General features: G+C 36.5%; 2 protein-coding genes, 1 long non-coding RNA gene and 1 pseudogene across 10 annotated transcripts; 2 read left to right on the forward strand and 2 right to left on the reverse strand.

The window, feature by feature from the left end:
- The first annotated feature begins 24,085 nt into the window (after window positions 1-24,085).
- On the forward strand, window positions 24,086-46,913 carry LOC131502424 (uncharacterized). The gene is made up of 3 exons (XR_009257048.1): window positions 24,086-24,128; window positions 24,716-24,854; window positions 46,700-46,913. It is a non-coding gene; the product is annotated as an uncharacterized LOC131502424 (long non-coding RNA).
- Window positions 46,914-70,542: 23,629 nt separating this feature from the next.
- Window positions 70,543-96,823, forward strand: ZNF711 (zinc finger protein 711). Of its 8 annotated transcripts, none has more exons than XM_058712826.1 (12): window positions 70,543-70,761; window positions 72,506-72,631; window positions 73,532-73,794; window positions 74,163-74,267; window positions 80,715-81,263; window positions 87,238-87,393; window positions 88,517-88,654; window positions 90,696-90,833; window positions 91,551-91,628; window positions 91,718-91,765; window positions 93,793-93,936; window positions 94,424-96,823. In XM_058712826.1, exons 4-12 carry the CDS (start codon window positions 74,189-74,191, stop codon window positions 95,599-95,601), a joined length of 2,508 nt encoding a protein of 835 aa, XP_058568809.1. In that variant the 5' UTR covers window positions 70,543-70,761; window positions 72,506-72,631; window positions 73,532-73,794; window positions 74,163-74,188; the 3' UTR covers window positions 95,602-96,823. The 8 variants fall into 8 exon arrangements, with proteins under 8 accessions (XP_058568809.1, XP_058568808.1, XP_058568810.1 ...); XM_058712825.1 differs by having other exon boundaries at window positions 73,532-73,789; XM_058712827.1 differs by lacking the exon at window positions 73,532-73,794.
- A 4,329-nt stretch (window positions 96,824-101,152) lies between these two features.
- POF1B (POF1B actin binding protein) lies at window positions 101,153-230,057 on the reverse strand. Its single transcript, XM_058712476.1, has 16 exons — window positions 229,985-230,057; window positions 229,499-229,822; window positions 203,014-203,094; window positions 185,025-185,126; window positions 180,245-180,427; window positions 166,452-166,582; window positions 129,932-129,959; window positions 127,047-127,121; window positions 117,934-118,026; window positions 116,964-117,077; window positions 116,018-116,170; window positions 115,582-115,701; window positions 113,999-114,127; window positions 113,095-113,177; window positions 105,457-105,571; window positions 101,153-103,083 (listed from the first exon to the last, which is right to left on the reverse strand). Exons 2-16 carry the CDS (start codon window positions 229,778-229,780, stop codon window positions 103,078-103,080), a joined length of 1,695 nt encoding a protein of 564 aa, XP_058568459.1. The 5' UTR covers window positions 229,781-229,822; window positions 229,985-230,057; the 3' UTR covers window positions 101,153-103,077.
- Window positions 230,058-278,585: 48,528 nt separating this feature from the next.
- On the reverse strand, window positions 278,586-280,020 carry LOC131502467 (cytochrome c oxidase subunit 1-like; annotated as a pseudogene).
- Window positions 280,021-288,358: the final 8,338 nt, after the last annotated feature.

The following is a 288,358-nucleotide window of genomic DNA, read 5'->3' on the forward strand; positions in this document are numbered from 1 at the left end:
GGAAAAAGCTCTCAGTTTTTCCCCATTGAGGATGATGTTAGCTGCGGGCTTTTCATAAATGGCTTCTATGATCTTTAAGTATGTTCCTTCTGTCCCGACTTTCTCAAGGGTTTTTATTAAGAAAGGGTGCTGGATTTTGTCTAAGGCCTTTTCTGCATCGATTGACAGGATCATATGGTTCTTCTCTTTTTTTTTTATTTATGTGATGTATCACATTGATTCATTTGCGAATGTTGAACCAGCCCTGCATCCCAGGAATGAATCCCACTTGATCATGGTGAATAATTCTTTTTATATGCTGTTGAATTCGATTTGCTAGTATCTTATTGAGAATTTTTGCATCCATATTCATCAGGGATATTGGCCTGTAGTTCTCTTTTTTTACTGGGTCTCTGTCTGGTTTAGGAATCAAAGTAATACTGGCTTCATAGAATGAGTCTGGAAGTTTTCCTTCCCTTTCTATGTCTTGGAATAGCTTGAGAAGGATAGGTATTATCTCTGCTTTAAACGTCTGGTAGAACTCCCCTGGGAAGCCATCTGGTCCTGGACTCTTATTTGTTGGGAGATTTTTGATAACCGATTCAATTTCTTCGCTGGTTATGGGTCTGTTCAAGCTTTCTATTTCCTCCTGATTGAGTTTTGGAAGAGTGTGGATGTTTAGGAATTTGTCCATTTCTTCCAGGTTGTCCAATTTGTTGGCATATAATTTTTCATAGTATTCCCTGATAATTGTTTGTATCTCTGAGGGATTAGTTGTAATAATTCCATTTTCATTCATGATTTTATCTATTTGGGTCATCTCCCTTTTCTTTTTGAGAAGCCTGGCTAGAGGTTTGTCAATTTTGTTTATTTTTTCAAAAAAGCAACTCTTGGTTTCGTTGATCTGCTCTACAGTTTTTTTAGATTCTATATTGTTTATTTTTGCTCTGATCTTTATTATTTCTCTTCTGCTGGGTTTAGGCTGCCTTTGCTGTTCTGCTTCTGTTTCCTTTAGGTGTGCTGTTAGATTTTGTATTTGGGATTTTTCTTGTTTCTTGAGATAAGCCTGGATTGCAATGTATTTTCCTCTCAGGACTGCCTTTGCTGCGTCCCAAAGCATTTGGATTGTTGTATTTTCATTTTCGTTTGTTTCCATATTTTTTTAAATTTCTTCTCTAATTGCCTGGTTGACCCACTCATTCGTTAGTAGGGTGTTCTTTAACCTCCATGCTTTTGGAGGTTTTCCAGACTTTTTCCTGTGGTTGATTTCAAGCTTCATAGCATTGTGGTCTGAAAGTATGCATGGTATAATTTCAATTCTTGTAAACTTATGAAGGGCTGTTTTGTGACCCAGTATATGATGTATCTTGGAGAATGTTCCATGTGCACTCGAGAAGACAGTATATTCTGTTACTTTGGGATGCAGAGTTCTAAATATATCTGTCAAGTCCATCTGATCCAATGTATCATTCAGGGCACTTGTTTCTTTATCGACCGTGTGTCTAGATGATCTATCCATTTCTGTAAGTGGGGTGTTAAAGTCCCCTGTAATTACCACATTCTTATCAATAAGGTTGCTTATGTTTATGAGTAATTGTTTTATATATTTGGGGGCTCTGGTATTCAGCGCATAGACATTTATAATTGTTAGCTCTTCCTGATGGATAGACCCTGTAATTATTATTCAATGCCCTTCTTCCTCTCTTGTTACAGCCTTTAATTTAAAGTCTAGTTTTTTGATATAAGTATGGCTACTCCAGCTTTCTTTTGGCTTCCAGTAGCATGATAAATTGTTCTCCATCTCATCACTTTCAATCTGAAGATGTCCTCAGATCTAAAATGAGTCTCTTGTAGACCGAAAATAGATGGGTCTTGTTTTTTTTATCCATTCTGATATCCTATGTCTTTTGGTTGGTGCATTTAATCCATTTACATTCAGTGTTATTATAGAAAGACACGGGTTTAGAGTCATTGTGATGTCTGTATGTTTTATGCTTGTAGTGATGTCTCTGGTACTTTGTCTCACAGGATCCCCCTTAGGATCTCTTGTAGGGCTGGTTTCGTGGTGACAAATTCCTTCAGTTTTTGTTTGTTTGGGAAGACCTTTATCTCTCCTTCTATTCTAAATGACAGACTTGCTGGATAAAGGATTCTCGGCTGCATATTTTTTCTGTTTAGCACACTGAAGATCTTGTGCCAATCCTTTCTGGCCTGCCAAGTTTCAAAAGAGAGATCAGTCACAAGTCTTATAGGTCTCCCTTTATATGTGAGGGCACGTTTATCCCTTGCTGCTTTCAGAATTTTCTCTTTATCCTTGTATTTTGCCAGTTTCACTATGATATGTCGTGCAGAAGATCGATTCAAGTTACGTCTGAAGGGAGTTCTCTGTGCCTCTTGGATTTCAATGCCTTTTTCCTTCCCCAGTTCAGGGAAGTTCTCAGCTATAATTTCTTCAAGTACCCCTTCAGCACCTTTCCCTCTCTCTTCCTCCTCTGGGATACCAATTATGCGTATATTATTTCTTTTTAGTGTATCACTTAGTTCTCTAATTTTCCCCTCATACTCCTGGATCTTTTTTTATCTCTCTTTCTCTCAGCTTCCTCTTTTTCCATAACTTTATCTTCTATTTCACCTATTCTCTCCTCTGCCTCTTCAATCTGAGCCGTCGTCGTTTCCATTTTTCTTGCATTTCGTTTAAAGCGGTTTTCAGCTCCTCGTGACTGTTCCTGAGTCCCTTGATCTCTGTAGCAAGAGATTCTCTGCTGTCCTTTATACTGCTTTCAAGCCCAGCGATTAATTTTATGACTATTATTCTAAATTCACTTTCTGTTATACTATTTAAATCCTTTTTGATCAGTTCATGAGCTGTTGTTATTTCCTGGAGATTCTTCTGAGGAGAATTCTTCCGTTTGGTCATTTTGGATAGTCCCTGGAGTGTTGTGGACCTGCAGGACACTTCCCCTGTGCTGTGGTGTATAACTGGAGTTGTGGGCGGGGCCGCAGTCAGACCTGATGTCTGCCCCCAGCCCACAGCTGGGGCCACAGTCAGACTGGTGTGTGCCTTCTCTTCCCCTCTCTTAGGGGGGGATTCACTGTGGGGTGGCGTGGCCCATCTGGGCTACTTGCACACTGCCAGGCTTGTGGTGCTGGGGATCTGGCGTATTAGCTGGGGTGGGTAGGCAAGGTGCACGGGGGCAGGAGAGGCAGGCTTAGCTCGCTTCTCCTTAGGTGATCCACTTCAGGTGGGGCCCTGTGGCAGCGGGAGGGAGTCAGATCCGCTGCCGGAGTTTTGGCTCCACAGAAGCACAGAGTTGGGTGTTTGCGCGGAGCAAGCAAGTTCCCTGGCAGGAACTGGTTCCCTTTGGGAATTTGGCTTTGGGATGGGCGAGGGAGATGGCGCTGGCCAGCGCCTTTGTTCCCCACCAAACTGAGCTCTGTTGTCCGGGGGCTCAGCAACTCTCCCTCCCTTCGTCCTCCAGCCTTCCCGCTTTCCAAGCAAAGCTGTTAACTTATGACCTCCCAGACGCTAAGTCGCACTTGCTGTCGGAACACACTCTGTCTGGCCCCTCCACTTTTGCAAGCCAGACTCAGGGGCTCTGCTTGGCCAGCAGGCTGCCCCTCTGCCCAGGCTCCCTCCCACCAGTCCATGGAGCGTGCACCGCCTCTCCGCCCTTCCTACCCTCTTCCGTGGGCATCTCATCTGTTCTTGGCTCCGGAGACTCCATTCTGCTAATCCTCTGGCGGTTTTCTGGGTTCTTTAGGCAGGTGTAGGTGGAATCTAAGTTATCAGCAGGACGTGCGGTGAGCCCAGCGTCATCCTACGCTGCCACCTTCCAACATTCTCCTCCTTTAATTCTTTTAACAAAAATCTTTGAGGCAGAGAGAAGCCAAGTTGGTTGCATAGTAGCAGGCTGCTAGGCTCTTCTCGCCCCTCAAACATAACTAAAAAACTATCAAATCATAATGGATACCCAAACTATCAACATGAAGGCTGTCAGAACAGACTCCACAACTAGAAGGAGAGAAGAGGCCAGATTGAGGAAGGTAAGAAATGCAGAGTCATAATTTGGGGAAGAAACAATCATGGATGCTGTGGAGGGGAGGGAGATGTGATTGCAGAGACAGGCATGTGAGAGAGGAGCACACAGTGGAACACACAAGGAGAACACTTCCCCCAAAGCCCTTGGTTGGGAAAACAAGAGGGACTGGTTTTTGTGAGTTTTTGTAATCAGCAGGGCTTGAAGACTGGAGTATTAAAAGTCATCAGGATTGGCTGGGGTAGAGGCCAGAGTGTTGCCCCCCTTCTTGAATGAAGGCAGACAAACAATCCGAGTGCATACAGTGTGGAAACAGAGATCTGAGGAACCCAGGGGCAATAAAAGGGGGGAGATTATTACTCTTCTTGAAATTTGTCCCAGAGTTGTAGCATTCTCTGAGGTAATATGCCTGACGGAGAATTTAAAACAACAATCATATGGATACTTGCTGGGCTTGAGAAAAGAATGGACAACTTCAGGGAGACCATTAATGCAGAGATAAAATAGTTAAAAACATATGAGTGAAGTCATATGATGTTTGTCTTTGTCTGACTGACTAATTTCACTTAGCATAATACCCTCCAGTTCCATCCACGTGGTTGCAAATGGCAAGATTTCATTCTTTCTGATTGCCGAATAATACTCCATTGTATATATATATACCACTTCTTCTTTATCCATTCATCCATCTATGGACATTTGGGCTCTTTCCATACTTTGGCTATTGTTGATAGTGCTGCTATAAACATGGGGGTGCATGCGTCCCTTTGAAAGTGCTTACCTGTATCCCTTGGATAAGTGCCTAGTAGTGCAATTGCTGGGTTGTAGGGTATTCTATTTTTAGTTTTTTGAGGAAACTCCATACTGTTTTCCAGAGTGGCTTCACTCATATGAGGACTTCAAGAGACAAAACAGATGAACATAAGGGAAGGGAAACAAAAATAATATAAAAACAGGGAGGGGAACAAAACAGAAGAGACTCATAAATATGGAGAACAAACTGAGGGTTGCTGGAGGGGCTGTGGGAGGGGCAATGGGCTAAATGGGTAAGGGGCATTAAGGAATCTACTCCTGAAATCATTGTTTCACTATATGCTAACTAATTTGGATGTAAATTTAAAAAAATTAAAAATAAAATTTAAAAAAGAGTTAAAAAACAATCAGTCAGAAATGAAAAAGGCAATAACAGATTCAAAACAGACTATATTCAATGAACACAAGCTGAAAGAAGTAGAGGAATGAATAAGTGATATAGAAGACAAAATAATGGAAAATAATGAAGATAAATGAAAGAAAGAAGAAATTATGGAACGGGAGAATCGATTTAGGAAACTCAATGACTCCATCAACTGTAATAACATTTACATTATAGGAGTACCAGAAGGAGAAGAGAGAAAAAAAGGGAGCAAAAAATTTATTTCAGGGAATAATACCTAAAAACTTCACTAATCTAGGGAAGGAAACAGACATCCAATTCCAGGAAGCACAGTAGAATCCCACCAAAATTTTAAAAGCAAATCCAAAACTAAAACAGGAAGAAATAGAAAACTTGAACAGACTGATAACCAGAAAAGAAATTGAATCAGTAATCAAAAATCTCCCAACAAATAAACTTCAGGGCAAAGTGACTTCACAGGCAAATTCTACCAAACATTTAAAGAAGAGTTAATACTTAATTCTTCTCAAACTGTACCAAAAAAATAAACATGGAAAGAAAACTACAAAATTTATTCTATGAGACCAGAATTACCTTGGCTCAAAAACTAGACAAATATCCCACATAAAAAGGAGAATTACAGGCCAATATTCCTGATGACCATGGATACAAAAATTCTTAACAAAATGCTAGCAAATAAAATCCATAAGTACATTAAAAGAATCAGTCACCACAATCAAGTGGGATTTATTCCTGGGCTGCAAGAATGGTTCAATATTCACAAGTTGATCAAGGTGACAGGAAACATATGGAAATCTCAATAGATGCAGAAAAATCATTTGACAAAATACAGCCTCCATTCATGATAAAACCCTCAAAAATGTAGGGTTAGAAGGAACATACGTCAACATCATAAAGACCATATATAAAAGAAGCAGAGCTAATATCATCCTTGACTGGGAAGAAGTGAGAGTATTTCCTCTATGGTCAGGAACAAGACAAGGATGTCCACTCTGTTGTTATTTAGCACAGTACTGGAAGTCCTAGTCTCAGCAATCAGATAACAAAAAGAAATAATAATGGATCCAAATAGGCAAAGAAGTCAAGCTTTCACTATTCACAGATGATATGATATCCTATGGAGAAAACCTGAAAGTCTCCACCAAAAAAATTGGTAGAACTGATACATGAATTCAGTAAAGTTGCAGGATACAAAAGCAATGTACAGAAATCTGTTGCATTTCTTTTTTTTTTTTTTTTTTTTTTATTTTTTAAATTTTTTTTTTCAACATTTTTTATTTATTTATTTATTTTTTTGGGACAGAGAGAGACAGAGCATGAACGGGGGAGGGGCAGAGAGAGAGGGAGACACAGAATCGGAAACAGGCTCCAGGCTCCGAGCCATCAGCCCAGAGCCTGACGCGGGGCTCGAACTCACGGACCGCGAGATCGTGACCTGGCTGAAGTCGGACGCTTAACCGACTGCGCCACCCAGGCGCCCCATAAATCTGTTGCATTTCTATACACCAATAATCAAACATCTGAAAGCAAAATCAAGACATTGATCCCATTTACAATTGCACCTAAAACCATAAGATACCTAGGAATAAACCTAACCAAAGAGGTAGGATTTATACTCTGAAAACTATAGAAAAATTATGAGACATTGAAAATAATAAAGACATGGAAAAATATTCCATGCTTATGGATTGGAAGAACAAATCTTGTTAAAATGTCTATACTACTCAAAGGAATCTTCACATTAAATGCAATCCCTATCAAAATACCAACAGCATTTTTCACAGAACTAGAAAAAACAATTCTAAAAATTTTTATAGAACCACAAAAGACCCTGAGTAGCCAAAACAATCCTGAAAAAGCAAAGCAAAGCTAGAAGCATCAGAATGAAGCTACAGTACAAAGTTGTTGTCATCAAGACATTATGGTATTGGCACAAAAACAGACATATAAATCAGTGTAACTGAATAGAAAACCCAGAAATGGACCCACAACTTTATGATGAAGTCATCTGTGACAAAACAGGAAAGAATATCCAATGGAAAAAAAGACATTCTCCAACAAATGGGATTGGGAAAACTGGACAGCCACATGCAGAAGAACGAACATGGACCACTTTCTTACACCATACACAAAAATAAATTCAAAATGGATGAAAGACCTAGATGTCAGACAAGAAACCATGAAAATCATAGAAGAGAACACAGGCAGTAACCACTTTGACATCGGCCTTAACAACTTCTTACTAGATATTTCTCCTAGGGAAGAGAAACAAAATACAAAAGAAAATACTGGGACGTCATCAAAATAAAAAGCTTTTGGGCAATGAAGGAAGCAATCAGAAAACTAAAAGGCAAGCTACGGAATGGGAGAAGATATTTGAAAATGACATATCTGATAAAGGGTTAGTATCTAAAATATGTAAAGAACTTATAAAACTCAACACCCAAACAACAGATAATCCAGTTAAAAAATGGTCAGAAGACATGAATAGACATTTTTTGCAAAGAAGACAAATACTAAACGTCACCATAATAAGGGAAATAGAAATCGAAAGAACAATGAGATATCACCTCATACCCATCAGAATGGGTAAAATTAACAACAGAAGAAACAGTAGCTGTTGGCGGGGATGCAGAGAAAGGGGAACTCTCTCACACTGTTGGTGGGAATGTATGCTGGTGCAACCACTCTGGAAAACAGTATGGAGGATCTACAAAAAGTTAAAAGTAATACTATCCTACAATCCAGCAATTGCACTACAAGGTATTTACCCAAAGGATACAAAAATACTAATTCAAAAGGATACATGCATTACAATGTTCATAGCAGCATTATCAACAATATGTAAATTATGGAAATCACCCAAATATCTATTCATTGACTGATGAATAGATAAATGAGATGTGATATACATATTCAGTGGTATAGTACTCAGCCATATAAAATAATGAAATCTTTTGCAAAGATGTGGATAGAGCTAGTGAGAATTATGCTAAGTGAAATAAGTTACTCAGAGAAAGGCAAATTCCATATGATTCCATTCAAGTGTGGAATTTAAGAAACAAAACAAGCCAGAAAAGGGAACAATAGAGAGAGAAAATCAAACAAAGAAACAGCCTCTTAACTATAGAGAACAAACTGATGCCTACCAGAGGGGGGGGTGGAAGGAGAATGGGCTAAATGAATAGGTGATGGAGATGAAGAAGTGTACTTATTTTGGTGAGTACTTGGTATTGTATGGAATTGCTGAATCATTAAATTGTTCCCCCAAAGCTAATATTACACTGTATATTAACTAACTGGAATTTAATAAAAACTTAAAAAATATATAACTGTTTTGAATATAAACAATATAAAATAATTTCATTAGACTCTGTGCTTCTGGCTAGGGAGAATTTAAACATAGCATAAAAGAATGTTAACAACATGAGTTTTTAAAGGAAATTAAGGCTCTATTATACTAGTTTTAATAGCTTTTATTTTATTTATATTTGTATAAAGTTTTCTCTTCAATACATTATAGTTAACACAGTATTACATTAGTTTCAGGTGTGCAATTTAGTGATTCAACAATTCTATACATTACTCAGTGCTCATCATGATTATTGGACTCTTTAATTCTCTTTACTTATTTAATTCATTCCCCCACTGACCTTCCCTCTGCTAACCATCAATTTTACCTGTATAGTTAAGAGTCTGTTTCTCTTGGTATCTCTCTCTATTTTCCTTTGTTCATTTGTTTTGCTTCTTAAATTGCACATATAAGTGAAATCATATGGTATTTTTATTTCTCTGGCTGGCCTATTTTGCTTAACATAATACTCTTTAGCTCCATCCATGTTGTTGCAAATGGCAATATTTTATTTTTTATGGCTGAATAATATTCCAGATTATATATATAATCACATTTTCTTTATCTATCCATCTATCGATGGAGACTTGGGCTTCCAGCACAGAACCTGATGCAGGGCTCGATTCCACAAACTTTGAGATCATGACCTGAACTGAAGTCAAGAGTTGGACACTTAACTCATGAGCCACCCAGGCACCCCTTGCATTTTTTGTATTAGTGTTTTGTAGTGTTTATAGTATGATTATTGCATGGTACAGTAGGTCTATTTTTACCATTTTGAGGAACCTCTGTATTGTTTTCCACAGTGGCCACACCTGCTTGCATTCCCACCAACAGTACATGGGGGTTCCTTTTCCTCCACATCCTCACCAACACTTCTTGTTTCTTATGTTTTTTTTTCTTTTAGCCATTCTGACAGGTGTGAGGCGATATCTCATTGTAGTTTAGATTTTCATTTTCCTGATACTGACTGATGTTGGGCATCTTTTCATGTGTTTGTTGCCATCTGTACACCTTCTTTGGGAAATGTCTGTTCATGCCTTCTGTTAAAGGCCCATTTTAAAGATTGTATTGTGTGTTAATATACTTTTTTTCACTTGTTTATTTTTTAAAGTTTATTTATTTTGTGAGAGAAAGGGCATGTATGTGTGAGTGGAGGAGGGGAAGAGACAAAGGGAGAGAAAATCTCAAGCAAGTTCTGTCCTGTCAACTCAGAGCCCAACATGGGGCTTGAACTCATGAACCATGAGATCATGACTTGAGCCAAAACCAAGAGTCAGATGCTTAACTGACTGAGACACCCAGGAACCCCATCTTATTCATTTTCTATTGAAGTATAGCTGACATACAATATTACATTAGTTTAAGGTGTACAACATAGTGATTCACCTTCTCCATACATTATGTTATGCTCACTACAAGGGTAGCTACCATCTGTTACCATACAATGCTATTAAAATACCATTGACTATATTCACTATGCTGTACCTTTCATCTCCATGACTCATTCATTCCATAACAAGGAGCCTGTACTTCCCACTCCCCTTCACCCATTTTGTTTATAACCTCACTATCTCCCCTCTGGAAACCACCAGTTTGTTCTCTGTATTTATGAGTCTATTTCTTCATGTTTTTTTATTGTATTATTTTTTAGATTTCTCACATAAGTGAAATCACATGGTATTTGTCTTTATGAGAATTGATCCACTTACCTTCTAGGTGCATTCATGCTGTTACAAATGCCAAGATCTCACTATTTCTATGGCTAAGTAATATTCCATTGTATGTATATATCACTTCTTTATCCATTCATTCATAAATGGACACTTAGGTATTTGTATGCCTTGGGTATTGTAAATAGAACTGAAGAAACTCAATAACAAAAGGCAGATGGCAAAAGAAAGTGTCAGTCAACGTGATGATAGGTCAGTAGAAATTAATCTAAAGAGAGAAATAAAAAGGACTGCAAAGAAGCAGTCCAGTTTGCAATTACTTGGAATAACAGAAAGATGGATACAAAAGAATATTTGGAGAAATAATGGATGAGAATTTCACTAAATTGCTACAAACATACACTTACAGTTACAAGTAGCTTGGCAAACTTGAAGCAATATAAACATGAAGAGAGCTATACCTAGCCACATCATGGTTAAACTGCTGAAAACAAAACAAAACAAAACAAAAAACTAAGGGAACAACTAAGAAGTAGCCAGAAAGAAAAAAAAATGACATCAAAAGCAATGGAGGTCCATAGACAGCTAAACAATATCTTTATTTAATTTATTTTTTAAATTTACGTGCAAGTTAGCATATAGTGCAACAACGATTTCAGGAGTAGATTCCTTAATGCATCTTACCCACTTAGTCTATCCCCCCCCACACAACAACCCTTCCAGTAACTCTATTTGTTCTCAATATTTGAGTCCCTTATATTTTATTCCTCTCTTATTTTTATATTGTTTTTGCTTCCCTTCCCTTATGTTAATCTTTTTTTGTATTTTAAAGACCTCATATAATTGAAGCCATACGATAATTGTCTTTCTCTCTGACTAATATCGCTTAGCACAATACCCTCTAGTTCCATCCATGTAGTTGCAAATGTATGTAGTTGCAAGATTTCATTCTTTTTGATTGCTGAGTAATACTCCATTGTATATATATACCACATCTTCTTTACCCATTCATCCATCTATGGACACTTGGGCTCTGTCCATATGTAGGCTATTATTGATAGTGGTGCTATAAACATGGGGTGCATGTACCCTTTGAAACAGCATACCTATATCCCTTGCATAAATACCTAGTAGTTCCACTGCTGGGTCATAGGGTAGTTCTATTTTCAGTTTTTTGAGAAACCTCCATACTGTTTTCCAGAGTGGCTGCACCAGTTTGCATTCCTACCAGCAGTGCAAAATAAATCCTCTTTCTCCACATCCTCACCAACATCTGTTGTTGCCTGAGTTGCTAATGTTAGTCATCCTAACAGGTGTGAGGTGTTATCTCAATGTGGTTCTGATTTGTCTTTCCCTGATGATGAGTGATGTGGAGCATTTTTTCATGCGTCAGTTGGCCATGTGCATGTCTTCTTTGCAGAAGTGTCTATTCATGTCTTTTGCCCATTTCTTCACTAGATTATTTGTTTTTCGGGTGTTGAGATTGATAAGTTCTTTATAGGTATTGTATATTAACCCTTTACCTGATCTGTCGTTTGTAAAATCTTCTCTCATTCCGTCAGCTGCCTTTTAATTTTTCTGATTATTTCCTTCACCGTGCAGAAGATTTTATTTTGATGAGGTCCCAAAAGTTCATTTTTGCTTTTGTTTCCCTTGCCTCTGGAGATGTGTTGAGTAAGAAGTTGCTTCAGCCAAGATCAAAGAGGTTTTTGCCTGCTTTCTCCTTATGATTTTGATGGCTTCCTGTCTTACATTTAGGTCTTTCATCCATCTGAGTTTATGTTTGTGTATGTTGTAAGAAAGCGGTCCAGGTTCATTCTTCTTCATGTTGCTGTCATTTTCCCAGCACCACTTGCTGAAGAGACTGTTTTTATTACATTGAATATTCTTTCCTCCTTTGTGAAAGATTAGTTGGCCATACATTTGTGGGTCCATTTATGGGTTCTATATTCTTTTCCATTGGTCTATATGTCTGTTTCTGTGCCAGTGCCATACTGTCTTGATGATTACAGCTTTGTAATACAGTTTGAAGTCCGGGATCGTCATGCTTCTTGTTTGGTTTTCTTTTTCAAGATTGCTTTGGCTATACGGGGTCTTTTCTGGTTTCATACACATCTTAGAATTGTTTGTTTTAGCTCTGTGAATAATGCTGGTGTTATTTTGATAGGGATTGCATTGAATATGTATATTGCTTTGGGTAGTTTTGACATTTTAGCAATATTTGTTCTTTCTATCCTGAGAGCAGAATAGTTTTACACTTTTTGTGTGTCTTCTTCAATTTATTTCATAAGTTTTCTATACTTTTCAGTGTATAGATTTTTCACCTCTTTGGTTAGATTTACTCCGAGGTATTTTATGGGTTTTGGTGCAATTGCAAATGGGATTGATTCTTTGATTTCTCTTTCTGTTGCTTCATTGTTGGTGTATAAGAATGCAACCGATTTTTGTGCATTAATTTTATATCCTGAGACTTTGTTGAATTCATGGATCATTTCTAGCAGTTTTTTGTTGGAATTTTTTGGGTTTTCCATACAGAGTATCATGTCATCTGTGAAGACTGAAAGTTTGACTTCCTCCTGGGTGATTTGGATGCCTTTTATTTCTTTGTGTTGTCTGATTCCAGAGGCTAAGACTTCCAATACTATGTTGAATAACAGTGGCGAGAGTGAACATCCCTATCTTGTTCCTGACCTTAGTGGGAAAACTCTCAGTTTTTCCCCATTGAGGATGATATTATCCTTGGGTCTTTCCTATATGGCATTTATGATCTCAAAGTATGATCCTTCTATCCCTACTTTCAAAGGATGCTGTATTTTGTCAAATTCTTTCTCTGCATCTATTGAGAGGATCATGTACTTCTTGTTCTTTCTTTTATTGATGTGATGAATTACACTGATTGTTTTGTGGATATAGAACCAGCCTTGCATCCCAGGTATTAATCCCACTGGGTCATGGTGAAAAACAATTGTAATGTATTTTTGGATCTGGTTGGCTAATAACTTGTTGAGGATTTTTGCATCCATGTTCATCAAAGAAATTGGTCTCTAGTTCTCCTTTTTAGTGGGGCCTTTGTCTGGTTTTGGAATCAAGGTAATGCTGGCTTCATAGAAAGATTTTGGAAGTTTTCCTTCCATTTCTATTTTTTGGAACAGTTTCAAAAGAATAGGTGTTAACTCTTCTTTGAATGTTTGGTAGAATTCCCCTGGAAAGCCATCTGGCCCTGGACTCTTGTTTTTTGGAAGATTTTTGATTAATAATTCAATTTCTTTACTGGTTATGGGTCTGTTCAACTTTTCTATTTCTTCCTGTTTCAGTTTCGGTAGTTTATATGTTTCTAGGAAATGTTCCAGTTTTTCCAGATTGCTCATTTTATTGGTATATAATTTCTCATAATATTTTCTTATTGTTGTGTTTATTTCTGCTGTGTTGGTTGTAATCTCTCCTCTTTCATTATTCATTATTTCATTATTCATTATTATTCATTCATCATTCATTATTCATTATTTCATTATTTCATTATTGATTTTATTTATTTGGGACCTTTCCTTTTTCTCTTTGATCAAACTGGCAAGGGATTTATTAATTTTGTTTATTTTTTCAAAGAACCAGCTTCTAGTTTCATTGATATGTTCTGTTTTTTTGTTTTTGTTTTTGTTTCTTTGATTTTGATAGCATTGATTTCCACTCTAATATTTATTATTTCCTGTATTCTGCTGGTTTTAGATTTTGTTTGCTGTTTTTTTTCCAGCTCTTTAGGGTATAAGGTTAGGATGTGTATCTGAGACCTTTCTTCCTTCTTTAGGAAGGCCTGGATTGCTATATACCTCCCTCTTATGACTTCCTTTGCTGCATCCCAGAGGTTTTGGACTGTGGCGTTATCATTTTCATTGGCTTCCATGTTAAAGAGAAGTTAGTTTTCTCTTTAACTTCTTGGTTATCCCATTCACTCTTTAGTGCAATGTTCTTTAGTGTCCAAGTATTTGTTATCTTTCCAATTTTTTTCTTGTAGTTGATTTAGAGTTTCATAGCCTTGTGGTCTGAAAATGTGCACGGCATGATCTCGATCTTTTTGTACTTCTTGAGGGCTGATTTGTGTCCCAGTATGTGATCTATTCTGGAGAACACTCCATGTGCACTGGAGAAGAATGTGTATTCTGCTGCTTTAGGATGAAATGTTCTGAATGTATCTGTTAAGTCCATCTCGTCCCATTGGTCATTCAAAGCCATTGTTTCCTTGTTGATTTTCTGTTTAGATGATCTGTCCATTGTAATTGGGGTATTGAAGTCCCCTACTCTATGTTATTATTATCAATGAGTTTCAATGAGTTTGTGATTAATTGATTTATATATTTGGGTGCTGTCACATTTGGTGCATAAATGTTTACAATTGTTAGGTCTTCTTCGTGGATAGACCCCTTAATTTTGATATAATTCTCTTCTTCATCTCTTGTTACAGGCTTTATTTTAAAGTCTAGATTGTCTGACATAAGTATGGCTACTCCGGCTTTCTTTTGTTGACCATTAGCATGATAGATTGTTCTCCATCCCCTTACTTTCAATCAAGTGTCTTTAGGTCTAAAGTGGGTCTCTTTTAAACAGCATATAGAGTTTTTTCTTATCCATTCTGTTACCTTATGTCTTTTTATTGGAGCATTTAGTCCATTGATGTTTAGAGTGAGTACTGAAAGATATGAATTTATTGCCATTATGATGCTTATAGAGTGGAGTTTCTGGTGGTGTTCTCTGGTCCTCTCTAGTCTTTGTTAATTTTGGTCTTTTTTCATCTTTTCTCCCCTCAAAGAGTCCCCCTTAAATTTTCTTGCAGGGCTGGTTTAGTGGTCATGAACTCCTTTAATTTTTGTCTGGTAAACTTTTTATCTCTCCTTCTGTTTTGAATGACAGCCATGCAGAATAAAGAATTCTTAGCTGCATATTTTTCCAATTCAGCATGATGAATATATCCTGCCACTCTTTCTGGCCGGCCAAGCTTCTGTGGATATGCCTACTGTCAAACTGATCTGTCTTCCATTGTAGATTAAGGACTTTTTTCCCTTGCTGCTTTCATGATTCTTTCTTTGCCTGAGTATTTTGTGAATTTGACTATGAGATGCTTTGTTGATGATCTGTTTTTGTTGAATCTAATGGGAATCCTTTGTGCTTCCTGGATTTTGATGTCTGTGCCTTTCCCCAGGTTAGGAAAGTCTTCTGCTATCATGTGCTTACATAACCCTTCTACTCCTTTTCCTCTCTCCCTCTTCTGGCACCCCTATGATTCTGATATTGTTCCTTTTTTCTTTTTTTTTTGATGTTGTTCCTTTTTAATGAGTCACTTATTTCTCTAAATCTTTTTTTAATATAAAAAAATTTTTTAATATTGATTTATTTTTGAGAGACAGAGAGAGACAGAGTATGAGCAGGGGAGGAGCAGAGCAAGAGGGAGACACAGAATTAGTAGCAGGCTGAAGGCTCTGAGCTGTCAGCACGGAGCCCAACATGGAGCACGAACTCTCAAACCACGAGATCATGACCTGAGCCGAAGTTGGACGCTTAACCAAATGAGCCACCCAGGAGACCCTGATTTATCTAATTATTAAATCATGGTCTTTTGCCTTAGTCTCCTTCTTTTTTTGTTGTTTTTTGCTTAATTGTTCTCCATTAGTTTGTCCTCTGAATCATTGATTCGCTGCTCTACCTCACCCATTCCTGCCACTGTGGCATCCTTTCAACATTGCAGCTAAGTTATACCATTTTTTTATTTCATCCTGACTAGTTTTTACTTCTTTTACCTCCACAGAAAGAGATTCTAATCTATTTTCAACCCGAGGTAGTATTCTTATTGTGATTCTAAATTCTGGTTCAGACATCTTGCTTGTATCTGTGTTGCTTAAGTCCCTGGCTGTTGTTTGTTCCTGCTCTTTCTTTTGGGGTGAATTCCTTCGTTTTGTCATTTTGAAGGAAGAAAAAGAATTAATAAGGTCAAAAATTAAAATTAAAAAATTAAAAACAACACAGACACACACAAAATCAAATAAATGATGCTAGATCCTTGGTGTGTTTTGGTCTGGTTGTTGAAAGGAGCTTGATAGATTAGAGAAAAAAGGGGGGAAAAAGAAAAAAAAGGAAAACGTTTGAAAACTTGAAAAAAATGAATACAATGAAATAGAATAAAATGAAATGATGGAAGTAAAATAGAATTTGAAAAATTTGCAGAAACATAAAAAATATAGTAGAAAAATAAGGAAAAATGTTTTTAATAAAAATTGAAAAGAAAATAATTTTTTTCTCTTTCTGTATTCAAGAAAAAGAAAAAAAGACCCAGAAATTGAATAGATGGACCAGCAAACAGACTAAAATATGAATGAAATTACATCATTTTCCCCTAGAATTCAAACTGTGAAGCACTTTATAGTCTGTAAACCAAGCAGTTGGAGAGACTTGTGTTCCTGAAGAGCAAGGTTGGCTCAGTTGAGCAGGGCTTAGTGTAACAGCTCCATTCTCCACTTGATGGCACTACTTAGCTTACTGGGTTGGATTGTTGTGGCACGTGTAGGTGTGTATGTGCATGTGCAAGAAGGGTGAAAATGGCATCACCCAGCTACCCAGTCTCTAGTATCAGAACTCTGTTATCCCCACTCAGCGATCATGAACCCGTCCTTTGCCTCTGGCTTCTGTCCACTCTCCACTTTTACACTGTCCATGACCAAGCTGTCAGGTTGCCAGGTGGCACCTCTCTCCTGACTTTTATCTCAGATGCAGCTCTGTTTCCCTATCCCTCACTTTTGAGGGACTGCAGCTTTCACCTGCTCAGACCTTTTGGGAGAGGGTCTCACTGAGCAGTGGCCAGGTGCCAGTCATGTCCAGGAATGTTCATGGCACCGTGCTGCTGCAGATGGCCAGAGACTGTGGCTGGGTGCCAGCCCGCCCCAGAAAAAGTTCATGCAATCGTGTAGCAGCAGCATTTCAGGGATTATGGAAAATCACAACATCCATCTGGCACCAGGCTTCCCCCGTAATGTCCTTTTTCCAGCACCAGTGAATGTGATTATTCTCCAGGCCCGCTGGGAACTTTTCTTGTAGGGCAGCCACACAGCCTCTACCAAATGACCTCCCAGCAAGGGAACCACCTCTCCACGTGTGGCCTGAGGAACCCCTGGGCCTCTCTCTGCTCCTGGTGATTCACCCTTCCCACCAGAACACCGCCAGGTATTGAGCTGTGGAAACTCAGACTCTGTGCCTCCCTGTTTAAAGAGTCTTGATGAAATTTAAACACTCTCTTTTCTCCTTTCTCCCTTTTTAGTTCTGTCCCTGTGGCTGTTTCCACTTTTCCACTTTCTCTCCAGCAGCTTTTGGGAGGGTGCTTTTCCCATCCTCTTCCCCCATCTCTGTCCTCTCTCCACAAGCAAAAAGAGCTCCCTGCCCTCCACGGCTTCTCCCTCCCCCAGTTCACCTCTCTGTGTTGTGTACCTGCTGAGTTCTGTGGTTCAGGTTGTGCAGATTGTTGTGTTAATCCTCAAATCAGTTTTCTAGATGTGCAGGATAGTTTAGTGTTGATCTGGCTGTATTTCATGGACACGAGATGCAAGAAAACTTCCAAGCTGTTCTGCCATCTTGGCTCCTACCACTAGCTATCTTTCTTTTTTTTTTTAATTTGTTTTTAACATTTATTTATTTTTGAGACAGAGAAAGACGGAGCATGAACGGGGGAGGGGCAGAGAGAGAGGGAGACACAGAATCCGAAGCAGGCTCCAGGCTCTGAGCCATCAGCCCAGAGCCCGACGCGGGGCTCGAACTCACAGACCGCGAGATCGTGACCTGAGCTGAAGTCGGACACTTAACCGACTGAGCCACCAAGGCACCCGTAGCTATCTTTCTTAATTGCATTGACAATTTTTACAAAGCAGGAACTTTAGTGTGAGACATTTGAAGTCTTCCGACTAATAACCTGCATCTACATTGGTTTGGGTTGGAAAGAAGATCTATGATGAATCCCAAGTTCTGCTAATGAGATCTCCCAAGTTTCTTCTCATATAATTTCTGCCAGAAGGGATGCTCTGTCCAGAGGCGTGGGAGGAGAAGAGAAGGTGATATGGTAGCCGGGACTCAGGGAAGAGGGGTGGAGATCCTAAACAATATCTTTGAAGTGTTAAGTTCTCTCCTGCTTTATTCCTCTTTAAAAATTCTATTTGTTATATTTTGTCCCAATTTGCATATCATTTTCTCCCTTTTATTACATGTGAACTCATTCTTCAAACCTTAGCTTAAGCATTTCTTTTCATAAATCTGTCTTGACTTCATTGTGTTTCAGGTGACCTTCCTCTCTGCAAATTTAACATACATTCAATTCTCAATTATAACCCTAAACTCATCTAGTGTTGTCAGTTTTTTTTAAAAATACTTTTCTTGGAGCACCTGGGTGGCTCAATTGGTTAAGTGTCTGACTCTTGGTTTTGGCTCAGGTCATGATCTCATAGTTTGTGAGTTCAAACCCCACATTGTGCTTTGTGCTGGCAGCACAGAGCTTACTTGGGATCCTCTCTCTCCGTCTCTCTCTGTGCCCCTACCATGCTTGCTTTCTCTCTCTCCCAAAATTAATTAATTAAAAAAAATAAAATACTTTTCTTCCCATTAATTTGTGAGCTTCTTGATGGCACATATTACCACATTCATTTTTTTATGTTCTCTTAGTACCTTGCCTGACAGTAGTAGCTGCTTAATACTGATTCAACTTATTCAACTTTAGTACAGGATGCAACAAATTAATAGGTGATGAAAAATGTGCCCACTCTATCCATTAGAATCTAATGAGGAAGAAGACATTAAAAAAGTAAAACAAAATTAAGGATAATATCACAGTTGTGACAAGTGAAAGAAATACACTGTGCTACAAAGGAAAAGAACAGGGATAGGAAGCAGAGAAAATAACTTAGTAAACCTATTTAGAGGTGGAGTCAAGGAGAATTTCACAGAAACGCACTTGATCTGTTTTAAGGTATGCTTTCAATGAGTGATTTTTGCTCCATTTACATGTACTTTCTACATATTTATAGATTTTTTTTCCAGTTGTGGATGTGAAACTTTTCTGAGTTTAATAGGCCAGTCTACCATGAATTGAAGAACATTAAGAAAATTAAAATTCACTTCATAACTAATTCCAAAGAACTCAAAGTGGGCCTAGAGTCACTATTTTTGGTGAACAAAATTATTATTTGGGGAAGAAGCAGAAAGAGAAACAATTGTTTTCTGATTATTGTAGTAATCCTAGAGTAAGGGATTGAAGATTACATACTTCTTTCCTTTTATTCCATTTCTTTGACTCATTCCCTGGTTAGGTGACCATTATTCACCACATCTTAAATGCCTAATGTTCATGTAGCTTATGAATTGAGGCAAGAGAAAATATGGATATATTTAATCTCTAGACAAAAAAAAAATTAATTAAATTTCCCTTCACAATATTTTTCTTTCTACCAACTTTTGATTAAAGATGTTAATGGAACAATCCTGGTTAATCAGTAGACTGGTTCTGATTTAAAGCCATTATGCCTTATTTATTTTTAAGATTATTCCTAATCTGGGATTAGTGTTTTTTCAAGATAGACACATCACGAGGTCATTAAAGTATAGAATGACAGCAAAGGAATTGTAGACTCCAAATGAGAAGAAACCAATGTTGTTCCCTTTTTGTTCCTAGCATAAAAACCCACTTAGTAGTGTTTATTAGATACCATTGTTCATTTATCTATCCAACAACAACAAAAATATCGAATGCTTACTATGTGTTTGTGGAACTATTGTATACTCTCAGGATACAGTGGTATCTGAGATTAAGTGTTATCCTCATGGAACATACATTAGGGAAGGGAGAGGAGGTAGACAGTAAATAAATAATCAAGCAAATAAGATAATTTCAGATTGTGATAAATTCTATAAGTGCAAAAAACAAGGTGATGTAATAGTGACTTGGAAGGGGGCAATGTTAGGTATGAAGACTCTTCGAAGAGATATTTGAATTGAGACTTAAAGCTGAGTAAAACATTCTCATTAAAAAAAAGTCAGGGTGGGGTGCCTGGTTGGCTCAGTTGGTTAAGCATTTGACTCTTGATTTTGGCTCAGATCATTATCTCACAGTCAGGAGATCGAGCCCCATGTTGGGTTTCATGCCCAGAATGGAACCTGCTTAAGATTCTCTCTCTCCCCTGCTCCTGCCTCATGTTCTCTCACTCCCTCTCTCAAAAGAAAAAGTCACAGAAATAACTTAGCAGAGAGAATAGCAACTACAAAAATCCTAAGGGAAAAACAGGTTTTATGTGTTCAAAGAAAGAAATTCAACATGGCAGGAATGTTAATGAAGTAGACAGATCATGCTGGAGTTTGTAGAATATGTTAAGACATTTAGTTTTATTGCCAGCTCAGTGGAAAGTCACACTGTAAGACTACACAGGAATGAGTTTGAATGCTGTTCAGAGAATGGTTTGCAGGGTTCCACAACTGGAAGGAGAAAGAAGAGTTCAGAATCTGACAGAAGTACAAGAGAGTATTGATACCTTCAACTAGAACTTGACAGTGGGGATAAAAAGAAGTAATCTATTTCAGCAGTGTAACAAAGTTTATTGATAGATTGGACATAGAGCATAAGGGAAAGAGAGAAACTAATGATGACCATTAGTTTTTGTTTAAGCAGCTGGATGAATGGGGAACACTGGAGGAGGAGCAGGAACACTGTGAGGGGAATAATCAGACTTCGGTTTTGACATGGTTAGTTGGGGCACCTACTAGACATCCAAGTGGAGGTCTTGAGTGGGCAGTTGGATATATAAATTTGTATCCCAGGAGACAAGTTTGAAATAGAAATAGAAATTTGATAGTCACCAGGATATGGCTACTATTTAAAGTCATGTTACTAGACTTATGCACAGAGTGTAAATATAGAAAAAAAAAACAAAAAGAAAGGTTAGTAACAAGACTTCAGATGTTTCAACATTTAGACATAAGGTAACAAGGGGAAGCTGGGCCAGCAAAAGGAACTGGGATAGATCACATAGATCATTAGGAGGAAAAACAGGAGAGTGTAGTGTCATGGGAGCAAAGAGAGAGAAGAACGTATTTCAAGAATTAAGAAATGGCCCACTATATTACATGCTACTGACAGAAATGCCAGATGAAGAGAAATAACATTGGATTTGGCAACGTGAATTGGTTAGTAACCTTGACAAGAGCTGTTTTAGCAGAGTAGTGGGGACAGAAGCAAGCCTGGCATGGATTGACAAGTATAGAAGAAGTTAGAGGGTTGTTACAATGAAGACAGACACCTTTTTTTGAAATGTTTTAGAGGGAAAGGAAGCAAAAAAAAATGAAGCAATAGCTGGAAGATAATGTGGAGTTAAGTTTTTTGTAATGCAAATCTGTATATTAATAAGAATAATCCAGGAGAGAAGGATAAAAGTACTACAAGATAGAATGGGAAAAATTACATGAATAAAGTCCTTGAGATGGCAAGAAGAAGGATCATGAGCACATTTGGAGGAATTGATCTTTGGATATCTTTATCCAAATAAAGTTTATGGATACAGATGTAGGTAGGTTTGTAAGTTGGTGGTGGGAAGATAAAAATAGTTCTCTTCTGATCATTTCTGTTTTCTTAGTGAAATAAAGTGAAGCCATCAACTAAAACTAGAGAACATGTAGAAGTTGGAGGTTTGTGGAGAGATGGGGTGGTAAAATAATTGTCTGAGAGTAGAAGTATGAATTAATTAATTCTAGAATGGATAGGCCGTGCGTTTAGGCCCTTTGCAATTTTTTTTATCACACATTTTCAAACCTGAAGTTCATCTGAGAAAATCAGATCCAGCCCTCCATGATGCAGTCTATTCCTGGTTCTGGGTATTGCGCCCTAGATAGAGCCTTAATCTATAACAACTGGAAAAACTTTATTGACATAGGAAAAGGGAATGAATAGGACAAGTGCTTTGCCTGTGACTTCTAATACATGGGCACCTGGTCAGGCTGTCCCAGGTAGATAAGATGGACCTGTTGTGTATATTCTTGCACACAATATTTTTTGCTCTTTGGAATGTCATTAGAGAAGTCCAGAAACTTCTCTTGATTTTCTTACTTTTACCAACCCTTAGATGATGTTTTGCTCTTTGATTATGAATTCAAATGGGAATCTACTGACTTTCCTTATCAGGTCTTAATGGGCCCCTCCACAAGGCTTTTTCTTTGTCCTTTGAAATTGTCAAGCTAGACCACGGCTTAATGCTCTACTAAATACATCTGTCTCACACTCTCACAGCATCATCTTCACTGTGAGTGCTGAAAAATGGAATTAATGATTGTGGCTGTGTAATACCGAATAGGGAATTTCAAGGTTTTTTTTTAAAAATAAAATATAGAAAAGGAATTATTTTTGATGGAGAAAGTGAAAGCCACATTGTTTTTGAAAAACATGAAAAGGCTCAATTTTGGGTCTAATAACAGTGACTTCAGGATAGGGTGACCAGGATAGTCCCACTTTCTGTTGGTTGTTCCAATGCAAACATTAACAGTTCCTCGTGTTACTCTCCTAAGTGTTCTGATTTGGACAATAAACTATATTATCACCCCGTCTCAATGGTCTAAGATAGTCACTGACTCTGCAGAAAACTGTCTTCAGTAGCTAGCTGTTATTTTTTCTGGACTCCCATGTGCTTCTAAGAGTAGAGTGCCACACTACTATCAGAACCACCATCACCACTACCTATAGGGCATAATCTCAAAAAATAATCTCACCATGTCAGTCTGGCCTTGCCTTCTGCTCTATAATTTTGTACTCTTAGATTCTGCCTGAAACACATTTCTACATTTAACTAGTTAAATCAAGGGCTAGTTCGGGATTAATAACTTTAAATCAGGCCCAAAATGGGACACACTACAGGTACACAGCAGTCCTTCTACATGATATGACCCCTTTACTACTTTCTATGGTATTTTCTCCCCAATATATCCATTCTCCTGAAGCTAGAGAATCTAGCTTATGACCCCTTGTCCAAATTTTGGATAAGCCTCTTTTCACCAGATCAGATATACTATTCTCTTTTGCCTTCTAGAGAAAGAGACCTGATACAATGAAGTTAAGTCCACTATGGAAGCAAAGGTAGCCCCTTTAAGACCTGATGTATGGAATGATCAGGAACGCTTGATTCTGACTACTGTGACATCAGGAATCAAAGATCAGAGGGACTGGCAATAGACACAAGTGAAGTTTTCTTGTCAAGCTTCACTGAAATCAAACTTTCAAGAGTCATGGTCTTCATTTTTTGTTTTGTTGTGATTTTTTGTTTTATTTTAAAGAAAATCGCAAAAACAAAGCAGAAAAGGAAAGCCCGAAGACAAAAGAAAGATATTTAAACAACGGAGGAGACATATTGGGTCAGTCTCATTCTTCTTGTTTGTATCAGAGAGTTTTTCTAGATACCTAATCTTTATCTCATCTCTGACATTATTACCAATCCAAGATTCCTCACTCCACCCCCCAGAGGTGGTTGTTAACATGACCTGAAAGTTAGGAATGAGTCATGATGTATATTTCACATATTACTTACTTACTCACATACTTAATTTTTTTAATGTTTACTTATTTTCGAGAGAGAGGGAGACAGAGCCCGAGCAAGGGAGGAGCAGAGAGAAAGGGACACATGGAATTTGAAGCAGGCTCCAGGCTCTGAGCTATCAGCACAGAGCCTGATGCAGGGCTCAAACCCACAAACCATGAGATCATGACCTGAGCCAAAGTCAGATGCTTAACCAACTGAGCCACTCAGGCACCCCACTTAATTTTTTTTTAAATCAGAAAGTGCACTGTTTTATAGTCGGCATCAAATTTCCCCGTGTCCTGTATCTCCACCGCCAAAGTTCTCTGGAAGAAATTACAAGTAAGTTCTCTTAAAAAGAAAGTTAAAACATGTAAATACTGAAGAAGAAAGCCCAATCTTATTTGGAAATAATTTTAGTAGAGAGTTTTACGTATTTATTTTTCAGCAGGAGGTGGGGGTGCAGAGAGGAAGAGGCACTGTCAGAGATAACAATGTTTCTAACCAGAAGTATCTGTCACTGTATTTATACCAGACTAGAAGATAACTCTTTGACACATTTCCTGAGGAAAAAGGCAGTGTTGACCAAATTAATCTGCAAGATTTTTAAAATTGTACTTCCTTCATTTACCTAAATATCATAGTAATTTCTCAATTATTCTGAGGAAGAACAGGAAATATTCCCTAACAAAACCCCTAGTTTTAGTGAGAAATTGAATAAAAGGAGAATGATTTTCTTTGTTTTATGAGGATGCCATTATTTTACTATATGTGTTATATCAATCAAAGGTGACTTATGGATTATTTCATTTATTTGCTTCCTGTAGAGTATAGTAATAACAATCTATTTTATTATAATACTTAACACTATGTATTTTATTTTTTAAAGCATCCTGAAATATTTCATATTTTTTTTTCATTTAAAATAGCTTTATGATTCATGAACACAGAGAGGACAATCCTTTCATCTATCTGTCTTATAAATGGGATGGCTCTCTGGGAACAGCTAAACTTGAAGGAAATTATGGGAGCAACTATTCTTCAACCACATACTTGAAGCCACTCTTCGTATGTATCATACATTTCAATTTCTATATGTGGTTATCATCATCATAATTAAAGTAAAAACAACACAATGAATACTAAGACTTTGCTATAGCAAAACGATATGACAATATCAGTTGAGATAAAGATGGAAAGATTAGCTTATAAGACTTGCTATCACAATTATTTCATTTGTAAAATGAGATTAGGAAATATGAGTCAAAGATATAGTATATTTAATACTCCATACACATGAATATACTTTATGTATATAAAATATTATGTAAAATATTATATAAAGTATACATGAATCATTAGAAATATGAGTCAAAAGTATAGTATATGTAATACTTCAAATGTATTAATATACTATATATACCTTAGTGAAATTTGCAATTTTTAGAAAGGAGATTTGATATCACAGGAAGACTAGTTAAATGCTATGAGATTAACTCAGAGGTCAGAACGGTCTTATGTTATTATAATATTAACTTTCATAATTTACCTGCTATTTTGTGTTGCAAATAACACATTAAATAGTACATTGTTCAAGCTAATGCTGAACACCAGCTAATTGCTTATCTTTAGTTACAAGATGTATTAATAATGAACATAAAGTGCAAACTGCGTTTCTCTGTACAAGCAGAAACAGCAATCAAAATAATAGTGAAATGGATTATCATCTGAAAGTTATTTTTATGGATTTTCTTGAAATGTAATAAATTATAGAAAAATGGGACTAAAAATTCATCAAAAATGAATACCTGGTTTTGTTGACATATTGAAGTGTTTTTTTGAGGAGGCAGTTTTAGTTAAGTTGACCACATGACAAAATAACCTTCCCCAAAAAACTCACTGTGGGGAGTGACAACACCAAGATGGCAACATAGGTCTTTCCTGACTTCACTTCCTCTCACAAGAAGAACAACTAATGACTATTTATGAACAAGACACCATTGAAAGAATCCTAGAACATGGGGCTGAGGTTGAAACACCCGCCAGCACCACAGAGACCAAGACAGACTTCATTAGAAGGGTAAAAGAAGCAGCTACACAGTGACCACATCGTCCCTCCCCTAGGCCAGCATACCACCACTGGGAGACATCTCTCCTGAGTCTCCAGTTCCTCCAGTGGGAAAAAAGATCCTAAGGGGACAACTAGTCCCCCCAGCACTGTGGGAGTCCCTAATGTGGTGTCATCCCATGAGGGCTACAGTGGAATCTGCAGGGCTCAACCACTGGCAATCTGTGACAGAGAAGGTAGGGGGCTTGCAACAACCAATTTACATATCTTGGAAAACTGAGTTCATATCTGCAGTGTCCAAGTAGTAATTCCAACCAGCAGTTCTGCTCATCTGAAGAAGTTGGCAGTACACTTTGGCTAGAGAAGTTTTAGGATGCAGAATTGCCTGATTTGGGTCCTCAATTGAGTTTTTCAGGCCTTAGTGTCTGCTCTGTCCATTCCCAGGAAAACCCCCAACTGGGAGGAGTGTCTCTGGGCCCCGTCTGACCATAGGGGCTGGCAAGAGCACATGGAAGCTGTGTAGTCAAGCAATGCTCTTGCTGAGAAGCACGTGATGGTGATTGCTCCCAAAGAAAAGCCAGTAGCAGGCATGGAGGATTATTCTGCTATGCCCAGGCAGGAGGGTTAATTTATAGCCAAGGCTGAAAGTAGCTCCCAGTCCCTCTGGAAAGCCTGTTTGTGAAAAGCGTAAGGGGCCTGGAAGGGCCCTTTCTTATTCTGCCCAAACGAGGAAACTGAGACACAGCTCCATCCACTGTGGAGAGTGTCTCCCAACCCCGTCTGAACAAAATGACTGGAAGTAAGATCTGGTTACACAGGTAACTCAGTAATGCTCTAGCTGAGAGATAGGTAGGCAGAGCCAACAGACTGCAGAGTAAAGCCAGTGGCTCTCTGTGGCCAGGTAACTTGGAGTATGGGTTGGCTTGAGTTAAGACAACAAAGAGCTTTATCAGCTTGAGAGCTGCTTCTTCTGCTGTACCTAGTAAAGAAAACTAATTCATAGCCTCACTTATTGCTGAATATAGTTTTCAGCCTGCCTGACAATGGAACCTAACCAGAACACATGGGAAGCTGTGTAACTCATCCAACAGTCTTGCTCACAGTGGCACTTGAACAAAGCATGGCCTGTGGCTTTCCCCAACTGCAGAGAAAAACTAGTGGCCTCACCGGACAAGGGAATTCAGTCACACTCTTGCATGATTGGGGTCCCCAAACAATGAGCCCAGACCCTGCATCCCAACCTGCTTCCCAACAGGGAAGCTAATTCATAGTCCCGTTTACTACTGAATATAGTGCCCAGTTCCAACCATCTAGCAAGCCTGACCAGAGAATCAGGGCAACCCCACAGCCCATACTACAACTTCACTTGAGGAGTGAACCAAGCCAGCAATTCTATACAACTGTTCTCAGCCAGTGGTACACCTCCTTCATTCCTGACCTCAGAGCTTTAACAGCTGCCTCACCTAAAAATAGACCTTAATAGCCATCTCCACCTACCCAAGGACATTACCAGAAGATACCCAGAAATGCAAGCTACACCTAATGGTGAATATCTGCCTCTACCAAAGTAAACTTATAAAGTCTGGAAGAAAACGTCAATTACTCAAATGTACAGATACCAATATAAGGAATCAAAGATAATGAAAAATCAGGTAAATATGACACCACCAGAGGAAACTAATAAGGCTCCAAATAACTCACCCTAAAGAAATAGATATTTATGAACTGTCAAAAAATTCAGAATAATCCTCTTAAAGAAGATTAGCAACTAAAAGAACACACCAAATCTAAACAGAATTAAGTGAACAAGACGTGAACTAAACAAGAAGTTCAACAAATAGAAACCATAAAATAACCCCAGAAATCTTAGAGTTGAAAAATACAATAGCTGAAATGAAGAGTTCAACAGAGAGCTCCAAAAGCAGATTCAACCATGCAGAAGAATGAATCAACGACTTGAGGATAAGACGTTAGAAATCATTTAGTCAGAGGAGCAAAAAAAAATATTTTTAATGAAAGAGAGTGAAAAAAGCCTATGAGACTTATGCAACATAATGGAAACATACAATAATCACATTATGGGAATTCCAGAAGAAGAGAAATAGAAAAGAACAGAGAGTATATTCAAAGTAATGATCACTGAAATCTTTCTGAACTTGAGTAAAGAAATGGACATCCAGATACATGAGGCCTAAAAGATCCCAAATAGGTTGAACCCAAATAGAACTACATCAAGACACATTATAATCAAATCATCAAAAGTCAAAGAGAAAAAAAAAAGAATTTTAAAAGCAGAAAGAGAAAAAAGAAAAGTTACATACAAGAAAAACTCCATAAGACTATGGGTAGATTCCTCAACAGAAACATTTCAGGCAGGAGACAATGGGATGACATATTCAAAATATTGAAAGGAAAAAAAAAACGTATCAACCAAGAATATTATGCCTGGCAAAGCTGTCTCCAGAAATGAAGGACAGATAAAAACTTGCCCAAACAAACAGAAGGTGAAGGAATTTATTACCACTAGGCCTGCCTAACAAGAAATGCTCAAAGGAGTTCTTTGCGTGGAAATAAAAGATGCTAATTAACATCACGAAAACACAAAAAGTTAGTGTAAAACTCACTCAATGGTAAACATATAGTCAAAGTTAGATTCTGTAATTTGGTAATGGTGGTAAATAATTCACTTACAATTCTAATATAAAGGTAAAAACAAATGTAGTAAAAATAACTGTAATGAAAACAATCTATTATTAGTTACATAAAAAATATGTAAAGTGTAACAGCAGTAACCTAAAATTTGAAGGAGAGGAAATGTAAAACTGTAAAGTTTAGGAATTATATTGAAGTTAAGTTGTTATTGGCTTAAAACTAGAGTGTTATAATTTAAGATAGTTTATGTAAGCCTCATAGTAACTGCAAGGGAAAAACCTGCAGTAATTACACAAAATAATGTGATAAAGATGTCAAATCATACTGATACAAAATATATCAAAATATACACAAAAATACAGCAGAATAAGAAGCCAAAAACCGTGAATCTACAAAATACCAGAAAACAATTAACAAAATGACAAAAGTAAGTCCTTACCTATAAAATATACTTTAAACATAAAAGGATTAAATTCTCCAATTCAAACACATAGAGTGGCTGCCTACAAGAGACTCACAGTAGCCTTAAAGACATGCATAGACTTAAAGTGAAAGGATAGAAAAATACATTTCAAGCAAATGGTACACACACACACACACACACACACACACACATATATATACATAAAATATATACACACACACACACATATATAGGATAGTCATACTTCTATAAGATAAAATATGCTTTAAAGTAAAAATGGTAAAAAGAGACAAAGAATGTCATTACATAATGATGGAGTCAACCCATCAAGAAGATATAACAATTGCAAATATTTATGTGCCCAACATTAGAACATCTAAATATATAAAGCAAAAGCAAACACAGCTGAAAGGAGAAACAAACAGAAATACAATAATAGTTCAGGACATAATATCCCACTCTCAAAAATAGCACTGCTAGGAATTTACCCAAGGGATACAGGAGTGCTGATGCATAGAGGCACTTGTACCCCAATGTTTATAGCAGCACTTTCAACAATAGCCAAATTATGGAAAGAGCCTAAATGTCCATCAACTGATGAATGGATAAAGAAGTTGTGGTTTATATATACAATAGAATACTACTCGGCAATGAGAATGAATGAAATATAGACTTTTACAGCAACGCGGATGGAACTGGAGGGAGTTCTGCTAAGTGAAATAAGCCAGGCAGAGTAAGACAGATACCATATGTTTTCACTCTTATGTGGATCCTGAGAAACTTAATAGAAGACCATGGGGGAGGGGAAGGGGGAAAAAGTTACAGAGAGGGAAGGAGCCAAACCATAAGAGACTCTTAAAAACTGAGAATAAACTGAGGGTTGATGGGGGTGGAAGGGAGGGGAAAGTGGGTGATGGGCATTGAGGAGAGCACCTGTTGGGATGAGCACTGTGTGTTGTATGGAAACCAATTTGACAATAAGTTTCATATTAAAAAATAATAAAAGAATAAATAAATAGACTATCCAGACAATCAATAAACAGTGGATTTGAACAAAATTATAGACCAAATGGACCTGACAGATATATACAAAACATTCTATCCAATAACAGCACTGTACACATTGTCTCAATTGCACATGGATCATTTTCTAGGAGACATTATACGTTAGGCCACAAAATAAGTCTTAGCAAATTCAAGACTGAGATCATAACAAATATCTTCCCTGACCACAATTACATAAAACTAGAAATCAATACCAAGAAGAAAAATGGAAAATTCACAAATAAATTGAAATTAAACAATACTCTTCTGAACAACCAATGGATCAAAGAAGAAATTAAAGAGAAAATAAGTGAAAAAAAATGTATTGAGACAAATGAAAGTGGAAATCAAACATACTAGAATTTACAATTTGCAGCAAAAGCAAGTCTAAGAGGAATGTTTATCAAAATAAAGGTCTAAATTTTTTTAAAAAAGCAAGAAATATACCAAATAAAAAAATTAACTGAACACTTTAAGAAACTAGAAAAAGAAGAAAGAACTGAGCCCAAAGTTACCAGAAGGACAAAATAAAGACTAGAGCAGAAATAAATGAAGTTGAGATCAGAGAAACAATAGAAAAGATTACCCAAACTAAGAATTGGTTCTTTGAAAAGGTAAACAAAATTGACAAACGTTTAGTTAGACTAATCAAGGAAAAAAGAGAGAGGACCCAAATCAATAAAATTACAAATGAAAAAGTCATTACAACTGACACCACAGAAATACAAAGGATTATAAGAAGCTACTATGAAAAACTACATGCCAACAAAGTGGACAAACTAGAAGAAATGGAAAAATTTAGGGGTGCCTGGGTGGCTCAGTCGGCTAAGCAACCGAGTTCAGCTCAGGTCATGATCTCATGGTTCATGTGTTTTTGGGGCCCACGTTGGGCTCCATGCTTAGGGGTTGGAGCCTGGAGCATGCCTCAGATTCTGTGTCTCCCTCTCTTTCTCTGCCACTCCCCTGCTCGTGCCCTATCTCTCTCTCTCAAAAATAAACAAACATTTTTAAAAAATTAAAAAACGAAATGGAAAAATTCTTAGAAACATACAACCTAACAACTGAATCAGGAAAAAATTAAAAATCTGAATAAACCAACTACTAGTAAGGAGATTGAATCAGTAAGCAAAAATCTCCCAGTGAATGAAAGCCCAGGATCAGAGGCTTCTCTGGTGAAGTTTACCAAACATTTGAATAAGAATTAACATCAATCCTTCTCAACCTCTTGCAAAAATAAATAGATGAGGGAACACTCTCAAACTCATTTTACAAGACCAGCCTTATCCTAATTATGCTAATATCCTAATACTTAATATCCAAATCAAAGCCAGAAAAGGACATTACTAGAAATTATAGACCAATATCCTTGATGAATACAGATGCAAGAATTCTCAATAAAATACTAGCAAGGCAAATTAAGCAGCACATTAGAAGGATCATTCACCATGATTGAGTGGGATTTATCCCTAGGGTGCAAGGATGGTTCAGCACATGCCAATCAATCAATGTGATGCATCACATTAATAGAATGAAGGAAAAGGATGATTATCTCAATAGACAGAAAACATTTGACAAAATTTAACATCAGTTCATGATAAAAACACTTAACAAATTAGACATAGAAGGAATATATATCAACATAATAAGGGACATATGGGATAAGCCCACAGCTAACATCATGCTCAATAGTGGGAAATTAAGAGCTTTTCTTCTAAAATCGGGAACTAGACAAGGGGACTTAATGTCACCATTTAAAAAAATCAAGTCTAAGTTAGCATATAGTGTAATAATGGTTTCAGGAGTAGAATTTAGTGATTCATTACTTCCATACAACACTCAGTGTTCATCCCAACAAGTGCCCTCCTTAATGCCCATCACCCATTTAGCCCGTCCCCCTACCCCCACCTTCCTCCAACAACCCTCAGTTTGTCCTCTGTATTTAAGAGACTTATGGGAGCGCTTGGGTGGCTTAGTCGGTTGTCTCTGACTTCAGCTAAGGTCATGATCTCATGGTTCATGGGTTTGAGTCCAGATCAGGCTCTGTTCTGACAGCTCAGAGCCTGGATCCTGCTTGAGATTCTGTCTCCCTCTCTCTCTCTCTGCCTCTCTGTCTCTCTCTCAAAAATAAAATAAACGGGAGCCTGGGTGGCTCAGTCAGTTAAGTGGCCAACTTCGGCTCAGGTCATGGTCTCGCGGTCCATGAGTTTGAGCCCCACGTCGGGCTATGTGCTGACAGCTCAGAGCCTGGAGCCTGTTTCGGATTCTGTGTCTCCCTCTCTCTGACCCTCCCCCATTCATGCTCTGTCTCTCTCTGTCTCAAAAATAAATAAACGTTAAAAAAAAATCCTTCAGCTTTAAAAAAATAAAATAAACATTAAAAAATTTTTTAAAAAGAGTCTCATGGTTTGTCTCCCTCTCTGTTTTTATCTTATTTTTCCTTTATTTCCCCTATGTTCATCTCTTTTGTTTCTTAAATTCCATATATGAGTGAGATCACATGATATTTATCTTTCTCTGCTTGACTTGTCCTACTTAGAATAATACATTCTATTTCCATCCACATTGTTGCAAATGGCAAGATTTCATTCTTTTTGATTGCCAAGTAGTATTCGTCACATCTTCTTCATCCATTCATCAGTCAATGGACATTTTGGCTCTTTCCATAATTTGGCTATAGTTGCTAGTGCTGCTATAAACAATGGGGTGCATGTGTCCCTTCAAATCTATATTTTTGTATTCTTTGTATAAATACCTAGTAGTAGTGCAATTGCTGGGTCATAGGATAGCTCTGTTTTAATTTTTTTGCAGAATCTTTATACTGTTCTCCAGAGTGGCTGCACCAGCTTGTATTCCCACCAACAGTGCAAAAGGGTTCCCCTTTCTCTGCATCCTCACCAACATCTGCTTTGATTTTCTTTTTCAACATTACTTTGGCTATTCGGGGTCTTTTCTGGTTTCCTATAAATTTCAGATTTGTTTGTTCTATCTCTATGAAGAATGCTGGTGTTATTTTGATAGGGATTGCATTGAATATGTAGATTGCTCTGCGTAGTGTCGACATTTTAACCATATTCTTCTGATCCATGAGCATAGAATGTTTTTCCATTTCTTTGTGACTTCTTCAATTTCTTTCATAAGCTTTCTATAGTTTTCTGCATACAGATATTTTACCTCTTTGGTTAGGTTTATTCCTAGGTATTTTTTTGGTTTTCTGTGAAATTGTAAATGGGATTGATTCCTCAATTTTTCTTTCTGCTGCTTCATTATTGGTGTATAGAAATGGAAATGATTTCTGTGCATTGATTTTATATCCTGCAACTTTGCTGAATTTCTGTATCAGTTCTAGCAGTTTTTTGGTGGAGTCTTTCAGCTTTTCCATGTAGAGAATCATGCCATCTTCCAAGAGTGAAACTTTGACTTCTTCCTTGCTGATTTGGATGCTTTTTATTTCTTTTTGTTGTCTGATTGCTGAGGCTGGGATTTCCAGTACCAAGTTGAACAGACATCCCTGAACTCAGGGAGAAAGCTCTCAGTTTTTCCCCATTGAAGATGATATTGTCTATGGGTCTTTCTTATATGGCCTTTATGGTTTTGAGTATGTTCCTTCTATCCCTACTTTCTTGAGGGTTTTTATCAAGAAAGATACTGTATTTTGTCAAATGCTATTTCTGCATCTATCGAGAGGACCATATGGTTCTTATCCTTTATTCATTAATGTGATATATCACTTTGATTTATTTGTGGATATTGAACCACTCCTGCATCCCAGGAATGAACCCCACTCGATTGTGGTGAATACTTCTTTTAATGTATTGTTGGATTCTCACTCTCGCCATTTTTATCCAACATAGTAATGGAAATCTAGCTAGAGCAATCAGAGAAGAAAAAGAAATTAAAACCTCAAAATTGGAAAGGACAATTAAAATTGTTTCTTTTACTGATGAAATTATTTTATATATAGATAATCCTAAAGAATCAACCAAATAGACTTAGAAATTATCAACGGACTCAGAAAAGTTGCAGGATATAAAATTAATATACAAATATCAATAGCATTTCTATACACTAACAGGAAATTTTCTGAAAAAAAAGAGAAAATGATCCCATTTACAATAACATCAAAAACAATAAAATCCTTAGGAATAAATTTAACCAAGGAGGTGAAAGATCTGTACTCTGAACACCATAAGGGATTAATAAAAGAAATTGGAGAAGACATAAATAAATGGAAAGGTATTCTATGTTCGTGGATTGGGATAATTAATATTGTTAAAATATCTATCCTATCAAAAGCCATCTGTATATTCAATGCATTCCCTACCAAGATTCCGATGGTATTTTTTACGAAAAAAAAAAAAACTTCCTAAAATTTATATGGAAACACAAAAGACCCCAAATAGCCAAAGAAATCCTGAGAAAGAAGAACAAAGCGGGAGGCATCATACTTCCTGATTTCAAGCTATATTATAAAGCTATAATAAGTAAAACAGTAAGGTACTGGCATAAAAACAAATAGACCAGCAGAAAACAATCAAGAGCACACAAATAAAACAAAGCATATACCATCAGCTAATATTTGACAAGGGAACCAAGAATACTTAATGAAGAAAAGGCAGTATCTTCAATAAATGGTTCTGAAAACATTGGATATTTACATATTAAAAAATGAAGCTTGACCCCTATCTTACACCACTCACAAAAACAAACTTAAAATGGATTAAAGACTTAAATGTAAGAACTGAAGGGGTGCCTGGGTGGCTCAGTTGGTTAAGCGCCCAACTGTGGCTCTGGTCATGATTTCACGGTTCGTGGGTTCGAGCCCTGCATCAGGCTCTGTGCTGACAGCTCAGAGCCTGGAACCTGTTTCAGATTCTGTGTCTCCCTCTCTCTCTATCCCTCCCCCACTCACGCTCTGTCTCCCTCTGTCTCAAAAATAAATGAACATTTAAAAAAAAAAGAAGTTGTGGTATATGTATCCAAAAGGAATATTCAGCCATTTAAAAAATGAGGAAATCCTATCATTTGCAACAACATGGATGGACCTTTCAGGCATTGTGCTAAGTGAAATAAGTGAGACAGGGAAAAACAAATATTGTATGATCTCATTTATATGTGGAATCTAATAGAGGTTGGGGTGAGGGGAGGAGGAACAGGAGGAAGGTGGTCAAAACGTACAAACTTCCAGTCATAAGATGAATGAGTACTAGGTGTGTTAATGTAAAACACGATAACTATAGTTAATACTACTGTGTGATATATAGGAAAGTTGTTAATAGAGTAAATCCTAAGAATTCTCACCACAAAGATACTTTTTACCTTTTTATTGTATCTATAAGAGATGATGAATGTTAACGAAACCTGTTGTGGTAATAATTTAACAATATATGTGAATCAAACCATCATGCTGTACACCTTAAATTTATACAGGGATGTAAGTCAATTGTTTCTCAATAAAACTGGGAAAAAATCTGATGAGTGGCATCAGAGAGGTAAATTAAGGAAATGCAAAAATGGAATTTTAAAGATGTTAATTGTGCAAAATACAGACAAAATGCTGGATGTGTGATAGAATAAAAACTGACTTTTGTAATTTGCTCAGCACATATTACATAGGTGGTACCATCTATGCGGACCAGTGATTCTGGAAGATAGTACTGGGAAGAACCTGGGAACATTTAAAGGACATGTGAAATTAGTTAGAAAGAGGAGGAAATAAGAGAGTGGTACTGAACTTATTGTGGGCCATTATATGTGGAAATCCAAGAAGAGAAAGTCTAAGTAATAAGAGAGGAAAGACTGATATTGAGACTATAGAGGGAAAACTGGCTGAGGTTGAATGCAAGTAGCTTCAGAATTTGTTTTGATATGTAGATTAGTTTTGTTGCTGCAAATTACCACAGACTTATCAACTTAAAACAGCATACATTCATTATGTCACAGTTTATGTGGGTCCAGAGTCTGGATATGACTTATCTGAGCACTCTGCTTAGGGTCTTACACAAGGCTGCGATTAAAGCATTAGGTGGGCTTAATTCTCATTTGGAGTTTGGGTTGTCTTGCAAGTTCACATGGTTGTTGGCAGAATCCAGTTCCTTGCAGGTGTAGAATTTAGGTAGTCTCCTCTCACCCCATTTCTTTCCTTGCTGTCTGTCAGCTAGGGAGTTGCTATTAGTTCCTAGATATCATTTACAGTCGCCATGTGGACCTCTGACAGACCATCTCACAACATTGTAGTTTTCATCAATGCTAGTGGAAGAATCTCTAGGTCCATTGTTCCATGAGGGTGATTGAGGCTGAGACACTGATCCTTGTCTCACGGTGTCGAAGAATGAATCTCCCGGACAACAGAGAGTGAGCAAAACGATAGAGTTTATTGAGGGAAAGCATAAAGCTCTCAAGACTGAGAGGAGTTCCTACTGGGTTGCCATGGAGGAGTTTTGTCCCTGAATGGGACCTTATTAGAAAGTTTGTGAGACTCCACTCATGGCACCTATCCCAGGAAGGTCTGGAATAAATTTATCGTTTTTTTTTTTCCCCAAAACTCCCCACCACTTCTTCCGCTTCCCACTTGAAGCTACAGCTTTCCTCCTCCTCCCAGAGGGTCCCTTATGTCTCTGGGCCTAATGTTAACCCTTTCCCTACTCACCATTATGCTAGGACAGTCTTATACAACAAAACCTATTCAAGGAAGTAACGATCCCATTTATATCCCCTCACATTTTCTCCACATTTTATTGGCTAGAAGAAAGTCACAGGTTCTGCTCACACTCAAGAGTAGGGGGTAATGCAAGGGACATGACCCACTGGGGGGGATCATTCATTAAGGTGTGAACAGATAAATAGCATGTTAGCCATTAAAAGGGACTAAAGTGGTACTAAATGAAATAGCTCAGCTTTTTACTTTAAGGCAAGGTGAACAGGAAAAAAGTATACATATGGCGACCATTCAAGGTTATAAAATTAGAGAAATCTTGGGACAGATAATCTTTTAAAACTTAGTGACGTTAACTGAGTAACATGACATTTTTCATTCATTCATCCAAGTGGTTGTCCATGTTGTGTCAAGCATTGTTGTTGTAGTTAAACAATGATAAAAGTTACTATGCCTGCTCCATGGATCTATAATATAGTAGGGGAAATAGACATTAAGCAGGTAAACACATAGAATTACAAATTGCAGACTCCAGGGGGAAGATGGCTGTGTAGTAGGACACCGGGCTCACCTCGTCCTCTGACTGCTTAGATTCCACCCACATCTGCCTAAATAACCCAGAAAACCACCAGAAGACTAGCAGAATGGACTCTCTGGAGCCAAGCATAGAAAAAAGGCCCACGGAAGATGGTAGGAAGAGCGGAGAGGTGGTGCATGCTACACGGACTGGCAGGAGGGAACTGGGATGGTAGAGGGGCAGCCCGCCTGGCAAGGCAGAGCCCCCGACTCTGATTTGCAAAAGTGGAGGGGTCTGGACTCTGTGAGTTCTGACAGCCAACAGGACTTAACATCTGGAATGTTAAAAGTCAACAGCTCTGCTCTCAGAGAGCGGGGATGGTGAGAGGACGTGGGGAGGGAGAGTTGTTGAGCCCCGGTAGACAGAGCTCAACTCCGAGGGGAACAAAGGTGTTGGCATGTGCCATCTCGCTCTCCCATCCCATAGCTGAAATTCCAAAGGGAACCAGTTCACATCAATGAACTTAACTTGCACGCACAAACACCCTACACTGTGCTCCAGTGGAGCCATCCCTCCAATGGGTCTGCCTCCCTCTTGATGCTTCAGGGCCCCTCCCACAGGGGACCTCCAATGGCAAATCGAGCTAAGCCTGCCCCTCCCGCCCCTGTGCACCTTGAGAATCCACCCCGGCTAATAACCAGATCCCATCAAAGCATTACCACAAGACTGGCAGTGTGCAAGTAGACCCGACAGGGGCCACACCACTCCACAGTGAGTCCTGCCCCTGGGAGAGGGGAAGATAAGGTACACACCAGTCTGACTGTGGCCCCAGCTGTGGGCTGGGGGCAGACATTGGGTCTGACTGTGGCCCCTCCCACCAACACAAATTACTCCGGACTGCACAGGGGAAGTGCCCTGAAGTTGGGAGCTACTGCAGGGACTACCCAAAATGACGAAATTGAAGAACTCTCTTCAAAAGAAACTCTAGGAAATAGCGACAGCTAACAAATTCATCAAAAAACGATTTAAACAATATAACAGAAAAAGAATTTAGAATAATAGTCATAAAATTAATCACTGGTGTTGGGAAAAAAGTATAGAGGACAGAAAGAATCTATTGCTACAGAGATCAAAGGACTAAGTAATTGTCATGAGGAGCTAAAAAATGCTAAAAAAAAAAAAGGTGCAAAATAAAATAGAGGTGGCCATAGCAGTTTGAAGAGGCAGAGGAGAGACTAGTGAATTCGAAGGTAAAATTATGGAAAAAGAGGAAGCTGAGAAAAAGAGGGATAAAAAAATCCAGGCATATGAAAGGAGAATTAGAGAATTAAGTGATGCAATCAAACAGAACAATACCCGTATCATAGGAATTCCAGAAGAAGAAGAGAGAGAAATGGGCTGAAGGTGTATTTGAAGAAATTATAACTGAGAACTTCCCTGACCTAGGGAAGGCAAAAGGCATTGAAATCCAAGAGGCACAGAGAACTCCCTTCAGATGTAACCTGAATCAATCTTCTGCATGACATATCATAGTGAAACTGGCAAATACAAGGATAAAGACAAAATTCTGAAAGGAGCTAGGGATAAACAGGCTCTAACTTACAAAGGGAGACCCATAGGAGTAGTGGCAGACCTATCTACTGAAACTTGGCAGGCCAGAAAGGAATTGCAAGAAATCTTCAATGTAAAGAAAAGAAAAAAACATGTGGCTGAGAATCCTCTATCCAGAAAGTCTGTCATTCAGAATAGAAGGAGAGATAAAGGTTTTCCCAAACAAAAACTGAAGCAATTTAACACCACTAAACCAGCCCTACGAGAGATCCTAAGGGTGATTCTGTGAGTGAAATGTTTCAAGGACCAAAAGTATCAGAGACATCACTACAAGCATGAAACCTACAGACATCAGAATGACTAAACCCATATCTTTCAATAATGAATGTAAATGGACTGAATGTAAATGGACTAAATGCTCCAAACAAAAGACACAGGATATCACAATGGATAAAAAAAATAAGACCCATCTATTTGCTTTCTACAAGAGACTCATTTTAGACCTGAGGACATCTTCAGATTGAAAGTGAGGGGATGGAGAACTCTCTATCATGCTACTGGAGGCAAAAGAAAGCTGGTTGCCATATTTATATGAGAGAAACTAGACTTTAATTTAAAGGCTGTAGCAAGAGATGAAGAAGGGCATTATATAATAATTACAGGGTCTATCCATCAGGAAGAGGTAACAATTATAAATGTCAATGCGCCAAAAACGGGAGCCCCCAAATATATAAAACAATTAATCACAAACATAAGCAACCTTATTGATAAGAATGTGGTAATTGCACGGACTTTAATTCCCCACTTACAACAATGGATAGATCATCTAGACACAGGGTCAATAAAGAAACAAGGGCCCTGAATGATACATTGAATCAGAAGGCCTTGACAGACATATTTAGAACTCTGCTTCCCAAAGCAACATAATATACTTTCTTCTCGAGTGCATATGGAACGTTCTCCAAGGTAGATCACATACTGGGTCACAAAACAGCCTTTCATAAGTATACAAGAATTGGGATCCTACCATGCACGCATTCAGACCACAATGCTATGAAACTTGAAATGAACCACAGGAAAAAGTCTGGAAAACCTCCAAAAGCACGGAGGTTAAAGAACACCCTACTAAAGAATGAATGGGTCAACCAGGCAATTAGAGAAGAAATTAAAAAATATATGGAAACATATGAAATTGAAAATGAAAATACAACAATGAAAACGCTTTGGGATGCAGCAAAGGCATTCCTGAGAGGAAAATACATTGCAATCCAGGCTTATCTCAAGAAACAAGAAAAATCCCAAATACAAAATCTAACAGCACACTTAAAGGAAAGAGAAGCAGAACAGCAAATGCACCCCAAACCCAGCAGGAGAGTAATAATAAAGATCAGAGCAGAAACAAACAATATAGATTCTAAAAAAAACTGTAAAGCAGATCAATGAAACCAAGAGTTGGTTTTTTGAAAAGATAAACAAAATTCACAAACCTCTAGCCAGGGGTCTCAAAAATAAAAGGAAAATGACCCAAATAGATAAAATCATGAATGAAAATGGAACTATGACAACCAATCCCTCAGAAATACAAGCAATTATCAAGGAATACTGGTAAAAATTATATGCCAGCAAACTGGACGACCTGGAAGAAATGGACAAATTCCTAAGCACCTACACTCTTCCAAAACTCAAACAGGAAGAAATAGAAAACTTGAACAGACCCTTAACCAGCAAAGAAATTGAATCAGTTATCAAATATCTCCCAATGAATAAGAGTCCAGGACCAGGTGGCTTCCAAGGGGAATTCTACCAGACATTTAAAGCAGAGATAATACCTATCCTTCACAAGCTGTTCCAAAAAATAGAAAGGGAAGGAAAACTTCCAGACTCATTCAAAGATGCCAACATCACTTTTATTCCCAAACCAGACAGAAACCCAGCAAAAGAAGAGAAGTACAGTCCAATATCCCTGATGAATATGGATGAAAAATTCTCAAGAAGATACTAGTGAATCGAATTCAACAGCATATAAAAAGTATTATTCACCATGATCAAGTGGGATTCATTCCTGGGCTGCAGGGCTGGTTCAATATTCGTAAATCAATCAATGTGATACATCACATTAATAAAAGAAAAGAACCATATGATCCTGTCAATGGATGCAGAAACAGCATTTGACAAAATTCAGCATCCTTTCTTGATGAAAACACTCAAGATATTCGGGATAGAACGAACATACTTTAACATTATAAAAGTCATTTATGAAAAGCCCACAGCTAATATCATCCACAGTGGGTAGAAACTGAGAGCTTTCTCCATGAGATCAGGAAGGTGACAAGGATGTCCACTCTCACCACCATTGTTTAACATAGTATTGGAAGTCCTAGTATCAGCAGTCAGACAACAAAAGGAAATCAAAGGCACCGAAATTGGCAAAGATGAAGTCAAACTTTCACTTTTTGCAGACGACATTATAATCTAAATGGAAAAGCTGGCAAACTCCACCAAAGTCTGCTAGCACTGATACATGAATTCAGCAAAGTCACAGGGTACCAAATTAATGTACAGAAATAGGTTGCATTTTTAGACACCAACAATGAAGCAACAGAAAGAGAAATAAAGACACTGATCCCATTCACAATTGCAGCAAGAAACATAAAATACCTAGGAATAAACCTAACCAAAGATGTGAAACATCCATATGCTGAAAACTATAGAAAGCTTAGGAAGGAAATTGAAGAAGATGCAAAGAAATGGAAAAACATTCCGTGCTCATGGATTGGAAGAATAAATATTGTTAAAATGTCAATACTACCAAAGCTATCTTCACATTCAATGCAATCCCAATCAAAATTGCACCAGCATTCTTCTCAAAGCTAGAACAAGCAATCCTGAAATTTGTATGGAATCACAAAAGACCTCAAATAGCCAAAATAATATTGAAGAAGAAGACCAAAGTGAGAGGTACCAATCCCAGACTTTAGCCTCTACTACAAAGCTTTAATCATCAAGACAGTATGGTATTGGCACAAAAACAGACACATAGACCAATGGAATAGAATAGACACTCCAGAATTGGACCCACAAAAGTATGGCCAACTAATCTTTGACAAAGCAGGAAAGAATATCCAATGGAAAAAAAGACAGTCTCTTTAACAAATGTTGCTGGGAGAACTGGACAGCAACATGCATAAGAATGAAACTAGAACACTTTCTTACACCATTCACAAAAATAAACTCAAAATGGATGAAGCACCTGAATGTGAGACAGGAAACCATCGAAACCCTAGAGGAGAAAGCAGGAAAAAAAACCTCTCTGACCTCAGCCGCAGCAATTTCTTACTTGACACATCTCCAAAGACAAGGGAAGCAAAAGCAAAAATGAACTATTGGGACCTAATGAAGATAAAAAGCTTCTGCACTGGAAATGAAATAGTCAACAAAACTAAAAGGGAACTGATGGAATGGGAAAAGATATTTGCAATTGACATATTGGACAAAGGCAAGAACTCACCAAACTCCACATCTGAAAAACAAACAATCCAGTGAAGAAATGGGCAGAAAAATGAACTCTTGGGGCCTCATGAATATAAAAGGCTTCTGCACTGCAAAGGAAACAATCGACCAAACTGAAAGGCAAGCAACGGAATGGGAAAAGATATTTGCAAATGACATATCGGACAAAGGGCTAGTATCCAAAACCTATAAAGAGCTCACCAAACTCCACACCCAAAAAACAAATAATCCAGTGAAGAAATGGGCAGAAAACATGAATAGACACTTCTCTAAAGAAGACATCGGGATGGCCAACAGGCACATGAAAAGATGCTCAACATCACTCCTCATCAGGGAAATACAAATCAAAACCAAACTCAGATACCACTTCATGCCAGTCAGAGTGGCTAAAATGAACAAATCAGGAGACTATAGATGCTGGAGAGGGTGTGGAGAAATGGGAACCCTCTTGCACTGTTGGTGGGAATACAAACTGGTGCAGCCGCTCTGGGAACATTATGGAGGCTCCTAAAAAAATTAAAAATAGATCTACCCTATGACCCAGCAATATCACTGCTAGGAATTTACCTAATTGATACAGGAGTGCTGATGCTTAGGGGCCCTTGTACCCCAATGTTTATAGCAGCACTTTCACCAATAGCCAAATTATGGAAAGAGCCTAACTGTCCATCAACTGATGAATGGATAAAGAAATTGTGGTTTATATATACAGTGGAATAGTACATGGCAATGAGAAAGAATGAAATATGGCCTTTTGTAGCCACATGGAAGGAACTGAAGAGTGTTCTGCTAAGTGAAATAAGTCATACAGAGAAAGACAGATACCGTATGTTTTCACTCTTATGTGGATCCTGAAAATCTTAGCAGAAGACCATCGGGGAGGGGAGGGGAAAAAAGTTAGAGAGGGTGGGAGCCAAACCATAAGACACTCTTAAAAACTGCAAACAAACTGAGGGTTGATGGGGGATGAGAGGGCGGGGATGGTGGTTGATGGGCATTGAGGAGGGTACCTGTTGGGATGAGCACTGCGTGTTGTATGGAAACCAATTTGACAATAAATTTCATAATAAAAAAAGAATTACAAATTGCAATAATCACTATGAAGGAATAGCTCAGAGAATAGTGACAGAAAATAATTGAGCTGGTGCAATCACCTTCAGTGCAGTGTGTATTATCAACATTGCTCTTAAGTATAGCCAATAAAAGAAAATCAATAAAATACAAGAGGTGAACAAGAGACTTAAAAGGGGAAAAATGGGCCAAAGCTCCTTTTCATGGCTTCTTCAGTAAAATAATAGTAGCAATAATTTCTGAGAAGTAGGGGCAGAATTAGAAGTAGAGGAGGCAAGGTTAGAGAAACAGTTGAGGTGAAGTTGATTTTGATAAGGCTAGAAGATAGTGCATCAGACAAGAAAGAATGTGCCCAGAGCTCTTTAGGGAATAGTTGAGGGAAAATTTCATCTGAGTTTCTTTTGACAGCTTGAACTTATTTTTTTCTCAAGAAATCTGTCATTACAGATGTGGTATATATATACACAATGGATTGTTACTCAGCCATAAAAAATAATGAAATCTTGCCATTTGCAATGAGATGGATGGAACTAGAGAGTATTATGTTAAGTGAAATAAGTTGAAGAAAGACAAATACCATATGATTTCATTTATATGTGGAATTTAATAAACACAACAAATGAGCATAGGGAGAAAAAAAGAGAGGCAAGACAAGAAACAGACTATTAACTATAGAGAACAAACTGATGGTTATCAGAGGGGAGGTAGATGGAGGGATGTGTTGAATAGGTTACGGGGATTTAGGAGTTCACTTGTGATAAGCCCCAGGGTGTTGTAAGGGAGTGCTGAATAACTAGTACACATGAAACTCATATTACACGTATGTTAACTAACTGGAATTTTAATAAAAATGTTTTAAAAAAGTGGGACACCTGGGTGGCTTAGTCGTTTAAGTGTCCAACTTTGGCTCAGATCATGTGATCTTAAGGTTCACAAGTTTGAGCTCCATTTTGGGCTCTGTGCTGACAGCTCAGAGCCTGGAGCCTGCTTCAGATTCTGTGTCTCCCTCTCTTTCTGCCCCTCCCCGTTCACAATCTGTCTCTATCTCTCTCTCAAAAATAATAAATAAACATTAAAGAATCTTTTCAAAAAATTTTTTAAAAGATCTCTCATTTCACTATGATTTAATGGACACTTGAAAAGCAAACTTAACATTCCCTTAAACGATATTATTAAAAGTGTTCTCATTGAGTATACCTGTAATTCCCTATTTTCAAACCTAAATGTCTATTGTTAAGACTCTACCTAACCTGATGTGTCTCTTGGCATTTGATACTCACTGTCCTGGTTGTCTGCATACCTCTCTATTACTCCCCAAATTCACTCTGAGACACCTTTAACTCTGTCCAAACTTAAATGGTGGTATTTTTCAGGGTTCCATCTTACTGGTGATTTCAAGTAATTTCAACCCATAAAAGTCTCTCTAGATCTATACCAGTGATTTTAATAGTTTACAAGATATTTGTATATTTTTATTTCTAGCAGGCCTCTTAAAAACCTAAGTCATTATCTCTTCACTCTATCCTGTTCTTCCTCTCCAGTATTCTGTACCTCAGTGAGTGTTGTCATTTTTCCATTTTTTTATAACTGAAGTCTGTGAACACCAGAAGACTCTCTTCACTCCCTTACTGCCCTCCCTAAATCTAATCATGCACAAAGCCATATGAATTATTTTATCCTAAATCTAGGATGACCAAATCATCACAGTTTGTTTGGGACAGTTTTTGTTTTAAAACTGAAAGTCCTACAGGAACTCCCTAAATCCTGGAAAAACCCATTCCCTTTGCCATTGACTTAATTTAAGTCTTCATCATGTCCCTATTCAATTATTGCTAACTAATTTCCCTAACATTTGTCTCTCCCTTTCAGACTTAACTGTCATACTGCTGTCAAAGTTATCATCCTAAAACTAAATACGATCTTATTGTGATCCAGTTTAAAATATCATACACAATTCTTATTGCCTATAGATTTACTTCAAAATATAAAAGTCCTTAATATTTTAACCTCCCTCATCTCTCCAGCTCTCCAGCTTAGTCTCCTGCTAATCCTGGGCTTGTGCCCTATGTATCAGCCATGTCAAATGTATGGTTTTCCAAGTATATGGTTCTCAAGCATTTATGGATCCATGACTGGGAAACTTTCAGTCATCTTAAAATATCTACTTTAAACATCACATTCTTCCTGAAGCCTTTCCCAAATCTCTAAGCAGAGGTAGTGCTCTGTCATCTGCCTTCCCAACAGCAGTTATTGCCTTTATTCTTGTACTAAGGTATAATGTTATAATTATTTATTATAATTACTTAAATATTTTTATGTATTTATTTATCTTTGGACCATTCTTTTAGAAATGGAGAATGTGATCAGTACTGTTTTTCTTTTAAAAAAATTAAAAATGTTTATTTACTTTTGAGTGAGAGCATGAATGGGGGAGGGGCAGAGAGAGACAGAGACACAGAATCCAAAGCAGGCTCCAGGCTCTGAGCAGTCAGTGCAGAGCCCGACGTGGAGCTTGAACCCACGAACTGTGAGATCATGACCTGAGCCAAAGTCAGATGCTCAATCAACTGAACCTCCCAGGTGCCCCAGTACTATGTTTTTCAAAAAAACAAAAATAGAGAACTGTAAAAATAAGGACCTTCAGTGTTCATACTTTCTCAAATCTATTTTTAAGTGATATTTCAAAATGCTCATGAACATGTTTTCTCTGGGTCTCTGCAATAGAAAAGTGACTCTGTGAGTGTAGAATTTTAATTGTCAAAAAGTAACATATCAACTACACCGAAATAAAAAAAATTAAGTAACATGTTATGCTGAAAAAATGAAGTTTTAGCATGAACCCCTATCATATAACAATTCTATAGCAGTGACAAAAGTCTGGTTAGTATGACATAAACAATATTGCTATAATAACATGATGTGAAAACACTAATGATGTAATTTAACATTTGTTCAAATAATCATACAATAAGAGAAAAGTGGAATACTTTGTAAAAGCAACAAATTTAATTTTGTAGTTTTACAGTACTAACAGTCATCACTGTGCAAGATCAGAGTGTGAAGTATTATAACTTTTGAAAAGTAGAGATATTTGGTTTTTTTATGTAAATTTGTTCCTGTAATGTTTGTTTCTTACTTTAGTAGAGATTCTGGATTGTACAATATTTAAACTTGTCTGGAGCAACTGTATTACAACTACAGTATTTAATGGTTATTTAAAAATAGCCAACAATTCATTTGCTAAAATAAACTATTTTTGTATGTTGTTTTAAATCAGTAAAATTTATAATGGTGATTAAATAGGTTTTTAAAATGACTCAGATATTATATGACCAATTTTCTAATACATAGTGTATCTAAACAAGAATAGAAATTTTATTAAATGCCATTTAATTATAATTCATACTTTTTAACTTCCTTGCAGAGTTTTTCCACACCAGAGGTCCCAAAGTCAAGCTACATTCAAAAAGATAAGCAACAAATTGGATACCCAAGTTCTGAAGAGCCAGAAATCCTTTATAGGTAGGACATATGCAGATGAAACCCAACTATTAAAAAATCTCCTGCAGAAAAAAATGTTTATATATATTTATACACATATGCATATGATTATTAAAAATCATACTCAGAATACTTTAAGAAAACACTGTGAGTATGACTCTGCTGTCAATTATACTTTGCCTTTATTTCTGAATTTATGCTATTAATTCTTATCTCTTTATACCTTTAACTTTTCATTCCCCCCACCCTATGACTACAAAGCAAAATTTTGATTTCCAATATCTAACTTCATTAACTCAGAAGAGATGGCAAATACTTACCTCCAGAATTCAGCATAATGCTTGCTTATTCATTTAAGACCTGTATCTTCATAAAATGGTCAGTGAAATGCTTTGAAGGTTGGTTGCAAATTGCTTATAAATAATAGTAAATACTTTTTAGTTACTGGATAAATCTAAAGAATTGCACCAAAGCATAGGCATATAAATAATCAATTCTATTTGAAATATGCAATTTGATTTTAAACTAATTCATTAAAATAAAGTAAGGATTGCTAAATGATTTCTGTAAACTGAGTGGTGAGTGATCCCAAGATCTATGTTCCTTCTTTCCTTCTTCCCTTTCTTCCCCTATTCCTTCTTCTCCCCTTTATCTCTCTTTTCTTTAAAAGGAACTTATTTCACACCACCTATGTGCCAAGCACTTGTTAGTTGCTAAGGTACAAAGACAAATCTGAGACAGTCCCTGCAGCTCAAGACTGGTAGAAGAGACACAGACAAAAATCACTTATTATTCATAAATGGCTAACAGACACATGAAAAAATGCTCAACATCACTCATCATCAGGGAAATACACCTCACACCTGTCAGAATGGCTAAAATTAACAACACAGGAAACAACAGACGCTGGTGAGGATACAGAGAAAGGGGAACCCTCTTACACTGTTGCTGGGAATGCCAAATAGTGCAGCCACTGTGGAAAACAGTATGGAGTTAAAAACAGAATTATCCTATGACCTAGAAATTGTACTAGGTATTTACTCAAAGGATACAAAAATACTGATTCAAAGGGACACATTCACCCTGATGTTTATAGCAGCATTAACAATAATAGCCAAATTATAGAAAGAGTCCAAATGTCTATAGACTGATGAATGGATAAAGAAGATGTGGTATATATATATACAATGGAAAATTACTCAGCCATAAAAAGAAGAATGAAATCTTGCCATTTGCAACAATTTGGATGGAGCTTGAGTATATTATGCTAAATGATTAAATCAGTCAGAGAAAGACAAATAAAATATTTCAATAATATGTGGAATTTAAGAAACAAAACAGATGAACATAGGTAAAGAAAGAAAAAAAGAGAGGGAGGCAAACCTAAGAGATTCTTAACTATAGAGAAAAAAACAAGGTTGCTGGAGAGGAAGTGGGTAGGGTAGGGCTAAATGGGTGATGGATATTAAGGAGAGTATTTGTGATGAGCACTGGGTGTTATTTTTTTTTAATGTTTATTTATTCTTGAGAGAGAGACAGACAGAGACAGAGTGTGAGTGGGGGAGGGTCAGAGAGAGAGGGAGACACAGAATCTGAAGCAGGCTCAAGGCTCTGAGATGTCAGCACAGAGCCTGACGCGGGACTCAAACTCACAAACTGTGAGATCATGACCTGAGCTGAAGTCGGACACCTAACTGACTGAGCCACCCAGGTGTCCCTGAGCACTGGGTGTTATATGTAAGTGATAAATCATTAAATTCTACTCCTGAAACCAATATAACACTATATGTTAACTAACTGGAATTTAAATAAAAACTTGAAAAAAAAAAAACTTCCAGCCCTTACTTAATACTTTATAAATGAATGAATAAATGAATGAATAAAATGTATACATAAAAGCTAAAAAAATAACAAAACCTAAACTTTTAAAATAAAAAAAAATCACTTATTATTCAGTGTGATCAATAGAATGATAAAAATGTATACAAGAAAGTGGGAAATCAAAGAACAATTAACCAAATCTAGGGGCAAAATGCGCTGATAAAGGTGGAGGAAGAAGGAGATAAAGAAGGATGATGCTTAAGCTGTCATAGAAGGTAGACGGGGGGGGTGTGCGTGTCTGGGTGTCTCTGTTGGGTAAGCATCTGACTTTTGTTTTTGGCTCAGGTCATGATCTCATGGTCGTAGGATTGAGCCCTGCATTGGGCTCCACAATGATAGCTCAGGCCCTGCTTGGGAGTCTCTCTCTCCCTCTCTCTTTCTCTGCCACTCCCCTGCTCTTCTCTCTCTCTCCAAACAAATAAATAAAATTTTACAAAAGGTAAATGGTAGTCAGCTTCATGAGACACGAGGAAAGCAAAAGGCAAGGAAGTAAGAAACAACATGGAATATGCAGGGAACTTCAAGTACTGCTGGAGTGTAAAACAGAGGAAGAGAATAGGATAAGAGATGACGCTGAGGAGGTAGCTAAAGACTAGGTCATGGAGGCTTTCATATTCCTTGTTAAGGAGTTTAGACTAAATCTTATTAGTTATGGGGATTCATTGAAGTGTTTAAAATAATCATAGCCAGATTTTATGTTTTAGACTGATCACTTTGATGGCTGTGTGAAGGATGTGTTTGAAAGAAACAAAAATGAGAGGCAGAGCAACCATTTAGAAGGCAGAGATAATGAGTACTATAACTGGAACAGTGAGAAAAAGGACTGAGAAGAAAGGCATATTGAAGCAACTTCTAGGAAGTAAATTTACCAGAGCAGGAGGCTCATGAGATGTCACAGATGAGAGGAAGGAGTTATGATTGAAAGAATGTTGGCACTATTCATAGAGGTAGGTCTTTATCAGGTCAACAGGTCAACGAGCAGACAGGGCAGGGGTAAGAGAATGGAAGAGCTGGAAGGATAGCAGCAAATTAATGTCACTGTAAACCTATGACCTTCAGATTTAGCTGGGCCATTAACACCACCAGCCATCTGACCATGAGATAGGTCACTCTACAACTCCCCACAGTGATTGTTGGCCTTTCCTTGAACTTTGACCAGTTTCCCATTCTTACACCCCCTTTCCCATGAGATGACCTCACTTTGTAATTTAAAGGGTAAATGGAAACCAGAGATGGGAATTCCCAGACCTACAAATGGTTCTTAATTCACTCGCTTATTTCAAGGTGTCTCACATCTCATTTAAGGGCAACACTTTTACCTGTTCTCTGAATTCCATCCTCCCCAGAATTTATCTGGCCCTTGCTGCATCAATTATCTTCTTTTTATCCTGGGCATCTTCAACCTTTCCCCCTCTACTGACTCCATCTGATCAGCTGAAACATATACTAAACTTTAAAAAAAGAAAAAAAGAAAATCCCTCTATGAAAGCTGTGAGAATGTGCGTGGCAGACCTTTAACCAAGGGCCCAAGCTACTGTGCTCTGAAATATATCCCTGCACTTGCCTGGAGGTTATGCTTTTCCAAGGCTGCTCCTAGCTTAGGCAAGAGAGAAAGAGGGATACTCATGTGAGCACATCTCTAAGAGTTATGGGACTACTCTGAATGATGACTGGTTTGAGGATTCCCTAATGGCTTTCTGAACATTGCTCAGACTGCACAGGTGTCTAGGACACTTCCTCCCAACTTTCCTTACTTCTCTCCTTCACTCAGGGTAAGACTCTCTCAACCTTTTCCAAATCCCTTCCCATTTTCTCTCAACAGGTGTTTACTCTAATAAAAAAAATCTTTGCACAGTCTAATCCCGTCCTGATATTTACTTCTGGGAGGGACTAGTTAAACATACTTTCTCAACACCATTTTCTTCTGCAACTTGTCTATTCACCTTCACAGTCAGGCCTCTGGAATAAGTTATCTTTACTCCCTTTTTTCATTTCTTTCTCTCTGTCTCATCCCTCAATTCACATCAATTTACCTTCAATACCTACTACACCTACTATTACATCCACAATGTTCTCACTAAGGTCATAAATTACCTGTGTCATAAAATCTATATATGATTTCTAATCTGTTATTTTACTAGTCATCAGCATTCATCATTAATGACCCTCCTTGAAACATTTTCTTCCTTCCTTTGATTTTGTGAGGCTATGTTCTCCTTGTCTTATATATAACTTTTTGCTCTTTCTCAGATTCTTTTGTTGGCTTCTCCCCTTACTCAATTCACTATTAGAATTAGGCCTTTTTTTTTCTTCTAACACTATTCATTCTCCATAAGTAATTTAATTTCCCCCTATTGTTTTAATTATCTGCAATAACTCTCAAGTCTATATTTGCAGTCTAGACATCTTCCTGACCTTCCCATGTAGCCATTTGCCTATTGGACATCTCCACTTGGATATCTCAAAAACATTGAAATCTCAGTATTTCTAAAAAGTGAGCTCATCTATCTAGTTGCATGTATTATTTTACCATGGCTACTGTAACAAATTATCAGGAATTTAATTGGATTATAACACATATTTATTACCTTGAAATCTATATAGGTCAGAAGTCTGACATGAGTCTCACTGGGTTAAAATAAAGGTACAGATGTTGTTTCATTCCTTCTGCTTTAGGAGAAAATCCATTTATTTTACTTTTCCAGTTTCTAGAGGCTGCCAAAATCCCTTAGCTCATGGTCTCCATGGCCTCCAACAATGGTGGGTTGACCTTTCATGTTGTATCACTCCAAATTCCTCTTCTGTCTCCCTCTTTCACTTTTTAGAATTACATTGGACCTACCCTGATAAATCCAGGATAATCTCCTTATCTTGAGGTGAGGTGATTAGCAATCTTCATTCCCTCTGCAACCTTAATTCTCTTTTACTATTTAAGGTAACATTAATGGGTTCCAGGGATTATGACATGGACATCTTTGGGGGAAAGGCATTATTCTACTATTCCATTGTTTAAGCCAGAAACTTGAGAGTCATAATTTACTCATTAATCTCTTTGTATCCTGTGTCTTTTAGGGTCTCATTTGATTGAAAGTAAGAGAAAACCTAATTCCAATAGCTTCAACAGATGGATCTATTGATCTCATATAACATGAAGTCCAGAGCTCAACAGCCTATCGCTGGTGCAGAATATTTCAAGAATATCATCTTTCTAGTTCACACTTCTCAACATGTGGCTTTCATCTTTAGCATGTGACAACCATCCATAGTTACAGGGTGGCTGCTTCACCTATAGCTTCACATAAATGTTTAGGAGGAATGGGTAGTGGCAAATGAGTAAAGGGTGAAAGACAAAGTATTTGTCAGCTGTCTGTCTCTTTTCGGAAACCTTCCTCGATGTCCTGGTCAGCAATTTCCCCTTAAATTTCATTGGTCAGAACTAGTCAGATAGCTAGTCCTAATTGCAAGGTTTTCTAAATTTCTAAATAAATAAGTTGCTTTGATCACAGTGAGAGTTGTGTTAGCAAGAGGGAAGGAGAGAATGGATATTGGAATGGTATGCTGTGTCTGACACATTCCCCAAATACAATTCTGACCCATGCAGAACTTCTTTTTAGAAAGGCATATGGGGATGGGTAAATGGGGAATTGACTTAACAGTTTCTCCATTTAGGCTATTGTTTCAAGAAAATGTTCAATTGCTACTTAGTATTCCACAGGAAAGATGCTGTCACTCTTGTCAACAACTGGAGAGAAGGGATTCGTATGAATATTCCAGTGTTGGGGGAGGAAGAATCAAGCATAGTACTTTTGGCAGTTACTCTACCCCCTTTATTGCATAATGGGTAAGATCTGATTAGGCCTCCTTTGTAGAGGTCATGGGATCATGTATCTCCTCCTTAAGCCTTGGAAGAATAAACCAAGTGCATCCCCTCATTCCTTAATTACTCAATATCTCTATCTCATTCTGTCTCTTTGTCTCCATTACTCTTTTGCTCTACCCAGGCTTCCAGCACCCCTTTCCCTTTTTGCCCCTTCCCTCCCCAGCCAACTTTCTATGTCAGTGTCTCCTACAAAAAGCCCTACAGAAATGAACAAATCCTAAGACCCTTTTTGGATTCGCAAATTTCATAGCCTCCAGTGTTGAATGTAGCATCTCTTCCGGTTTCATGGATGGAGTGGGGATGAAAAAAATATAGAGGTCTTCCAGTATGGGCTTCAGTGAGGATAATTGTTCTTTAAAAAATCTAAAATCAAACACATTTATCTGCCAAAACTATTATAGTAAGAGAGCAATTGCCCCCTCCTACATTTGCATCACAAAGTGTCCTGCACTAACTTTTCAATTACTGTTCCTGTTCTTCAGTCATCTGTCCTTAATCTTCTGAGGAGAAGTGAGGAGGGGGTGAAGAATTAGCTGGCAAGTCTTATTTCATTTGCCTCCACTCCCTATCTCTTCTCCTTCCTAAGTATATCTCTAATATGTTCCTTTTACTACCTATATCTCTATGCACACTGTCCTAGTCTAAGACACAACTATCTTTCCCCTGGACTATCATAACAGATTCTTAATTAAACTCTCTACATCTTCACTTCCCTCCATCTAATCCTTTTTGCCACAGTACAGCCAGAGTAATATTTTAAAATGCTAATCTAACCTTGTTACTTCTCCCTTAAAAACCTTCAATATTTTCCAATTACCCTAGAATAAGGCTTCAAACCCTTACCATAGTTCATAAGGCCCTCTAAAACCCCAAGACCTAAGGTCTCTATTTCTCTAACATCTATCTATCTATCTATCTATCTATCTATCTATCTATCTATCTATCATCTATCTAATCTATTTATATCTGTATCTATCAAGTGTGTTAGTGTATAATACTTACAGAATACTTACTATGATGTAAGTACTGAAATGTTTTACATGCATCATCTTATAAAGTCCTCAGAAAATCCCTATGAGGTAGATAGTATTAATTTTACTGATTTACAAATAAGGAAATTGAGGCTTTAAGTAGTTTAGTAACTTGCCCAAGTCCCCACAATTAGTATCAGAGCCAGGATTCAAACCCAACGAGCTTGACTCCAAAGTCTGTAACTATTGCAGTGCTTTTTTTTTAAGTTTCCAGTTTCTTTACACATCATTCTCCATCTTGCTCTCTGTTCTAATCATACTGGGCTTTCTGTTTCTCTTTTAGAACCTTATACATGTAGTTCCCTATACATAGATAACCTAATCAGAAATAAGTCCCTGGTATTCAGATGTTTCTTCTCTGGAAAATGTAGCCATCCCAGAAAGAAACCTCTAAGTTAGGCTGACCCTGAAAGAGTTCCTGGATGGTTAAAAGTTTTGTATGAAATGCCATATAGTCCTGAACATGAACAGGCTTCAGGTTATTGAAAGCTTCCTTTCAATAGTTGTGTAAGACAAGACCCTGGATGGTAGAACTTCTGTAGGTATGTAATACAACACAAGAGCAGGCTCTATCTGGCTTTTAGAGGTCTAAGCAGTAATATATGTTGGGTATGTTCAGTATTGGTCTCTTCATGATGAGGCCGGCATAAGAACTATTCTAGGTAGTTAAAAATTTTGTCTGTATGTACTGAAGAGTTCCAAAATTGCTGGAAACTTCGGAGTTAGAGCAGGAAAGACTTACGATGGTCAAAGGTATAGTCTATACACAGAAGATAATGTAGCATAGTGGCTAACAGCCTAGACAGCTCTGTAGTCAGCCTTCTGCATTAAAGTCCTAGCTTCTCCACTTACTAGCTATGGGAAATTGGGTAAGTGACTTATCCTTTATGCTTTTGACCCTCTAAAGAACAAATATCACATTTGAATTTACAGTATATGCTTCATTATACCGTCCTTAGCTATTTCCAATCCTGTCTATTCCTCTGGTGTATGCCACCTGGACTGCCTTATTTAACTACCTAATTATTAAATTATGACCAGGTCTGTTTTGTTGACTTCTATATCTCACAGTGATAAAGACAATTTGTTTTTAAATTGCTTCTTTCCAGGCACAAGTATGATTTTGGTTTGCCTTTCTGACACTGTCAAACAATACGCATGTCCTTATATCCCTTGCTCATCACAGCTAAAAAAGACAAAAAATAACATTGATAAGAGTTTAAGAGAGTAAGTACCCACACAAATAGGTTCTCCTCAAGCAGGAGAGAATTTTTTACTAAACTCTTAAGGAATAAAATATTCCACTTTACATTAATTTTTAAACTAGAAATATCTAGCTAATATTATTTTCAAGTTTATACACAATAGCTCTTGTTTTAGTTATCCTTGAGATGGCTACAACTTTATAGTCTTATATACAAAGTTTTCATGGTCTTTCCTGAAGCACTATTCATCCCTTCTGGGATTTTTAAGAGGAATTTTCTATTTTTCCTCAGTATTTTATCTTAATAGATATTTCGAACACATTGTGTATTCAGTTATCATTGGTCTAGGTAGTACATGTTCAAGGTTTGTGCCTTCATATCATCTGGTTGAGATACTGTGAGATACACGGTAAAATTATTTTATCTTAGGAATTATCCCATGTCCTTGCCCACAAAGGTTGTGTTATGACACTTGTAACTTAGAGAATTCTTGGTATTAGGTGAGTGCTTGGCTGAAAGTTTTATTAGACTGGAAAAGGGGTAATATTTTGAGTAAGGCAGAAAAGAGAATTTCAGGGAAGCTATTTAAGACCAAGAAAAGGCAATAGGGGCACCTGGGTGGCTCAGTTGGTTGAGTGTCCAACTTCAGCTCAGGTCATGATTGCACAGTTCACGAGTTTGAGCCCCGCGTTGGGCTCTGTACTGACAGTTCAGAGCCTGAAGCCTGCTTTGGATTCTGTCTCCCTCTATCTCTGCCCCTCCCCTGATCATTCTCTCTCTCTCTCTCTCTCTCTCTCTCTCTCTCTCTCTCTCTCTCAAATAAATTAAAAACAAACATTTAAAAATTAAAAAGAAAAGAAAAGGGAGATATGATAGAACCAAAGAGAAAAGACAGGTCAAGTTCTTGGGTTCCTCTTCTGTAAAATGACAAGGTTAGACTAGATGACCTTTCAGTTCCCTCCCAGCCATTATGTTGCATCATCCAAACCCTGGCGGGTGAGCCAAGATAGGACCCTGGTCCAGAAAGTGGGTCAAATAGAAGAGGACAGTTAGTAGAGAAAAGTAACTCAGGCTTGCTAATTGGGAAATAAAGATCATATACCAAAGAATCAGGGCCACAAAATGTTGCTATCTAATTAGGGATCTATGAGATAGGCATAGGGCATCAGCAAGATATCAGCAGAGATGCTTGATACTGAGCCAAAAAACACTTTTAGGAAGCAACTTCTTACATGCCTTCTTTCTAGGGTCACTCAGGATAGTTTTCAACATAGGTACAGGCTTAAATCTATACACAAAAGCAGGAGTAACTATTTGAAGAAATGGACTGGAGGAGGACGGGAAAAGATAATTCTAGATAATGACCATAATAGAAATGGTCTTTATCAGGGATTGAAGGTAAGTTCAAAAGGAAAGTTCCTAAATAAAAATTATGTTTCTGAGTGAGTTATTAAAAGCCTGAAAATTACCATATTTTATTTATAAGAAGAAAATAATTTTTCTTTTAGCAATAACTTTCTTTTTAAAAAGTAATTTTGAGAGAGAGAGAGAGAGAGAGAGAGAGAGAGAGAGAGAGAGAGAGAGAAAGCACAAATGGGGGAGGGACAGAGAGAGAGGGAAACAGAGAATCCCAAGCAAGCTCTGTGCTGTCAGTGCACAGCCTGACATGGGTCTCAAACTCACAAATGGTGAGATCATGACCTGAGCTGAAATCAAGTGTTGGACGCTTAACCATCTGAGCCACCCAGGCACACGAGCAATAACTTTCTCCTGATAAATAGTACAAGATGTTTTACATTATCATGATCTTAAAAGCACCCAATTTTGTAGTTTTCCATTATAAATGGATTTTAAAAGTCTGAATCTCTTAACGTTGGTAAAGAAATCAGAACATGTTTCATCTTTTCAAGAAGTTCTTGAAACTCAAGTCCTGCTAAACTTATTTCTCTCCTTTATTAAACCAGACAAAGGTCCAGCTATGGTCCCCAAATGAGAGACAAAATCTCTGTGTTAGGAGCCTGCAATTCATGAGTTGTTTTTCTTTTAAGAAAGCTGGCAGTTAGTTGGTAATAGCATGCTTAGTATTCAAACACATGTGAAAAGTCACCATGAGGATGTGAACAGAAACATCTAGACTGTAGGAGATTGTATAGGACAAATAATTCAGTTTTGTTCAACAAAGTGGAGAAAATAGATGGAAAGAGAATCTATAAATTAACAGTGACTTAAGATACATATTGATCAATTGCAATGAATGGACCTTATTCAGATATCTTGTTTCAAAAAAAAAAAACATTGCTAAAAGGCAATTGGGGAATTGTGATTGGACACTTAGTGATATTAAGGAATTATTATTAACCTTTTAAGTGTGGTAATGTGGTTATATTTTTTAAAGAGCCATCTTTTAGGGACATATAATGAAGTGTTTATGGCTGTAATAATATGACATACGGATTTCCTTCAAAATAATCTGAGGAAGAGAGAGACTGTAGGTGGGGATATAAGAGAAATGATAGGTGATGAACAGATAATTGTTAAAGCTGCAAAGCCTGCTTGGGATTCTCTGTCTCTGTCTCTCTTGCTCCCCTGTCGCTCATGCTGTACCTTTCTCTCTCTAAATAAATAAGGAAATATATTTTTTTTTAAATCTGGGTAATGGCAACATGGAGGTTCATTATCTTGTTCTTTTTACTTTTGTATATGTTTGAACTTTTCCATAATAAAGCACATTTTGTTTTTTTATTTTTTAATATAATTTATTGTCAAATTGGCTAACATACAGTGTGTAAAGTGTGTTCTTGGTTTTTGGGGTGGATTCCCACAGTTCATTGCTTACATACAACACCCAGTGCTCATCCCAACAAGTGCACTTCTCAATGCCCATCACCTATTTTCCCCTCTCCCACACACCCCCATTCACCCTCAGTTTGTTCTCTGTATTTAAGAGTCTCTTATGGGGGTGCCTGGGTGGCTCAGTCGGTAGGGCATCTGACTTCGGCTCAGGTCATGATCTCCGGCTTGTGAGTTCGAGCCCCGCATTGGGCTCTGTGATGACAGCTCAGAGCCTGGAGCCTGCTTTGGATTCTGTGTCTCCCTCTCTTCCTGCCCCTCCCCCACTCATGCTCTGTCTCTCTCTCTCTCTCTCTCTCTCTCTCTCTCTCTCTCAAAAATAAAATAGAACATAAAAAAAAAGAGTCTCTTGGGGTGCCTGGGTGGCTCAGTTGGTTAAGTGTCTGACTTAAGCTCAGGTCATGATCTCACAGCTTGTAGGTTTCAGCCCCGCATCCGGCTCTGTGCTGACAGCTCTGAGCCTGGAGCCTGCTTCAGATTCTGTGCCTCCCTCTCTCTCGGCCCCTCCCCCACTTGTGCTCTGTTTCTCTCTCTCTCAAAAATGAATAAACATTTAAAAAAAAAGAGTCTCTTATGGTTTGCCTCCCTCTCTCTCTGTTTGTACCTATTTTTCCCCTCCCCCACCATGGTCTTCTGTTAAGTTTCTCGAGATCCACATATGAGTGAAAACATATGATATCTGTCCTCCTCTGACTTATTCCACGTTGCTGCAAATGGCATAATTTCATTCTTTCTCATTGCCAAGTAGTATTCCATTGTATGTATAAGCCACATTTTCTTTATCAATTCATCAATAAAGCACATTTTATTTTTTTTACTTTCTTTTTTGAAATTTATTGTCAAATTGGTTTCCATACAACACTCTGTGCTCATCCCAACATGTGCCCACCTCAATGCCCATCATCCACTTTCCCCTCCCTGCCATCCCCCATCAACCCTCAGTTTATTCTCAGTTTTTAAGAGTCTCTTATGGTTTGCCTCCTTCCCTAACTTATTTTTCCTTCCCCTCCCCCATGGTCTCCTGTTAAGTTTATCAGGATCCACATATGAGTGAAAACATATGGTATCTGTCTTTCTCTGTATGACTTATTTCACTTAGCAGAACACTCTCCAGTTCCATCCATGTTGCTACAAAAGGCCATATTTCATTCTTTCTCATTGCCATGTAGTATTCCATTGTGCATATAAACCACAATTTCTTTATCCATTCATCAGTTGATGGACATTTAGGCTCTTTCCATAATTTGGCTATTGTTGAAAGTGCTGCTATAAACATTGGGGTGCATGTGCCCCTATGCATCAGCATTCCTGTATCCCTTGGGTAAATTCCTAGCAGTGCTACTGCTGGGTCATAAGGTAGATCTATTTTTAATTTTTTGAGGAACCCCCACACTGTTTTCCAGAGCAGCTGCACCAGTTTGCATTCCCACCAACAGTGCAAGAGAGTTCCCGTTTCTCCACATCCTCTCCAGCATCTATCGTCTCCTGATTTGTTCATTTTAGCCACTCTGACTGGCATGAAGTGGTATCTGCGTGTGATTTTTGTGTTTCCCTGATGAGGAGTGACGTTCAGCATCTTTTCATGTGCCTGTTGGCCATCTGGATGTCTCCTTTAGAGAAGTGTCTATTCATGTCTTCTGCCCATTTCTTCACTGGATTGTTTGTTTTTCTGGTGTGGAGTTTGGTGAGTTCTTTATAGATTTTGGATACTAGCCCTTTGTCCCATATGTCATTTGCAAATATGTTTTCCCATTCCGTCTGTTGCCTTTTAGTTTTGTTGATTGTTTCCTTTGCAGTGCCAGAAGCATTTTATCTTCATGAGGTCCCAATAGTTCATTTTTGCTTTTAAGTCTCTTGCCTTTGGAGATGTGTCAAGTAAGAAATTACTGTGGCTGAGGTCAGAGAGGTTTTTTCCTGCTTTCTCCTCTAGGGTTTTGATGGTTTCCTGTCTCACATTCAGGTCCTTTATCCAATTTGAGTTTGTTTTTGTGAATGGTGTAAGAAAGTGTTCTAGTTTCATTCTTCTGCATGTTGTTGTCCAGTTCTCCCAGCACCATTTGTTAAAGAGACTGTCTTTTTTCCATTGGATATTCTTTCCTGCGTTGTCAAAGATGAGTTGGCCATACTTTTGTGGGTCCAATTCTGGATCTCTATTCTATTCCATTGGTCTATGTGTCTGTTTTTGTGCCAATACCATGCTGTCTTGATGATTACAGCCTTGTAGTAGAGGCTAAAGTCTGGGATTGTGATACCTCCTGCTTTGGTCTTCTTCTTCAATATTACTTTGGCTATTCGGGGTCTTTTGTGGTTCCATACAAATTTTAGGATTAATAAAGCACATTTTAAAAGAGAGATTTTCCACAAGCAATTGGAAAAGAGGTTCCTACTGACCCACCTGCAACAGTGCACACATATTCTCTCTTCCTCTTGCCATTAACCCTGCATATCCTTTTGTGCATTACGACCCATCCCTTCTCACTTATTCAAAGATACCATTCCAAGAATTCTCATTTTTCCCACTTGCATGATTAATTATCCCCTTTCTAGTGGATCAACCCCAATCTTTATATTAACATTACTCTCATTTCTAACATTAAAAAGTCCTCATTAGACACCTTGTACCCCCCTCCAACTATTGCCCCATTTTTCTGCCCCTTTTACAGTAAAACAGAAAAGAATTTTCTACATTCATGGTTTCCAATTCCTCCCATCCCATTCCTTCTAGAATCCATTCCAACTAGGTTTTTACTACTACTACTCAATTGGAAATGTTCTTATTAAGGTCACCAATGACCGTGATGTTGTTAAATCTACTGATCAATTCTCAGTCCTCATATTACTTGAACTATCAGGAGCATCTGATGCAGTTAATCACTCCCTTCTCAAAAAGCTTTCTTCATTTGGCTTCAAAATGATGTACTCTACTGATTTTCCTCCTTGTTTGACATTCTCTCCTTCACAGTCTCCTTTGCTAGTTTATTCTAATTTTTCTGGTCTCTAAACAATTTGCTTCCCTAGAGTTTAGTCCTTTTCTTTTGTATCTATGCTCTGTCTTGATCATCTCTAAATTTTATATTTCTATCCTGAACTCTTCCCCTAAAATCCACAATCTGCTTGCATATTTAACAGACACCATGAACTTGAAAGGCCCAAAACTGAACTCACTAAAAACATGCTTCCTTTCTATAGATTTCCCCATTTCAGTTGCTAGAAACTCCATCCTTCTGTTTGTTCAGGCTGAAAACTTTTGAGTCATTCTTTTTTTCTCTTCATTACTGACTTCCCTCTTTGTCTCTGCCTCACATTTAATCTATCAGTGAAATATATTAGGTCTACCTAAAAAATATATCTACAATCTGACCATTTCTCACCACCCATTGCTACCAACATGGTCAAAGCCATCATTATTTCTCATCTGAATTATCGTCATTACTTCCTAAATGGTTTGCTTGCTTCACATTTTGCACTGCTATAGTCTATCCTCAATACAGCAGACAGGATCATCCTTTAAAAAAATATATGTCAAATCATGTCATTTCCATAGTAAAAGTCTTCCATTAGGTTTCCATTTCCTTCAGGCAAAAAGTCAAAAAGTTATTATAATGATAAAAAACCCATGATCTGAAAAACCTTTCTCTCTCTGATTCCAACCACACTGGCTTCTTTGCTACTCAGAGATACACTAGCCAAATTCCTCTCTCAAGACCTTTATATTTGCTATTCCCTTACTTGGAATGTTTTTCTTCCAGACATCCACCTATCTCACTCCTTCATCTCTTTCAGGTGCTTGCTTAAATACCATATTCTCAGTAAAGTTTTCCCTGAACATCATATTTCAAATTGCAAGCCATTCCCCAAATTCTTATCCTTCTAACCTACTTCATCACTGTCTATCATACTACTCATTTTACTTATTCATTTGCTTAACCTTTGTCTCCCTTCCTTCTTAATAGAATGAACATGATATGAAGTCATGTTTATTTTTCTTTCTTGTTTACTGATATACTAATACTCAGTTCCTAGAACAGTGTCTGGCATACAGAAGGCACTCAATAGATACTTTAAAATTATTCAGTGAATGTATATAAAGAGTTAGGCTGGAGTTAAATCACACTAGCAGGGTTGACATATTCATTAAGTACAATAGTCACCATGCCTATGACCCCATGATACCTTTAAAGATCATGAAAATGCTTTACTTTATTTTAAAATCAGAAGAAAAAAAGGAATAGAATAAAAATGAATATATAATATTAGTTTTTATACTAATGCAGTCGCAAAATGTAATGTTTCTCATATTCTTAGGGAGGAAGGCAAAAAGCCCAGGGCCTATGAAAGTCATGATGTGCTCTTGCATACTAAATTTTATAAGCATAGTTAAGGAATTGAACTTTAGAATAAAAAGGAACAAGCAAAGGATATAAGAAAATAGCAGAATGATTAGATTTTCATTTTTAAAAGAGCTCTTTTATGGACATGAAAGGATAGATTGAAGAAAGGGGCAGAGCAAGTTAAGAGACCTGTTAGGAAACTATTCCAGTGATCAAGGTAAGAGATGATGACAGATTGAAATATAGTATAGGCCCTGGGGGATGAAGAATACAAAAAATATTTAGAAGTTAGCATCAATTGGATCTTTCAGTGACTTCTCATTGTGAATAAAATAAAATCCAAACTCATTACAAGACCCTGAATGATCTGGACTCTGTGTGCCTTCAATTTCATCTTGTACTGTTCTCCCCCTCACCTACCATGATCCAGCTACATAGGCCTTCTTTCAATCTATTTTTTTAATTTTTTTAATGTTTAATTATTTTTGAGAGACAGACAAAACTCGAGCAGGGGAGGGGCAGAGAGAGAGGGAGACACAGAATCCGAAGCAGGTTCCAGGCTCCAAGCTGTCAGCACAGAGCCTGATGTGGGGCTCGAACCCACAAACTGCAAGATCATGACCTGAGCCGAAGTTGGATGCTCAGCCCACTGAGCCACCCAGGCGCCCCTTCTTTCAATTTTTTAAATGCCTCAATATTTTTCCAGCTTCAGGGCCTTTGCCTATGTTTGCTCTCTGTGTGCTACTTTTTCATCAACTCATTTTCTGACGAAAAATTTCTCAAACTTTAGGTTTCAGTTTGTTACTTCCTCAGAGAGACATTATGTAAGCACTCACACCATTTCCTTCATAGCACTTCCCAAAATTTGCTTGTTAGTTTATTTATTATCTATATATCTCAACGAGAATGTAAGCTCCAAGAGGCAGTGACACACTAGGCAAATGGCTGGCATGTGATAGGCACTCAGAGATTATGAATGTATGAATGACTTGATGACATTTGGTTTGTTTCCAGTTTTTGGCTAACTCAAATAATGACTCTTTGAGTAAAAATGAGAGAACAAAAGTGACAAAGACAAGAAAGGAACGGGGGAAATTTCCAGAAACAAGTAATAAACAAGTAATAAAATGGAACAAAATGCATATCTATCAATAATGCAAATCAATAATTTGCATTAAGGATGCAAATGGAATGAATGCTCTAATAAAAAGACATACAGTGTCAGAATGAATAAAAACCAAGACCCATCTACATGCTGCCAACAAGAGACTCATTTTAGATTTAAATACACCTGCAGATTGAGAGTGAGGGGATGGAGAAACATTTATCATGCAAACGAATGTCAAAAGAATGCCAGAGTAGCAATACTTATATCAGACAAACTAGATTTTAAATAAAAGACTGTAATAAGAGATGAAAAAGGGCACTATATTATAATAAAGGGTACACTCTAACAAGAAGATCTAACAATTGTAAATATTTATGCACACAATATGAAATCACCAAAATATAGAAATCAATTAATAATAAACATAAAGGAACTCAATGATAATAATACAAATAGTGGGATTTTAACACCCCACTTACAGCAATGGACAGATCATCTAAGCAGAAAATCAACAAGGAAACAATAGCTTACAATCACTGGACCAGATGGACATAACAGATATATTCAGAACATTCTACTCTAAAACAGCAGAATACACATTCTTTTCAAGTGCACATGGGAAATTCTCCAGAATAGATCACATACCATGTCATAAATCAGTCTTTAACAAGTACAAAAAGATTGAGATCACACCATGCATCTTTTCTGACCACAATGCTATGAAACTTGAAGTCAAGCACAAGGAAAAATTTAGAAAGTCCACAAATACATGGAGGTTAAACATGTTACTAAATATTGAATGGATCAACCAGTATATTAAAGAAGTAAAAAATACATGGAAACAAGTGAAAATGCTTCCATAATCTGGCTATTGTGAATAACGCTGCTGTAAACATAAGGGTGTATGTATCCCTTTGAATTAGTGTTTCTGGTTTTTTGTTTTTTTTTGTTTGTTTGTTTTTGTAAATACCCAGTAATGCAATCACTGGATAGTAGGATAGTTCTAGCTTTAACTTTTTGAGAAACTTCCATACTGTTTTCTACAGTGACTACACCAGTTTGCATTCCCACCAACAGTGAAAGAGGGTTTCTTTTTCTCTACATCCTCACCAACACTTGTTGTTTCTTGTATTTTTGATTTTAGCCATTCTGACAGATGTGAGGTGGTATCTCATTGTAGTTTTGATTTTCATTTCCCTGACGATGAGTAATGTTGAGTATTTTCTCATGTGTCTGTTGACCATCTCACTCATATGTGGAATTTAAGAAACCAAACAGATGAGCAAGGGAAAAAGAGAGAGAAGGAGAGAGAGAGAGAGACAAACCAAGAAACAGACTCTTAACTATAGAGAACAAACTGATGGTTATCAAAGGGGAAGTAGGTGGAGGAATGCGTGAAATAGATGATGGGGATTAGGAAGTGCATTTGTTGTGATGAGCACAGGGTGATGTGCGAGATTGTTGAATCACTATGTTGTACACCTGAAAGTAATATAACACTATGTTAACTATACTGGAATTAACATGAAAAAATAAGCAATCATGAAACCTCCTGAATCAAATATTAAAATAAAGTATCAGCAAAGAAATAGAATATATAAAAAAGAATCAAATGGAAATTTTATAACCTAAAAATAAAATAACCAAAAAGTCTAAAACCCACAAGACCTCACTTTCTGGAATCAACAACAGAATAGAGATGAGAGAAGAAGTTGGCGAACTTTAACTTAGACCAGTAGAAATTATCCAACTTGAACAGCAAAAAGAAAAATGATTGAAAAAATGAGCAAAGCCTCGGAACTGGGTGACAAAAAAAGTCTCAACTTTATATAATCAAAGTCTCAGAAGGACTGGAAAAATACGATGGTGCTGAAAGAGTATTCAAAGAAATAATGGCTGAAAATGTCTCAAATTTGGCAAATTATCTGACATAAATATGCAAAAAAGAAGTTGAATGGACTCTGAACAGTAAATTCAAAAAAGTGCAAGCCCAGATACATTATAATCAACCTGATTAATACTAAAGAAAACAACTGGAAACCAAAATTAAAGAAAATATTTACAATAATTCCCAAAAGTGAAATACTTAGGTATATATATAACAAAACACGTACAGAATCTGAATGGTAAGGACTACAAAATGCTGATGAAATTACCCAAGAAGACCTAAACAAATGGACATGCTGTGCTATATATATTAGAAAAATTGAAATAGTAAAGATGTCAATTTTCCTCAAAGATCTATGGATTCACAGAATATCAATCAAAACCTCAACAGATTTTTTTTATAGTTATAGGCAAGGTGATACTAAGAGTAACAAGAATAGTTAGTACAATTTTGAAAAAAAATGAAAGAATTGCATAACCCAATTTTAGTGCTAAAAAGCTAAAGTAATCAAGTCAGTGTGGTATAGGTGAAAGGATAGATACACATAGCTCTATGGAACCTAATAAATAGGACAGATATAGACCTACATAAATATGGCCATTTGATTTTTTATAAAGGTGCAAAATCTCATTGAAGAAAGGACAGTCTTTTTTTTTTAGTTGATTCTTTTTTTTAATTTTATTTTTTATTTTTTAAAATTTACATCCAAATTAGTTAGCATATAGTACAACAATGATTTCAGGAGTAGATTCCTTAGTGCCACTTACCCATTTATCCCATCCCCCCTCCTACAACCCCTCCCATAACCCTCAGTTTGTTCTCCATATTTATGAGTCTCTTCTGTTTTGTCCCCCTCACTGTTTTTATATTATTTTGTTTCCCTTCCCTAATTTCATCTGTTTTGTCTCTTAAAGTCCTCATATGAGTGAAGTCAGTCAGAGAAAGAAAGGACAGTCTTTTTAACAAGTGTTGTTGGAACCTCTAGTCATTGATATGCATAAAAATGAACTACAATCTAAATCTCACACTTTATATAAAGACTAACTCAAAATAGATCATAGAAGTAAATGTAAAGCCTAAAACAATAAAACCTTTAGAAAAAAATAGATGTTTGTGAGCTGAAAGTAGGCAAAGAATTCTTAAAATCCATATCAAATCACAATCTATATAAGAAAAAAATCAAGAAATTAGACTATCAAAATTAAAAACTTTGCTCTGCCATATCTAGGGTATAGTATATAGTATAGTATATATACTATAAAGAAAAAGAAAAGACCAGGTGACGATGGGTAGAAAATACCTACAAGTAACATATCTGATAAAGGACTTGCTCCACAGTACATATTTTTAAAGTTCTGAAACTCAACAGTAAGGAAACAACCAAATTAAAAGATGGGCAAACAACCTGGACAGACACTTCACCAAAGAGGTTATAGCAAATGACTACACAAAAAGATGTTTAACATCATTTGCTATCAGATAAATGCAAATTAACACCACAATGTGATATCACAACACACCTATTAGACCAGCTGAAGTAAAAAATGGTTATAATACCAAATGCTCCTGAGGATACAGAGAAGCTGATTAGAGGGTTCAGGTGATGATAGCTCAAACTCCTTTACTATTTTTCCATCAGTGTTTCATCTTATGTTTCACCCACCTGTGATCACTGTCTGGACCTATTACTTCCATAGAGGTTGTAAAATGGTGATTTTCTACATTTATTTCAACATTTCTTTTACAGTTAATAATTTTATTTCTTATGAAAAGAAGAACTTTCTCTCATCAAGTTAGGGCTATTTGGTTTCCCTGAAATAGTTTGTACAAGAAAAGCAGAATAAGGGGTGCCTGGGTGGCTCAGTTGGTTAAGCGTCTGACTTTGGCTTAGGTCATGATCTCACGGTTCGTGGGTTTGAGCCCCACGTCGGGCTCTGTGCTGACAGCTCAGAGCCTGGAGCCTGCTTCAGATTCTATGTCTCCCTCTCTCTCTGCCCCTCCCCCACTCATGCTCGCTCTCTCTCTCTCTCTCTCTATCCCAAAAATGAATAAATGTAAAAAAATTTTTTAAAAACTTTAAAAAAAAGAAAAGCAGAATAAAATATAAGTTATTTTTCTTTTAATTGCTAATTTTCAGAGTAAGAAGTTGATATCTTATTTACTTCAAATGGTATTGAGTGAGGTTTTTCTCTGGGAATGGGGGGATCTCTATTTCTCTTTCTATATTCTTAATAATCTCATGATTTTTTATATATATTCCATGTGTTTCAACTACTTCTACTCACTATTATTATTTGGTGCTTTTGTGTACTTTTGACATGCTCCCATTCATCTTTGGTGGTTTTTGCTCACTGACACAATTTAACACAATTTATCTTATTTCCTATCTCAAACCTGGGATTAACTATTCTCCCCCCTCCCTGAAGAAGTCTTGCTACTTTTTATGTAGAATAGTATTTAGAGACCTTTTGTGCATCATTTTGTATTTTTTTTTATTACAGAAGAAAATTTGTCCTCTCAATGTTGATTTAAATTAGTTTTATTATGTTACTTAAACATAAACATCAGTGGAGCTATGTGTAAGTAAACACCTTGGGTGTTTATAATTATAAAATCAAAACAATAAACAAAAACCTAATGAATTAACAGCATTAAAGTTAGGCATTATATTGTTTTGCCAAAACTAAATTACAGTTCACAACATGAATACGACTCCACAATGATAGTGTATTAAGTGCAGCTGGTCTGGTATGCTATGGGATGACTCACTTCTCACCATTTAATTCCAACTACCAAGAAACTGTATTATGCATAGCATACCTTATATAGGACCATATAATTTACAACGTCTGACTCATTCATTTCAAATCAAATAATTAAAGTGGTATTATCTAGTGTCAATGTGCTTGTAAATGTAAACACAAATGTAAGTGTTGATAATGTATGACAGGGTTCAATTATAAGCTGGTCTTTTAGATGACCCAGAATATTGTTCATGTTCATTTATTTTAGATTATTTCCTTTATTTAGATTATTTATTTAGATTATCCCTTGGTTCATTTATTTTAGATTATTTAGATTATTTAGTTCATTTATTTTAGATTATTTATTTTAGATATTTAGATTATTTCGAACCCACGAATCACATTTATTTTAGATTATTTAGATCAAGTTACAGTTAAAGACAGAAGGTTAACTTTTCAAAGAGGTTGATATTGGAATATAGCTGACAACAAATTGTGATTCCAGAGGCATATGAGGAAGAAGAGACAGCAATTTGTGGCATCTAAGTATTCCACAGCAAAACACTACTGGTTGGCCAAGATTAATGGGTGAAGTAGAAGGAGTGAAGTGAAGAAGCTACAAAACAAAGAAGGCTACAAATTAAAAAGAGTTTATAGCACGTAATTAATATTATTGGTCTTGGTGCTAATATGAAACTGCAAAAATGCTGAAGCATGGATATAAAAACACTTACTATTTAAAATAATAGCACAGCCATCCTTAACATAGCATTCAATTTACTCCTCTAAATAAATACTGACCAAATATCTAAAGGACATATGTTGGATGGTCTTCTACATTGTTGCCCAGCTGGGATTCCCACAAGTCCATTTCTGTCCTTGACAGGGTGCCATCTTTGACTTCTAGAGGGAGTTGACAGCAATGTTCAAGCAGGAGAGTGAGATAATCAATTTCCTTTGTTTTGTTATGCAAGTGACCCTGTGGTGGTGTAGGCTCTGTAAAAGCTATCAAGTGGAGTAAAGACATAATTGTAGCAGAAAAATGAGTCAGGAAGGTACTGCATAGTCCCATTGGCTGAGAACCTCAACTAAAATGAAAATCGAAGGGAGGGGCTTGATTTGAGATATTTTTCACATTTGGTGATTTCTGATTTCAGGATTTGATGAGCAAATGACTACAGAGAAACTAGTTAGAAAGGTATGGCAGTAATCCAGGTAAGAAGGGATGTGAACCTGAATAAGGTAATGATTGATACTAGGAATGAAAAAAAAAAGGGATGAATTCCACAAATATTAAGGAAGTAGAATTCTCCGAACATTTTGATGGATCAGATGATTCAACAAAGAGGTAGGAACAAGGATGATCTTCAGGTTTTAAAAATTATATACCACAATTTTTCACAAAGGTGATTTATGTTAAAAAAAAACTTCACATCTTTCTTAGTTTTCTTCCATCAGAGTCCTATTGGAATTGTCGCTGGGAGAAGACATTTCAAGTAGTATTTGCCAGAGTAGCCAATGTAGAACACGTCACATATGGGACTACACTCATAAAAATACCTTCCTCATTTAGGAGGGAACCTAAAAGTATAACACCTACAGGGGTTGGAAAACTACCGGACACAGGCCAAATCTGGAGCATTGCCTATATTTTTAATGGATTGTAACTAAGAACGGTGTTCACATTTCAAATAATTCAAAGAAAAATAATTTTTCATGACACCTTAAAACGATAGAAATTCAAAAGTCCGTGTCCACAAATAAAAGTTCTATTGGCATAGAGCCATGCTCATTTGTGTACATACCATGTATACAAGCAGTCTATGGCTGCTTTGGGACTACAACTGCAGACTTGAATATTTGTGACAGAGACCCTACAGCTATCAAAGCCTAAAATGTTTACTATCTGGTCCTGGTCGCTGACTCCTAGTCTACTATGAACCAGGTACTGTGCTAGGGCTTTCACATAGTGCCTCCTCTAATTTTGTCACATCCTTTAGTGGTATATTAGGTTATAGGGAACTGATGAAATTAGCTAATTGAGAACAATAACATGTTTTATTTGTAAAATATTCCAATTATTCATGCAAAGGTACTTAGTCACCTTCGCTTATTGTTTTAGGATCCTATCCTTTCCCTGTTTAAACACTGCTATTCAATCTAAATGCTTACAGTACTAAAGCTAAATTTTCAGAATATAAAGCCCTTTGCAAATACAACCTTTTAGCCACATCTCATCTCTCTTTTTCCCACCCATCACCACTGAATTTCTCACTATTCTCCCATTTTGTGCAGACACAAGCTGAAAGTGACACGCTGAAGAGGTATTTAGCGTTCATTTCATTTAGGTTCTTTATCCACCTTTCCTTTCTATGCCTTTCTTCCTTCTTTACTTTCTTGATCTAATTGTCTACCATTATGAAATATAAAAAGAATGGAGGGAGGGAAACTGCAAAACACACAGAGGTAATTTGGGGGGGTGGCATACCTCTTACTACTCTGGACCGCCTAATTGGTCAAATCCTCGAGAGCAGGGCCGATTTTTTAAAATGTCTTCAGCTTGTATTAGAGGTTCAGTAAATGGCCATTCAGTCATTGATTTTTCCCCCTCCCCCTCTTCCTTTCCCTTGGGAAACCTGGAAAACTGAAAATCTTCCCACGGAAATCCTCAGGGGCGCCCCAAGATCCAAGCTTCTTTACTTGGACTCGCCCGTGCTGCACCCTCACCCCCATCCCCTGCAAGTCCCTGGCGTCTCCAAGCACAAACTCAGCGCGGGATTCTTGATCTCCAGGTCGCGCGCGCGCGCGCGCGCGCTCCCTCCCCCTTTGGCCCCCTACCCTGCAGCAAGGGCAGCGTGACGTAATGCAACCTCAGCATGTCGGCGGCGATAAAAAGAAGGACTAGGCGGCGCGCCTCCCAGACGCAGAGTAGGTTGTGATTGGCTCGGGCTACGGAACCTCGGAAACCCGAATGTGAGGACCTTACAGATCCACAGCTGGCGACCCCCGCAGAAATCCGAAGCGCGGTCACAATCCAACGGCGGCGGTGGAGGAGCAGTGGCAGCAGGTAAGGAGACTCCTGAAGAGAAAGTAAAGGGATTTGGGTCCGCTGCGCTCAGTGTCGCTCCTGTGAGAGGAGAGGCTCACACCCAGCCTGTAGTGTAGGGCGAAGGGAACAATGGAAGGGGCGTCTAGTCCCTAAGCTTTGCCTCCCTCTCGGTCTGACAGTTTTTCTCCTCAGCCACAGCTGGTGACTGGAGGAATTGAGGGAAGTGAGTGTTTTCCCCCTCAGGCAACCTCTCCTTCTCCTAGGCCAGAGGCCCTAAGGGCTAGAGCCGTCGTTGAGACCGTCGGTGGTTTAGGGTGACGGGAAAATGGCGGAAAACAAAACGGTGAATTGAAGAATGCGGCGTCCCCCTGGCATTTTCTCCCGGCGACCCCCCCCCCCATATTCCTTTCACTCTCATCTCTCTCCCACCTCTCTGCCCCCCCACCCCCACCCCTTCCTCTGCTTATGGTAACCTTGGAATGCGCGAGTTATGGTGGCGTTTGCGAGGAGGTGGCACAAAATCGGGCATTTTAGGGAGTAGGGAACAGCCAGAGCCGGGGGGGGGGGGGCGCGTGTGTGCGGCAGTTGTCGCCTCCGTTAAAACACCACCATTTTGGTTCCCAGCCGTCTCCCATGTAGCGGGGCAGAGAGAGCGGGAGGAGGATGAGGGGTTGGGCAGCACGGCGTGGGTAGCAGCGGTGGCGACCGCTGCACCAAGTGAGAGGAGGGAGGAGGGGAAAGGGTATTCTTGTCTCTTCGCCTCCTGCCTTTCCACGGAGAAGGTTCTCTTGTTTGACTTAAGATCCAGTCAGATGGGTAATATATAAGAGGGCACGTCTGTGCGTTCTGCTCGAAATGATTGAAACTTGGCATGGTCACGGGAAGGAAGACTTATGCGGGAAGCTGGTTGCGTCCAAAGCTGCAATACTGCTACTTGCCAGGGCTCCTTTGTTTCCTATCTGCAAATACTACTTTCGCATTCTCTTGTTCTGCTGCCTTAAGATTTCTCTTGTACCTCTCACCCTGTTTACATCATCAAGAAGCTAGGTCCTGAGTGAGCTGTTTGGAGGAGACAGATGAGAGTAAAATGTTTTTTGTTGTTTGTTTTGTGATTTCTGCTCCCCGTACATTGATAGAAAGATGTTTACTTGAAGTGTACTTAGTGGTTAGCTCCATTCAATCAGGATGTAAGATACACTCTTGAGAATGTTGAGAAGCCCAGCTATCTATTGGCTATTGAATACTTAACACACTGCTGTACTCATACCTCATTTATTATTGATCTTATTTCAGCGTCCTATATGGGAAAAGGTGCTCCAGTTTATTTATTGGGTATTCATACAGTATAATACTTCCCACAGTAGTTACACTATGTGTTAAAATTTTTACACTTCTTTGAGCACTAGTGCAGATTTGTCTCTATCGATTGGGCAAGGATAAAGCTTGCCCTTGGTTGGTTGTCTTTCACTTTACAAAATAAGGTATCACAAAATAAGTGATTTTTTAAATGTGCTTTAGAGAAAGAAGATTTTGGTTTAATGAAGTGGTCGAATTTCAATTGTAATAATGTTGCTAATATCGTAGTAGGTAGTTATTTCTGTTGGAATCCCTCCGGATGCTTTTTAGATGAACAGATTTGAGCATTTGAGCCGTTCTTTACCTCACTCTGCACGTTAAAGTGTAAAGAAAATTTTTAAGTTGTGTAAGAGATTTGGTTGAAAATGTTTTAAAATGTCTAATTTTGAATGTATGTTTACAATAGGTAAAGAGAACGCTTTTCCAAAGAAAATAACAGTTCAGAAGGAAAAATAACAAAAACAAATTGCTGCAGATTTTATTTTACAATATGTAAGAAAATCTACAATTTCTTCAAGACAGTCATATTAAGGTGATTAACAATTTAATGTTTTATCTTATTTAATAATTAAACAAAATTAAGTGTTTAAAACATTTTAAGGCATTTGTAGTTGTTCTATTAGTTATGTGATAAAGAAAACAATACTCTAAAGTTGATAAAGTACACGGTTTTAAATGTTAAAATAAGTCCTTATGACATTTTGATATATCTCTGTGAACATATGGATAGTTTATCATGAACTCTCTTGCCTCTGATGACTTCATTTTGGAGACAGAAAACAATGATATTTGAAAAATACAGAAGAGTTTCTAAAAATTTGTAATTTTGTTCATACATAAAGTGATTTTGTCCAATCAATTGATACACAGAAATGACACCTACTACTGTAGGATTTTTATCTGCACCATTCAGATGTTATACTCTTCTGCCTCCTACAGAACTTTAAGGCAAGGAAAAAAATCTTAGTAATCTCCTTACTTAAGGATAGATTAAGTTGCTTTACATGGCAGCCTTCTAAAACTTCAATGATAATCTCATCTTTTGTGCAGTATAGCCTAATTTATTAAACACTCCTAAATAAAAATGAGACAAATGTTTTATAAAATTGGCAGATTACTTTGGTTGATATACTTAGAATCTTATGTTTGAATGGGAAATACACCTATGTAATTGTAAGAAATAATGTTTAGTGACAGCATCCGACTTTAGGTTCCATGCTGTCTGTGGATCCTAAATATAGGATACATCACTTGAAGTGAAATAGATTGAATCCTTGCTTTCAAAACTAACATGAAGCTAACATGACTTTATTAATCACTAATCACTAACAACTAAAAAAAATCAGTTGTACAATTACAAGTAAATGATATTCTGAAAGGAACAATTTGCTAAATGTTTATATGTGATTGATCTTATCTCTACCATATTTAGGAAGCAGTCATGTTTCCATGAGTCCTCAAAACTATGTGACAAGAGAATGTAGTAGAGTGAGGCCAGAAGTCCTTACTGGCTCAAAGAACTCCAGGGAAACTGGGATAGAACATTTTACATTATAAGTAGAACCCCAGGAGCCAGAGGTGGAACACAAGTTTATCTGCAGAGCTCCGCTGCAGGGCTGATCTGGGTCTGGAAGAAATGGATGAGAGCCACTGGATGAAATTCACTAATACTAGACACCTGAGTCCTCTAGTAATGTATAAATATCCCAACTATTGTTTGTTGTCATCTTGTTCTTTTTCTTCTCTTATAACCTACATTTTAACTGGAACGTCAGTGCTACAGTTTTGTTCTTTTGCTTGCTTCTATCACTTCCCCTGTGGCTCCTCACCTTTACTGTGTCTTATTATCCATTTGATTTATTTCCTTTAATTTAGCCCTTCTTTTACTTATGTTTTTCACATAAAGCATCTAATTGAGGTTTATGGTTTGTTTTCTTTTCTTTTGTAATGAGATTTGCATACCTGGTTCTGAGGCATACTTTCCATTGCATTTTTTTTTTTCTCAGAACAACTGACTTTGGCCTAAACATATTTAAACTATTTTAAAACCATTTCTTTTACAGAGACTTGTGAATGAACTTTGCTAAGTATGGATTCAGGTGGTGGAAGTCTTGGATTGCACACATCAGACTGTAGAATGGCCCATACCATGATTATGCAGGATTTTGGTAAAGCATTTTCTTTGTTATATTTTTTTTCTTTTTAAAATCAGAGCATATTAAATGTCAAAACTATGTTGAGGAAGGGGAGAATTTATGAAAAGTTGTTCTTTTGCTAGGAAAATCCATTTGTAGGGCTCATTTTCTTAAAGTAAAGCTATGTGTCAGTAGTCTGCTTAAAGTCATTCTTAAAATTTTGTGGGAAGGTTGAGGTAAGGAAACTTGGAATATAGTAATAATATGGCATTGAAAATGAAAAAATTCAGCTTACATAATTAACCACATTAGTTCTTGAATATAGGGAATTTTAAATTGGTTTTCTAAAATACATTTTAAATTGCTTTTGTTAATAAAACTGGTAAAGGAACTACTTTAATCATTTCAAAGAAGTTAGATGCTTATATTGTGATATAGGAAAGTCATGCATTAGGTGGTTAATTATATTCTGATGCAATATCTTCAGAAAGTTGTTTCTAATAGCATTACATTTTTCTTTTTTTAAAAAAGAAAAGATTCTCTGCTTTTGTGGCCAGGTTTTTCAGTAGCCTTTTAACAGTAGTTATTTTCATGAAGATGTTAAAACTGTATAACAGTCAACAAAGAAATTGAATTTGGGTAGGGTCAGTCTGAATTATAGAAGAGATTGAGGTATCTGAACTTTTAGAGGCAAGGATAGAGTGGTAAGAATTGAGGAAAAGTGGAGTGAGGGTAGAAAAAACAAATAGTAAATTGGGATAAACAAAAAACACAAGGTATTGTGGAATTGTCAAAGGGGATATTAGGGATGGAGGATTACAACTAGTGATACTTTTCTCAATTAAGAAAATGTTACTACTGTTTTCACATTAATGTGGTTGAATATGTTATTTTCTCCACTGTTGTAAAGCCCACAATGTTAAGAATCAGAAGAACTGGATTCTAGTCTTGGCTGTCCTATTAAGTATCTGTGTAAACTTGGGCAAATTACTTAATTTAGATTTGTGTAGGGATTGGAATAGATAACATTTAAGGTCTTCTCCAGTTCTGATTCAATGACACTTCTGTCTGATGAATAAAGATGTGGTGCACAGATCAAGATTGAATATGGTTGAGATCAAGATGACAATATAGTCAATTGATGAAGTAGAAAGCAGTCATTGATTTATTCTGCTAAGTGAATCAGAAGTCAATTGTGTTGATTATGAATGACTTACAAGTGATTTGGGTGTAAAAAGTACAGGAATAAATTCTACAAGAAGGACAAAGAATTCAAGAGTAAAGCTTTCACAACGAATGTTGTAAATTCTTTGCTTAGAGGTAGTTTTTAAAATACTGGAACACTTGAACTTCAGTATGTTAATAAGTTTTGGTTGAAATGTCACCTTTAATTTTTTGCCTTTTAAAAATAAGATATCTTATGAGGCACCTGGGCGGCTCAGTCAGTTAAGCCTCTGACTTCAGCTCAAGTCATGATCTCACGGTCTGTGAGTTCAAGCCCCGCATGAGGCTCTGTGCTGACAGCTTGGAACCTGGAGCCTGGAACCCGCTTCAGATTCTGTCTCCCGCTCTCTCTGCTCCTCCCCCACTCTCACTCTGTCTCTCTCTCTCTCTCAAAAATAAATAAACCTTTAAAATTTTTAAAAATAAGATACCTTAGAAATGGAAAAAATACAGTATTGTCTCCATATGATACAAAATTTAACCCACCCTGTAGCATTTGGTGAACTTCCAGACCCCCTTCACTCCTGAAGAAGTTGCGTATTAGCAAGTAAAGCCTGATTACTTTCAAAGATTGGGGAAAAAATGTCCATTTACTGCTGGTGAATATTTCCTTGATGCTCCTCTTACCTTCTTTTTCCTTGTTCTTCTTCAGTGTTTTAAGGTTTAATCAACCCCTTATTACATCTAATACTTTACTTCCTTTTAGTTGGTAGGGAAGTAGAACATGCATGTTGAAATACATTATGTACATCCTTTTTTTTCTTATTGAGTTAATAATCCATATATTATACAGCCTACCCATTTTAAAGAATACAATTCAGTGGTTTTATTATACTCACAGAGTTGTACAAACATCACCACTACCTAATTTTAGAACATTTTGTCATTGAAGAAATAAAACCTAATACTCATTAGCAGTCACCCCCTACACTGCTCCAGACCTAGGCAACCACTAATATTTCTATGGATTTACCTATTCCAGACATTTCACATAAATTGAATCATACCATATGTGGCCTTTTGTGTCTGGCTTCTTTCACTTAGCCTGGTTTTCAAGTTTCATCCATGTTGTAGCCTGTATCAGTTTCTCTTCAAATTGGGGCGCCTGGGTGGCTCAGTCGGTTAAGCGTCCGACGTCGGCTCAGGTCATGATCTTGCAGTTTGTGGGTTCGAGCCCCACATCAGGCTCTGTGCTGACAGCTCGGAGCCTGGAACCTGCTTCGGATTCTGTGTCTCCCTCTCTCTCTGCCCCTCCCCCGCTTGTGCTCTCTCTCTGTCCCTCAAAAATGAATAAATGTAAAAAAAAATTTAAATTTCTGTCAACATAGAAACTTAGATATTTGGAATCCCTAAAATTAATGATCTTTGTGAAACAGAGTTAGCATACACAAGTAGAGCTAGTCAAGTAAATATACTGTGTCAGAGGATCTCTAAATTCTATAATGTTCTTGGTCGGGATGGGCTGGCTATTATATTAAGAACCTGAAACATTAATTCAGAAACTTAGTAGGCCAGTTTCTTTTGAAGGATATTTGAGATTTTTAAATTTACAACACGGTTTGTATAACTTTGCTTGTGTCTCGGTACAATGGTTCTCTTTGGAATCTGTTTCATTGAATTTAATAGTTAAGATTTTATTGATGCAAAAAGTATGTTGGTTGCTCAGTGATTTAAATAGCAAAACAGCCTTCCATAGTGGCCCAAGACAGACCCACCAAATACCAAATTTTATGCTATACCTCTGGTGAAGTTTCAGGTATTCACATTTAAATGAAATAACTTTAGGGGCGCCTGGGTGGCGCAGTCGGTTAAGCGCCCGACTTCAGCCAGGTCACGATCTCGCGGCCTGTGAGTTCGAGCCCCGCGTCAGGCTCTGTGCTGACAGCTCAGAGCCTGGAGCCTGTTTCCGATTCCGTGTCTCCCTCTCTCTCTGCCCCTCCCCCGTTCATGCTCTGTCTCTCTCTGTCCCAAAAATAAATAAAAAACGTTGGAAAAAAAAAATTTTTATAAATGAAATAACTTTAGTGAAATGGGAAATTCTTGAAATGATGACTTATTTCTTATTGTTATTTGGTTACCTAATTGATTTCACACTTTTTAAATGATGATTTCTTACCATTTATAATTTGTTACCTAGTGAGATACATTTTTAATACCATTTAATGCTGCTTACTAAATGCTTTAAAATTTAATTGAGTGACTTTGTGATAGATCTTTTTGCTCTCTCTCTCTCAAACTGTTCCTTTAATAGTGACTCACTTGGTTAACTCTATAAATCTCTTAAAAACAGTATATAGAGTAAATAAACTCTATTCTCCTCCTGTAGACAGGTAGAAAACAGCCAGTCTAGAGTTAAACAATAACAATAAGTTCAGTCCTCAGCTTGAACCTTGGGCAAGTTTATTTAATTTCTCTAAACCATAGTTCTTTCATATTTAAAAAGGAGATAATAATACATCATACAGTTGTTCTGAGGCTTAAATGAGATAATATTTGTAAAAATATTAGTAGGTTGCTTGATGCATAGTCAGGAAGCAATAAATACAGCTAGTGCGTAGTTAAATAAGTGACTTTGTTTAGAAATTTAATGAGATCTAACTAAGCAGATGAGAGGAAAATTAAGCAGATGAGCTTAACTAAGCTCATGAGATCTAACTAAGCAGATGAGCTGATGAGAGGAAAAAGCAAAATTTAATAGGGGACATCTTGGCTCTTGGTCTGAGTAATATGTCAGCACCCTGTGGGAAACTTGTCAATTCTTGGTCTAGGATCCTTGATATTATTATTTAGTTCAGTGTGAACAAGCATATTTGGATTTATTTTAATGTTTACATCTGGTTTATTTTGACCTGTAAGTTCCTACTAGAGTAGAGGCTAGAATCCTCCCAGTCAGGTTAATCTGAACCCAGGCCAGCATTTGGTGTTATTCTATCTTTCCATCATTCCCTAGTGTGTACTCTCAGGAACCAAACTAACCTCCAGAATTTTCCATATTTTAAGTCTGATTTGTGGAAGGATTTTATAAAATATTAATTTTATTATTTATATACATAGAACTCCAATACTATGAATTTTATAGGCTTAACATTTAATTTTTCCTTGCTAAAAACCACATTTCTGGTCTGGTTGAATGTTCGATTTGAACCTCCACCAACTCCCCATCTCCAAAATGGCTGGTGGAGTAACCAGTGAATAGAAAGTACTTGTTTTATACATACTCCCTTTGCTTACCAGATTTTCAAGATTGAAGCTCTCTCCTTTTGGGGTAATATGGTGGTTTAGGTAAAGTTTGAGAATATTGAGGACAGCACAGAGGGGTAGAAAGGAAGATAATCCTGAAAGGTAGTTTTCCTTTCTCACTTTATCTTTTGATAGTGTACTGGTTTCCATCTTAACTTGTTAACTAACTTCCATAATGAATTGGTTAATAATAGTGAACACTGTATAGCACTCTTTCAGGTATGACTTTATAGAAAGTGATCATTATGTGGAGAAGGCTTTGTATTAGATTATTTAATGTAGATAATTTTGTTATAACCTGGACTATAAACTCTATTAATTTGTTTCCTGTACACTTCAGTAAGGCAAAACTTAAGAGTTCTTCATGAAGTGATTTTATACTTTTATAATATTTATAAAGAAGGTAGGAGTTGGTGCTCAAGAAAAACATTGTTTAAAGCTTTGTTCCTTCAGACTTACTGGTTTAGAATTTAGTGAAATTTAGAGTCCCTATGTATGAATTTTATCAAACCAAATCTTTGTCTACAATGAGTTGGGTTTTCCCCCCCAAATCAGGTGTTAAAAGATGCTTTCCACTTTTGAATATAGTAATTCTTATAAGATAAAGAATTTTAGGGACTTTTATGCTTCTAATGCATATTTTATAATGTATTAAGCTTGCCATATTTTACAAACTTAATTTAACATATTAGTACGCATTTATGTTTGTGTGTCCTTCTTATTTTGATTTTAATTTTGTTGAAATACTATACTTACAAGAAGTAGAAAATATAGTACATAGAGTCCCATGTAGCTTGTACTCCTCCTCTTGGAATGGTGACATCTTATATAACTGTACTATAGTATCAAAAGTAGGAAGTTAACATTGGTGCATTACTGTTAACTAGACTAAAGACCTTCTGAAGTTATCACCATTATTTTTACATATATTTGTGTAAGTGTATATAGTTCTGTGTAGTTTTACCCTATATATAGATTTTTGTAAACACCACCACAATAAAGATCTAGAACTATTCCATTACCATATATATGCTATGCCAATATATTTACACACACCCTCACCTTTGGCAACTGTGAATCTGTTGTCTATCTCTATAATTTGTAATTTTGAGAATGTTACATTAATGATTCCATTTATACATTATATAATATCATAATCTTTAGTAATTTGCTTTAATTTTCCGGAGATTCATTCAGGTGTTGAATGTATCAATAGTCTGTCACCTTTTTTATTGCTGAGTAGTATTCCATGATAGAGATGTGCCAGAGTTGGTTTTACCAACCATTTATCTGCTGGAAGTACAATTGGGTTGTTTTCTATTTTTTTGCAACTATGTGTAATAGCCACAATGACCTGTTATGAATTTTTATCTGCAGTTTTTTGTGTAAACATATGTTTTAATATCTCTAGGGAAAATGCCCTAGAGTGTAAATGTTGGGTTTTATGGTAAATACATGTTCAGTTTTTTAAGAAACTGCCATATATTTTCCAGAGTGGTTGCTACCATTTTACATTTCTGCCAGCAATGTATGAGAGATCGTTTCTTTGTATCCTGACCAACCTGTGGTGTTATTGTTCATTTATGTTAGCTGTTCTAATGTAGTGATATCTCATTGTGGCTTTTACGTTTTACTTGAAAATAAAGTGCATTGTTTTTAAGCTCTTAATTTAGATTTTACTAATATTGTTTTCACCTACCTCCACCCCAATTCCTGGTTGGTGATGTTTTGTGTTTTTGTTTTTATTTTTTTTATTTTTATGTAAGCTCTACACCCAATATGGGGCTTGAACTCACAGCCCCCAAGATGAAGAGTCACATGCTTTACCAACTGAGCCAGCCAGATGCGCCTGGTGATGGTTTTTATTGCATTTAAATTGTCAGTGATTTTTAAGATGATAGTTTGCACGGACTACTTCATATTTTGAAAATGTTTTAAGTCATCTGATATATTAAATATAGTACTTTTAATTAATAAAATAACTTTACTTTTTTTGGATAATTGTTTGTATTATAGTGGCTGGAATGGCTGGTACTGCGCATATCGATGGAGACCATATTGTTGTTTCGGTTCCTGAGGCTGTATTAGTTTCTGATGTTGTCACAGATGATGGGATAACTCTTGATCATGGCCTTGCAGCTGAAGTTGTCCATGGGCCTGATATCATCACTGAGACTGATGTAGTAACAGAAGGGGTAATTGTTCCTGAAGCTGTACTTGAAGCTGATGTTGCTATTGAAGAAGATTTAGAGGAAGATGATAGTGATCATATCTTGACTTCTGAGCTAATTACAGAAACCGTTAGAGTACCTGAGCAGGTTTTTGTGACTGACCTTGTTACTGGTCCTGATGGACACTTAGAACATGTGGTCCAAGATTGTGTTTCAGGAGTTGACTCTCCCACAATGGTATCAGAGGAGGTTCTTGTAACTAATTCAGATACAGAAACTGTGATTCAAGCAGCTGGTGGTGTTCCTGGTTCTTCAGTTACTATTAAAACCGAAGATGATGATGATGATGATGATGATGTCAAGAGCACTTCTGAAGACTACTTAATGATATCTTGTAAGTGAAACAAAAGTACATAATTACTTGGGAGATTTATTTATATATAACCTGGAAAGGTTTTCTGGGATGGGGGATCTAGTCAATAAAAGATACGAGGATAATCATTTTGCAAAATATTTTTTTACAAAGCTGTATTGTTGAGATGCTTTTTGAACTTGCTCATATTTTTAATTTACTCAATTAAAGTTCATACTACAATTAGGTAAATTAATGTAATTTATTAATACATTAGCACCAAGAGGAAGGTTCAATAAGAACATTAACTGATAAAATTTTTAATGGTAAATATGCATATTTCAAAATAGGAAGTTTATTTTATGCAACCACTGCTTGCTTTTTAATGTGGTAGGTACTGGAGTTGTGAGTTAAGTTTTGCTTAGGAATTTAAGTATAATATATCAAGGAATGTGTAATTAATTTTTATCAAATACTTGAAAAGGAAATCTTAAACTCAGATTGTATTCTGCAGTTCTCCCTGTGTTTATTTTTTGTCTAAATATGCGTGTGTATATTCTGTGCAAAAAATACCTTGATGTGTTTATTTCAGATTGCTTTATGATGTCTTTAAGACATTCTGTCTGAAGGAGGAAGATAGAAATATCTTGTTCTCATTTTAAGTGGTGGGTTTGCCTGAACAGCAACAATAATAAAAATCTCATGATGAGTTATTGATGGAGCTTGAGGAAGAAGTAGGTCTGTTCTTTATGCAATTTGGAGGGATCATGTTGGAAGTAATAAAAATTAGATAAAGTTCACTTTTTCATGGTGGATTTTTCTTTTCTTTTTAAAATAAAAAAGGACTGATTGGGAAGTGCATCAACAAGTAGAGTAATGTGTATGTGTGCATGAAGTGATGATATGTTATATGTATCAGTGAATTTAAAACTAAAAACAAATTAGATTTAATTTGTAAATATGATTCTGAAGTATAGCATGTTAACTTTTTCCCTCTACAACCACTTTTGGAGGTGAATATTTACATTGTTTTTAAGGGAATGATTTAAGTCACTAAAAGACTGTGCAAACTGTTATTACCTCTTTTTAAATTGATGTCCATTACTAAAGCAATTCCATATTTATATCTTAACCTGATGTTTAAACAAAAAACAACTATGGTTATGATTATATAAAATAGTGTGACAAAAGTTGGTAGCCTTTCTAGTACCAAAATAATATTGTGCCTTTAAAAGAGTACTTGTAAGTGTGCCTGGGTCGCTCAGTCAGTTAAGTGCCCAACTCTTGATTTCAGCTCAGGTCATGATCTCACAGTTCATAGGATCATGCCCCATGTTGGGCTCTGCGCTGACAGCATAGAGTCTGCTTAGGATTCTCTCTCTCTCTCTCTCTCTCTCTCTCTCTCTCTTTCTCTCTCTCTCTGCCCCTCCCCTGCTCTCTCTCTCTCTCCAAATAAGTAAACAAACATTTTAAAAGAGAGTACTTGTCAAATCAAACTCTGATATTAAAATAGTTTAAAATTTAGACATTATATGTTTCGTGAATTGTCATACCTTAACATGTCTTCTATGATTTGATTCTGCAAAAGTGTTTTTTGAAAGAGTTTCTAGAATATCTTAATTCACAGTATTTATTTTTATATTGCCCTATATGTCGAATGCAAAGGACTTCTGTCTTTCTACTCTAATAGGAGTAAACTGAAGATTATAAAGAACATTGTATTGCTCAAATACTGGGATTGCTGTGGGATCATTTTAGGGGAAATTTAGTCTGAGAATTAATTAACTAACTCCTTAATCATTAGTAAGGACAACAACAACAAACTTGAGCAGTTTTTTTTTATTGTGGAACATGGAATATACAAAAATTAAATATTTTTTTATATCACCCATTTTCCTACCACCCAGATCTTTGACCATTTTTATAATGATTATTTTACTCAAATTGGAACTAGTTGCTCTTTCTTACCATTTTCATTTGTTTTATTTTATTCTCTTTTGATTTAGTTTTTCCCTTTTTTCCATTCATCTCTTAATCTTCACTTCATTTTCTTTACCTCTTGGTTTCTCTTGGCCTTTGAATCTTATAGGAGTGAAGAGAATAAATTGCCTTAAAGGCCTCAGTGTTAATTTAAAAAGTCCTCTTCTCTGTTTTTCTTTCCAAGATAGAGATTTTCAAAATGTTTAAGAGATAAAGTTGAGGACTTAAAACAGACCTTTGTCTTATTTCTGAGTCCCTTAATATTACTATAAGGAACTCTTACCATAGCTAAGTTTTAGAGATAGGGAATTTGTTTTGTCTCATATCTGAGGTGCATCTGAGCTTTTTCCCCTTTTAAGCCAAACATCACAAATTGTTTATCTTAACAATGGCTCTCCCACTTGTGCTAAGTAACTTGTAAAGTAATGTAGAGTAACTATATCTGTTTAAAATTATCCTAGGTGTGCTCTTTAAAAATAACTAACATCCATAATATCTTTATAAAGGCTTCACTGGAAGAAGGAAGTTCCATTAAATAATGAACCAACATAATGCTTTCAAATTGTTTTTTACCTATAAAATCAGTTTATAGTAAAATCTTGGATTGCAAGTAACTTGTTTTGCAAGTGTTCTGCCAGGGGAGCAAACATTTCTAATAAATTTTAACTTGATAAACAAGCAATGTCTTGCAATATGAGTAGTACGTGTTGCTGAATGTCACATGATCACAACTGAGCCAGTGGTTCTTGAAATTCGCTTTGATATGTGATTACTTTGGATTACAAGCATGTTTCTAGAATGAATTATGCTCCCAAACCAAGGTTTTACTGTATATTTCTTTTGGGAACATAATCTTGTAAAAAGCAAAATGTCTTGGTACAGTCATTATGGGAGATGTCATCAAACCTCACCAATTTCAAGGGTAAAAAAGAAAAGTTAACCCCTTTGTGTTTTTTTAACATAACAACTTTATTGAGATATGATTCACATGCCATAAAGTTCACCATTTAAGGTGTGCAGTGATTTTTAGTATATTCCACAGCATTGTATAAACATCACCACAATCAATTTTACAATTTTTTCTTCACTCCAAAAAGAAACCTCATGCCCTTTAGCAGTCACCCCTCTGCCACATACCACTCCCCCTCCTCTGGCAACCACTAATCCAATTTCTGTCTGTATAGATTTACCTATTCTCAACATTTCATATAAAGGGAGTCATGTAATTTGTGGCCTTTTGTGTCTGGCTTCTTTCATTTAACATAATCTTTCAAGGATCATTCATATTGTAGCATGTGTCAGTACTTCATTCCTTTTCATTACTAATATTTAATTATAAGGATAAACATTTTAGTTACCCATCAGTTGATAAACATACGGTGTTTCTACTTTTTGGTTATTATCAATAATGCTGCTATGAAGATTCATGTACAAGATTTTGTGCAGACATGCTTTCAGATCTCTTGGGTATACAATTGGGACTGGAACACCTTTGTAATCTAAATGTTAGTAACTTGTGTTTGTTTTAGTGCTGTGAAATACAGATTCTTTACATATTGCCTGATCTAATCTCTGTAGTACATCAATATACTCTATACTGATAATAACATATCCATAATATAATTTTGGTAGATGTAACATAAAAGGGGTGCAGTAAAAAGCCTACTTAGCTTTTAAAAGGAATGTTATATTGAATTTTTAATCAAATTGTGCTATTGAGTTCTATAAAGGAATATCAAACATTAGCAGACTTACCAACAATGCATCTTACTGTTTTATGTTACATTTAGCACCAGTAGAATTCTGTGATGTGGATAATATTACTTGCTATTACCGTCTGGAATGTCCTGTGGGTTAAGAAACAACACTGTGGGACTTGGATATTGCAAGCCTTAATTTGGGGTATTTTTAGTATTTGCATTAAGAGTCTTTGAGGATCCATTTCTAAAATCGCTTGATTGACCATTAAATCTTTGTTACCTTTGTACTTTCTGTAACAAAGATATAGAATAAATCTTGGTGAAGTTGATGGTTTATCTCTCAAAACTGCATACTAACATTTTAATAACTTTATAATCTTCTATAATCTTAAAATACAAAACAAGTTTGGTTACTCAATACATTTCGAAGTTGTTCATTCTGAGGAATCTAAGTAGAAAATAATGGGTACGTTAAACCATGGATGACCTTAAGGTATAAATGGAATCAGGATAGCAACAGTTATTTCAATATTTAAAGCAAAAACTATGGTACAAAATTATTGAGAAGTGACCAAAAGTGTATTTCATTTCATGAGCTTTAATTTTGCAAATTATAGTTTTAATTCAATTTGTTCCAGAAGTAGCTATGATCACTTTAAACCATTCAATGATAATAAAGCAGTATTTATCAAATGAGAGTATTTTCAGTATTTCATTTATTTACTATAAGTTATTCCAACTTAAGAAATTCATATTTTGGACACTTTTTGAGGTTTTGTATATCTTATGTCTTTATTTTCAAGAATGAGAAAACATTTTCTGAAATCTTAACTTGCCTCTTTTAATTTTTTTCTGTGATGTCATTGCTTTATTCAACATGTTTTAAAAGAGAAGCTATTATTAAATTGATAATATAAGATACTTCATCTTTTTTTTCTTTCATTTTAATCTGTCCCATTGTAAAAAAAAAAATTTCCAGGAAATGCAGTAATAGAATTAGGGGCTATGTTGGAATGAACATATTTAGTCAATTTATTTTGATTATTTAGGTCCTTTCTTTCATAGACAAACTCTTTGAACTCTTAAATAGTATGGAATAATTTATATTTAATCACAGAGTTGAAGTAGCTTTGCACTGTAAAAAGAATTTCTGAAATGTGTTTTCCACCATTTTGAAAGGCCAAAAGAATATTTTTGAATTTGTATGTATCAAATTTAAAATGGAGGTAAGGGAAATCTAGACTTCAACCCATTTAGATCTTCTTGAAATTCGTTTTTTAAGAATACTGAATTAATAATTTTTATGTCAGTTTATTCTTTTTTCAGTAGCTCTGGAATTGTTTAGATATAGTCAGAGGCTTTAGGATTTTGTGTTTCATATATGATGCTATAATATACATAATAGGTAGAAGCAGATTTTCAATTAGATTATATTTCAGTTATTATAGGTATAGCATTGAAATAAAAAATGGTAGTCATATAATATTTGAAGGAATATATTAATATTTATGATTAAAGAACAAAGTTTATTGATATGTACTTATCGCATAGTTTGTGCATAGTATTCATGTGAAAATAAATGTTATTCTTAACCGGCTGAGCCACCCAGGTGCCCCCTAAAATAAATATTATTCTTAAAGACTATAGAGAATAAAAATTTTATGTATACTTAAAATGTTAAGTAATACTCTCAAATATTGTTGCTTTACCTTTCTATATGATTTTGAAGTCTAGCATATGTTTGTAAATATAGAAGTATACAAAATTTCTGGTTTGAAGTTGTCTTCCATTTACTCAACAGAAATTAAGAGTATTAAGATAATTGTTTTTATAATTTCTGAAAAGGCCTTTTTATAAAATCATTCAGGTGATGTTTCCTCTTTTCTCAGTTCTAAATTCTAAATTTCATATGCTGATTGGTTTTGAAAATACTGCTAATTTAGTTTGGGAATTGTTTATGTGAGCTTATTTTATGAGTACTATGTATTTTTATGTTCTGATTTTTTCTGTTATTAGTTTTGGTGTTAGGATTTAACTTAAAATGTTGAATGTAATGGAAGATTATTTAATCGTTTTTAATTAAGGCTCTGTGGTTGTTATTTCATATATATAAATTAAAATCTCTGAATAAATTTTTTCTGTAGTTACAATTGTGTAGTATATCTGATGTTGTATATTGTTTTTTCATGAAACAAAGCACTTTCAGTAGTTGCATAATAGGTCATAAAGTGAATACAGTGGATAGGTGATCGACACATTTCATGTTGCTCTTATGACATCCACTAAATGTCAGTTATACTTTTTGTCTAAAATAGTTTCTTCTTTATATTTTACAGTGGATGATGTTGGGGAAAAATTAGAGCATATGGGGAACACACCATTAAAAATTGGCAGTGATGGTTCACAGGAAGATGTTAAAGAAGATGGATTTGGTTCAGAAGTAATAAAAGTGTATATATTTAAAGCTGAGGCTGAAGATGATGTTGAAATAGGTACAAAGACTAATTTTAATTTATTGCTATAATAGTTATGAATGAAAACTTATTTTCTGGTGACTATTCTAAAATTGTCTTTAAAGTGAAGATTTTTAAATTTTTATTTACTTTTTTTAATTTTTGAGAGAGAGGCACAGAGTGCAAGCAAGGGAGGGGCAGCGAGAGGGTGACACAGAAGCTGAAGCAAGCTCCAGGCTCTGAGCTGTCAGCACAGAACCCAGTGCGGGGCTTGAACTCACTAACCGCAAGATCATGACCTGAGCCAAAGTCAGACACCTAACTGACTGAGCCACCCAGGCGCCCCATAAACTGCAGATTTTTTTAATGTTTATTTATTTTTGAGAGAGATAGACGGAGCACAAGAGGGGAAGGGGCAGAGAGGAAGACACAGAATCCAAAACGCTCCAGGCTCTGAGCTGTCAACACAGAGCCCGGAGCTCGAACCCATGAGCTGTGAAATCATGATCTGAGGCAAAGTCGGATGCTTAACGACTGAGCCACCCCAGCACCCCAGTGCAGATTTTTATAGACTTCTTTGGGGATGGAATATTAAAAAATTGTATGTGAATAAGCAGGAATGCAGAATATATCATTCTTGGATTCTTTCAACATAAGTAGAATGTTATGGTTGGGATTATCAAAACAAATGAGTGGAGAGGCTTTGATTTAGAGTAGGAAGTTATAATGAGTATTTAAGGGCAGGTTTAGAGGCAGGCTGCTTGGATTTTAATCCTAGTTCTGCCATTTAGCTGAATGGTTATTGGTGAGTTACTTAACCTTTTTCTGCCTCAGTTTCCTCATCCATGAAATGGCCATGATGATAGTAACTACCTCATAGGGCTATTGTGAAGACTAAATGGGTAAAATACATATTAAAGACTTCTATAGTGCTTTGTATATAAGTGTGATGTAAATGTTAACATTTGTTGTTATTTCCCAGTGGTTACTGAAAATTCAGAGTGTATTTTATATGAAAATTCTCTTGACACTTAGACATTTATATTGGAATATTTTGGGGAATATTTTTCCAAAGGAAAATATTTCTTATATATCTTCCTTATTGACTTAGGGAATTATTTCATGATATTTCTTTATATTGATATGTGATTTAATTTTTAAGGTGGAACAGAAATTGTCACAGAGAGTGAGTACACCAGTGGACATTCTGTAGCTGGAGTGCTTGACCAGAGTCGAATGCAGCGGGAGAAGATGGTTTACATGGCAGTTAAAGATTCTTCTCAAGAAGAAGATGATATTAGTAAGAAAAAGGGGCACTGTAGTGACTTATCAGTAGCCATCATGCGTTTTTTTAAAAAAAATAAGCGATTTCAGAGATGCACTATATAGGAGCAAAGTTCAATAAAATAAGTCAGACCTTTGCTGTAATTAATTTAAAAGAAAAGAGTCCTTTTGACCATTCATGCATACATGTATTATTCAAATCAGCAAACATGAAATACTATGTCTCATACTAGGGATACAGAGATAAACAACATAGGGTTCCTGACTTCATTAGAGCCCACAAATACATAGGTAATTATTGGGCATCTATTTTGTCTGTGTTACTGGATATGTTGCATAAATATTTAATACTCACAACTCGTCTCCGAGGTAGGTGGTATTATCTTTGTTTTATGGGAGGAAAAAAGTGCTCAGGGAACTTAAGTAATTGCCCAAGATCATTATAATATTAAGGGAAGAATGTACAATTTCAACTCTTAGCTATCTAACTCTACTGCCAGTGTTCTTTCCACATGGCAGTGAACACCGTTGGCCTCTCTGGATTTAGCAGTGGAAAGGCTAACTGGTTGTTCTCCTTCTGTCACTGAAGGATTAGATGAGTAAGTATTCTCCCAAGTAAGTTAAGCTCCCAGGATCTTTATTTATTATGCCTTTGATGGTCTCCAAGTAGTTGCTGCTTAAGGTTTCTTGGGGCTGAGTACCATAGGGTGAAAATAACTCCTCAGGTTTCCTTTCCCGCCCATTTCCTTATGAGGGCATGTTACACTCTGCCTACTTTCTTCTCACTTCAGTGTAGGAATGCAGCCCTTCAAGATGGCTTTTTCTGTCTTCTTTCCATGCTGAGACAAAACTATTTTGTTTTGCCCTAGAAGGGCAAAAGCCTCCACTTGAGTGCATTACCTAGATAACACTCAGCTTTTCCTAGACTGTGCTCTGACCTCCACGCCTCAGATTTCCTTCCTTAGAAGCCATGGGAAGCTGAATTCCAATCCCAAACATGAATAATACACCATAGTTGATAATCTAAAAACAAGTAAGTCTAGAGGATTTGATTGGAGAGGAAAAGTGTTAAATGAAGTAATTTCTATTTGGTCTTTAAATTCTTTATTATTATTTTTTACTCATTGGTCAGTAAAGGGGCACAATAAAAGTTGGGAGACTGAACCTTAAGTTAACTGATGCCAGAATTCCTTGTCTAAGTGGAAAGCTTAGACCAGTGTCTCTCGTTAATTGAACGAAGGGAAACTTGGGAGAAAAGGGACACTTTTTTCTCACATTTTTTCCACATTTCTTCCATAGTGAATAGAAGCTCCCAATATGTGAATCAAAGGAAAAGCATAAATTCAAAGCCAATTTTTTACCTAACAGCTTAAACCAAAATGATTATGTCACATAAAATATACTTAATGACTCTCTAGGTTTATATTTTTTTACTCCGATACTATATTTTTAAAAAGTGAGTCTCACTTAATGCTTTTTTTCTCAGTAGAGTCTCTGAAAATCCTGCCTGTTAAAGGATGTCCACATATTCACGAAGACCACTTTATATATACATTATGTTTTATATATACATATATATGACTTTGATTATTTTTATTTAAATTTTTTTCAATTACTAGTATTTTTGACTACTTTTCAATGCGTGTACAGAACTGCATTTAAGTTATAGTATATGGGGTAGCAAGGACCACTTTCTAGTATTGATTCTATGGGAAATGCTTTCTGAGTTCTAAAGATCAATCAAGCACAATTACGGACTACAGCATTTTTTACAAGTTCGTAATGCCCAATGGACTATAAAATTAGTCAATATATTCCAAGCGCAAATGTTTTATATAATCTAAAAGTCATTTTCATAGGATAGGTTCTAAGAGGAGAATAAGAGTTTTAATAAATGATTGTCTCCTAGAGGCACTCGTCTCCAAAGTGCCTAATGTAATTTTAAAATTAACAAAATTGAAATCTTGACAGTTGGAAAAATTTTAATTGTTTGGAATTTTTTTACCCATTTATTAAATATTTGGGGTTATAAACAAGCAATTATTTCTAAAATTTAGGTTGCGCTGAAATAGCAGATGAAGTTTACATGGAAGTCATTGTAGGGGAAGAGGAAGGAACTTCTCTCCCTGAGACTCAGCTTGAGGACTCTGATGTTAATAAAACAATTGTCCCTGTTGTCTGGGCTGCGGCATATGGTAGGACACTGGCATTTTTTCACCTGCTAAGTACATAACATATCTATTTGATCAGCCTTTAGGTCATTAAATATGCTGTGCTAATGGCCCTCATGAGTTGACTAATATAAAATGTTTTGCTGTGGACTGATTAATCTCTAGTTACATACGTGATTTTCCTACCATATATCTTGTGTTATTTAAAATGAGCCTTGCTTAATGCATTATTGTTTTTCAGTAGGCTTTATTCAAAATCCTACCTGTATAAGTGAGTGTCATAGTTTTATTTTTCTAAAATAGGAATATCCTTTGAAAATTGATCCTTCCCCTTTTTCAAAAACTTATTTCATGTATTAACACCACAAATAAGAATTGGGGGGTTTGAAAAGAAAAAGGAAACCAGGTGTGCTCTTCTAGAAAGTATCTAATGGAAGGTAAATTGATCTAATGGAAGGTAAATTTATCAGGGTTTTTTTTTTTTTTTCTTTCTATGTAACCTCATTCCTACTTAATTTAGAAGATGGTCCAGGTATACTCTTTATTTTGAAAAGTTTTGGTGTTCAAATGCATTATCTTATCTCAGTTTTTCCAAAGGTTCATTCATTCAACAGTCATTTATTGAACATCTTCAATTTTGAGTGTATTCTGCAGAAATATATACTCAATTTTTATTTTAAAAATAAGATTGTTCTAGATTTTAACAGTTCCAAGGATGCTAACAGTAGCCCTTATTTTCAGTGCATGAAATTATATCTAATCTATGGGAGTGGAAGAACTCAACAACAAAAAAGTTTAATCCAAGGAACAATGGTCAAAGTAAGAGTTTTGTAGATTAAGATGTGATCCACTAGTAATCATTATACTCAGCCTATCAGTTTTTAATTAGCCTTTTTTTTTTTTTTTAGGAGATGAAAGAAGAGTTTCCCGGAGGTATGAAGATTGTCAAGCATCAGGTAAGAGAGCATTACATGTGACATGTAAGTTAAATAGCCAGTTTTATATAGTGTTTGGAAAATAACCAGTTACTGGTTTGTGTGTATGGACACATAGGTTAGACTCTTACTTGCCTGGTCATATCTTATCTAGTTAGTCACATAAGAGTTTTTCTCTTTGGGGAATTGATTAATTTAGGTACAAACGTAATGCATGTTATTCTGCAAGTGCAGTTCATTTTAGCTTTATCTCAAGATACAGATGTTGGGCAACTTACAATATGAATCATAAAAGGCTGCTATGGAGAAAATTATAAAATAGAAATTATTTTATTTTATTTGTTTTTTTAAATGTAATTTTTTTTATTTATTTAAAAATTTTTAAATTTTATTTAAATCCAAGTTAGTTACCATATAATGTAATAACGATTTCAGGAGTAGAATTTAATGATTCATCACTCACATAAACCTCCCAGTGTTCATCCCAACAAATGCCCTCCTTAATGCCCATTACCCATTTAGCCCATCCTCCCACCCAACAGCTCTCTAGCAACCCTCAGTTTGTTCTCTGTATTAAAGTCTCTTATAGTTTACCTCCCTCTCTCTTTTTATCTTATTTTTTCCTTTCCCCTTTGTCCACCTGTTTTGTTTCTTAAATACACATATGAGTGAAATCACATGATATTTATCTTTCTCTGATTTTACTTAGCATAATACATTCGAGTTCCATCCATGTTGTTGCAAATGGCAAGATTTCATCCTCTTTGATTGCTGCTGGGTAATATTCCATTGTATATATATATATACCACATCTTCTTTATCCATTCATCACTCAGTGGATATTTGGGCTCTTTTCATAATTTGGCTATTGTTGGTAGTGCTGCTATAAACATTGGGGTACATGAGCCCCTTCAAATCAGCATTTTTGTATCCTTTGGATACATACCTAGTAGTGCAATTTCTGGGTCATGGGTTAGTTCTCTTTTTACTTTTTTGAGGAACTTCCATACTGTTTTTCAGAATGGTTGCACCAGTTTGCATTCTCACTAAGTGTTCCCGTATCTCCGCATCCTGGCCAACATCTGTTGTTTCCTGTGTTGTTAATTTTAGCCATTCTGACAAGTGTGAGGTGATACCTCATTGTGGTTTTGATTTGTGTTTCCCTAATAATAAATGATGTTGAGCATCTTTTCATGTGTCTGTTAGCCATCTGGATGTCTTCTTTGGAAAAGTGTGTTCATGTCTTTTGCCCATTTCTTCACTGGATTGTTTTTTGGGTGTCGAGTTTGATAGGTTCTTTATAGATTTTGGATACTAACCCTTTTTCTGATATGTCATTTGCAAATATTTTCTCCCATTCCGTCAGTTGCCTTTTTGTTTTGTTGATTGTTTCCTTTGCTGTGCAGAAGCTTTTTATCTTGATGAGGTCCCAATAGTTGATTTTTGCTTCTGTTTTGTTTCCCTTGCCTCCAGAGACATGTCTAGTAAAAAGTTGCTGCAGCCAAGGTTAAAATAGAAATTATTTTAAAGTAAAAATTCTCCTTGATACCAATTGCTTGTTAATGTCTTCCTTGGGGCAGAACTATTTTCTTTTTTTAAGTTTTTTTTTTGTTTATTCGTTCATTTTCAGAGAGAGGGAGAGGGTCGGGGGGCGGGCAGGGTGAGAAAATCCCAAATAGGTTCCGCGTTGTCAGCGCAGAGCCTGACATCATCAGCCTTCATTGGTGAGAAATTGATCTGATGCCAATATTTTGTTTGGGTCATAAAATTCATTGTCTCATGTTACATTCACCTTATTAGTTTATTCTGTTAGGATGAATAAATTGAGATAGTTTAAAGTTAATTTCACATGATATTTAAAGTGTTTTTAGTTGTGTGTGTGTGTGTGTGTGTGTGTGTGTAAGGGTATAAAAGAAAGAATATGGGTATACTTTGTGAATTTAGTACCGCAATGGTAACTTAATGCCATGTCATCTCTAGTAATTCATCTAACCAAAACCAAAAAGTATAAATATTATGTAATTTAATAGTGTATCATTTTTTTTCAGGAAATACTTTGGACTCAACATTAGAAAGCAGAAGTAGTACAGCAACACAGTACCTTCAAATTTGTGATAGCATTAATACAAATAAAGTACTTAAACAAAAAGCCAAGAAGAGGAGAAGGGGAGAAACCAGGCAGTGGCAAACAGGTAAAAATACTAATACTTTATGAATATTATAATGATTTGAAACGTGGAAACATTTTTTGATAAACAAAGGAAAAGGAGTCCATTGTTACAGAATAGTCCTATTCCCATATACCTGTTTGCATTTGATTTAAATAGTTGGTTTTTTTTTAAGTGCTTGACATTTAGTAAAACTACACTTGTATGCTCTTTACCCAAATGTTGTTTTCAAAGAGAATTTTCAGGTTGGTTTCACAGAGGTTGCCTATTTCTGGTTTACAAAATGTATATAACATTTTGACAGGTGAATGGTCTATACTATGGTGATGCTCATTACTTTTTAATGAGGTATTTTATCACAAATCACTTTTAATGTGCATTTTATTCTACAGGATTTTATTCTACTAGTATAGTTCTCACATTGTGAATGTCAGCTAATTTTGGCACCTTTGTTGTAAAACCCTTTAAAACAATCTGGCCAACTGTTATAACTTCCTTTTTTTTTATCTAGCTGTTATAATAGGCCCTGATGGACAGCCCCTGACAGTATACCCTTGCCATATTTGCACAAAAAAGTTTAAATCCAGGGGATTCTTGAAAAGACACATGAAGAATCATCCTGATCATTTGATGAGAAAAAAATACCAGTGTACAGATTGTGACTTCACAACTAACAAGAAAGTGAGTTTCCATAACCACCTGGAAAGCCATAAGCTTATAAACAAAGTTGACAAAACCCATGAATTTACAGAATACACACGAAGATACAGAGAGGCTAGTCCACTGAGTTCAAATAAACTTATATTAAGAGACAAGGAGCCGAAGATGCACAAGTGCAAATACTGTGACTATGAAACTGCAGAACAAGGACTGTTAAACAGACATTTACTGGCTGTTCATAGCAAAAATTTTCCTCATGTTTGTGTTGAGTGTGGTAAGGGCTTTCGACATCCTTCTGAACTCAAGAAACACATGAGAACCCATACTGGTGAGAAGCCATATCAGTGTCAGTATTGTGTCTTCAGGTGTGCAGATCAGTCAAATCTGAAAACTCACATTAAATCTAAACATGGTAACAATTTGCCATATAAATGTGAGCATTGTCCTCAAGCATTTGGTGATGAGAGGGAGCTTCAACGCCATCTGGATTTGTTTCAAGGACATAAGACACACCAGTGTCCTCATTGTGACCATAAGAGCACCAACTCAAGTGACCTTAAGCGGCACATCATATCTGTCCATACTAAGGATTTTCCTCACAAATGTGAGGTCTGTGAAAAAGGTTTCCATCGTCCTTCTGAGCTCAAAAAGCATAGTGATATCCATAAGGGTAGGAAGATTCATCAGTGTAGGCACTGTGACTTTAAAACATCAGATCCATTTATTCTTAGTGGTCATATCCTTTCAGTTCATACTAAGGATCAGTCATTGAAGTGTAAAAGGTGCAAGAGAGGGTTCAGGCAACAAAATGAACTCAAAAAACATATGAAGACCCACACTGGAAGGAAGATTTACCAATGTGAGTATTGCGAATACAGCACTACAGATGCATCGGGCTTTAAACGACATGTGATATCAATACATACAAAAGACTATCCACACAGGTGTGAATTCTGCAAGAAGGGATTCCGAAGACCATCAGAAAAAAATCAACATATTATGAGGCACCACAAGGAGGCTCTTATGTAATAAGATCAATATAAAGAAAATATGATACACTACATGGGATGAAAATTTCACGAACTGTTTCATCTAGTTCCAAAGCTTGATAGTAAATCATAACTTTACATTCTTTGTATTAGAGATCTTGAAATATTTGAAATGACAGGGGATCTTATACCCCTTTGAAAATTACTTAAAGAATTTAAGAAGCACCATAGAATGGTTGCAGAAAAACTCTTAAGTGTCTATTTAATAGTATTATATGCATAAACTACAGAAGGGAAGAGCAAAGACAATGACTTTATTGGCTGATCATACTAGAGATCAATATTTCTGAAAAGATCATACATAATTGAGTTTAACAATGCTTTTCTATGGCAAGCAAGCCTCACTTTTATGTGATTTTAGAAATGAAGTGGGGAAATAAAATTTAGTCATGCATCAGTCACTTAGTCATTGGGCCTTTTTTATGGTACCTGAAAATTGAATTCCAGAAATGGCAAAAGTTTTATGTATCCATTAAAAGAAATTCCACTGGAAAACAGCTTATATTAATTCAGTACTATTAAAAAGAATTTCAGAGCTGCTAAGATTTTACCACAGGATAGGATGTTTAAAATATAGCATTCTTTCCTGAAGTCTAAAGTGAAGTTTAGGATTACAGTTCCCTTTTTTCTGATGTTCAGGTTGATTTTTCAGTATGGCATATATGACAAAAGTATGTTTGAGTCAAATGTGGCTTTCTAAAACAGATGCAACAGTAGTGTTGCAAATAAAGTTAGCACTATATTTCTTAATGATCTAAAGTTTAAACTGGGAGAACAGTTTTCTTAAATACTATGTTTAAAAGTTTCTTTTTAGGGCAGTCTTAGCAAGTATGATTGTTCTATTTGTACTTGCTCTAATGTTTAAAGGTGCAATTTTATGCTATTATTGGAAATTTTGATTTTTTTAAATCTATATACCATATTGTTAACATGAATTTTCAATATGATGCAGTATATATGCAGTATTTAACAAAACACCATGCTGCCAGTAGAGTTTGGAGGTGGATATTCAGTTTACAGTGTATAAACTTAAAATATGCATCCCTTTAACAATGCTTTGTGTTAGCATGCTGCAAATCAAAATGGCGCTTAATATAAAAAGCTGGTTTAGGGAAATTTAATGAAAATCCTGTTCATAAATGTAATGCATATGATGTGTACTTTTAAGTTATAGTTGCTTCATGTTTACACTCAGCTGTTCAACGTAATTTTACTTTATGCTATATTGTGACTTTGTGTTTTAAATAATGTTCATCTTTCTGTTTTTGCACCAGATAAGGATCTGTTCCTTGAGAATAAATTTTTTATCTTTCTTAACTTCAGAATATTAAATTTGGAAAATCTAAAATAGTGTGTTATGTGGCTGTAAATGATGTACACGCTGTAAAATAAGATTGTCATTGTTATGTGGGATTATTATTTCTAAATGTTACTCATTGAAATGAGCATACAATAAAAAGCATTTATTGCACTTCAGGGTTTTATGAATTTATTTAAAGTATGTTGTAATGTTCACTCTTTATTAAAAGACTTTTTACTTAAAATTGTTATAGGTAATTTGGTCCATAATGTAATGTCTAATAGATTTTGTGCATTAAAAACAACACGAGCTAGGAACTTAGATAATTATGATGACTATGGCATGATTACTCCTTAAAAATGTATATTTCTGCTAAAACCATGATGAAATGCTATAAAGGTATTCATCTTAAGACTTGAGATTAGAGAAAACTGTGAAAATTCCTAACCTGCTTAAGTAACACAATCCTGAGAAAAGAATTTAACTATGTTCCAAATAGACCAATATACATTCAAAAGGAAAAGCATTAAATCAAGTATTTGGGAAAGATTTTTGCAAATGACACTTAACCTGCTATATTTAAAGCAGTCAACATTTAATAGAATTCATGTACCTAGATATATAGCCCTATTGCTTAAAACTGTCAACTGGGTTAATTATTCTTTAATGATCACTAACAGAAAAAGAAGAAATCATTTAGTCATTACATGTTAGACCAGTGCTTTTTAAGCTTTAATTTTTATGGGGTTCACCTAGGGATCTTGTTAAAATACATGTTCTGATTTAGTAGGTGTGGGATGGGACATACAATTCTGCATTTCTAGTAAGCTCCCATGTGTTACCACCATAGGATTAATAATGTGGTAGACAAAATCCTCCAGTGTAATTCTGGTATGCTTTGGCAAATTTGCTTAAATAGATAGCTGTGCATGAGTGGATAGAGGCAATCTGTACTGAAGACATGGCTTTTCAGCTGAGACATGAGTGACAAGAAGGAACGAGTCATTAAGATCTTGTGGAAGAGCATACAAGGCAGAGAAGCATGCAAATACAAATAACCTGAGATAGAACAAGCTTTGGCTGGACCACAGTGAGGGAGACTGACTGATAAGAGATGAGAAATTGATATGGGAAACCATTAGAGGATTTTACGGGATTAATATGATTTACATTTTGAAGATCACTCTGGAGGTTATGTGAGGAAGGCATTGTAGAGAAGCTGAAAGAAGCAGAGAGCCATGTGAAGAGGTTATTCCAGTTCATAGTTACAGTGTAGCTGGAGAAAAATAGATGCATTTTCTTTCTTTCACTTATGAATTTGGTCTAGAAAACTTCAGTCAAGCTACAACAGATAAGAATTCAGAGCATTTGTTGGGATGAACACTGGGTACTGTATGTAAGCCAATTTGACAATAAATTATATCAAAAAAAGAAAAAAAATACTTAAGCATATAGTTAAAAATTAAAAAAAATATTTAGTCCATGTTACAAACAAGATTTTCTTAAAAAATACACATTTAAAAAAAATACACATTTTACCAGCAAGGCCCACCTTATATGGTAAAACAGATTTCATCTAAAAATGCAGGTCAAAGTATCTTTAGAGAAGGAGAAATAATTTGGGAATTGCCACAAAATAATTCTTCCAGAACAGTTCACAGTCATTATGTGGAGATGGATTTGTATGATTGTCACTTCTAAATGACCTATACCATGATGCAGAGGAAATTGTTACTCAGGTAGGGCTTTCAAATTCAACTCGTGTCTCATACAGGACAACCACCAGTTTGTACTTTGAACTTCCCTTAGAGATATGTATTATATATGTGTATATGTATAATATATGTATAGATATGTGTACATATATATATGTATATATATATATACATATATATATGATATGATAGCTTTTATTGCAGAAAACTTTCAACCATTTGCAAAGATAGAATATAATGAAGCCCTAGATAGCTATCAACCAGCTTCAGCAATCATCACTTCATGGCCAGTTTTGTCTCATTTATATTCTTCCTCACCCTTCCCCTCACCTACCTACCTACCTACCCCTCACTGGTTTAATTTAAGATCCCCTTTTCCCAGTGGTTTAATTTGAACTAAATCCCTGACATCTTTTTAAAAGTTTTTGAAGGAAAATATAGCACAATTCTTAAATATGCCTACTTCCAGGGGAAAAAAAATTACGTCTCATGAGGGTGGAGGAACAAAAGAATCCTCTTATTCAGATCTTTCTATTCCCCTTGTGAGAATCAAGGGAAAAAAAAACTAGCTAGACTTGGAATTCTATTCAATAATGTTCTTGGGACTAATAAGGCTTCTCTTAGAGAAAACACAGAACTAAAAACCCTAGAATATCATTGGATTAGAGAATTTTACCAACTTTGTTCAGGTTCACCCTGTCCTTCCAAAAGAATTAGCTTTGTAAAGTTGATACTGTTTAAGAAAGGTCTAAGAACCTTGGATCCTAGAATGAGAAGTGGATATTGTTATTTGGAATTTGGAGGCTTCACAGAAGAAATTGTATAATTTGTAGAGTCAATGGTCTAGCACTAGGTACCCTAAACTAAAAATGTTTTCCTATGCCTTGTTCTAGTTGCTATCCCTTTCTATTGAGCATTATCTGAGTATTCCAAAGAGAACGCTACTCTGTTTTAAAATCTGGACCAATTGGCAATATTGAAACTATCCTTTTTAACCCATAATGTATGTCCCAGTCACCTCCTGAGTCCAAAACCCTGTCATCCTAGATTCCAGCACCACCTCCTTATCATAACATGGCTGGGTCATCAGAACCCTTTAGGGAACCATCTCAAAAAGCTTATATATTCTCCCATTTTAATAAATTGATCTGTTTCATCTGGGCACACACAAGCTAGGAGTGTTCAACACTATGTTAGCGTACCAATTACTGAGGCAAAGCATATTGTAAAGGCTATCCCTTAACATAAAGGATCTCTGGAACATAAACTTTAATAACAAAATTATTTTAACGTAATGGGATGGATACCAAACATAAAGACTCTGGACTTAACGACATTTCATTTACAAGAGACCAATTCAAGATTACCAAGACTGCCTGGTTATCATTTAATTATGTTATAAAACAATTCCAGTGTTCTTTTGCAGACTCAAAAGAGGTATGTGTTATTTTGTCACTAAATGTTAAAGGTTTTATTAAGATGAATGTAATTATTACATTCCTTACTTTTAAAAAGATTATATTTATTATTTTATATATTCTAGGATGAGCATGAAATACTTTATATTTTTATTGAAAAAAGTATTATGGAAATCCAATAAATTTAATAATGGTGTGTTGTGGGGGAGAGGTACCTTGTAGAGAAAAGTATTTTCACAGCTTATTATTTACTTTCAAAAGAATTATGTCTACATGTCATCTGTAGATTACAATAATGGAAATAAGTGAGAATGGTTTTTTGTTAGGGAGAAACATAAAACATTTGAAACAATGAGTTATGGAACTTGAAAGACTAAGTTTGTAAGCAAAGAAATTCTCATTTAAAGCAGAAACTTGCATCAACCACAGGTCCAACTATGTTACAGTGTTGTCTCTAGTAGTTCACATTAAGTGTTTTTTCAAAAAAAAATTAAGGTTGTGCTTATTAGTTCTAATATAAACATTCACATGATAATAACTTTGTGATGAAAATATACAGCTAAGCTAAAAATATGTTTCCTGCTAGGACTTCCACAAGAACCATACAGATACTTAACATATTTTTTATGTTTTTTTTAAATTATTTTTGAGAGAGAGAGAGAGAGAGAGAGAGACAGAGCATGAGCAGGGGAGGGTTAGAGAGGGAGACACAGAATCTGAAGCAGGATCCAGGATCTGAGCTGTCAGCACAGAGTCTGACATGGAACACCAACTCACAAACTGTGAGATCATGACCTGAGCTGAAGTTGGATGCTTAACCAACTGAGACACCCAGGTGCCCCTTAACATATTTTTTAATGTTTATTTTTAAGAGAGAGACAGAGACAGAGAGAGAGGGAGAGAGAGCAAGCAGGGGAGGGGCAGAAATAGACAATCTGAAGCAGGCTCTGAGTGGACAACAGTCAGCCTGATGCAGGGCTCAGGGCTCAAACTCATGAATGCTGAGATCCTGACCTAAGCCAAAGTCAGACGCTTAACCAACAGCCACCCAGGTGCCTCAACATATTTTATTTAGACACTTAAACAAATTGCCTTGCATGTGGTTGCACAGTCTCCATTTTATTTGATATCTAAAGCAAAACATACTGGAATAGAAATTAGATAAACAGGTATTTCTCACTTGACAATGTGCAATTTTCAAAGATAAGCTGTGTGAAACTTGTGAGAGGAAAAATATCACTACTATTTCTATTAATCTTAACCACAAATTGGAAAAGGAATACATACATTTAAGTTTGTTAAGTATAATGAGCACCTCATTATAATACCCATCCATTGTGCATGGATCGAGTCACTGAACTGTTGATTTCTTAACTGCCCCAAATTTTGGACATTGTGATGTTTATTTAAGAACATTTTAGGAAAATCACACTTGTTCTAATTTTCATATGTCATGGTAGCATGACTACCATATCTATCAGGCTACTAAAAACTTCCATTTTATCATATGTAATGGGTAGATAACAAGGCGTAATTTTGTTGTAGTTACATGTATGTGTGGTTAGCAGAAGAGAAACTGTTCTGTTGTTCCTACACCAAGGAAAAAAAATTAACGACTATATAGCTCATGAAGAATATTAACATTTAATATCACAAAATAGTGATAAAATTGGAATTGTATTAATCCACATTATAAAGCTTAACATTTTACTCAAAGTATTAAGATAATACAATAAGGTTCTTAGTTTCATATCAAGACCTATTTAAATATTATATAAGAATTTTAAAATCATTTATCTCATTTATGGTTTGATTTAGTGTAATTCCTCATCTGTTCCTACCTTAATGGTTTCTTAGTATAATGAGTAATTATTAGCATATAATTGTCAGGCATGGCAATTCTATATAGATATATACAAAGATATTTCATTGCAAAACCTCATTCACATGTAACCCAAATATATTTACTGCCTTAATCTATACTTTGTCAAATGTAAACATTTTAATTTTTGCCAATTCTTAACTTTAACCAGAGGGGTTGAAATTAAGATTTAGTTTTCATCTACTAATGTATTTGGAAAATACTTTCTTTCACTTTGTAAAGTCATTAGAACCCAATTAATCAACTTCTAAATGCATTAAATACTCTACTATAAAATCTTTTTCTCCCAAATAGGATATAGATAGCAAGTATTTGTTCTTGCTCTTTGTATTCCCTAAACCTTTATACAATTCAATGTTACATGTTTTATACTTCTGTAAAAATGCCTGCCTGCCTTCTTCCCACTACTACAATATGGTATTACATATTTTTCAAGAAGTGGGGTAGGCTCATTTGGGGACAATATGCTTTGAAAGAACAGATTTGCCAAATCAAGACACTGATATGTTCTTAGAACTATAATAGTATAATGACTAATGTAGTGGATTTAGTTTTTTAAAAAAGATATTATCCTACTTCTCTGCTAAATGAAATTAACCATCACCTTTGATTTAGTTGTTTCCAAGAGGTATAAATAGCATGTAATAGAGTATCTCTTTTAGTCACAAGGTTTAATGTGATGAAAGCAAATATATGCTGTATATACCATATACTAGTTAAACTTTTTTTAACACAGTATTTTTTTCTTTTTTTGGTTAAAAACAATATTTTGTAGCTGAATTGCACATCTAATAACAGAGAAAATCTTCTGACAATAACTTGTAAAGTCTCTACCCCAACAAATTAATTCAGTGTCTAGAAAGCACCCTATTGAAAACCAGTGGATTATGTTCTACAGTATCTGGAATTGAAGTTTAAACAAACAACATGTTGCTATATTGAATACAAAAATGTGATAGAAAGCATTCAGGCTTCATAAGTGGCTGAAGAAACTGTCATTTGCAGAATTAATTTATTCCATTAAATTCACTGGGTAGTAGCATGGTTCAAAATTTTGATTGGCCTTTAGTTATGGGAAATAACAAAGTACTAATGTAGACACATACAAAAAAAAAAAAACTCTTATGAGTTGGAGATCCATTCATGGCTAGAAAATGAAAAAAAAGTTAGTTTACAATTGGTTCATAATTCATTTAAGATATTCTTATTGTATGTATACAGTTATGGACAATGATTTAAATTGATATATATATATATATATATATATATATATATATATATATAACCAAAAGAAATGTACTGCACTTTTGTGGTAACATTTTATATGTATATTCAGTGAAACAATGGTCTCTCTGACTTTTTTCAAGGTATGTGTTTCAATAACTGAAGGGAGGATTGAATAGATTTCTTCCTTGGTGTCTTATTTACAGGTGAAATATGTTCAAACATATCTGTTAATAAATATAGATCTATCATCTGTGAAGTTACTAAAATATATTTTGAATTTTCTCTCACTATCTAATCCCCTTCAAATATCAGTTTGATGTAGATGTAGATCTTTTATTTGGCAAGTCCTCATATTGATGCTACCTCTTGGGCACATGTGGTTAGTAGCAGAGGTTGCTTTCCAATCTTAAATTTCAGTATCAAATAATCTCTGAGTGACAAATTTTAAATCCTATGCTGACTTTCTCTTGCTACTGGTTCTTGGGCCATCAAGTAGCCTTTATCATTTAATTAGTAATAAATAGTTCTCAGCTAACTAATGGACTGAGAAACACAATATATGTCAAAGCTCAAACTATTATTTGGTGGGGGGGTCTACCAAATATTGGTTGCTTTCACTGATGATAGACAACCATATAATCAAGATTGATGGCTGATTGTACTTAAGAGATGGGCTTCAAGGCTAAAAACTTTTTGAATTTTTTTATTCAAATATTTGAGCTTATTCATCTAAAAGATCATTTTTAGTGTGTGTTATTTAACAGAGACTTAATTTTATTAACTATATATTAGCAGTAATTTATAATATTTCTGCAATATTTTGTTGACTATAACTCTGCAATTTTAAAATTTCTTTAAAAGGTTCTGCAGAATAATTGACATTTGTGTATTTATCTATTGCTTATCATTGTATATATAGTTAGGCATTTTAAAACTTATTCAAGTATAATAAGTCTATAGAAAAAGTACATATATATGTCTACAACTAAATTAATTTTTCCAAACTGAACACATATATGCAACCATTATGCAGATCAAGTAACAGCACATTAAGACCCTAGTAATCCTCCTTATGCTCCCTTCCAATCAGTACCTTCCCTCACGGATAACCATTTCCTGATTTTAATAACCATAACTTAGTTTTATCTGCTTTTGGTATTTAAGCAGTTTTTAATATAATAACACAAAGGTTGTCATTTTCAGTGTTAAAGTTAGAGTCTGTGTGTTTTAAAGCTATGATCCTCAGTGTTATTTTCTGTCCATTATACTTGAGGGATATCATACATTCCCATCATTATCATTGGTTTACTTTTAGTCTCTCTTGGCAGTAATGTAGAGTATACAATTAGGAAGAAAACCCCCATGATGATTCTGTCATGTTAGCAGGTTTCTCAGCCCTCAGCAGTATTAGCATTTTGGGCTGGACAATTCTTTGTTGTGAGAGACTGTTCTGCTCATTGTATGATCCTTAGCAGCATCCTTAGCTTTCACCCACCAGATGCCAATAGTACCCAATCCCTAGTTGTGAAAACCAAAAATGTCTCCAAACATTGCTAAATGCCCCCTAGGGGGAAAAATTGTCCCTGATAGCCACTGCACTAGGGTAAATATATCCCTTGTTTGATGTTCACTACTTTAAAAGTTAACAGAACAAAAAGTAAAAGTTTTAGGAAAATAGCTTCAGTCCTTTATAAGAACAGGGTTTTAGTAATCAGCCAACTTAGCAATGCATTGGACTACTTAGAAAGATGCTAAGGTCCATGTCACTTGGTCATCTTGGAGGATGTTATAAAAGGTAGGTTTTAGAGTACATGACTTATAAAGTATTCTTCATCAGCACCACTATAACTGGGATTTAAAGCTGGGGGTTCTTACAATCTATTGACAAAGACAGACACACCTCCTTTCAAAGTATTAAAAATTTCTATCTACAAGAATAAGTAGCATATTCAAGACTGCAAGACAAATGCTATTAAAACATGTCTCTTCTCCATCTGTCATTCTTCATAACTGTCTACCTGCTTTAGAAAAAAGGAGGGGTTTTTTTTTTGAAAATTTGAATGGAATTAGTTCAATAACAATTATATTATCCATGTATGAATCATCCCAAAGTTTCTTAATTCACATTATTTATCAGTAAGGAAAACATGGAAAAGTCTTTAAGAGAAAATCAAACTGGAATATTTTAGTTTGCTTTGGTATTTTACCACAATTTTTGAAGGCTATTTGTTATATTTAGGATATATATAAATTTCTACAACTAATATGACTATAAATACCCAAGTGAACTTACACAAGTCCATTTGTCTTCTGTTTTCTCAATCACAATAGTCTGTGTGTCACTACCTGGTGGTATATATTCATAGTCATCATAAAGGAGTCCTAGGATTGGATATTGTGTCCTGTACCTATACAAAAAAAAGTTAATTTACCAGCTGCAAAAAAAATGACTCTCCTTCCTTTTTAGTCACTCCTAGTTCAAAACCCCTTATTAGACTAACATGGCTCTGAATGCCTTTTAACTCTAAAAAGAAAATCCCCTCTTACTGTAAAAAGCTTTACTACTATTATTTTAAAAGGGTAAAAGGGAAGTACTTCTGCTTCTGGCAATGATGGACCACTGGCAGCACAAGACAATGATCCTACAGAAGGGAACCAAATGATATGAACCATACAAGTGCCTAGTTCACTGCCTAGAGAGTTTCTTGGTCACGGGACAGGGAAAAGGAAGCCAAATAGATCCCTGCAGTCTCACAAAGTTGAAGTGACTGAATTTCAAGTAAAGGTGTGCCAAAGCAGCCAGTGTGGGGTAGAACACCAGACAGGAGAGAACTATATAGCTAGAGGTCAAGAGACCTGTAGAGGGTTTTCTACAAGTCTTTGGATGAGTACTGATTAGTGGAGGCATGTGAAAAAGTTACTGAACCTGGGGAAAGAACTAGGAAAGAGAAGCTTAGAAATCCCTGGAGCTCACACAGTAAAGGGAATAGTTTGTGTGTCACTAACAAGAGTAGAAAGACCTTCCTAATATGGTGGGCATCAGGAAGAAACTACAGAAAAAATATTGCCTTAGTAGTGGGATGACATTAGTCCCAGACTATAGGTTTTAACAGTTTAAAAGAAGTACTTAAAAACAAAGTTAAAGAATAGAATTCAATACACAAAAATCAATTTTAATCTTGTGTACTTGCAATAAGTGATCTGAAAATGAAATTAAGAAAAACAATTCTACCACATGGTAACCACAAACACAAAACCTATAATAAATATACAACAAAATAAAGAGAAAGAAAGCCAAACACACCATTACAGAAACTTACCAATCACAAAGAAAGAACATGAGGTGAAGAAAAGACAAGAACTACAAAAAAAGAAAGAAAACAAACAACAAAATGGCAATAAGTTATTTTATCAATAGTTACCTATCAATAGTTATTGTAAATGTAAATGACTTAAATTCTCCAATCAAAAGCCATAGGTGGTAAAATGGCTACTACAGAAATTAATACACATCTATATGCTGCCTACAAGAGACTCACCTCCGACCTAAAGACACATAAAGACTGAAAGTGAAGGTATGGAAAAACATTTGCCTTGCAAATGGAAGCCAAAAAATAAAAAACAAAAAAGCTAAGGTGGCAATACTTATATCAGACAAAACAGACTTAAAGACTGTAACAAGAGAAAGAGAAGGGAATTGCATGATGATAAAAGGATTGATCCAACCAAAGAATATGACAACTGTAAATATCTATGCAACCAGCATTAGAGAACTTAAATTACATAAAAGCAAATGTTAGCAGACATAAAGACAGAAATTGATAGTAATAGCAAAGAACTTTAACACCCCACTTACATCAAGGAATAGACCATTCAGACAGAAAATCAATAAGAAAACAGTGTCCTTGGCACATTAGAGCAGATGGATATAACAGATATATTCAGAACATTCCCTCACAAAGGAAAATATGCAAATTCTTTTCAAGTGTACATGGAATGGTCTCCAGAATAGATCACATGTTAGGCCACTAAACAAGTCTCAATAAATTCAAGCAGATTGAAATACCATGCATCTTTTCCAACCACATTAGTATAAACCTAGGAATCAATCACAAGGGGAAAAAACTGGAAAAACACAAACACATGGAGGCCAACCAAAATGATACTAAACAACCAACAAGTCAAAGAATAAATTTAAAAAAAAACATGAAGACAAATGAAAATGGAAACACAATGGTCCAAAATCTTTCAGATGCAATGAAAGCAGTTCTTAGAGGGACATAATATAATGATGACAGGCCTAAATCAAGAAATAAGAAAAATTCAAATAAACAATCTAATCTTAACACCTAAAGGAACTAGAAAAAGAAGAAGAACAACAAAAAAAAGCCCAAGGTGAGTAGAGGCAAGGATATAATAAAGATTAGAGAAGAAATAAATGACATAAAGACTAAAAAAAAAAAAGAAAGAAAAAGAAAAAATACATAAAACCAAGAGATGGCTCTTTGAAGAGATAAGCAGAATTAATAAATCCTTAGCCAGACTCATCAAAAAAAAAAAAAAAAGAGAAAGGACTTAAATAAAAACATCAGAAAAGAAATAAGTAACAACTGACACCACAGAAATAGAAAGCATTATGAGAATATTATGAAAAATTATAACCAAAAAATTGTACAACCTAGAAGAAGAGGATAAATACCTAGAAACATACAATCTTCCAAAACTGGATGAAGAAATAGAAAATCTGAACAGACTGGTTACAAGTAACAAAACTGAATTAGTTGAAAAAAAAACTATCAAAAAATACAAGTTTAGGACCAATGGATTCATAGGTGAATTCTACCAGTTAAAGAAGAATTCATACTTATTCTCTTCAAACTATTCCTAAAATAAAAGAGGAAGAAAAGCTTCCAAATATGTTCTATGAGACCAGCATTACCCTGATACCAAAACCAGACAAAGATAACTACACTCAACAATACATTAAAAGGACCATTCACCACGATCCAGTGGGATTTATTCACGGGATGCAAGGAGAGTTCAATATTCCCAAATCAATCAAAGTGATGCACCACATCAGCAAAGGAAGGATAAAAATCATATGATCATCTCAACCAATGCTTTTGACAAAATTCAACTCTGTTCATGATAAAAACTCCCAACAAAGAGGGTTCAGAGGAACAATACCTTAACATAATAAAGGTCACATATGAAAAACCCACAGCTAACATCATACTCAATGGTGAAAAACAGAGCTTTTCCTCTAAGATCAGAAACAAGATAAAGATATCCACTCTCACCATTTTTGTTCAGTATAGTACTGAAAGTCTTACCCACAGATATCAGGTAAGAAAAGGAAATACAAGGCATCCATATTGGTAAGGAAGAAGTAAAACGTTTATTATTTGTAGATGACATAATACTATACATAGAAAATCCTACAGACTCTATAAAAAACAATTGGAAGTAATAAATGAATTCAGTAAAGTCACAGGATACAAAACCAAAGTACAGAAATCTATTAAATTCCTATAAACTAATAGTCAAGCAGCAGAAAGTGAAAATTAAAAAAACAATCCCATTTACATTGCACCAAAAAGAACAAAATTCCTACAAATAAACTTAACCAAGAGGTCAAAGACCTATACTCTGAAAACTATAAAACATTGATGAAAGAAATTGAAGACAACAAACAAATGGAAACATATACAATGCTTATGGGTTGGAAGTCTTACTATTGTTAAAATGTTTATACTACCCAAGCAATCTACAGATATAATGAAATCCCTTTAAAAAAAAAAAACCAACATTTTTCAGAGAACTAGAACAAACAATCCTAAAATATTTATGGAACCACAACAGACCCTGAATAGCCAAAGCAATCTTGAGAAATGGGTAAGGGGCATTAAGGAATCTACTCCTGAAATCATTGTTTCACTATATGCTACCTAATTTGGATGTAAATTTTAAAAAATAAAAAATAAAAAAAAACAAAACATGTGAATATTATATTCATCTCTAATAGGAAAAAAAGAAAGAAAAACAAAGTAGCAGGTGTCACAATTCCAAATTTCAAGATATACTGCAAATCTGAATTTATTAATACATTATGGTACTGGCACAAAAACTAGACATATATGTCAATGGAACAAAATAGAAAGTCCAGAAAGAAACCCAAACATATATGGTCTATTAGTCTATAACAGAACAGGCAAGAACATACCGGGGAAAAGATAGTCTTTTCCACAAATGATGTTGGTAAAACTGGGCAGCAACATGCAAAGAATGAAGCTGGACCACTTTCTTATACCACACACAAAAATAAACTCAAAATAGATTGAAGACCTAAATGTGAGACCTGAAGCCATAAAAATCCTAAAGGAATCACAGGTAATAACTTCTCTGACATTGGCCTTGGCCGCCATTTTCTAGATTGCACAGCTAAGGAACCGTCAACAAAACAAAAAGGCAATCTACTGAATGGAAGAAGATATTTGCAAAGATATATCTGATAAGGGGTTAACATCCAAAATATATAAAGACTGTTTATACCTCAAAACCAAAAAAAAAAAAAAAAACAAACCAAACCAACAATATGTTCAAAACAAGGTCGAAGAACCTGAGTAGACATTTTTCCAAAATAGACATATAGATATCCAATAGACACATGGAAAGATGCTCAACATCATTAATCATCAGAAAATGCAAATCAAAGCTACCATAAGATATCACCTTACAACTTTCAGAATAGCGAAAATAAAAAGTGTCAAGCTATAGCAAGTGTTGGTGAGGATGTGGAGAAAAAGGAAACTTAGTGTACTATTCATGGGAATGAAAATTGGTACAGCCACTCTGGAAATCAGCATGAACTTTCCTTAAAAAATTAAAAATAGAAATACCATATGGTCTAATATTTCTACTCTTGAGTACTTAACCAAGAAAACAAAAATACTAGTTTGAAATGATATATGAAATGGATAAGGAAGATATATATCTATATATCTATATCTATATCTATATATCTGTATATGTATCTATCTATATCTATCTATATCTATACGTATAGATATAGATAGATATGTAAAATGGAATACTATTCAGCCATAAAAAGATCAGATCTTGCCTTTTGTAACAACATGGATAGAACTAGAGGGCATTATGCAAAGTGAAATAAGTCAGACCAAGAAAGAAAAATACTATAGCATTTCATTCATATGAAGCCTAAAAAAACAAATACACAAACATGATGCAGAATCAGGCCTGTAAATAGAGAACAAACTGATGGTTGACAGAAGGAAGTATTGTGACAGTATGGACAAAATGGTAAAGGGAATTGGGAGATACAGCCTTCTAATTATGGAAAAAGTAAGTACAGGAATAAAAGGCACAGCATAGGAAATACAGTCAATTATACTCTAATAGTGTTGCATGGTGACTAATGGTAGCTACACTTGTGATAAATGTAGCATAACATATAGAGAAGTTGAATCATTACATTATACACCTGAAATTAATGTAACATTGTGTGTCAACTATACTCAAATAAAAGCACTGGGTGTTATATGTAAGTGATTCATCACTAAATTCTACTGCTGAAAGTAATATTACACTATATGTTAACTAACTAGAATTTAAATAAAAAACTTAAAACATAAAAAAAGAAAAAGAAAACAATTCTATTTACAGTAACATAAAAAATATAGTATACTTAGCAATAACATAAAAAATATAGTGTACTTAGAAATAAATTTAACAAAAAAGAAGGGTAAGACTTATGCAGTGAAATTATCAAATACTATTTTAAGAAATTAAAGAGAATCTAAATGGAAAAGGACTCCATGCTCATGGATAAAAAGACTTAATACTGTTAGCATGGCAATAATACCCAAAGTTTTCTACATATTTATTTAATCTCTTAACAAGCTTATCCTAAAACACATATGGAAAAGCAAAGGACCAAAAATAGCCAAATCAGTCTTGAAAAGAAGTTTAAAAACTCATACCCCTGGTTTCAAACTGAAAAGCTATAGTAATCAAAGCAGTGTGGTACTTGCATAAACAGACAAATAGATCAGTACTTATATAAATACAAGTAGATCAATGGAGTAAAACTGAGTTTATAAATTTAGCCTTACATTTATGATCTTTTGATTACTGACAAAGATGCCAAGTTAATTTATTGGGGCGGGGGAGGAAAAATAGTATATTCCACAAAAGATATTGGAACAACTGTATAGCCCCATGCACAAGAATGAACTTGGAACCCTACTTAACACCATATAAAAAATTAACTCAAAATAGTTCATAGATCTAAATGTAATAGGTAAAAGTATAAAACTCTTAGAAGAAAGCTTGGGTATAAACCTTCATGACTTTGGGTTAGGCAATGGTTTCTTAATATATATTTGAGTACCCAATATACCCAAAGTACAAGTAAGAAAAGAAAAAAGTAGATGAATTGGACTTCCTCAAAATTAAAAACTTGTGTTTCAAATGATACTATCAAGACAGTAAAAAGATAACCCATAGAATGGAAGAAAATATTTAGAAATCATATCTCTGATAAGGGAATTGTATCCAGAATATATAATATTTCTTGCAATCCAACAGTAAAAAAGCAAGTAGTCCAGTTTAAAAATGGAGAAAGAATTTGTATAGTCATTTCTCCAAAGAAGATATACAAATGGCCAATAAGCACATGAAAAAATACTAAACATTAATTATTAGAGAAATGCAAGTGAAAACCACAATAAGATGCCACCTCCCATCCTTAGCATGGCTATAATCCAAGAGACAAACAGTAACAAGTTCTGAGGAGGATGGAGAGAAATTGGAACACTCAATACACTGCTGGTGGGAATGTAAAATTGTACAGCTGCTTTGGAAAACAGTTTAGCCATTCCTCAAAAAGTTAAATGTAGAGTTACCATGTGCCCCAGCAATGCCACTCCTAGGTATATACTCAAAAGAAATGAACACATGTGTCCACACAAATCTGCACACAGATATTCACAATAGCATTATTCTTAATAGTCAAAAATTGAAAACAACCCAAATGTCCATCAATTTATGAATGGATAAATGTTGTATATCCATATAATGTAATATTATTTAGTAACAACAAGCAACGAAGTATTGACACATGCTAAAACATGGATGAATCTTGAAAACATTATGCAAGGTGAAAGAATCCAGTCACAAAAGACCACATTTTATATTATTCCATTTATATGAAATATCCAAAATAGACTTTTGCTGAAACTGTTCTTAAAGTGTCACTTTCTATTTGATTTTGCTAAATTTCTGGGATGTAAGCTGTGGTCAAATTGCTATTATGAGAGGAGATGCCTAAGAATGATGTCTACATAGGAAAAGGCAGAGCCAAGAGATAAAGAAAGACATATTTCTGAAGACATGTTTTGAGCATACAAATCCATCTGGACACCAAGCAATTCCAATTAAGTGAATTAACTAATTTCCATGTTAAGTTGAATTTTTGGCATGTGCAACTAAAAGAATATTGACTAATATGGTTGGTTAAACAACAAATTTTGTTTTTCACTTACATTGTATTTGATATATTATAAATACAGGAAAGGTGCTACAGAATTTTATTTACTATAATTGCTATGCCCTTGTGCAAATATCCGTTCTTCAGTAGATTTACTGCCCTGCAGAAAAGAAACTCTGTCTAGGGGTGTGCATGTATATATATACATATATATATATATATATGTATATATATACATATGTATATACACACACACACATATATATATACATATATATACTTATATATATGCTATAACTTGGATTGTATATATATATATATATATATATATATATATATATATATATAAATTAAACATGCTATAACTTGGATTATATAATAACCAAATTTGCATTCAAATTTCATTTAAAAATACATTACTTTTTTTTGATAATAGTAGTCTTTCCACCACTGGAGGGTTGGTTATGAGATGAATGCATTTCTTGTCTCAATTTTGAGAGTTCCTTACAAATAAAAGAAAATATAATTATTTGAAAAAAGTAGAAACATGAGGTAAGAAGCATGTTTGATCATTTAATAAGGTTAGTAAGAATAATTACTTTTTTTCCTCCCCCTTTAGCTTGGACATAAGAGTGTTTTAATCCCATCTGTTAAATACCTTATATTATTGCTTTGTGTTGCCAAATAAGTTGTGTTATATGCCTGTGCAGGAATTCACTAACTGGTGTAGGATCTCTTTATTTGAGGGATTACATGATATTGAATGGACATGGTTCTCAAAGATGTGAAAGTTTTTGTCCTAAAAAGTTTGAAAAGAATAGTCATAGCAGAAAAGCACTAAAACTTCAATATGGAAGCAGGTATTCTTTCCTAACTGAAAATCTATCACTGATCATTATTACAAACACCGTTAGTTCAATAACAACAATATAACATCAGCCACCGTTTTTGGTAGTTCCTTCCTTCAATATAAACTATTTTATAACAGATCCTGGACCACATGCTACAGATACAGAGAGGAATATAACACAGCCCTTTGCTGAAGCAGCTAATATTCTAGTAAAGAGCTCACAGTCTTCCTGGAAGTTTCACTGCTAATGAGATATAAAAGTAGAAATATTAAATGCACAATAGCACTCTTTTTGCTTTAATTCTTGCTTTCATTTGAATTATATCTCTTCAAATACGAATGTTGCTCTTCTTCGTAGTTACATTCTACTTAATGAATAAAGTGAGTCTTGGAAACGTGCCCTTGTCTAATTCATGGGAAGTATTTATCATACCTAACTGAGTTCCTCTCCACCTCTATCACTTCCCTTCTTACCTCTGACTGACGTTTTATGAGGGAGTCCTTCTCTTCCAGCAAGCTTGTCAGTTCATGAAGCTTGAATTGGAAGTCACTGCAAGTTCCTTCTCTTCTTGAAACATCTTTTTGGTACTGATTTAATTGAGTCTAGTGATTTAAAAGAAATAAGAATTATTATACATATGATTTACAAAATAGCTAATTGAGTTCCAAGAGGTTAAGTGGCATAAAGTCATACAGGAAGTTATGAAATGAAGAGCAAAGTGCCAATAGTTGTAAACATTTGTAGAGTTTGATGAATAAAAAATGTGAATTAAAATGTCAACAAGAGTTTCTCATTTTTTAAAGGTGTCTTTCCTATATAGGGCTAAGCATTACTTAAGTAGCAGTCCTAGGCCACAAAGATTAAAATAAAGCTAAGAAATAGGTACTTTAGATTCCTTCAGATATTAATTAAAGAAAACTCACTAATAATAACTAATTTTGTATTGTGATTTATAGTTCACAAAGTATTCCTCTGGCATGATTTATCTGCTCAGAGCCTGGAGCCTGCTTTGGATTCGGTGTCTCCCTCTCTCTCTGTGCCTCCCCCACTTATGCTCTCCCTCTCTCTCTCTCTCTCTCTCTCTCTCAAAAATCGATAAACATTAAGAAAATTAAAAAAAAAATCCTATTCACAAAATAGTTAAATGAGATTACCAGAGAGGTTATATGACATAAAGTCCCACAGCTAGTAAGCAACATAGCTGCAATTCCAAAACAGGTATTCTGACTCCAAACCCCACCCATTTTCTTCTGCACTACATTATGTGCACATAGACGGATGTTAAGTTGAAGTGTTATTAGTTATGTTAGGATGAAAAAGAAACAAGTGAAGGTAATCTTCTAGAAAAATTGGTAGGCTTTTGAACAAACTACATTTTGTTTCATTTTTGTTTGTGGAAAAAATTCTACGGTGGTATTTGGAGAGAAAAACCTATGGTCTGTTTTTCCATTAAATATTTAAGTATATTTAACTATTTTATGAATCATTAAATTAAGAATTAGTCAATTTGATGTAGAATTGCAAGATAAGGTAACATATACTTATTCTCACAAATATAATCCTAATTTTGAAGCCAATTAAAGGTACATAATTCCACACTGTTTTTATCCTTGTGCCTGACAAAGTTCTTGCTATGTATCATCCTTCAAAGTCTAGTGAGGATTTTTAAAAATCAAACTGTGGTTTTGCTGGATAATCTCAAATGTTGCTTTTGACTGCACAAGCATGCTGTAAGCAAAATCATAACGGGTTCCTCCCAACCACTAAAAGTAAATGAATAAAAATAAAAAACCAAAACACTGAACTTAATGTTTTATTTTGCTTTTCTAGAGAAGGTTAACATGATAAAATTAAGGTGATTAAATTTAAGAAGATTAAATTAGAAAACAATTTAGCAATATCTATACACAGTAATATATATTTAAAAAAGGTTCTATGCCATATTCCTGACTCTACCTTTAGTAGGTTTTTTTGTAGCTTTAAACTTGAAACCATCATAATCTTGTTAGAAACTTTGTGCTGACCTGTGTATTTATGCACTGGAGGATCGACATACCCTTAACTTGCAGATCTCTCTATCTTTCTCCATTCGTAAGTTTTTTACCATCTCCATATAATGATTGCCAATCTCATCCATTTTCACCTGCAGCATCGGGCCTATGCAAGTCTCAGAAACCTACAGAAGGCGAAATAACTTTCCGTAGTTGGATTGTTATGAAGGAAATACATATTATAAGACTTATTATAAGATGAAAACCACACGATTAAACAAAGCATTTAAATGACAAGAGTGGAATTGCATTATATAGTTCAAATGGCAGTGAGATGATACATAACCACATATGAAATCATCAGAAAGCAGTCCATATATTTTCTCAAGAGGAATGGGATATGTACACATGTAAGATATGCATATATTTACTGTTGGAAATTCTAGGATTACAATGATATAACTAAGGCAATAATGTGTATTTAAAACAAAATTTTAATACCTGTATTCTGAGATTTTTATTCTCTTGCTCTAAATTACGCTTACAGTAGTCCAGTTCTTTTAGTTTATATTCCATGTCTGATAATGTATGTCGAAGAGAGAGATTGTTTTCTTCCAATGCTTGGCATTTTGAGGTTGAGTCTTGAAGTCCTTGCTATAAAAAAGACGCAAGTAAATAAGACAAAAGGATTCTACTTTTTTGGAGGAGAGTACTCTCTTAGTTGATTAATTCAATGAAATAAAGCAATATTTTTCCATTATATATTTACCCTTACATGGTAAATTAGATCAGCCATAAAATAGATTCTTGCCCCTAGTGTGATATGCTTATCTTGAATGAGAAGGAATTAAGACTGAACAAATTTTCAGTGTTCCAATTTAGCAATCTGACTCTTGCTACTCTTTGACAATATTCTGCTTTCTAATAGGCACCAAAATGATGATATACCTGATTATTTATGTGGAAACTGATAAAAAATGTGAGACTGTCATAGGAGTGAAGATTAGGAAGGGATGAGCCTTAGGGACTCATAACAATTTCTTAGAATCGTCTCTGCTCAGACATCTGGATAATACTTCCAGAGTTTATTCATTTATTCACTGCACAAACATGTGTTGAGACTACAGAACCTTTTTAATCAACATATTAGTAGATTAAATGAATGAGTGTACTTAGCTCTTCAATATTTATACAATTTTTGTCACCCAGCAGCACAGATAATTGTGGATTGTATATACTTTATATCTATATCATACAAGGTTATCTGTTCTTATGAGAAGTCTTTCAGTCATTGTAAATAACCAAAGCCACTCAAGTCTCATATGAATAAATTGTTCCATCATATTTTAATTCTGTCTGTATTATATGTCATAACTACAAGGTGTCAATAATTGTGCATATGAAAATCTATCAATCTACTTTATCATCAATGAAAATATCAACTTACCTGCTGCTGGCGATTATTTGCTCTCACTGATGCCAAGAGTTCTTCATACTCTTTTATTTGAGTTTCTTTGAATGCCAAGTCTTTCTCAAGTCTTATCTTGTCATTTTCCAGTGCCTAGAAGCAAAATTATTTGTTATAATTCAGAAATTGTCAACAATCACATAATACAAAGATTTGTTTATATTTGAAGCCTTAAATAAGCACTTGGTTCATTTGCAGCTGTCTAATAAAACATAATTCTAAAAAATCAAGCAAAATATAGGATACAAATGGATGAAACTTTAAAAACTTGCATTCTAAGAGACATTTGATGAACCAATTCTAAGTTCAATGAAGCAGAACCTTCAAATTATTTTAATGTTTTGCCCAATCTACAAAGACTTTTTGTTAATCCCAGCAGATGGTTAATTTTCAAATTATAATCTAAATGTGTTCATCAGAATCCAGGAATGAAATAACCCACTCCAGGCTTCATTGTATGCAAGATATTCTAAATATATTTAGATAATGCCACAAAGAATGCCAACTAAAAAGGCTCAAGGCATTCTAAATATATTTAGATAATGGCACCAAAACCACCAACTAAAAAGGTTAAGTTCTTGGAGAAAGGAGTTTTCAAGTATTCTAAGAAATTCAAAGTATGCTTTATTATTACAGAAAAAAAGGGGAAATTCTCATTCAATGGCTTAGACTATTCTAATTTTGGAAGCTACTTCCTGGCTCTAGGTATCAAATTACCTTTGTGTCAAACTAAATAATAAGTGTATACCCAACTTTTTTCATTTTGACATTGGGGATCTTTTATTTCCTCTCTCAACCCCAAGTAACTGTTTCAAGAATATATGTCTGGATGAGCATAATATTGTTGCATTGTATTGAATTTTGCAAGGTAGATTAAATGACTTCATTTCTACATTAGAAAGGTAAGAACTAGTAAGACTTTGGAAAGAAAAATTAAAATAAGTGTTACTGTCAAGTCATTTTGAAGATGTCCAAGCTCTTCCCGTATGTTGCTGAAGGTGGACAGCACTAGCCGGAGTGATTTATCAGACATACCCCTCATCTGGAGGAAGAAAACGATTGATGGTTTGTATTTACTAGTATTTACAAAGAGGCAATATAAGTAATAGTAGTCTTATTTTTCTATTCCCATAAACAAACTTATTTAAAGTTTTATTTTTTATATAACAATATTAGAATAGTGATAGAAGGCATTTTGTCAATAACATGCACAAGTAATCCAATCAGCATTCCTGAAGAGATCATAGCTATGTGATTAGAACAAGGGTCTATTATTTTTTCCATGAAGTTTCATCTTTCTCACAAGACAGAAATCTATCAGCAAATTTGCTTTTATACTTTATTTAAAGATTAGAAAAGATGATGCATTCAAACTTCAAATAATAAAATGCATATATCCCTAAGTTGCTTCCAAATGCATGGATTTTTCCTGAAGTGAGAAGAATATAATATTAATTTAGTTTAACCTTGAAGTATAGAAACATCTCAATTTTTAAAGAAGATGGAGAAAATCCCTTTCACTAGATTAAACTCACTTATTTTTTAAAAAATGGTTTAAAAAACAAACAACTTCCATTTTTGGTAAGCTAGAGTAAAAATAATTTTCTTTATTCCTTCCGCTAAGTATAACTAAAACCCCTGGACATTACTATGTATAAAAAAAAAGACTTGGAAAGGTGGAAAGAAGGAAGTCTGGTTAGGAAGATTTGTACCCAAAAAATAACACAGAAGTGAGTTCCTGTTTTTTTTTTTTTCTTGCTTCATGTATCACTGACTGGTGTTGGAGAAACAGCACTGGAAACAGACAACAAAAGTCTTTAGAAAAGCCTGCTTTATCTAGACAAAGGACCATGAAAAGAGCAGCCTAGCAAGGCAGAGAACTTTTAGATAATATCCAGTTATTCCAGTCAAACACCACAGAAAATAATTTTTAAATTTACTGCCACCCAAACTATCAAATGTCAAGAAGGGAACGCAGACTTTCTCCCTTACTAGGTTCTAAAAAGGTCCATCAACACCGCTTACCAGGTTGGTGTTAGAGAAGGCAAGGTGGAGAGATGGGACCTTCATCCCTGCTGGGAACAAAATGAGACCCTCAGCACTGTGGTTCAGTTGAGAGTATGAAAGGAGCCTAGGCTTTCACTTTATCCAGTATTAATACTGCTTGCCTCCCTGCTAAGGTGATGTCAGAGATTTCTCAATGAAGAGTCAGGACTTTCATCACTGCCCAACAGAAATAAAGCCACTCACCTTACAATGTTAGTGGCAGCCAACTGGGGAACAGTTATGAGGCACTTCTCTACATCCAAACCAGAGTGAAATCAGTGGGGGCTTAGTAGAGAACCACAATTTCTACCCTGGCCTAGGAGGAACAAGGAGTTCCTCCCCTGATAAGTGTCAACAGAGGCTGAGTGGGGAACCTGGACATCCACCCACAGCTGATAGTAACAGGCAGTTCTCCCATGTCCTCTGTTGTTTCAGTTTAAAGGAAGCCTACTATGTGGATCTTGATAAGTTTAACAGAAGACCATGGGGGAGGTGAAGGGGGAAAAAAACTTACAGAGAGGGAGGGAGGCAAACCATAAAAGACTCTTAAGTACTGAGAACAAGCTGGGGGTTGATGGGGGTAGGGAGAGGGGAAAGTAGGTGATGGGCATTGAGGAGGGCACTTGTTGGGATGAGCACTGAGTGTTGTATGGAAACCAATTTGACAATAAATTATATTAAAAATAATAAAAAATAAGGGAAGCCTACTAAAACAGAAGATATGAATAAGATTCAGAGTCATAACATAATATTCAAAATGTCCAAGTTTCAATTTAAAAAATTACTAGTCATTCTAAGAACCAGAAAATTTTAGCTTGATAAGAAAAACAATTAACAGATACCAACATCAAGATAACAGAAATGTTAGACTTGTCTGACAAGGATTTTAAAGCAGTCATTATAAACATACTTTAATAAAAATTTACAAAGAGACTTAAAACAAAAATAAAGTCTCAGCAACAAAACAGAAAATCTCAGAAAATAAATAGAAGGTATAAAGAATAACTAAACAGTAATTTTAGAATTATAAAACTCAATAACTAAAAAAAAAAAACCAAAAACTTTAACGTATGGACTAAAAAGCAAAATGGAAACAACAGAGCAAAGAATCAGATAGAAAAATAAAAACGTGCTTAATCACAACATCAGAGAAAAAATAGATTGGAAAATAATTGAACAGAGGCTCAGAGACCTGTGGGAGTATAAGACATATCTTATATACATGTCATAAGAGTCCTCGAAGGAAAGAAAAAAGAGGGGTAGTTGAAAAAGTATTCGAAGAAATAAAGGCTGTAAACTTCCCCAAATTAGCAAAAATCGTAAGTATAAGTTCAAGAAGTTGGGCAAATTCCAAATCGGATAAATCCAAAGAAATCCAAAGAAACTTCTTAGAACTAAAGATAAATTTTAAATCTTTAAAGCAGCAAGAGAAACCTTAACTATTGGTAATAACAACTCAAATGACAGCATATTTTTCATCAGAAATCCTAATGGCCAGAGGGAAATAGCATACCATTTTTGAAGTGCTGAAAGAAAAGAACTGTCAACTACAAATTCTGTATCTAATGAAAATATCCTTTAAGAATTAAGAGGGAATCACAAAATTAGGAGATGAAGAAAACGGAAAAAAAATTTGTCACTAACAGACCTACCCTAAAAACTGGCTGAAGGAAGTTCTCTGAAGAGAAAGAAAATGATGATGAAATTTGGAACATCAAAAAGGAAGAAATAACATCTTAAGTAATAATATGAGTAAACAGAGTAAGTTTGCCTTCTTTTGCATTTTCTAAATTATATTGGTGTTTGAAGCAAAATTATAACACTGTATGATGTGGATCTCAATGCATGCTGAGAAAATATTTAAGACAATTATGTTATAAATGTGGAGAGTAAAGAGAGATAAAGGAAGCAACTTTTCTATAATTCACTGAAACTGACAAATTGTTGACAACAATAACTAGGATAAATTATGGATATATAATGTAATTCTTAGAGCAACCACTAAAAAGGCTATACTAAAAGATATAATCAAAAGAAACAGAGACAAATAAAAATTAAGTTATAAAACATGTTCAGCTAATCCACAGGAAAGCAAGACAACGAAAACAAGGAAACAAAAAAGCAGAACAAACAGAAAACAAAAAATAAAAATAGGAAATCTAGCCCTAACGTTTAAATAATTGCAACGTGGTCTAAATACACCAATCAAAAGACAGAGATTTGCAGTGTGAAAAAACCTTTACCCAACTACGTGATTTCTACAAGAAATTAACTTCAAATATAATGAAAATTTAAAAATATATAATGAAAGTAAAAAGTTGGGGAAAAAAGATATACCATGCAAACATTAATCAAAAGAAAACAAGAGTGTTATGTTGATATTAGATAAAAATGACTTCAGAGCAAAGAAAATTACCAGAAACAGAGAGGGACCATTACATAATGATAAAAGGGTCAATTCACCAAGAATACATAGTAAATCCTAAATGTTTATGCACCAAACAACAGAGCTGCAAAATGTATAGTACTTCAAAAACTGATAGAACTGAAAGAAAAAAGACAAGCTCACAGTTATAACTGAAGATTTCTATATGCCTCTCTCAGCAACTGGTAAGAACTACTTGGCAGAAAATGAGAAAAAATAAATAAGAACTCAACAACCCCGTCAATCAAAGTATCTAACCCTTTCATGTACCCATGGAATATATACAATATCCTTGACCATAAAACAAAACTTAACCATTTCAAAACAATTAATTTCATATGGAATATATTTTCTGGGCATAGTGGAATCAAACTAAAAATCAATACCAGAAAGACAACAGGAAAATCTCTCAGCACTCTGAAACTAAATAATATACTTCAAAATAATCCACAAGTCAATGCAGAAGTCTAAAGGTAGCTAAAAAGTACATAAAGCTGAGAGAAAATGAAAATACATATCATAATTTGTGGGACACAGCTAGAGCCATGCTGAGAGGCTGTTTATAGCACTAAATGCTTACTTTAGAGAACACAAAAGGTCTCAAATCAATAATCTAACTTTCTATATCAAGAAACTAGACAAAGAAGAGAAAAACAAATCAAAAACAAGCAAAAGAAGGAAATATATAGACAGGGGCAAAAATTAGTGGAAGTATAAACAGGAAAACAATAAAGAAGATCAATAAAACTAAAGTCTAGTTTTATGAAAAAAACGATAAAATTGATAAACCTCTAGCAAGACTGACAAAGAAAAAAAGGAGAAGACACAAATTACTAGTATCAAGAATTAAGTAAGGGATAGTAATACAGACCCTGCAGACATCAAGATAATAAGGGAATACTATGAACAACTATACACTATAAATTTGACAATTTAGACGAAATAGACTACTTCATTGGAAAATACAAGTTACCACAACACACCCAATATGAAATAGATCATTTGAATAGACCTATAACTATTAAGGATTTGAATTTAGAATTTTTTAAACTCCCCAGAAGACAAATCTACAGGCCCACATATTTTTACTGAATGATTCTACTAAATGTTTAAAGAATTAATACAGAGTCTATATAGTCTCTTCTAGAAAACAGACAATGATGAAACACGTCCCAGTTCATTTTATGCAGCTAGTATTATCCTGATAGCAAAACCAAAGGGAACACAAGAAAACTATAGACAAATGTTTCTCATGAACTTAGATGCAAAAATCCTCCAAAACAGTTTTTCAAAGAAATAGGTCTTGAATTCACTTTCAATAGACATCCGACCACCAGAGATAATATCAAGAATGCCTCCAAGATTCAGATTCTGCAGAGCACATGTGTTCTCTATACCACTGTCTCTTTATAATACAGACTGTTTGCCACTAAAATTATTTTATTTTAGTTTCACAAAAATGACATCAGGTCCAATATTTGGATGACCAAAAAAGGTTTAAGAACAAACTTAGAAATTGGCCTCACTTAGACAATGCTAGGTTATCTCTAGAATCTTGCAAACAGATGTACTCTTTAGCCATATTCTTTTATTTATTTATTTATTTATTTATTTATTTATTTATTTATTTAATTTATTTTAAATTTATGTGAAATTTGTTTCCATACAACACCCAGTGCTCATCCCAAAAGGTGCCCCCCTCAATACCCATCACCCACCCTCCCCTCCCTCCCACCCCCCATCAGCCCTCAGTTTGTTCTCAGTTTTTAAGAGTCTCTTATGCTTTGGCTCTCTCCCACTCTAACCTCTTTTTTTTGTTTTTTGTTTTTTCCCTTCCCCTCCACCATGGGTTTCTGTTAAGTTTCTCAGGATCCACATAAGAGTGAAAATATATGGTATCTGTCTTTCTTTGTACGGCTTTTTTCACTTAGCATCACACTCTCCAGTTCCATCCACGTTGCTACAAAGGGCCATATTTCATTCATTCTCATTTCCAAGTAGTATTCCATTGTGTACATAAACCACAATTTCTTTATCCATTCATCAGTTGATGGACATTTAGCCATAATTTGGCTATTGTTGAGAGTGATGCTATAAACATTGGGGTACAAGTGCCCTATGGGTCAGCACTCTTGTATCCCTTGGGTAAATTCCTAGCACTGCTACTGCTGGGTTATAGGGTAGGTCTATTTTTAATTTTTTGAGGAACCTCCACACTGTTTTCCAGAGTGGCTGCACCAATTTGCATTCCCACCAACAGTGCAAGAGGGTTCCCGTTTCTCCACATCCTCTCCAGCATCTATAGTCTCCTGATGTGTTCATTTTGGCCACTCTGACTGGCATGAGGTGATATCTGAGTGTGGTTTTGATTTGTTTTTCCCTGATGAGGAGCGATGTTGAGCATCTTTTCATGTGCCTGTTGGCCATCTGGATGTCTTCTTTAGAGAAGTGTCTGTTCATGTTTTCTCCACATTTCCTCACTGGGTTATTTGTTTTTCGGGTGTGGAGTTTGGGGAGCTCTTTATAGATTTTGGATACTAGCCCTTTGTCCCATATGTCATTTGCAAATATTTTTTCCCATTCCATTGGTTGCCTTTTAGTTTTGTTGGTTGTTTCCTTTCCTGTGCAGAAGCTTTTTATCTTCATGAGGTCCCAGCAGTTCATTTTTGCTTTTAATTCCCTTGCCTTTGGGGATGTGTCAAGAAAAAAATTGCTACGGCTGAGGTCAGAGAGGTTTTTTCCTGCTTTCTCCTCTAGGGTTTTGATGGTTTCCTGTCTCACATTCAGGTCCTTTATCCATTTTGAGTTTATTTTTGTGAATGGTGTGAGAAAGTGGTCTAGTTTCAACCTTCTGCATGTTGCTGTCCAGTTCTCCCAGCACCATTTGTTAAAGAGACTGTCTTTTTTCCATTGGATGTTCTTTCCTGCTCTGTCAAAGATTAGTTGGCCATACGTTTGTGGGTCTAGTTCTGGGGTTTCTATTCTATTCCATTGTTCTATGTGTCTGTTTTTGTGCCAATACCATGCTGTCTTGATGATTATAGCTTTGCAGTAGAGGCTAAAGTCTGGGATTGTGATGCCTCCTGCTTTGGTCTTCTTCTTCAAAATTACTTTGGCTATTCGGGGACTTTTGTGGTTCCATATGAATTTTAGAATTGCTTGTTCTAGTTTCGAGAAGAATGCTGGTGCAATTTTGATTGGGATTGCATTGAATGTGTAGATAGCTTTGGGTAGTATTGACATTTTGACAATATTTATTCTTCCAATCCATGAGAATGGAATGGTTTTCCATTTCTTTATATCTTCTTCAGTTTCCTTCATAAGCTTTCTATAGTTTTTACCATACAGATCTTTTACATCTTTGGTTAGATTGATTCCTAGGTATTTTATGCTTCTTGGTGCAATTGTGAATGGGATCAGTTTCTTTATTTGTCTTTCTGTTGCTTCATTGTTAGTGTATAAGAATGCAACTGATTTCTGTACATTGATTTTGTATCCTGCGGCTTTGCTGAATTCATGTATCAGTTCTAGCAGACTTGGTGGAGTCTATCGGATTTTCCATGTATATCATGTCATCTGCAAAAAGTGAAAGCTTGACTTCATCTTTGCCAATTTTGATGCCTTTGATTTCCTTTTGTTGTCTGATTGCTGATGCTAGAACTTCCAGCACTATGTTAAACAACACCGGTGAGAGTGGACATCCCTGTCATGTTCCTGATCTCAGGGAAAAAGCTCTCAGTTTTTCCCCATTGAGGATGATGTTAGCTGTGGGCTTTTCATAAGTGGCTTTGATGATGTTTAAGTATGTTCCTTCTATCCCGACTTTCTCGAGGGTTTTTATTAAGAAAGTGGCTGAATTTTGTCAAAGGCCTTTTCTGCATCGATTGACAGGATCATATGGTTCTTCTCTTTTTTTTTGTTAATGTGATGTATCACGTTGATTGATTTGTGAATGTTGAACCAGCCCTGCAGCCCAGGAATGATTCCCACTTGATCATGTTGGGTAATTCTTTTTATATGCTGTTGAATTCGATTTGGTAGTATCTTATTGAGAATTTTTGCATCCATATTCATCAGGGATATTGGCCTGTAGTTCTCTTTTTTTACTGGGTCTCTGTCTGGTTTAGGAATCAAAGTAATACTGGCTTCATAGAATGAGTCTGGAAGTTTTCCTTCCCTTTCTATTTCTTGGAATAGCTTGAGAAGGATAGGTATTATCTCTGCTTTAAATGTCTAGTAGAACTCCCCTGGGAAGCCATCTGATCCTGGACTCTTATTTCTTGGGAGATTTTTGATGACTGATTCAATTTCTTCGCTGGTTATGGGTCTGTTCAAGCTTTCTATTTCCTCCTGATTGAGTTTTGGAAGTGTGTGGGTGTTTAGGAATTTGCCCATTTCTTCCAGGTTGTCCAGTTTGTTGGCATATAATTTTTCAAAGTATTCCCTGATAATTTCTTGTATCTCTGAGGGATTGGTTGTAATAATTCCATTGGTGGAGAACAAAGGCACTCACCAGCACCATCTCCCTCGCCCATCCCCCAGCACGGGGAGGGAGTCAGACCCGCCAATGGAGGGATGGATCCGCAGAAGCACAGCGTGGAGTGTTTGCGCGGTGCAAGCAAGTTCCCTGGCAAGAACTGGTTCCTTCTGGGATTTTGGCTGGGGGATAGGTGAGGGAGATGGCAGTGGCAAGCACCTTTGTTCCCCGCCAAGCTGAGCTCTGTTGTCCGGGGCTCAACAAATCTCCCTCCCGTTGTCCTCCTACCCTCCTGCTCTCCGAGCAGAGCTGTTAATTTATAACCTTCCAGATGTTAAGTCCCGCTTGCTGTCAGAACACACTCCGTTCAACCCCTCCACTTTTGCAAGCCAGACTCAGGGGGCTCTGCTTGGCTGGTGGGCCTCCCTCCCACCAGTCCGTGTAGCATGCACCCCCTCTTCGCCCTTCCTACCCTCTTCTGTGGGCCTCCCATCTGTGCTTGGCTCCAGAGAACCCATTCTGCTAGTCTTCTGGTGGTTTTCTGGGTTACTTAGGCAGGTGTAGGTGGAATCTAAGTGATCAGCAGGACACAGTGAGCCCAGCATCCTCCTACGCCACCATCTTCCCGACCAATCCCTCCAAATGAGAATCTAGCCATATTGTTTTAGCATCTATCTTCTGTTTCTCATTTCATTGTAGGGGAACTTACTACTCCAGTAGTCTCTACCCTTCCGTAAATCAGAAAAAGCAAGGCACTGGCCTTTCTCATCTCTTACTGCAAGGATACGGTGGGGAGGGCTAGAATAGAAAATGGAAAAGATGAGGACAAAGACTACAAGTTAGAATCAGGTTTTGCTATAGGAGTGAGGAGAGAATAAGGGCATTACTATTTCTATAATGCTTTCCTGAATGCTAATTATTTAATATAAGTGTATGCAACCCTTTTTAAATCAAAGTATAATCAACTATAATGCAACCCTTTTTTAATCAAAGTATAATAAACTCTTGTAAAACAGGATTTTTATTTAGAACTTTCTGTTCTTAATTAAGGGAAGCATCCTTGGCTAGTGGTTTGTCACTGTTGATTTCACATCCACTCTTGACCTCATCTTACCTGCAGAATATAGCAAATTTGCTGTTTTGTAAACTCTGACAATCCTCTGGGAATCAAGGATTCAATGTCTTCTGACTGTAAGAAAAGAGGCTTATACATTGAAAAGATAGAAATGAGTATTGTAATTTTAGGGTCTGCAGTTCACAGACTTTTGTGCAGCAGAGCATATTTTTAGGAACATCAAAAGATTATTTCAGTTTTGGGCGATAGTTGCTTCCAACTTCCTTTCTACCCTGATAGTTCTTACTTTAAAAAAAATCGACTATAGAGGCACCTGGGTGGCTCAGTCGGTTAAGTGTCCAACTCCTGGTTTCAGCTCAGATCATTATTTCACAGTTTGGTGTGCTCGAGCCCTGCACTGGGATCTGTGCTGACAGGGCAGAGCCTGCTTGGGATTCTCTCTCTCTCTCTCTCTCTCTCTCTCTCTCTCTCTCACTATCTCTGCCCCTTCCCCACTCATGCAGTCTCTGTCTTTTTCAAAATAAATAAACTGAAACAAATTATTTAAATTTTTTTTAAAAAAATGATTATACTACAGACACTATGGAAAGTACCTTGAATTCTAGGCATTTTAGGGAAAAACTTTATGCAACCAATCAGATGTTCCATTTCTACATTTTTTAAGAGTAATTTAAAAAACAAAAAGATGGTCTCTCAAGTCCCACTAAATATTCTCAGTGTATCTTTCAACAATTGGAAGCTTTGATGAGTGGTAAATATGACATTTTAGAGGCTTATTTTTTAAATAATGAAAATTGAGGATTTACATTGAGCTATGATGACTTCTGAAAAAGTAAATGTTGACACAGCAACATTGAAAAGCTTTAACTGATTTTTTTTTTTAGTTGAAGCAATGCAAATTTATTATCTAGTAGTTTTGGAGGTTGGAATCAATGGGGCAAAATTAATGAGTCAGCAGAACTGCATTCTTTTGGTGGGCTCTAGGGGAGAATCTATTTCATTGCCTTTTTGTTTCTACAGGCTGCCTGAATTCCTTGGCTGGTGGCCTCATCACTCCCATCTCTGCTTCCATTGGCAGATCTCCTGACTCTGACCTCCTGCCTCCCTCTTTTAAGGACCGTTAGTGTTAACATTGGGCCCACCCACATAATCCAGGATAAACTCCTCACTTTAAGATTCTTAACTTAGTCACATTTGCAAAGTTTATTTTACCATGTTAAGGTAACATATTCAAAAGTTTCAGGGATTAGGGTGTGGACATCTTTGGGGGGCCATTATTCTGTCTTCCACATAATCTTATTGCCCTTCTTCTGAAGCTCATATCCATACAGTTTCCCTCTGTGAGGTCTAGATCCAAGAGAGGGAGATTCTAATAGAGGAAGGGTCTTCTCTTCCACCTGCTCAAGACCCTCCTTGGATGACTAACCAAGAATCCACCTCCTCAGAAGACATCTTTCCCTCTTCCTCAGGGGGTGATTTTTCTCTATGGCTGCTGCAAGACAAGTTAGTTAGAATACCATCCAGTACCTCTAACTTCAGTACCCTTATCCCAAACCATAGAAGGATGATGTCCTTACAAAAAACAAAAACAAAAACAAAAACAAAAACAAAAAACAAAAACAGATAGCCAAGGACTGAAGTTAAGACATCACAGCAGATACTTATCTTGCCAAATCCTATGCCCAGCCCAACATGTATCATTGTCTTCTTTTATTTTATTCAAATATAATTAACATACAGTGTTATATTAGTTTCAGGTGTACAATATAATGATTCAGCAATTCTATACATTTCTCAGTGCTTATCAAAATAAGTATACTCTTAAGCCCAGTTATTTATTTTACCCATATCCCCACTGACATCCCCTTTTGTGAGAAGCTTCAACTAATTTTAAGTGAAAATCACTGTAATGAATGCAGTATATCAATACATTGCAAATAAAGAAAAAAATTGGGGCACCTGGGTGGCGGTTAAGCATCCAACTTTGGCTCAGGTCATGATCTCATGGTTTGTGAGTTCGAGCCCTGCAACGGGCTTTGTGCTGACAGCTCGCAGCCTGGACCCTGCTTTGGATTCTGTGTCTCCTTCTCTCTCTGCCCCTCCCCCACTTGTGTTCTGTCTCTCTCTATTAAAAAATAAATAAATGTAAGCAAAAAAATTTTTATAAAAAAGAAAAAAACACAAAAGAGGCCACTGTGCTTTTTTATTACATTGAAATCAGTTCTTTCTCTATCTGATTACTTAGTCCATTTGAAGTAATACTTAACAAAATGTGCATATATAATAGAATTAAAAATTGAAAAAAACTTAAGTTGATTTCTGTTTGGCATGGGTCATAAGGTTCAAAATACATTAAAACTAACTTTGCTACTTAGTTAATGTAGGTCTTAATTTTCTAAAGCAGAGAGTATGTGGTAAATGAAATTTTAAATGTTTTGATAAGCAAAGACAAAGTCATAAACAATGGTTGATGAAATATTTTTCACAATAATTATTACCTTTATGATTATTACTTTTATAGCCATTAGAAAAATATAAAAAAATTAACATTTTTATTTATTTTTGAGAGACACAGAGAGATGGAGTGTGAGCACGGGAAAGGTAGAGAGGGAGACACAGAATCTGAAACAGGCTCCAGGATCTGCATGGTCAGCACAGAGCCCAACCTGGGGCTTGAACCCACCAACTGTAAGATCATGACCTCAACTGAAGTCGGATGCTTCCCCAACTGAGCCACCCAAGTGTCCTGTAATTACAAACATAAACAGTTCTATCATTTTAAAGACAAAATAATCATTATATCTTTCACTAAGCTGTGTTTCTAGTCTAATAAAGGTACCAAACTAAAACAGTATTATTGCTGCAAATATCAGAATCTGCTTTGTTATCACCTATATTTGATTTTCAACTATTTTTGCACTTACCTCATCTGTAGCCTCAAAGTCTTCTTTGCTGCAAGAGTGAAAATAAAAAGATAGACAACCTTAAGAAAATGTATGTATTGATCATATATAAATGCTAGTGTTTCTAATTCTTTTATCTTATGTTTTAATATATCATAATAACAGCAATTCAATTTACAATTCAAGTAAGAAATTTTAAGCTAACTAAAATGGCACTTATCAAAAATAAAGATAATTTTCCTGAAACTAGTTAATCTACTAAAAATGACCAATATTGATTAGGGAGAGGAAGAGGCCAACATGGCAGAGAAGTAGGGGGATCCAAACTTCCCACATCTTTCAAACAAAGAATGCTGAAGCCAAAGGACTTTGAACCCCCAAGAGTCTGGGAGGAAAAGAGACTGAGTCTAAAAGGGAGTCACCGGAACATCCTTGACGGGCTATAGGTAGGTGATTGAGAACTGGGGGAGATAAAATGGGCCACGTAAGCACAGAGGGGAGTGATCCCCTTTTGTGGAGAGACAAAGGGAAGAGAAACAGTGGCTGGGGAAGCATAGGACTGTATCTGAACAAAAGATAAACCTCGGGCTGGGACTGAGAGCGATACCATCTCTAACTGCAGGGCTTTCTTGAACTGGGGCCAGCTGACCCATTCGCACACCTGGGGAGGAGGAAAGCCAGCCCCGGGTTCGGTGGTAGGTCAGGGGTGCATTCCACAGTAGAAGAAACCAGTCCCCTCCTTGGAGTGCTGTGGGAAAGGACAAAGCCTGCCTGCCTCTGCCATCCCGGGGCCCAGAGGGGATGTCAGCAACACAGTCTGCAGCAGGAAAAGATGGTCCTCCCTGAAGTGCTGAGGCACAGACAAAGCCAGCTGGGAGCACATATCAGGCTGCACAGAGAGGCACTTCCTCAGTGCCAGAGCAGACAGAGTGGGACTTTGAATCCTAGCCAAGCGCTGGTCAGGGGAGTCAGGGGAGCGAGAAGGACCACCCCATCTGCGCCTGCTGCAGTGAGGATGACTCAGATGGAGTCCACCAAGCCCCATGGAGAAGAGAATGGGGGATCGCCATCTTCCCCCACCCCCTGCACCACCAAGGCAAGACCTCAGGGATCTGTCTGGGGCCCATAGTGGAGGCAGAACCAGCCTACACCAAACCACGCCCCTCCATGCCTGGTCACTGCATATCTGCTGGAGCAGGACAGATGCTGTGGAACCAAAGGGCTCTATCATCCAAACCAGTGCTGCTGCAGAGCCTGGATTAATTCTCGGGCAATTCTTGTTATTTAGATAGATATTCCCTTCTTATCTCTTCCCTCATCTAGGCTGGTTACTCTGGTTGTTGGTTTGTTTAAGCAGACATATTTAATCCATTCTCTTCATACATATTTTACACCACTTTCTCTACTTTCCTTTCTCTCTCTTTGGAATAATCAAGCCATAGTTTCTCTGTCTGGGTAACTTTATCTTTTATTTTTCCCCCACCTCCTTCTTTATTTTCTTTCTTTCTCTCTTTCTGTATAAGGCCATTTAGACTCTCTGCCCAGTCAATGTTTATTTTCTCTTTGTCCCCACCCCTGTCATTTCTCTCTTTGTATATGATCTTCCATCAGCACTGCCTCCACCCTGTTCTTTACTTGTAGCTGGTGTTTCTGCTTTTTTGCTTTTGGATTAGTTTGTTTGTTTTATATGTGTGTGTGTCTGGTCTGTCTGTTTGTTTGTTTTATTTGTCTGTGTGTTTGCCTGTCTTTGTTTCCTGTTGGTTTTTCTGTTTGTTTTCCTTTCCAGGGATAATTCAAATAATAACTCAAAGCAGATCTTGTGGAGGGTCCAAAACATCACTACAAGTAGAGAAATAAAATGACCAAAATCAGGACAACACAGAGCAAGTAACACTCTCCAAAAAAACACCTACTGAAGGACCAGGTCCTGAACAGTGTATGACCCCCCTTTAATATAAGAGTGCTCACAGGTACAGAGCACATAACAAGCTTTTAAAACTCATAAGGGACAGAAAAGTAGCCAAAATGATGAAATGGAAGAATTCCACGCAAAAGAAAATCCAGAAAGAACTGAAAACTAAAGAATTGATCTAAACAGATATAAGCAATATAACTGAATAAGAATTTAGAATAATAGTCATAACATTAATCACTGGGCTTGAAGAAGGCATAGAAGACAGTAGAGAATCTATTACTGCAGAGATTAAGGAACTAAAAATCAGTCACGATGAATTAATAAATGCTATAAATGAGGTGCAAAATAAAATGGAGGCGGCCACAGCACAGATTGAAGAGGCAGAGGGGAGAATAGGTGAATTAGAAGATAAAATTATGGAAAAAGAGGAAGCTGAGAAAAAGAGAGATTAAAAAATCCAGGATCAAGAGGGGAAAATTAGAGAAGTAAGTGATGCAATCAACTGGAACAATATCTGTATCATAGGAATTCCAGAAGAAGAAAAGAGAGAGAAAGGGTCTGAAAATGCACTTGAATGAATCATAGCTGAGAACTTCCCTGATCTGGGGAAGGAAAAAGGCAGTGAAATACAAGAGGCACAGAGAACTCCTTTCAGACATAACTTGATTCGATCTTCTGCATGACATATCATAGTGAAACTGGCAAAATACAAGGATAAAGAGAAAATTCTGAAAGCAGCTAGGGATAAACACGCTCTAACTTACAAAAGTAAACCCATAAGAGTAGTGGCAGACCTATATACTGAAACTTGGCATGCCAGAAAGGAATGGCAGGAAATCTTCAATGTGATGAACAGGAAAAACATGCAGCCAAGAATTCTCTATCCAGAAGGTCTGTCATTCAGAATAGGACAGATAAAGGTTTTCCCAAACAAACAAAAATTGAAGGAATTCATCACCACTAAACCAGCCCTACAAGAGATCCAAAGGAGGATTCTGTGAGTGAAATGTTGCAAGGACCACAAAGTACCAGAGACATCACTACAAGCGTGAAAGGTACAGACATCACAATGACTAAACCCATATCTTTCAATAATAACATTGAATGTAAATGGACTAACTACTCTAATCAAAAGACATAGGGTATCAGTATGGATAAAAAGAAGAACCATCTATTTTCTGTCTACAAGAGACTCATTTTAGACCTGAGGACACCTTCAGATTGAAAATGAGGGGATGGAGAACTATCTATCATGCTACTCAAAGTCATAGGCAAGCTGGAGTAGCCATACTTATATCAGACAAACTAGACTTTAAATTAAAGGCTGTAACAAGAGATGAAGAAGGGCACTAGGTAATAATTACAAGATCTATCCATCAGGAAGAGCTAACAATTATAAATGTCTATGCACCAAATTCGAAGGCACCCAAATATTTAAAACAATTAATCACAAATATAAGCAATATTATTGATAAGAATGTGGTAATTGCAGGGGACTTTAATACTCCACTTACAACAATAGACAGATCATCTAGACACAGAATCAGTAAAGAAACAATGGTTTTGAATGATACATTGGACCAGATGGACTTGACAGCTATATTTAGAACTCTACATCCAAAAGCAGCAGAATATACTTTCTTCTTGAGTGTACATGGAACATTCTCCAAGATAGATCATGTACTGGGTCACAAACGGCCCCTCAATAAATATAAAAGAATTGAGATCATACCATGCACACTTTCAGATCACAATGCTATGAAACTGAAATCAACCGCAGGAAAAGGTCTGGAAAACCTCCAAAGGCATGGAGGTTAAAGAACACCCTACTAAAGAACAAATGGGTCAACCAGGCAATTAGAAAAGAAATTTGAAAATGTATGCAAACATATTAAAATGAAAAGACAACAATCTAAATGCTTTCGGATGCAGCGAAGGCAGTCCTGAGAGAAAAATACATTGCAATCCAGGCCTATCTCAAGTAACAAGAAAAATCCTAAATACAAAATCTAAGAGCACACCTAAAGGAAAGAAAAGCAGAAAGAGACCCCAAAGCCAGCAGAAGAGAAATAATAAAGAACATAGCAGAAATAAACAATATAGAATCAAAAACACACTAGAGCAGATCAGTGAAACCAAAAGTTGGTTTTTTGAAAAAATAAACAAAATTAATAAACCTCTAGCCAAGTTTCTCAAAAAGAAAAGAGAGGACCCAAATAAAATCACAAATGAAAATGGAATTATGACAACCAATTCCTCAGAAATACAGTAATTATCAAGGAATACTATGAAAAATTATATGCTAACAAACTGGACAACCTGGAAGAAATGGACAAATTCCTAAGCACCCACCCACTTCCAAAACTCAAATGGATCATACAGAAATAGAAAATTTGAACAGGTCCATAATTAGTGAAGAAATTAAATCAGTCACCAAAAATCTCTCAACAAATAAGAGTCCTGCCCAGATGGCTTCACTGGGGAATTCTACCAGACATTTAAAGCAGAGTTAATACCTATCCTTCTCAAGCTGTTCCAAAAAATAGAAAGGGAAGGAAAACTTCCAGACTCATTCTATGAAGCCAGCATTACTTTGATTCCCAAACCAGACAGAGACCCAGGAAAAAAAGAGAACTACAGGCCAATATCCCTGATGAACATGGATGCAAAAATTCTCAACAAGATACTAACCAAGTGAAGTCAACAGCATATAAAGAGAATTATTCATCATGATCAAGTGGGATTCATTCCTGGGCTGCAGGACTGGTTCAATATTTGGAAATCAATCAATTTGATACATCATATTAATAAAAGAAAAGATAAGAACCACATGATCCTGTCAATGGATGCAGAAAAAGCATTTGACAAAATACAGCATCATTTCTTGATGAAAACCCTCAAGAAAGTCAGAATAGAAGGAACATACTTAAATGTCATAGAGGCCATTTATGAAAAGCCCACAGATAATATCATCCTCAATGAGGAAAAACTGAGAACTTTCCCCCTGGGATCAGGAACATGACAGGGATGTCCACTCCCTGTGATGTCCACTATGTGTAACATAGTGCTGTAAGTCCTAGTATCAGCAATCAGACAACTAAATGGAAAAAAAAAAGCATCAACATCAGCAAAGATTAAATCAAACTTTCACTTTTTGCAGAGGACATGATACACTACCTGGAAAACCCGACAGACTCCACCAAAAGTCTGCTAGAATTGATACATAAATTCAGCAAAGTCACAGGGTACAAAATTAATGTACAGAAATTGTTTGCATTTTTATACACCAATAATGAAGCAACAGAAAGAGAAATAAAGAAACTGATCTCATTCACAATTACACCAAGAACCATAAAATACCTAGGAATAAACCTAACCAAAGATTTAAAGGATCTTTATGCTGAAAACTATAGAATGCTTATGAAGGAAATTGAAGAAGAGACAAAGAAATGGAAAAACATTCCGTGCTCATGCATTGGAATAAATATTGTTAAAATGTCAATACTACCCAAAACAGTCTACACATTCAATACAATCCCAATCAAAATTACACCAGTATTGTTCTCAAAGTAGATCAAACAATCCTAAAATTTGTATGGAACCACAAAGTGCTCGTGTAGCCAAAGTACTATCAAGGAAGAAAACCAAAGCAAGAGGCATCACAATCCCAGACTTTAGCCTCTACTACCAACTATAATCATCAAGACAACATGGTATTGACACAAAAAAAGACACATAAACCAATGGAATAGAAAAGAAAACTCAGATTTGGACCCACAAAAGTATGGCCAACTAATCTTTGACATAGCAAGAAAGAGTATCCAATGGAAACAAAGACTGTCTCTTTAACAAATGGTGCTGGGACAACTGGACAGCAACATGCAGAAAAATGAAACTAGATTACTTTCTGATACCATTCACAAAAATAAACTCAAAATGGATGAAAGACCTGAATGTGAGATAGGAAACCATCAAAATCCTAGAGCCAAGAGCAGGAAAATATCTCTTTGAGTGTAGCTGCAACAATTTCTCAATCAACACATCTCCAAAGGCAAGGGAATTAAAAGCAAAAATTAACTATTGGGACCTCATCAAGACAAAAACTTTGGCACTGCAAAGGAAACAATCAACAAAACTAAAAGGCAACCAACAGAATGGGAAATGATATTTGCAAATGACATATCAGATAAAGAGCTAGTATCCAAAATCTCTAAAGACCTCACCAAACTCCACACTCGAAAAGCAAATAATCCAGTGAAGAAATGGGCAGAATACATGAATAGACACTTCTCTAAAGAAGACATCCAGATGGCCAACAGGCACATGAAAAGATGCTCAACATCGCTCCTCATCAGGGAAATACAAATCAAAACCACACTCAGATACCACCTCATGGCAGTCAGAGTGGCTAAAGTGAACAAATCAGGAGACTATAGATGCTGGCAAGAATGTGGAGAAATGGGAACCCTCTTGCACTGCTGGTGGGAATGCAAACTGGTGGAGCAGCTCTGGAAAACAGTGTGGAGGTTCCTCAAAAAATTAAAAATAAAACTACCCTATGACCCAGCAATAAGGCTGCTAGGAATTTACCCAAAGGATACAGTAGTGCTGATGCATAGGGACACTTGTACCCCAGTGTTTACAGCAGCACTTTCAACAATAGCCAAATTATGGAAAGAGCCTAAATGTCCATCAACTGATGAATGGATAAAGAGGATGTGCTTTATATATACAATGGAATACTACTTGGCAATGAGAAAGAATGAAATATGGCCATTTGCAGCAACGTGGATGGAGCTGGAGTGTATTATGCTAAGTGAAATAAGTCAGGCAGAGGAAGACAGATACCATATGTTTTAACTCATACGTGGATCCTGGGAAACTTAGCAGAAGATCATGGGGGAGGGGAAGGGGAAAAAAGTTATAGGGAGGGAGGGAGGCAAACCATAAAAGACTCTTAAGGACTGAGAACAAACTGAGGTTTGATGGGGGGTGGGGGAGAGTGGAAAATGGATGTTGGGCATGGAACAGGGCACTTGGGATGAGCAGTGGGTGTTGTATGAAAAACAATTTGACAATAAATTTTATTTAAATAAAAAATGAACAATATCAAAATAACAAGCCAAAAGAATATACAGAATCAGTTACAGCCATGCACTAGCATTAATCTGTTTATGACTAGATAGATGATGTACAAGTCCTTGGTGCTTTGTAATAAATGCTGCCTGAGTGAATGAATAACAATAATAGTTGTTCTCTCTCTCCACCCACATTTTCTCCTGTATCATTCACTTTCAGTGCTGAGTCCAACTTCTCTCTATAGTCTTCAAGTTATTCCATACCCTTTCATCAAAATCAAAACTTGCAGTATAAATTCATTCAATCTACACTACAGTATATATGGCAGTGACAAAACCTTACACATACCTGGATGTTTACATAGAGACAGAGCTTTAAGCAACATGACCAAAATTCTAGTGGGATGATAAAACTTCCAACATCAAAATGAGGATATGAGCACCAGGGTTAGAAGACCCTTTGTGAAGCCATGTTAGGTAGGCAAATACCACAAAAGAATTCTTAGTGATTATACCAGTCTGGCACTTGCTTCTTTGGGGAGTGATGAAAGTGGAAAAGGATACAGTTTCGGTGTCAGTGGCAACAGACAGGTCTTTATTTCTGACTACTTGTTTTATCTATGCTTCATTGAAGAATTCGGCACAAAATATATGGTGAATGTACTTCTCAAACAAAAACACACTACACATGTTCTGACAACAAGGCAGAATATTTTAAAGGTGCTTGTATATTTTAATGATGCTTGTATAAAACAAGAGGTATATGAGTGACATATCTTTGATATAAAAGAAAAATATATTAGAGATATGTTAGGACATTATCTCCTACCTTTACCTTCTAAGTAACTGCTTATGGTAATATATTGCTTGGAGAGATAAGAAGGTCTCTCACTGTGCAAAACCTCTTGCATATATTTATAAAAATATATATGTTAATGTGGAGGAAGAAAACTGAAGGTTCAATTTACCCGAGGCATGACTACATATTTGCAATCATCTGTATGTATGTATGTGGCATTTCCTATATTGCCCAAAATAGAAATTGTGGGGAAGCCCTAGTAAAATAAATAAATAAAATATTCTGTACTTTTTAAATGTTTTACTAAAGAAACTGCATGCATATACTGGGAGTTACAACAAGTTAAAAATATGAATCAATACTTTAGTCATACTCCATTACTATTAGCTGAAATAATCACAGTTATTAATGGACCTTTATGCTAAAAATTCCACTGCCCAAGCCAACCTAGTACACATGTCCCTAATCATTTCTTTCTACAGATAAGAAAACAAAACAGAAATAGAGCAATTAACAATCAACAGGACTTAATACTGCATTTTTTTAAAGTAACCAGAATAGTTTCATGAGACAACCTTCTTTAATTCTGACCCTGCATCCACTCATTGCTAAATTGTAACATGGAAAAAGGAGATTAAGGGGGAAAAAAGAAGAGGGAAAGAGAGAAAGAGAGTGGAAACAGAGATAAGAGCAGAGAGTTGGAGAGACCAATGTGAATTACACTTCCATCCAGCCATGGGGAGTGGTAGTTGGAATTACAATGGGCAGAAAAAAACAGGGGCAGGAGAAAGAACAATATGGCTTCAGAGTAGGAGGACCCTAGGCTCCCCTCTTCCCACAAACACAACTAGATAACTATAAAATCATACTAAATACTCCAGAAATTGACCTGAAGAGTGATAAAACAAACTCCACAATTAAACATAGAGAAGAGGTGAACCTGGGTGGCTCAGTCAGTTAAGCATCCAACTTTGGCTCAGGTCACGATCTCACGGTTTGTGAGTTCAAGACCCATGTCAGGTTCTGTGCTGATGGCTCGGAGCCTTGAGACTGCTTCAGATTCTGTGTCTCTCTCTCTTCCCCTCCCCTGCTTGTTCTCTATGTCTCTCTCTCAAAAATAAATATTAAAAGAAAAAAAATGTTAAAAAAAGGAGGGGGGAGAACAGGCCACATCAAAGAAGGTAGGAAGTGCAGATATGTGGTTTAGGGGAGAAATAGATCCTAGGTACTTTGGGGGGAAAACCAGGGTCACAGAGAAGAGACAGAGAGAGATAGAGAAAGAGAGGAAGAGAGAGAAGCACAGAAGGAAACTCTGAAGGAGAATGTTTCCGCAAAGCCACTGACTTGGAAAATGAGAGGGGCAAAATTTAGTCAGAACTTGCAGTCAACAGGGCTTAAAGCCTAGAATTTTAAAAGGTAGCAGGCTTGGCTGGGATAGAGCCCTGAAGGCACTGCCCTGCTCATAGAGAGAAGGCAGGCAAACAACATGGGAGCAGATGGCATGGCAACAAAGATCTGAAGCATGCTTGAGGCAAACAGTGGGGAGATTATTCACTCTTCTCAGAGCAAACTGAAGTCAGCTTTCACAGAGACACCTCTCTGAGAAGAAAGGAGCTGGCTGGCACCACTTCCCACCCTGATACTCAGCAAAAACACAGTGCCACTTGTAGTAAGCAGCTCAGCAGGGACACAGGCTGCCAAACGTGCTTATACCAAGCCCAATCCCTGCACCCCAGGGAGACTGTCCTTCTAAGTCAAAATTAGCTTAATACCAGCCTGGCGGGCCCCTCCTCCAGAAGACTGGCACAAACCCTTGTTGACACCACATCTCCTGACCAGAGAGTTCTGCAGGGCCATGGCTCTGGTGGAGTTGGTGTCAGGTCTCATTTCACAAGCACACCAGAGCACACCTAGTTAAAACTCACCATATTCAGGCCAGGGACAAAAACCTGCCCACAGTAGGCAAGGAGAACATCTGCAGATAACTTTCTTGAACGATAGAGCAGTGAAAACACCACAGTAGAGTGCACACAGTACACACCTGAGATACTCCCTGAAGTGCCAGGCCCTGAGCACTACATGACCTCTTCTTCATAAAGCTATTACTTTTAGCAGCAGTATGCATAACTGGCTTTTCCAACACAGAAAAGAAGGCAGAGACTTACACAAAATGCTGACAGAAGAATTTATGCCAAATGAAAGAACAAGATAAGGCCAATACCAAAGATGTAAGCAAAACAGATATAAGTAATCTGTTTGATGGAGAATTTAAAGCAACAATCATAAGCATACCCACTGGACTTGAGAGAAGAATAGAAGACATCAGGGATACCCTTAAACACAGATAAAATAGTTAACAATGAAGCAATCAGAGATGAATAATGCAATAAATGAGATTGGAAACAAGCTTGATGCAATGAACAGCAGGCTAGAAGAAGCAGAAGAATGAATTAGTGACCCTGAAGACAAAATAATGGAAAATAATGAGGCTTAACAAAAGAGAGAAGAATTCATGGAATATGAGAATAGATTTAAGGATCTGAATGACTATATCAAATGTAATAATATTCATATTATAGAAGTCCCAGATGAAGGAGAGAAAGGGGGACATAAAATTTATTTGAAGAAATAGATGAAAACTTCCTTAATCTAGGGAAGGAAACAGACATCCATATCCAGGAGGCACAGATAAGTCTCATCAAAACCAACAAAAGCAGGCCAACACTAAGACATATTATAATTAAATTTGCAAAATATAGTGAAAAAGAAAAAAATAAAAGCGGCAAGACAAGAGAAGTCCTTAACTTACAATGGAAGACTCATAAGGCTAGCTGGAGATTTCTCAACAGAAACTTGGCAAGCCAGAAGGGAGTGACATGATATATTCAAAGTGCTAATTGGGAAAAATCTTCAGTCAAGAATACTCCATCCAACAAGGCTAACATGCAGAATAGAAAGAGAGATCGTTTCCCAAAAAAACAAAAACTGAAGGAATTCATGACCACAAAACTAGCTGTGCATGAAATATTCAAAGGGACTCTTTGATACAAAGGAGAGGCCAACAGTGACAAATATAAGAAAAGATCAGAAAATATCTCCAGACAACGACAAAGTAAAATGGCAACAAATACATTTAAATTAATAATTATTTTGGGGCGCCTGGGTGGCTCAGTCGGTTAAGCGGCCGACTTCGGCTCAGGTCACGATCTCGTGTTCCATGAGTTCGAGCCCCGCGTCCGGCTCTGTGCTGACAGCTCAGAGCCTGGAGCCTGTTTCAGATTCTGTGTCTCCCTCTCTCTCTGCCCCTCCCCTGTTCATGCTCTGTCTCTCTCTCTGTCTCAAAAATAAATAAACGTTAAAAAAAAATAATAATTATTATTTTGAATTATAAATGGACTAAATGCTCCAATCCAAAGACATAGCATGTCAGAATTAATAAAAAAAAAAAAGAGTCATCTATATAGTGCTTAGAAGAGACTCACTTTAGACCTAAAAACACTTGCAGATTGAAAAGGGAATAATCCAACAAGAAGATATAACAATTATAAATATTTATGCATCCGACATGGGAGCACCCAAATACATAAAATATTTAATAACAAACATAAAAGAATTAATGGATAATAATATAATAATAGTAGGGGACTTTAATGCCTTGCTTACATAAATGGACAGATCATCCAAACAGAAAATCAACAAGAAAACAATGGCCTTGAATGACACACAAGACCACATGGACTTAACCAATATATTCAGAACATTTCCTCATAAAACAGGAGAATACACATTGTTTTCAAGAGCATGTGGAACATTCTCAGAATAGATCAAATACTAGGTTACAAAACAGGCCTCAACAAATACATAAAGATTGATATCATACCATGCACCTTTTGTGACCACAACACTATGAAACTAGAAGTCATTCACAAGAAAAAACTTGGAAAGACCACAAATACATCGAGCTTAAACCACATGCTACTAAACAATGAATTGGTTAAACAGGAAATCAAAGAAGAAATAAAAAATATATGGAAGCAAATGAAAATGAAAACACAACAGTCTAAAACCTTTGGTATCCACCAAAAGCAGTCCAAAGAGGGAAATATATAGCTATATAGGCCTACCTCAAGAAGGAAGAAAAATCTTACATAAACAACATAACCTTATACCTAAAGGAGCAAGAAAAAGAAGAACAGACAAAACCCAAACACAGGAAAAGGAAGGAGTTAATAAAGAGTACAATAGAAATCAATGATATAGAAACAAATAAAAACAATAGAACAGATCAATGAAACCAGGAGATGGTTCTTTGAAAAACTTAATAAAATTGATAAATCTCTAGTGAGAGTTATCAACTAGAAAAGATAATGCACCCTAATAAATGAAATCAGAAGTGAGATAGAAGAATTAATACCCAACATAACAGAAACACAAGCAAATATAAGAGAACATTATGAAAAATTATATGCCAACTAATTGGACAACCTAGAAGAAATGGATAAATTTCTAAAAACATATAAATTCCAAAACAGGAACAGGAAGAAATAGAAAACTTGAACAGAGCAATAACCAGCAAAGAAATTGAATCTGTAATCAAAAAGTCCCCAAAAAGACCTGTGTCAGATGAGTTCACAGGCAAATTCTACCAAACATTTAAAGAAGACCTAATACCTATTATTTTCAAATTATCACAAAATATAGAAAAGGAAAGAAAACTCACAAATTCATTCTATGAGGCCAGCATTACCCTGATACCAAAACTAGATAAAAACTCCACTAAAAAAGAGAATTACAGGGAAATATCCCTGATTAACATGAACACAAAAATTCTCAATAAAACACTAACAAACCAAATCCAACAATACATTAACAAATTCATTCATCATGTTCAAGTGGGATTTATTTCTAGGCTGCAAGGGTCATTAAATATTCACAAATGAATCAAGGTGATGCATCACATTAATAAAAGAAAGGATAAGAAATGTATGATCATTTCAATAAATGCAAATAAAGGATTTGATGAACTACAACAATGATTCATGATAAAAATCTTCAACAAAATAAATTTAGAGGGAACATACCTCAACATCGTAAAGGGCATATATGAAAAATCCACAGCTGACATCATCCTCAATGGGAAAAAAACCTGAAAGCATTTTTCCCTACGGTCACAAAAAAGGCAGGGATGTCTACTCACACTGCCATTGTTTTACATAATACTGGAAGTCCTAGCCACAGCAATCAGACAAGAAAAACAAATAGATGGCATACAAGTTGGCAAGGAAGAAGTAAAGTTTCACTATTTGCAGATGACATGATGCTATGTATAGAAAACCCAAAAACTCCACCAAAAACTCCTAGAGCTGATACAGGAATTCAGTAAATTCACAGCACAAAAAAAGCAACATACAGAAATCTGTTGCATTTATATACACCAGTAATGAAGCAGCAGAAAGAGAAACCAAGGAATCAATCCCACTTACAATTACATCAAAAACCATAAGATACCTAGGAATAAACATAACCAAAGAAGTGAAATACATGTACTCTGAAAATTATCAAACACTGACGACAGAAATTGAACACAAAAAATGTAAAGGCATTCCATGCTCATGGATGGGAAGAACAAATATCGTTAAAATGTCCTTACCACCCAAAGCAATCTGCACATTTAATACAATTCCTATAAAAATACCACCAGCATTTTTCACATACCTACAAAAACAATCCTCAAATTTGTAGAGAAACACAAAAGATCTGGAACAGCCAAAGCAATCTTGAAAAACAAAAACAAAGCTGGAGACATCACAATTCTTTTTTTTTTTTGATATAAGTACACTTTAATCATGGGTGGGCATGTAATTGTTCATTATACTATATTCAGTATTTTTTATATTTTAAAATATTTTACAGTTACAAAAGACTTAGAATACATATATTGCACTACTTATCAAAATATACGGTAAACAGGACTCTGAAAATTATTTTTCTACTATCTTGGACATTGATGAAATCCTTTTAAGTCATTATATTTAATTTTGGTCTCACATTTCACAATGAAAAAATACGCTCATCAAGGAAATATAAAAACTGTATTTTAATGTGTCGTATGAAATAAGATTAATGATTTAGGAAAGCCTTAGGATGTGATCAATATCTTATACAAGTCTTAAAAAGGTAATTTCATTTGATTTTCTTTTTTTTAATTTAATTTAATTTCTTATTTTTAAAAATTTACATCCAAATTAGCATATAGTGAAACAATGATTTCAGGAGTAGATTCCTTAGTGCCCCTCACCCATTTAGCCCATCCCCCCTCCCAGAACCCCTCCAGTAACCCTCTGTTTGTTCTTCACATTTATGAGTGTCTTACACTTTGTACCCCTCCCTGTTTTTATATTATTTTCATTTCCCTTCCCTTATGTTCATCTGTTTTGCCTCTTAAAGTCCTCATATGAGTGAAGTCATGTGGTTTTTGTCTTTCTCTCCCTGACTAGTTTCACTTAGCATAATACCCTCCACTTCCATCCACATAGTTGCAAATGGCAAGATTTCATTCTTTTTGATTGCAGAGTAATACTCCATTGTATATATATACAACACTTCTTTATCCATTCATCCATTGACGGACATTTGGGCTCTTTCCATACTTTGGCTATTGTTGATAGTGCTGCTATAAACATGGGGGTGCATGTGTCCCTTCGAAACAGCACACCTGTATCCTGTGGATAAATGCCTAGTAGTGCAATTGCTGGGTCGTAGGGTAGTTCTATTTTTAGTTTTTTGAGGAACTTCCATATAGTTTTCCAGAGTGGCTGCACCAGTGTCATTGCCACCAACAATGCAAAAGAGATCGTCTTTCTCTGCATCCTTGCCAATATATGATGTTGCCTGAGTTGTTACTGTTAGCCACTCTGACAGGTATCAGGTGGTATCTCATTGTGGTTTTGATTTGTATTTCCCTGATGATGAGTGATGTTGACCATTGTCTCATGTGTTGGTTGGCCATCTGATGTCTTCCTTGGAGAAGTCTCTATTCATGTCTTTTTCCCATTTCTTCACTGGATTGTTTGTTTTTTGGATGTTGAGTTTGATAAGTTCTTTATAGATTTTGGATACTAACCCTTTATCTGATATGTCATTTCAAATATCTTCTCCTATTCCATTGGTTGCCTTTTAGTTTTGCTGATTGTTTCCTTGGCTGTGCAGAAGCTTTTTATTTTGATGAGGTCCCAGGAGTTCATTTTTGCTTTTGTTTCCCTTGCCTCTAGAGACGTGTTCAGTAAGAAGTTGCTGCAGACGGGGCGCCTGGGTGGCTCAGTTGGTTAAGCGGCCGACTTCGGCCCAGGTCATGATCTCGCGGTCCGTGAGTTCGAGCCCCGCGTCGGGCTGTGTGCTGACAACTCAGAGCCTGGAGCCTGTTTCAGATTCTGTGTCTCCCTCTCTCTGACCCTCCCCCATTCATGCTCTGTCTCTCTCTGTCTTAAAAATAAATAAACATTAAAAAAAAAGAAGTTGCTGCAGGCAAGATCAAAGAGGTTTGTGCCCACTTTCTCCTCGAGGATTTTGATGGCTTCCTGTCTTCAATTTAGGCCTTTCACCCATTTTGAGCTTATTTTTGTGTATAGTGTAAGAGAGTGGTCCAGGTTCATACTTCTGCATATTGCTGTCCAGTTTTCCCAGCACCACTTGCTGAAGATACTGTCTTTATTCCATTGGACATTCTTTCCTGCTTTGTCATAGATTAGTTGGCTGTACGTTTGTGGGTCCATTTGTGGGTTCTTTATTCTGTTCCATTGATCTGAGTGTCTGTTCTTGTGCCAGTACCATACTGTCTTGATGATTATAGCTTTGATGGTATAGCTTGAAGTCTGGGATTGTGATGTCTCCTCTCCTGCTTTGGTTTTCTTTTTCAAGACTTCTTGTTATTTGGGGTATTTTCCGGTTCCATACAAATTTTAGGATTATTTGTTCTAGCTCTGTAAAAAATGCTGGTGTAACTTTGATAGGATTGCATTGAATATGTAGGTTGCTTTGGGTAGTATAGACATTTTAACAATATTTGTTCCTCCTATCCAGAAGCATGGAATCTTTTTCCATTTTTTTTTGTGTTTTCTTCAATTTATTTCATAAGCTTTCTATAGTTTTCAGTGTATAGATTTTTCACCTCTTTGGTTAGATTTATTCCTAGGTGCTTTATGGTTATTGGTGCAACTGTAAATGGGATCAATTCCTTGATTATTCTTTCTGTCACTTCATTGTTGGTGTATAGGAATGCAACCAATTTCTGTGCATTGATTTTTTATCCTACAAGTTTGCTGAATTCATGAATCACTTCTAGCAGTTTTTTGGTGGAATCTTTTGGGTTTTCCATATAGAGTATCATGTCATCTGTGAAGAGTGAAAGTTTGACCCCTTCCTGGCTGATTTGGATGCATTTTATTTCTTTGTGTTGTCTGATTGCAGAGGCTAAGACTTCCAATACCATGTTGAATAACAGTGGTGAGAGTGGACATCCTTGTGTTTTTTCCTGACCTTAGGGGAAAGCTCTCAGTTTTTCCCGATTGAGGATGATATTAGCATTAGGTCATTCATATATGGCTTTTATGACCTCGAAGTATGATCCTTCTATCACTACTTTCTTGACAGTTTTAATCAAGAAAGGATGCTGTATAATGTCAAACGCTTTCCATGCATCTATTGAGATGATCCTATGGTTCTTGTCCTTTCTTTTATTGATGTGATGAATCACGTTATTTATTTTGTGGATATTGAACCAGGCTTGCATCCCAGGTATAAATCCCAATTGGTCATGGTGAATAATTTTTTAAATGTATTGTTGTATCCAGTTGGCTAATACCTTGTTGACGATTTTTGCATCCATGTTCATCAGGGAAATTGGTCATTAGTTCTCCTTTATAGTGGGGTCTAGGTCTGCTTTTGGAATTAAGGTAATGTTGGCTTCATAGAAAGAGTTTGGAAGTTTTCCTTCCATTTCTATTTTTTGGAACAGCTTCAAAAGAAGAGGTGTTGAATAACACTAAGAGAGAGTTCCGGAAGATGGCGGCGTAGGAGGACGCTGGGCTCACCGCGCGTCCTGCTGATCACTTAGATTCCACCTACACCTGCCTAAAGAACCCAGAAAACCGCCAGAGGATTAGCAGAACGGAGTCTCTGGAGCCAAGCGCAGACGAGAGGCCCACGGAAGAGGGTAGGAAGGGCGGCGAGGCGGTGCGCGCTCCACGGACTGGCGGGAGGGAGCCGGGGCGGAGGGGCGGCTCGCCGGCCAAGCAGAGCCCCCGAGTCGGGCTGGCAAAAGCGGAGGGGCCGGACGGACTGTGTTCCGACAGCAAGCGCGACTTAGCGTCTGGGAGGTCAGAAGTTAACAGCTCTGCTCAGAAAGCGGGAAGGCTGGAGGACAAAGGGAGGGAGAGCTGCTGAGCCCCCGGACGGCAGAGCTCAGCTTGGCGGGGAACAAAGGCGCTCGCCAGCGCCATCTCCCCCGCCCATCCCCCAGCCAAAATCCCCAAAGAGAACCAGTTCCTGCCAGGGAACTTGCTCGCTCCGCGCAAACACCCAACTCTGTGCTTCTGCGGAGCCAAACCTCCGGCAGCGGATCTGACTCCCTCCCGCTGCCACAGGGCCCCTCATGAAGTGGATCACCTAAGGAGAAGCGAGCTAAGCCTGCCCCTCCCGCCCCCGTGCACCTTGCCTACCCACCCCAGCTAATACGCCAGCTCCCCAGCACCACAAGCCTGGCAGTGTGCAAGTAGACCAGACGGGCCACACCACCCCACAGTGAATCCCGCCCCTAGGAGAGGGGAAGAGAAGGCACACACCAATCTGACTGTGGCCCCAGCGGTGGGCTGGGGGCAGACATCAGGTCGGACTGCGGCCCCGCCCACCAACTCCAGTTATACACCACAGCATGGGGGAAGTGCCCTGCGGGTCCTCACCACTCCAGGGACTGTCCAAAATGACCAAACGGAAGAATTCCCCTCAGAAGAATCTCCAGGAAATAACAACAGCTAATGAACTGATCAAAAAGGATTTAAATAATATAACAGAAAGTGAATTTAGAATAATAGTCATAAAATTAATCGCTGGGCTTGAAAACAGTATACAGGACAGCAGAGAATCTCTTGCTACAGAGATCAAGGGACTAAGGAACAGTCACGAGGAGCTGAAAAACGCTTTAAACGAAATGCAAAACAAAATGGAAACCACGACGGCTCGGATTGAAGAGGCAGAGGAGAGAATAGGTGAACTAGAAGATAAAGTTATGGAGAAAGAGGAAGCTGAAAGAAAGAGAGATAAAAAAATCCAGGAGTATGAGGGGAAAATTAGAGAACTAAGTGATACACTAAAAAGAAATAATATACGCATAATTGGTATCCCAGAGGAGGAAGAGAGAGGGAAAGGTGCTGAAGGGGTACTTGAAGAAATTATAGCTGAGAACTTCCCTGAACTGGGGAAGGAAAAAGGCATTGAAATCCAAGAGGCACAGAGAACTCCCTTCAGACGTAACTTGAATCGATCTTCTGCACGACATATCATAGTGAAACTGGCAAAATACAAGGATAAAGAGAAAATTCTGAAAGCAGCAAGGGATAAACGTGCCCTCACATATAAAGGGAGACCTATAAGACTCGTGACTGATCTCTCCTTTGAAACTTGGCAGGCCAGAAAGGCTTGGCACGATATCTTCAGTGTGCTAAACAGAAAAAATATGCAGCCGAGAATCCTTTATCCAGCAAGTCTGTCATTTAGAATAGAAGGAGAGATAAAGGTCTTCCCAAACAAACAAAAACTGAAGGAATTTGTCACCACGAAACCAGCCCTACAAGAGATCCTAAGGGGGATCCTGTGAGACAAAGTACCAGAGACATCACTACAAGCATAAAACATACAGACATCACAATGACTCTAAACCCGTATCTTTCTATAATAACACTGAATGTAAATGGACTAAATGCGCCAACCAAAAGACATAGGGTATCAGAATGGATAAAAAAACAAGACCCATCTATTTGCTGTCTACAAGAGACTCATTTGAGATCTGAGGACACCTTTAGATTGAGAGTGAGGGGATGGAGAACTATTTATCATGCTACTGGAAGCCAAAAGAAAGCTGGAGTAGCCATACTTATATCAGACAAACTAGACTTTAAATTAAAGGCTGTAACAAGAGATGAAGAAGGGCATTATATAATAATTACAGGGTCTATCCATCAGGAAGAGCTAACAATTATAAATGTCTATGCGCCAAATACCGGAGCCCCCAGATATATAAAACAGTTACTCATAAACATAAGCAACCTTATTGATAAGAATGTGGTCATTGCAGGGGACTTTAACACCCCACTTACAGCAATGGGTAGATCATCTAGACACACAGTCAATAAGGAAACAAGGGCCCTGAATGATACATTGGATCAGATGGACTTGACAGATATATTTAGAACTCTGCATCCCAAAGCAACAGAATATACTTTCTTCTCGAGTGCACATGGAACATTCTCCAAGATAGATCATATACTGGGTCACAAAACAGCCCTTCATAAGTTTACAAGAATTGAAATTATACCATGCATACTTTCAGACCACAATGCTATGAAGCTTGAAATCAACCACAGGAAAAAGTCTGGAAAACCTCCAAAAGCATGGAGGTTAAAGAACACCCTACTCACGAATGAGTGGGTCAACCAGGCAATTAGAGAAGAAATTAAAAAATATATGGAAACAAACGAAAATGAAAATACAACAAGCCAAACGCTTTGGGACGCAGCGAAGGCAGTCCTGAGAGGAAAATACATTGCAATCCAGGCCTATCTCAAGAAACAAGAAAAATCCCAAATACAAAATCTAACAGCACACCTAAAGGAAATAGAAGCAGAACAGCAAAGGCAGCCTAAACCCAGCAGAAGAAGAGAAATCATAAAGATCAGAGCAGAAATAAACAATATAGAATCTAAAAAAACTGTAGAGCAGATCAACGAAACCAAGAGTTGGTTTTTTGAAAAAATAAACAAAATTGACAAACCTCTAGCCAGGCTTCTCAAAAAGAAAAGGGAGATGACCCAAATAGATAAAATCATGAATGAAAATGGAATGATTACAACCATTCCCTCAGAGATACAATTATCAGGGAATACTATGAAAAATTATATGCCAACAAATTGGACAACCTTGAAGAAATGGACGAATTCCCAAACACCCACACTCTTCCAAAACTCAATCAGGAGGAAATAGAAAGCTTGAACAGACCCATAACCAGCGAAGAAATTGAATCGGTTATCAAAAATCTCCCAACAAATAAGAGTCCAGGACCAGATGGCTTCCCAGGGGAGTTCTACCAGACGTTTAAAGCAGAGATAATACCTATCCTTCTCAAGCTATTCCAAGAAATAGAAAGGGAAGGAAAACTTCCAGACTCATTCTATGAAGCCAGTATTACTTTGATTCCTAAACCAGACAGAGACTCAGTAAAAAAAGAGAACTACAGGTCAATATCCCTGATGAATATGGATGCAAAAATTCTCAATAAGATACTAGCAAATCGAATTCAACAGCATATAAAAAGAATTATTCACCATGTTCAAGTGGGATTCATTCCTGGGATGCAGGGCTGGTTCAACATTCGCAAATCGATCAACGTGATACATCACATTAACAAAAAAAAAGAGAAGAACCATATGATCCTGTCAATCGATGCAGAAAAGGCCTTTGACAAAATCCAGCACCCTTTCTTAATAAAAACCCTTGAGAAAGTCGGGATAGAAGGAACATACTTAAACATCATAAAAGCCATTTATGAAAAGCCCACAGCTAACATCATCCTCAATGGGGAAAAACTGAGAGCTTTTTCCCTGAGATCAGGAACACGACAGGGATGCCCACTCTCACCGCTGCTGTTTAATATAGTGCTGGAAGTTCTAGCATCAGCAATCAGACAACAAAAGGAAATCAAAGGCATCCAAATTGGCAAAGATGAAGTCAAGCTTTCGCTTTTTGCAGATGACATGATATTATACATGGAAAATCCGATAGACTCCACCAAAAGTCTGCTAGAACTGATACATGAATTCAGCAAAGTTGCCGGATACAAAATCAATGTACAGAAATCAGTTGCATTCTTATACACTAACAATGAAGCAACAGAAAGACAAATAAAGAAACTGATCCCATTCACAATTGCACCAAGAAGCATAAAATACCTAGGAATAAATCTAACCAAAGATGTAAAAGATCTGTATGCTGAAAACTATAGAAAGCTTATGCAGGTAATTGAAGAAGATATAAAGAAATGGAAAGACATTCCCTGCTCATGGATTGGAAGAATAAATATTGTCAAAATGTCAATACTACCCAAAGCTATCTACACATTCAATGCAATCCCAATCAAAATTGCACCAGCATTCTTCTTGAAACTAGAACAAGCAATCCTAAAATTCATATGGAACCACAAAAGGCCCCGAATAGCCAAAGTAATTTTGAAGAAGAAGACCAAAGCAGGAGGCATCACAATCCCAGACTTTAGCCTCTACTACAAAGCTGTCATCATCAAGACAGCATGGTATTGGCATAAAAACAGACACATAGACCAATGGAATCGAATAGAAACCCCAGAACTAGACCCACAAACGTATGGCCAACTCATTTTTGACAAAGCAGGAAAGAACATCCAATGGAAAAAAGACAGTCTCTTTAACAAATGGTGCTGGGAGAACTGGACAGCAACATGCAGAAGGTTGAAACTAGACCACTTTCTCACACCATTCACAAAAATAAACTCAAAATGGATAAAGGACCTGAATGTGAGACAGGAAACCATCAAAACCTTAGAGGAGAAAGCAGGAAAAGACCTCTCTGACCTCAGCCGTAGCAATCTCTTACTCGGCACATCCCCAAAGGCAAGGGAATTAAAAGCAAAAGTGAATTACTGGGACCTTATGAAGATAAAAAGCTTCTGCACAGCAAAGGAAACAACCAACAAAACTAAAAGGCAACCAAGGGAATGGGAAAAGATATTTGCAAATGACACATCGGACAAAGGGCTAGTATCCAAAACCTATAAAGAGCTCACCAAACTCCACACCCGAAAAACAAATAACCCAGTGAAGAAATGGGCAGAAAACATGAATAGACACTTCTCTAAAGAAGACATCCGGATGGCCAACAGGCACATGAAAAGATGTTCAACGTCGTTCCTCATCAGGGAAATACAAATCAAAACCACACTCAGATACCACCTCACGCCAGTCAGAGTGGCCAAAATGAAGAAATCAGGAGACTATAGATGCTGGCGAGGATGTGGAGAGACGGGAACCCTCTTGCACTGTTGGTGGGAATGCAAATTGGTGCAGCCGCTCTGGAAAGCAGTGTGGAGGTTCCTCAGAAAATTAAAAATAGACCTACCCTATGACCCAGCAATAGCACTGCTAGGAATTTATCCAAGGGATACAGGAGTACTGATGCATAGGGGCACTTGTACCCCAATGTTTATAGCAGCACTCTCAACAATCGCCAAATTATGGAAAGAGCCTAAATGTCCATCAACTGATGAATGGATAAAGAAATTGTGGTTTATATACACAATGGAATACTACGTGGCAATGAGAAAGAATGAAATATGGCCTTTTGTAGCAACGTGGATGGAACTGGAGAGTGTGATGCTAAGTGAAATAAGCCATACAGAGAAAGACAGATACCATATGGTTTCACTCTTATGTGGATCCTGAGAAACGTAACAGAAACCCATGGGGGAGGGGAAGGGAAAAAAAAAAAAAAGAGGTTAGAGTGGGAGAGAGCCAAAGCATAAGAGACTGTTAAAAACTGAGAACAAACTGAGGGTTGATGGGGGGTGGGAGGGAGGGCAGGGTGGGTGATGGGTATTGAGGAGGGCACCTTTTGGGATGAGCACTGGGTGTTGTATGGAAACCAATTTGACAGTAAATTTCATATATTAAAAAATAAAAAAAAATAATAATAATAATAAAAAAAAATAAAATAATAACACTAAATTGAGAATGCTTATCAGTGGGGCTACTGTATTATTCTATTGTATTTTTCAGTCTTATTATCAATATAATAAAGCATATTTAATCATTTAAAAAAAAAAAAAAAAAAAAGAAGAGGTGTTAACTCTTCCTTAAATTTTTGGGCAGAATTCCCCTGGAAAGCCATTTGGCCCTGGGCTCTTGTTTTTTTGTTTTTCTTTTTGTTTTTTTTAAATATGAAATTTATTGTCAAATTAGGTTCCATACAACACCAGGGCTCATTCCAACAGGTGCCCTCCTCAATATCCAACACCCACCCTCCCCTCCCTCCCACCCCCCAACAACCCTCAGTTTGTTCTAAGTTTTAAGAGTCTCTTATGGTTTGGCTCCCTCCCTCTCTAACCTTTATTTTTTCCTTCACTTCCCCATGGCCTTCTGTTAAGTTTCTCAGTATCCACATAAGAGTGAAAACATATGGTATCTGTTTTTCTCTGTATGACTTATTGCACTAAGCATAACATTCTCCAGTTCCATCCACGTTGCTACAAAAGGCCATATTTCATTCTTCCTTATTGCCATGTAGTATTCCGCTGTTCATATAAACCACAACTTCTTTATCCATTCATCAGTTGATGGACATTTCGGCTCTTTCCATAATTTGGCTATTGTTGATAGCACTGCTATAAACATTGGGGTACAAGTGCCCCTATGCATCAGCACTCCTATATCCGTTGGGGAAATTCTTAGCAGTGCTATTGCTGGGTCATAGGGTAGGTATATTTTTAATTTTTTGAGGAACCTCCACACTGTTTTACAGAGCGACTGCACCAATTTTCATTCCCACCAATAGTGCAAGAGGGTTCCCATTTTTTCACATCCTCTCCAGCATCTATAGTCTCCTGATTTGTTCATTTTAGTCACTCTGACTGGCGTGAGGTGGTATCTGAGTGTGGTTTTGATTTGTATTTCCCTGATGAGGAGTGACATTGAGCATCTTTTCATGTGCCTGTTGGCCATCTGGATGTCTTCTTTAGAGAAGTGTCTATCTTTCTCTGTATGGCTTATTTCACTTAGCATCACACTCTCCAGTTCCATCCTGGTTTCACTCTTATGTGGATCCTGAGAAACGTAACAGAAACCCATGGGGGAGGGGAAGGGAAAAAAAAAAAAGAGGTTAGAGTGGGAGAGAGCCAAAGCATAAGAGACCGTTAAAAACTGAGAACAAACTGAGGGTTGATGGGGGGTGGGAGGGAGGGCAGGGTGGGTGATGGGTATTGAGGAGGGCACCTTTTGGGATGAGCACTGGGTGTTGTATGGAAACCAATTTGACAGTAAATTTCATATATTAAAAAAAAAAAAAGAAGTGTCTATTCATGTTTTCTGCCCATTTATTCACTGGGTTATTTGTTTTTTGGGTGTGAAGTTTGGTGCACTCTTTATAGATTTTGTATACTAGCCCTTTTTCCCATATGTCATTTGCAAATATCCTTTCCCATTCCATCACTTGACTTTTAGTTTTGTTGATTGTTTCCTTTGCAGAGCGGAAGATTTTTATCTTCATGAGGTCCCAGTAGTTCATTTTTGCTTTTAATTCCTTTGCTGTTAGAGATGTGTCAAGTATGAAATTTCTGCTGCTGAGGTCAGAGAGGGTTTTTTCTGCTTTCTCCTCTAGGGTTTTGATGGTTTCCTGTCTCACATTCAGGTCCTTTATCCACTTTGAGTTTATTTTTGTGAATGGTGTGAGAAAGTGGTCTAGTTTCAACCTTCTGCATGTTGCTGTCCAGTTCTCCCAGCACCATTTGTTAAAGAGACCGTCTTTTTTCCATTGGATGTTCTTTCCTGTTTTGTCAAAGATTAGTTGGCCATACGTTTGTGGGTCTAATTCTGGAGTTTCTATTCTATTCCATTGGTCTATGTGTCTGTTTTTGTGCCAATACCATGCTGTCTTGATGATGACAGATTTGTAGTAGAGGCTAAAGTCTGGGATTGTGATGCCTCCTGCTTTGGTCTTCTTCAAAATTACTTTGGCTATTCGGGGCCTTTTGTGGTTCCATACAAATTTTAGGATTGCTTGTTCTAGCTTAGAGAAGAATGCTGGTGCAATTTTGATTGGGATTGCATTGAATGTGTAGATTGCTTTGGGTAGTAATGACATTTTAACAATACTTATTCTTCCAATCCATGAGCACGGAATGTTTTTCCATTTCTTTATGTCTTCTACAATTTCCTTCATAAGCTTTCTATAGTTTTCAGCATACAGATCTTTTACATTTTTGGTTAGGTTTATTCATAGGTATTTTATGCTTCTTGGTGCAATTGTGAATGGGATCAGTTTCTTTATTTGTCTTTCTGTTGCTTCATTATTAGTGTATAAGACTGCAACTGATTTCTGTACATTGATTTTATATCCTATGACTTTGCTGAATTCATTTATCAGTTCTAGTAGACTTTTGGTGGAGTTTATTGGGTTTTCCATGTATAATATCTTGTCATCTGTAAAAAGAGAAAGCTTGACATCATCCTTGCCAATTTTCATGCTTTGATTTCCTTTTGTTGTCTGATTGCTGATGCTAACTTCCAACACTATGTTAAACAACAGCAGTAAGAGTGGACATCCCTGTCATGTTCCTGATCTCAGGGGGAAAGCTCTCAGTTTTTCCCCATTGAGGATGAAGTTAGCTGTGGGCTTTTCATAAATGGCTTCTATGATGTTTAAATATGTTCCTTCTATCCTGACGTTCTCAAGGGTTTTTATTAAGAAGGGATGCTGAATTTTGTCAAATGCTTTTTCTGCATTGATAGGATCATGTGGTTCTTTTCGTTTCTTTGATTAATGTGATGTATCACATTGATTTGCGAATCAATGCGAAAATCAATGCGAATCAATGCGAACCAGCCCTGCAGCACTGGAATAAATCCCACCTGATCGTGGTGTATAATTCTTTTTATATGCTGTTGAATTCGATTTGCTAGTATCTTATTGATAATTTTTGCATCTATGTTCATCAGGGATATTGGCCTATAGTTCTCTTTTTGCTGGGTGTCTGTCTAGTTTAGGAATCAAAGTAATGCTGGCTTCATAGAATGAGTCTGGAAGTTTTCCTTCCCTTTCTATTGTTTGGAACAGCTTCAGAAAGATAGGTATTAACTCTGCTTTAAATGTCTGGTAGAATTCCCCAGGGAAGCCATCTGGTCCTGGACTCCTATTTGTTGGGAGATTTTTGATAACTTATTCAACTTCTTCACTGGTTATGGGTATGTTTAAATTTTCTATTTTTTCCTTTTGGAGTTTGGAAAGTGTGTGGGTGCTTAGGAATTTGTCCATTTTTTCCAGGTTGTCCACTTTGTTGGCATGTAATTTTTCATAGTATTCCCTGATAATTGCTTGTATTTCTGAGGTATTGGTTGTCATAATTCCATTTTCATTCATGATCTTGTCTATGTGGGTCATCTCACTTTTCTTTTTGAGAAGACTGGCTAGAGGTTTATTAATTTTGTTTATTTTTTCAAAAAACCAACTCTTGGTTTCATTGATCTGCTCTACAGTTTTTTTTAGATTCTATATTGTTTGTTTCTGCTCTGACGTTTGTTATTTCTCTTCTTCTGCTGGGTTTGGGGTGTATTTGCTGTTCTGCCTGTATTTCCTTTAGGTGTGCTGTTAGATTTTGTATTTGGGATTTTTCTTGTTTCTTGAGCTAGGCCTGCGTTGCAATTTGTTTTCCTCTCAGGACTACCTTTGCTGCATCCCAAAGCATTTACATTGTTGTATTTTCATTTTCATTTGTTTCCATATATTTCTTAATTTCTTTTCTAATTGCATGGTTGATCCATTCCTTCTTTAGTAGGGTGTTCTTTAACCTCCATGCTTTTGGAGGTTTTCCAGACTTTTTCCTGTGGTTGATTTCAAGCTTCATAGCATTGTGGTCTGAAAGTGTGCATGGTATGATCTCAATTCTTGTATACTTACAAAGGGCTGTTTTGTGACCCAGTATGTGATCTATCTTGGAGAATGTTCCATATGCACTCGAGAAGAAAGTATATTCTGTTGCTTTGGGATGCAGAGTTCTAAATATATCTGTCAAGTCCATCTGATCCAGTGTATCATTCAGGGCCCTTGTTTCTATATTGATCCTGTGTCTAGATGATCTATCCAATGTTGTATGTGGAGTATTAAAGTCGCCTGCAATTACCACATTCTTACCAATAAGGTTGTTTATGTTTGTGATTAATTGTTTTATATATTTGGGGGCTCCCGTATTTGGCGCATCGACATTTATAATTGTTAGGTCTTCCTGATGGATAGACCCCATAATTATTATATAATGCCCTTCTTCATCTCTTGTTACAGCCTTTAATTTAAAGTCTAGTTTGTCTGATATAAATATGGCTACTCCAGCTTTCTTTTGACTTCTAGTAGCATGATAGATAGTTCTCCATCCCCTCACTTTCAATCTGAAGGTGTCTTCAGGTCTGAAATGAGTGTCTTGTAGACAGCAAATAGATGGGTCTTGTTTTTTTTTATCCATTCTGATACCTTGTGTCTTTTGGTTGGCACATTTAATCCATTTACATTCAGTGTTATTATGGAAAGATATGGGTTTAGAGTCACTGTGATGTCTGTAGCTTTCATGCTTGTAGTGATGTCTCTGGCACTTTGTTGTCCATACAACATTTTACTCACAGAATCTCCCTTAGGATCTCTTTTACAGCTGGTTTAGTGGTGATGAATTCCTTCAGTTTTTGTTTGTTTGGCAAGACCTTTATCTCTCCTTCTATTCTGAATGACAGACTTTCTGGATAAGGGATTCTCAGCTGCATATTTATTCTGTTCAGCACATTGAAGATTCCTGCCATACCTTTCTGGACCGCCAAGTTTCATTAGATAGGTCTGCCACTACTTTTATGGGTCTCCTTTTATAGGTTAGAGCCTGTTTATCCCTAGCTGCTTTCAGAATTTTCTCTTTATCCTTTTATTTTGCCAGTTTCACTATGATATGTCATGCAGAAGATCAATTCAAGTTATATATGAAGGGAGTTCTCTGTGCCTCTTGGATTTCAATGCCTGTTTCCCCAGATCAGGGAAGTTCTCAGCTATAATTTGTTCAAGTACACCTTCAGCCCCTTTCTCTCTCTCTTCCCATTCTGGAATCTCTATTATACATATATTGTTACGTTTGATTGCATCACTTAGTTTTCAAATTCTCCCCTCATACTCCTGGATTTTTTTTATCTCTCTTTTTCTCAGCTTCATCTTTGTCCACAATTTTATCTTCTAATTCACCTATTCTCTCCTCTGCCTCTTCAATCCATGCTATGGCTGCCTCCATTTTATTTTGCACCTCATTTATAGCATTTTTTAGCTTCTCTTGGCTGTTTCTTATTCCCTTGTTCTCTGTGGTAATAGATTCTCTGCTGTCCTGTATACTTTTCTCAAGCCCAGCGATTAATTTTATGAATATTATTCTAACTCTATGGTCCATTATATTGCTTAAATCGTTTTTGATGAATTCATTAGCTGTCTCTACTTCCTGGAGTTTCTTTTGAGGAGAGTTCTTCAGTTTCATCATTTTGGGTAGTCCCTGGAGTGGTGCAGAACTGCAGGGCACGTCCCCTGTGTTGTCTGGAGTAACTTGTGTTGGTGGGAGGGGCCACAGTCAGACCCGATATCTGTCCCCAGCCCGCAGCTGGGGCCACAGTCAGACTGGTGTGCACCTTATCTTCCCCCCTCCCACGGTCAAGACCCACTGTGGAGTGGTGTGGCCCCTGTCTGGGCTACTTGCATACTGCCAGGCTTGTGGTGCTACTTTGATGGTATTTGCCGTATTAGCCGGGGTGTATCCGCGAGGTACACAGGGGCAGGAGGTGCTGGCCTAGCTCACTTTGTCTTCAGTGGTCCCCTCGGGAGGAGCCCTGCACCACCAGGAGTGAGGCAGGCCCATCAGAGGGATGGATCCACAGAAGCAGTGTTGGGTGTGTGTGTGGTGCAAGCAAGTTCGGTGACGGGAACTGGTTCCCTTTGGTATTTTGGCTGAGGGATGGGAGAGGGAGATGGCACTGGCCATCGCCTTTGTTCCCCACTGAGCTGAGGTCTGTCTTCTGGGGCTCAACAACTCTGCCTCCCGGTGTCTTCTCACCCTCCTGCTCTCTAAGCAGAGCTGCTGATTTTTAACATTCCAGATGTTAAGTCCCGCTGGTTGTCAGAACTCACGCAGTGAGGCCCCTCTGATTTTGCAAATCAGAGTCAGTGGCTCTGTCTTGCTAGGCGGGCTGCCCCTCCACCGCCCTGGCTCCCTCCCGCCAGTATGTGTAGTGCGTATTGCCCCTCTGCCCTTCCTACTCCCTTCTGTGGGCCTCTTGTCTATGCTTGCCTCTGGAGAGTCTATTCTGCTAGTCTTCTGGTGGTTTTCTGGGTTATTTAGGTAGATGTGGGTGGAATCTAAGTGATCTGCAGGACGCTGTGAGCCCAGCATCCTCCTATGCCTCCCTCTTCTCCTTCTTCCTGGACTCTTGTTTTTTTGGCAGATTTTTGATTACTGATTCAATTTCCTTACTGGTTATGGGTCTGTTCAAATTTTCTATTTCTTCCTGTTTCAGTTTTGGTAGTGTGTGTGTTTCTAGTAATTTGTCCATTTCTTACAGATTACTCATTTTATTGGCATATAATTGATCATAATATTCTCTTATTATTGTTGTTATTTCTGTTGTGTTGGTCGTAATCTCTCGTCTTTCATTCTTGACTTTATTTATTTGGGTCCTTTCCTTTTCCTTTTTGATCTTACTGGTTAGTGGTTGATCAATTTAGTTAATTCTTTCAAAAAACCAACTTCTGGTTTCATTTACCTGTTCACTATTTTTTTTTCTTTTGGTTTCAATAGCATTAATTTCTGCTCTAATGCTTATTATTTCCTGTCTTCTGTTGTTTTGGGGTTTTATTTGCTGTTCTTTTTCTAGCTCCTTAAGGCGTAAGGTTAGGTTGTGTATCTGAGGTCCTTTTTCCTTCTTTAGGAAGGCCTGGATTGTTATATACTCCTTATGCCCACATATGCTGTGTCCCAGAGGTTTTGGGTTGTTGTGTTATTGTTTTCCTTGATTTCCATATACTTTTAAATTTCCTCTTTAACTGCTTTGTTAGCCCATTCATTCTTTAGTAGGATGTTCTTCAGTCTCCAAGTATTTGTTACCTTTCCCAAATTTTTCTTGTGGTTGATTTCAAGTTTCATAGCGTTGTGGTCTGAAAATATGCACGGTGTGATCTCGATCTTTCTTACTTCCTTAGGGCTGATTTGTGTCCCAGTATATGGTCTATTCTGGAGAACGTTCCATGTGCACTGTAGAAGAATGTATATTCTGATGCTTTAGGATGTAATGTTCTGAATATATCTGTGAAGTCCATCTGGTCCAGTGTGTCATTCAAAGATGTTTTCTTGTTGATTTTTTGATTAGATGATCTGTCTATTGCTGTGAGTGGGGTGTTGAAGTCTCCTACTATTATGGTATTACTATCAATGAATTTCTTTATGTTTGTGATTAATTGATTTATATATTTGGGTGTTTTCACATTTGGTGCATAAATGTTTACAATTGTTAGGTCTTCTTGATCTATAGACCCCTTGATTATGATATAATGCCCTTCTGCATCTCTGGATACAGTCTTCATTTTAAAGTCTAGATTGTCTGATATAATTATGGCTACTCCGGCTTTCTTTTATTGACCATTAGCATGATAGATGGCTCTCCATCCCCTTATTTACAATCCGAAGGTGTCTTTAGGCCTAAAGTGGGTCTCTTGTAAACAGCAAATATATGGATCTTGTTTTCTTATTCATTCTGTTACCCTATGTCTTTTGCTTGGAGCATTGAGTCCATTGACGTTTAAAGTGAGCACTGAAAGATATGATTTTATTGCCTTTATGATGCTTGTAGAGTTGGAGTTTCTGGTCTATTCTCTGGTCTTTTCTAATCTTTGTTGCTTTTGGTATTTATTTTTATATGTATATTTTCATCTATTCTCCCCTCAGAAAGTCCCTCTTAAAATTTCTTGCAGTGCTGGTTTAGTGGTACAAACTCCTTTAATTTTTTTTGTATGGGAAACTTTTTATCTCTCCTATTTTGAATGACAGCCTTTCTGGATAAAGAATTCTTGGCTGTATATTTTTCTGATTCAGCACACTGAATATATCCTGCCACTCCTTTCTGGCCTGCCAGGTTTCTATGGATGGGTCTGCTGCAAACCTGATCTGTCTTCCCTTGTATGTTAGGGACTTTTTTTCCCTTGCTGCTTTCATGATTCCTTCCTTGCCTGAGTCTTTTGTGAATTTGACTATGATATGCCTTGTTGATGGTCGGTTTTTGTTGAATCTAATGGGGGTCCTCTGTGCTTCCTGGAGACATCACACTTCTGGACTTCAAGTTATATTACAAAGCTGTAGTCATCAAGGCAGTATGGTACTGGCACAAAAACAGACTCATAGTTAAAGCCAGAAATGAACTCACAACTATAAGGTCAATTAATCTTCAACAATCAGAAAAGAATATCCAATGGGAAAAAGAATGTTTCTTCAACAAGTGTGTTGGGAAAACTGGATAGCAACATGCAAAAGAATGAAAGTGGACCACTTTCTTAAACCAAATACAGAAGTAAGTTCAAAATAGATTAAAGACATAAGTGTGAGACCTGAAACCATAAAAATCATAGAAGAGAATACAAGCAGTAACCTCTTTGATACTGCCTTAGCAACTTCTTTCTAGATGTTTCCTGAGGCAAGGGAAACAAAAATAAAATTAAACTATTGGAACTTCATCAAAATAAAAAGCGTCTGCACAGTGAAGGAAACAATCAACCAAAGAAGGCAACCTACTGAATTGGAGAAGATATTTGAAAATTATATATCTGATAAAGGTTTAGTATATAAAGAACTATATGAAGAACTTATAAAATTCGACACCCTAAAATTGAATAATCTAATTAAAATGGGCAGAAGACATGAATAGATATTTTTCCAAGAAGACAGAGTTGGACAACAGGCACATGAAAAGATGCTCAGCATCAGGGATCATCAGGGAAATAGAAATCAAAACAAAAATGAGATATTATCTTTTTCCTGTCAGAATGGCTAAAATCAACAACACAAGAAACAACAGGTGTTGGAAAAGATGTGGAGAAAAAGGAACCCTCTTGAACTATTGGTGGGAATGCAAACTGGTGCAGCCCCTCTGGAAAACAGTATGGAGGTTCCTCAAAAAGTAAAAATAGAGCTACCCTAGGATCCAGCAATTGCATGACTAGGTATTTACCCAAAGAATACAAAATTACTAATTCAAAGGGATATATGTACTCTGATGTTTGTAGCAGCATTATCTACAAACACCAAACTATGGGAACAGCCCAAATTTCCATCCACTGATGAGTAGATAAAGAAGAGGTGGTATACACACACACACACTCACACACACACAATGGAATATTACTCAGCCATAAAAAAGAATTAAATCTTGCCATTTGCAATGACATTGGTGGAGCCAGGGAGTATTATGCAAAGGGAAATAAGTCTGTCAGAAAAAGACAAATACCATATGCTTTCACTTATATGTGGAATTTAAGAAACAAAACAAGTGAGCAAAAGGGGAGAAAAAGAGAGGTAGAGGCAAATGAAAAAAAAAAAAGACTCTTAATTACAGAGAACAAACTGATGGTTACCAGAGTGGAAGTGAGGGAGGGATGGGTTAAATAGGTGATAGGGATTAAGGAGTCGACTTGTGATGAGCACCACTGTTGTACGGTAGTGTTGGATCACTATAGTGTGCACCTAAAACTAATATTACACTGTATGTTAACTAACTGGAATTAAAAAATATATATCCTTTAAAAAATTTTTTTAAATATTTTTAAAAAATCATGGCACTTACTATATGCTATCTCACCTCCTAGAAAGGGCGGAATATATTAAGGAAAAACAAAAAAAGGAAAGAAAGGTGGAAATGGGGGAAGTAATAAAAGAAACTCACAAAACTTCTGACAGTCTTAAGCACCAAAATTTTATGAGGCCCTCTCCAAATGGACTTTTTACTAATGTGGAGACACTACCTTTCTATTTCGTTTGTGTGTGTCGTATTTTATGTACTCTAGGAATTAAGTTCAAGGCTTTATATTGCTTAATAACACATTTAAGTCATCCATGTAAATTTATCAAAACTCCTCAAAGAAAGAGCTGTTCTGAAGCCCTGATTACACCTTTTCTGGAATAATCATTTTGAAATAATATAACTCCATTTGCTCAGTTACTTTGTCTGCTTCTAAATAGTATGAAACTAATAAATTTAGAATATATTTAACTCTCATTCTGTATCCCTTTATTGAGAAATGACATTGTCAAAGTCATGTGCTCTGAACTATTTTGGGGCAATACAAAGTACAAATATTATCTTACTTCATACAAACATAATTTTCCCAAGGCAAAATTTGAACAATGTAAAACCAGTCTAAATTATGTGAACTTTTCAAGTTCAATGAATCCAAAAAGTTGATAGTTTATTCGTCTATAATATCTTTAAAAATTTGGAAATATATGCCTAGCATTGAAAGTTTAGCCATAAAAGACTCTTAAATACAGAGAACAAACTGAGGGTTGCTGGAGTTGAAGTTGGGGGGGTGGGTTAAATGGGTGATGGGCATTAAGGAGGACACTTTTCAGGATGAACACTGGATGTCCAATGTAAGAGATGAATCACTGGGTTCTACTCCTGTATGTTAACTAACTTGAATTTAAATTAAAAAAAATATTATAGCCATCAAAAGCAAAGATAAAGTTTAAATAATTTGCTTAAGGAGAAAAGTTTCTCAGATTATGGGTTCTAGTCCAGGTTGTTCCACTTTTGTGGCCTTAGGTAAATGGTTCTCAAACTTGAGCATGTGTCAGAATCCTCTGGAGGGTTTGTTGCTGACCCGTACCCCCTGAGTTTCTGAGTCTGTAGGTTTATTTTCAAGTTCTTACATGATGCTGATGTTGTTTGTAAGTGTACATCTTAAATCATTTATTGCTTATAACTAATCTAGAAGTATTGTTATTATAATTCCTATTTTATAGATGAAGAAACTGAGGTACAGAGAAGTTAAGCAAGTTGCCTGACATTACACATCAAGTATGTAACTAAAGCTGAAACATAAACCAAGGATATGAATTCTGAATATAGAATCAGGGTACTTAAGACTAAGTCTCTATATACTCTTATTTATTTATTTATTTATTTATTTATTTATTTATTTATTTTTGAGAGAGACAGAGAGTACAAGCGAGGGAGAGGCAGAGAAAAAGACTGAGAGAGAGAGAGAGAGAGAGAGAGACAGAGAGAGAATCCCAAGCAGAGAGAGAGAGAGAGAGAGAGAGAGAGAGAGAGAGAGGGAGAGAATCCTAAGCAGGTTCCACACTACTGTCAGTGCAGAGCCTGACCTGGGGCTCAAACACACGAACCGTGAGATCATGATTTCAGCTGAACTCAAGAGTCAGATGTTCAACCTACTGAGCCACCCAGGCACCCCTCTATATACTCTTGATTACACAATGCAATACTTTGATAGAAATATTCACAGGGAATAATTAATTCACAGAAGAGGAACACTTAGACCAAGCTAAATATCTAAGGGACGCTTTGCAGAAAAGCTGAATCACAATTTATAGGTAAAAATAGTTCTCAGAAATGTTGAATCCATCTCAAGCACTTAGTAGCTGTTGTGACCTTGATAACTTACTCTCTTTGGGTCTCTATTTGAAACTTTATAGTGTTACTGTGCAAATAAGACAATACAGGAAAAGCACTTAGCACAGTGTCTCTGGCACATAGTGGACACTCAATAAATAATTGACTACTCAGAGGGGGAAGATTTTAAGCTAGTGACCTTATGCACATGGATACTTGTGTGAAATAGTTGTTTGGGTAATGGGAGAAAGTGTTGATTAGTATAAAATAATAGAAGATGGAAATCATACATTTATAATGACATCAATTCAAATAAATGCTTGTGCTTTCCTCTAACAGTGCTTAACTGCATGGATGTAGCAGTAAAGAAGGCATTCATTGTAGTTTTGATTTGCCTTTCCTTGATGATCAGTGATGTTGAGCATCTTTTCATTTGTCTGTTGGCGATCTGTATGTTTCTTTGGGAAAATGTCTGTTCATGTCTTCTGCCCACTTTGAATTGGATTATATGTTTTTTGGGTGTTGAGATTTATAAGTTAACTATAGAGAACAAACTGATAGCTACCAGAAGGGAAGTGGTGGGGGGATGTGTTAAATATGTGATGGGGATTAAGGAGGGCACTTGTGATGAGCACCAGGTGATACATGGAAGTGTTAAATTACTATATTGCATACCTGAAACTAATATTACACTATATGTTAACTAACGGGAATTAAAAAACTTAAATAAAAAAAATAAAGCATTCATATATTCACCAAATGTTTATTGAGCACCACACTAAACTAGTCACCATGCTAAGCACTAAGGAAATCAGGGTAAATAAAATAGCCCCCATAGAGTCCTCTGAATTCTAGGGGTAGTGCATGTTAGGTATTATAAAGAGGAGATGGTGGTAAAAAGAAACAATATATAAACAGAGATAGCCTACTCCAGAGATGGGATTTTGCTAAGTGGGAGGGACAATAAGATAAGGAGGTAAAGCAATTGAGGATAATAGTAACAGAATGGTTGCAGTTACGAATATTGAAGCAAGAAGTTAGAGAGGATGGAGCTAAAAATGGAGAGAAAGGGATGTAATAAGTGGAGAGGAAAAAAGATGGATAAGAGATTAAAGATCTCTAAGAGGCAGAAGAATCCAGTTACTGAAGTTTGAACTAGAAAAAAAATTATACCAACACTCCTTTATCCTACATATTTTTCTGAATTTGTGAAGCTTTCCTAGACTTTGATAGTTGACCATATATATGATGTCACTATGTAGAAGGGGTATAGCTTATGGAATTCATTTAATGACATAATATTCTCTCGTCTGTACATGAATAGTTGATAAATTCCTTATGTGTATATATTTAAATACATACAATTATTATTTAGTATATAGTATAATATACATATTTGTATTTATATTAATTTATAGGTATATAAGTTATGTTTGATATATTATATGTAATATACGTATATTAAATTATGGCCTTGTACATTGAGTGCATAACAATGGAAGATAAACAGTGATGTATTGACAGTGGGATTGTATCTTCCATCATCAATGTAATATCTTACAATGGGCTTGTATCTTACATCATCAATGTAATATCTTAAAACAAGTCACAGTATGCCATGAATTTTTTTAGCTCCTTGTCCAAGAGTTCACATTTGCCATCAAAGTATGTTATAAAAGAAAGTTCACAGAATTCTTTACTGATCTTAAAAGGACTGGTGTGATCTCTTTTGATGATTTTCATAAAGTATGTTAACTCTTAAGACATGTGTTCAGATATGCTCATTAGTTACCGTGTTTCTCCATTAAGAGTACAAGGGTTTTGGGGAACCTGGCTGGTTCAGTCAGTGGGGCATGCAACTCTTGATCTTGAGGTTGTGAGTTTGAGCCCCATTTTGGGTATAGAGATTACTTAAAAATAAAGTCTTTAAAAAAAAGTTCTAGAGTTTCACTGTGAGCTCCAAAGTGCTCTAAACAATAAAGCACATTAAAAATACCAAAGTATCATAGAATGTTTGATAGCTACAACATTGAGGCAAATGATATATTTACAGTACCTTCCTCCAATTCTCTGCAAATGTTCTAATAAGCAGTGATATAGATCTGTATTTTTACGGCTTAGATCAGCAAGTAACTCTCCAAAATATTTGGGGTCCAATTTTGTAGGGCAATCATCTTCAGTTATCACCTGACAAAAACATCAACCACAATTATAAACAACATTAAGTATTTCTAAATTGATAGATGTTTTGATGTCAAATGAAAAAAGTTACATAACCTATTAATACAAGTCACTCATTACAAAGTCATCACATGAATCAACTCACTAAATTTCCTTTGCGTCTAAGGTATACATTTTTCAATATGGGAGGAATTTAAAGGAAAAGCAACATTGCAATAGTATTTTCAATTTTATACCACTAATCTAAGTGACCTAATGAATGCAAGACTTGAATAATTTATATAAAAATTCTTGAATATATATGTTTGCATAAAACTAGTAAATCAAAATCTCTAAATTTCCCATTATCATTGCATGGCTTACTCTTCTATTTCCTATTGGAAAAGAACATATGAATTATTTGAATTATATTGACAGAGAAGAATTACTTTCATTTGGACTTGCATCTTCTCAATGAAAGGCAGCTTAATTTATTAGCATACCTTGAAGATAGATTAAATTAACCTCGATTCAATGTTTTATGTATTTTTTCTTATATTCCCTCCACTTATTGTTTGCACTAAATATCTAGTCAACTGACATGGGAAAGAGTAGCTAAGGGCCAAATGTAGAAAATTCATAGATCTCAAAGACATTTGAAATACTAAACACAAATTATTATGAATAGTGCCCAAAATAAAACCTATTCTGTTGGCCTCATATAATTTGTTATCAATCTTTTCAATAATGTTGACCGCCTTGCCACCCACCTCCAAAATAGCACTATGGGGAGGTTAATAACTTAGGTTGCATTCCATACTACCTTTGATATTGCATGTGGGACCAAAGGTGTCTTATAAATACATTTATTCCTGAGTATATATAGGACAAATGGACTCCAAATTTGACCACTGATACTTCCTTTTCAACCTGTCTTCTGAATACAGACCCTAAAAATATCATGCATTCTAAGGCAAATGGAAGATTTGCAAAGTAAGATTGCAAACTCAGCAAGAAGGACTTTCATAGCAATGTCTGTGTTTTGCTAAGCCATTTGTAATATACAGATAAGTACAAAAAGCCATATTCAAAATACAGTATAGTATCATCACATCTCATTAAGATATATATTTTTCACACTTTTGAAAGTCTTAATGAATACACCACAATGTTATCTTGTCCATTTACCCTTTGAAGTTGCTCCCAGAGAAGTAATGATTGCCTCTGAAAGAGGGTAAAGTCTCCTATGTGAAGGCATGAATAGATAAACTGGTAAAGTCAATATCATCACATAATATGTATAAATGTCATAGAATTACTAAGTTGTGTATATTCAATATAAAAACTTCAAATGCTAACATAAATATAGTAACATTATTTATTTCCCAACATTTTCTCTGTTCTAACCATAGTAGATTTCACTGTCCTGGGCACACATCATGTTATTCCTGTCTCTAGTCTTTAGTCACATTTTTTGCTCTTGGAAAACTCTCTCTCCTTCTGGCTGTGTATCCAAATCTTACCCATACTTTGAACTCCATCTCAGGATTTAATATCACCATTAAAACTGAAAATATGCCAGCCAACAAGCTAATTCAATTTAGCTTTTTGTGCTCAATTATCTTGAATCATTTTCATATTATTTTACATATGTAAATCTTGTTCTGTCAGCATTCTCTCCCTACCCAAAAGAAATAAACTTAAGGATAATGAATGAGTCATACTTTTTGATATATTCCATATTATCTAGCACAATACTGGTTGAACACTGTATAGTTAGTTGCTTAGTAAGTATTTGTTGAATTGAAATAAGTCATGTATCTACCTGGTTAAAAGTGATCCCAAATTCTAGTTGATTCTGGAAAGATTTTTTTACACGTTTCTCTCTTAAAGAAGCTAACCAAGAATGGTTAGAATAAAAAAGAGCATAGATAGCACTTCCTCAAGGATATCGTGGTTATCCCTTATACTTTCTTCCTAAGTTTATGTAAGTCTGATTGTAGCAACTAAACTGAACTCCTTGCAGAGATGGAGACTGGCATTTGAGTCTTACCTATATTTCTAGATCTTGGCAGTCGGGTCCTTAGTGGTAGGCCCCTCTCAGGAAATGAATATCAAAATGAAGCAAGGCTTTATTCAGAATAATCAAAAGAATGCTTTTGATTTCATGTTTTTCTCATGCATTATTCCCTTATCAACCATCTATATATTTACCAAAATCGGAGTGGCTTAAAAACATGTTTTCCAAGGGGTACCTGGGTAGCTCAGTCAGCTAAGCGTCCGACTTCAGCCCAGGTCATGATCTCACAGTTCGTGGGTTTGAGCCCCGCTTTAGGCTCTGTGCTGACAGCTCGGAGACTGAAGCCTGCTTCAGATTGTGTCTCCCTCTCTCTCTGCCCCTCCCTAGCTCATGCTCGCTCTCTCTGTGTGTCAAAAATAAATAAGCTTTAAAAAAATAATAAAAAACATGTTTTCCAATATGATTTTAACATTCAAGGATAACTGGATAAGGGAAAATCTAGCTGTTATGTTAGTGTCATTCTACTGACCTTCAAGTTGTTTCATTGCTGTAACTGGTCAGGTATATAACCTCTTCCTACCTCACCACTCTATGTGTGTCCCTTCCAAACCTGTAACTTTCCCAAGTAAAAGATGACATTTCTTTAGCCAATAATATTCAAGTGCTGAGTTCCCATTAGAATCTCCAAGCAACTATTTGATGTTTAGTATTTTGCATATTTTTTCTTTTAGCTTCTTATAATCCCCTCATAATGCTGTGAAAATCATTTTATTTCCTTTTAGTGTGATTCATTTGACAGAGTAATTTCATGGTTCCAAACTGTCTTAAAATATTTCTTTCTTTCTTATTTTTGCACAAATATTTTGTCATTGCACTTCACACTAGCACACCTTTTAAGTACATAATTCTTTCCCCACATGAATATTTAGTGCCATTACTAAAACTTTTGATCATGTGATTTCTATGTGGTGGATTTAGGCACCCAAATAAAGAATAACAGAGTCCAGTCGGTTAAATATCTGGCTCTTGGTTTTAGCTCAGGTCATGATCTTGTGGTTAGTGGGACCAAGCTCCACATCAGACTCCACACTGACAGCACGAAGCATGTTTGGAATTCTCTCTCTCTCACTCTCTGCCCCTCCCCCATGCTTTCACTCTCTCTATTTCTCTCTCAAAATAAATGAATAAATTAAAAAAAATCACAGAGTCTAGGATAAGGAATGATTTACATCAACATTGTAACTGTGTCCATAGTTATAAAGAGGTGCTAAAAGTTACAAAAGGAAAGTGATTTTATTTTGGGAAATGATAATAATAACTAGTATTTATTTAGTCCTTACTATGTGCCAGACAATGTTATGAACTCTACATAAATATTAAATAAGGTAATGCTTTCTCGTACCCACTAGAAAAATTGCCTCCCCAGATGACCTTTTGTATTTGTCTTCTCAGCTACTTTTGAATTCCACTGTCTCTACTTGCACTATTTTGGAGTTTAGTTGGGCTACAACTTGAAACAGTAAGAGTTTGGGGCACCTTGGTGGCTCAATTGGTTAAGCGTCAGACTTTGGCTCAGGTCATGATCTTATGGTTCGAGCCCTGCATCAGGCTGTGTACTGACAGCTCAGAGCCTGGAGCCTGCTTCCAATTCTGTGTCTCCCTCTCTATCTGCCCCTCTCCCAGGTGCACTCTGTCTCCCTCTCTCTCAAATATAAATAAACATTAAAAAATTTAAAAAATAAACAGTAAGAGTTTGATTTTATTAGTGGAAAACTATGCGAAATATGCCTGAATTTTAGGTAATAAATTTTAATCAGCCAGTGAAAGGGTAAGAGCATTAGAATTGAAGAATGGGTTCTTCTGGCCAAAGAGATGTCAAGATGGAAAATCAAGAAGCAAAACATCACTCCTTTGTGTGTATATTTCTTCTCAGTTTTGTATCGTCTACAATTTATAACATTTGAGTAATACTCAGTAAAAAACAAAGCCAGTTGGGTTCAAAAATTTGGAGGGAGAGGACAGACAGAAGTCAGATTCTCATACACTGTTAAGTCTTTTACAGGACTGAGCTTAACAATAAGATGAAATTTCCTAACCATAAACTGTGATGTGCCAGTTACAAATATTTTCTATTACTAAATCACAGGTTGTTGGAGCTCTTTAACTTTATTGGAACTGTTTTTAGGTATGTTGTGACATATATTTTAGACTTGGCTCAAATCTATGTTCTTGTTGCTTTGAAAAAGCCAAAATAAGGAGTCTCCCAAAAAACCATGAATGTTTGGGTCAGAATAATGGTAGTTCTAATGGATGGAGGTTTTCTCTCTGTGACAAATATTGAATTGATAGGATTGATTGGGATATAGGTGTATCCATATCTACTCTTCTGCCTGATGAATGAGAGGTATCTTAAATGTCAATGGATAATAGCTTTAATTTTTCACATATAAACTGGGAAGGAATGCAAACTATGCTGAAAAATAGTTGTTCCCAGTGACATTTCTCCAAAAATTTACAAAAATCATTAAAAATTGTTTAGCATGCATCAATCAAGTACCTTCAATCAGATCATTATTTAACTATAATAATGGCCAAGCAGTCCAACTCGTTTCTGATTGCAGTTAAAAATTCTTTGTTTAGGGGCGCCTGGGTGGCGCAGTCGGTTAAGCGTCTGACTTCAGCCAGGTCACGATCTCGCGGTCCGTGAGTTCGAGCCCCGCGTCAGGCTCTGGGCTGATGGCTCAGAGCCTGGAGCCTGTTTCCGATTCTGTGTCTCCCTCTCTCTCTGCCCCTCCCCCGTTCATGCTCTGTCTCTCTCTGTCCCAAAAATAAATAAAAAACGTTGAAAAAAAAAATTAAAAAAAAAAAAAATTCTTTGTTTAGAATTGCTGCCATAAACCCAAGACAAGGCAACAATGGTTAGTAGTGAAACCAGAGGCAAATTTGTGGTCATTTTTCAGAAAAATCTATAGAAAGAAATTACCTTCTAAAGGAAAACCATGGGCCTCAACTTACTCCTGCCTTAGAAATTTTTGTCCTGGTTCCAGTCTGGGGTTTTGTTTCCTATGTGTAGTCTATGAGATTCCAGGAGTGGAATTTTCTTGCTAGCATCTACATTAGATATATTTTGATATTTAAAGATCATACTTTTGACCATATTTACAAAGTTCATTGGTAGTTATTATAAAGCCGCTGCAGATAGTAGACATGCAATAGTTATGGATTTCAGCTGAGCCATCTATATTTTCTTGTCTGGTGTCCCTCAAGCTTAATGGCACACATTTGTGAAAATGCTGCTTAGGACTAAGGATAGTTTGTGATCAAGGGATAAATCACAATCTAGCAGTACAGGGTGTTGGCTTAATTAAGTTTATTTCCACTGAGTAACTGGCCTAAGTGTATACATTTTTGGCCTATTTAGAAGGGTTGCTTAGCAGATTATAAAGTGCTTAAAACGCCATGTTATATAAAAGTGATTATACATAAAGGCCTAACCCTCTAAAAAGGTCATGAACATATTAAATAGCAAGTTCTGTTGTGCTTAGACTTTATTGAGTAGTAACTTTGCTACATGATAATGGAAAATATCACTGAAAAGAAGGTTTCAACGTATAGATTATTATCTTGCAAATCTCATAATGATATAGTGACATTTATAGATAAATAATGTTACTGCTTCATTAATTTTGCTTTGATTTGGAACATTTAATAGCTGTCAGACTGATTGAAGCCCTAGTTAATCCTGGGGAAATTAACCCTTATGGAATTTCATGCCTTTTAGGTACAACATCATTTAGCTAATAAGGTAAAAAATATAATTGGTCTCTTCCTATCTTGTACCACAAGAAGAAATCATAGCAGAATACAAAGTGTCAGAATTTTAGGTTTTGAAAATCCTCACTTCTATTTTAATCTCCATAGGTACTTTAATAAAGAAAAGTTGCATTATACAGTACCTGGTACATAGAACATTTTCAATAAATGTTGACACTGAATTGAAATGTATTATACAACAATTGCAATTCTAAACTGAAGACTTTACTCATAACAACAGTTCTGTACTTGAAATAAAGGCCTAATTTAATTTTCTACGTAACTAAACCTAGGCAGCAAAATGTTACAATGAGAAACAATGGAAATTGGAGCAAAAATGGAGATCCCACTTCCTAGTTGAAGGTTAAGTATATTGCTTACCTTTATGAACTTCAACTATAAAATGTAAATAATTTATTACCTATTTGATAAAGTTACTGGAGATATCATATTTTTTTGGTAAATTGTTAAACTATCATATAAATTAGTGGTTTTATTTAACCTAAGGCAAATGGACAATTGGCTATTCAAATAGTGATAGAAGGAATGGAAGACAATTGTAAATTTTCTATAAAAATCTCAACTGCCTGAGAGTAGAAACACAGTCTTTATATCTTTATTTAATTCCACCATCTAGCGTAGTACCTGAGTATTGCAGATGCTAATTAAACATTTGTTGCAAGGTAAGTAGTGAGAAAGTTGTAATAAAAGTTGTAATTGGGGCTAAATGTTAAATATAATAGATGGAAAAGCACTATATGGAAGAGGTGCTTTAACACCTTGAGTGAAACCTAATCAAAGTTGTCCTCATTCCTCATTGGGTGTGTGTGTGTGAATTTTGACATTATGTTATAAAATAAGATGATTTTTCCACTCCCAACCAAGTGAAAAAAGGTAGGTTGTTTGGATTGTCATGTTAGAATGGATACAGGTGATTGAATTTGTAACATTTTGTGAAAGCTTAGATTATTCTTTCTGACTAGAAAAAAATGTATAATATTTTCCTACAATACAAGTGACTATCAAGAATTCATAAAACTTTTTCTCATAATGGACACTTTTCACTAATCATGTTTCCCCTTTTCTTCCCCTATGGTTTCAAGAAAGCTCAAAGTATTTAGCCCAGTTTTACTAGTGACATGGAACTCTGTGGCCTGTTTTTCTGTGTACTCTCTTTTCCTTCTGGTGTTATTACTCCATTATATTTACACTGTCCCTGACATCTATTTGTAGTCTATTACCTCTTATTCTCTTGAGCTACTCAAAATCCTTTTTTTTAAGTTTATTTATTTTGAGAGAGAGAGAGAGAGAGAGAGAGAGAGAGCGAGCGAGCATGAGCTGGGGAGAGAAAGAGAGAAAAGGAGGGAAAGAATCCCTGGAAGGCTCCCATGGAGCCCGACATGGGGGTCGATCTCAGAAACCATGAGATCATGAGCTGAACTGAAATCAAGAATAGGACATTCAACACAAGGAGTCACCCAGGTGCCTCCAAATTCTTTTATTCCTTTTTGTAATGAAGTGGGATATATACAACCGAAATTAAATTAATTTTTTAAAGTTTTATTTATTTAAGTGATCTCTACACCCAACATGGGGCTTGAACTCACAACCCTGAGATAAAGGTTCGGATGCTCTACCGTCTGAGCCAGACAGGTGCCCCTCAAAGAAATTGATTTCAAATGACCATGTATTTTTTAATGCATAACTTCTTGGTAACACCTTTGTCACCACATTTTTCTCTTTTCCACTTCTCTGTCATTTCTATATTCCACCATTCTTTAGTATATAATTTATTCAAGGAATAGAACCACATTTTTATGTAAGGTAAGCCATTGAAGGAACTTACTATGCATATGCAGTAGCTCTTTTAATGCAATTTATCTTATATTCTAACTTTTTTCTTAAACCAAGGTCTAAAATCTATACCCACAAGCCACATTCAGGATTTAAAAGATCTCAGTGGCATGATTCTTTTCACTCATTCAGCACACATTTAGTGAGAACTTACTAAACACTGTCCTAAGGTACACTTCTAAGTGCTACTGGAAAATATACATACATAAGATACTATCTTCTCTCTCAAGGGCTTTATGGTCTTTTAGAAGAGCTAAGACATGTACCTAAATAACTTTAATGTAAGGAATATGTTGACCAATTAGTAAGGGCTATAAAGAGAGTCACAGATCAAATACTAAGGGAGTTATAAGAAAGACACCTAACCTTCAGCTCTATGGGGGGGGGGGGTATAAATAGGAAGAATCTTCAGACTATGACAACTGATTAGGTTTGGAGTGGCAAAGGAAAGGGAAAGTAAAAAATAATGCTGAATTCTAACCTTTGTGATTAGGGCACTGAAGATATTAATATAAATAGGGGACATAGAATGAAAAGCTATTATGTGGTCAGTTGAAGGTGACTGTGGGACAGCCAAGTAGAGATGCAACTAGTCCATTAAAAATGATGAACTAGAGCAGAGGAGAAAAGTTTTGGGACTTGTCTATGTAAAGATAATCATGTGCAGTTGTCCATGTAAATATTGCAGAAGTCAAGATTTTATATCATATAGTCAAGCGAGAGAGGGTAAAGAAAAGAGAAGGAAGCCAAGGACAAGCATGAGGATGGTGGGAAAGATAAGGATTAGATTTTGAAGACTGTGGCAGAAAGTTAATTAGAATTAATTGAAATGAATTTCTAGCAACAGAGGGGGTCCAGCAAGATAGAGACAATCTGTTCTAGACTAAATTGGCCTAGTTTGTGGACTTTCTCTAGATCACAAAAGTCAAAATCTAGGGGCAGAGAAAATGGATGGTAGTCTACCCAAAAGTAAGGGATCAGTAAAATGAGGACAGTAATCAGAGAAGGCAACATAAATTTTAAGGGTTTCTAGCAAAAGCATTGTTGGATGAAAATGGAGTCCAGTCTGGCTTGGAACTGAGGACTGGAGACCTTGATGAGGGTGAAGTTTAGCAGGAATGAGAGTGTAGAAGATGTAGTAAAAAAGTGATGATAAGAAAAACAGACATTAAATAGTTTCAAGTGATGAGGTTCAAAGAGTGGCCAAAATCTGTGAGGGCTGAAGATGTACTGGAAATGAAGAAATTGAGGGTGATAAAGAAACATGAGGACAGAATGTGGGAAATATCACTGATATGAGCGATGAAGTTTTCATTAATGATTCCAGGGCAGGGTTAGCAGGAAGTGGACAGAAGATTGTAAGTGTACCAATGAAGCTGTCAAAATATGGGGAGAGTAACGAGGCCAGTAGATAGTGACAATTCAAGCCAAGAGGTATGCTGTATATAGTTTGCAGGGTTTTAGAGAAAGGAGGTGGCTGATCAAAAATCCCAGAACACAAGAGTGTATAAAATTGTATTGAGAAAAGAATTAGCAATAGATATATAAAAAACAAAACAAATGAAAAAAATAGGGAATTATTAACAACAAAACATAGTTGTGTTGATAAAGAAGCAATTGGTTCTGCAGTAAATAATATTTTCATAGCATTAAGAAACACTGAATACTGTTTTAGCCAGAAAATGGGGATTTAACTATATTAGGATGATGGAAGGGATGGAAACAGATGGATATAGGGGATTAATAGAACTAAATCCTTATGTATCAGAATTATCAACAGATAATATACAACATTGCTACATCACGCAATAGCATAGGAATTTGCATATTATTTAGCTGTACGGAGGTAAATATGAAAAGAAACAGCTAAAATTTGAAGATGGTTGCTTCTGGAACAAGTTTGGCACAGGGAATTGCTATAATATGCCTTTTAGTACTATTTGAACTTCTAAGCTATATACCTGTATTACTTTGATTAAAAAATAAAAACTATTTTTTGAAAGAGCAAATAAGTAACAATTCTTGTTCACCACAACACAAAGAGTACAAAAGGGAACCAGTGCAGGAGGTAGCAGGAGACAGATAAGGGTGGAGTTTGGAAAAGATGGGTCCAGAATAAATATGTATTGAATTTTTGGAAGGGATAAGCAGGGGGTAGAGGTTTGTGCAAAAGAAAATTCATTTTCAATTCACTTATTCGATGAAGAAAACAAAACATACAAAGAGGGACTTAAGCTACATTTTAGTGAGAGAGAAAACAGGAAAAACTGCTGAGTTTATTGAGCTAACCAGCCTAGAGATTCCATCATTAGTGAATGACATGTCAAATAAACATTGTAGCAAGCTTCCTGTATAATTGCCAGAAAAAACCACCTGACATTAAGATTTGTACTGTCTTGATGCTGACAAAAATTGAATTTTCAAGTAATGGGAGAAAGGCATCACAATTTGGAGTATTTTCATTGACAATAGCAATATCCAAGTGAGGGAATGGAAGGAAAAATAAAATAAGATAAAAAACAGGGAGGGAGGCAAACCATAAGAGACTCTTAAATATAGAGGACCAGCTGAGGGTTGCTAGAGGGGAGGTGGGTAGGGGGATGGGCTCAATGGGTGATGGGCATTAAGAGGGCACTTGTTGGGATGCGCACTGGGTATTATATGTAAGAGATGAATCACTGAGTTCTACTCCTGACACCAATACTACACTGTATGTTAACTAACTTGAATTTAAATTAAAAAAAAAGTAATCACCATTAAAAAAATCATCATTACATAAGCACTGGGCGTTATATGTAAGTGATGAATTGCTAAATTCTACTCCTAAGACTAATATTACACTATATGTTAACTAGCTGCAATTTAAATAAAAACTTGAAACAAACGAACAAAATCATCTTAAAAATGTAAAAAAAATGAAAATGAAAATATTACAGTGGGAACCAATTTCTTCTACTGATGTTTTGACAGATTTGGAGCCTGGCATTAGGGAACAAAGAAGATACAGAATCAGACATTTATTTCAGCATCTGCTATGTACTTGACTCTAAGCTGAGTACATTATATATTTTATTGTATCTAATACAATAAATGGGGAAATTGAGTTCTAGTTAAGTCAATTATCTCAGTCTAGTTAGGTCAGTTACCTAAGATCATGCAGCCCAGCAGAGGCAGCTTTTATAAACTAAAATAATTGAATTGAAAGTCTTTATTCTTTTCACATTCTTATGCTACCTCCAAGTTACAATTTAATTCTAAACACAAACTAAAAATGGGCCAACCTTTAGTTTTAAGAAAGTCCAACCTATATCTGCTTTATAACTCACTAAAGAGACTCTTCCACACATATGGACGAGACATTTAAAAATCAAGGAGCCTAGATGGGAGAACTCATTTTCTTCTCTCCTTTGTTTATGGGATCTGTACAACCAGATTATCCCATCTCACTCTGACCAGGGGTGGATCCAATCCTATGAAATCCATACAAGTGAAATTACTAGCTCTATGCTTCCCAGGGCACTATCTTGTTTTCAGCAGCACTGCAACTTTTTCCTCAAAAAATATTGAAAAGTCAGAAAAATTTAATCTATACAAAAAACCTTCGGTCTTTAACAAAATTACATCAGAATCTCAAACCAAAGTATACATAATAAAACAGAAACTAATATATAAGCAATCAAACCCTTCCCATTTTCTAAATAGACAATACCTAGTCTAGTCAAATGTACTATTAGTCGTACTAAGCTAGTAAAAGGATATCATAGTATCACCACTGACACTAGACAAGATTTTTAATCCTGTGGTATTCTTCCCCATCTCTGATAATTATCCCTCACTTTATTCCTACTATTATTATTATAGTTTAAATTTTACACTTGAAATAGCTTCTAATAATCTCTGCAAATCTTTTTCCTTGGCATTTTTCATGTTGTAGACTTTATAGTTTATAAAGCACTTTCAACATATGTTTTTATTTAGACTTTACATCATCAACCCTATGAGGTCGACATTACTACCTGAACTTTTGTGGATGAGGATGTTTCTGAGAGATTTAGTATTTATTAAAAACACACAGTTTGAAAAGTACAAAGCCTGGGGCTGGAACCCAGGTCTTCCTTCTATGAAGCTAGTCCACTTTCTGTTATGTCACCAATACCTCTCTACTGGCAAGCTCTTAATCCAGTGCTCTATTCACATTTCCACTATTGATAAAGAACTCTCCTCTCTATGAATTCTGACTCCACCACATACTAGCTGTGCAAAACTTTGCAAGCAACTTAACCTCTCTGAACCTCAGTTTCCTTACCAAATAAGGGTAACAGTAAGGGCAATAAGGGCAACAATAACACCTTCCTCAACTGATCATTGTGAGAAGAAAATTAATCAATATGCCAATCTATCTTGTATAAAATTTGCTAGGATTAACCTCATAAGGCATATGTATCAATATTTTCCTACTTAATACCCTTCACTTACTCTCCATTGCCTACCAAATAAAGTACAAGTTTTTAAACTTAACATCCAAGGACCTCATGATCTGGCCTTAATGTACCATTTTAACACTATACTCTAGTACTCCTCATTTCATGTTTTCCTTTCAATACAAACTGAATCACTGACATTTCCTGAAACCCAAAAGGTACTTTCCCAAATCTATGACTCTTTTTCATGTAATTCCCTATCCTCAGGATGTCATCTCCTTGCCACATCACAATACCATATATTGAAATTCTCACTTTTCAAAGTCCACGTCAGTTCCTATCTCCTCAATAAAGCTTTCCTTGATCTGCCAGCAGAAATTAATTTCTTTTCTCTTCTATTCCCAAAGCACATTGCCTGTTCCTCTTTTATGACAGACAACACATTGCTTTGCATCATGTTTTATGTGTTTGCCACTTTCCCCTATTAGACGGTAAGCACCTATAAGAAATGTGACAATGTCTTACCCAGTTGTGTATTTCTCATAGTGCTTGGCATGAAGATTTAATGTTTATGAATAATAATTACTACTAAAAACCAATAATTACTATTTGTTAAGTACTTACCATTAGCACTCAACTATGGTAAGTGCTTAACATGTAAAATATAATTTGTTTTTACAATAACCCTATAAGAAGTGATCAATAGGGGCGCATGGGTGGCTCGGTCAGCTTCACCTCAGGTCATGATCTCGCAGTTCGTGTGTTCGAGTCCTGCATGGGGCTCTGTGCTGACAGTTCATAGCCTGGAGCCTGCTTTGGATTCTGTGTCTCCCTCTCTCTGCCCCTCCCCCACTCACACTCTGTCTCTCTCTCCATCAAAAATAAATAAACATTAAAAAATTTTTAAAAAAAGAAGTGATCAATAAATCTCTACTCTATGATGAGGAAACCAAAGCAAAGCAAAGTATTAGATTGAACGGTATGAAATTGTTTCTATTTGATCAACAATGACCTATAAAAATGACAATTTCAAATGATTTCACATAATAAAATGTTTTTAATCATTATTGCTAATCCATTTAATGTAAGAAGTTCAAGACCATCTGAACCATATTTTAGAGTAATCCTAGACCACAATATTTCCATACATGATATTCAAAGAAAAGATACTTTTGGGCTTTTTTTAGGTTGGAAAAATATGAATTTTGAATTTTTATGGTTATTTTTCCAATATGACCAAAGTAAATAAAATTATTTCCAATTCATTACTCATTTAAATACTATACCTCATGAAAATATTTAATATTGCACAACTGTAGAACCAATTTTAAAACTGAGGATCAGCTAGAAATCAGGTATTCATTTTTCGGTTTATAACTTCCTTCATAGATTTCATGCATTAATAGACCTGAATTATTTTGTCTTCTGAGAGGAAATAGAAAATTTTGTTTTAAAGATGCCATAAACAAAACACAAATACCCCAATATTTTGATGAAAATTCAATGTGAGTGGCTATAAAGTGGTGTGAGAAGGGTTTAAGAGAGTTATTTCAGTTTTATAAGCAAATCAGTTGATCTTACCTGGTCACGTATATGGCTTAATCCACCATGGTACAACTCATTTCCAGTGTTTGTAGAAATTGAATCAGTTCCCGTGATGATTTGGATTTGTTGGCTAGAATGGGATTGTTGGCACTGTGGAGAGTGGATGATCTGGGGCTGTTGGACAATGTGATGATGGCATTGAACCTGTGGATAGCACTCCTAAAAATATATATATACATGCCAAAATAGCAACTGAGAATAAAAATTACTAATCAAGAAAACCCACTGAATCCGTTTTTTAAAATTTAATGTGTTCTTTCACAAGATAATTCAAGTTCTAGGATATATAGTTTTAATATGTGATATATTGTTTTTTAAAATTATTTCATTGGGAGAAAATGTATTGAATTCTATTTTGTTTGATCAGGTGGCAGTGACCATCCAAATACTTACTTAAATTGGCCAGGGAATTGCATGTTCTGATTAAATTAATATTCCAGCTATACTTAACACTAAAACTATAATGAATATTAATATTAACTATTCTTTGATAATTCACCAGGCATTTCAGGGTCTAATTTCATAATAATATTATCATACTGAATATTTAGATGTAAATAAAATTAGAAAATAATATAATGTAGTGATTTTCAATTTCAGGAAGCATATTAGAATCACAGAGGGGCAGGCAAAATTCTTATGCTTATGAAAATCAAGCATGAATTAAGAAAAAAGCTTGGAAAACAGTGACTGAAGCTCCAGATCCGGAAAACAGGTATTCTAACTCTGATTCTACCACTTACTCTGTGATCTTGGGAAACTGTGTATGCAATCTTTATGAGCCTCAATTTCCTCATTTGCAAATGTTGAGATAATATGTGTCTCATTGGACTGCTATGAGGAGTCAATGAACTGATGTTTATAAAGTGCCTAGTACAATGTAGGTGGATAATAAATATTTATTATTATTATTATTATTATTATTATTATTATTATATTATTTCTTTATCATTGTCATCTTCAACTTAATCATCATCCACCCCACAAATTTTTCAAGTAGAAAAAAATCACTGAGGTCCAGAGAAGTAAGATGATTTACTTGTAATGCCACGACTAATTCATGGAAAAATTGGGATTAGAACTCATGATTTCTAGTTCAGAGTTCTTTCAAAATATAAGGTTGAATTTTTACTGTCCTCAAAATAGTCTAGAGTTGTTTTTAAACTATATCTTTTCTATCTGCTTGTTTGTTTGTTTGTTTGTTTGTTTTTCTGAGAAAGTATAGAGCCCAGAGTAAGAAAGGATATCTGGTTATTTCAGTTTTGTGGATTTCAGGCATACTTGCATTTCCTATATTATTTTGTTATTATTCTACTTTAATAAAAGTCATCTGAAAACCAGTTTTCAAAGAAAAACATACTCTATTTTGAATCATAATGCTACATTAATGCGCACGCATTTACTTTGAAAGTATAAATTCAATGCTCTATTTCCTTTTGACAGTGGAAAGCTGACCTGCATTAATATAGTAAACCACTTCAAATTTTATGTTTTTTATGTGGAACAATTTTCAAATTATATTAAATTAAAAAAGCAAGATGCACAAGAATCAATATACTTTGCTACCTTTTGTATAACATTTTAAAATAAACATATGTGTATATTTACAAATATACATAACTGCTTTTAAGTGCATAGAGCAAAACTCTTTTAAGGGTGACTGCCCCTGACAAGAGGAACTGAGAGACAAGGGGGTTAGGATAGAGAGGCTTTTTTTTTCACTGTGTACATTTTTTATTCTCTTTTTACACTCTTTTTGTACCTTTTTATACTTTTTATTTTTGAAAATTTTAACATGTATACAAATTATCTTTTTTATGTGTACAAAAAATATTTTTAAAGAAAGAAAAATACATAGAGAAACATATTTTACAAATAGAAATTACTTTCGTAGTCGTTGGTAATAAAGGTCACAGAATCATTTCATAGAATCATTTTCTCTAGGATCTTTTCAAGTGCAACTCACTTTATAAATATGCTAGCACTAAGATCTCTACAGTTTAGAAGTCAGGCTATGTACTATCAGCCATTTCTGTACAAATTGTATGGGTGAATGTATTATCTATTCTTTTATTTTATAAAATATCTTCATACATTGTATTAGAATAAAGTCACCGTGACAGTCTGAGAAAAACTTCATCCAGTGGGAAACTTATACACTACTGAAATAGAATTCCTCCTGAAAACAAAATTAATGTGTTCCTTAAAAGCAAGTTAGGAAACACTTTGAAGGACACATCAATACAGAACAATAAACAAAGCAAAACTCATTTTTCAATCATCTTCCTTTCTTAATATATCAGTTGACTCTTGAATAGAATGCTGACAGTCCCTCCAATTGGGTTGTCTTGTGGTTTCCCTGAGCCTGTCTGGCCTCTGAACCACTCATTAGTATCATTGAAGTCTTAGACGACTTTCAGTTTTTAATTCTCATACCTGACTACTAATGTTATTGTTCTAAAACGAGATATTCATACATTACTCTTACTTTTGAAGTGTACCACAAGGTGAATTTTTAATGTACAAAATCTCAAACATTTCTGATTTATCATATGTTTTGTCATCTTTGATAGAGGAAAAAATACACAGAGTACAATTCATATGAACTGGATAATTATCTTGTAACTGATACCAATTTACCACCCTTCCATGACAAAGATCTCTTTTTTGGTCAGGTCTCATCTCTTAAGAACTAGTGCTATTTGAACTAGTCTCATGTAATATTAAACCATTTCATCCAAACTCTGGCCTTATCCAGCTTGTCTTACATCTCTATCCAGCATCTCTATCACTGAGGAAACTCAACTAGGTCAAAAAGTTGTAGTTTGTTCCATATGTATGGTTCCTTTTACCTTGGGAAGTCTGCCATGGCAGTTCCAAAACTCCCAAGTCATTTAAGTCATTACTAAAAAAATGGGCATAAAAAAGTTAATATTCAAATTGATAATAAGTAATAGTAGTGTTCTTTCAAAGGAGTTCTTTAATTGTTCCAGATTTATAGCAATAATAATGTGCAGGATATTCAATCTTTTCCTCTAAGAACCAAGACTTAGAAAATCTTTATCCTTTTTGAGACAAGAAATTATAAGGAACCTGAGATGATGCATCTCAAACATTTCTTATTATGTAAAATGTGTCAAAATTATTGTTTTGTCAGTCCAGTTGGACAAAGGAGAGATGTTATAAATTTATAGCTTGAGGAAAGTGCCCCTTGAAGAACTGACACATTTGATGAAATTTTTCTATTTGGTATCATAATATCCAGAAATATTCTGCTGTTCTTCTGAAAGATAGGCGTTCAATACATACTATACCATACCCTCTAATAAATCCAAGTTTCCAAGCAGACCAAAGTCTTAAAGGTTTGGATGTTTATGATTCTGACAGTTTACACTATTTTATTTTTAATGAGCATCAAATAAGTAAAAATATATTAATTCCTATGAATCTGGTAACAAGTGCCCATAAATACTTATAAAAAGAAGATGTGTTCTCATGCCAAGAGAATTAAAAAGAATTTAGTATACTTTAATGTTTAATTTGTATATGAGAAAAATGATTTTGTGATAAAAATTTATTTGATATTATTTCACTGCCTGTTGTAGGTTAAATTGTGCTGCTCCCACAAAAAGCATATGGTAAAGTCTTAACCCTTATACCTCAGAAAGTGACTTTGTTTAAAAACAAATTTTTTTAATGAAATAAGACCTTTATAGAATTAAGAAGTTAACACAAAGTCATTTGCATGGCCCCTAATCAAATATGACTGGTATCATCATAAAAAGGGACAATCTGTACACAAAGACAGACATGCACAGACAGAAGATGATATGACAACATACAGGGAGGATGCCATGTGAAGATGGAAGATTAAAGTTGTGCATCTACAAACCAAGGAATGCCTAAAGTCACAAGAATCTAGGAGATAGGCATAGAAAAGCTCCTTACCTAAAGGCTACAGAGGGACCATGGCCTTGCCAAAACCATGATTTCATACTTCTGGTCCCAGAACTATGAGACAATGAATTTTTGTTGTTTTAAGCCATCAGACTGTGGTACTTTGTTACAGCAGCCCCAAGAAATTGATACACTGTTCTAGTTCAAGCATGTCCAATAAACAAGTCCCAGCCTTTGTCTGGGCTGGATATGCTTTGTATCCACTGAGAAGATCAATGTGAAACCTCTACTGGTTACAGGAACAGCTCTGCTTGAAGGACTGGTAGCTCTATATGCCATGAAACTACCATTGCCCTGCTAGTTTTAAATGTTATATACTTGGTCTCTCAGCCAAATTTAATTAAAATTTTAAGATGTGACTTGAACTTTAGTTTTCTAGACTTTTATAGTATTTTACATCTGCTCATACATATTTTTCATTTGTTCATTGAAAATTCACTTTGTATTAATTAAGACAAAGTTATAATGTTTTAAATTATAATTTTTGTGAGAGCAGTTTGAAAGAAACATACAAAGGATTGGGGTATCTGTATTAAATTCAGATTCTACCACTAATTTTCTATGTGGCTTGATATATTTTTACCTGAGTTTCCCTTTCAGTAAAATAGGGACAATAATACTTCACATGAGAAAATGAATATGAAAGTGTTAAGGATGATCTAAAGGGCTGTAGACATAATAAGGTATTATGACTCATAGTGGTCTTGCTTAGCACTTGACAATTGTCATTTTAACTCTATTAAAATACTCATGATTCAAAAGTATACAGTTAATAAGCTTTAAAACAGATTTTACATACCTGATCCATATTTAGCTTCTTTACTTTTCTTATTGTTTTTTCATAAATAACATTGTTTCCTGGGAAGAAATGGCCTCCTCTTAGGAATGGAGAAAGTGGTTCCTATAAAGACAGTAATGACTCTGTTTTGTTTTGAAAGGTACCTTTTCAGAGAAACCTTAACTTAAGCAAATATCTAGTATCTAATAAAATCTGACTTAGTAGCAGACTTTAGGAGAGTGGAATGACATCCCAATAAAGTTTTGAGAGATGGAAGGAAAAACCATAAAGATAGTCTATTTTCTCAAATAGAGCTATCTGGATTCTCTTACTACATGTTAGGCTTAACAGTGTTTTAAGAGAAATTGGAAGGAGGTGAGAAAAATATTTTTTTTCTGTTTCTGAGACAAGATATAATGAGTTTCCTCTGAAGTAGACAGGCCTGAGGTCAACTTCATTTAAGTTGAGTTCACTGCCAAGTTTCTTTCTATGCAAAAGAATTATTGGAGAAATGCAAAACAAACAATTCACTACTGAGCTGCAAAGTAGGTAGAACTATATTAAAGATTTTTTTTCCCGGAATTTAGCTTCAGTGATTTTGAAGTGTATATTTCTTACTTGTGATTATAATCAAAGCTAAATCTCTCTGTATAACATACGTTTTGAATACCAAGAACAGAGTAGAGGCTTTAAGAGCACTGTATCCCCATATAATCAACTAAGTTAATGTAGGATTATCCAAGCATTTAAAAGATGTCAGCCAATGAAATAAAGGCTGATGACAGGTCCAAAATCTGAAAGAAACCAAGGAAGGAGTAGTAAGAATCAGAACAAGAGTTTTTTTTTTTCAATATATGAAATTTATTGTCAAATTGGTTTCCATACAACACCCAGTGCTCATCCCAAAAGGTGCCCTCCTCAATACCTATCACCCACCCTCCCCTCCCTCCCACCCCCCATCAACCCTCAGTTTGTTCTCAGTTTTTAACAGTCTCTTATGCTTTGGCTCTCTCCCACTCTATCCTCTTTTTTTTTTCCTTCCCCTCCCCCATGGTCTTCTGGTAAGTTTCTCAGGATCCACATAAGAGTGAAACCATATGGTATCTGTCTTTCTCTGTATGGCTTATTTCACTCAGCATCACACTCTCCAGTTCCATCCACGTTGCTACAAAGGGTCATATTTCGTTCTTTCTCATTGCGCTGTAGTACTCCATTGTGTATATAAACCACAATGTCTTTATCCATTAATCAGTTGATGGACACTTAGGCTCATTCCATAATTTGGCTATTGTTGAGGGTGCTGCTATAAACATTGGGGTACACGTGCCCCTATGCATCAGTATTCCTGTATCCCTTGGGTAAATTCCTAGCAGTGCTATTGCTGGGTCATAGGGTAGGTCTATTTTTAATTTTCTGAGGAACCTCCACACTGCTTTCCAAAGCGGCTGCACCAATTTGCATTCCCACCAACAGTGTAAGAGGGTTCCCATTTCTCCACATCCTCTCCAGCATCTATAGTCTCCTGATTTGTTCATTTTGGCCACTCTGACTGGCATGAGGTGATATCTGAGTGTGGTTTTGATTTGTATTTCCCTGATGAGGAGCGACATTGAGCATCTTTTCATGTGCCTGTTGGCCATTCGGATGTCTTCTTTAGAGAAGTGTCTATTCATGTTTTCTGCCCATTTCTTCACTGGGTTATTTGTTTTTCGGGTGTGGAGTTTGGGGAGCTCTTTATAGATTTTGGATACTAGCCCTTTGTCCCATATGTCATTTGCAAATATCTTTTCCCATTCCGTTGGTTGCCTTTTAGTTTTGTTGGTTGTTTCCTTTCCTGTGCAGAAGCTTTTTATCTTCATAAGGTCCCAGTAATTGATTTTGGCTTTTAATTCCCTTGCCTTTGGGGATGTGTCGAGTAAGAGATTGCTACGGCTGAAGTCAGAGAGGTCTTTTCCTGCTTTCTCCTCTAGGGTTTTGATGGTTTCCTGTCTCACATTCAGGTCCTTTATCCACTTTGAGTTTATTTTTGTGAATGGTGTGAGAAAGTGGTCTAGTTTCATCCTTCTGCATGTTGCTGTCCAGTTCTCCCAGCACCATTTGTTAAAGAGACTGTCTTTTTTCCATTGGATGTTCTTTCCTGCTTTGTCAAAGATGATTTGGCCATACGTTTGTGGGTCTAGTTCTGGGGTTTCTATTCTATTCCATTGGTCTATGTGTCTGTTTTTGTGCCAATACCATGCTGTCTTGATGATTACAGCTTTGTAGTAGAAGCTAAAGTCTGGGACTGTGATGCCTCCTGCTTTGGTCTTCTTCTTCTTCAAAATTACTTTGGCTATTCGGGGCCTTTTGTGGTTCCATACAAATTTTAGGATTATTTTTGTTCTAGCTTTGAGAAGAATGCTGGTGCAATTTTGACTGGGATTGCATTGAATGTGTAGATAGCTTTGGGTAGTATTGACATTTTGACAATATTTATTCTTCCAATCCATGAGCGTGGAATGGTTTTCCATTTCTTTATATCTTCTTCAGTTTCCTTCATAAGCTTTCTATAGTTTTCAGCATACAAATCTTTTACATCTTTGGTTAGATTTATTCCTAGGTATTTTATGCTTCTTGGTGCAATTGTGAATGGGATCAGTTTCTTTATTTGTCTTTCTGTTGCTTCATTGTTAGTGTATAAGAATGCAACTGATTTCTGTACATTGATTTTGTATCCTGCAACTTTGCTGAATTCATGTATCAGTTCTAGCAGACTTTTGGTGGAGTCTATCGGATTTTCCATGTATAATATCATGTCATCTGCAAAAACTGAAAGCTTGACTTCATCTTTGCCAATTTTGATGCCTTTGATTTCCCTTTGTTGTCTTATTGCTGATGCTAGAACTTCCAACACTATGGTAAACACCAGCGGTGAGAGTGGGCATCCCTGTCGTGTTCCTGATCTCTGGGAAAAAGCTCTCAGTTTTTCCCCATTGAGGATGATGTTAGCTGTGGGCTTTTCATAAATGGTTTTTATGATGTTTAGGTATGTTCCTTCTATCCCGACTTTCTCAAGGGTTTTTATTAAGAAAGGGTGCTGAATTTTGTCAAAGGCCTTTTCTGCATCGATTGACAGGATCATATGGTTTTTACCTTTTCTTTTATTAATGTGATGTATCACATTGATTGATTTGCGAATTTTGAACCAGCCCTGCATCCCAGGAATGAATCCCACTTGATCATGGTGAATAATTCTTTTTATAGGCTGTTGAATTCGATTTGCTAGTATCTTATTGAGAATTTTTGCATCGATATTCATCAGGGATATTGGCCTGTAGTTCCCTTTTTTACTGGGTCTTTGTCTGGTTTAGGAATCAAAGTAATACTGGCTTCATAGAATGAGTCTGGAAGTTTTCCTTCCCTTTCTATTTCTTGGAATAGCCAAGAGTTTAAAATAAATGCAATATTACTATATTTATTTCCCTTCTTTCTGTTTTCATATGAGTCTACTTTTATGGGGGGAGTTGAGGATGTTTTGTTACAAAGCATAATTGCATTCATTTATTTTTGTAATACAGGGGAACAATGTGGAAGGAGACTGACTAAGTCTGCTACCAGTTAATGTGTTTAAAACCATTTCAGAATTGGGGTGCCTGGGTGGTTCAGTTGGCTAAGCATCCAACTCTTGGTTTCCACTCAGGCCATGGTCTCACAGTTTGTGAGTTCAAGCCCTGTTCTGGGATCTGTGCTGACATTGAGGAGCTTGCTTGGGATTCTATCTCTCTCTCACTCTCTCTCTCTGCCCCACCCCCACCCATGTTCTCTCTCTCTCTCTCTGTCTCAAAATAAATAAATAATAAATAAACGTAAAAAAGTAAAAAAAAAGACCATTTCAAAATCAACAAAATATGGTAGCATTTTTGTTATCTGCTAACATAAAAACTCTTAAACACAATTGGATAAAAACACTGGTTGTTGAGAATGTAAGACACCCTTGAACCCAAAGGTATATACTTCTTGTATTCAAGTTTGAATAAAATGTACTTTAACTAAATGTTCCTGGAATACTTAAGTGAAACAAATATACAAGTGATTAAATTTAGTTAGCTGGTGAATTGTTAAATCTAAAGATGGATATATTTAAAAAGATTCCCCTAGAAGCTCTTTTGTGTTTGTTTTTGTAAAAAAAAAAAAAAAGCCTATTTGCAAGCATGTAACACACGTTTATGAGTTTACTATGCACAATATACTTTGCTAAGTGTTACAAGGCATGAATCAAATTTAGATTATTACCACAAGCACTGAATATTGATCAGTATTCATTAAACTATAGCCAGCAGCCTATTTTTATGATATCTTCAATAAGAATGACATGTAGATTTTTTTAATGTTTGTTTTTATTTTTGACACACAGAGAGAGAGACAGAGCATGAGTGGGGCAGGGGCAGAGGGAGAGGGAGACATAGAATCTGAAACAAGCTCCAGGCTCCGAGCTGTCAGCACAGAGCCCAACACGGGGCTTGAACTCACAGAGAGCGAGATCATGACCTGAGCTGAAGTCGGACGCTCGACCCACTGACCATCCAGGCGCCCCATGAATGGTATTTATATTTTTCAAGGACTGTAAGTGCAAAGAAGGAAGACCAAAACCCTATGGGGACAGCAAAGTGTAAAATATTTACTATTTTGCTCTTTATAGGAAAATTTTGCTGATGTTTGATCTGGATGATATATGAGCATAAACATTGATAATACAAGGTAGAAAGAAACAAGTGCCTATAAGAAGTATAGAGAAAGAACTTATGGGATGGAATTCAGAAGAGGAAATATTGAATTCCATCTGGCAGTACTCAGGCTACTTGGATCAGGTGGCATTTGAAAGAAGGTTAAGGTGGGCTTTGCATATAAGGAGATGGAAAAGAATGGTATTCCAATTGAAGTCAACAGAATAAGTCATGACACCAAGGCTGTAAAACTATAAATTATATGTAGGGGACACAATTGGCAGATGGAACTTGGTTCTGAAAGCAGTGAGAAATCTTTAAATGCTTTTAGACAGGGATGTGAGGTGAATGTAAATCTACTTCAGGAAGATTAGTTGGAGAAAGGAAAGAGTACAGGTGAGGAGACTAGTTAAGAGATTATACTAAATCTTCAAGGACAGTACTTTCCAAAGATGACTCTAAGATCTTAAACTTGAGAAATCTACTATATAACCCATGGTGTCAAAAACAGGAAAAGTTGAGACATATTGAATTTCATGTGCTCCTGGTAAGAATCTATGTCTGATTCATGTTTTTATTTCTCATAACACTTAGTACATATACAGTGCATAGTAACCCTTTAAACATGTGTTAAATTATTGCAACGAATTAACAAATAGACTTTTACCTAAATGTGTAGGTAAGCATTCGGGTTATATTGATCTCCAGAACACAGGTGAGTGGAGATTTCGTGGCTATAGTTCTAGTTCTAGACTTCAGAAGCATATGCTTAGAAGTTCTTGTTAAAATCATGCAACTTCTGAAAAGGCAAGTGAAGATCAAAGACATAACTACATAAGCCTTAAGAGATATGAGGATCAGAAGAGAAAATTGAAATAAAATTAAGAGAAGAAAAATTTTCAAAAAACAGTAGAAAGGTGAGTGAAGGTATAAATGCTTCAGAGAGGTCAACAGGTGAGAATTCCAAAGCAGATTGGATTTGGACTACTATAGTTCCACTGGATCTGACCACTAAAATTAGTGGAAGAAGGTATCATGGAAAAAAAAAATTCTGGAGTCATAAAACCTATATTCATTTCTGCCTCTATCACCTACTTGCCATGGAAATGTAAGCAAGTCATTTACCTTCTTTGAGGCTCAGTTTCTTTATAATAGAAATAGTAATGCAGAATACATTATATCAAGCAAAAGAATGTATTTTAAAGTACCTTTAATCTGTGATTTTAATGTACAAAAGACATTGGTTTGCAATAATATAGTAATATAATAATTTGAGAGTGAGAGAGAGTACAAGCAGAGGAACGGCCTGGAGAAAGGGAGACACAGAATCCGAAGTAGGCTCCAGGCTCCAAGTTGTCAGCACAGAGCCCAGAGGAGGGCTCAGACTCACAGACAGCAAGATCATGACCTGAGCCCAAGTCCGCCGCTTAACCAACTGAGCCACCCAGGCGCCCCAGAAATATATTTTTAAGTCCATACTGCTTTTAAAAATTTTTGTAATCACCTTGTTAGAACTTTTCCAAGATATCAACCTAAAGTATATACAAAAGTATGGGGCACCTGGATGGTTCAGTTGGTTAAGCGGCTGACTTCGGCTCAGGTCATTATCTCATGGCTCATGGGTTTGAGCCACACATCAGGCTCATGCTGACAGCTCAGAGCCTGGAACCTGCTTCTCATTCTGTGACTCCCTCTCTCTATGCCTCTCCCCTGCTCATGCTGTCTCTCTCTCTCTCTCTCTCTCTCTCTCTCTCTCTCTCTCTCTCTCAAAATAAATAAAAACGTTAAAAAAATTAAAGTATATACAAAAGTAGGCTTATTGAGGGCAAGGACTGTATCCATCTTGAATACCCCATAGTGAATGAACAGATGACTGGATGAGAAGAGATGATATGAACATTTATCTTAAGGATATAATCACCTTCTAAGAGGAGAAAACAAATTTAGCAAAAGCATGAAAATTTCTCTTGTTCACTATAAATGCCGAACCATTAATATTTTTAAGAAGAAAAATGGTTTAGGTGCTAACAGTGTTGATTCTCTCCAAAATGTGTGTTTGGACTTATTATTTTATATGACTTACTGAAAAAAAAAAACTTCCAAATTAAGGGGACTATTATTTTCCAAAAATGTGTAAAAGAGTACAGCCAAATTTTACTATATTTGAATAAATCATTCTGAGTCAAACAAATCAGAACAATAAATTTAATTAGAAGTCTTAGATTTTTCACAAATGAGCTGTTAGACAGTTTTACTATTTTTTTTATCTGTACATTTGAATTGGTGGTAGATCCACCCTAAAAATTAATAGGTGTCTTCAAATCTGGCTGATCTTATCATTTTAATTGATACTTTTAGAACCTCTGATAGTTCTCACATCTAACAAAGTGCATAATCCCCAGCATCTACTTTGCTGTTCCCAGGCCATGAAACCTTGCTGGAGAAAACTTTAAAATATTTGCTGATTTGGCTCAGTGCAAATTCAAGTTATCTAACTTTAAGAGCCCCTCCAAACTTCATGGTCATACTTCTATTTATTAAATTTTCTATAAGTGTGGTTACAATTTTTTTCATTTTCCTTAATTCCCTATGCTCGTGTTCCCTCATTTTCCTCAATAAGTAAATTGAGAAAACCAAGATCTATTCAGTGAGATTCCTCCATTTTCCTCCCTACTTCAAATCTCTCTTCAATTTCTGCTCTTCCATTTCATTACCAAGAAAGACATACTCTTCCTTTTTTTCCTGAAGTCACTTTTCTATCTATACCTGGAATCTTATCCCCTCTTTTCTTTTCCAGAATTGCGTTCCATTTGTACCCTTTCTCTGTGGCATATTTAATCTTATTACTGGTTCTTTCCTCTGTCTGTAAATCTCTCAGATCTCCAAGTTTCTCTTTTCTTCTTTAGCTACCATCCCATCTTTCTTTATTTTGGTCAATATCTTTCTTAGAAGAGTAATCCTCACTTATTTCCTCCACTTCTTGATCCATTTACCCATCTACTTTTTCCATCTGGATTTTGCCTCCCCAAGTATAAGGAACCTGCTCTCTCAAATATCACCATTAGTTTCTTAACGTTCAAACTCTCTATGGCCATTTGGTCATTTGAGACAGTTGACCACATCCTTTCCCTATTTGTTTCAGTTTCTCTGTGTTCACATTTCTCTCTGACAACTCCTCTGCCCATGAAAGTGGCTCCTTTCTATTTCTGTTAAAGTAGACATTTCTCAAGGTGCTATACCTCAACCCTCTCCATTATCGCTTAGTTTTCTCACTCATTCTCACAACTACAATGACAATTTACAGACGAATAATTCCCATGTCTCTATCTCAAATGTGACCTTTCTTCAGATCATTTTTAACTACCTGTGTGGTCATTTTCTATTCCATGCACCTCAAACACTACTGATTCAAACACATCTCAGGATCTGACGTCGTTTCCAAACAAGCTTCTGCTCCCCCTCACTTCTTAATTCGGCTGTCGTACTCCCAGTATCTCAAACTGAAAAGCTTAGGGTCATATTTGACTTTTCTTCTTTTTTAAACCACATATTCAATATTAGTTGTCAAATCTTATCAAAACTACCCTCATAATAAGTGCCAGAAAAGACAGTGATATATTTGGTGTGAGAAGACCTGAGCAAGTCACACTTATTTAAGCTTTAATTTCCTCATTAGTAAAATGATAACAGTAACCATGTTAACTGTCAAAATACCTTAAATAACACAATAAATCCTTCTGTGATTTCCCCAAACCAATGTGTTGTCTTCAACTCCTGGAATTTCAGTAAGACTTCATCTGTAATTCTCTCATGGTATCTCTCATAGACTCTACCATGTATTTTATATAGCTATTTGTGGACATATCTTATTTCCCTTGCTGAGAGGAACTGTAAGCTCTTTTGGTATGGGAACCATGTCTTGTTTCCTTTTTTCCCCCAATTTAAAGGCTATACAGTGCCTTCCCCACAATGAGAAAATTAATAAAACTGATTACTATCAATTAGATTCTATCTACTGATGGAAAAAACATATATTCTTCATTTCTAGATCAACTTATATACCAGAATGCATAAATCTTTTGACTAAAATGAAAATAAATGGAAAATCAAGAAGATAAGGAATGACCAAAAATAAAAAGGCTGAACAGAGGTAGAAGAAAATCATAATGAGAGAAGTAGAGTGACATCAGTTTAATTATAGGGAGAAGTGAAGATTAGAGAAGCTGGGAGGTGAAAGAGGATAAAATTGCCATTTGAGGAGGCTCAGCTTATTATAAATATTGTAATTAAACCAGAATCTTCTCCTGGGGGAATTTAAAAGAGCAAGCAAAAAAGCATATACTTAGATAAATAAAATGGGGAATATATCTAAATAGGATTTTCTTTTTTTTTTTGTTTTGTTTTGTTTTTATTTTTTATTATCAAATTTATTGTCAAATTGGTTTCCATACAACACCCAGTACTCATCCCAAAAGGTGCCCTCCTCAATACTCATCACCCACCCTTCCCTCCCTCCCACCCCCCATCAACCCTCAGTTTGTTCTCAGGTTTTAAGAGTCTCTTATGCTTTGGCTCTCTCCCTCTCTAACTTTTATCTTTTTTATTTCCTTACCCTCCCCCCTGGACTTCTGTTAAGTTTCTCAGGATCCACATAAGAGTGAAAACATATGGTATCTTTTGCTGTATGACTTATTGCACTTAGCATAACACTCTCCAGTTCCATCCACGTTGCTACAAAAGGCCCATTTCATTCTTTCTCATTGCCACGTAGAATTCCATTACGTATATAAACCACAATTTCTTTATCCATTCGTCAGTTGATGGACATATTAGGCTCTTTCCATAATTTGGCTATTGTTGAGAGTGCTGCTATAAACATTGGGGTACAAGTGCCCTATGCATCAGCACTCCTGTATCCCTTGGGTAAACTCCTGGCAGTGCTATTGCTGGATCATAGGGTAGGTCTATTTTTAATTTTCTGAGGAACCTCCACACTGTTTTCCAGAGTGGCTGCACCAGTTTGAATTCTCATCAACAGTGCAAGAGGGTTCCTGTTTCTCCACATCCTCGCCAGCATCTATAGTTTCCTGATGCGTTCATTTTAGCCATTCTGACTACCTTGAGGTGGTATCTCACTGTGGTTTTGATTTGCATTTCCCTAATGAGGAGCAACGTTGAGCACCATTCCATGTGCCTGTTGGCCATCTGGATGTCTTCTTTAGAGACGTGTCTGTTAATGTTTTCTGCCCATTTCTTTACTGGATTATTTGTTTTTCGGGTGTGGAGTTTGGTGAGCTCTTTATAGATTTTGGATACTAGCCCTTTGTCTGATATGTCATTTGCAAATATCTTTTCATATTCCATTGGTTGCCTTTCAGTTTTGCTGATTGTTTCCTTTCCTGTGAAGAAGCTTTTTATCTTCATGAAGTCCCAATAGTTCATTTTTGCTTTTAATTCCCTTGCCTTTGGAGATGTGTCAAGAAAGAAATTGCTGTGGCTGAGGTCAGAGAGGTTATTCCTGCTTTCTCCTCTAGGGTTTTGATGGTTTCCTGTCTCACATTCAGGTCTTTATCCAATTTGAGTTTGTTTTTGTGAATGGTGTAAGAAAGTGTTCTAGTTTCATCCTTCTGCATGTTGCTGTCCAGTTCTCCCAGTACCATTTGTTAAAGAGACTGTCTTTTTTCCATTGGATATTCTTTCCTGCTTTGTCAAAGATCAGTTGGCCAAACTTTTGTGGGTCCAATTCTGGAGTCTCTATTCTATTCCATTGGTCTATATGTCTGTTTTTGTGCCAATGCCATGCTGTCTTGATGATTAAAGCTTTGTAGTAGAGGCTAAAGTCTGGGATTGTGATGCCTCATGCTTTGTTCTTCTTCTTAAATATTACTTTGGCCATTCAGGGTCTTTTGTGGTTCCATACAAATGTTAGGATTGCTTGTTCTAGATTCAAGAAGAATGCTGGTGCAATTTTGATTGGGATTGCATTGAATGTGTAGATTGCTTTAGGTGCTATTGACATTTTAACAATATTAATTCTTGCAATCCATGAGCACGGATATTTTTCCATTTCTTCATATCTTCTTCAATTTCCTTCATAAGCTTTCTGTACTTTTCAGCATACAGATCTTTTACATCTTTGGTTAGGTTTATTTCTAGGTATTTTATGCTTCTTGATGCAATTGTGAATGGGATCTGTTTCTTTATTTGTCTTTCTGTGGCTTTATTATTAGTGTATAATAATGCAACTGATTTCTGTACATTAATTTTGTATCCTGCGACTTTGCTGAATTCATGTATCAGTTCTAGCAGACTTTTGGTGGAGTCTATCGGGTTTTCCACGTATAATATCATGTCATCTGCAAAAAGTGAAAGCTTGACTTCATCTTTGCCAATTTTGATGCCTTTGATTTCCTTTTGTTGTCTGATTGCTGATGCTAGCACTTCCAACACTATGTTAAACAACAGCGGTGAGAGTGGACATCCCTGTCGTGGTCCTGATCTCAGGGGGAAAGCTGTCAGTTTTTCCCCATTGAGGATGATATTGGCTGTGGGCTTTTCATAAATGGCTTTGATGATGTTTAAGTATATTCCTTCTATCGTGACTTTCTCGAGGCTTTTTATTAAAGGATGCTGAATTTTGCCAAATGCTTTTTCTGCATCGATTGACAGGATCATACGGTTCTTATCTTTTCTTTGATTAATGTGATGTATCACATTGATTGATTTCCAAATGTTGAACCAGCCCTGCATCCCAGGAATGAATCCCACTTGATCATGGTGAATAATTCTTTTTATATGCCGTTGAATTCGATTTGCTAGAATCTTATTGAGAATTTTTGCATCGATATTCATCAGGGATATTGGCCTGTTGTTCTCTTTTTTTACTGGGTCTCTGTCTGGTTTAGGAATCAAAGTAATGCTGGATTTGTAGAATGAGTCTCGAAGTTTTTCTTTCTTTTCTATTTTTTGGAATAGCTTGAGAAGGATAGGTATTATTTCTGCTTTGAATGTCTGTTAGAATTCCCCTGGGAAGTGTCCTTGACACTTATTTCTTGGGAGATTTTTGATAACTGATTCAATTTCTTAGCTGATTATGGGTCTGTTCAAGCTTTCTATTTCTTCCTGTTTGAGTTTGGGAAGTGTGTGGGTGTTTAGGAATTTGTCCATTTCTTCCAGATTGTCCAGTTTGTTGGCATATAATTTTTCGTAGTATTCCCTGATAATTGCTTGTATCTCTGAGGGATTCCATTTTCTTTCATGATTTTATCTATTTGGGTCATCTCCCTTTTCTTTTTGAGAAGCCTGGCTAACTGTTTATCAATTTTGTTTATTTTTTCAAAATCCAACTCTTGATTTCATTGATATGCTCTACAGTTTTTTAGATTCTATATTGTTTATTTCTGCTCTGATCGTTATTATTTCTCTTCTTCTGCTGGGTTTGGGGTGTCTTTGCTGTTCTGCTTCTATTTCCTTTAGGTGTGCTGTTAGATTTTGTATTTGGGATTTTTGTTGTTTCTTGAACTAGGCCTGCGTCACAATTATTTTCCTCTCAGGACTGCCTTTGCTGCATCCCAAAGCGTTTAGATTGTTGTATTTTCATTTTCATTTGTTTCCATATATTTCTTAATTTCTTCTCTAATTGCTTGGTTGTCCTATTCCTTCTTTAGTAGGGTGTTCTTTAACCTCCATGCTTTTGGAGGTTTTCCAGACTTTTTCCTGTGGTTGATTTCAAGCCTCATCGCATTGTGGTCTGAAAGTATGCATGGTATGATCTCAATTTTTTATACTTATGAAGGGCTGTTTTGTGACCCAGTATGTGATCTATCTTGGAGAATGTTCCATGTGCACTCAAGAAGAAAGTATATTCTGTTGCTTTGGGATGCAGAGTTCTAAATATATCTGTCAAGTCCATCTGATCCAATGTATCATTCAGGGCCCTTGTTTCTTTATTGATCCTGTGTTTAGATGATCTATCCATTGTTGTAAGTGGGGTCTTAAAGTCCCCTGTAATTACCACGCTCTTATCAATAAGGTTGCGTATCTTTGTGATTAATTGTTTTATATATTTGGGAGCTTCCGTATTTGGAGCATAGACATTTATAATTGTTAGCTCTTCCTGATGGCTAGGCCCTGTGATTATTATATAATCCCCTTCTTCATCTCTTGTTACAGCCTTTAATTTAAATTCTAGTTTGTCTGATATAGTATGGCTACTCCAGCTTTCTTTTGACTTCTAGTAGCATGATAGATAGTTCTCCATCCCCTTACTTTCAATCTGAAGGTGTCCTCAGGTCTAAAATGAGTCTCTTGTAGACAGCAAATAGATGGGCCTTTTTTCTTTTATCCATTCTGAGACCCTATGTCTTTTGGTTGGACCATTTTTCCATTTACATTCAGTGTTATTATAGAAAGATATGGGTTTAGAGTCATTGTGATGTCTGTAAGTTTCATGCTCTTAGTGATGTCTCTGGTACTTCGTCTCACAGGATCCCCCGTAGGATCTCTTGTAGGGCTGGTTTAGTGGTGATGAATTCCATCAGTTTTTGTTTGTTTGGGAAGACCTTTATCTCTCCTTCTTTTCTAAATGATAGACTTGCTGGATAAAGGATTCTCGGCCGCATTTTTTTCCTGCTCATCACATTGAAGATTTCCTGCCATTCCTTTCTGGCCTGCCAAGTTTCAGTAGATAGATCCGTCACTAGTCTTATTGGTCTCCCTTTATATGTTAAGCATGTTTATCCCTAGCTGCTTTCAGAATTTTCTCTTTATCCTTGTAATTTTCCAGTTTCACTATAATATATCATGCAGAAGATCGAGTCAAATTACGTCTGAAGGGAGTTCTCTGTGCCTCTTGGATTTCAATGTATTTTTCCTTCCCCAGATCTGGGAAGTTCTCAGCTATGATTTCTTCAAGTACACCTTCAACACCTTTCCCTCTCTCTTCCCCTCTGGAATCCCAATTATGTATATATTATTGCGTTTAATTGTGTCTCTTAGTTCTCTAATTCTCCCTCATATGCCTGGATTTTTTTATATCTCTTTTCCTCAGCTTCCTCTTTTTCTATAATTTTATCTTCCAATTCACCTATTCTCTCCTCTTCTTCCTCAATCCTAGCTGTAGTTGCCTCCATTTTATTTTGCAGCTCATTGATAGCATTTTTTTAGCTCCTCCTGGCTGTTCCGTAGTCCCTTGATCTCTGTAGCAAGAGATTCTCTGCTGTCCTTTATACTGTTTTCAAGCCCAGCGATTAATTTTATGACTATTATTTTAAATTCGTTTTCTGTTACATTGCTTAAATCGTTTTTTGATCAGTTCATTAGCTGTCGCTACTTCCTGGAGTTTCTTTTGAGGAGAATTCTTCTGTTTCATCATTTTGGATAGTTCCTGGAGTGGTGTGGAACTGCAGGTCACTTCCCCTGTGCTGTTTTGAATAACTTTCGTTGGTGGGTGGGGCTGTAGTCATACCTGATGTCTGCCCCCAGCCCACTGCTTGGGCCACAGTCAGACTGGTGTGTACCTTATTTTACCCTCCCCCAGGGGCAGGACTCACTGTGGAGTGGTGTGGCCCCTGTCTGGGCTACTTGCACACTGCCAGGGTTGTGGTGCTGCTTCGATGGGGTCTGGTGTATTAGCTGGGGTGGATCAGCAAGGTGCACAGGGGCGGGAAGGGCTGATTCAGCTCACTTTGCTTTCGGTGGTCCACTTCAGCAGGGGCCCTGTGGCACCAGGAAGGAGGCAGACCCGTCGGAGGGATGGATCCACAGAAACACAGCATTGGGTGTTTGTGCAGTACAAGCAAGTTCAGTGACGGGAACTGGTTCCCTTTGGGATTTTGGCTGGGGGATGGGTGAGGGGGATGGCGCTGGTGAGCATCTTTGTTCCCCACCAAACTGAGCTCTGTCCTCCAGGGCTCAACAATTCTCCCTCACGTTGCCCTCTAGCCCTTCCGCTCTTGGAGCAGACCTGTTGACTTATAACATTCCAGTTAAGTGTTATTCCTGTTAAGTCCTGCTTGCTGTCAGAACTCACGGAGTCTGGCCCCTCTGCTTTTGCAAGCCAGACTCGGGTGCTCCACCTTGCCGGGCGGGCTGTCCCTCCACCGCCCGGGCTTCCTCCTGTCAGTCCGTGTAGCGCACACCACCTCTCTGCCCTTCCTGCCTCTTCCGTGGGCCTCTTGTCTACGCTTGGCCCTGGAGAGTCTGTTCTGCTAGTCTTCTGGTGGTTTTCTGGGTTATTTAGGCAGATGTGGGTGGAATCTAAGTGGTCAGCAGGACAAGGTGATCCCAGTGTCCACCTATGCTGCCATCTTCCTCTGTGGAATCCTGCATGCAGTCACGGGGTCCATCCTAATGATCTTAACACCACATGGCTGCTCAGGGCTGTGTCTGTAAATAGGATTTTCAAGCTGTTCTGCAAAACCAGTGAGACTATTTTTGTGCACAAAGCATGGGGGTTAAAATTTGTTTTATTCCTTGGGGCACCTGGGTGGCGCAGTCGGTTAAGCGTCCGACTTCAGCCAGGTCACGATCTCGCGGTCCGTGAGTTCGAGCCCCACGTCAGGCTCTGGGCTGATGGCTCGGAGCCTGGAGCCTGTTTCTGATTCTGTGTCTCCCTCTCTCTCTGCCCCTCCCCCGTTCATGCTCTGTCTCTCTCTGTCCCAAAAATAAATAAATAAATAAATAAAAAACGTTGGAAAATTTGTTTTATTCCTCAATAGTAGAAAGAGTTAAAAGTTTTAAAATAATCATTACCCTTAGTTGCATGTTTTCCCTGAGAAATTATTTGCTTCTTTGTAGTTGAAAAGAGCCATAATAATAAGCCTTTACAGGAGCAGGCCAAGTGTTACAAATATGTTATGTATTTGTATACATACTTCTAATTTCTCTGCCTTTGTATCACACTGTCACTGGGGATGAGGAGGGGAGGTGGTATGTAGATGAGTCTCTGGAGCTTAATACCTACATCCTCAATTGTCCTTAATTTGCAAATGTAACTCTTCCAGATCTGCATTGTTCAATTTCTGTTCTCCCTCTGTTGCTTTGTAACTGAATGGTTTAGGGCTAGTTAACAGCTTAAATTTCAAGGACGTTGAGGGTTTGTTTTGTCCACTACTCTATCCCTAGTTCTTGGGGGCAATTCTTAGGACATAGTAAGCAATCAATGAATATTAATTGAGTGCATAAGTGAACTTGTCTATGCTTCTGATTTCTTGCCTTATTTGAATTAAATGGGATAGGGGCGCCTGGGTGGCGCAGTCGGTTAAGCGTCCGACTTCAGCCAGGTCACGATCTCGCGGTCCGTGAGTTCGAGCCCCGCGTCAGGCTCTGGGCTGATGGCTCGGAGCCTGGAGCCTGTTTCTGATTCTGTGTCTCCCTCTCTCTCTGCCCCTCCCCCGTTCATGCTCTGTCTCTCTCTGTCCCAAAAATAAAAAAAAAAAAAAAAAAAAACGTTGAATTAAATGGGATAAAATATGTAAATTTCCTAGCAAAGAGTGTGTATACCCAATAAAAATTAACTCTTCCCTTTCTCCATTAACTAAAGAGTAAGAATTTATCAAAAGTCACATAAGAAATCACTGGCAAAGTGGAGTGGAGTCCAAATTATTTTATATTTAAAAATTACTCTCTGAATATACACTATGTAAACACTGAAATTCCCATATTAAGAAAAAAAAACTGCTATCAAAAATAATTCTTTGAAAGCCAGGGATATCAAGTGCAATATGCATCCAAGTATACATGTCTCCCAGTTTGTGTGTGAAAGAAAGAAAAAAAGAGAAAGAGGGAAGGGGAAGGGGTAAATTGACCATGTTGTAGAAAAATGCACACTCTCGTCTTCCAAGCCCTCTTTATGTCTCTCTCCCCCAACATACTTTTTAGATATATTGTTTAAACATTTGATTGTGCAAAAGAAGGCACAAGTAACTGCTATACTGTAATCACATTCTCTTTTGGTATTTACATATATATGTGACAACTAAAGCAAATGTTCAAAATAATCATCCCCCCTATCACAGAGCTTGCATGCTCATATGTTAACGCATGGACACATGTGCAACTAACTTCTTTTGTAGCTGAACAGATATGAGAAAATGATTTTAAAATAAAGAAGAGGGGAGATAGATAGAAGCATAAAAATAGTGCACCCCGCCATCCATACACCTAGACATATTAAGTGTGTTACCCTAATTTAATCCTTTGCTTTCCACAGCTGAAGCAAATAATTGATTTTGTTTTGTGAGATAGGGGAGGATTCTTTCCTGTAATAGTGGAGAAGTAAAATAAAGAGAAAAGCAAATAATTGCTGTATTATTATCTGGGGCACACTTTCTATTTGTGAAACTTTGTCCTTATAGCCCCATAGAACCTCCTGTTGCAGCTAAAGAAGGGTTGTTTATGGTTTTGTGTGTGTTGAGGAAGGCTTTTTACCGTGGGAAAAAAGTTTTCTTAATTTTCTCCTCAAATGAGACAGAAGAAATAAAATAAGATAAAAACAGAGAGGGAGGCAAAGCATAAGAGACTCAACTTTAGAGAAGAAACTGAGGGTTGCTGGAGGGGAGGTGGCCGGGGGGGGGCTAAATGGGTGATGGGCATCAAAAGGGCACTTGTTGGGATGAGCACTGGGTGTTATGTGTAAGTGGCGAATCACTACATTCTACTCCTGAAGCCAATACTACACTATATGTTAACTAATATGAATTTAAATAAAATCTTAGAAGAAAAAAATGAGATAGAAAATAATATCTTAGTGTGTAAAATATAAAGTTATATATCTTAGTAGAAAATATAACAATATAATTTTCAAAAGACCTTATTGCTAGCAACAAAAGTTCATAATATAGGCAACAAAGTCATGGAGACACTTTTGTACTTTTGACTTTTCATTATCTTCTTCCTATCCCATATCTCAATGGCATATCTAAATAAAGACTCCAATCCCCGATGTAACAGCTGATAATTTTTATGTGAAGTCTGCGAAAGAACTCTGTCCCTTTTTCCTTTGGTTCAAAGGGCACAAAATCCTTTGTAGCACAAAGGTGGAGCTACAGAAGTAGAAAAATTTTATAACCCAAGAATTTCCATGCTGTTTGAAACTGTTGCATCCCTGAATCAGAATATATGGGCACACAGTTGTCTGGAATTAAAAATGACTTTTTAAATAATAATTATTAGTAATTAAATTTATAACTGGAAGAAACACCAAAAATCTGATTTTACGGATCTGGTACTGACTCACTCTTCTTGTTTAAGCTATCAACTTCTAAGGAATTATGGGCTGGAACAAAGGTTTCTGTGATATAGCTTACCTGTTCAGGATTTTGTACTATGTATCTCCTAATAGTAGTCTGTGGATATGCAGTGACTTTCACTGTTGGAGAATGGAGTTCCTGGGAAAAAAGGTAAAAGCTGCATATAATTATAGTTGTTTAGTGAACTTGAAGCCATTAATAATAAAGAACAATTTTCAGAGTGAAATTTTAAAAGTCATTTGCATAATGATGAAATATGAATTTCTGCTTTTAGTTAATTTCAGTCTTAGAAACATATATGAAAGCATGTGTTTATGTGCTCAGCACTGTGCTAGGTGTTTCTATTATACTCATTTCATGGTAATTCATCACACATTCCAAACTATATATATATATATATATATATATATATATATATATATATATATAACTATATATATATATATAACTATATATATATATATAACTATATATATATAACTATATATATATATAACTATATATATATAACTATATATATATATAACTATATATATATATATATATATAAAGTTTATTTATTTATTTTGAAAGTGATAGAGTGGGGGAGGGGCATAGATGGAGGAGTGAGAAAGAATCCCAAGCACCCAAGCAGGTTCCACGCTGTCAGCACACGTGGGGCATGATCCTACGAGCAATTGGGTCTAAACCCAAGACCCATAATTGACTGAGCCAACCAGGGACCCCAAACTATATTTGATGAGAGTTTCAAAATATTCATTTCATTGTAAATGCTCCCACATGAATAGAAGAAAATATAGCTTAATATTTATTCATTATCCCATATTTTTAAAAATGGAAGGAGACACAAAGAGAAAAATGTGTGTATGTGTGTGCGTGCGTGTGTACTTAAGCATTTAAATCTTCAATGCAGTGGTGGGAGAGGACCATAAATAACATTAAAAGAGAGACAAGAGGCAGGGTGCTTGAATAGCTCAGTCGGTTAAGCATCCGACTTCACCTAGGCCATGATCTCACAATTTGTGAGTTTGAGTCCTGTGTGGGGCTCTGTACTGACAGCTCAGAGTCTGGAGCCTGCTTCTGATTCTGTGTCTCACTTTCTGCCCCTCCCCTGCTCATGCTCTCTCTCTCTCTCTCTCTCTCAAAAATAAACATTAAAAAACTGTAAATAAAAAAAAGAGATAAGGTGCGCCTGGGTGGCTCACTTGGTTAAGTGGTTAAGCATCCAACTCTTGATTTCAGCTTCCATCATCAACTCAGGGTAGTGACATGGAGTCCCACATCAGGCTCCGCACTGGGCCAGGAGCATGTTTAATGTTCTTTCCCTCCCTCTCCCTCTGCCCCTCCCCAGTTTTCACTCCTTTCTCTGTCTTTCTTTAAAAAAAAATTAATTCAAAAAAAGAGACAAAACACTAGAACAAAGTCATTTGTAAACTTTTAATGGAAAAAGGATCAATATCATTAATATAGAATTTTTATACCTCAATAAGAAAAAAAATCATACTACTAGAAAAATGAGAAAATGGCACAAACATTTATAAAAGAAAAACAAATGGTTAATGGACAGCAAGAATATTCAAACAAAGAATCAAATAAACATAACAAAAGGATACCATATTTTAACTGGACAAAATTTTTATTTATTTTTTTTATTTTCTTAATATTTATTTATTTTTGAGACAGAGAGAGAGACAGAGCATGAGCGAGGGAGGGGCAGAGAGAGTGGGAGACACAGAATCCAAAGCTGGCTCCAGGCTCTGAGTTGTCAGCACAAAGCCTGATGTGGGGCTCGACCTCAGTGAGATCATGACCTGAGCTGAAGTCAGACCCTTAACTGAATGAGCCATCCAGGCACCCCTGGACAAAAATAGTTAAATAATAGTAGTGATGAAAGTGGAGTAGGAGGAGTGAAATATGTAGCTATTAAAATAATGATTTTAGAAATACAAACTTGCATGAAAAAATCATAACATTATATAATGTTAAGTGAGAAATGAAGATATAAAACTGCATATATAGTATGATCTCAATTCCTTATTTAAATGGAAGAAAACATGAATCTAGCATTTCATGGCTAGTATAGTATCTGTGGGTAAGAGAAGGGATCATGAGTGATTTTTATTTCTTCTTCTCTACATTTTTTATTGTTCCAAAACTCTCTACAATAAACATATTTTTATTATCAGAATTAAAACACAGTAAACCAAATTTTAAAGCCCTTCATTATGAAAAATAATAGCTAATGTAATTTGCTGACTGGATTTGAATGTAGTGAATAGCTCTACTATTTAATTGGACTTATTTTTCTAAGGCAATCTTATCTTGGAGATCCTGTAAGGCTCTATTTCTATCACTGTTGTAGCCTACATGCCCCTGCCCTATGTTTTGATATATACGTGACCCATGCTAGTCTAGGAGCTCTTTGAGAATAGCAATTGGATCTAATGTATCTTTGTACAATATTTGATAGTCAGCTCTCAGTAAATGTTTGCTTAATAAATGCATGACTCTAACTGACTTAGCTCTAGGCTAAGCCAAACTGGGAAGTGGTAGACAAACTTCTGATAATCTTACTTGTTTTACATAAGATCACCTTTTCCTTACTGTACTGAACTCTAGAGACCAGTTTTGGTTCTTTGTTCCCTTACTGTGCAAGTTCATACCTTGGTACCTCATCTGGGAAGGTCTGCTTTCTTAGAACACCATCTTTCTCCCTCCTAACCTCCAAAATCCACACCCTTTATACTCCCCTCCTATGCAGTAACAAATTTAGAATGTTTTATGTTTTATTTTCTTAGAATTCACTTTTTACTGTATGGAGACTAGTTCATTAAACACATGAATATTATTATTGTGAATATGTTATTTCATTATTATTACAGGTACTTTTTGGAGATATAATGTCTAGTCTCCAGGGTAATCTTAAAAGTGGAATTATTAAGTCGCAAAGGCTAAGGGAACTAGATCCTTGCATGTCTTTCAAGTCACGTACCTTTGAGAAAGGCTAGTTCTGACCCTATAAGCTATTCTCTCTGAATGTAAACTTACAGTTATATCACTCACAGTCAGGTCCTTGATCAGTCTAAGATCTAAGTATTTTATTTGTGCTAAAAATCGAGGACCCTTAAAATATATATAATCACTAGGAGATCCTTGACTAAAAGTCACACTAAAAGCAATCAGATTGAATAGACAATGAAGCTGAAAAGTCTCAGTTTGCAGTGTTTATTTCAGCGTTTGTTTCACATTGCTTTAATGGGCTGAGCTGATTATCATATGTGAGAATTCCCTTTCTAGTTTTGTGTTCCGGACATTTTGTGAACGTGTAAAACCTTAGGAGGGATTCAAGATTACTTAAACATATGAGCAAGGCTTACATAAAAAAGAAAAGGACCTACTATATAACCATAACTTCTTTTACTTGTTCTGTATTTTGGGTTCTATGTATACTGCTTGGGGGACAAGTAGCTATTTTCAGAGTTGGAGAATGGAGTTTCTGTTGAGAAAAACAAAAGAGGGTTCAGAAATTGTTACAGAGCAGTGAATATCTTACCCTCTTGAGGTTGTATTTCCATTAATTTTATAATAACCCAGTTTGTCAGAAATAAGAACTTTATTTAGTGTTTTCTTACATCCAAAGAGCATATTACTAAATTCCTTTGTCAGTTTTGCTAGTAAACTAATGATAAAATAATTTCTAGAATACTTTCATAACAACACATTTTTCTTGTACTTCTAGGTTGCATTCTTTTCTTCTTTTTGAGATTTTTGCTAATGTACACACAGTCTGCAATTTAACAAGATGCAAAATTTATCAATACAAAAACATCAAATGCAAAAATTCCCTAATCATGATAGAATACTACCTTTGAAGACTCAACTAAGACTACTTCCCTGAAAATGCAAATGAAAACTACAATGAGATATCACCTCACACCTGTCAGAATGGCTAAAATAAAAAACACAAGAAACAACAGGTGTTGGGAGGATGTGAAGAAAGGAAAACCCTCCTGTACTGTTCATGGGAATGAAAATTGATGCAGCCACTCTGGAACACAGTATGGAGATTCCTCAAAAAGTTAAAAATAGAACTACAGTATGATCCATCAATCAATAGCACTAATGGATATTTACCCAAAGAATACAAAAATACTAAGTCAAAAGAATAAATGCATCCTGATGTATATAGCAGCATTATTTAAAATAACGGATATGGAGATGGTGGCGTAGGAGGACACTGGGCTCACCCCGCATCCTGCTGGACACTTAGATTCCACCTACACCTGCCTAAAGAACCCAGAAAACCACCAGAGGATTAGCAGAATGGAGTCTCCAGAGCCAAGCGCAGACAAGAGGCCCACGGAAGAGGGTAGGAAGGGCAGCTAGGCGGTGCGCGATCCACGGACTGGCGGGAGGGAGCCGGGGCGGAGGGGCGGCTCAATGGCCAAGCAAAGCCCCCGAGTCTGGCTGGCAAAAGCGGAGGGGCCGGACGGACTGTGTTCCCACAGCAAACGCGACTTAGCGTCTGGGAGATCATAAGTTAGCAGCTCTGCTCAGAAAGCGGGAAGGCTGGAGGACAAAGGGAGGGAGAGCTGCTGAGCCCCCGGACGGCAGAGCTCAGCTTGGCGGGGAACAAAGGCGCTCGCCAGCGCCATCTCCCTCGCCCATCCCCCAGCCAAAATCCCAAAGAGAACAAGTTCCTGCCAGGGAAGTTGCTCGCTCCGCACAAACACCCTACTCTGCTTCTGCGGAGCCAAACCTCTGGCAGCGGATCTGACTCCTTCCCGCTGCCACACAGGGCCCCTCCTGAAGTGGATCACCTAAGGAGAAGCGAGCTAAGCCTGCCCCTCCTGCCCCCGTGCACCTTGCCTACCCACCCCAGCTAATACGCCAGATCCCCAGCACCACAGCCTGGCAGTGTGCAAGTAGCCCAGGCGCGCCACGCCACCCCACAGTGAATCTCGCCCCTAGGAAAGTGGAAGAGAAGGCACACACCAGTCTGACTGTGGCCCCAGCGGTGGGCTGGGAGCAGACATCAGGTTGGACTGCGGCCCCGCCCACCAACTCCAGTTATACACCACAGCACAGGAATAGTGCCCTGCAGGTCCTCACCACTCCAAGGACTATCCAAAATGACCAAATGGAAGAATTCCCCTCAGAAGAATCTCCAGGAAATAACAACAGCTAATGAACTGATCAAAAAGGATTTAAATAATATAACAGAAAGTGAACTTAGAATAATAGTCATAAAATTAATCGCTGGGCTTGAAAACAGTATACAGGACAGCAGAGAATCTCTTGCCACAGAGATCAAGGGACTAAGGAACAGTCACAAGGAGCTGAAAAATGCTTTAAACGAAATGCAAAACAAAATGGAAATGACGACAGCTCGGATTGAAGAGGCAGAGGAGAGAATAGGTGAACTAGAAGATAAAGTTATGGAAAAAGAGGAAGCTGAGAGAAAGAGAGATAAAAAAATCCAGGAGTATGAGGGAAAAATTAGAGAACTAAGTGATACACTAAAAAGAAATAATATACGCATAATTGGTATCCCAGAGGAGGAAGAGAGAGGGAAAGGTGCTGAAGGGGTACTTGAAGAAATAATAGCTGAGAACTTCCCTGAACTGGGGAAGGAAAAAGGCATTGAAATTCAAGAGGCACAGAGAACTCCCTTCAGACATAACTTGAATCGATCTTCTGCACGACATATCATAGTGAAACTGGCAAAATACAAGGATAAAGAAAATTCTGAAAGCAGCAAGGGATAAACGTGCCCTCACATATAAAGGGAGACCTATAAGACTCGTGACTGATCTCTCCTTTGAAACTTGGCAGGCCAGAAAGGCTTGGCACGATATCTTCAGTGTGCTAAACAGAAAAAATATGCAGCCGAGAATCCTTTATCCAGCAAGTCTGTCATTTAGAATAGAAGGAAAGATAAAGGTCTTCCCAAACAAACAAAAACTGAAGGAATTTGTCACCACGAAACCAGCCCTACAAGAGATCCTAAGGGGGATCCTGTGAGATGAAGTACCAGAGACATCACTACAAGCATAAAACATACAGACATCACAATGACTCTAAACCCGTATCTTTCTATAATAACACTGAATGTAAATGGATTAAATGCGCCAACCAAAAGACATAGGCTATCAGAATGCATAAAAAAACAAGACCCATCTATTTGCTGTCTACAAGAGACTCATTTGAGATCTGAGGACACCTTTAGATTGAGAGTGAGGGGATAGAGAACTATTTATCATGCTACTGGAAGCCAAAAGAAAGCTGGAGTAGCCATACTTATATCAGACAAACTAGACTTTAAATTAAAGGCTGTAACAAGAGATGAAGAAGGGCATTATATAATAATTACAGGGTCTATCCATCAGGAAGAGCTAACAATTATAAATGTCTATGCGCCAAATACCGGAGCCCCCAGATATATAAAACAATTACTCATAAACATAAGCAACCTTATTGATAAGAATGTGGTCATTGCAGGGGACTTTAACACCCCACTTACAGCAATGGGTAGATCATCTAGACACATGGTCAATAAAGAAACAAGGGCCCTGAATGATACATTGGATCAGATGGACTTGACAGATATATTTAGAACTCTGCATCCCAAAGCAACAGAATATACTTTCTTCTCGAGTGCACATGGAACATTCTCCAAGATAGATCATATACTGGGTCACAAAACAGCCCTTCATAAGTTTACAAGAATTGAAATTATACCATGCATACTTTCAGACCACAATGCTATGAAGCTTGAAATCAACCACAGGAAAAAGTCTGGAAAACCTCCAAAAGCATGGAGGTTAAAGAACACCATACTAACGAATGAGTGGGTCAACCAGGAAATTAGAGAAGAAATTAAAAAATATATGGAAACAAACGAAAATGAAAATGCAACAATCCAAACGCTTTGGGACGCAGCGAAGGCAGTCCTGAGAGGAAAATACATTGCAATCCAGGCCTATCTCAAGAAACAAGAAAAATCCCAAATATAAAATCTAACAGCACACCTAAAGGAAATAGAAGCAGAACAGCAAAGGCAGCCTAAACCCAGCAGAAGAAGAGAAATCATAAAGATCAGAGCAGAAATAAACAATATAGAATCTAAAAACACTGTAGAGCAGATCAACGAAACCAAGAGATGGTTTTTTGAAAAAATAAACAAAATTGACAAACCTCTAGCCAGGCTTCTCAAACAGAAAAGGGAGATGACCCAAATAGATAAAATCATGAATGAAAGTGGAATTATTACAACCAATCCCTCAGAGATACAAACAATTATCAGGGAATACTATGAAAAATTATATGCCAACAAATTGGACAACCTGGAAGAAATGGACAAATTCCTAAACACCCACACTCTTCCAAAACTCAATCAGGAGGAAATAGAAAGCTTGAGCAGACCCATAACCAGTGAAGAAATTGAATCGGTTATCAAAAGTCTCCCAACAAATAAGAGTCCAGGACCAGATGGCTTCCCAGGGGAGTTCTACCAGACGTTTAAAGCAGAGATAATACCTATCCTTCTCAAGCTATTCCAAGAAATAGAAAAGGAAGGAAAACTTCCAGACTCATTCTATGAAGCCAGTATTCCTTTGATTCCTAAACCAGACAGAGACCCAGTAAAAAAGGGAACTACAGGCCAATATCCCTGATGAATATGGATGCAAAAATTCTCAATAAGATACTAGCAAATCGAATTCAACGGCATATAAAAAGAATTATTCACCATGATCAAGTGGGATTCATTCCTGGGATGCAGGGCTGGTTCAACATTCGCAAATCAATCAACGTGATACATCACATTAACAAAAAAAAGGGGAAGAACCACATGATCCTGTCAATCGATGCAGAAAAGGCCTTTGACAAAATCCAGCACCCTTTCTTAATAAAAACCCTTGAGAAAGTCGGGATAGAAGGAACATACTTAAAGATCATAAAAGCCATTTATGAAAAGCCCACAGCTAACATCATCCTCAACGGGGAAAAACTGAGAGCTTTTTCCCTGAGATCAGGAACACGACAGGGATGCCCACTCTCACCGCTGTTGTTTAACCTAGTGCTGGAAGTTCTAGCATCAGCAATCAGACAACAAAAGGAAATCAAAGGCATCAAAATTGGCAAAGATGAAGTCAAGCTTTCACTTTTTGCAGATGACATGATATTATACGTGGAAAATCCGATAGACTCCACCAAAAGTCTGCTAGAACTGATCCATGAATTCAGCAAAGTTGCAGGATACAAAATCAAGGTACAGAAATCAGTTGCATTCTTATACACTAACAATGAAGCTACAGAAAGACAAATAAAGAAACTGATCCCATTCACAATTGCACCAAGAAGCATAAAATACCTAGGAATAAATCTAACCAAAGATGTAAAAGATCTGTATGCTGAAAAATATAGAAAGCTTATGCAGGTAATTGAAGAAGATATAAAGAAATGGAAAGACATTCCCTGCTCATGGATTGAAAGAATAAATATTGTCAAAATGTCAATACTACCCAAAGCTATCTACACATTCAATGCAATCCCAATCAAAATTGCACCAGCATTCTTCTCGAAACTAGAACAAGCCATCCTAAAATTCATATGGAACCACAAAAGGCCCCGAATAGCCAAAGTAATTTTGAAGAAGAAGACCAAAGCAGGAGGCATCACAATCCCAGACTTTAGCCTCTACTACAAAGCTGTCATCATCAAGACAGCATGGTTTTGGCATAAAAACAGACACATAGACCAACGGAATAGAATAAAAACCCCAGAACTAGACCCACAAACGTATGGCCAACTCATCTTTGACAAAGCAGGAAAGAACATCCAATGGAAAAAAGACAGTCTCTTTAACAAATGGTGCTGGGAGAACTGGACAGCAACATGCAGAAGGTTGAAACTAGACCACTTTCTCACACCATTCACAAAAATAAACTCAAAATGGATAAAGGACCTGAATGTGAGACAGGAAACCATCAAAACCTTAGAGGAGAAAGCAGGAAAAGACCTCTTTGACCTCAGCCGTAGCAATCTCTTACTCAGCACATCCCCAAAGGCAAGGGAATTAAAAGCAAAAGTGAATTACTGGGACCTTATGAAGGTAAAAAGCTTCTGCACAGCAAAGGAAACAACCAACAAAACTAAAAGGCAACCAATGGAATGGGAAAAGATATTTGCAAATGACATATCGGACAAAGGGTAGTATCCAAAACCTATAACGAGCTCATCAAACTCCACACCTGAAAAACAAATAACCCAGTGAAGAAATGGGCAGAAAACATGAATAGACACTTCTCTAAAGAAGACATCCAGATGGCCAACAGGCACATGAAAAGATGTTCAACGTCGCTCCTTATCAGGGAAATACAAATCAAAACCACACTCAGATATCACCTCATGCCAGTCAGAGTGGCCAAAATGAAGAAATCAGGAGACTATAGATGCTGGAGAGGATGTGGAGAAACAGGAACCCTCTTGCACTGTTGGTGGGAATGCAAATTGGTGCAGCTGCTCTGGAAAGCAGTGTGGAGGTTCCTCAGAAAATTAAAAATAGACCTACCCTATGACCCAGCAATAGCACTGCTAGGAATTTACCCATGGGATACAGGAGTGCTGATGCATAGGGGCACTTGTACCCCAATGTTTATAGCAGCACTCTCAACAATAGCCAAATTATGGAAAGAGCCTAAATGTCCATCAACTGATGAATGGATAAAGAAATTGTGGTTTATATACACAATGGAGTACTACAGCGCAATGAGAAAGAATGAAATATGACCCTTTGTAGCAACGTGGATGGAACTGGAGAGTGTGATGCTAAGTGAAATAAGCCATACAGAGAAAGACAGATACCATATGGTTTCACTCTTATGTGGATCCTGAGAAAAGTAACAGAAACCCATGGGGGAGGGGAAGGAAAAAAAAAAAAAGAGGTTAGAGTGGGAGAGAGCCAAAGCATAAGAGACTTAAAAACTGAGAACAAACTGAGGGTTGGTGGGGGGTGGGAGGGAGGGCAGGGTGGGTGATGGGTATTGAGGAGGGCACCTTTTGGGATGAGCACTGGGTGTTGTATGGAAACCAATTTGACAGTAAATTTCATATATTTAAAAAATTAAAAAAAATAAAGTAACATATGTCAATTATATCTTGATAAAGCTAGAAAAATAAAAAAAAATTAAAAATGGAAAAAAAAATAACGGATATGGAAGTAGCTCAAGTCTCCCATCCTCCCCCCCTACACACACACACACACGCACACATACATATACACACATATGGCTAAATATTACGTAGTCATAAAAAAAGAATGAAATCTTGTCATCTGCAACAACATGGATGGAACTAGAGTGTATTATGCTAAGCAAAATAAGTCAAAGAAAGGCAAATACTATATGACTTCACTCATATGTGGAATTTAAGAAATAAAACATATGAGAGAGAGACAGAGACAGAGACAGAGAGACAGAGAAAAACCAAGAAATAGACTCTTAATTACAGAGAACAAACTGATGGTTACCATAGGGGAGGTGGGTGGGGGGATGGGTTCAATAGGCAATGGGGATTAAGGAGTGCAATTGTTGTGATGAGCACTGGGTGATGTATGGAATTGTTGAATGACTATATTGTACACCTGAATTTAATATTACACTGTATGTTAACTAACTGGAATTCTAATAAAAACTTAAAAAAAAGTCTACTGCCCTGAGATTACTTCAGTCTGACTTTTAATTATGGTCTGTCTGATCTACTTGTGGTTAAATTTCAAAGAGTAAACTCTGATGTTCAAAAAATGGTCTATAAAAGTGAGAATATGAGTTTTAATAATGATCTGATAAAAGTCAGTTTATTGATTATGCTCACATTCCTTACATTTTTCCCAAATCAACAAACTGTGTAGATTTATTAGTGTGCAACAAGTTGATAGCTTTACACAATGTCTTCATACATTACTGTAATTTACACCTAATTGACACAACTACAGGATATAGTCCCACAACAATAAAAATATTTTTTTATTTAGAACAAGGAAGCTATTAAAAATTAGAATCATGGACTAAAAATTAGAATCAAGGGAAACACTGACAGACTCATATGGAAGCATAGTTACAAAATAGGTGTAATGTGCTGTTCTTAAAACAAATTGCCAAATATTCTGTATGCTATGGTTTTTCTTTTGTTTTTCTTTTGGGTCATCTTGGAACATTTTCATCCCCCCTTTTCCTGTTACACCAACGGTAATACTGCAAGCTTAATATATCAAGGCAGCCTTTGAATATGTTCTCACATTTCCTGCTGTAGCTGAGAATTTCTCAGACAAATGTAGGCCAAAGAGGTATATCATCCTTACCTCAGGATGATGGTTATAAATGCAACCAAATGCAGGTGGGTTTGGCCCACAGATCCAAGGGGAGAATGTTTAGAGAGATAAGAAAATGGGGGCGCCTGGGTGGCTCGGTCGGTTGAGTGTCCGACTTCGGCTTAGGTCATGATCTCACGGCCCGTGAGTTCGAGCCCCACGTCAGGCTCTGTGCTGACCGCTCAGAGCCTGCAGCCTGTTTCAGATTCTGTGTCTCCCTCTCTCTCTGCCCCTCCCTTGTTCATGGTCTGTCTCTCTCTGTCTCAAAAATAAATAAACGTTGAAAAAAAATTAAAAAAAAAAAGAAAATGAAAGGTGACTTTTAGTTGTGCAATAACACATGAATACATGTGAACATAAAAATTTGTATAGATAAAACTCAAAGATCTTTCCTTAATCATCCTCCCTTTATCCAAATCCTTTACCCAGAAATAATCATTGTTTCATGTACCATTACATAAATATATATGTACAAATAATAATCTTTATTGCTTTTATTATTCTGTAATGCAAATCAAAGATATTTTGTATTATATATTAGGTATATGTCTTAGTTCATTATTTTAAATTAATATATAGTATTCCATAATGTTTAATAACTTATCTACTTCCCTACTGAACAACGTTTAAATTGTTTCCAGTTTTCACTATGCTGCAATGAGCATCCTTGTGGATGCAAGTGTTTCTATAAAATTACACAAAGAAGTGGGATTGACCTGGCACAGAGTTTGTGCATTACTCATTTTAACAGATATTGCCAAGTGATTTCCCAAATGGCTATGCCAATTACACATCTGCCAGCAGTGTGCAAAAGTATACATGTTTGCAGGATGTTTTTCTGCAAATTTTTAGCCTTTTTAGGCTGGGACTGGTAATACTAGATCATGTTGAGAAGACAATTTGTCCACACTACCTGCCACCTGATAAGTATTCTGTAAATGGTAGTTCTTTCCCCCTTCCTTTAACCAATTCAAATCTGATGACATCAGCAAATTAAATAGAATGAAACTTATTAGCCAAGTAGGCTAACTTTTAAGATAAGAGTGTACTGAAAAGTATTTAAATTTTTTTAATGTTTATTTATTTTTGAGAGAGACAGAGCATGAGTGGGAGAGGGGCAGAGAGGGAGACACAGAATCTGAAGCAAACTTCAGGCTCTGAGTTGGCACAGAGCCTGACATGGAACTCCAACTCACAAAGTGTGAGATCATGACCTGAGCCAAAGTCAGACGCTTAAATGACTGAGCCAACAAGGCCCCCAAGAGTCTACTGAGAAGTTTTATAAACTTGCAAAAATTAACCAGAACAAGGATAAGCGCACACACACACACACACACACACACACACATCACACCTTTAGGACACTTATTTATAGTGGTATAGACAGGGTTACTTTATTCAGACGCCAAGACAGTAGTTATTTAAAAGAAAATTGGTGCATTTATACAAAGACTAGTTTGGTCTTAAAATGAAGTAATTAATCTTCTTATATTTGAAAATCCAGTAAATTAATTCTATAACTTATAATTTACTTAATTAGTTTAAGCCTTCATTATTATAATTAATCTAGGCAAATGTAGCTTTTCCCATTAAACCCTCATGGAAACAGAGGACAAGTGGAGTAGTTCCAAAAAGTGAAATATTAAGATGATAGCTTAATAAGGGTAAAAAAGATTAAGACATGTAGTATTGACCAGCATGAACTTAAACCATAGCAGTATTAGGCTGATCAAAGGTTCAGAAAAACAACTGAATAGGTTTATTAATTCCAGAAGCACCTGCTAAAGAAAACATTTTCCCTGGAAGTCTACAAAATTAAGTAAAATAGTGTGAGTAAATGTCCCAAATGAACATTATCTTAATGATGGAAGTTACTTTCAGTGGCATCTATCTCTAAGCAGGATTGCAGCAAGTCACCCCACAAATAGTCATTGCCTACTCCATAGGAAGTGATCAAAAATGTAAATAAGTGAATGAAAATGTCTTAGTTTCAAAGGCATCCCAGGAAAAGGACTAACTCTCCCACTTGATAACCTATATGAATGTTTAATTTTCAGTGTCACTTATATGTATATAGCTTACTTAAATCCTTCATGTTGAAAACATTAAATTCAATGAATAAGTACGTCTTGTGTGCTTCAGCCCCCTATGCAACTGTCTTACATACCTTGTAATAAAATACTCAAAGGCTGGGGAAGAGGTAGTGATAAGCATAATAATCTAGTGGAAAGAGTCCTAGATTTGGGAATCAAGAATCCTGGGTTCTACTTATAGTTACACTATCAGCCAGCTGTGTGCCATCAAACAACTGATATCAAACTGATATCAAACAGGTCTCCCTGAGCTTCAGTTTCCTCATATGAGAAAAGGAATTTGGGTGTGGGTGAGTGTGAATTAGAAGATAGGAGATGATTTCCGGCTTATTTTTCCATAGATACAAAGCAATTTCAAATCCTTTAAACTTGTCTGTCTTGCCTTCCTTTGATGATGATGATGATAATGAGGACAAGTAACACTAAGAGATTTCTACGCCAAATAGATTACATAGATTATTTCATTTGACACTTAAAGCAATCCCATGAGGGAGGTACTATTATCATCCCATTTTACATGTAAAAGTTACACAAAGATAGGTTAAGTAATTGGCTGAAAATCATAAAGTTAATACTAGAGTGTTAGAATTCCAACTCAAATAGCATGACTCCAGAACTCATGCTTTTAGTCACCATACTTTGCTGCATCTATAGGTTGCCTCATTATATTTTGTTTTTCAAGTTGTTGAACAAATTCTGTTAGATTTGACTAGTTCTTACAATAACAGGCTAGATATTTGCCTTTTTTTAAATTACTATCAAAAGTAACTTTTGAGTGCCTGAAAATAAGAGATCCACTCAAAAGTGACTGTGTGAAAGAATACCCTGATTAAATAACTTAAACTTCTAAGAACTTCAATGGAGTATTTTTTTACAGACTGCATGATATATTTACAGAGTGTATGCAAAGACCTTCAAACTCAATAAAACATTAAAATTTTCTTTACTACTCATATTTTCTAAGTCCTTCAATTTTTGTAAGAGGGCCCTACTTTTTATGTTTAAATATTTAGCACAGTATTGAGTTGTTTATTCTTGTGGCTCACATTTGCCATATACGTAACTATTGCCTTGTTGGGTACTATCTTTAGGTAGAGTTCTGGTAAAAAAAAAATAATTTTGTTTATAATCAGGTGGGCTTAGTTAGGCTTAGCATAAAATCCAAGCTGTTTTTCCCACACTTCCTAAAGTAATGATTTTCAACTTGTAAAGTTGTACCAGCCCTCTTCCTCCTTTTCCTTCTCTTTTTCATCCATTTATAAAGCACATATGACATCACCAATTTTAAGATCAGAGTGGATTAAATCCATCTGCTTTTTGGGATAATTTCACTACATCACCTGAGATAATTGTCCATACCTTAGTATACCCTAAATCAGAGCTGGGAAACTCAAGTTGCCCTAGGGAGGATTCACAAAACTGCATCTTATTTCTGTTTGTTAAAATAGTTATGTTTTTTCAGAATTAACAAATCATATGAAATGCAAATGGCCCCAATTTCTCAGTTACTCACCTCAGTGAGAGAGCTTTCCAGTAGCTCAGTGAAGTGCAGAAAGAAGGGAAAGCAGAAGCTGGAGAGGTGTTATTCTCCTTCAGGTAGAAGGAAAACTTTAAAAACCTAGGACATACTCTGAATTCCAGGATTATTTCAGGGCAAGACTTTGAAATTTAGAACAGATACAGTTTTTTTTTCTTTGATATATTTTTTATACTTTCCACTCTGATAATGGAACATTAGAATGGGGAAATCTATCAAATGATTTGCTGAATCTCAAAAATTTAAACCTGTTTAAACTGAAAATACTTTAGTATCTAACTAAGGTTAATTAAGGGTGATAGTTGACATAGGGAAACTATCAAGAGCTGGTTTCTAAACCTAGGACATTCATTAACTAGCTGTTATAACTTGGACACATTATTATTCTGAGCTATTTGAGCCTCAATTTCTTTATTTGTACAATAGACAATAATACACAATGCATATTTTTACTTGCACACTGTACAGTGGGTGTAATATTTTCCTACTTAGTTTTTGGAATTCCAGTGGGTAAAGAATGCATGTAAAAGAATTTCAAAAAAATACCATCTGTTAATATGGGGCATAATTTTTACTGGATTGGTTACATGTATAACTAAGTAATTTTTTCAATACTTGTTATTCGATGGTGGTGAAAGAGATATAAAGCATAGACAGAATATACTCTCTACCCTTACCAAGCTTATAATTATTTAGGTGGTAAAAACTATTAGTGTAAATAGAGATACAGTATCATAAGAGCTATGAGGAACTTACTATGAGAGTTTTTGAGAGCTAAGAGAAGATTTCAGCATGGGACAATTTAAGATTTCATCACAAGGTTACACTTGAGGAAAGTCTTGAAAAATTGTTGTAATTTCAACTTATCTAGATTGGTGAGGATGGGGAATGGGACATTTCAGGTATAAGAGCAACATGAGCAAAGGCATAGTTATGGAACATTAAGGGCTATATTTAGAGAACAACAGTTTACATTTTGGCTGAAACAGAACACTAGAAGGGGAGTTCCAGGAAGTAAGGTCCCTAGAAGCCAGATAATGAAGGGCTCTGAAAGTCAGACTAAGAAATTTATAGACACTGAGTGTTGCTGAAGGTTTTATTGAAGCAGGAGAATGATACAGGGTATTTGCAGGGAATTGAAGCAACTTTTCTAGATAACATATTCTTAGATATAGTTATATTTGTGAATTATTTTAAAATAATGTTATGCAGGAAACTATGCATCCCAGCTGAAGTTGGTTTTAGAAAAGAAATGGGTAAATACTATTTTTGAGGGTAAAAATCTTTCCTTGGAAATTTTAAAATGTATTTTGGTGTATGGGTGAATACTCAGCAGTAGTAGTTTTTATGAGGGAATCTTGAGGCATATAACTGATGTGCTAAAACAATTACAGATTACTGAGCAAGATTCAATAAATAAAATCACTTCACCTAGACAGAATTTCAGTAACAAGGGAGGTAAAGAAAATATCTTTATAAGCAGACTAATTAGCAGCCTCAAACTATAATTTGCTTAAAGGGAATATCACAAAAAGATCCCTGGGAAATAATATGATGACAGATCAGAGCCACTAACCCTTTAACAGAATTTTCCATAAGTAATGATAAATATTTGTTCATAGGGGAAAAATATAAATCAAATATAAATGCTTAATGTGACCAAAGAACTAAAATAGAAAATGAATTGGCTTATTAAATAGTTTCCTAATATATACGTTATGTGTTGTTCACTTTTTAAAGAAGCAATTTGTGTCTTACTTTCCATTTTCAGTTCAAAGAGAAGGCATAGAAAGGTGAAGCCCACAATCATAACTATATATCTTTATTAAAGCCATTGCTTACAGCCACATTCAGGCATTTTTGCAAGCCACGATCATAATGTGGGGGGAGAGAAAACACAGAAAAGCTGGGAGAGAAGGGAGAGGGGAGAGGGGGGAAAAAGATGAGAGAAAGAGTGTAAGAGAGAATTTCCAGTTCCATCCCATTCCCCAAAATATTTGTTTTGATTTGTCTTTGAGTTTTGATTTCTAAAAAGTCTCAACCCTCAACAAGTGTAGAGTCTATGGTGGAGGGGAAGAAGGACCACATCAATAATATACTACTCAGTATTATAAGTGTGTTATAGTTAAATAATATAAAGTGATAGTAGGTAGGAGAACACATCTGGGATGGAGGTGGGAGTGAAGTACTACACTGAGGAGAGGGTAAGAAGATTCAGAATTGGAGATGTCAAGAGGATAACTTTCCAGATGTATTTTGAGGGATAGGTAGAATTCCGGAGGCAATGTGAGGGAAGGGTGGCTGTTGCCAGAGTGGGGAATGAAATGAACAAAGGCAGGGATAGGAGGGAGGCAAAATGCTCAGTCTGCTCAAGAAACAGAAAGCAGTACAGTGTGTCCAGAACACAAGGTGGGAGGAAGTAGGTAGTGGGAAATAAGACTGGAAAATTAGGATAAGACTGTTCTAAGGATCTAGAAGATCCTTTGACATCATCATGATGAGGAGTTTGAACATAATTTTGGAACTCAATTATCAAATTTTTTGAAAAGATTCTGTATTACAAATGAAATATCATTTTATTGCTGAGATTATAAATTCCATGCTAAGGTAAAAGCTCACTTTATTTCTTAATACTATTTCTATCAATGTTCTCCTAAAGCATTTATGAACTTTTAAATAACTAAAAATTTAATGAACTTATTATTATCCAGTGCTGGAGACTTGTATATTTTAATACAAAACAGTCAATACAATCTATAAGAAAAATATTTTAAAAAAGAATTCTGAACAGCAGCAAAAAAGTCAGCCTTCTTTGTAAATAACAAAGTTTTAAAGTATTTAAATGCTCATTATATTATTATTTATGCCCTGGCTTGTGTCAAAAGATTTTAAATGGTTCATAATGGAAGCACATATAAGGAAATAATCATGAAGTATAAGTAAGAATCAGATATCAGATGTTACTGTGTGAGATAAATAAGAGTCAAATGTGTAGACCAGGAATATGGTGATTACAAGTATAGACCTGGAACTAGACTGTTAGATTTAAATCTTAGTTCTACCACATACTACCTATATGAACTTCAGTAAGTCATATAACATCTCACTGTTTCAGTTGCCACATCTGTAAAAATGGGAATGGCATTTGAACCTTACTAACGTTTAAAATTGATTCAGTAGGTTAAGGAAGATAGGTAGTTCCAGAGAAGCTATGAAACCCAGATCATGTGCCCAAAACAAAGAAAGATACATTTGGGGGTGCCTGGTTGGCTCAGTCAGTTAAGTGGTTAAGCATCCATCTCTAGGTTTCTGCTCAGGAGGTCATCTCACTGTTAGAGAATTCATGCCCCAACTTGGGCTTCCTGCTGACAGGGCAGGGCAGAGCCTGGTTGGGATTTTCCCTCTCTTCCTCCCTCCCTCCCCCTACAGCATGCACTTTCTCTCTCAAAATAAACCTTAAAAACAAGGAAAGACAAAGAAACAAAGATGCATTTTGATTGAGGGATGTAATTTTTCATCTTTTTCATCTTCTTAACCATTTACTCTGTCAAAAAGTGAGGTTCCGGGAAAATCATGTAGCTAGAAGGATACATACATGCATATATACATAAAAATCTTTCATTCATTTCTTTTTAAAAAGGTTTATGAATTTAATTTTTTTCCTGTAAACTTATACTTTGAGCATTTGTGGCTTCATTTTTATTTCATTTTAATCTACCCATTATAGCTGATCATGTATATTGACAACACTTTGATCACACATTTTACCACCATAAATTTTCTTGAATGTGATGATCTTAAAGGTATTTCTATATTTAAATGAGTAGCCTGAATATATAGATTTCCAGTGTCCTGTAGAACACTCTGCAATGGTGGAAATGTTCTATATTTGTGTTATCCAATATAGCAGCCACTACCTACATATGGCTGTAGAACAGTTAAAATGTGGCTAGTGTGACTGAGGAATGGAGTATTTAATTTTATTTGATTTTAATTAATTTAGATATAAATGAAAATAGTCACACGTTACCCTATTAGAAGTGCAGCTTTAGAAGAAACATTAGGTAAGAATCAGACAGCAAACAAGCTTTAATGTTCAGTGTCACTACATTTCAGAAGAATAAAACAAAAACACAAACTAAAATCACTCCATCTAAAATATCAAAGACACTAAGAACATGGGAACTTCCAAATTACTCTTTCTAAAGGATACTTATGCCAGTAAACATTATAAATACATCCCTGCTTTTCTAGTATTTTGATCATATACCATGAGTTTTAGAAAATTGTTTTAATGCTTTTCCTCATTAGTCTTTCTTAGCTAGTAGAGCCCTAATAAGCCTTTCAAGCATATGTCTTTACCCAATCTTTCCAGTGTTAAAAAAGCTCTTATTTTATAGCCTATTCATTATCATTTATTTTATTTTGTCTGTGGCGCTAAGGGGTTTTTTGGCTATATTTTTATAAATCAATGATAAAATTGGAAAGAATTATTGAGTGCTCTATGCCAGGTAGTGTGCTGGACACCGTGACATGATATCTTATTAATATTCACTAAAACCCTGAGGAAAGGTATTATTGTCCCCACTTTACCCATAAGGACACTGAGGTCCTGAGAGGTCAAGTAATTTATTCTAGGTTCTAGGACTTAATATTTACTGTGTTTTAAGCACTATGCTGTGCGTTTTCCATCATATGTTATCGAATTTGACCCTAACAACTATCCTATGAGTTAAGTATTATTGTCCCATTTTACAGCTTAAGCAACTGATCCCCATAGATAGCATGTCCCTGAACCAGGAATTAAACCTAAGACATTTAAAACATAAGTCTACATTCTTAGCCACTACACTAGACTGTTTCATAGTTTTGTTCTGCTAAAGTCTACCTTATCACTGCCCATTTATTATTTGCCTCTCTATAAGCCATTCCAAATAGATTCATATTTATGGGCATTTTCTCCACACAGTGTTTTTTTTGTGACTCATATTTTCACTCTGAAAAACATGAACCTCTTTAGCCAACACCTATTGGCTTTCATTTTCTTATTGATAATCTTATCAAAGAGTTCAAGACTTTGGTGCCGTAGATACAGGAGAGATGGCAAGACTTCTGGGAATGACAATGAGGTAAGAGATTACATCCATAGTATAGGACTTTGTTTTTTAAATATTTGGAAGCTTGTTGAAATGAATGGAACTCTCATGCTATCTAATTTGAACTTTAAAACTTTTAAAAACTAATAAATAATATAATGTTCCAAGAAGGAGTCTTAAAATGACTGTGAGAATCCCTGAACATAATAATAGTGACTTAGGAACAGTTTAGGACTAACAGTTTCAAAAGAGGCAATGTCTTTAAAAACCACCTGACAGGGGCACCTGGGTGGCTCAGTCGGTAAGCATCCAACTTCAGCTCAGGTCATGATCTCACGGTCTGTGAGTTCAAGCCCCGCATCGGGCTCTGTGCTGACAGCTCAGAGCCTGGAGCCTGCTTCAGATTCTGTGTCTCCCTCTCTCTCTGCTCCTCCCCCACTCACACTCTGTCTCTCTCTCAAAAATAAATAAACATTAAAAAAATTAAAAAAAAAAAACCACCTGACATTTATGCTGGCAGAATTTGCCAAGGCAAACTGCCATTTGATTAAATTTCTTGAATAGTAAAAAAGATGCTTTTGTTAAAACCTTTCAACGTTAGTAACATGGTTAAATGCCTGCCTTAGGTTATTGTCGAATGTTCTGAACTTTGTACAGGAAGAAACATATAAATTCTAATGATATTTTTTTTAGATGAAGCAAATACTTCCTTGATTTAGAATAAAATCTGTAATTCTGTTCTCATGTAAAGAAAGCAATAGAATGTATTAGAATGTACTAGTAATAGGACTTCTTCCCTTCATCCCTTTCTTCCAAAGGAAATTCCTCATTTAAGAGAGTTTCTTTTCTTTTCCTGAAGGAACCTAGGAGAAAAAATAAAGTGTACAGTCTCTTTGTACATGCTTTTTGTCTTTAAAAACTAGAAGTATATATATGCTCCATTGGAAATCAAAAAAAGATGCTATTGCCATAGCTGTTATTGTAAAAAAAAAAAGTTAACTCAAAAATACTTGTTTACAAAAAGTTTTTACTTTTATTTTTTTTTTTAAAGCATGCTCCAAATTTAGGAGGCATTCTGTTTGGTTTTTTTTTTTTTAATTTTTAACGTTTATTATTGAGAGACAGAGAGACACAGAGCGTGAGCATGGGAGGGGTAGAGAGAGGGGGAGACACAGAATCCGAAATAGGCTCCAGGCTCTGAGCTGTCAAGGGGAGCCTAATGTGTGGCTCAAACCCATGAACCGTGAGATTATGACCTGAGCCAAAGTAGGTTGCTTAACCAATTGAGCCACCCAGGCACCCCCAAAAGTTTTTACTTTTAAATGGGGTTTAACTAACAAAAAGCAGAATCAGACCTATAAATAGAAAGAACTGATGGTTGCCAAAAGGAAGGGGTGTGAGGGTATGGGCAAAACAGGTGAAAGGGAGTGGGAGATACAGGCTTCCAGTATGGAATGAATAAATCACAGGAATAAACAGCACAGGGGCACTTGGGTGGCTAAGACAGTTAAGTGTCCAAGTGTGAAACTCTTGATTTAGGCTCAGGTCATGATCTAATAGTTCCTGGATTCAAGCCTCCCTGGAGCCTGCTTGGGATTTCTCTCTCCCTCTCTCTCTGCCCCTCCCCCCACTCACATTTTTTTGATAATAATAAATAATAATAATAATAATAATAAACAGCATAGGAACTATAGTTAATGATATTCTAATTATACTGTAGAGGAACAGATGGCAGCTATACTTGTGGAGAGCATAACATAATGTATGGAGAATTTGAATCACTATGCAGTACACCTGAAATAATGTAACATTGTGTCTCAGTTATAGTAAAAAAAAATTAATAAAAATAAATGGGATTTAAGAGCATGGCAACTCTCCCAGTTATTTTACCATGAATTGCCGAACAAAGAAATTTGGATCATAGCAGTTAAAGCACCAGTTCACCTCCTTTCCCCTTGCCATGCCCCCTCCCCCACCTTTCCAAATATACACACAAGGAAAGCTTGTGAGTGTCATGGCCTGAAAACAGGCCCAGCAATTTATCAAACCTCCCTTAAATAAGAGACAACTGCCATGGGAATTTTTACCCAGCAATTAGTTGCACAATTTCTATAGCTTTATTTAATTGTAAGCAAAACAAGGCTGACCAAAGCTAAAAACATGGGCCTCTTTTCCTATGACCTCATTCCATTTTAAGGCAACCTACTTCCCTGAACAATCATTCACATTATTGACCACACCCTTGAACAACAATGTATCAAAGCAACACACCCTCCCCACAGACGAGGAAATTTTTCTGATAGTGTATAAAAATCCTGGCACAGTAAGGGAGCTATCCACAATCTTTGTAACCAAAGAAAAGGGGAGAATATCACCTAAACAAAGATAAGCCCAAGCTGACTAATTATTGATAGCAGAAGTTATCAATAACACACATAAACATAGATTCTCCCCGGGAAGCTCTCTAGAGTTAAATTTGGTTTCAAGTTTTAAATTCAGAAGAATGGTAACCCATGCAGCACACATATTAAGAGGTCCCTTCTTTCACCAAAACTTATTTTATTCAATAAAATATTGATGGCCAAAGCACAAAATTATATTTAAAAATGAAATATAGACATATGGAACACTTACAGACCACTTCCTATACATCTATCCTCAACATGGATTTTCTCTAGGAGAAGCAAATGGTATTTATCCAAATAATTACTATGTTTTCCATATAATTAGCATTTAATAAATATTCAACTCAATTAATGACTGGTATTAAAAAATATTTTATTTTGGGGACACCTGGGTGGCTTAGTTGGTTAGGCATCTCACTTTGGCTCAGGTCACGATCTCATGGTTCAAGAGTTCAAGCCCTGTATTGGGCTCTGTGCTGATAGCTCAGAGCCTTGAGCCTGCTTCGGATTCTGTGCCTCCCTCTCTCTCTGCCTTTCCCCTGCACATACTCTGTCTCTGTCTCTACGTCTCTCTCTCAAAAATAAATAAAACATTTAAAAAATGTAAAAACACTTTTTTTATTTTGATTCAATTCTCTCTCATGCAACAGAGCTCCTTTGAATACATGGAAAATATCTTAAACTTCATGAAAAGCTAATTAGTAGATGGGAAACATATATGTTCAGTAATTTTACATTAATGGTATTCATTAAGACAGTATTTCATTTTGCATTAATGATGGTAAGCTAATATTTAAGCTTTTTAAAAGGTTGAGTTGTAAGATGTTTTGTTTTGTGTAGTTTCTAGAACTCCATTTTTTTACAAGATTACGTTCAGTTTTAAAATGCATCTGTGCCTTTGATTACCCCTGTGTTTGATTTTACCTGTCCATATATATAAATCTGGTCATTTTAATTCTAGCATTAATTTATGTAATTTCATCAGCAACTGCTTTCTACATTCAATTTTCTCTGCTCTATCAATCAGATAAAACAATAATTGAGAGAATAATGAAATATATCTATTAATTATAGACGAGAAACAGGGCAACATTATATCTGGAGAAATTTTAAATATTTATATTTATAAACCCCATCTTAGTGCACAAGAAAGCAATAGAGGAAATCAATATACTAAAAAGAAACAGAAAATACTAAAGTGCTGCAAAAAGCATTTGGTTAAATCTAAAATGTCTACTACATAAGCTAAAATTAAGATTCAGGAAACAAAGAAGAGTGACATTAATTTCAGTTTCTCAAAGGGAACATATTTTACTATTGACAAATATATTTAATTTTATTTTATTTATTTATTTTTAAAATGTGTATTTATTTATTTTGAGAGAGAATGAGCAGGGTAGGGACAGAGAGAGAGTTAGAGAGAAAATCCCAAGCAGGCTCTGAGCTGTCAGTGCAGAGCCCAATGGAAGACTCGATACCGGGAACCATGAGATCATGATCTGAGCCCAAATCAAGAGTCTGACGCTTGCCACCCAAGCGCCCTTATTTATTTATTTATTTTACAGTAAGCTCCATGCTCATCATGGAGTTTGAGCTCACAACCTTGAGATCAAGAATCACCTGGTCTACTGATTGAGACAGTCATGTACTCCAATTATATATTTTTAAATCTTATGAATTATCTGAATGTCATCCAAAACACCAAACTGCTAAAGGCAATTAAAGTAAAAGTTTAACTGAATTTATGGTAAGCAACAATTGATTATAATACACAGGCCCAGCTGCCAGGATGACAAACTCTAGCCTCAGAATAGTTGCTACATACCAACTCAAAATCGCTCTAAATTATGGCATATTAAAGAGAGACTTTATTAAAACATGAAACAAACAAAAAAAGATTTTGAGTAATATGTGCTGTTTGATTTTTCTTGGCATGGTACATAATAAAGCTTCTGCCACATCTTACCCATTACATTACCAGGAAGGTAATTTCATGTAAAATCTAGATTCTACTTTACACAATGGCATCCTGTTAAGAAATAGGGAGAAAGAAAAAAGAATAGAAGAGTTTCTTCATCACATTGTTTGTGACAGCTACCTAAATAATTCTTGCCAAATTATCTTTTAGTGGATTTGTGAATGCCCTTTGATATCTAACTAGGTTTGAAATTTTATAGTCAAATTTTCTTCTTGTTTCACTGAGGGAATGAAACTTCTTAGTTTTGTCCTTTACTAAATATATAGAATTTCACCTGCCTCATCCTCACACAACCGTTTTTTTTTCTTTTCAATTAAAAAAAAAACATCAGACTTCACAACATTCTCCATTCCAATCTCTTATCCAAATTGTTGTGGCAATACTTGATTTCCCTAGGGTTCTTTATAAATTTGTCTATGGGAAACTATGCTTCAGGATGGCAATAGTCTTATAAGGATTGCTTTAGCAATTGACAGGTAGAAAGAAGAAAAGTCTTGTAAAAAAGCTTGACCAGCTTGGTCCTGGGATTTTTAAAAAGGACAGTTGAACTAAGGAGATACAATAAAGTGATCCTAAAATTTGTTCTGTAGTCAATATTTACAATTTGTTAAATTTCCACTCTTAAGTTTTTATCTATATTTCCTTTACTAGCAAGTTGACAAGAAAAAGGATTAATGTTTTTAAATAACTATGACAGGGTGATTTTAGCATTTCTATGATAATAGTAACCTGTTTTTGCATTGTTTTGGGACTACTAAGGAACATAGATGATACCCACTTTGTTGTTCATTAACATCCTAATACTAAATATTAGAATGTACATTTGCATTATTATTATCAGTTATGCAAAGTAGTATTTTTTTATCTTTATATTTTCTTCCTTTGACTTCAATACAGGTGGAAGTTTTTTTCAACTCGAAAATTACCTACAGTAAATTCTGGATTTTTTCTTCATTATTTCCCCCCAAATTAAGCTAGGCACAAAATGTCAGTAAAATTATGGTCTTTGTAGTTGTTGGGTTATCTAGGTCTTTAAAAATTCTTTAAAAAAGTTTTACTATATACTTTAGAAATTTTGCTTTATATCTTACTTTACATTGTGGTTTTTGGGAAAATAACCCATATTATTCCAGATTTATACAATAATCCAACATCAGATAGTATCATCCCAATGGTTGCTTTTTGAACTTTTTACAGTATAAATTTTATCTTGAAAACATAATTTTAGTTTAGACAGATGTTTCCAGAAAGCTTAAATTCATACAAATTTAATGTAAACGGATTCAAAGAATGAAAACAAACAGAGCTGTTAATTTTACATAGTCTTGCAATGTTCATTTACATTCATTGGCAAGATTATTAGCACAGATACTAATGCTAAATAGCCCCTTTAAAAGCAAATTTATTTTATTTTAAAGGGTGTCTTAAAGTTCTGCCTTTTAAAACTTTTATATAACAATTGCTTACATCTTGCCTTCCTCAGTCCTATATCCACTCTTTCAATCCTCTGTCTGCCAATATTCATAAATTATTCACTTTGGCTATACAAGAACCAGTGTGTTGTTTTCAGAAGATGAAACACATACAGCAATTTGAAACGATATTTGTGCCTATCACTTATCCTGGAGCAGCACACTGTTTGCTGAACACAAATAATTGCTCATCACTCCATATAAGCCATTGCCCCCGTACTACCATATTTGATATTAAAAAAAATCTACTTATTTCTGAAATCAAGTGAATCAGTGGGAACTTACTCTATAAAAATCATTGTATTCAAGTTGAGGATTGTTTTGCGGTAAAGGCAAATGAATACTTCGGGTCAGATATCCCAATCGAATCCAACAAAAAATGAGTCATCGTATGCTCTAGTTAGATTATAAAACTCACTGAAGCTGTTAAAACAACCACAAGCACTAGGAAATGAAAGTACAGCAAGAGATGGAATTTAGATGACTGTACATTGCATATATAGCTGCAGAACAGAGGCAGAGAAGCTGAAAGAAAAGAAATGAGGTTGAAGACATCCCCTATGAATCTGGCTTAACTATCATTGTGGTACCTGAGAATGGTTGCTCCAAACCAAATTTTGGTAGGAGGAGGCAGTTTTGAGAGGGGAGAGCACTTCCTGTGAGTTGATGGAGTCCAAGGCCTGAACCACCTTGTTCATGGGCCCACTGTAGGTTCTCACTCTCTCATACACTACATTTTTTTCTGGAAGGTGCTGGGTTTGGCTTGACTGATGGTGGCAGTGGTAATGTTGGGTTTGGCACTCCGGCACCTCTGGGGGCTGCTGAGTCCCACAGCTGCTGCTGCTGTTCTCATTCCAACAGCTTGAGCTCATGATGTTCTCAGTGGTCAGCAAAGTACTCCTCAGACACTCTCCCTACAGAAAAAACAGAGAGAGAGAGAGAGAGAGAGAGAGAGAGAGAGAGAGAGAGAGAGCGTGGTCATGAATAAGGGTAAGAAGGAAGGCAAGCATGCACATGTAGAAGCCATTTATCAACCCCCTCTGCTTATAATGGTGCCCAGGAGAGGTTAGAGTTACCTGAGCAGCAGCAGGAGCAGGTCTGACAGCTTCAGAGGAGGCAGCAGGTATTTGAGTGCAAATGAAAAGTTGAGTCACCTGTGAGATTGCTCCAGGAAATGGTACTGACACGCCCCTCAGGGGTGGATTCACCTGGCAGGTTTACCTGCCAGGAGAGGCCCTGCTTTGCCACGGAGATTCAAGGCTGCATTTGAGTAGGTAAGAGAGTTTGGAAAGAACAGAAATGTGGGATTTTTAGGGCTGAAGCCAGAGCTTCCAAGTCCACAGGCTTGGAAATTCATTTAACTATAAATAGGCAGACAAAGACATGCTCATGCCTAAATTTACTGAGAAAAAAAAGTCACAAACATCACATGAAAGTGACTTACTCATGGTTCTTAAGCTTAGCAAAAAAAATTACAAGCATGGGTGTTATCATTCCAGAGTCCCAGACCAAAATATAAGGTATTTGCCTAAGGACACCCTAATTTTTACAGATAAATTTGCATTCTTTGCAAACCCCAGCTGGTAATTACAGTTAAAGGAGATTGCTTTGGGGTCTACTTCTAGCAACTTTAATTTATGGGCCTGTGCATCTTGACCGGCCTAGTATGACTTTCTAATGTACATTGAACTAGATTTGTCTAAATGATTGAATTATAGTCTATAAATGGGAGATTGGTCAAGAAACCTGTTTACCATTCCACAAATACTTTGCATTTCAGCATTTGTTTTTATTGTTTTGCATTTTTACAAAAGAATGTACCCTGATTTTATATGTGCCCTAGGAAACACTGACTTTGATTTCTTTTTTTAATATCTAGTTGTTAAGGGAGCTGCAAGTCCTGAGAGGTGCCTTACTTTATGTAATGAGATTTAAACATGCTCAGCACTTATTACTACTTTAAATTAAAGATCATAATGCATGCCTACTTCCCTACCAAATTTTGCCTTTCAGGATACTTTAGCATCCCTGAACTCTAGAATACTCACCAAGTGTGTCTTCAGAAAATGGGTGTCTTCCTAGTGTGTATATCCACCATAAAATCTAGCATATCATCACCATGCTAGAGAAGAGGAGAATATTATTGAGCTGGCTAGCCAGGCTTTTATTTGCTAAGTGAACAAAAAATAATGATTTACTGGTCACTTACTATGACCAGGTACTGTGTGAGGAATTTTACATAGATTATCTGTCATCCTCACAACTTTATGAGGGTGTATAGGTGAGGAACTGAGACACAGACATAGAGAGGCACAGAAATTTCCCAAAGTTAAACAACTAGTAAATGGTGGATCTGGGATTTTAATATAAGGCAACTCATTTTAGAGGCTAAACTCTTATTTACTGTATTATTCTGCTAGATAAATTTTAAAATTGTGTTCTGCATCTGGTCATCTAACAAATCTTCTAGGTGGAAAATCAAAAAACAGTTTTTAACTGATGCTTTGTAAGTGACTTTAAAAGGAATCTTTGGATTTTTTGTGGGAGACAGGTGTGCAAAATGCTGAAAACCAACCTTGAACTCTTTAAAATAATTTATTGTATATTTACATTGTGTGCTGTGTACTTCGAATCTAATCCTTGTTCATTTTAACGCTATTCCTCAAGAATCAATGAAAATTTATTTATGTATTTATTTTTAAATTTTTAATGTTTGTTTATATTTGAGAGAGAGAGCCAGGAAAGGGCAGAGAGAGACAGAGACAGAATCTGAAGCAGGCTTCAGGCTCTGAGCTGTTGGCACAGAGCCTGACGCAGGGTTTGAACTCACAAAACATGAGATCACTACCTGAGCAGAAGTTGGACGCTTTACCGCTGGAGCTACCTGAGCACCCCAAAAATCAATGAAATTTTACTTAGAAACATGTGATCTGACAAACAGCTTGGCAAAATATCAGATTGGTAACTTGAGAATATCATTAGCAGTATCCTTTTGGATAAGCTTTGTGTGTGAACAGGGAATGGGTAAGTGAGGTCATCCAGTCAGCTCTGATTGTTTAACTCTGGATTTAAAATACAAACACATATACATAGTACTGTTAATATCTTCAGCCAAGAGGTGGCCTAGTAAATAAAGAGAAGGAAATAAATAATAAAAATTCTTTCATCCATAAAATGGTGACCATACCTGCCCTCTTTTTGAGGCAGCCACCTTTATGCATTTGGGCAAAAATTAATGTGTTGGTTCCCTGAGCCTCATCCATTATTCTTCCCCATGGGCATGAAGGAGAGAAAGAGCTTGAAGCTCAAAAATAGTATATAAGAAATTGGATTAGGCATTATCTGGCAAACAAACCACATCTGACTATGAAATAAATATTGACTACTTTGGTTCACCTCAGAGAGGTTTATCAGTATTCTAACCAAAGTTTCTGCTCCTTTTCTGAGAATTTATTTGTGTCTTCAATGACATGAATATCCAATTGTCTTATTTCAACTTTATGCAGATGATATTAATACTCACCTATTTTTATTAATAAATTCATATAAATATATTTGACTGTTTAATAATGGTATTTGTCTTGTTTTCTAGTTGAAAATCCAAGGGATTGACACTGAATTCTGCAAGCTTCATGATTCTGCTACCCTTCTAATATTGGTGGATAGAATAGTAAGAGTTGATTCCTTATTCTCAGCTATAGACTTGTCCATAGAATCTTTAATTATATTTCTGGCAGTTATTTTGTTCTACTCAGTAATATAGACATTTTATGTTTAGTACTGAAAAAGACTCATTTATATGATAGATTTGATTTCCTTTACAACTGATATCATTTTAGAAACTAATTTAGTTCTAACAGATTAAAAAAATCTTTATTGTTCCTGCTTATAAAAATAATTCATTCTTTAAAAATTCAAATAATTAAATAGGTGAATAAAGTAGAAAATGAAACTTCCCATATTGATAGTGAGAGTAAGGGATGGGTTAAGAATCAGGAATGTTTGCCGTATACATTATTGGTAGTTAAAAAATAAGTGATTTACATTTTGACTGAGATGTTTTGAAGATCATCTGAAAGGGTCTTGATTTTACCTACCTCTTAAAATTGTTTTTACAATCAAATGAGAAAGTGTCTGCCAATTATAATGCATCATCCATGGATAAGTTTTTAAATATATTACTCAAAGATGATGTGTGTGATTTTTGTAAAATATTAGGGTTTGAAAAGCAAATATGAATGTCATAGGAAGCTATAGGCCTGATTTTTGAAAAGCTTAGCTACCTAAAACCATTGAAGTAAAATACATCAGTAATTAATTTACCAAAATGGATGTATAAAACTATCTTAGAATATGAAACAATATAAGTAATTATAAATTTAACACCAAATGAATTTCATCAGCATCAGCAGTCGAGTTTATATAATCCTGTACTCCACCTCTTGTTTTATGGGAATGAAGCTCAGGTCTATCTCAGGCCTTGGCCCACTGTTGAACCTCATGGTGTAATGGCAAAGGATAGAGAGTTAAAGTGAAATTACTCAAGCCTTTTTACTTCTGCCTTCTTTGTGATCAAGTAGAAGTGTGTTCATATGGAAAGGGTCAATAAGCATTGGTCAGAGAGAGCTGAAGCCCAAGGTAGTGAGATGATTGTATGAAAGCACCTATGTTTTACTAAATGGGTCTAGGTCACTTGATCTAGCAGAACTCCGTTCCAGCCTTTTGACAGAACTTAAAGTTGAGCTTGCTTAACTGCTGTTGGGAAACTTTAGACTAGGAAATGTTTCAGGATATCAGATATGAAAAAAACATTGTCTTGATTTAAAAATATGAATGGTGAAGTTTACAAACTAAACAGTTTAGTCTGACAACAATTCAGCCAATGTGTGTCTGATGATACACATACTTAAAATAGAGATAAGTGATCTCTGAAAGACCTTTGGTTATCCCCCATCCTGGTTTCTGAATCTTAGTCCGTAAGTAAGTGTTAACTGTGGCATAAATTTGCTCAGAACTAATTTCGATGTTCCAAGAGCCACACTAGAGAAAAACAGACCTCAATTCTATACAGAGTAAATAACTCCTCAGTATGATTTTAATGCAGTTGAAAAGGGAGAAAGCTTCTATTATTCTTGCAATCCCCCAGGGATATCTGAACTTTGCTATAAAAAAGATTACTTTAAAACAGCTTTTTTCAAAGTGTGTCTTAAATTACACCAGTCTATAGAGTGTTATACCTAGGAAAGAGAAGTGTTTTGTATCCAAATGAGTTTAAGAAATAGCTGGTTAACTATACTTTGAGAAGTAGCTTTACTGACAACATTATAGCTTTTCATAAGCTAATATACACTATGATCTTCTAAATGGGTGATGTGATGTGTACAGGTTTTCAAGTTTTGCTGGTGATGGAATATATTTTCTGTGGAATAGCTTCAGTGAATTGTATTCTTCAGATTTTTTTCTTCTTTATGCTTTCTTCCTCCATACACTTTAAACTAACTCATAAAGCAAGTGGGAATTCATACCTAATTTATAATTCTATCAATATCATTAAAACATTCCAAAGACCATTTGATCAGGCCACATCACTGTACCAGTGATACTTGAAGTGAGGTCCCTGAACCAGAAGCATCAGCTTCACCTGGAAGCATTTTAGAAATGCAAATTATTGGGCCCCACCCCACATCTACTGAGTCAGAAACTAGAGGGGTGGTGCCCAACAGTCTGTTTCACAAGCTTTCCTGATGATTCTGATGCACACTACAATTTTGTAAATCCTGAATTATACCAGTGTGTTTAGGGCAGGCTTAGATAAAAGAGGAAGATGGCAGTGCCAGAGAGATGAAACTTGTAGTGTATTGGCTAAGAACTAGTAAGTAATTCAGGTGATTAAAAGTCCTTAAGAAAGTAGAGCTACAATCCTTGGTAAGAGTTAAACTTTTCTATATATAGAAAGAAGTTAGAATGGGAATAAACTATGGTGTAGTACATTAGTTAGAGCTATCTAAGGTATATGATATTAAACAAAATATTTTTATTTTAATAAAAAGGGAATATTGGAGTATACCAAAGGACTATATAGTGTAGTGTTGATGAGTGTAGCTTTGCAATCAGACAGACATAGATTTAAATTTTAGCTCTACTGTATATTAGCTCTATGGCTTGGCAAGGCATGCCAAGACTTTTTTTCCCCACAAATGGGGAGGATGAATCCCCATAATATTTGCCTTTGAAAGCAAGAGGGGATGATTCTTAAGTTCTTACAACCAGCAGGATTTGAAGCCTAGATCTTAAAAATCTGCAGACTTCTGATCTGGGAAAGCATGGAGGACAAAAAAAAGCAGAGTCCTTTCCCTTAAAAAGATGGCACAACAAACAGCCCCTGCAGATATAGACTAGAACCAGGAGTTTGAAGGGCAAATGGGAAGGGCAGTGATTTGTTAATCTCAGATCATAGGCTAGTGAGACAGGGACCAGGGGGTGACCCCTCCAGGACCAAAGGAGCCGGCAGGTTCCATTTCCCTTCCCCACCCCACAAGATAAACAATGGCTACCTGCAGGAACAACACCAACACTCACTACCTGAATTGCTTGCACCAAGCCCTGCATTCCCTGCACTTCAGGGGATCCACTCTTCCCAGTCACACTGGCCTCAGTCCTGGCACAGTGGGCCTTTCTCCCAGAAAACTGGCCCAAAATCTGTCAACACCACATCTTCTGAACTGTTTTTTTTTTGTGGGAACTCAGTCAGGGAGCAGCAGGGGCAGGTCCCATTTCACAAGCAGACCTCTGCACACCTTCTTAAAATGAACTCCACCCCTGCTGGGGGCCAAACATTGTCCACAATAGGCAAAGAGAGCATTTGCAGACAACTAGACTGAATGAAAAAGAGGCCAAGACAACAGCAGAGCACATGCAACACACATAGGAGACACTCCCTGAAGCTCAAGGCCCTGGGGAACAAGGGATACTGCACTGAAGGACACTATAGGATCTTTTCTTCATAAGGCTATTATTGTTAACAACAAGAGAATTACCTCACTTTCCTAATACACAGAAACATATACAGAAAGTAAAACAAAATGAGACAGAGAAATATCTGCCAAATAAAAGAGCAAGACGAAACCACAACAAGAGACCAAAGCAAAATGGATATAAGTAACATGCTTGATAGAGAATTTAAAATAATGACCATAAATATACTCACTGGATTGCAGAAAAGAGTGGAGGGCATACATGAGACCCTGAACAAGAGATAAAAAAGAACCAATCAGAGATGAAGAACATAATCAATGAAATAGAAAATACACTTGAGGGACACCTGGTGGCTCAGTTGGTTGAGCGTCTGCCTTTGGCTCAGGTCATGATCTCACAGTTCTTGGATTCAAGCCCCGCATCAGGCTCTGTGCTGCCTGCTTGCTTAGAGCCTGGGGCCTGCTTCAGATTCTGTGTCTCCTTCTCTCTCTGCCCCTCCCCCGCTCATGCTTTGTCTCACTATGTTTCTCAAAAATAAATAAATGTTAAAAATAAGTAAAAAATAATACACTTGATGGGTGCCTGGGTGGCTCAGTAAATTAAGCGTCTGACTTCAACTCGGGTCATGATCTCATGGTATATGGGTTCAAGCCCCACATCAGGTTCTCTGTTGTCAGCACAGGGCCCTCATCAGATCCTCTGTCCTCTTCTCTCTCTGCCCTTCCCCCACTCATTCTCTCTCAAAATAAATAAATAAAAACTTAAAAAATACACTTTATAGAATAGATAGCAAGCTAGATAAAGCAGAGGAATGAATTAATGACCTGAAAGACAGACAAATGGAAAGTAACCAAGCTGAGAAAAGGAGAGGAAAGAAAATTATGAAAATTGAGAATAGCCTTAGGTAAACAGTGATGCCATCAAATGTAATTAACATTTGCATTATAAGGATCTCAGGAGAAGAAGAGAGAAGAAAAGGGGCAGAAGATTTGTTTGAAGAAATAATAGCTTAGAACTTCCCTAATCTGGGGAATGAAATAGATATCCAGATCCAGGAGACACAAATTTCACCCCTCAAATTCAACCCAATGAGGTCCACGCCAAGACACAAAGTAATTCAAATGGCAAGAAGTAGTGATAAAGAAAAAAAAAATTAAAGCAGCAAGAGAAAAGAAGATAGTTATATGCAAGGGAAACACCATAAATCTAACAGTGGGTTTTTTAGCAAGAATTTTGCAGGCTGGAAGGGTAAGTCATGATATTTTCAAAGTGCTAAAAGGGAAAAATCTGAAGCCAAGAATACTCTATCCAGCAAAGCTATCATGACAGAACAGGAGAGATAAAGTGTTTCTCAGACAGAAAACAACTAAAGGAGCTTGTAAGCACTAAACTAGTCATAGAAGAAATATGAAAGAGAATTCTTTGAGTGGAAAGGAAAGACCAAAAGTGAGAATATTAAAAGTAAAAAAAAAAACACAAATGCAGTAAAAATAAATAATTCTTTAAAAATCAGTCAAAGGATTTCTAAAATAAAAAGATGAAAAATATGACACTATACACCTAAAACTTGGGGCAGGGTGAGAGGAGTAAAGATTGGGCTTAAACCTGACTGATAATCAACTTAATAAAAGACTGCTATATGAAGAAGATGCTATATAAAAACCTAACAGTAACCACAAATCAAAAACTTGTAATAGATATGCAGAAAATAAAGAAAATGGAATCCAAGTATATTGCTAAAGAAAGCCAACAATCCATGAAAGAGACAAGAGTTGAAAGTGCCTGAAAAAATCTCTAGAAACAATCATGAAACAAGTAACAAAATGGCAATAAATACATATCTATCAATAATAATGTTAACTATAAATGAACTAAACACTCCAATTGAAACACAGGGTGCCAGATCGGATAAGGAAACAAGATCCATCTATATGCTGCTTACAGGAGACTCATTTCAGACTTAAAGACACTTGCAGATTGAAAGTGAAGAAATGGAGAAATATTTAGCATGCAAATGGATGTCAAAATAAAGCTGGAGTAGCAATACTTACATCAGACAAACTAAACTTTAAAACAAACACTTTAACCTGAGACAAAGAAAGATACTATATAATAATAAAGGACATAATCCAAAAAAAGACTATAACAATTGTAAATATTTATGCATCCCAAATGGAAGCAACCAAATACATAAATAGAAAGAACTAATGAAGAGTAATACAATCATAGTAGGGGACTTTAACATCTCATTTACAATGATTGACAGAATATCCAAACAGAAAATCAAGAAGGAAACAGTGGTTTTGAATGATACACTGAACCAGCTGGACTTGACAGACATATTCAAACCTTTTCATCTTACAACAGAAGAATACACATTCTCTTCAAGTGCACATGGAACATTCTCCAGAATATTAGGTCACAAAACCGGTCTCAACAGATTTTTAAAAAGTGAAGTAATAAAATGAAACTCTTCTGACTACAATGTTATGAAACATAAATCAATCAGAAGAAAAAATCTGGAAAGAGGACAAATACATGGAGGTTACATAACATGTTACTAAACGATGAATGGTTCAACAAAGAAATCAAAGAATAAATCAAAAAGTACATGGAAACAAAACAGTCCAAAATCATTGGGATGTAACAAATGTGGTTCAGGAGAAAAATTTATAACAATACAGGCCTACATCAAGAAGTAAGAAAAATGTCAAATAAACAATCTAAGCTTACATCTAAAAGAGCTCAAAAAAGAACAACAAACAAAATTTAAAACCAACCAAAAGAAATAAATAATAAAGGTTAAAGCAGAAATAAATGATATAGAAACTAAAAACAAACAAGCAAAACAAAACACAATAGAACAGGAAATGGGTTAGTTAAGATGGCGCAGTAGTAGGGGGACCCTATGCTTGCCTTGTCCCTCAAACACAGCTAGATAAATATCAAATCATTCTGAACATTCAATAAATTGATTTAAGAACCCAGAGAACAAACTGCACATTTATAGGGAGAAAAAACAACCATATTGTGAAAGGTAGGAGTTATGAAGAGTTGATTTGGGGTAGAAAAGAATTGCAGGTGTTGTGGAAAAGAGGGAACTCTGATCATGGAGGGAGGACACAGTGAAAGAGATTCAGAGAAATAGAAAGCAGCATGCAGGGGATTACGCAAGAAAAACACCTCCCCAAAATCATTGACTGGGAAAAGGAGAGGGGATGAATATCACGAGTTTTTACAAACAGCAGAGCTCAGAGTCTGAGGTTTTAGAAGTCCACAACTTTGCCAGGGTCTTTTCTGGTAGAAGCTTAGAGGTATTCTTTTGGGTAAGGAGGACAGAAGCCCAGGAGCATACAGTGTGGTCTGAGGATCCCCTAGGTCATACTGAGAGAGACAGTTCTTGTAGAGGTTCTTGGGGTTCAGCTGGGAGAAGTGGCGCTGCCTTTCAGGGGACAAAAGAGATGGTGGTCACCAGTGAGAGGCTCTATTAAATAGCATAAAAGCAGAGGCACCTGCAGAAGGCAGCTAACCTGGAAGCCAGCTTTTGGCTGCACTTTACCATAAACTCTGAGCCCCTGCGCAGTTGTGTGACCGCTTTTCTTGGATAAACGGGCAATGGTCACAGGGCAGCAAGACCATCTCCCAGAGGATCAGTGCAGGTCCACACTGTGCTGGATCCCTAAAACATGGAGTTTTGAAACCCAGACATGGGCTTGAGATAAAATACAGGAGCACTGTGCTGCCAGGCAGGCAAATGGCTTAGACATACACAGGGTGAAGGCAGGGTTCTGATGGAAACTTGGGACACAAGATTGTTCATTCATTTGTGAGCACTTCCTGAACAGTGGCATGGGTGAACTCCTCTCTCTGGGGATGAGAGAGAGAGAGAGGTGATGTCATGCGCCCTGACCCTGATACCTTCATCTCCCCTGACAGACTTCAGTGAGCAACCCAGCACCCCGGTGAAGGCTGCACCTGCTTACACCAAGCCTCAACCCACTGCACCTTGCAAGTGCATACTTACTGAGACAAGTTGGCCTGAGAACCAGCACAACAGGCCCGTTGCATAGGAGACCAGCACAAACCCCCTATACCCACCAAGTCTCCTGATCATAGAGTGCTGTACTTCAGCTCTAAGGGAAATAGGATTTGGCCTTTTCTAAAAAGCAGACCAAAACACACCTAGTTAAAACTTGCAACACACTGGAAAAGGTCCAAACACTCCCCATGCAGGGAAAGAGAAACTCTACAGAGAACTGATCTGAGGGAAAGAGCAGCCAAAACACAATGGCAAAGTACATGCAGCATATACCAAAAAAACTTCCTGAAGCACCAGGCCCTGGACAGTATATGACCTCTTTTTAATGTAACCATTCCTCTCAGGAGCAGAAAACATTCAGGCTTTCCTAACACAGAGAAGACAGAGATCTAGACAAAATGCCAAGATGAAAGAATGCTTCCCAAAAGGAAGAACAAGAAGAGGTCATAATCAGGGATCTAATCAAAACAGACGTAAGTAATACACCTGAACCAGAATTTAAAACAACAACCATAAAGATACTAGTTCAACTTGAGAAAAGCATAGAAGACACTAGGAAGTCCCTTCTGCAGAGAAAAAAGAGCTAAAAACTAATCAGACTAAAATAAAAAAACTGTAACTGAGATATAAAACCGACTGGATGTACTGAGAAAAAGAATGGAAGAAACAGGGGAAGGAATCAGTGATATAGAAGATAAAATTATGGAAAATAATGAAGCTGAAAAGAAGAGGGAAAAAAAAATATTGGAACATGAATGTAGACTTAGGGAACTCAGTGACTCCATTAAGTGTAATAACTTTTGTATCATAGGAGTCCCAGAAGAAGAATAGAGGGGAAAGGGGGCATAAGGTTTATTTGAGCAAACTATAACTGAAAACTTCCATAATCTAATGAAGGAGACAGATAAAAACGAGGAGGCACATAGAACTCTCATCAAAGTCAACAAAAGCTGGTCAACACCAAGACATGATATAGTAAAATTTGCAAAATACACAGATATGGAAAGAATCCTGAAGGCAGCATGGGAAAAAAAGTACTTAAGCTACAAGGGAGGACAAATAAGGTTAGCAGCAGATTTCCTCACAGAAACATGGCAGGCCAGAAATAAGGGTATGATATATTCAACGTGTTGAATGGGAAAAATATACAGCCAAGAATACTTTATCCAGTAAGTTTGTCATTCAGTATAGAAGGAGGGATAAGGAGTTTCCCAAACAGACAAAAACTAAAGGAGTTTGTGACCACTAAACCAGCCCTGCAAGAAATATTAAAAGGGACTCTTTGAGTGGGAAAGAAAGAACAAAAGCAACAAAGACTGGAAAGGAATAAAGAAAATATCCAGAAACAACAACTTTACAGGTAATACAATGGCACTAAATTCCTATCTATCAATAATCACTCTGAAGGTAAATGGATTAAATGCTCCAACCAAAAGAGTATCAGAATGTATAAAAAACAAGACCCATCTATACCCTGCCTACAAGAGACTCATTATAGACCTAAAGACACCTGCAGATTTAGAAAGAGGGATGGGGAACCATTCAGCATACAAATGGACATCAAAAGAAAGATAGATTAGCCATACTTATATCAGACAAATGAAATTTTAAACTAAAGACTAACAAGAGATGAAGAAGGACACTGTATCATAATAAAGGAGTCTATCAAACAAGAAGATCTAACAATTGCAAATGTTTATGCCCCTAACTTAGGGAAACCCAAATATATAAATCAACTATAGCAAACATAAACTCATTGACTTCGACACCCAACTTACAACAATGCACAGATCATCTAAGCAGAAAATCAAGGAAACAAAGACCTTGAGTTACACACTCGACTAGATGGTCTTAACAGATATATTCAGAACATTTCATCCTAAAGCAGCAGAATACTCATTATTTTTGAGTATACGTGGAACATTATCCAGAATAGATCACATATCGGGTCACAAATCAAGTCTCAACAAGTACAAAAAGAATGAGATCATACCATGCATATTTTTAAACCACAAGACTATGAAACTTGAAGTCAACCACAAGAAAAAATTCAGAAAGACCACAAATACATGGATGTTAAAGAACAAGTTACTAAAGAATGAATGGGTTAACTAGGAAATTAAGGAAGAAATTTAAAAATACATGTAAGCTCAGAGAGCTTTCCCTCTAAGGTCAGGGAAAAGACAGGGATGTCCACTCTCACCACTGTTATTCAACATAGTATTGGAAGTCTTAGCGTCTACAATCAGACAACATAAAGAAATAAAAGGCATCCAAATTGGCCAGGAGGAGGTCAAACTTTCACTCTTCGCAGATGACATGATATTCTATATGGAAAACCCAAAAGACTCCACCAAAAACTGCTAGAACTGATTCATGAATTCAGCAAAGTTGCAGGACATAAAATCAATGTACAGAAATCGGTTGCATTCCTATACACCAGCAATGAAGCGACAGAAACAGAAATCAAGGAATCGATCCCATTTACAGTTGCACAAAAAGCCATAAAATACCTAGGAATAAATCTAACCAAATAGGGGAAAAATCTATACACTGAAAACTATAGAAAGCTTATGAAAGAAATTGAAGAAGACACAAAGAAATGGGAAAAGATTCCATGCTCCTGGATAGGAAGAACAAATATTGTTAAAACGTCAATACTACCCAAAGCAATCTACATACTCAATGCAATCCCTATCAAAGTAACACCAGCATTCTTCACAGAGCTAGAACAAATAATCCTAAAATTTGTGTGGAACCAGAAAATACCCCGAATAGCCAAAACGATCTTGAAAAAGAAAACCAAAGCAGGAGGCATCACAATCTCAGACTTCAAGCTATACTACAAAGCTGTAATCATCAAGACAGTATAGTACTGGCACAAGAACAGACAATGGAACAGAATAGAGAACCCAGAAATGGACCCACAAACGTGTTGCCAACTAATCTTTGACAAAGCAGGAAAGAATATCCAGTGGAATAAACAGTCTCTTCAGCAAGTGGTGCTGGGAAAACTGGACAGCAACATGCAGAAGAATAAACTTGGACCACTTTCTTACACCATACACAAAAATAAACTCAAAATGGGTGAAAGACCTAAATTTAAGACAGGAAGCCATCAAAATCCTCAAGCAGAAAGCAGGCAAAAACTTCTTTGATCTTGGCTGCAGCAAAATCTTACTGAACACGCCTCCAGAGGAAAGGGAAACAAAAGCAAAAATGAACTCCTGGGACCTCATCAAAATAAAAAGCTTCTGCACAGCCAAGGAAACAATCAGCAAAAGTAAAAGGCAACTGACAGAATGGGAGAAGATATTTGCAAATGACATATCAGATAAAGAGTTAGTATCCAAAATCTATAAAGAACTTATCAAACTCAACACCCAAAAAACAAATAATCCAGTGAAGAAATGGGCAAAAGACATGAATAGACATTCTTCAAGGAAGACATCCAGATGGCCTACTGACACATGAAAAAATGTTCAACATCACGCATCATCAGGGAAATACAAATCAAAACCATAATGAGATACCACCTGACACCTGTCAGAATGGCTAACATTCACAACTCAGGGAAAAACAGATGTTGGTGTGGATACAGAGAAAGAAGATCTCTTTTGCATTGTTGGTGGCAATGCAAGCTGGTACAGCCTCTCTGGAAAACAGTATAGAGGTTCCTCAAAAAACTAAAAATAGAACTACCCTATGACCCAGCAATTGCACTACTAGGCATTTACCCACGGAATACAGGTGTGCTGTTTCGAAGGGACACATGCACCCCCATGTTTATAGCGGCACTGTCAACAATAGCCAAAGTATGGAAAGAGCCCAAATGTCCATCGATGGATGAATGGATAAAGAAGTGGTATATCTATACAATGGAGTATTACTCGGCAATCAAAAAGAATGAAATCTTGCCATTTGCAACTACATGGATGGAACTGGAGGGTATTATGCTAAGTGAAATTAGTCAGTCAGAGAAAGACAAAAATCACATGACTTCAGTCATATGAGAACTTTAAGAGACAAAACAGATGAACATAAGGGAAGGGAAACAAAACTAATATAAAAACAAGGAGGGGGACAAAACGGAAGAGACTCATAAATATGGAGAACAAACTGAGGGTTACTGAAGGAGCTGTGGGAGGGGGGATGGGCTAAATGGGTAAGAGGCATTAAGGAATCTACTCCTGAAATCATTGTTTCACTATATGCTAACTAATTTGGATGTAAATTTTAAAAAATAAAAAATAAAAAAATAAAAATGTAAGCAAATGAAGATGAAAACCCAACAGTCCTGACCCTTTGGGATACAGTAAAGTCGGTGATAAGAGGGAGGTATATATGATTATAGAACTTCCTGAAGAAGCAAGAAAAGTCTCACATCTTATATCTAAATGAGCTACAAAAGGAACAGCAAATAAAGCCTGGAGCCAGCAGAAGGGAAATAATAAAATTAGAGCAGAAATAAATGATATAGAAGCAAAAAAAAGTAGAACAGATCAACAAAACTAAAAGCTTGTTCTTCAAAATAATTAATAAAATTGATAAGCCCCTAGCCACACATCAAAAAGAAAAAGGACTCAAATACAAAACTAACAAAACAAAAACCATGAATGAAAGAGATCACAACCAACACCACACAAACACAGTTTTAAGAGATTTATGAAAAATTAACTGCCAACAAATGGGACAATATGGCAGAAATGGATAAATCCCTAGAAACATACAAACTACCAAAATTGAAACAGGAGGAAATACAAAATTTGAACAGACCCATAACTAGCAAAGAAATTGAATTGGTAATCAAAAATATCCCAAAAAACAAGAGCCCAGAGCTAGATAGCTTCCCAAGGGATTTCTACCAGATACTTGAAGAAGAATTAATAACTATTCTTCGCAAACTTATCCAAAAAATAGAGGCAGAAGGAAAACTCCCACTAATTGTACAAGGCAGATATTACAGTGATTCCAAAACCAGACAAAGACCCTATTAAAAATTAGGACATTTACAGGCCAATATCCCTGATGAATAAGGATGCAAAAATTCTCAACAAGTTGCTAGGAATTCAAGTCAACCAGTATATTAAAAGAATCATTCAACATGATCAAGTGGGATTTATTCCTGGACTGCAGGGGTTGTTCAATATTTGCAAATCAATCAATGCAATACACCATATTAATAAAGGATAAGAACCATATGATCCTCTCGATAGATGCAGAGAATGCATTCATTCTTGATAAAAATCCTCAACAATGTAGGCATACAGTGAACATACCTCAACATCATAAAGGCCATATACAAAAGACCCACAGCTAATATGATTCTCTTTAGGGAAATACTGAGAGCTTTTCTTGTACAGTCAGGAACAAGACAGGGATATCCACTCTCACCATTACTTTTTGTATATGGTGTAAGAAAGTGGACCAGTTTCATTATTCCAGCACTATTTGCTAAAAAAGACTGTTTTTCTTTCCATTGGATATTCTTTCCTGCTTTGTTGAAGATTAGTTGGCCATGTATTTGTGGGTCCATTTCTGAAATGGAATATTCTATTCCATTGACCTATGTGTCTGTTTTTGTGCCAATACTATACTGTCTTAATGATAGAAAATAAACAGAAAGTCAATAGAGGGAAGTGGGTGGTGGATAGGCTAGATGGCTGATGGGTATCAAGGAGGGCACTTGTTATGATGGGTGGGTGTTCTTTGTAAGTGATCAGTCACTGAATTCTACTCCTGATACTTATATTGCGCTGCATTTTAACTAACTAGAATTTAAATCAAAATTTAAAAAAGAAAAAGAGAAAAAAGCTGAAGCCACTAAACTCTACCCAGCAGGCTGTCAATCAGAATAGAAGGAGATAAAGTGTTTCCCAGAGAAATATTATAAGAAATCATGATCAAACTAATCTTACAAGAAACACTAAAGAAAATTTCTTGAATGTAAAGAAAAGGTCATAATGAGGAGTTAGAAAAAATTCACAGGAAATACAAACTATAAAAGTACTAGATTATTAACATAAAATCAGCACAAAGGTTAATGTACAAAAGCAATAAAATCAATTATATCTATAAAAATCAGTCAAGGAATTCATAAAAAGATGTAAATTATGACATCAGATACATAAAATGTGTGAGGGGTAAATATGTAGTGCTTTTAGTATATGTGCTGCTGAAGCAAGCACAGATATGTAGTGCTTTTGGAATTGGCTCAAACTTAAGCGACTATCAAATTAATATAGATACTGCATGCATAAGACAATATATATGAGCCTAATGAGAACCTGAAATAAAAAATGTGTAATAGTTACACAAAAATTAAAGAGAAAGAAATGCAACCATATCACTAAAGAAAGTCAAAATCACAAGGGAAGAGAACAAAAGAAGAAAGGAACAGAAAAACACTAGAAAACAACTGTAAAACAATAAAATGGCAATAAGTACATACATATCAATATTTACTGTGAATGTAAATGGACTAAGTGCTCCAATAAAAAAAAATACAGAGTGACTGAATGGATAAAAAAGCAAGACTCATCTATATACTGCCTATAAGAGACTATCTTCAGACCTAAAGACATATGTAGAGTGAATGTGAAGTGATGGAAAAACATTTTCCATACAAATGGTATCAAAAAAGAAACCTGGGGAAGCAATACTTGTATCAGATGAAATAAGCTTTAAAACAAAAATGTAACAAAAGTCAAAGAAGGACACTACATAATGATAAAAGGAACAATCCAACAAGAGGATATAACAGTTGTAAATATTTATGCACCCAACATGAGAGAACTTAAATATAAAGCAAATAGTAAAAGACATGAATGAAGCAATTGACAGTAATACACTACTAGTAGAGGACTTTAACACTGCAGTTATATCAATGGATAGATCACCCCAACAGAAAATTCATAAGGAAACAAACAGTGGCTTTGAATGACACATTGGACCAAATGGATCTAATAGATATATTCAGAAAATTCCATCTAAAATAGAATACAAATTCGTTTCAAGTCTACATGGAACATTCTCCCAAACATATCAAATGTTAGGCCATAAGATGACTCTCAATAAACTCAAAAAGACTGGAACTATATCATGCATCTTTTCTGACCACAACAGTATGAAACTTGAAACCAATTATAAGAAAACATATAAACAAAACACAAGTACATGGAAGCTAAATAACATGCTATTAAACAATGAAAGAGTCCACCAATAAATCAAAGAGGAAATTAAAAAAAAAAACACATGGAGACAAATGAAAATGAAAACACAATAGTCCAAAATCTGGGATACAGAAAAAAAGTGTTCTAAGAGGAAAGATTATACCAATACAAGTCTACCTCAAGAAGCAAGGAAAATCTCACATAAACACCTAAAGGCACGAGAAAAAGAACAATAACAACAACAACAACAAAAAAAAACCAAACCCGTAGAAGAAAGGAAATAATAACTATTAGAGCAGAAATAGAGACTAAAAAAACAGTAGAACAGATCAATGAGACAAGGAGCTGTTTCTTTGAAAAGATAAAAAAATTCATAAACCTTTTGCCGGACTCATGAAAAAAGGGAGAGAGAAAACACAAATAAAATCAGAAATAAAGACAAAGAGATAACAACTGACATCATAGAAATAGAAAGTATTATAAGAGAATATTATAAAAAAATTATATGCCAACAAATTGTATAATCTAGAAGAAATGGGAAAATTCCTTGAAACATATAGAAAACTGAATCAGGAAGAAGTAAAAACTTGGAACAGAACAATTACTAGCAATGAAATTAAATCAGGAATCAAAATACTCCCAATAAACAAAAGTCCAGGACCACTCTCTTCACATGTGAATTCTACCAAACATTTAAAGAAGAGTTAATACCAACTCTTCTCAAAATTATTTCAAAAAATGTAAGAGGAGGAGAGTTTCCAAATTCATCCTAGGAGGCTAGCATTACCCTCATACCAAAACCAGAGAAAGACACTGCAAACAAGAAAACTACAGGCCAATATTCCTGATGAGCATAGATGCAAAAATCCCCAACAAAATATTAGCAAACAAATCCAACAATACATTACAAAAATCATTCATTGTGATCAAATGGGATTTATTCCAAAGATGCAAAGATACTTCAATATATGCAAATCACAACACATTACCAAAATGAAAGATAATATTCATTTGATCTCGTCAATAGATGAAGAAAAAAACATTTGAAAAAGTTCAGCATTCATTTATGATTTAAAAACTATCAATAAAGTAGATATACAAGGAACATACCTCAACATAATAAAGGACGCTTAAGAAAACCCACAGCTAACATTATACTCAATGGTGAACAACTGAGAACTTTTCCTCTAAGATGAGGAACAAGACAAAGACGTTCACTCTCTACATTTTTATTCAGCATAGTACTGGAAGTCCTAGCCACAGTAAAGGAATAAAAGGCATCCAAATTGGTAAGGAAGAAGTAAAACTTTTATTACTTGCAGATGGCATGAAATTATATATAGAAAACCCTAAAGACACCACCAAAAGACTACTAGATTTAATAAATGAATTAAGTAAAGTTGCAGGATACAAAATTAATCTGCAGAAATCGATTGCATTTCTATACACTAATAATGAAGTAACAGAAAGAGCAATTAAGAAAACAATCTCATTTATTTTGCACCAAAAAGAATAAAATATATATAAAATATAAAATATATGCTGGCTTCATAGAATGAGTCTGGAAGTTTTCCTTCCCTTTCTATGTCTTGGAATAGCTTGAGAAGGATAGGTATTATCTCTGCTTTAAACGTCTGGTAGAACTCCCCTGGGAAGCCATCTGGTCCTGGACTCTTATTTGTTGGGAGATTTTTGATAACTGATTCAATTTTTTGGCTGGTTATGGGTCTGTTCAAGCTTTCTATTTCCTCCTGATTGAGTTTTGAAAGGTGTGGGTGTTTAGGAATTTGTCGATTTCTTCCAGGTTGTCCAATTTGTTGGCATGTAATTTTTCATAGTATTCCCTGATAATTGCTTGTATCTCTGAGGGATTGGTTGTAATAATTCCATTTTCATTCATGATTTTATGTATTTGGGTCATCTCCCTTTTCTTTTTGAGAAGCCTGGCTGGAGGTTTCTCAATTTTGTTTATTTTTTCAAAAAACCAACCCATGGTTTCGTTGATGTCCTCTACAGTTTTTTTTAGATTCTAAATTGTCTATTTATGCTCTGATCTTTATTATTTCTCTTCCTCTGCTGGGTTTAGGCTGCCTTTGCTGTTCTGCTTCTATTTCCTTTAGGTGTGCTGTTAGATTTTGTATTTGGGATTTTTCTTGTTTCTTGAGATAGGCCTGGATTGCAATGTATTTTCCTCTCAGGATTGCCTTCACTGCATCCCAAAGGGTTTGGATTGTTGTATTTTCATTTTCGTTTGTTTCCATATATTTTTTAATTTCTTCTCTAATTGCCTGGTTGACCCACTCATTCTTTAGTAGGGTGTTCTTTAACCTCCATGCTTTTGGAGGTTTTCCAGACTTTTTCCTGTGGTTGATTTCAAGCTTCATAGCATTGTGGTCTGAAAGTATGCATGGTATAATTTCAATTCTTGTATACTTATGAAGGGCTGTTTTGTGACCCAGTATGTGATCTATCTTGGAGAATGTTCCATATGCACTTGAGAAGAAACTATATTCTGTTGCTTTGGGATGCAGAGTTCTAAATATATCTGTCAAGTCCATCTGATCCAATGTATCCTTCAGGGCCCTTGTTTCTTTATTGACAGTGTGTCTAGATGATCTATCCATTTCTGTAAGTGGAGTGTTAAAGTCCCCTGCAATTACCACATTTTTATCAATAAGGTTGCTTATGTTTGTGAGTAATTGTTTTATATATTTGGGGGCTCCCGTATTCAGCGCATAGACATTTATAATTGTTAGCTCTTCCTGATGGATAGACCCTGTAATTATTATATAATGCCTTTCTTCATCTCTTGTTACAGCCTTTAATTTAAATCTAGTTTGTCTGATATAAGTATGGCTACTCCAGCTTTCTTTTGGCTTCCAGTAGCATGATAAAAAGTTCTCCATCCCCTCACTCTCAATCTAAAGGTGTCCTCAGGTCTAATATAAGTCTCTTGTAGACAGCACATAGATGGGTCCTGTTTTTTTATCCATTCTGATACCCTATGCCTTTTGGTTGGTGCATTTAGTCCATTTACATTCAGTATTATTATAGAAAGATACGGGTTTAGAGTCATTGTGATGTCTGTTTATTTTATGCTTGTAGTGATGTCTCTGGTACTTTGTCTCACAGGATCCCCCTTAGGATGTCTTGTAGGGCTGGCTTAGTGGTGACAAATTCCTTCAGTTTTTGTTTGTTTGGGAAGACCTTTATCTCTCCTTCTATTCTAAATGACAGATTTGCTGGATAAAGGATTCTCGGTGCATAATTTTTCTGTTCATCACATTGAAGATTTCCTGCCAATCCTTTCTGGCCTGCCAAGTTTCAGAAGAGAGATCAGTCACGAGTCTCATAGGTTTCCCTTTATATGTTAGGGCACGTTTATCCCTTGCTGCTTTCAGAATTTTCTCTTTATCCTTTAATTTTGTCAGTTTCACAATGATATGTCATGCAGAAGATCGATTCAAGTTACGTCTGAAGGGAGTTCTCTGTGCCTCTTGGATTTCAATGCCTTTTTCCTTCCCCAGTTCAGGGAAGTTCTCAGCTATTATTTCTTCAAATATACCTTCAGTACCTTTCCCTCTCTCTTCCTCCTCTGGGATACCAATTATGCATGTATTATTTCCTTTTAGTGAATCACTTAGTTCTCTAATTTTCCCCTCATACTCCTGAATTTTTTTATCTTTTTCTCAGCTTCCTCTTTTTCCATAATTTTATCTTCTAGTTCACCTATTCTCTCCTCTGCCTCTTCAATCCGAGCCGTCGTCGTTTCCATTTTATTTTGCATATCGTTTATAGCATTTTTCAGCTCCTCCTGACTATTCCTTAGTCCTGTGAACTCTGTAGCAATAGATTCTCTGCTGTCCTCTATACTGTTTTCAAGCCCAGCGATTAATTTTATGACTATTATTCTAAATTCACTTTCTGTTATATTATTTAAATCCTTTTTGATCAGTTCATTAGCTGTTGTCATTTCCTGGAGATTCTTTTGAGGGGAATTCTTCCGTTTGGTCATTTTGGACAGTCCCTGGAGTGGTGAGGACCTGCAGGGCACTTCCCCTGTGCTGTGGTGTATAACTGGAGTTTGTGGGCGGGGCCGCAGTCAGACCTGATGTCTGCCCCCAGCCCACCGCTGGGGCCACAGTCAGACTGGTGTGTGCCTTCTCTTCTCCTCTCCTAGGGGCAGGATTCACTGTGGGGTGGTGTGGCCCGTCTGGGCTACTTGCACACTGCCAGGCTTGTGGTGCTGGGGATCTGGCGTATTAGCTGGGGTGGGTAGGCAAGGTGCAATGGGGCAGGAGGGGCAGGCTTAGCTCGCTTCTCCTTAGGTGATCCACTTCAGCAGGGGCCCTGTGGAAGCGGGAGGGAGTCAGACCTGCTGCCGGAGGGGTGGCTCCGCAGAAGCACAGTGTTGGGTGTTTTGGCGGAGCGAGCAAGTTTCCTGGCAGGAACTGGTTCCCTTTGGGATTTTGGCTGGGATATGGGCGAGGGAGATGCCGCTGGCGAGTGCCTTTGTTCCCCACCAAACTGAGCTCTGTAGTCCCGGGGCTCAGCAACTCTCACTCCCTTTGTCCTCCAGCCTTCCCGCTTTCTGAGCAGAGCTGTTAACTTATGATTTCCCAGATGCTAAGTCCCGCTTGCTGTCGGAATACACTCCGTCTGGCCCCTCCACTTTTGCAAGCTAGACTAGGGGGCTCTGCTTGGCCAGCAGGCTGCCCCTCCATCCCGGCTCCCTCCCGCCAGTCTGTGCAGTGCGCACCGCCTCTCCGCCCTTCCTACCCTCTTCCGTGGGCCTCTTGTCTGTTCTTGGCTCCGGAGACTCCATTCTGCTAGTCTTCTGGCAGTTTTCTGGGTTATTTAGGCAGGTGTAGGTGGAATCTAAGTGATCAGCAGGACGCGCAGTGAGCCCAGCGTCCTTCTATGCCGCCATATTCCCTCGCACCGATATTGTTCTGTTTGATTGCAGCACTTAATTCTCTAATTCTAACCTAATACACCAGGATTTTTTTATCTCTCTTTTTCTCAGCTGCCTCCTTTTCCATTATTTTATCTTCCAATTCACCTATTCTCTCCTCTGCCTCTTCAGTCTGTGCTATGGCCGCTAACATTTTATTTTTCACCTCATTTATAGCATTTTTTAGCTACTCATGACTATTTTTTAGTCCCTTGATCTCTGTAGCAATAGATTCTCTTCTGTCCTCTATGCTTTTTTTCAAGCCCAGGGGTTAATTTTATGACTATTATTCTAAAATCTTGTTCTGTTATAGGGTTTAAATCATTTTTGATGAATTCGTTAGCTGTTGCTACTTCCTGGAGTTTCTTTTGAGGAGTGTTCTTCTGTTTCATCATTTTGGGTAGTCCCTGTGGTGGCTCCGAACTGCAGGGCACTTCCCCTGTGCTGTCTGGAGTAACTTGTTTTGGAGGGAGGGGCCACAGTCAGGCCCGATGTTTGCCCCCAGCCCACTGCTGGGGCCACACAGTAAGACTGGTGTGTACCTTACCTTACCCTCTCCCAGAGGCAGGACTCACTGTGGAGTGGTGTGGCCCCTGTCTGGGGTAGTTACACATTGCCAGTCTTGTGGTGCTGCTTCAACGGGATCTGGGGTATTTGCCGGGGTGGATCCGCAAGGCGCACAGGGGTGGGAGGGGCAGGCTTAGCTTGCTTTGCCATTGGAGGTCTCCTGGGGGAGGGGTCCTGCAGCAATGGGAGGGATGGCAGACCCTTGGAGGGATGGATCTACAGAAGCACAGCATTGGGCGTTTGTCTGGTGCAAGTAAGTTCAGTGACGGGAACTGGTTCCCTTTGGAATTTTGGCTGCAGGATGGGAGAGGGAGATGGCTCATGCCAATGCCTTTGTTCCCCCTTGGAGCTGAGCTCTGTCTTCAGGGCTCAACAAATCTCCCTCCCCAAACCCTCTCACCCTCCCTACTCTCTGAGAGCAGAGCTGTTGACTTTTAACATTCCAGATGTTAAGTCCTGTTGGCTGTCAGAACTCACAGAGTCTGGACGCTCTGCTTTTGCAAGCCAGACTTTGAGGGCGGGCTCCCCTCCACCACCACGGCTCCCACCTGCCAGTCCGTGTAGCACGCACTGCCTCTCTGCTCTTCCTACTATCTTCTGTGGGCCTCTTGTCCATGCTTGGCTCCTGAGAGTCTGTTTTGCTATTCTTCTGGTGGTTTTCTGGATTATTTAGGCAGATGTGGGTGAAATCTAGAGGTCAGCAGGATGAGGTAAACTCAGTGTCCTCCTACACCGCCATCTTCCCCCTGGTGTCTGGAATTTGTAATTCTATATGTATTTACTTGCTCAATGTCTGTTTCCCCTACTATATTATAGATCCATGGAGCAGGCATAGTAACTTTTATCATTGTTTAACTACAACAACAATGCTTGACACAACATGGACAACCACTTGGATGAATGAATGAAAAATGTCATGTTACTCAGTTAACGTCACTAAATTTTAAAAGATTGTCTGTCCCAAGATTTCTCTAATTTTATAACCTTGAATGGTCACCATATGTATACTTTTTTCCTGTTCACCTTGCCTTAAAGTAAAAAGCTGAGCTATTTCATTTAGTACCACTTTAGTCCCTTTTAATGGCTAACATGCTATTTATCTGTTCACACCTTAATGAATGATCCCCCCCAGTGGGTCATGTCCCTTGCATTACCCCCTACTCTTGAGTGTGAGCAGAACCTGTGACTTTCTTCTAGCCAATAAAATGTGGAGAAAATGTGAGGGGATATAAATGGGATCGTTACTTCCTTGAATAGGTTTTGTTGTATAAGACTGTCCTAGCATAATGGTGAGTAGGGAAAGGGTTAACATTAGGCCCAGAGACATAAGGGACCCTCTGGGAGGAGGAGGAAAGCTGTAGCTTCAAGTGGGAAGCGGAAGAAGTGGTGGGGAGTTTTGGGGAAAAAAAAAAACGATAAATTTATTCCAGACCTTCCTGGGATAGGTGCCATGAGTGGAGTCTCACAAACTTTCTAATAAGGTCCCATTCAGGGACAAAACTCCTCCATGGCAACCCAGTAGGAACTCCTCTCAGTCTTGAGAGCTTTATGCTTTCCCTCAATAAACTCTATCGTTTTGCTCACTCTCTGTTGTCCGGGAGATTCATTCTTCGACACCGTGAGACAAGGATCAGTGTCTCAGCCTCAATCACCCTCATGGAACAATGGACCTAGAGATTCTTCCACTAGCATTGATGAAAACTACAATGTTGTGAGATGGTCTGTCAGAGGTCCACATGGCGACTGTAAATGATATCTAGGAACTAATAGCAACTCCCTAGCTGACAGACAGCAAGGAAAGAAATGGGGTGAGAGGAGACTACCTAAATTCTACACCTGCAAGGAACTGGATTCTGCCAACAACCATGTGAACTTGCAAGACAACCCAAACTCCAAATGAGAATTAAGCCCACCTAATGCTTTAATCGCAGCCTTGTGTAAGACCCTAAGCAGAGTGCTCAGATAAGTCATATCCAGACTCTGGACCCACATAAACTGTGACATAATGAATGTATGCTGTTTTAAGTTGATAAGTCTGTGGTAATTTGCAGCAACAAAACTAATCTACATATCAAAACAAATTCTGAAGCTACTTGCATTCAACCTCAGCCAGTTTTCCCTCTATAGTCTCAATATCAGTCTTTCCTCTCTTATTACTTAGACTTTCTCTTCTTGGATTTCCACATATAATGGCCCACAATAAGTTCAGTACCACTCTCTTATTTCCTCCTCTTTCTAACTAATTTCACATGTCCTTTAAATGTTCCCAGGTTCTTCCCAGTACTATCTTCCAGAATCACTGGTCCGCATAGATGGTACCACCTATGTAATATGTGCTGAGCAAATTACAAAAGTCAGTTTTTATTCTATCACACATCCAGCATTTTGTCTGTATTTTGCACAATTAACATCTTTAAAATTCCATTTTTGCATTTCCTTAATTTACCTCTCTGATGCCACTCATCAGATTTTTTCCCAGTTTTATTGAGAAACAATTGACTTACATCCCTGTATAAATTTAAGGTGTACAGCATGATGGTTTGATTCACATATATTGTTAAATTATTACCACAACAGGTTTCGTTAACATTCATCATCTCTTATAGATACAATAAAAAGGTAAAAAGTATCTTTGTGGTGAGAATTCTTAGGATTTACTCTATTAACAACTTTCCTATATATCACACAGTAGTATTAACTATAGTTATCGTGTTTTACATTAACACACCTAGTACTCATTCATCTTATGACTGGAAGTTTGTACGTTTTGACCACCTTCCTCCTGTTCCTCCTCCCCTCACCCCAACCTCTATTAGATTCCACATATAAATGAGATCATACAATATTTGTTTTTCCCTGTCTCACTTATTTCACTTAGCACAATGCCTGAAAGGTCCATCCATGTTGTTGCAAATGATAGGATTTCCTCATTTTTTAAATGGCTGAATATTCCTTTTGGATACATATACCACAACTTCTTTTTTTTTTAAATGTTCATTTATTTTTGAGACAGAGGGAGACAGAGCGTGAGTGGGGGAGGGATAGAGAGAGAGGGAGACACAGAATCTGAAACAGGTTCCAGGCTCTGAGCTGTCAGCACAGAGCCTGATGCAGGGCTCGAACCCACGAACCGTGAAATCATGACCAGAGCCACAGTTGGGCGCTTAACCAACTGAGCCACCCAGGCACCCCTTCAGTTCTTACATTTAAGTCTTTAATCCATTTTAAGTTTGTTTTTGTGAGTGGTGTAAGATAGGGGTCAAGCTTCATTTTTTAATATGTAAATATCCAATGTTTTCAGAACCATTTATTGAAGATACTGCCTTTTCTTCATTAAGTATTCTTGGTTCCCTTGTCAAATATTAGCTGATGGTATATGCTTTGTTTTATTTGTGTGCTCTTGATTGTTTTCTGCTGGTCTATTTGTTTTTATGCCAGTACCTTACTGTTTTACTTATTATAGCTTTATAATATAGCTTGAAATCAGGAAGTATGATGCCTCCCGCTTTGTTCTTCTTTCTCAGGATTTCTTTGGCTATTTGGGGTCTTTTGTGTTTCCATATAAATTTTAGGAAGTTTTTTTTTTTTTCGTAAAAAATACCATCGGAATCTTGGTAGGGAATGCATTGAATATACAGATGGCTTTTGATAGGATAGATATTTTAACAATATTAATTATCCCAATCCACGAACATAGAATACCTTTCCATTTATTTATGTCTTCTCCAATTTCTTTTATTAATCCCTTATGGTGTTCAGAGTACAGATCTTTCACCTCCTTGGTTAAATTTATTCCTAAGGATTTTATTGTTTTTGATGTTATTGTAAATGGGATCATTTTCTCTTTTTTTTCAGAAAATTTCCTGTTAGTGTATAGAAATGCTATTGATATTTGTATATTAATTTTATATCCTGCAACTTTTCTGAGTCCGTTGATAATTTCTAAGTCTATTTGGTTGATTCTTTAGGATTATCTATATATAAAATAATTTCATCAGTAAAAGAAACAATTTTAATTGTCCTTTCCAATTTTGAGGTTTTAATTTCTTTTTCTTCTCTGATTGCTCTAGCTAGATTTCCATTACTATGTTGGATAAAAATGGCGAGAGTGAGAATCCAACAATACATTAAAAGAAGTATTCACCACAATCGAGTGGGGTTCATTCCTGGGATGCAGGAGTGGTTCAATATCCACAAATAAATCAAAGTGATATATCACATTAATGAATAAAGGATAAGAACCATATGGTCCTCTCGATAGATGCAGAAATAGCATTTGACAAAATACAGTATCTTTCTTGATAAAAACCCTCAAGAAAGTAGGGATAGAAGGAACATACTCAAAACCATAAAGGCCATATAAGAAAGACCCATAGACAATATCATCTTCAATGGGGAAAAACTGAGAGCTTTCTCCCTGAGTTCAGGGATGTCTGTTCAACTTGGTACTGGAAATCCCAGCCTCAGCAATCAGACAACAAAAAGAAATAAAAAGCATCCAAATCAGCAAGGAAGAAGTCAAAGTTTCACTCTTGGAAGATGGCATGATTCTCTACATGGAAAAGCTGAAAGACTCCACCAAAAAACTGCTAGAACTGATACAGAAATTCAGCAAAGTTGCAGGATATAAAATCAATGCACAGAAATCATTTCCATTTCTATACACCAATAATGAAGCAGCAGAAAGAAAAATTGAGGAATCAATCCCATTTACAATTTCACAGAAAACCAAAAAAATACCTAGGAATAAACCTAACCAAAGAGGTAAAATATCTGTATGCAGAAAACTATAGAAAGCTTATGAAAGAAATTGAAGAAGTCACAAAGAAATGGAAAAACATTCTATGCTCATGGATCAGAAGAATATGGTTAAAATGTCGACACTACGCAGAGCAATCTACATATTCAATGCAATCCCTATCAAAATAACACCAGCATTCTTCATAGAGATAGAACAAACAAATCTGAAATTTATAGGAAACCAGAAAAGACCCCGAATAGCCAAAGTAATGTTGAAAAAGAAAATCAAAGCAGATGTTGGTGAGGATGCAGAGAAAGGGGAACCCTTTTGCACTGTTGGTGGGAATACAAGCTGGTGCAGCCACTCTGGAGAACAGTATAAAGATTCTGCAAAAAAATTAAAACAGAGCTATCCTATGACCCAGCAATTGCACTACTACTAGGTATTTATACAAAGAATACAAAAATATAGATTTGAAGGGACACATGCACCCCATTGTTTATAGCAGCACTAGCAACTATAGCCAAATTATGGAAAGAGCCAAAATGTCCATTGACTGATGAATGGATGAAGAAGATGTGACGAATACTACTTGGCAATCAAAAAGAATGAAATCTTGCCATTTGCAACAATGTGGATGGAAATAGAATGTATTATTCTAAGTAGGACAAGTCAAGCAGAGAAAGATAAATATCATGTGATCTCACTCATATATGGAATTTAAGAAACAAAAGAGATGAACATAGGGGAAATAAAGGAAAAATAAGATAAAAACAGAGAGGGAGACAAACCATGAGACTCTTTTTAAAAAATTTTTTAATGTTTATTTTATTTTTTTAAAGCTGAAGGATTTTTTTTTAACGTTTATTTATTTTTGAGACAGAGAGAGACAGAGCATGAATGGGGGAGGGTCAGAGAGAGGGAGACACAGAATCCGAAACAGGCTCCAGGCTCTGAGCTGTCAGCACATAGCCCGACGTGGGGCTCAAACTCATGGACCGCGAGACCATGACCTGAGCCGAAGTTGGCCACTTAACTGACTGAGCCACCCAGGCTCCCGTTTATTTTATTTTTGAGAGAGAGACAGAGAGGCAGAGAGAGAGAGAGGGAGACAGAATCTCAAGCAGGATCCAGGCTCTGAGCTGTCAGAACAGAGCCTGATCTGGACTCAAACCCATGAACCATGAGATCATGACCTTAGCTGAAGTCAGAGACAACCGACTAAGCCACCCAAGCGCTCCCATAAGTCTCTTAAATACAGAGGACAAACTGAGGGTTGTTGGAGGAAGGTGGGGGTAGGGGGACGGGCTAAATGGGTGATGGGCATTAAGGAGGGCACTTGTTGGGATGAACACTGAGTGTTGTATGGAAGTAATGAATCACTAAATTCTACTCCTGAAACCATTATTACACTATATGCTAACTTAGACTTGATTTTTTTAAATGGTGACATTAAGTCCCCTTGTCTAGTTCCCGATTTTAGAAGAAAAGCTCTTAATTTCCCACTATTGAGCATGATGTTAGCTGTGGGCTTATCCCATATGTCCCTTATTATGTTGATATATATTCCTTCTATGTCTAATTTGTTAAGTGTTTTTATCATGAACTGATGTTAAATTTTGTCAAATGTTTTCTGTCTATTGAGATAATCATCCTTTTCCTTCATTCTATTAATGTGATGCATCACATTGATTGATTGGCATGTGCTGAACCATCCTTGCACCCTAGGGATAAATCCCACTCAATCATGGTGAATGATCCTTCTAATGTGCTGCTTAATTTGCCTTGCTAGTATTTTATTGAGAATTCTTGCATCTGTATTCATCAAGGATATTGGTCTATAATTTCTAGTAATGTCCTTTTCTGGCTTTGATTTGGATATTAAGTATTAGGATATTAGCATAATTAGGATAAGGCTGGTCTTGTAAAATGAGTTTGAGAGTGTTCCCTCATCTATTTATTTTTGCAAGAGGTTGAGAAGGATTGATGTTAATTCTTATTCAAATGTTTGGTAAACTTCACCAGAGAAGCCTCTGATCCTGGGCTTTCATTCACTGGGAGATTTTTGCTTACTGATTCAATCTCCTTACTAGTAGTTGGTTTATTCAGATTTTTAATTTTTTCCTGATTCAGTTGTTAGGTTGTATGTTTCTAAGAATTTTTCCATTTCGTTTTTTAATTTTTTAAAAATGTTTGTTTATTTTTGAGAGAGAGAGATAGGGCACGAGCAGGGGAGTGGCAGAGAAAGAGAGGGAGACACAGAATCTGAGGCATGCTCCAGGCTCCAACCCCTAAGCATGGAGCCCAACGTGGGCCCCAAAAACACATGAACCATGAGATCATGACCTGAGCTGAACTCGGTTGCTTAGCCGACTGAGCCACCCAGGCACCCCTAAATTTTTCCATTTCTTCTAGTTTGTCCACTTTGTTGGCATGTAGTTTTTCATAGTAGCTTCTTATAATCCTTTGTATTTCTGTGGTGTCAGTTGTAATGACTTTTTCATTTGTAATTTTATTGATTTGGGTCCTCTCTCTTTTTTCCTTGATTAGTCTAACTAAACGTTTGTCAATTTTGTTTACCTTTTCAAAGAACCAATTCTTAGTTTGGGTAATCTTTTCTATTGTTTCTCTGATCTCAACTTCATTTATTTCTGCTCTAGTCTTTATTTTGTCCTTCTGGTAACTTTGGGCTCAGTTCTTTCTTCTTTTTCTAGTTTCTTAAAGTGTTCAGTTAATTTTTTTATTTGGTATATTTCTTGCTTTTTTAAAAAAATTTAGACCTTTATTTTGATAAACATTCCTCTTAGACTTGCTTTTGCTGCAAATTGTAAATTCTAGTATGTTTGATTTCCACTTTCATTTGTCTCAATACATTTTTTTTCACTTATTTTCTCTTTAATTTCTTCTTTGATCCATTGGTTGTTCAGAAGAGTATTGTTTAATTTCAATTTATTTGTGAATTTTCCATTTTTCTTCTTGGTATTGATTTCTAGTTTTATGTAATTGTGGTCAGGGAAGATATTTGTTATGATCTCAGTCTTGAATTTGCTAAGACTTATTTTGTGGCCTAACGTATAATGTCTCCTAGAAAATGATCCATGTGCAATTGAGACAATGTGTACAGTGCTGTTATTGGATAGAATGTTTTGTATATATCTGTCAGGTCCATTTGGTCTATAATTTTGTTCAAATCCACTGTTTATTGATTGTCTGGATAGTCTATTTATTTATTCTTTTATTATTTTTTAATATGAAACTTATTGTCAAATTGGTTTCCATACAACACACAGTGCTCATCCCAACAGGTGCTCTCCTCAATGCCCATCACCCACTTTCCCCTCCCTTCCACCCCCATCAACCCTCAGTTTATTCTCAGTTTTTAAGAGTCTCTTATGGTTTGGCTCCTTCCCTCTCTGTAACTTTTTCCCCCTTCCCCTCCCCCATGGTCTTCTATTAAGTTTCTCAGGATCCACATAAGAGTGAAAACATATGGTATCTGTCTTACTCTGCCTGGCTTATTTCACTTAGCAGAACTCCCTCCAGTTCCATCCGCGTTGCTGTAAAAGTCTATATTTCATTCATTCTCATTGCCGAGTAGTATTCTATTGTATATATAAACCACAACTTCTTTATCCATTCATCAGTTGATGGACATTTAGGCTCTTTCCATAATTTGGCTATTGTTGAAAGTGCTGCTATAAACATTGGGGTACAAGTGCCTCTATGCATCAGCACTCCTGTATCCCTTGGGTAAATTCCTAGCAGTGCTATTTTTGAGAGTGGGATATTATGTCCTGAACTATTATTGTATTTCTGTTTGTTTCTCCTTTCAGCTGTGTTTGCTTTTGCTTTATATATTTAGATGTTCTAATGTTGGGCACATAAATATTTGCAATTGTTATATCTTCTTGATGGGTTGACTCCATCATTATGTAATGACATTCTTTGTCTCTTTTTACCATTTTTACTTTAAAGCATATTTTATCTTATAGAAGTATGACTATCCTATATATGTGTGTGTGTGTGTATATATTTTATGTATATATATGTGTGTGTGTGTGTGTGTGTGTGTGTGTTACCATTTGCTTGAAATGTATTTTTCTATCCTTTCACTTTAAGTCTATGCATGTCTTTAAGGCTACTGTGAGTCTCTTGTAGGCAGCCACTCTATGTGTTTGAATTGGAGAATTTAATCCTTTTATGTTTAAAGTATATTTTATAGGTAAGGACTTACTTTTGTCATTTTGTTAATTGTTTTCTGGTATTTTGTAGATTCACGGTTTTTGGCTTCTTATTCTGCTGTATTTTTGTGTATATTTTGATATATTTTGTATCAGTATGATTTGACATCTTTATCACATTATTTTGTGTAATTACTGCAGGTTTTTCCCTTGCAGTTACTATGAGGCTTACATAAACTATCTTAAATTATAACACTCTAGTTTTAAGCCAATAACAACTTAACTTCAATATAATTCCTAAACTTTACAGTTTTACATTTCCTCTCCTTCAAATTTTAGGTTACTGCTGTTACACTTTACATATTTTTTATGTAACTAATAATAGATTGTTTTCATTACAGTTATTTTTACTACATTTGTTTTTACCTTTATATTAGAATTGTAAGTGAATTATTTACCACCATTACCAAATTACAGAATCTAACTTTGACTATATGTTTACCATTGAGTGAGTTTTACACTAACTTTTTGTGTTTTCGTGATGTTAATTAGCATCTTTTATTTCCACGCAAAGAACTCCTTTGAGCATTTCTTGTTAGGCAGGCCTAGTGGTAATAAATTCCTTCACCTTCTGTTTGTTTGGGCAAGTTTTTATCTGTCCTTCATTTCTGGAGACAGCTTTGCCAGGCATAATATTCTTGGTTGATACGTTTTTTTTTTCCTTTCAATATTTTGAATATGTCATCCCATTGTCTCCTGCCTGAAATGTTTCTGTTGAGGAATCTACCCATAGTCTTATGGAGTTTTTCTTGTATGTAACTTTTCTTTTTTCTCTTTCTGCTTTTAAAATTCTTTTTTTTTTCTCTTTGACTTTTGATGATTTGATTATAATGTGTCTTGATGTAGTTCTATTTGGGTTCAACCTATTTGGGATCTTTTAGGCCTCATGTATCTGGATGTCCATTTCTTTACTCAAGTTCAGAAAGATTTCAGTGATCATTACTTTGAATATACTCTCTGTTCTTTTCTATTTCTCTTCTTCTGGAATTCCCATAATGTGATTATTGTATGTTTCCATTATGTTGCATAAGTCTCATAGGCTTTTTTCACTCTCTTTCATTAAAAATATTTTTTTTTGCTCCTCTGACTAAATGATTTCTAACGTCTTATCCTCAAGTCGTTGATTCATTCTTCTGCATGGTTGAATCTGCTTTTGGAGCTCTCTGTTGAACTCTTCATTTCAGCTATTGTATTTTTCAACTCTAAGATTTCTGGGGTTATTTTATGGTTTCTATTTGTTGAACTTCTTGTTTAGTTCACGTCTTGTTCACTTAATTCTGTTTAGATTTGGTGTGTTCTTTTAGTTGCTAATCTTCTTTAAGAGGATTATTCTGAATTTTTTGACAGTTCATAAATATCTATTTCTTTAGGGTGAGTTATTTGGAGCCTTATTAGTTTCCTCTGGTGGTGTCATATTTACCTGATTTTTCATTATCTTTGATTCCTTATATTGGTATCTGTACATTTGAGTAATTGACGTTTTCTTCCAGACTTTATAAGTTTACTTTGGTAGAGGCAGATATTCACCATTAGGTGTAGCTTGCATTTCTGGGTATCTTCTGGTAATGTCCTTGGGTAGGTGGAGATGGCTATTAAGGTCTATTTTTAGGTGAGGCAGCTGTTAAAGCTCTGAGGTCAGGAATGAAGGAGGTGTACCACTGGCTGAGAACAGTTGTATAGAATTGCTGGCTTGGTTCACTCCTCAAGTGAAGTTGTAGTATGGGCTGTGGGGTTGCCCTGATTCTCTGGTCAGGCTTGCTAGATGGTTGGAACTGGGCACTATATTCAGTAGTAAACGGGACTATGAATTAGCTTCCCTGTTGGGAAGCAGGTTGGGATGCAGGGTCTGGGCTCATTGTTTGGGGACCCCAATCATGCAAGAGTGTGACTGAATTCCCTTGTCCGGTGAGGCCACTAGTTTTTCTCTGCAGTTGGGGAAAGCCACAGGCCATGCTTTGTTCAAGTGCCACTGTGAGCAAGACTGTTGGATGAGTTACACAGCTTCCCATGTGTTCTGGTTAGGTTCCATTGTCAGGCAGGCTGAAAACTATATTCAGCAATAAGTGAGGCTATGAATTAGTTTTCTTTACTAGGTACAGCAGAAGAAGCAGCTCTCAAGCTGATAAAGCTCTTTGTTGTCTTAACTCAAGCCAACCCATACTCCAAGTTACCTGGCCACAGAGAGCCACTGGCTTTACTCTGCAGTCTGTTGGCTCTGCCTACCTATCTCTCAGCTAGAGCATTACTGAGTTACCTGTGTAACCAGATCTTACTTCCAGTCATTTTGTTCAGACGGGGTTGGGAGACACTCTCCACAGTGGATGGAGCTGTGTCTCAGTTTCCTCGTTTGGGCAGAATAAGAAAGGGCCCTTCCAGGCCCCTTACGCTTTTCACAAACAGGCTTTCCAGAGGGACTGGGAGCTACTTTCAGCCTTGGCTATAAATTAACCCTCCTGCCTGGGCATAGCAGAATAATCCTCCATGCCTGCTACTGGCTTTTCTTTGGGAGCAATCACCATCACGTGCTTCTCAGCAAGAGCATTGCTTGACTACACAGCTTCCATGTGCTCTTGCCAGCCCCTATGGTCAGACGGGGCCCAGAGACACTCCTCCCAGTTGGGGGTTTTCCTGGGAATGGACAGAGCAGACACTAAGGCCTGAAAAACTCAATTGAGGACCCAAATCAGGCAATTCTGCATCCTAAAACTTCTCTAGCCAAAGTGTACTGCCAACTTCTTCAGATGAGCAGAACTGCTGGTTGGAATTACTACTTGGACACTGCAGATATGAACTCAGTTTTCCAAGATATGTAAATTGGTTGTTGCAAGCCCCCTACCTTCTCTGTCACAGATTGCCAGTGGTTGAGCCCTGCAGATTCCACTGTAGCCCTCATGGGATGACACCACATTAGGGACTCCCACAGTGCTGGGGGGACTAGTTGTCCCCTTAGGATCTTTTTTCCCACTGGAGGAACTGGAGACTCAGGAGAGATGTCTCCCAGTGGTGGTATGCTGGCCTAGGGGAGGGACGATGTGGTCACTGTGTAGCTGCTTCTTTTACCCTTCTAATGAAGTCTGTCTTGGTCTCTGTGGTGCTGGCGGGTGTTTCAACCTCAGCCCCATGTTCTAGGATTCTTTCAATGGTGTCTTGTTCATAAATAGTCATTAGTTGTTCTTCTTGTGAGAGGAAGTGAAGTCAGGAAAGACCTATGTTGCCATCTTGGTGTTGTCACTCCCCACAGTGAGTTTTTTGGGGAAGGTTATTTTGTCATGTGGTCAACTTAACTAAAACTGCCTCCTCAAAAAAACACTTCAATATGTCAACAAAACCAGGTATTCATTTTTGATGAATTTTTAGTCCCATTTTTCTATAATTTATTACATTTCAAGAAAATCCATAAAAATAACTTTCAGATGATAATCCATTTCACTATTATTTTGATTGCTGTTTCTGCTTGTACAGAGAAACGCAGTTTGCACTTTATGTTCATTATTAATACATCTTGTAACTAAAGATAAGCAATTAGCTGGTGTTCAGCATTAGCTTGAACAATGTACTATTTAATGTGTTATTTGCAACACAAAATAGCAGGTAAATTATGAAAGTTAATATTATAATAACATAAGACCGTTCTGACCTCTGAGTTAATCTCATAGCATTTAACTAGTCTTCCTGTGATATCAAATCTCCTTTCTAAAAATTGCAAATTTCACTAAGGTATATATAGTATATTAATACATTTGAAGTATTACATATACTATACTTTTGACTCATATTTCTAATGATTCATGTATACTTTATATAATATTTTACATAATATTTTATATACATAAAGTATATTCATGTGTATGGAGTATTAAATATACTATATCTTTGACTCATATTTCCTAATCTCATTTTACAAATGAAATAATTGTGATAGCAAGTCTTATAAGCTAATCTTTCCATCTTTATCTCAACTGATATTGTCATATCGTTTTGCTATAGCAAAGTCTTAGTATTCATTGTGTTGTTTTTACTTTAATTATGATGATGATAACCACATATAGAAATTGAAATGTATGATACATACGAAGAGTGGCTTCAAGTATGTGGTTGAAGAATAGTTGCTCCCATAATTTCCTTCAAGTTTAGCTGTTCCCAGAGAGCCATCCCATTTATAAGACAGATAGATGAAAGGATTGTCCTCTCTGTGTTCATGAATCATAAAGCTATTTTAAATGAAAAAAAAAAATATGAAATATTTCAGGATGCTTTAAAAAATAAAATACATAGTGTTAAGTATTATAATAAAATAGATTGTTATTACTATACTCTACAGGAAGCAAATAAATGAAATAATCCATAAGTCACCTTTGATTGATATAACACATATAGTAAAATAATGGCATCCTCATAAAACAAAGAAAATCATTCTCCTTTTATTCAATTTCTCACTAAAACTAGGGGTTTTGTTAGGGAATATTTCCTGTTCTTCCTCAGAATAATTGAGAAATTACTATGATATTTAGGTAAATGAAGGAAGTACAATTTTAAAAATCTTGCAGATTAATTTGGTCAACACTGCCTTTTTCCTCAGGAAATGTGTCAAAGAGTTATCTTCTAGTCTGGTATAAATACAGTGACAGATACTTCTGGTTAGAAACATTGTTATCTCTGACAGTGCCTCTTCCTCTCTGCACCCCCACCTCCTGCTGAAAAATAAATACGTAAAACTCTCTACTAAAATTATTTCCAAATAAGATTGGGCTTTCTTCTTCAGTATTTACATGTTTTAACTTTCTTTTTAAGAGAACTTACTTGTAATTTCTTCCAGAGAACTTTGGCGGTGGAGATACAGGACTTCTAGGAAGGATACTCTGACAGGATGAGCTCCAGGGATTCTGCACATAGATTTTTTTAAGGGAGTGAGGAAAAATTTAGCCATGATTTTAAGGAAATTTGAAAGACAATAGCCCACAATGATTCTACATGCTAAATATTTAAATGCCAATATATCTCCAGGCTCCATTATTAAAAATGACCAATAAACAAAGTTATTGCTAACAGGCAAATGCTTACTTATAGGGATAACTTAGCAAGTCTGTCTCTCATATCTATCTATCTATCTATCATCTATCTATCATCTATCTATCTATTGTCTATCAACATCTATCTACCATCTTTTTATCTATGATGGAGAATGGTTTGCTGCAGGGGAAATGCAAATAGAAGATTCATTTCAGCTGCCACTCTAAGCACTAACTGACCTTTCTAGCCAAAAGGATTATATATGAATTCCCCTTCCCATTGTCATAGTGTGGAAAACATACCCAGAGAAAACACAGTGGACAAAAGTAACACAGAAAAAGAATACTTTTCAGCTCTCTGAATATAGAGAGCTTCAATATCAAACAGGCACAGCATACTGCAGAGAGCTTTGGAGAGAAGGTAATACATACAAATCAATTGATAAATGCTTGGTACTTAAAGACTGCACTTTGAGTAATTGCATTAGAAAGAGTAAGTTGTAGTAATAGGGGCATTGAAACAAGAAATTGGCATTTTAACACAGATATGAGGCATAAAACTGGATTCATACTGGATCTACACAAAGCCTATTCTTATAGCCACACTGGTTATATGGGTACATAACATTGTTGACATGGTCATTTTGATGGAGCCATATTGAAATCAAGGATATTGATTTTGTTTTACCTTGCTACGTTGGTAGAGATATTTTGACAGGGGGAAATTTGATGCAGACTATAAAACATTGCACTTTCTGATTAAAAAAAAAATATTAAGTGGGGTGCCTGAGTGGCTCGGTTGGTTAAGCATCTGACTTTGGCTCAGGTCATGATCTCATGGTTCATGAGTTTGAGCCCTGCGTTGGGCTCTGTGCTGACAGCTCAGAGCCTGCTTCAGATTCTGTGTCTCCCTCTCTCTGCCTCTCCCCTCTCATGCTCTCTCTCGATCTCTCCCAGAGAATAAATAAACACTAACAAAATTTAAGAATGTATATTTGTCTTGTACTCTTTTAAGACATAACAGCCAAACATCTTACTGAATTACTTTGTACCATTTAAAAGACTTTTGATTTTATAAGTAAAGTTTTCTCATTCTCACTCCATTTCTTTCTTTTTTTTAATTTTAGAAGGTGGGGAAGATAAGGGCCATAGAGAAATGGAGAGAAAGATTCTCAAGCAGGCTCCACACTGAGCACAGAGCATGATGCAGGGCTCAATCCCACCACCCTGAGATCATGGCCTGACCTGAAATCAAGAGTATGATGCTTAACAAACTAAGCCATCCAGGAGCCCTTTGCTCCATGTCTGAGTGTAGTTAGAATCTCATGAACCTTTCATACTAGAACATAAACTCCAAGAGAACATAAACTTTTTGCCTGTTTGTTTACTGATGTATCCCAAATATCTGGAATATTGCTTGGCACTTGTTTGTGCAGAAAATGTTTGTTAAATGCATGAATAATTCAGGTTCTCTTAACTTAGAAATTTTCACAATTGGAAAATGGCCTTGATTACATTTAGTTTCTTGATGTTTATGGAGGAAATGTTTTGCCATGCAAGATAATAATGCAAATACTTTTTTTGGAATATATCTAAGGTACCTCAGAGAACAAACTGAGATTTAAAAACACAAACTCCTTTCAAACATTTGCTATGATATTTTCAAACTCTCTTAAAAATCTATTCACTAAAGCATTTGTATGTGAAGTTCTTTGTAATTTGTAGCTTCATTTAATGGTTATAAAATTGCAAGTTATAGAACTACATTTCTTTTAAAATTATTTATAATCATTTTTAGATTCATGCTTCCAACTAGTGAAGAGAAGAGCTGGTTTATTACTTGTTAAAAGAAAAATATTGACTGAGCTTCAGTTACAGTTGTGCAAGGTAGCATGATTTAATGTTTATTTGAACATGCAAATATATCATTCATTGACAGTATGAATAATTTAATATTCCATTTACTCAAAAATAACTCAAGGCTCTTAATGATACTTAGAATATTTAGCTTGTGAAATCTAATTTTATACGTAATTGCATGCTGCTTTGTATAGTTGTTAATTATTTGAAAATGTGCCAATATTTGCTGCCCAAGCTAGTTTTTAAATTTCTTTATAAGATGAAGCCAGTCATTATTTTTTCCTGAGTCCTCCGTAAGATGTCTTCCAAGGCTCACATGAAAGTAGGTTATCAATTAAATATATAGTCACTGATCAAGCCAACAAATGTTTATTGTGGATCTTCAACTGTGTGCCAGGTATTCTTCTATATATTTGATGCAAGTTAGTGATTAGAGTTCCACAAAAATGTGAATAATGCACTAATTGATTATCTTAGTCTGATTAGAAATCAATTTCTAGTTTACAAAGTGAAATAGCAGGTTGTTTTTCCTCTAAATGAGTGGACCTTTACACAGAAAACATAGACTTATACTGTAATAGTGAATGAAATAAGAACAAACTCTAATTTCACCTAGTCCAAAAATAATTAAAGGATTCTAGTTTCTCACTACTCCAAAAAAAAAGTCGAACATATTCAAACATCATTAAAAGAGGGTGGGCATTATTACAGGAATCTTCAATTTGGCATTGCATTGGTCCTGCTTCATCTAGTTGATTCAGTAGGGAGAAAAACAGCAATCCTTTCAGTGGGTCTCAGTGACTATATCCACAAAAAACATAGATGCAGTCTTCCAAGGAGAAAGTGAACAACAGGACCCCCTTCCCCCCTCCCAGATTGTGTAGTCATAACTTTTACATGGATTGTGCATGCAAATTTTTTAAATAATCCTCTTAAATTATGTGCTAAGAGTTGATCATTACATTTAAAAAATAGCATTTGCCTAAGCTCAGATCACTGTCTCATAAAAGAGTAGATTCAGCCATATTTTAAGGCCTATGGTCTCAAACTAATTGGGTGGCAATAAAATCAGACAGAAAAAAGAACTAATAAATGTGTAATGAAAGGTACACCTGAGTGGCTTGGTCGGTTAAGCATCTGACTCTTAATTTCGGCTCAGTTCATGATCTCAAGGTTGTGGGACCGACCCTGCATGGGATTCCTTGCTGACAGCCCAGGGTCTGCTTGGGATTCTCTCTCTCCCTCTGAAGGAGGTAACCAGGTTCTAAAAAAGGATTATTCCAGGGACCAATATCAATATTTGAATGAATTCATTATTGATCTTTCCTGCTATAGATGTTGATGGCTATTTCTTCTCTAGCCATAATTTACAAGATGTATCCTATTCTCAAGCTTCTCAAGTAAGATATTCAAAGGACAGTTAACACTGCCAAGAGTTAACAGAGATTCTTTTCTAGTAATTCAAATATACATCCTAATTTTTTCAGCCTGTTTATATCTTGGAGTCACAGGAATTGAAGAATATAGGAATTACCCAAATTATACAAAACTTTTTCACCCACTATAAATTAATAACAGCAGATCAAATCAACCTTCAATTAAGATGTGGTCACAACTTAAGTGGATATTTTGGTGTTTGTTAAAATTGTTCATATTTTAGTTGCCTTTCCACAGAGGTTATATTGTTAGCTACCAGAATCCCAGCCTATAATAATGTAGTGGTTGATTTGGGGATCTATATTCAGACCACATAGGTTCAAAATTTGGTCTTACAATTTAATTGTGTAATTGCAAAAGTTTCTGAAGCTCACCAAGAACATATATAAAAAATTCAGAACAATAATTGCTTTGTAGTAAACCCTCAGTGAATGCTAGTCATTCTCCTTCATTCCCTACCTCTTTCTCTTGGCAAATTATTTCTCTTTTTTAAATGTTGACTTCAAATGTAATCTTTGTAAAGCTTTCCCTAAGACTTCCAGATAGACTTGGTGCTTATATTGCCTTTTGTGAATGATTAAGCTATAACAATTCTTAGGATACTGTATTTTAATTATTAATTTTCATATCTGCTTCATCGTTTGACTGTAAGCAGCATGTCTGGCTGAATTAGTCATCCTTTCCCTGGACTTATGGATCTAGTATATACCTCACTTCCCCTATCACATCATATGGCAATTTGATGTTTACATTGTCTCTGTATCCCACTAGAATATCAGTTGTGTTTTTAGTGACCAGATCAGCACCTGGCACACATTAGATGCCTAATAAATTTCTATTGAATGAATGGATGAATTCTGTGTAAATAGCAAGTAGGGTAAGATGAGGGTGCAGTATTAGTGAGGGTACCAGGCATTTTATCAGCCATGAGAATTGCCATTGCAAGATCAATCAATTCTTTACCTCAGAAGCCATGATTTAATAAAAATGGTTTTCAATTGCAGCTGCATGTTATAATCACCAGAGGAATTTTTAGAAATTACTGATAACTAGAACATACCCCCAATATACCCCTAGGAGCAGACCAGACATTCATATCTTTTTAAAAAATAGTTTTATTGAGATATAATTTACATATAATAAAATTCATTCATTTGAAGTGCACAATTCAGTAGTTTTTAAATAAATGTTTTAAATGTTTAAATGTTTAAATAAATGTTTTAAATAAAATCTAATTTTAGAATATTTCTACCACCCTCCCCAATCCCCCATCCATTTACAGATACTTCCTCTTCTCACCCTCAGCCCCAAACCACCCCCAATCTACTGTGTCTCCATACATTTTCTTTTTATTGAGATAAAAATATTTACCCATTTAAAGTGTACAATTAGGTGGTTTTTAGTATATTCTAGGAGGTGTGCAACCATCACTGCCTTCCAATTCCAAAACTTTCATCACTCCAAAAATGAAACCTGTACTCATTTTTAGTCACTCCCTATTACCCCCAAACCTTGGCAACCCTGAATCTGTTTTCTATATTTATGGATTTTTCTATTCTAGAAATTTCATATCAAAAAAATTTTGCATGCCTTTTGTATCTGGTTTCTTTCACTTAGCATAACGTTTTCAAGGCTCATCATTGTGGTAGAATTTATCAGTATGTCATTCATTTTCATGGTTGAATAATGTTGGTTTTTTTAATGAATATACCTCATTTTGTTTGTCCATTCACGAGTTGAACAATTGGGTTGTTTCCACCAGGGAACTGCCATAAATAATGTTAGTAAAAACACTTTGTGCATTTTTGTGTGAACATTTGTATTATTTTGGGGGGGCAGCATAGAGACCTGTAGGTGAAATTACTGGGATAGGTAATTATATGTTTAAATTTTTGAGAAGCTATCAAACTATCTCCCAAAGTGGCCATACCATGTTACATTCCCACCAGTAGTGTATGAATGTTCCAATTTTTCAATATCCTTGTCAACACTTGTCATTTTTTTTGTGTGTCAGGTTTGGGTACTGATGGTAGAACTGCTGTTTCATCCTTGAGCCCTAGGGGGAATATGCTACAAAAACTCTTCATTTTATGAAGTTGTTTTATTTATTTATTTTTTTTAAATATGTGTTTAGTTTTGGGAGAGTGTAAGCAGGGGAGGGCTAGAGATAGGGGTACAGAGGATCCAAAGCAGGTTCTGCGCTGGTAGGCTGACAGCAGCTTGCCTGATGTGAGACTCAAACTCACGAACCATGAGATCATGACCTGAGTCAAAGTCAGACGCTCAACCGACTGAGCCGCCCAGGTGCCCTGAGGTTGTTTCCAATTACAGTTGTAATGGCATGAGAATTAGGTTAATGTAAAAGTATAGAATTGATGTTAGTTGACTGAGAGTGATAAATGAACATTCATCTGGCTGTCCTCCAATTTATGTTAGTGTTAGTAAGTCTGCTCTTAATAATCAGAATAAGCATTCATAGGGGTCCAAATATTATACTTCACTGTTTCGATGTCTGAAGTATGGGAATGAACACTAGAATTAAGATAGAAAAGATTAAGTAGGGCTAGTACACCTCCTAATACATTAGGGATGGAGCAGAGGATCGCATAGGCAAATAAGAATCATTCAGGCTTAATATGTGATGGGGTATTTAAAAGGTAGGCAGGGTTGTAATTGTCTGGGTCTCCTAAGAGGTCAGGTGAGAATAGTACTAGAGCAGATAGCATTAGAATAAACAATAAGAGTGGCTGCACCAATTTGCATTCCAACCAACAATGCAAGAGGGTTCCCATTTCTCCACATCCTCTTCAGCATCTATTGTCTCCTGTTTTGTTCATTTTAGCCACTGACTGTCGTGAGGTGATATCTGAGTGTGATTTTGATTTGTATTTCTCTGATGAGGAGCGACGTTGAGCATCTTTTCATGTGCCTGTTGGCCATCCGGATGTCTTCGTTAGAGAAGTGTCTATTCATGTTTTCTGCCCATTTCTTCACTGGATTATTTGTTTTTTTTTGGGTGTGGAGTTTGTGAGCTCTTTATAGATTTTGGATACTAGCCCTTTGTCCGATATGTCATTTACAAATATCTTTTCCCATTCCGTTGGTTGCCTTTTAGTCTGGTTGATTGTTTCCTTTTTAGTGCAGAAGCCTTTTATCTTCATGAGGTCCCAATAGTTCATTTTTGCTTTGAATTCCCTTGCCTTTGGGGATGTGTCAAGTAAGAAATTGCTGAGGCTGAGGTCGGAAAGGTTTTCCCTGCTTTCTCCTCTAGGGTTTTCATGGTTTTCTGTCTCACATTCAGGTCCTTTATCCATTTTGAGTTTGTTTTTGTGAATGGTTTAAGAAAGTGGTCTAGTTTCATTCTTAGGCATGTTGCTGTCCAGTTCTCCCAGTACCACTTGTTAAGGAGACTGTCTTTTTTCCATTGGATATTTTTTCCTGCTTCGTCAGAGTTGTTGGCCATACTTTTGTGAGTCCAATTCTGGAGTCTCTGTTCTATTCCATTGATCTATGTGTCTGTTTTTGTGACAATACCATGCTGTCTTGATGATTACAGCTTTGTAGTAGAGGCTAAAGTCTGGGATTGTGATGCCTCCTGCTTTGGTCTTCTTCTTCAAAATTACTTTGGCTATTCGGGGACTTTTGTGGCTCCATACAAATTTTAGGATTGCTTGTTCTAACTTCTAGAAGAATGCTGGTGCAATTTTCATTGGGATTGCATTGAATGTGTAGATAGCTCTGGGTAGTATTGACATTTTGACAATATTTATTCTTCCAATCCATGAGCATGGAATGTTTTTCCATTTCTTTGTATCTTCTTCAATTTCCTTCATAAGCTTTCTATACTTTTCAGCATACAGATCTTTTACATCTTTTGTTAGGTTTATTCCTAGGTATTTTATGCTTCTTGGTGCAAATGTGAATGGGATCAGTTTCTTTATTTGTCTTTCTGTTGCTTCATTATTAGTGTATAAGAATGCAACTGATTTCTGTACATTGATTTTTGTATCCTGCGACTTTGCTGAATTCATGTATCAGTTCTAGCAGACTTTTGGTGGAGTCTATCGGGTTTTCCATGTATAATATCATGTCATCTGCAAAAAGTGAAAGCTTGATTTCATCTTTGCCAATTTTGATGCCTTTGATTTCCTTTTGTTGTCTGATTGTTGATGCTAGAACCTCCAACACTATGTTAAACAACAGCGGTTAGAGTGGACATCACTGTCATGTTCTTGATCTCAGGGAGAAAGCTCTCAGTTTTTCCCCGTTGAGGATGATGTTAGCTGTGGGCTTTTCGTAAATGGCTTTGATGATGTTTAAGTATGTTCCTTCTATCTTGACTTTCTCAAGGGTTTTTATTAAGAAAGGATGCTGAATTTTGTCAAATGGTTTTTCTGCATCGATTGACAGGATCATATGGTTCTTTTCTTTCCTTTTATTAATGTGATATATTACATTGATTGAGTTGTGAATGTTGAACCAGCCCTGCAGCCCAGGAATGAATCCCACTTGGTCATGGTGAATAATTCTTTTTATATGCTGTTGAATTCGATTTTCTAGTATCTTATTGACAATTTTTGCATCCATATTTATCCGGGATATTGGCTTGTAGTTCTTTTTTTTTTTTCCTGGGTCTCTGTTTGGTTTATGAATCAAAATAATGCTGATTTCATAGAACGAGCCTGGAAGTTCTCCTTCCCTTCCTATTTTTTGAAACAACTTGAGAAGTATGGGTATTATCTCTGCTTTAAATGTCTGGTAGAATTCCCCAGGGAAGCCATCTGGTCCTGGACTGTTAATTTGTTGGGAGATTATTGATAACTGATTCAATTTCTTTGCAGTTTATGGTTCTGTTCAAGTTTTCTTTTTCTTCCTGTTTGAGTTTTGGAAGTGTGTGGATGCTGAGGAATTTGTCCATTTCTTCCAGGTTGTCCAATTTGTTGGCATATAATTTTTCATAGTATTCCCTGATAATTGCTTGTATTTCTGAGGGATTGATTGTCATAATTCCATTTTCATTCATGATTTTATGTATTTGGGTCATCTCCCTTTTCTTTTTGAGAAGCCTGGCTAGAGGTTTATCAATTTTGTTTATCTCTTCAAAAAACCAACTCTTGGTTTCATTGATCTGCTCTATAGTTTTTTTTAGATTCTATATTGTTTATTTCTGCTCTGATCTTTATTATTTCTCTTCTTCTCTTGGTTTGGGGTGTCTTTGCTGTTCTGCCTGTATTTCCTTTCCGTGTGCTTTTTGATTTTGTATTTGGAATTTTTCTTGTTTCTTGAGATAGGCCTGGATTGCAATGTATTTTCCTCTAAGGACTGCCTTTGCTGCATCCCAAAGTGTTTAGATTGTTGTATTTTCATTTTCATTTGTTTCCATATATTTTTAAAATTCTTCTCTAATTGCCTGGTTGACTCATTCATTCCTTTGTAGGATATTCTTTAACATCCATGCTTTTGGAGGTTTTCCAGACATTTTCCTGTGGTTGATTTCAAGCTTCAACGCATTGTGGTCTGAAAGTATGCCTGGTATGATCTCAATTCTTGTATACTTATGAAGGGCTGTTTTGTGACCCAGTATGTGATTTATCTTCGAGAACGTTCCATGTGCACTCGAGAAGAACATATATTCTGTTGGTTTGGAATGCAGAGTTCTAAATACATCTGTCAAGTCCCTCTGATCCAATGTATCCTTCAGGGCCCTTGTTTCTTTATTGACTGTGTGTCTAGATGATCTATCCAATGTTGTAAGTGGAGTATTAAAGTACCCTGCAATTACCACATTCTTATCAATAAGGTTGCTTATGTTTGTGATTAATTGTTTTATATATTTGGGGGCTCCTGTATTATATGCATAGACATTTATAATTGTTAGCTCTTCCTGATGGATAGACCCTGTAATTATTATATAATGCCCTTCTTCATCTCTTGTTACAGCCTTTAATTTAAATCTAGTTTGATATAACTATGGCTACTCCAGCTTTCTTTTGACTTCCAGTAGCATGATAGATAGTTCTCCATCCCCTCACTTTCAATCTGAAGGTGTTCTCAGGTCTAAAACGAGTCTCTTGTAGACAGCAAATAGATGGGTCCTGTTTTTTTATCCATTCTGATACCCTATGTCTTTTGGTTGGCGCATTTAGTCCATATGCATTCAGTGTTATTTTAGAAAGATATGGGTTTAGAGTCATTGTGATGTCTGTATGTTTTATGCTTGTAGTGATGTCTCTGGTACTTTGTCTCACAGGATCCCCCTTAGGATGTCTTGTAGGGCTGGTTTAGTGGTGACAAATTCCTTCAGTTTTTGTTTGTTTGGGAAGACCTTTATCTCTCCTTCTATTCTAAATGACAGACTTGCTGGATAAAGGATTCTCGGTGCATAATTTTTCTGTTCATCACATTGAAGATTTCCTGCCAATCCTTTCTGGCCTGCCAAATTTCAGTAGACAGATCCGTCACGAGTCTTCTCAGTCTCCCTTTATATGTTAGAGCATGTTTATCCCTAGCTGCTTTCAGAATTCTCTCTTCATCCTTGTATTTTGCCAGTTTCACTATGACATGTTGTGCAGAAGTTCGATTCAAGTTACGTCTGAAGGGAGTTCTCTGTGCCTCTTGGATTCCAATGCCTTTTTCCTTCCCCAGATCAGGGAAGTTGTCAGCTATTATTTCTTCAAGTACACCTTCAGCACCTTTCCCTCTCTCTTCCTCCTCTGGAATCCCAATTATGCATATATTATTTCGTTTAATTATGTCACTTAGTTCTCTAAGTCTCCCCTCATACTCCTGGATGTTTTGTATATCTTTTTCTCAGCTTCTTCTTTTTCCATAATTTTATCTTTTAATTCACCTATTCTCTTGTCTGCCTCTTCAATCCGAGCTGTGGTCACCTCCATTTTATTTTGTAGCTCATTGATAGCATTTTTTAGCTCCTCCTGACTGTTTCTTAGTCCCTTGATCTCTGTAGTAATAGATTCTCTGCTGTCCTCTATACTTTTTTCAAGCCCATTGATTAATTTTATGACTATTATTTTAAATTCATTTTCTGCTATATTGCTTAAATCGTTTTTGATCAGTTCATTAGCTGTCGCTATGTCCTGGAGTTTCTTTTGAGGAGAATTCTTCCATTTCATCATTTTGGATAGTCTGTGGAGTGGTGGGGAACTGCAGGGCTCTTTCCCTGTGCTGTCTGGAGTAACTTGCATTGGTGGGCAGGGCTGCAGTCAGACCTGATGTCTTCCCCCAGCCCACCGCTGGGGCCACAGTCAGACTGGTGCATCTTATCTTCCCGTCTCCCAGGGCAGGACTCACTGTCGAGTGGTTGGGCCTCTCTCTCGGCTACTTACACACTGCCAGGCTTGTGGTGCTGTTTTAATTGGATCTGGCATATTAGCCGGGGTAGATCTGCAAGGTGCACAGGGGCAGGAGGGGTAGGCTCATCTTGCTTTGCCTTTGGTGGTCCACTTCAGGAGGGGCCCTGTGGCATCGGGAGGGAGGCAGACTCATCGGAGGGATGGATCTGCAGAAGCACAACGTTGGGTGTTTGTGCGGTGCAAGCAAGTTCTGTGAAGGGAACTGGCTCCCTTTGGGATTTTGCCTGGGGGATGGGCAAGGGAGATGGCACTGGCGAGCACCTTTGTTCCCCACCAAGCTGAGCTCTGTCCTCTGGAGGGTCAACAACTCTCCCTCCTGTTGTCCTCTAGCCTTCCCGCTCTCGGAGCAGAGCTGTTGACTTATAACATTCCAGATGTTAAGTCCCACTGGCTGTCAGAGCTCACGTAGTCTGGCCCTTCCGCTTTTGCTAACCAGACTCCAGGACTCTGCCTTTCTGGGTGGGCTGGCTGCCCCTCCACCACCCTGGCTCCCTCCCACCAGTCCGTGTAGTGCGCACCGCCTCAGCCCTTTCTACCGTCTTCCATGGGCCTCTCATCTACGCTTGGCTCTAAGAGTCCATTCTGCTAGTCTTCTGGCATTTTTCTGGGTAAATTAGATATATGTGGGTGGGATCTAAGAAATCAGCAGGACACGGTGAGCCCAGTGTCCTCCTACACTGCCATCTTCCTCAAGGGGGTGTGACATTTACCATTTAGTATTTTTTTTAAGTTTATATATTTATTTTGAGAGAGAAAGATAACAAGTGGGGAAGGGCAGAGAGAGAGGGAGAGATCATTCCAAGCAGGCTCTTCACTGTCATTATTGACCCCATGTGGGGCTCAAACTCATGAACCATGATCATTACCTGGGTTGAAACCAAGAGCTGGATGCTTAACTGACTGAGCCACCCAGGGGCCCCCATTTAGTTGTTAGTATTAATGAAATAATATAAAGTACTAAGGAGCTGATTAAGATGATCATCAGCATGTTGTCATGAAAATGTAAGTATTCTTTTATCATTGGATATGTCACATCTTGGAAACCTAGTTGAAAGGGGTATGCCATAGAAATATACAGGACTTCAACCTATAATTTAACTTTGACAAAGTTTTGTAATTTTTAATAATATCTCATTATTGAGAAAAACTTAATGGTTATGGTGTTGGCTTGAAAAAGTTTTAGAAGTTTTGACTCCTTCCTTTCTTATTTTAGACTTATGCAAGTGGATTCTTCAAATATGTGATATGGAGGACCGCATCAGAGTAGTCATTTGAAGTTAGAATTAATTGCCTCTACCATTGCTACTTCTCATTTGGATGTAAAAGCTTCTCAAACTATAAAGATTATTAATATAACTGTGGTGATGAGATGAATGAGCCTGTATATGAGATGGTATTTCATGTTGTGTACACATCTGGATAATTGGAATAGCATGAAGGTATTCTTGATAAGTCAAGAAAGTGTTGTGGGAAGAAGATTATATCAACCTCAACAACTATAATTATGAAGTGAACTTTTGCCTAAGTAGAATTAAGTGTGCAGACTGAAAACAGAGGGAGTCAATGAATGAAACTTCCAATAATAGCAAATACTGCTTCTATTGATAAGACGTAGTGGAAATGTGCTACTATATAATATGTGTCATGGAGGACAATATCTAGGAATGAATTAGCTAATACAATTCCTGTTAAGCCCCCCACTGTGAATAAATAGATAAGACCCAGGACTCATAGCATGCCTGGTGATCATTTGATGTCGCCTCCATGAAAGGTTGTTAGTCAACTAAATACTTTTACTCCTGTTTGGATAGCAATAATTACAAAGGCTGATGTAAGGTATGCTCATGTGTTGGCATTCATGCCTACAGTAAATATATGGTGAGCTCATGCAATAAAAGCTAGGAATCTGATGGACTTATGGATGAAACTATTTCTATCTATACAAAGGGTTCTTTTTTTTTCCTCCTGAATAATAGGTAATAATATGTGCAATCATTCTCAAATTGGGTAAAATTAGGATATACACTTCAGGGTGCCAGAAGAATCAATATATCAATATAGATGTTATAAAATAGTGTCTCATATTTCTGTAGGGTCAAAGAATGTGGTACTTAGGTTGTGTTCTGTTAGTAACATAGCAATTCCAGTTGCTAAAACTGAAAGTGACGGAAGTAGAACAGCTGTAATTAGGACAAAACAAATGAATAAAGGTGTTTCATATTGAGATATAGCAGGTGGCTTCATGTTGATATAGTAATGAAGTTGATAGCCACTAAAATTGAGGATAAACCTGCTAAGTAAAGGGGAAAAATAGATCTATTGATACTCCTGTGTGTGCTGGATTGCCAGCTAGAGGAGGATATATAGTCCAACCGGTTCCTGAACCTGTTTTAACTATGGATGATGTAAGAGTACAAATAATGGTGTAATAGTCATAAGCTTTTATTGTTGATTCAGAGAAATGGTATATCAGATGTTCCAATTATTAATGGTACTAGTCACTTTCCAAACCCTCCAATTATAATAGACAATATTATGAAGAAAATCATTATGAATATGTGTGGGCAGTCACAATTACATTATAAATTTTGTCATCTTACAGTACGGCTCTGGATTGACCTACTTTGGCATGGATTAGAACATTTAAGGTAGTTTCCCATTATTCCAACTCATGCACCAAATAGAAGATACAAGGTGCCAATATCTTCATGATTTTGTAAAAATAATCAGTGGTTTATGAACATAGGTAAAATGACTGAGGAAAACATTAGAGTATAATTGTAAAAACAAAGGTTGAGCCCTCTTTTTGTCAAGCTTTGTGGTGAATATATTGAATTGCAAATTCAAAGAAGCAGCATCAGCACAGAAAACTCCCTTCAGACACAGCTTGAATTGATCTTCTGCACATCATATCATAGTTAAACTGGAAAAATACAAAGATAAAGAGAGAATTCTGAAAGCAGCTGGGGACAAACAGGCCTTAATGTACAAAGGTAGACACATAAATGTAATAGCATAACTATCTACTGAAATTTGGCAGGCCAGAAAGGAATGGCAGGAAATTTTCAATGTTCTGAATAGGAAAAATGTGCAGCCAAGAATCCTTTATCCAGCATACCTGTCATTCAGAATACAAAGAGAGATAAAGGTTTTCTCAAAGAAAAACTGAAGTAATTCATCACCACTAAAACAGCCCCACAAGAGATCATAAGGGGGACTCTGAGTAGATTGTTGCAAAGACCACAAAGGGCCAGAGACATCACTACAAGCACAAAACCTACAGATAACACAATGACCGTACACCCGTATCTTTCAATAATAACACTGAATGTAAATGGACTACATGCTCCATTCAAAAGATATAGGGTACCAGATTGGATAAAAAAAACAAAAAAACCCCCCAAAAAACAAGACCCATCTATTTGCTCTCTACAAGACACCGATTTTAGACCCCAGGACACCTTCAGATTGAAAGTGAGGGGATGGAGAACTATCTATCATGCTACAGGAAGTCAAAAGAAAGCTGGAGCAGTCATACTTATATCAGACAAACTAGATTTTATTTTTTATTTATTTATTTATTTTTATTTTTTTCAACATATGAAATTTATTGTCAAATTGGTTTCCATACAACACCCAGTGCTCATCCCAAAAGGTGCCTTCCTCAATACCCATCACCCACCCTCCCCTCCCTCCCACCCCCCATCAACCCTCAGTTTGTTCTCAGTTTTTAACAGTCTCTTATGCTTTGGCTCTCTCCCACTCTAACTTCTTTTTTTTTTTCTTCCCCTCCCCCATGGGTTTCTGTTCAGTTTCTCAGGATCCACATAAGAGTGAAACCATATGGTATCTGTCTTTCTCTGTATGGCTTATTTCACTTAGCATAACACTCTCCAGTTCCATCCACGTTGCTACAAAGGGCCATATTTCGTTCTTTCTCATTGCCATGTAGTACTCCATTGTGTATATAAACCACAATTTCTTTATCCATTCAACAGTTGATGCACATTTAGGCACTTTCCACAATTTGGCTATTGTTGAGAGTGCTGCTATAAACATTGGGGTACAAGTGCCCCTATGCATCAGTACTCCTGTATCCCTTGGATAAATTCCTAGCAGTGCTATTCCTGGGTCATAGGGTAGGTCTATTTTTAATTTTCTGAGGAACCTCCACACTGCTTTCCAGAGCGGCTGCACCAATTTGCATTCCCACCAACAGTGCAAGAGGGTTCCCGTCTCTCCACAGCCTCTCCAGCATCTATAGTCTCCTGATTTGTTCATTTTGGCCACTCTGACTGGCGTGAGGTGATATCTGAGTGTGGTTTTGATTTGTATTTCCCTGATAAGGAGCGACGTTGAACATCTTTTCATGTGCCTGTTGGCCATCCGGATGTCTTCTTTAGAGAAGTGTCTATTCATGTTTTCTGCCCATTTCTTCACTGGGTTATTTGTTTTTCGGGTGTGGAGTTTGATGAGCTCGTTATAGGTTTTGGATACTACCCTTTGTCCGATATGTCATTTGCAAATATCTTTTCCCATTCCATTGGTTGCCTTTTAGTTTTGTTGGTTGTTTCCTTTGCTGTGCAGAAGCTTTTTATCTTCATAAGGTCCCAGTAATTCACTTTTGCTTTTAATTCCCTTGCCTTTGGGGATGTGCCGAGTAAGAGATTGCTACGGCTGAGGTCAGAGAGGTCTTTTCCTGCTTTCTCCTCTAAGGTTTTGATGGTTTCCTGTCTCACATTCAGGTCCTTTATCCATTTTGAGTTTATTTTGTGAATGGGGTGAGAAAGTGGTCTAGTTTCAACCTTCTGCATGTTGCTGTCCAGTTCTCCCAGCACCATTTGTTAAAGAGACTGTCTTTTTTCCATTGGATGTTCTTTCCTGCTTTGTCAAAGATGAGTTGGTCATACGTTTGTGGGTCTAGTTCTGGGGTTTCTATTCTATTGCATTGGTCTATATGTCTGTTTTTGTGCCAATACCATGCTGTCTTGATGATTACAGCTTTGTAGTAGAGGCTAAAGTCTGGTATTGTGATGCCTCCTGCTTTGGTCTTCTTCTTCAAAATTACTTTCGTTATTTGGGCCTTTTGGGGTTCCATATCAATTTTAGAATGGCTTGTTCTAGCTTCGAGAAGAATGCTGGTGCAATTTTGATTGGGATTGCATTGAATGTGTAGATAGCTTTGGGTAGTATTGACATTTTGACAATATTTATTCTTCCAATCCATGAGCAGGGAATGTCTTTCCATTTCTTTATATCTTCTTCAATTACCTTCATAAGATTTCTATACTTTTCAGCATACAGATCTTTTACATCTTTGGTTAGATTTAGTCCTAAGTATTTTATGCTTCTTGGTGCAATTGTGAATGGGATCAGTTTCTTTATTTGTCTTTCTGTTACTTCATTGTTAGTGTAGAAGAATGCAACTGATTTCTGTACATTAATTTTGTATCCTGCGACTTTCCTGAATTCATGTATCAGGTCTAGCAGCCTTTTGGTGGAGTCTATCAGATGTTCCATGTATAATATCATGTCATCTGCAAAAAGCAAAAGCTTGACTTCATCTTTGCCAATTTTGATGCCTTTGATTTCCTTTTGTTGTCTGATTGCTGATGCTAGAACTTCCAACACTAAAACAACAGCGGTGAGAGTGGGCATCCATGTTGCGTTCCTGATCTCAGGGAAAAAGCTCTCAGTTTTTCCCCATTGAGGATGATGTTAGCTGTGGGCTTTTCAAAAATGGCTTTTATGATCTTTAAGTATGTTCCTTCTATCCCGACTTTCTCCAGGGTTTTTATTAAGAAAGGGTGTTCGATTTTGTCAAAGGCCTTTTCTGCATTGATTGACAAGATCATATGGTTCTTCTCTTTTTTTTTTTATTAATGTGATGTATCACGTTGATTGATTTGCGAATGTTGAACCAGCCCTGCATCCCAGGAATGAATCCCACTTGATCATGGTGAATAATTCTTTTTATAGGCTGTTGAATTCGATTTGCTAGTATCTTATTGAGAATTTTTGCATCCATATTCATCAGGGATATTGGTCTGTAGTTCTCTTTTTTTACTGGGTCTCTGTCTGGTTTAGGAATCAAAGTAATACTGGCTTCCTAGAATGAGTCTGGAAGTTTTCCTTCCCTTTCTATTTCTTGGAATAGCTTGAGAAGGATAGGTAGTATCTCTGCTTTAAACGCCTGGTAGAACTCCCCTGGAAAGCCATCTGGTCCTGGACTCTTATTTGTTGGGAGATTTTTGATAACCGATTCAATTTCTTCACTACTTATGGGTCTGTTCAAGCTTTCTATTTCCTCCTGATTGAGTTTTGGAAGAGTGTGGGTGTTTAGGAATTTGTCCATTTCTTCCAGGTTGTCCAATTTGTTGGCATATAATTTTTCATAGTATTCCCTGATTATTGTTTGTATCTCTGAGGGATTGGTTGTAATAATTCCATTTTCATTCATGATTTTATCTATTTGGGTCATCTCCTTTTCTTTTTGAGAAGCCTGGCTAGAGGTTTGTCAATTTTGTTTATTTTTTCAAAAAACAAACTCTTGGTTTCGTTGATCTGCTCTACCGTTTTTTTAGATTCTATATTGGTTATTTCTGCTCTGATCTTTATTATTTCTCTTCTTCTGCTGGGTTTAGGCTGCCTTTGCTGTTCTGCTTCTATTTCCTTTAGGTGTGCTGTTAGATTTTGTATTTGGGATTTTTCTTGTTTCTTGAAGAGGCCTGGATTGCAATGTGTTTTCCTCTAATGACTGCCTTTGTTGTGCAGTCCTTAGCATTTGGATTGTTGTATTTTCATTTTCGTTTATTTCCATATATTTTTTAAATTCTTCTCTAATTGCCTGGTTGACCCACTCATTCGTTAGTATGGTGTTCTTTAACCTCCATGCTTTTGGAGGTTTTCCAGACCTTTTCCTGTGGTTGATTTCAAGCTTCATGGCATTGTGGTCTGGAAGTATGTATGGTATAATTTCAATTCTTGTATACTTATGAAGGGCTGTTTTGTGACCCAGTATGTGATCTATCTTGGAGAATGTTCCATGTGCAGTCGAGAAGAAAGTATATTCTGTTGCTTTGGGATGCAGAGTTCTAAATATGTCTGTCAAGTCCATCTGATCCAATGTATCATTCAGGGCCCTTGTTTCTTTATTGACCGTGTGTCTAGATGATCTATCCATTTCTGTAAGTGGAGTGCTAAAGTCCCCTGCAATGACCACATTCTTATCAATAAGGTTGCTTATGTTTGTGACTAATTGTTTTATATATTTGGGGGCTCCCGTATTCGGCGCATAGACATTTATAATTGTTAGCTCTTCCTGATGGATAGACCCTGTAATTACTATATAATGCCCTTCTTCATCTCTTGTTACAGCCTTTAATTTAAAGTCTAGTTTGTTTGATATAAGTATGGCTACTCCAGCTTTCTTTTGGCTTCTAGTAGCATGATAAATAGTTCTCCATCCCCTCACTCTCAATCTAAAGGTGTCCTCAGATCTAAAATGAGTCTCTTGTAGACAGCAAATAGATGGGTCTTGTTTTTTTATCCATTCTGATACCCTATGTCTTTTGGTTGGCGCATTTAATCCATTTACATTCAGTGTTATTATAGAAAGATACGGGTTTAGAGTCATTGTGATGTCTGTATGTTTTATGCTTGTAGCGATGTCTCTGGTACTTTGTCTCATAGGATCCCCCTTAGGATCTCTTGTAGGGCTGGTTTCGTGGTGACAAATTCCTTCAGTTTTTGTTTGTTTGGGAAGACCTTTATCTCTCCTTCTATTCTAAATGACAGACTTGCTGGATAAAGGATTCTCGGCTGCATAATTTTTCTGTTCAATGCATGGAAGATCTCGTTCCAATCTTTTCTGGCCTGCCAAGTTTCAAAAGAGAGATCAGTCACGAGTCTTATAGGTCTCACTTCATAAGTTAGGGCACGTTTATCCCTTGCTGCTTTCAGAATTTTCTCTTTATCCTTGTATTTTGCCAGTTTGACTATTATATATCCTGCAGAAGATGGATTCAAGTTCCGTCTGAAGGGAGTTCTCTGTGCCTTTTGGATTTCAATGCCTTTTTCCTTCCCCATTTCAGGGAAGTTCTAAGCTATTATTTCTTCAAGTACCCCTTCAGCACCTTTCCCTCTCTCTTCCTTCTCTGGGATACCAATTATGCGTATATTATTTGTTTTTAGTGTGTCACTTAGTTCTCTAATTTTCCCGTCATACTCCTGGATTTTTTTTATCTCTCTTTTTCTCAGCTTCCTCTTTTTCCATAACTTTATCTTCTAGTTCACCTATTCTCTCCTCTGCCTCTTCAATCCAAACCGTCGTTTTTTCCATTTTGTTTTGCATTTTGTTTAAAGCGTTTTTCAGCTCCTCCTGGCTGTTCCTGAGTCCCTTGATCTCTGTAGCAAGATTCTCTGCTGTCCTCTATACTGTTTTCAAGCCCAGCGATTAATTTTATGACTATTATTCTAAATTCACTTTCTGTTATATTATTTAAATCCTTTTTGATCAGTTCATTAGCTGTTGTTATTTCCTGGAGATTCTTCTGAGGGGAATTCTTCCGTTTGGTCATTTTGGATAGTCCCTGGAGTGGTGAGGACCTGCAGGGCACTTCCCCTGTGCTGTGGTGTATAACTGGAGTTGGTGGGCGGGGCCACACTCAGCCCTGATGTCTGCCCCCAGCCCACCACTGGGGCCACAGTCAGACTGGTGTGTGCCTTCTCTTCCCCTCTCCTAGGGGAGGGATTCACTGTGGGGTGGCGTGGCCCGTCTGGGCTACTTGCACCCTGCCAGGCTTGTAGATCTGGGGATCTGGCGTATTAGCTTGGGTGGGTAGGCAAGGTGCACGGGGGCAGGAGGGGCAGGCTTAGCTCGCTTCTCCTTTGGTTATCCACTTCAGGAGGGGCCCCTCTTCCATGGGCCTCTTGTCTGGCATAGGCTCTGGAGACTCTGTTCTGCTAGTTTCTGGTGGTTTTTTGGGTTATTTAGGCAGGTGTAGGTGGAATCTAAGTGATCAGCAGGATGCGTGGTGAGCCCAGCATCCTCCTAAGCCACCATCTTCCCAAAACCAGACAAACTAGATTTTAAACTAAAGGGTGTAACAAGAGATGAAGAAGAGCATTATATCACAATTATGGGGTCTATCCATCAAGAAGAGTTAACAATTTTAACCGTTTATGCACCGAATTTAGAAGCCCCCAAATATATAAAACAATTAATCACAAACATAAGGAATCTTATTGGTAAGAATGTGGTGATTAAAGGGGACTTTAATACTTTCAGCAATGGAGAGATCGTCTGGATAGAAAATCAATAAAGAAACAATGCCCCTGAAAGATACACTGGATCAGATGGACTTGACAGATACATTCAGAATTTTTCATCCTAAAGCAGCAGAATACACATTTTTCTCGAGTGCACATGGAACATTCTCCAAGGTAGATCAAATACTGGGTTACAAAACATCCCTCAATAAATATAAAAGAATTGAGATCATACCGTATACATTTTCAGATCACAATGCTATGAAACTTGAAATCAACCACAGGAAAAAGTTTAGAAAACCTCCAAATTCATGGAGGTTAAATTACATTCTGCTAAAGAATGAATGGGTCAACCAGGCAATTAAAGAAGAAATTTAAAAATATATAGAAACAAATGAAAAGGAAAACACAACAGTTTTCGTAAACATCCATACCCTCTCAGATGCAGTTTCTTCTGTATATTCAGTTGTGGAGATTGTTCTGCCAGTCTTCAGATTGCTTTCCAATTGATTGACTTGGATGTAGATGATATGTAGCTGTAAATATTGGGCAGGTAGAGCTCAAGGTCCTTCTACTCTGCAATCTTCCCCCATATTCCAGAAATGGTAATTTTAAAGATGTACTTTTAGGACTCTTTTTTTTCTTTTTAACCAAAGGTTTACCATGTTGAATGAATTATTTCTTGGCCCCATATTCACTGTCTTTGTTCCAATCCCTTCAGAGGCCCTGGCACATGCATTAGGAGTTAAAAAGTAGGCAGCTTTAAAAGAACCATTATAGTAATGAAAAGAGTAACATGATGTGGAAAAATACCATTTGGAGTATCAGAGAGAGTAACAGACATTCCCTGATTTTCACATGCAACTTCCTCCCCAAGTTAGTACAACACATGATATGTGAGTATGGATTTTATTTTGTGCCACACACATTATCGGTGTAGTTAAAATGGTTACACAGATGTAAGAAGGCTCAGTTTTTATCATTATCTTATTGAAAATGTAATCTTCATACCCTCACAGAACAATGAGAAGTGTGATGTACTTTAAGTCCCTGATTTCAGGTACTTTGATAATTTCATCACATTTTCAACAGTTAAAAAACTTTTTCTCTGGGAAATATGAGTGGTGTGACATGGTGTGTGTCCTCCTTTCTTTCCTGTTCTTATGGTAAGAATTATAAAAAGCTTTCTTTTCTACTTTCTTGATTCCTTGAATAGTAATACAGGAAGAGGTTAATTTGATAACCTGAGGTTTATTCTGTCCAGTTAGTGCCTTTAACTCTCCAGAGTGGGGAAAGAGAATCCAAAAGGAAAGAAAACAAGTTTTCTTTGCCAGAGGTCTCCTTTAGCTTTAATGACTTTAGGAATGGCAGTAGAGGGGATTTTATTGACCAGCCTAGTCAACCATGGCAGAAAAACAAGCAAGCTTTGGGACAAGAATCTATCCAGGAATAGATTGTATTTGGCAGACATGTGGCCAGTGAGGCATTTCTCAGGAGCCTGGCTTGAATGAGGAAATCAGAGACTAAAGGTAGCAACCATCCAGCATATATATGAGAAATCAAGTAGCTTTAACCTACTTCTCATTTCACTTACTATTCCTTGGTAGTCTTTATAAAGGAGAGGATTGCTATTATATATATTGCTGTATTTTCAGCCCTAATTTCTAAAGTAATGCATACTTATTGAAGAAAACTAGAAAAATATAGGAAAGAAAAAAAATAACATAAATCATCCATAAGTCAATTTCCTAAAGACAAATGTTATTCCAGTCTTTTATGTAAATGCATAGAGATTTAAAAAACAAATAGTAT

The sequence above is a fragment of the Neofelis nebulosa genome, chromosome X (genome assembly GCF_028018385.1).
Source record: "Neofelis nebulosa isolate mNeoNeb1 chromosome X, mNeoNeb1.pri, whole genome shotgun sequence".
NCBI classification, from domain to species: domain Eukaryota; kingdom Metazoa; phylum Chordata; class Mammalia; order Carnivora; family Felidae; genus Neofelis; species Neofelis nebulosa.

Bases quoted from the DNA above. Each gene is read 5' to 3' on its own strand.
- ZNF711 (XM_058712826.1), top strand. From the start codon at position 74,189: ATGGATTCAGGTGGTGGAAGTCTTGGATTGCACACATCAGACTGTAGA. The intron at 74,268-80,714 runs GTAAAGCATTTT...TTTGTATTATAG, and splicing joins CATGATTATGCAGGATTTTG to TGGCTGGAATGGCTGGTACT. The intron at 81,264-87,237 runs GTAAGTGAAACA...TATATTTTACAG, and splicing joins AGACTACTTAATGATATCTT to TGGATGATGTTGGGGAAAAA.
- POF1B (XM_058712476.1), bottom strand. From the start codon at position 229,780: ATGAGCTCAAGCTGTTGGAATGAGAACAGCAGCAGCAGCTGTGGGACT. The intron at 127,122-129,931 runs GTAAGTGCAAAA...CTTTTCTTACAG, and splicing joins ACTTTGAGGCTACAGATGAG to TCAGAAGACATTGAATCCTT. The intron at 105,572-113,094 runs GTAATGTATTTT...TTTTTTGTATAG, and splicing joins ACTACTATTATCAAAAAAAA to GTACAGGACACAATATCCAA.